The following is a 288,358-nucleotide window of genomic DNA, read 5'->3' as shown; positions in this document are numbered from 1 at the left end:
TTTTGGGACTACAACTCCCATCATCCCTAGCTAACAAGACCAGTGGTCAGGGATGATGGGAATTGTAGTCCCAAAACATATGGGAGGCAGAGTTTGCCTGTGCCTGTGATAAACAAAACACATTCCTTTTTATTTCATTAAAAAAAAATTCTTTAGCACCCACTGGGCATTGTGAGGGCAGGTACACCAATTAAAAGGGCTCACTGGAACCACCAATGATGTTATCAATAGCTACAGGGAGCCCTTTCAAAGTTTTGATTTTCTGACAGTGAACCTTCTTGGCTGCACTAGGGAGCTAGAGCTGGCAGTGGATGCCAGAGGGGCTTGCTGTCCATGCTGACCAGGTGATCAATGAGCCCCGCTTGCAAAGGAGCAATCAGGAGCTCGCTTTATGTTCCAAATTGTTCCTTTGCAGTCCCAGTTCTCCCCTTTTAGTCACATCCTTACCTATGCCACACCTGATGTCACGCTGTGTGGGTGCTGTTGTTTGGAGGAAATGGCCTTGGGGTCAAATTAAGTCCCGACCTCTGGGCTGAAGTGTGAGGTGAATCACACATGACTGGACTTCATCAAACAGAGGGGAAGGATCGTGAGGCCTGCTTGGGTAATAATGAGCAGCTACGCAGGTGGCACTGTGGTTTAAACCACAGAGCCTAGGGCTTGCCAATCGGAAGGTCAGCAGTTCGAATCCCCATGACGGGGTGAGCTCCCGTTGCTCCTGCTCCTGCCAACCTAGCAGTTCGAAAGCACGTCAAAGTGCAAGTAGATAAATAGGTACCACTCCAGCGGGAAGGTAAACGGCGTTTCCGTGCGCTGCTCTGGTTCGCCAGAAGCGGCTTAGCTGTACGCTGGCTCCCTCGGCCAATAAAGCGAGATGAGCGCCGCAACCCCAGAGTCAGCCACGACTGGACTTAATGGTCAGAGGTCCCTTTACCTTTACCTTACTGTCAGTTAACCAAATGGACATGGGATGGGAGAAGTGAGTGGGCTGAGGTGAATGGGCAAAATGAAAAGGCATCCCAGAAGTTTGCGGAGGGAGATTTCCCATCTACTTTCATGGGGCCGTTCCTGAGCCAAAATTACCCACTCCCTAATCCTTCCTGAGCATAAAAACCAGTAATAACATCAGCCTTGTATTCATTAAGGTGACATTTGTAATATATGATAAAAAATAAACCTGGAGGAAAAGGTCATAAACATGCCTCATTCAAAGGAGACGGACCAGGATAAATGCAAAGTTAAGTTTGCAAAGGTTCAAAAGGGATTAGAACTGTAGACAAGTTGGTGAATCATGCCATATGCTTCAAAAAAATAGGTAAGCCAGCACACATATTTTTTTAAAAAAATGTAAGGCAAAAATGGGCCTACAACTATATTTTAAACATTGTGAACACAGAAACCTGGCAGTTAATGTGAATTGTTAAGTTACTGGAACTAAATAAATTCAGACATTATATGACCATGTCCTGAGGAATGTAGGATATTGATATTGTATGTATACAGTGGTACCACAGTTTTTGAACATAATCCATTCCAAAAGCGCTGTGCAAGGCTGCCTGGTGCGGCGCTTCCTGTTACGGGATACAGCACCTTCTGAGCATGCACATGCCCCACACACAAAAAAAAATAATCATAAATTTTAAAACCTCCAAAACCCAGACAATCCATAAAAAAAGTCTACGCAGATTGGCATGCTGGCTCCCCAAAAGAGGACATGCCCAGATTAAAAGTCCATAATATTTCATGATTACATACCCTCCAAGTGTCCCTATTTTCCAGGGACAGTCCTGGAATTATGGAAGCCCAGCTTCCTATTTGATCCCGGAATGTCCCCATTTCTCCCACCACTGAGCTTGGAGAGGAGGAGGAGTCAGTTTTTGTCCTGTGAGGTGGCTGCAGCTGTGGCTGGGAAGCAGCATCCTGTTGCCCCCCCCCCCCTCTCTCTTTAATAATATTTTTTATTGAGTTTACATTTTACCATAATCACATTCCATTACATAATCTCATAACCAAAAAAATAATGCTCAAACTGAGCTTTGACTCCCCCCCCCCATCCCACTCTCTGGCTTTCATAAATAATCACTTACATCTTAGCATTTCTATAATCACTTATTTACCTTCTTTCTTTCTTAATAAAATTTACCTCATTAAATGTAAACCAGCTCTCAATATTAACATTACAAAACGTTTCAATTCAACCCTACAAACGTTTTCAAATGTTTACGGTTTTCTTTCATGTATTGTATAAATTTACTCCAGCCCTTTTCAAACAGCTCGTCACGCTGATTTTGGATCTTCCCCGTCAGCTTTGACAATTCTGCATATTCCATCATCTTAGTCTGCCATTCTTCCAATGTTGGAAGTTCCTGGGCACCATCCTGTTGCCTCTCTATGGTCACCACTGCCAGCTTTCCTCGCTTAGGCACCTCAAGCCCAGTAGGACAGCGGGCAAGGAGGAGGAGAGGCAGGCAGAAGCCAGGGCTGCCCTGGGTGGCAAGAAAGGGGGAGAAGAGTCTTGGTTAAAAAAAAAGAAAAAAGCTTTGTGCATCCGCATCTAATATCTTGTCCCTTTCCAAAAAAAATAAATAAATTTATTGGTGTGTGTTTTTCTTTTTGTAAATCTACCAAAGAATGAAATAAAATATGGATTAGGGCAGGGGTCAGCAAACTTTTTCAGCAGGGGGCCGGTCCACTGTACCTCAGACCTTGTGCGGGGATGGACTATACAGTGGTACCTCGGGTTAAGTACTTAATTCGTTCCGGGGGTCTGTTCTTAACCTGAAACTGTTCTTAACCTGAAGCACCACCTTAGCTAATGGGGCCTCCTGCTGCTGCTGCGCCGCCAGAGCACAATTTCTGTTCTCATCCTGAAGCAAAGTTCTTAACCTGAAGCACTATTTCTGGGTTAGCAGAGTCCGTAACCTGAAGCGTATGTAACCTGAAGGGTAACCCGAGGTACCACTGTATTTTGGAGAGGGGAAAAAAGAATGAATTCCTATGTGCCACAAGTAACCCAGAGATGCATTTTAAATAAAAGGACACATTCTACTCATGTAAAAACATGCTAATTCCCAGACCATCCGCGGGTCGGATTGAGAAGGCGATTGGGCCGGATCCGGCCCCCAGGCCTTAGTTTGCCTACCCATGGATTAGGGGGTCTTCTAAGGACAGTGGAGGGTGTGTGTGCTGTGTTCCATTGGTGTAGCGGTGGTGGAAATGCTCTGCTGGGGGGAACAAAAAAATCCATTCTTTTCATTCTGCATTTACTCTACACCCAGCCGAACCATTCCATCTTGGCAATCACAGGGCAGTTTTGGGCACAGAGAGCAGTCTTGGCCTCGCTTCACCCGTGACAATGTCCTCAATGATGATGGATGCAAGGGCGAGGAGGCGAGCGACCCTGCGAAATCATCCTTAGCTGCTACTAAGGCAATGGCGCTGACCTCTAAGGAGAAGGGGGGTCAGAGAAGCACGAAAATTCACATGTCCATAGCTATGACTCTGAGAGCCCAGCTTCCGACAGGCAGCGCCGCTTTACAGATAAGCTTGGAGCAGTTTAAAGACAGAAATAAATGAAAAGGCAAAAGTCCATCAGTGACACTAACAGATGCTCCTCTGAGGCCAAGGCCTCTGGAATTGTTTTCCTCTCTGTCTGTGCGTTGTGAGTGTGCGCCTGTGCGTCGCTCTCATTCTGTCTTCTCACCAATCAACCTGACCTCTCTTTATTCACACAAATGACAAATTTGTTCCCATGTGCTATCAGGCAGCATCAGGGACGAAAGGAAATTCAAGAGGTTGAAATGAAAATCTGAACTGAAGCAGCAATAAAAGGAGGCCGCGACCAAGAGCTGGTGAGATAGAAGGTTAAGGTTCCCTTTTTTGAAGAAGAAGAAGAAGAAGAAAACTCATTAGCAATTGTCCTTTACTGCCCTGCTCCTCTTCATTGTGAGAGTTGTTTTGGAACATAGCAGGATCCCAGCACCTTTCTCTTTTTTCCTTTTTTTTTTCTCTAGCGGCTTTGCAGCAGCAGATGTGATAATTACAAGATGAACCATCATAGGAATTTGGCATTTATCTGTTTGCCTTAATTTCATTTTTACTACCTCTTTCCTTCAAGACAGCAAGGCATAGATTGAAGCCATAAACTGCCAACTTGTGTATCTTGCAGAGCTACCGGTTTCCTGAAATGTGAGATGATTTACATTTCCAATCAAATGGACAGAAAATGAAACATTCAGCACAACTCCGACGGAAGCAGTAACAGCTCCCAAGTGGATTGGATTCCTCCTCTAATCTTTACAAATCCACTATTAAATACTAAATTACACTCTATAGAGGAGTTTTCTGCAGTCCAAAATTAGATCAGGTTAGTTGCATTAGACCTCGTATTGCAGTGAGTGTAAAAGGTTTTATTTTATTTTTTCCTCGCATCCCCTCCAAGGTATCTGTCATTGTCTCTCCGGGGTGACAATATGGGAATGCCTGTTTTTCAAGAGACAAGTTATTGATGGCACTTGCTAATAAGAAGAGAGAAGAAATCAAAGGAGAAATGCTTAGGCTCAGTTTGTACAAGAACCTACATTTGTTGTTGTTTAGTCCTTTAGTTGTGTTCGACTCTTTGTGACCCCATGGACCAGAGCATGCCAGGCACTCCTGTCTTCCACTGCCTCCCGCAGTTTGGTCAGACTCATGTTTGTAGCTTCGAGAACACTGTCCAACCATCTCGTCCTCTGCCGTCCCCTTCTCCTTGTGCCCTCTATCTTTCCCAGCATCAGGGTCTTTTCCAGGGAGTCTTCTCTTCTCATGAGGTGGCCAAAGTATTGGAGCCTCAGCTTCACGATCTGTCCTTCCAGTGAGCACTCAGAGCTGATTTCCTTAAGAATGGATACGTTTGATCTTCTTGCAGTCCATGGGACTCTCAAGAGTCTCCTCCAGCACCATAACTCAAAAGCATCAATTCTTCGGCGATCAGCCTTCTTTATGGTCCAGCTCTCACTTCCATACATCACTACTGGGAAGACCATGGCTTTAACTATACGGACCTTTGTTGGTAAGGTGATGTCTCTGCTTTTTAAGATGCTGTCTAGGTTTGCCATTGCCTTTCTCCCAAGGAGCAGGCGTCTTTTAATTTCGTGACTGCTGTCACCATTTAGGAAGCTAGAAAAGCAATGGGGTTAACGATGGAGAAAGTAGCAAATGTGGCTACTTCATTGTGATTTTAAAAAGGAGGGCCATGGCTAGGGAAGGGAGGAATTTAGTTCAGGTCCTTAATTTGCACTTCCCAAAACAATTTGTGAACCAAAACACAGCCAACCTTTGAAATTTGCAAGCCAGGCAAAGGATGGATCTCCCTGGCTATTGACCTCAGGCAAGCACTTTAACAGCAGTCTTTTCGGCTCCTGCTAAAAACCATTCCGTTCAAGGATTTATTCCTTTTGTAAACCTCTTTGATGCTTTTTCTTTTACGATGAAGTGGAATATAAATTTTATTAGATAAAAAATATATAAAAATGCACATATTGAGGGAAATTGTGCATCAGAATGCATATATTGGTGAAAATAAAATGCAAGAATGCATTATATTGCAAAAAAATGTATATACTGAGAGAGCTGCACACTAACATGCTGGTGGGTTTTCATGAGGACTTTAAAAAGATTGCAAACTGTGACAAAAGTTTGGCACGCTGAATTTTAAGACTGGGAAAATGAGGACCCATCATCGGCAGATTTGTCCAATTTTAGTCATGTCTGAAGGCTGGAAGTTATTCTTCCCTCAGTTACAATACAGTGGTTACCTTGGGTTACAGGCGCTTCAGGTTACAGACTCCGCTAACCCAGAAATAGTACCTTGGGTTAAGAACTTCGCTTCAGGATGAGAACAGAAATCTTGCAGCGGCAGCAGTGAGAGGCCCCATTAGCTAAAGTGGCACCGCAGGTTAAGAACAGTTTCAGGTTAAGAACAGACCTCCAGAACGAATTAAGTTCTTAACCCGAGGTACCACTGTATTATGTGTGTGATCTGCGAACAAGCCCAAATCAAACTGCCCAGCTATTGTTCAGAGCAGGACCCTAACCTTCAAAACTAAGTGGCAAGTAGCGTTAAGGACATATGGGGATGTTTAGCTGCGCTTGCCATTGTCTCCCAACATAAAAGAGGTTCCACGGAAGCATTTGCAATGCTTTCAGTTCAGCGGCTCTTGAGTATACAGTGGCTAACAGGCATGGAAGAATGAAGACCACCTGGGATCACAGGATAATTAAATGCAATCCTGTTTTCTCAATCCATTACTGGAGAGGAAAAAATAATAAGTGTGAGGCCCTAAACTCAAGGGGAGGGAAGAGGGGGAGTCACTCAGTCCTGCTAGTTGCTTTCATCTAATTAAGTGCTGTGTCTGGTTGCCTTCCATTTCTAAGCAGATGTGCTGCTTTTAAAACAACAAGAAAGCACCAAATTGGGGAGGGGTGCTCCAGCCGCCCAGAAGTTTATTTACTGAGACCAATGCATTGTGAACATCATCAACAAATGAATCCACCTGAAATATTTTACCACAGTTAGAGGCCAAAGACTCAAGTTGGTGTGTGTGTATGTGCACACATGTTTGTGTGTGTGGTGTGTATGTGCACGCACATGCTCACACAGCGCTGAACCTGTCATACTTATTTTCCCTCCCACTGAAACCAATGGGAGGGGAAATTCCAGAATGTCCACCTTGCCAGCATGAGTCCAGCAACACTTTTGTTCTGGCTGTTTCTCCACTTTTGATTTTCTCCCCTCTTCTCCAGCCCCACATGTCATTGCTCTGCCCATCATTTTGATTTGCCTATATATCACTTTAAATACTTCTCACCTACAGTATAGTTTTAGGAAAACATGAAATAAAATAAATCTTTGGGTAAGGCTGCAGATACAAAAACAATGTTAAAAAATGAAGGAGCTTTGCAGACACAGGAAGGGAACAAGAGATGCATCTTGATTCAGTCTGGTAGCCTTTGTCAGTACAATTCCAGACAATTATTTTTATAGATCATAATCATACCTTTTATTTACGTTTGTTCCTGGGGAATCTGTTGGTTCCCAGGCTGATTTATGCTTGAATGTGTGGACTAGGATCAGCACTGATAACACAGCAGCAGCCAAAACAAATAAAAACTGTAAGAGTGGGACTATTTGGTACCCACTCCCATGCCAGTTGTTTCCGTTGTGTCAGGAACATGGCCCCCCCAGAGCACAGGGGATGAGTTAGACTCAGAGATTGAACTTAATGAACAAGATTGAACTCTGCAGATGAGAACTGGCTGTCAGAATCGGAGAAGTCAGAATCAGAGTTCAGAGAAGACTCTATTAGCTCTCAAGGAGAGGAAGAGTTGGAAGGTAACCAGAGTGTTGCTAGGCAATCAGCAGATAAGCAGAGGTCTGAGTTTGGGTCGAGGGGGAGGGAGGAGGAGGGGAGGCCAGCCTCTCAGTCCCCAACCCAGGCGTTTGGATAAAATCAGAAGGCAACGGAAGGGCAAGAGAGAAAAGGTGGGAGTTTGGCATCCTTCCTGCTGTGGGTGGGGCGAAATTTCAGACTGACCAACAAACGTAAATGTGAGCAGGCGAGATGCCAGGCTCTGGATGTGTCCTTTTGTAAAATAAATGTACATAAAACTGCCGGAGAGTCATTACTTCCAATTGGGGCTTAATTGCCTCCAGAGATCATTACACATCGTAGGAGAATTTTTATCAGGGGTAGCCAATTTTGTACTGTGCAGATGTTGTGGGCTATCCAGCTCCCATCACCCCCATGGCTAATGATTAGTAAAGAGACTGGTTGTAGTCCAAAACATTTGGAGAACACCCCATTGGTTACCCCTGAATCCATCCTCACTTCCTGTTCAGGGTTGCCATTGGTTGATAAAGTTGTTGTATGAAACTCAGCCACATTTGGTCTCAAGACGTCCAGTAATGATGTTAGAGTGTGGGACATCGGCAGAACCTCCACCCAATAGTCTAAGCAATCTCTGTCCCTCAACACGCCATTCAGCTTTAAGGAGCAAGTGAAATATCTCTGGTTGTAAAGTCTGCTGCTGGGTACATGGGCAAATTAATCAAAAGCAGAGTTCTAATGTTTGGTTAGAAAAACAAACTTGTTAATTACTTGCAAGTCGCAAATTATCCAAGCAGCACAGCTCTGCACTTTTGAGGAATTTCCCCAAAATGAAACAAGCAGGACACGAAGCAGAGCTAAACCACTATGGGCATTAAACAGCCTCACCTATTGGTTGGGACGTGGGTGGCGCTGTGGTCCAAACCACTGAGCCTCTTGGGGTTGCTGATCAGAAGGTTTGAATCCCCATGGTGGAGTGAGCTCCTATTGCTCTGTCCCAGCTTCTGCCAACCTAGCAGGTTGAAAGCACACCAGTGCAAGTAGATAAATAGGTACTGCTGCAGAGGGAAGGCAAATGGCGTTTACTTGTGCTCTGGTTTCCGTCACGGTGTACTTTTGTGCCAGAAGCAGTTTAGTCATGCTGGCCACATGACCTGGAAAGCTATCTGTGGGCAAACGCCGGCTCCCTCGGGCTGAAAGCGAGATGAGCGCCACACCCCATAGTCGTCTTTGACTGGACTTAACCATCCATGGATCCTTTACATTATTATTATTATTATTATTATTATTATTATTATTATTATTATTATCATGTATGTGGCTCATATGGATGAAAGATTTCAACCTGTCTGAGCAGTCCAGTGACACATTGGGGAAGAAAACTGCATCCTTTCTGCAGGTGACCAATCATCTCAAGAGGGGAAAGGGCACCGGTTCCACTGGGATGAGGAGAGAAATTGCACCTTCTCTGCTCTTCACATGATTGACCTGAAGAGCAAAGGTGGCACAATATTACCTACCGCTCCCCTGGCTTGTGGGGGATGGTAGTCTACCTCTCCTGGTTTAGGGTGAAAACAAGAGCTCCATCAAGACAAGATAGCAAAAGCAGATTGCTGCAGATGCATGTGTAGAATATTCTCTCTCAGTTTCCCTTTAATTGTTCTTCTACCAAGTCGCCTAATTGGCTTTCAAAAACAGAGCAGTTTGAAGACCCATCAATGGCATCCATTTCTGAAAACACTTAATTATTTTGTCTTTTAATCTGCTGCTGCTCCTAGTTGCAAGTCTTTGGAACGGCTCAGGCTGAAAAAGGAAGACTATAAATAAACAGTGCTGTCTTTTGGAGAGTTTGTTTTCTCTTTTCTACTTTAGGTTACCCCTCGCAATGCCATTTTCGAAAGCGGCAGACTTTATTTGTGGGTTTCTTCGCTACGAGGTGAAGCATTTAAGGAAAGATTGATTGGGCTGCCCTGTTTCAGGGCCTTTCTCGAAAGCACCTGACTCTGGAGCTTTTTAGAATCCCCGAGACGTAAGTGCTTCATCATTCAAGCCACCCCTTTGGCACTCCATTTGTAAATGTACATGCTGTGCTCCTGTAATACAGTCCCTCGTGGAGTGACAGACCCATGAGGTAATGCACTATAAATTACTGGCATGCCTTGACGCACCAGCCAGGGCGTTACCATAACAGGTTGCACTGCGTCGTAAAACGATAATACTCTCTTATTTTATCATCGCCCACTTATTTGTACATTTCGCTTTATTGCTCAGCTCTGAGCCTTGGCTCCTGACTCAGCTAAGTGATGCTCCCATCAGTTATCTTCTTGGACAGCCTCCCACAAAGGCAGAATTCTTGGCATCACCCGGCTAGGCTTCTTTGACCTCCCACCCACCCACCATTATGTCCTTGCCCCTGCCCAAAGTGTGCATGCAGACCACACAGCCAGCCGGCTGAATAGCCAAGGCTATTATCTGAGCTGCAGAGAGAGCGCAGTGAAAATGAAGGAAGCGGGCCCCCTCCCACACGGACACAACCCCGCCGTTTCCGCAACTTTGCACTTAGCGACGGTTAAGTGCTGTACCAACTCAGCATGGGGGTGAACATGCTTTATTCGAAGTCAGGGAGCTACAGAAGAGGAACACTTCCCAATGTGCCTTTCATATGCCCTTGCTGGTCTTCTAATAAATTGAGATCACTGTGACTTTCCACTCTGACAGCATCCCCGGGAATCAGGTGGCAACTTTAACAACGCTGAAATCATACGGAAGAGGGTTATTGCTCCTGACATCCTCCTTTTTTGCTCTGCCTCTGCTGAGAACACCCAACCAATTCTGTGCCGTATGATTGTTTAGTGTGCAGTGTCTGTGTGGAGGACTGCATTAGTTCCCCATCATCGGACATAAGTGGTTAACGCGGAAGAAGGATGCTGTTTTATTGCGTTCTGGTCTTTCTTTTCTCTCCCTCTCTCTTCAAAACAGTGCTCTATCGATCATACACTTCATGGGACTGAAAAACAATCTCCAGCCCACAAGAGCCCATTGACAGACGAGAGGCTGAGGAGGCATGTGCCACATAATCAGCAGCTAGGCTTAACAGCACTTCTCTGCCAAATCTGGAAACTATGTGAAAAGGAGTTGCCAGTTAGCTCAGTTGGTCAGAACACGGTGCTGATAATGCCAAAGTCACAGGTTTGATCCCCTGTTTTAACTGCTATTACAAGGGTGTCTCTGGACCTTAAATTGAGGCTCATACAACAAAAAATAGTATTTAGAATATACTGGACCCCATTACGTTTGTTTTAAAAAGGGCTGTCTAAGGTATCTAACTGTTGGAGATGCAATAGGGATAATGCTTCTCTAAAACATATGTTTTTTCATTATCCTATATTGAAAGGTTTTTGGCAGAAGGTAACTGAAGCTATTGACAGAACTGTACCGAACAACCTTCCTTATACAGAGCAAAATAACCTCTTGAATTATATACCTAGCACATGGAACCTTACAAAAGGACAATGTGAGTGGATTATCCGTGCCCTTACCACAACAAAAAGACTGATACCGGTGAATTGGAAAAATAAAAACGCGGCTCCCTTCTACGACAGGATTGAAGCCTTATACAAACTTGCAACATATGAACAACTTGCATATAAACGCAGACTTGCCATGGACAAATTCAATTATATTTGGAATCCATTCTTACAAATACTGTGATAGGTTAAGGTCTGGTGAAGTACAAGAACAACCTTATAGAATATACAGTTTTGGGCTTTTCCCCCTCCCCCCCTTTATTTTCCCTTCTACACAGGTTCTGTTTCTCTTTTTCTTTCTTTCTCTCTCTTTTATTTACTTCTCATCATGTTTAGTGCACATATAATTATGTTCTTTTTGAACTTTCAATAAAGATGAGGGGGGAGGTTTGATCCCTTTAGATTATTATTATTATTATTATTATTATTATTATTATTATCCATGAGGTACCTTCCAGCAACTCTATAGTTCTGTGAATAAGATGGTGATACCCATTTCACAATTCTCTTCTCTTTTTTCTTGTTTTTTCCCCAAAGGAAAACCTACGTTTGTTTGGTAACCAGGATAGCCCCCAACCAGTGCTGTTTTCCCAAGGGGTACTCAAAGGTACACAGTACCGGTACCTCTCTCCTTTTTTGTTAAAAAGTGTAGCACTTACTGTAACAACCACATGGTGAGTACCAGCACGTCTCTTTTTTTATTGTTCAAAAGTGTGACACTGCAACAACTTCATGGTGAGTACCGGGACCTATTTTTCTAGGGGAGGGAAATCACTGCTCTCAGCATGCAAGGGTTAACAGGGTGGAGAGGGGTGGAGCATGCACTCAAGCCCCACCCTCAGTGCTCTGCCAATCAGAGGCTCTTCTGAGACTGCACAACAGTTTCCACACATTCAACTAAACACCCTTAGAAGTCTCTGCTTGATCCAGAAGCTGCCTTTAGACCTTACGTTTATCACATGAAGGTATGAGAGGAGCTCCCACCTAGGAAAACTTAAAAGTCTCTAGATCTATGGATTCTATAGTCTTAAAGGTCTATAGCAAGCATCCCCAACCTGCGGACCTCCAGATGCTTTGGCATACAACTCCCATGATCCCTAGCTAACAGGACCAGTGGTCAGGGATGATGGGAATTGTAGTCCAAAACATCTGGAGGGCCGAAGGTTGGGGATGCCTGGTCTATAGATTCAGAAAGACTTCAATGGGATGGGGAATAATTTTAGCCTGAAGGCCGCTTTCTGTCATGGGCAACTATTCGGATGCCGTGTGCCCACAGCAGGCATGGCGAGTGACAAAACCATGCACAGCAACGGGTGTGACACTGCCTCTTGTACCACATTTAAATCACACAAAAGATTTCTATGCACAGGCATGCACAGGCAACCAAGTAACATTATATTCTGGGTGATTTGGTCCTCTCACAAACCCCTTCCTCCTCAGTCCCGTTTGCACCTTGCTTGGAATCACCCACATTTTTCAGATTTTATGACATGCCCCCGATCCTCACTACACTGGGGAAATTCAAACAGTAACGGCTCACAGATGCTTGCTGTAAATTGTAGCGATTTCTGTCACTTGCTGCTGCCACTAGTAAGCCCACCAAAGTTGGTGGGTGGGTGGGTGGACACTGACATGGGAAGATCCCGCAGGTGGCATTTTGCTGGGGAAGGGGATTGATCCTGGTGACAACCCTGTATACAGTGCATCTCCAATGGCTACCCAGTTGCCCAGCATGTGTAGCATTGTGTGAACTGGCCCTTGAGCCCTTCAACAGAATTGACATTCCAGTCTAATGTGCTTGGCTCATATTTTGCAAGGTAGAGCTTTGCTGACATACCACTGGCCAACTAGTATTGTTGCGATGAAGAGAAATAGACAAATGCCCTCTTCAGTTGTTTGCCTGAACTCACGGGAATTAAAAGTGTGTGAGGCAGGGAATGGACATGCATGCAAGCCCAAATGTAGCCTGGCATGTGAAGGCGCCTCTGAGACCTTCACATGTTCAGTGAAATGCATGTGGAATCTCCATTCAGTACACAAAGAGGAGGTGCTAATCCTGCAGCCATTGGAGCCAGGCTTATAGGTACATCCTTCCCCTGTGTTGGCTTTCAGCTCTCACAAGGGCAGGCAAATGGCTGAAGTCAGCTGTAGATCTCAGCTGCAGCCACCTCTGGCCATTCTATCATAGTTTCCCGTGGGTGGGTGGGTAGGAGGGAGGGTGGTTGTTTATTTCACTTACTCCATCTTGTATTTCTCCCTGCCCTGCCTCTGAAAAGCCTTTTTCCCAAATGCTGGTGCAATGTGCCAGGTGAGAGGATTATTACCCAAGCTCTTAGCCCCTGAGATGTTGGCACAGCCCCAGTGCTAGGCCCTTGCTAGGCCTGATGCAGTAGTATACCCTCCAACATTTCTCCAATGAAAAGAGGGACATCTTATTCCATAATCATCATCACCATCATCTTTATACCCAGCCTATCCAACTGGGTTGCCTCAGCAACTCTGGGCAGCTTCCAACATACAGTGGTACCTCGGTTTTCGAACATAATCCATTCCAGAAGACCATTTGAGTTCTGAAACGTTTGAAAACCGAGGTGCAAAGGGCAGTCTGCAAATTCAATAGAGAAATTGGGGGGGGGGGAGCTCAGCGGAAGCTGTTTGACTTCCGAAGTGCGTTTGAAAATGGAAACATTGACTTCCGGGTTTTCGGCATTCGAAAACCGAAACAGTAGACTTCCAAGACGTTCAAAAACTGAGGTACCACTGTATATAAAAACATAATAAAACATTAAACATTTTTTAAAAAAAAACTTCCCTATGCAGATGTCTTCTAAAGGTTGTATAGTTATTTATGACTCGGGGTTTGCATAATTTCATACCCTCAACATTTCTCTGATGAAAATTGCCCAAGGAAAAGCAGGACATTCCAGGATCAAATCAGAAACCAGGATGGTTTCTGTAAATCTGGGACTGTCCCTGGGAAATAGGGACACTAGGAGGGTCTGTTGGTGCCCACTGGCACCCAATTTGCCTTAATGGACTAGTTTCCACCAGTCTGACGCGGCTCTAGTGGCTCACGCTTTACATACTTTAAAATCATACATTTTAGTTCAATGTGCTTATGGATTGGGTTGAAAGGAGAAATACATTTAATCTCTTCCATGTGGGCTTGCGTGTGACATTCAGGAAATTTAAAATGCTGATTATAGGGGAGAGAAAATCCTTCCTGATATTTTATTTTTTGAATCCCCTCAGTGTCACGAAGTTGTCAGGCTGTGAAGATACGTTAGAAAATGTCTCTCAGAAGATTATGTGTGTGTGTGTGTGTGTGTGTGTGTGTGTGTGTGTGTGTGATTCTGGAAAACCAGTCCAACTGCATCTCCACAAATTTCAATGAAAATGTGATATACCGCATTGTAGTGCTGTACACAGATGCCCCCACTCAATAATTAAACAGTAGCTGTCGTGCCTGATACTCTTATGAAATTAATTGACAATTTACTTGGGATTAAAGACTAATTCTATGTAAATTTTGTACAATCTGTACTTTGCAGTAGGTAGGTAATACCCTTGACTATTGCCCACAATTAAGTATGTAATCTCCCTCGGTGCAAATCAGCCAATCCATACATATGCTGAATAGTGACTTACTATGCCACTAGTTCCATTCAACTCAGCATGACAGCTCATGGAATAAGACAATAATTGACATAAACCAGGGTCCCTGAAACCAGACAGAAAGTGCTTTCTTGTTAATTTATGCAAATTCTTAAACAAAGAGATAAAAGGAATTGATTTTAACCTTAGTCACTGACTATATAATAAAACAAAAATGTTGATGTGGTGTTTTTTGTTTGTTTGTTTTTTTGAGAGTCAAAAAAAGTCACCTAGTCCTATTCAGAGATGCTCATAAAATACCAAAATAACTCTGCTGCTCTTTACGGTTCAGATCTGACAGTTAAATGAATCATTCAATAGGAACAGTGCATCAAACATTGCCTCTCTTACTGTTTGTGACTCATCCATGAAACACTCTCTTCTAGTCCAATGTGGTCATTCTTTGATATGTATTTCCTGGATAATTTTTGTTTGCCAGCTCATTTAAGTGGGGAATTTATTAATTCATGGAATATAATAATTGAATTTCTACTTAAAGGGCATTCAAGGCTTGTACAATCAATAAAAATGAAATAGCAACTAGAACACAAAAAGGACATAAGTCAGCAACAGACAACATCATCATTTAACTTACCTGGCAAAAGATTCTGCATCTGAGCTGTAAATAATGAGGTAGAGTGTACAGTCACCCTTGTGCCATGACTGAAAAAGTACTGCGATATCCACTATGAATATGTTGTTTTGGTTCCACTCTTATGTGGACAACTATATGTAGAAAGTGGTGCTGTCTTGTGGCAATTGTGTTACAAGGGTCTACTGTGCTCTACAGTGGTACCTCGGGTTACATACACTTCAGGTTACAGGCACTTCAGGTTACAGACTCCGCTAACCCAGAAATAGTACCTCAGGTTAACAACTTTGCTTCAGGATGAGAACAGAAATCGTGCTCGGGCAGCACGGCGGCAGCAGGAGGCCCCATTAGCTACAGTGGTGCTTCAGGTTAAGAACAGTTTCAGGTTAAGAACAGACCTCCAGAACGAATTAAGTACTTAACCCAAGGTACCACTGTATTTTGTTCCTCATGCTGTTCAACCTCTACATCAGTGGCCACCAATCTTCTTAAGTCTAGGGGCACATTTGGAAATTTGAGAAGGTGCCTTGGGTACCAGACACAAAATGGCTGCCAACCACAGTGGTCTAACATAAAATGGCTACTGCCTCCAAAAGGAAAACGAAAGAGATGGGGACATAAATTGGTTCAAATATAGAAAAATCTATTCTTTGTTGATGTTGTTGTTGTTGTTAACAAAATGTTCAAAAAGCTTTATTCTTTTCTGGACACTGTGAAGTCTTGGTTGTTATATTGTCTGTTGGTGGTATATTGCTATAGCTTACAGCTAGAAAATAAAAGATAACTGAATCCAGGAATAATTTTAAATTATGACAGCCAGCCATACATACACATGCACACAGTCACACATAAAAATACATCCTTAATGCTGACTGGAAATTTTATGTATATATTTTATGCATAAATTTTATGGAATAGAGAAGAACAGAAATACAAGGGAAATACACGGGAAATACATTTTTTTTAAACTCACCCAAGTATTAGTTGACCCTTACTGACCCAGACTAGTATGATGCTTGAGGCTGATGTCACCCAAAGCTTCTCAAAATTAAGGGTGTTTGAGGATCATAGAATCATAGAGTTGGAAGAGACCACAAGGGCCATCGAGTCCAACCCCCTGCCAAGCAGGAAACACCATCAGAGCACTCCTGACATATGGTTGTCAAGCCTCTGCTTAAAGACCTCCAAAGAAGGAGACTCCACCACACTCCTTGGCAGCAAATTCCACTGTCAAACAGCTCTTACTGTCAGGAAGTTCTTCCTAATGTTTAGGTGGAATCTTCTTTCTTGTAGTTTGGAACCATTGCTCCGTGTCCGCTTCTCTGGAGCAGCAGAAAACAACCTTTCTCCCTCCTCTATGTGACATCCTTTTATATATTTGAACATGGCTATCATATCACCCCTTAACCTCCTCTTCTCCAGGCTAAACATGCCCAGCTCCCTTAGCCGTTCCTCATAAGGCATCGTTTCCAGGCCTTTGACCATTTTGGTTGCCCTCCTCTGGACACGTTCCAGTTTGTCAGTGTCCTTCTTGAACTGTGGTGCCCAGAACTGGACACAGTACTCCAGGTGAGGTCTGACCAGAGCAGAATACAGTGGCACTATTACTTCCCTTGATCTAGATGCTATACTCCTATTGATGCAGCCCAGAATTGCATTGGCTTTTTTAGCTGCCGCGTCACACTGTTGGCTCATGTCAAGTTTGTGGTCGACCAAGACTCCTAGATCCTTTTCACATGTACTGCTCTCAAGCCAGGTGTCACCCATCTTGTATTTGTGCCTCTCATTTTTTTTGCCCAAGTGCAATACTTTACATTTCTCCCTGTTAAAATTCATCTTGTTTGTTTTGGCCCAGTTCTCTAATCTGTCAAGGTCGTTTTGAAGTGTGATCCTGTCCTCTGGGGTGTTAGCCACCCCTCCCAGTTTGGTGTCATCTGCAAATTTGATCAGGATGCCCTTGAGTCCATCATCCAAGTCGTTGATGATAATAATGTTTCTGCCTTTGCAGTGTGTCCCCCTTCCCAAACAACTGGGGAACAATTCCTGTTGTGTGAAAAGGAAAAGTTGATTATAACCATTATGCCTCGGAAACATGTCAGAACAACCACCACTCCCTTCCCCTGCAAAATACCGGTAATAACAACTTTGGAACAATCCCCGCTTTATGACATGCAGCAGAAACAGAAAGGGTTGCCATTTTGTTCCTTTGCCATATTTATCTGAGACCCCTCTGAAGCAAAAACACAGCTTCAATTGGAGGATTCCCATGATTCTTCCCACAAACCCACATTTCCAAAAAAGTTTTTCAAGCAGATGCCTGCTGATTGTCCCATGTGGTTGGCAGGCAGCAAAACAAGCGATGCTCAGTTTCATGCTTCTTCCCCCAGCTCAACAGATACAGAGAGTGCAGTGGGCATTCGAAACCGGTTCAGACAAGATAGAGGTACTGTCAATGGGTGGTTCATCCTCCCGCATAAGTGGTTTATAGTCTGTTTTGGGTGTTAATGCATTTCCCACAAAAGGAACAAGTTCATAGTATAAGGGGTGTTCTTGAATCCAGAACAGCCAGTAAAAGGCCTCATCAAAGTAATGGAGGGCCTCACTGACACAGAGTGCTTTTCTCAGCTTCACCTAATATACCAGAAATGACCTTATCTGGACAGGGATAAGCCTGCAAAAGTTATCCGTGCTCTGGTAACCTACCAGTGTATTACTGCAATGCATTATACATGGAGGCTGCCTTTGAAAACAGTCCGAAAATTTCAGCTGCCCTCAGATAGGGTAGTGAGGATACTAACTGGAACTGGTAGATATGAAAATGTCACAACAGTGCTTAGTCATCTGCCCTGGCTTCCAATCCATTTCCAGCTTCAGTTCAAAAACAGCTGTATATCCTGTTATCCAGTTGTGGCCCTGGGCTTCCTGCTGCATGACTCTTTGAGCATTGAAAAGGTGTAAATATCAAATGATCCCTGACTAAAATTTTCTACAGAGAAAACAGCTACCTCTTGTTACTTTCTCCCAGGAAAACAAGTGTGGGGGCTGGATTCTAACATAGAATCCATTTTTTAGGGACAGAGCAAAGTGGAAAGTCCTACCCACAGCTTTTGCATTCATCTTGCACTCTTTCTTTATAAATGTTGCCTGAATCTGACTCCAGCAAGGCTACTTCCATACATCTGTTGCTGCTACGTTTTGTGTTGGTATTTCAAAGGGAAAAAAGAACACACACTAATAAATTTTCTAAACTTTCAAAAAAAAAAAAAAAAGCTGGTGTTAACCTCCCAAGCTGTAAATGGCTTGGGGCCAAGTTACCTAGAAGGATCACCTCCTCCCGTACATACCTGCCTGAACATTGAGATTGGAGACTCCAGGTTCTCCTCATCTAAAGAGAAATGGTGGGTAGCTGCTGAGGAGAGGGCCTTCACAGTGTGGTGCCACAATTATGAAATCTTCCCTCCCCTCCCATGAGGTTTATCTGGTGCCTACATAAAGATCTTTTTGGCACCTCATGAAAACCATTTTTCTTCTCTGAGGCTATTAGCACTATATTGTAGCCCTTGGAACAGATCCTTTTTGCCAGTCTTTCAGTGTTTCAACATGATTTTATGCTGCTGCGCTGGCTTCCAATAAAGAAAATAGACTGATTTCAATGTTTTAACATTTTGATTGTAGGTTTTCTTGTTTGAACTCTGCATGAGCTGCTCAAAAGACCTTGTTGACTGGGCAGTCAATGAATGTCCTAAATAAATAAATGTCACAATGTAATATTCAGAAAAAATGTAACTAATTTGTGGGTGACAGTGGTCAAGTCCTTGTCCTTTGGGAAGAGATGTGCTCACCTTAACAGTCCGCAGCAATAAAAGTTTCTTTTGGCACAACTACTATGTTGGATTCTGGCAGAGGCCAGGAGCATCAACAGCATACAAACCTGTTCTTATAAAGGCAGGGCTCACCCAAGACATTTTGACACCTGAGGCAGACACCAAAATGGCATCCCACTCCCCACCAGGGAAGAAGTGATGAGGGAAGGTCTACATCAGGAACGGGGGGATGGGGAGAGAGATGGACATTGATATCTGCTGCCCCAGTTAATCTTGCCGCCTGAGACAGTTGCTAGGCCAGCCCTATCTAAGAGTAATGTGTTCCTGTCACTAGAGTCACCTCACCTTCCTGGGAATTTTACTAACCACCAACACTTGTCTTGTTTTTCACCATCATCTAGGTTGTACAGTTATCCGAGGCAGGGATACACATTGAATTGGTGAAAATGAAGAGAGAGAAAAGCTAGGTGTCTTCAGCATGCTGATGACAGAGTACTCCAGACTGGTGGTTGCATACAGATGTTAAAAGTATTGGAGACATACTTGCAGCATTCCCTAAGCTAGGGTTACCAGACGTTCCCATTTCCCGAGGACAGTCCCTGGATTTGCGAATAAGTCCCCGGACAAATTCCATCCCTGGAATGTCTCCGGATTTCATCTAATGTCCCCAGGAAATGCAGCAGCAGCAGTCTCAACAGCCCAGAGCAGTTGGCTCTGGCTGGCTTCAGGAGCTGCTCAGAAGTCCCCATATGATGGTGGTGCAGGGGCTCTAAGATGCAGCTTCCAGGCTGCCTCCACCTTCCCTGACCCCAGCAACAAAGCTGTGAAGGGAGGCTTCATGCTGCCTATCGGAGCAGCCTCCCAACTCCTACTTGTGTCAAAGCAGGAGGAGGCGTGGATCCCAGCTGAGGGATCCCTGCCCCCTCCTACTTGCACGCAAGTAGGAATGGGATTGGGGCTGCTCCGATGGGAAGGGAGGCATCGCGCTGCCCGAGCCTCACCTCCGCTCTCGGCCCTCCTTCTCCACCTTCCATGCCTGACCCACCATGCACTGCTTCCACCACCACCAAAGAACCAACAACTCAGGGGCTACCCAGGCTCATGGAGAAAGGAGATAGAAGCCTCAGAGGAAGGGGAAATGTGGCAGTTGAGGTCAAGGCAGCGGCCGCCCCTCTGCCACCATCATCGCTGCGGCATTAACGTCCCAAATGTGTAGTATTTATTTATTTACTTACTTACTTACTTACTTACTTACTTACTTACTTATTTATTTAAAGTGTCCCCGGATTCATTGAAAAAAATCTGGTAACCTTACCCTAAGCACATTCCTGGGGAATGAAGGATCAGTGATCTAACACAACATTTTGCTGCTTATCAGTCAGGTAGGACCAGAATCACCGCAAAACCTGTGTACTCTAGGCATCTCAGAAGGGCTTTATGGATTGCTGTGTGGCAAAAGCCTCTGAGAGATCCAGGAGTATTAGCAGGGTTAATCTTTCAGCCTCTAGATCCAGATTGTCAACCAGCACTACCAAGGCATCTTCAGTTCCAAACTCGTACAGGACTGATACAGTTCAAGAAAATTGGCTTCTTCACAACATTCCAATGATGGCCAACCGCAACATGCTCAACAAGCTTGCCTAAGATTGAATACTGGAGATTATATATATATATATATATATATATATATATATATATATATATATATCCTGGCCCCAACCCAATGTCTCCACTTTCTCCCTTCATCTACAACTCAGGAACATGTGAGTCCACTTCTAACATTTATATGTTCCCCAATGGAGCCAGCACTCAGACTTTGGGAAATCTTGAATTCTGGGTTCTCCCCACACACACACACACACACACACCTTTAAAGCAATTTCCATTCACTCCCTCTCTTGGTGTCCATTGGCTGCCATTTTGAGAAAAACTTGGTGTTGATTGACCATCAGATTCCATTACATTTTAGATTTAGATGCTCCATTGAAGGTTCAGCCCCGCCCCCCTACCCCCCGGCAGTTGCATTGTGGGGATCTCCAACTGATATGCCAGACCTAAGGCTGAGGTCAACTATTTTGGGACAGAAAGAGTGAAACTGGCACGGACATCAAAGGCATGCAAATGTCTCCTTTGTAGTTTCCCCCTTCAGCTGTTCCCAGAATTTATTGCACGCAGCTGAGAACACAGGACACTTGGTAGGTCTACATCTGTCCATCCCACAAAGTATTACTAAGGAACTAGTAATTCATTTTTCTCAGAGATATAGAACATTTTGCTGTTGATAGAACCCACTTGAATACCTCCTACTAGCCTTCTGGTAACAAGCTAAAACTAATTCTGGGGGAAGACTGTCTCCCACTGAGTGAATAACACCACTTCCTACAAGGGATTCTCCAACTGAGTATTCACCTGATCTGACTTCTTCAGAAAGTGAGATGTGCCCAAATTAATCCCGGAGATTGGTTTTCTTGCATGCACTCTCTTGCTCTCTCTCTCTACACACACACAACATGGACACATTTGCCGACTTCTACTTTTAACTATGGATCGCTATGACGACTCTCATTTTACATATCCATGAAAAGGAGGACGTGTCCTGAAAAAAGAGGGCATATGGCAACCTTACATACATATGCATTAAAGTGTACTGTCAAGAAACATGAGGCGTGAGAATCAGGCACTGTTGCATCATCACTTTGCAGCAATATGCTCTATAATGCTCTCTTATCTAGCTGTGTGTTGTCTCAAATCTTTAATGGGAGGGAGCAGCAGTTCCTTTCACTTTCTATTGAGCTCAAATACTAGCAGGTTGTGAGTGTATATATTTACCTGTCCCACCAGAACCTCTGGCAGGATGTATTGTGCTTGCTCTTGCTCTGTTCATGTTGCACATTATAATTCAGCATGTTCTAATTTAATAGGGAGGATGTCCTTAGGACCGAAACATGAATTAGTTCACCCTGAGGTGTATTCAAACCTGTTGGCCTATGGGAGGAATTGATCTGCAGGTGCATGTAAATATGAATAAATCTGTCCAATTCCTATTGCTAAACTTATTTTGAAGGAATAAGATCTACTTGTCTGCTATTGCTTCCCCGTGTTTGAAATTGCTGCATAGGGACAGTTCAATGCATCTAAGAAACTACCATGGGGAGTGATACAAAGACACTCCCCAGGATGTTTTGTTCAAAGGCATCAGGCCTTACTCTCTCATGATTCATATTTCCCTTTCGGCATATTACTTAGGATATTGCAAGATATCAAATAGTGGTTCTTGCGAAAATGAGTGTCCTTGTTCAGTGTGTTCCAAGAAGTCCCTGCTCAGACACTAAAACCCAGAGCATCCATTGCCACCAATGTTCCTCCCTTGGCCCAAAGGTCTAGTTATGTACATAGGGATGCATGGGGTGGAAGGAGACAGGTGGTAGAAAGCACTCCAGATCTCCAGTAGGACATCTAACCTTTCCCAAAGAGGGTGGGATTGAAGTGGACTACAAATTTAAACCTCTGTGGAGCTCCAAGACCCTCTTCCCCAGTGGAAATTGGTGCAAATGGCTTGTAGCCCCATCTCCATCTTGTTGTTGGAACTGTGGAATACAAATAGCATATCAAAATCAAACAGCATAACTACGACTTTTTGCATCAGCATTGCCTACATGTATCCTGAACCAAAAGCAGATACCGTATTTCTCGCTCTATAAGATGCACCAGACCACAAGACGCACCTAGTTTTTGGAGGAGGAAAACAAGAAAAAAAATATTCTGAATCTCAGAAGCCAGAACAGCAAGAGGGATCACTGTGCAGTGAAAGCAGCAATCTCTCCTGCTGTTCTGGCTTCTGTGATAGCTGAGCAGCCTGCATTCACTCCATAAGACGCACACACATTTCCCCTTACTTTTTAGAAGGGAAAAAGTGAGTCTTATAGAGCAAAAAATACGGTAATCTATACAGGGACACTTTGCTGGAAAAGAGACATAAAGCAATGATTCTTCAATCCGCAAAGCAGTTCCTCCAGGGCAAAATTCCTTTTACTTTCACAGGGCCACAGTACGATTCAATTAATCATGGACTGAAGCCTAGGGGAAGTTAATATCTTTAATTGGACGAAAATTACATGGTTGCATAAAAGACTTCTCCAGGCAGAATGGAAAGGTTGGCAATGGATTTCATAGATAGAGATAACAAGTGTGGTCACATATACAAATATTTAAGTTACTACAAAATAGTCCGTTTGTGTGTAGCATGGTGCCCTATAGATGTTTGGGACTGCAACTCCCCCTTTTGTAACCCAAAATTCTGGAGGGCACCAGACTGAGGAAGGAGGACAGAAGGCATATAGTCTACACACCTGTTAGCAGCCTCTATGTAACCCTAAGGCATTAGCTAGCAATCCGCTGGCCATGCTCCCCTTCCCACATCGCTGTGGGGCACACAGAGGGCCCTCTCCCCTAAAATTAAGTAGGGAGCCAGGACTTACCATTTGACGATGCGATCAAAGAATGTTCAACTGAAAATGACTCCCACAAGCTTGCCATTATGTATGGAACATTAAAAGGTTTTTTAAAAAATGTAAAGGACCCCTGGATGGTTAAATCCAGTCAAAGGCGACTATAGGGTTGCGGCGCTCATCTTGCTTTCAGGCTGAGGGAGCCGGCGTTTGTTGACAGACAGCCTTCTGGGTCATGTGGCCAGCATGACTAAACCGCTTCTGGCACAATGAGAACACTGTGACAGAAACCAGAGCGCATGGAAACGCTGTTTACCTTTACGCTGTTTACCCGTTGCGGTACCTATTTATCTACTTGCACTGGTGTGCTTTCAAACTGCTAGGCTGGCAGGAGCTGGGACAAAAGCAAAGGGAACTCACCCTGTCGTGGGGATTCAAACCACCGACCTTCTGATTAGCAAGCCCAAGAGGCTCAGTGGTTTAGACCACATTACTTAGGGTTCATTGGTTACTCTAGTGCTTTGATAAATTCACAAAGTACTGCAGATCCATTCAGGCCTGCACCCTATCTCTGAGCACTATTTTAGCCCAGGTCACCAGCCCCCATGGTCAATGTGGAAAGCTGTAGTATACACATCTGGCTTCATGCTTTAGATACATTTATCTCCTAGTATAAATGGTACCTGTCTTTTCAAGGGCATTGGACAGCCGCCAGAAAAATGTATCTTAGGACAGAGATTGATCTGAACTGGAGTTGCATTGGTTCTTCGATCTTTTGAATAATGTGATGGCAAATTGCTCTTAATCTTGAAACCATGTGATATGTAGGAACTGAGTTAATCCTTAGAAATAGCAGAATTAAACCAACCGCATATGTGATACCAGTAATCCCACTGGAATATGTGGTTTTAGTTACCCAAAGCACTCCAAAGAAACAGGACTCCCTCCTCTTTTGCAAACCGAACACGATTAACTCTTTGCTGTTGCATAGTGTAGACCTATTACACTGGTCAACAACAAGTTTGTTGTCTGCGTTTTTTCAGTTGATTTAGGACGAATCTGATGCGCTGAATCCAAAAATAACATTGGTTTTGCTCAATCAGGTCAAGTTTTTGAGCTATGGCCACATGTCGTTTTTTTTACGTTTTTGTTCACATGTACACTTGTGTGGAGCATTTTAGAAGAAGTTGGTGGGGGTAAAGTGCCATGTCGAATAATTGTTTTGATTGGAAATGATTATTTTAATGACAAGAAGTATTCAGGTCCAATAGTTCTGGGTGATTATGTCAAAAAGGGATCAGTTTGAAGTCATAAAACCTCGAAATCTTCCATAAATTGGTGCGGCAAAGCATAAAGTTGGGGGATCAAAACTAAGTTAATGGGGCAGCCGCCCCACAAAGTATCCTGATCTTCAATCAGCACGTCATCCTGTAGCTCATTGTGATGAAATTCCAGTGCCTATCTTCGGAGAACTTCCTGACATTAGTGACGAAGATGCCTCCAGTGTTGAAGGACATGAAGAAGAAGAAGTGGTTCTTGAAGATGATGCTCCACATCCATTTTTCCAAAAGGAGTTGAATGATCTAGTTCGCGACCTCAGCTTGTCAAAGGACTCTGCCAAACTGTTGGCATCCAGATTGAAGGAAAAAACCTCCTCTCTGACAGTGCTCGCATCAGCTTCTTCCGCAACAGGCATCAAGAGTACCTCCATTTTTTCTCGGAAGAGAAGGACTTGGTGTACTGTGCAGATATTGCGCAGGTTCTGCTCAAGCTTGGAGTGCCACAGTATGAACCCAAAGATTGGAGACTGTTCATTGACAGCAGCAAGCGATCACTGAAATGTGTTCTGCTACACAACGGCAACCAGTTTGCCTCTATACCCCTGGCTCACTCAACTACACTGAAGGAGAACTATGAAGCAGTGAAGTATGTGCTGGAGAAAATTGGTTATGATCAGCATAAGTGGTTTATTTATGTTGACCTGAAGATGGTGAACTTTTTGTTGGGACAACAGTCTGGCTTCACCAAGTACCCATGTTTTCTGTGCATGTGGGATAGTAGGGACTGTGCTCAGCATTACACGAAGAAGGACTGGCCTGTGCGGGAGGAATTGGTGCCTTGCAAAAAAAGGAACGTAATCAACGACCCTCTGGTGGACAGAGACAGAATACTCTTCCCACCGCTGCACATCAAGCTCAGCTTAATCAAGCAGTTCACCAAGGCTCTGGACAAGGATGGTGACTGCTTCACTTACTTGTGCCAGGCTTTTCCAGGATTGACCATGGAGAAGTTGAAAGCTGGCATCTTTGACGGTCCTCAGATCCGTCAGCTCATCAGAGATCCAAAGTTCGGAAACTCAATGAACGAAGTGGAACTGGAAGCGTGGAAGGCATTTGTTCTGGTAGTGAAGAACTTTCTTGGCAACAATAAGGCCAGAAACTACGCAGAACTTGTCAACAACATGCTGACTGCTTTCAGAAACCTGGGCTGCAACATGAGCGTCAAGATGCACTACCTATTTTCACATACGGACCGGTTTCCTGAGAACCTGGGTTCAATGAGTGATGAGCAGGGGGAGAGATTCCATCAGGACATGAGACCAGGTATCAGGGTCGCTGGGACGCAGTCATGATGGCTGACTACTGTTGGACTCTGAAGAGAGACCTCCCTGCCGCTGAGCATTCCTGGAGTTCCAAGAAATGGAAGTTCAAGCCCTGAAGTTTGAAAAATGGTGAAGCAACATGCAATTTACGTGTACTTACCTTTATCAATGCCCACCATTCAGTTTACAGTAAACCTGACCTGATGGAGAGAAACGGATGCCATTTCCTGATTCAGCAGTGCAAAAATACCCTAAATCAGTTGTAGAAATCTAGACAACATTCAAAAGTAAAAAATTGTTGCCCAGTATTATGGTTTTATGTTAGAATAACTGAGGTCAGGACTGGAATTTCCACCAAAACAGAAAAGCATTCAACTTTCCTTAGCAGAATATATCTTCAAAAAGGCAGAGTTAAGGTAGAACACTCAATTCTCACTGTATTTGTAATGATTGTGTCTGGTGAGAGGTGAAATTTATCAGCTGAAACCGATAGATGATAGATGATAGATAGATAGATAGATAGATAGATAGATAGATAGATAGATGATAGATAGATAGATAGATAGATGATAGATAGACAGATAGATGATAGATAGATAGATAGATAGATAGATAGATAGATAGATAGATAGATAGATGATAGATAGATAGATAGATGATAGATAGATAGATAGATGATAGATAGATAGATAGATGATAGATAGATGATAGATAGATAGATGATAGATAGATGATAGATAAGAGAGAGAGAGAGATGATAGATAGAGATAGATAGATAGATGATAGATGATAGATAGTTAGATAGATAGATAGATAGATAGATAGATGATATAGATGATAGATAGATAGATGATAGATGATAGATAGATAGATAGATAGATAGATAATAGATAGATAGATAGATAGATAGATAGATAGATAGATAGATGATAGATAAATAGATAGATGATAGATTGATAGATGATAGGTAGATGATAGATAGATAGATAGATAGATAGATGATATAGATAGATAGATCTGCGCTTTTTTGTGGTGCAATGATGACCACTGATTTTAGTCAAATGTAAAATTGAGAGAGTGACCCGACCACGGACTTTGCTTCCTAGAAAGCTTGAAAAAGTTCATTTTGTAAAACAGAATTGACTGTTACATAATTAATCAACAGTTATGTGACTATAACCAATTATCTGTATATCCTTCTTACCATGATATCATACAAGATGCTTTGGGGGGGAGCTGTTTGTTTTTTACTGTTTCTGTTTGTGTGAGAGAGCATCACATATGGAGGTAATGGCTTGTTTCTTTTTGTATTTCTATATTTACAGTGAAGTGTTAATATAATGTATTAAGTGATATTCTTCACTCCATTTGTTAAAAAAAAGACCACAATTAATGTATTGTGGCACATTTAACCCTACTTTCCTTGCTGCTTCATGTATAGAATAAAGCAAAATTGTGTACCTGACTTGATTTCATATCTTAGAGGGGCCACAAAGAACTCTCTTGCCCAAGGCTTCCAAAATCCCAGGGCTGCCATAGCTGTAGATGCTGCCGCCAACGTGGCTTATCAGCAGGAGATGAGAAAGTGTATTTTATTCCCAGTTCTCCTTTATGGCTTTTGTCATTTGAATTTCTCTTCTTTTTCTTCTTTTTAGAGGGCTCTCCTTTCCCCGTGTAATTATGTAAGGCTCTAAACACAACCTGGGCAAGAAGTCAGTTTAGGCGGGTGGAAGATGTCATGTTCTGACATGTACATTAACTTTTGTTTCTCTTGAATTCTAATAACAAAACATTGAATCTCCCCATCCCCTGAGTTTTTTCCCCACCTGTCTGAAATGATATAGCTCCAACCACACAGAGAGACATCGGGCAGTTCCCTCAGATGTGTATGTGTCACCTACTACTCCTAAGGATGGTTAAAAAATGAACAGGAGTGCTCTGTTTATTTTAATGCTTTTATTTAATGCATTTCCTGAAAGGAGCTCAAGATGGAATACATGGTTCTTTTCCTTTCCCAACAACCCTGTGGAGGAGGTTAGGTTACATGATGATAACGGAGTAGCCCAGAGAGTCCCATGGCTGAGGGAAGATTTGAACCCAGATCTCTCTGTGGTCCCAGTCCAACATTCTGACAACTACATCACACTGGATCTTCTTAGTTTGCTGTGAAATGATCTTATTTCCCATGCTCCCAGCTTCCCCAGTGACAGTGGGAACCCAACATTTATAACTCCCACCCTTGCATTTATAATAACACTGATCAGAAATAGCCCAACGAAGAAATACAAGATTATTTTTTTTGTACTGATAAATGATTTTGCTTAAACAACAAGGCTGCCAGCTGATAATGAGCTTTCCCCATCTGATATATTCCACTTGGCAATCTGTTTGCATAGCTAATGATTATTTTCATTGTCGGTTTTCCAGAACAGCTTCTGTGTACATCTTCCCAAGCTCCGCTCTGCTATTACCTTACATGCTGACTGATTGGTTCTTGCATCACCCTCTACCTATTGAGTCACACCTTCTGAAGCCATTAGCATATCATACAAGGATCAGCAGATGTACATATGACTCAGCGCTCGCAGGGAAAGATAGCAGATCAAAATCAAGCACTGTTGGCCCTTGTGGCATCTTGTTTTAAAAAGAGGAACACCCTTCTGTGTGCAACATGTAAGGAGTGATAGTATGAAGGTGCACCCAGGAAAGGGGCAGAGAGCTAGGCGGTGATCGTGGAGGGCAGTGCACCGTGAAAGTGTTAGGGCATCTACTTTGCATACAAAAAGACCCAGGCCCAGGTAGGGCTGGAAGCAACCACTTCCTGAAACACTGGAGAGCCACTATTGGTCAGTGTAGACAATACCGTACTAGATGGACCAATGAGGACGCGGGTGGCACTGTGATCTAAACCTTTGAGACTCTTGGACTTGCTGATTGGAAGGTCGGTGGTTCGAATCCCCGTGATGGAGTGAGCTCCCGTTGCTCTGTCCCAGCTCCTGCCAACCTAGCAGTTCGAAAGCATGCCAGTGCATGTAGATAAATAGGTACCACTGTGGTGGGGAGGTAAATGGTGTTTCCGTGCGCTCTGCCTTCCGTCACAGTGTTCCGTTGCGCCAGTAGCAGTTTAGTCATACTGGCCACATGACCCGGAAAGCTGTCTGTGGACAAATGCCGGCTTCCTTGGCCTGAAAGCGAGATGAGCGCTGCAATCCCACAGTCACCTTTGACTGGACCTAACCATCCAGGGGTCCTTTACCTTTAGCTTTTACCAGGTGGATCAATGCTTTGATTTGGTATGAGGCTGCTTCCTCTGTTCCTATGTTCTAATAAGCATTCCTGTTTTGTAGGCATCTTGAATTTGTCCTAGGAAGAAGAAAGGACAAAAACTAAGGTTGCATACACACCATACATTTAAATTGCACACACACCCCCCCCCGAACTGTAGTAACTGTAGGGTGCTGGGAATTGTAACTGGGGGGGATTATTGGGGGTGCAGGGGGTGCTTTAAATGTATTGTGTATATACACAGCTTAAGCCCTTTGTTTGGGTTTTTTATTTGTAATTTGATTTTTGTGTTTCTATCTCTTTTGTGCCTCAACCTCTACCAGATTTGTTAGCTTTGATATACTTTGGGAGTTTCATAAGACCTATCACATACCTATCCAAGATCTTTGTTCAGACACGCACAGGGCCAGGGCCAGACTGCATGATATGTCAGAGATTCTTGATTGGCTTTACCAACTTCAGGTGGGGGTGGGGTTTGTTCAGCTGAAATGAAACGGCTGTAAATTTGCTTACCTACCACTCTGGGCCTTGCCATTGGCCAGAGAGGCTCTTATCATGGTCCCAGTGACCAGCAGCCATTATGTGGTCACCCAGGAGGGAGCCTTCTCTGCCATGGTCCCTTTGGCTATGGAACTCCCACCGCTTGGCATCACATCTGTCCTGTCCTCCATCTTACTGACCATTCACCAATGGCTCTAGTCATGCCTTCACACAAGAGCGTTGGTTTGGGTAAGGGTATTGTGGGGATGTCATACCCTCCAACATTTTTCTGATGAAAAGAGGGACGTCTTGTTCCATAATAATCATCATCATTTTATTATTTATACCCTGCCCATCTGACTGGGTTGCCTCAGCCACTCTGGGTAGCTTCCAACATTGACAAAAATATAATAAAACATTAAACTTTTTTTAAAAAAAAAACCTAATACCCTCCAACATTTCTCTGTTGAAAATAGGGATGTCCTTAGGAAAAGCAGGACATTCTGGGATCAGATCAGAAACTGGGATGGCTTCTGTAAATCCCTGACTGTCCCTGGAAAATAGGGACACTTGGAGGGTCTGGACATGTCTTCACACAACAGTGTTGCTTTGGGTCACGGTATAGTGAGAATGTGCTGCTGGTGGTTCTGGTTTTTATGCTTCTGTTTTTATTGGTTTTCATGTTGTTGTTTTTACTTGATTGTTGTACACCACCCTGGGCTCTCATGAGAGTAAGGAGGGGCTAAAAATCGATCTATTTATTTAATCGATCAGACTTCCCCGTCTGGGCTACAGAACAACAGTGGAATTTAGCCAAAGGACTGCAATGTACATGCCTCCAATTGCTAAAGCTGGCTATTGTACTGCTTCCTTTGATGTCTTCCCTGAGAAAATGCTTCTGCATAGTATCCAATATGTAGAAAATGCTGCTGTCAGAACTTTAACTCAAAGTAAGCAACCTCAGCATGTCATGCTAATCTTAAGGGAGCTGCATTGGCTGTTTTTCAAATATCAAATTGATTTTAACATTACTCAGATGACTTATGTGGTTGGGAAACTATTGGGGGGCAAAGCATGTTTATCTCTCTTGAAGAGTTTACTTCCAATATATTATCCGTGGGACCGAAATCAGTGCAGGATAGGCCTAATGTACCTGCTGATAACTTGGGAGTTTTTGTTTCTTTTCCAGCTACGTCCATCTGGCCTTAAGTCTAGACACCACTTTTTCCCCTAGAATGCCAAGTCTAAAAACCAATTTAAAATGAAGTTTAATTTCTTAATCAATATTTTCCAGGACAGGGGATGACGACTGTACATTACAGATACTTTTCTACTTACATTGTCAACCAGAAGCCAAATGGAATCTCCTCACAATTGAATGGCATCCATGGCATTAGGTCATCCATTTATTCGGAACAGCTACTTATTTTCAGATACTCTTTTTATGTGGTAAATACCTCATTTTGATTTCCTTCAAATTGGTTAGATTCCCAGTTCCCAGCAGTCCCAGCCTACATGACCAATGGTTAGGCATCGTGGGGAGGGCAACAAACGCCTCACCAAACTCCTAGAAGAGGAATTAAAGAGGAATTAATTCACTTTGATGAACTAAGAAACCCTCCTGTTTTGTCATACGTCACTTTTTGGAGAGAACTCTTGCCTGTTCCAAACCTGAGGAAACTACAAAATCCTACCAGAGTCTGCCTGTGGTAGAACAACACTGAGGACTTACTAAAATTTCAGCTTGTTCTTTATCTTCTCAAATGCAGTAAAAGGTAAAGGGACCCCTGACCATTAGGTCCAGTCGTGACCGACTCTGGGGTTGCGGCACTCATCTTGCTTTATTGGCCAAGGGAGCCAGCATACAGCTTCCAGGTCATGTGGCCAGCATGGCTAAGCCACTTCTGGCGAACCAGAGCAGCTCACGGAAACACCGTTTACCTTCCCGCTGGAGTGGCACCTATTTATCTACTTGCACTGGCGTGCTTTCGAACTGCTAGGTGGGCAGGAGCTGGGACTGAACAACGGGAGCTCACCCCGTCACGGGGATTCGAACCGGTGACCTTCTGATCGGCAAGCCCTAGGCTCTGTGGTTTAACCCACAGCGCCACCCGCGTCCCTCTCAAATGCAGTAGCCGCTTACAGTTTCAGTGCAAGAAATATTGGTACTGAAGCCTTGAAAACTAACAGAAAAAGAATCAGTGTGTCCAGCCCTGTCTAGCCCTAGGTGAATGAGCAGAAATAATGAAAAATTAAATTTAATCTCCTGTGTACTTGGGACATTTCATTCCACTTGTAAATATTTGCTGCTATAGGATCACTGACTCATGAGAGAAGAGAGATGGAGATCACAGGTCAACTTCTTGCCCAAGGCAAGATCCGTCAATGCTCCAGCCCATGTTAACCCTACACACTACACTGTTACTTTAGGAATTTTGGCTTCATAATCCAGAAGTGTGTTAAAAGTAGAAAATGTACTGACAACACAGGACTTGGAGAGGTGGAATGGTTATGCATCTATACAGCCATATACAGAAGCTTGGATTGTTCATGTTTTCTACTTAATTGTTGCAAGGATTCCTGAATAATGCTCTAATGGGAACGCAAGCATGTTCTCTCCTCTTCCTGATGCTCACCTGTACAGAAGGTGTTTGCAATTAAAAGCTTTCTCTGCAAATAAGTCAACTGAATTTTCTGTTGGGTAAAAGTAAAAGGAATGCAGGATTCTGAGTGAATGAAATGAATGAAAGAAAGCAAAACAGAATATTTTGGTACATTTAGACCAGTTCCCCCCCCCCTTGGTGCCCTCCAGAAATTTTGGGCTCCCACTCCTGTCGTCCCTAACCATTGGCCATGCTAGCCAGGACTGATGGGACGTGGAGTTCAGAATATCTGAAGGGCAGCAGATTGAAAAAGGCTGGTTTGGGGCATTATTTGTCTTTAATGTTCCTTGTTATATATCAAGTGCAATATTTTGCAAGGAAAATGTATTTTATCCAAATTACTCATATGCAGAAGAGGGGAGATACTTTTTGCACAGAATGTTCATTTAAAATCACAGTAGGAAGGGCGATGCTGACTGTTCATACAGGATGGGAACTTGGTGCATTAAAAACCTCCAAAGCTGGGGCCCCATAGAAATCTGAACCAGAGGTCATGGCAAATTTCTTCACTCTTTTTTTGCATTACATGCTAAGTCTGGTAATGAACGTAATTAGGGGGAATTAGGAAAGTGAAAAGAAAGACCGTAATGCGATATCTGAAAACAAGGTTGAGTACAGCTCTTCAGTGTAAGCACAATTTGAAACCAGGAATCAGTCTCCTCTCCATTTTACAGAATGGCCCCCAAAAAATCATCATGCCTTCAGATATATTTGATGGATTAAAGCAAAACCCAGCCTGGAATTTCCATTATAGAGCAGCACAGTTGCCTCTGACATGACCTTTGTGAAAATGGCACATGATAGGTCATGGGGGAATAAGTAATTCCTGGATTGGCGGTGTGATAAAGAGGCTTTGACTTTTACATAGCCTGGAAGTTATTACTCCCTGATTTTTAAGTGAGTTGATAACACAGTGAATCTTTTGTTTGCTTTTTTATTTTTTGTAGATGACATATTCACTTTTCCTTCCTTAAAGCCTTTGGTGCTGGAGGAAAGGTGTATTATCTCTTGGTTCTCTGAAGATGCCATGCCCAGTTTCTCCACAGCTGTCACTCTCTTGCCTTTCTTAGAACACTTCCATATAATAGGAAGCTCAGAAATCAAGAAGACAACAACTGTAAAAAAAGAATGGGAAAAGTCTATAATTTATCTATGAGACCACTGTAAGCAGGTTAAAACATTAGCAGGATTTTAACCACACTTGTAAATTAACAGAAAATACAGATAATTTAGAAGGATAAAGATTTGGATAAGTATTGATATGCAGTTGTAAATATTATCATTGGGATCCATGGAAGCAATGGGGAGAAGTCAGGAGTAATCTTGATATTTGGATTTTGGATTGCTTTTTGTTGTATGTTTATACTTCATAAAATCAAATAATATATATATATATATAAACACTTCCAGGTAGGTTTGTGCCAGCAATATAGGAATAATGTAAACAAATGGCGGTGAAGTCTTCATTTCAAATATTCACAGAGTGAATCAGCTGATTCTGCCAAGCAGCCATAGGCTGTGTATGCAATCACTCTTCAGATATCTTCAAAATCAACAGGTAAAGTCATGGGAAAGCAAAGGGAAAATTTGAAGCTAACAAGGCAATCAGAAATCGGGTCTGTCTCATTAGCTTAGTAATGACGGACACTCCACTGCCCACAGCTAGCTGGCTTAGATCTAGTTCATCAAAGAAATGGGAAAGCGTATTTAGTTTTGTCATTAAATTTAATCATCACAAAGTATCTTGCTTGGCATACATATATCAAGCATTCCTTCGATAATGAAGATGAATGGGAGAAAGCAATGGGTGCAATCCTGCAGACAATTAGGTCACTTAAATGTCTTTGAAGACAGTGGGATTAGAGCAGCCTAACTGGGTGTAGGTATGGCCATTACCGTTAGCATATGAAAAGTACTTAGGTTTTAGAAAACAGGACATCCAGGCTCAAGTTACATCCAGAAGCATAATTTCTATTTCCCCTGGGCTCACTTCCAGACAGCTGCAGCAGTAGTAGCAGCAGCAGGAATGGCAAAGAGGTGGGGAAAGGCTTTAAGATCCCACCAGCATTTCTCTTAGCTTCACATAATAAGAACATAAGATCAGGGGTGGATTGACTATGAAACTAATGAAGTTTAAGCTTCTGGGGCCCTTAATCCCAGAGGAGCCCCAGAAGCGATTTTAGGCTACATTGCTTTAATTTTTTAGGTCTGGTAGACCCAATTTAAGCCTCACAACTCAAAAACTATAAGGCGTGGGAATTTTTTATTCACACCAGCGACTTTGACACGTGAGAGAATCTACCGAATTCTGTGTACAGATTTTGTGTACAGATCTGTAGGCACAGACCATCTCCCAGTTCAAACTAGTTTGTTAAGAAAATCCCCAAACTCGGTTCCATGGGTAACTCTGGGTCACCTCCCTGCGGTACTTTATTGTTGTACATTGTTTTTAAATTTATTGTTGTACATTGCTTTAATTGTTTGTTTTTCTTCTGTGACTGTACCCCCAAGTGTGTTTTATAAGCTGGTCTCCAACCGTAATAAATTGTCTATCTATCTACAGCAATTATAATCAAAATCTGAGGTGTGGTAGTTAATTTATTATTACTATTATTTGGTGATCCATCATGGAACCATCTCATTGAAGAAGATAGCAATGGTTACACAGACCTTGTGAAGGAGCCCCCATAACACTTCATGCTTCAGGGCCCCCAAAGTGCAGGTCCTAAGATGAGCTTGCTGGATCAGGCCAATGGCCCCCCTAGCCCAGCATCCTGTTCTTACAGTGGCCAACCAGATGTCTATGGGAAGCCTACAAACTGGACATGAGGGCAACTAGCATTTAGAAGTATACTCCCTCTGACAGTGGAGGTAGAACATACGGTAACCATCATAGCTAGAAACCATCAATTGGCCTCTCCTCCATGATTTCATCTAATCCTCTTTTAAAGCCATCCAAGTTGGTGGCCATCATGGCCTCCTGTGCGAACAAGTTCCAGCATTTAAGCATGAAGTACTTTCTTTTATCTTCTAACCTTCAGCTTCATTGATTGTCCACGAGTTCTTGTGTTTATGAGAGAGGAAGAAAATATTTCTATTCACTTTGTAGTGTTATTCACTTTGTATCGTTTACCTTGTGTATTGTATTGTTGTAATCGATGATGAATCATAGAAATAGTAGAGTTGGAAGGTTCATCTAGCGCCAACCCCCTGCAATGAAGGAATACAGCTAAAGAATCTCTGACAGCTGGCTATCCTTTGTGTGCATGTGTACTTCTATCTCCCATGATAAAATCATAGAATCGAAGAGTTGGAAAAGGACCGCAAGGGTCACCCATTAAAACAGTGGGAAAGCATGATATGTTGGGATACCGCCCAAATTTTGTCCTGTGATTTTCCTGGTTAACAGGGTTGCAAACATTTTTTTTAAGCAATTAACATGGGAATGAGCACTAGATTTCTGCAGGTGGCTTTTGTGTCATGTGAAAGATTGCATAAAATGTGAAGATTATTAAGCAACAAAATAGAATAAAGTGCTGTCTTGATGCAGCCTCAGTAGATTAACTTTATGGGTATCAGATATTGCTAAGAATGTCACAATAATGAGCTGGGTTCCTTAACTCTACTTAAAGGGCAGAGGACTCTCCATGCCTCCCTTCAAATAAAGAAATGGGCTCTAAGACTTTCCAACTTCATTTGAATCACCCAACCCAGTATCCTACCAGACCTATGCTATTGAACTGGTGCTCCCTACTTTTGTGCTTTTATTCAAGCCACGTTGAGTGGGATTTTGGTCCTGCGATGTGGCCTAAAATATGCCAAATAAAATAGATTAATAATTAATTAATTAATAATTAATAATTAATAATTAATAATTAATAATTAATAATTAATAATTAATAAATGTGGAAGGCCAAGGCACTTTATAAGAAAAGAGTATCTAAGATACAGTTGCTTTCTAGACCAGTAGCCAGTTGGGAAAGCAGTTTAGGATCACAAAGAAAATATTTGCAGAAATGGACATAATTCTAAAATCAAAATGCTAGTTCAGATTTGAAGTCAATGTTTCAAAACAAGCACGGGAGTGTTGAGTTCTCTCCCAAGTTCTGAGCGAACATTTTTCTTAACATTTTTCTGACATCATTGCATTATCAATGTTGGCACTGCAGAAGAAGGGTATTATCTCTAAAGTGATATACAAGCTACATAAATAATTGCTTCTCGATTAAAAATAACATTTTCATGGGAAACTTTGCCTAAAATGAGAGCGCCAAAGATTGGTGTGGTTTTTTTCTCACCATTTACTGGCTGTGCATACATCAAATATCACTTGGCAACAAACTGGCAGACAACCAGAGTACTTGGCAGTAGAAGGCAATACTATTACAGTAAAGCCACCTTAAGTTCTTTGTAGCTGTGCTTGGTTAAGAAAATGTTTTTTCACTAGTCACTGATCAGGGCCAAATTTACCGTAGGCTTGATGAGGCCCTAAGCTACTGAAGGTAATGGGGCCCTTTATATGTCCAGCTGTCCTTTGTCAACAACAAATTGTTGCTGTTTTTTGTGTTGAATATATTCTATTCAGGGGTCAGCAAACTTTTTCAGCAGGGGGCACCCGGCCCACTGTCACTCAAACCTTGTGGGGGGGCCAGACTATATTTTTTGGGGGGGATTGAATGAATTCCTATGCCCCACAAATAACCCAGAGATGCATTTTAAATAAAAGCACACATTCTACTCATGTAAAAACACATTGGTTCCCGGACTGTCTGCAGGCCAGATTTAGAAGGCGATTGGGCCGGATCCAGCCCCCGGGCCTTAATTTGCCTAACCATGTGCTATATGGTAATTTATGGACCTAATAGGTATCTAAGGCCATTTGCCACTGTTGCTGTATGTAAGTTTTATTTTATTTGTTTCTTATCTTATATTTTGAAAACGTACATCCAGGTTTTTTTTCTTTGGGGGGGGCCTGGAGAGTGGGGCCCTAAGCTATAGCTTGTTGAGCTTATATGTACGTAAATCTGGCACTGTCACTGATATACAACCACCTTATCCATCTGTCTATCTGTCTGTCTGTCTGTCTGTCTCTCTCCTGTGCCCCTTTTTAAAAACTGATAAATCACTCTATGACATCTTTCCAACTTTCAACTTCTGGAAATCGTTTATGAAACATTGTAAAAAATAAGCAGGACTAGGTGTCTCCTGCAATGCCATTATCCGCATCACAAAAGTGATAGTCATTGCACAGAGAATTCGGCATCCTGAGATTCAGCATCAGCTTTCTTTCCCTTTAATCATGATTCACCATTGTGAAGATGGTATCATAATACAAGTGAACAATGCCTGGTAGAATTTCATAAGATGGGATTTGGGGGATCAGGAATTGCTGGTGTCATATTGTGTGTTGCTGTTGTATGTGGTGAACCACTGGAACGCAGGTGATAGCTTCTCATTGAAAGGCCTTCAATGGAGCCAGTGTGGTGTAGTGATTAAGAGCGGTAGACTCGTAATCTGGTGAACCGGGTTCACGTCTCCGCTCCTCCACATGCAGCTGCTGGGTGACCTTGGGCCAGTCACACTTCTCTGAAGTCTCTCAGCCCCACTCACCTCACAGAGTGTTTGTTGTGGGGGAGGAAGGGAAAGGAGAATGTTAGCTGCTTTGAGACTCCTTCGGGTAGTGATAAAGCGGGATATCAAATCCAAACTCTTCTTCTTCTTCTTCAGGACCTGGGCTGACTCTGCCCACAGTACAGTAAGCCCTCAACTTACATGGGGGTTACGTTCCAAGGATCATGCTTAAAGACGAATCAAAGGCTCATCATCATGAGCAGGTAGTCCTTTTGTACTTCTTTCTGCCCAGGAAAGAAGTATAAAAGCCAAACCACTAGGCCATCTAGATTAGCATTGCATACTTTTACTGGAAGTGACTTTTTGGCTTTTCAAAAAAGAGACATTTCCTGTCCTACCTGGAGACTCTGGGGGTTGAACCTGTGACACAGGTGAAACAAATGAACAGTCTCTACGTTAATGGAATGTCCATGAAGGCTCAAGTGGCAATCGAGTCTAAAGAATAAAAAGGCATGTATGGCAAATATCTGCAATTTTGTAGCAGAAGCAGTAGCATCAATCTCTCTTCTGCCCTTAAGTCAACCATTCCTTTGTTGTACAAATGTCTTTGCTGGGTCTTACGGATAAATTCTTCAAAGCAAGCCATCCTTGAGCTGATGTGACATGGAAATTAACTGTTTTCAGATAATGATGGTTTTTGTCTTTCCCGAAAGGCTTCCCCACCCAGCCCGCAGCCGCAACCTCTTTCTCCATCCTTGTCCTCCCTCTCTTTCTAGAAATAATGGCACCATCGTTGAAGTTCTAATTGGTCATTATGAATAATAATAGTAATTACACAGCACTTTACGTCCTCAAAGCTCTGCATAAGCATTAAGAAGGACTTCCAATTACTTTCTGAACCAACGCATAGCCTTAATTCATCATGTTATGAATAACCTTAATTGATAGCCAGCAAAATGGAAGACAAGAGCACCCTGCCTCAAGGGTTTGGTATTTGCTTCCTGGTTAAAAGATCCAGAAACCATTTACAGTCCCAGCCCAATAAGCAAACACATCACTTGGAATACAATCTTTCCTATCATAATTAAAGAATCTGCTATACTGCCGGGCATTTTGTGGACCCCATGCTGATGAGAGTTAAAAGCCTCAGTTTCGTGAAGAAGAAGGGCATTATTATTTTTTAAGGGTGACATTTCTTTGAGAGTTTAAAAAAGAAAACACTATCTGAAGGGCAACTCTGGCAGGTGAATCCTAAATATCTTTGAAAGTATCCCATCTCCTCCCTCAGCCAAAAAGTACATTCATTATTCTTAGGGCCTTTTGTTCATGTTCATTGTGGAGAGAAATGCACTAAGTTATTTACTGGTAAAAATGAGATGGCGGTACAAGTAATGGAAGACAGTGTTGTTTTTCATTTTGCATGGGTGCCCCTCGACAGAGGCATGCATTTCTCACATTAATCTCCTCAAAGCCTTTATTGTCCTGGCTTCCTGTTACAAATCAACCTAGGGATGGCAGCCCCATGAAATCCCATTAGAATGCTGAAAGCAGTGTATTACAGTACCAGGCAACAGAATAAATGCAGAACAATGAGTATAATAGAGATTGTATTGGCCCCAAATAAAATAGAGACATTGTTCGAAAATGAATAAACAGAGCATTCCAGGCTCCTCTTCATTGTCACTAAATAGCCACAGATGCTCTCAGAGTTGATGAAAAGTGAGCAAATTAACCCAAAAGCAGGTGTGTGGGTTGTTGTTTTTTAATTATTCCTTTAACCGTGAAAACAGATCAGTGTAAAATTATAAATGGCTACATTTGATTTGGGCACGGTAGGCTCACTACAGAAAGCCATTGTCCTTTCAGCATGGTTGCACACGGTTCACCTTGCTTTGACAATTGCATTCTGAGTCAGGACTCTGTCACACCCATTCTCATTAATTCTTTTATTCTTTCGACTGGATTTCATTTGCAATTGTGCTGTACGTTAGTAATTGGATATTTCTGGGCTTGCTGGTCACATCTTCCCTTCCCTTTTTAGATAGGTAGATAATAAACCAACTAACAATGACACTTCAAATACCTGACAAAGCATTATGCTATGATATAATGTGTTAATTTTAAAGACACCACGCAGGATTCCTGGCTGTTTTTTATAGTTTGCTGAGACTCTGTAGCTACAGAAAGAATATGGCTACGAGGTAGGGTTGCCAGGTCATTAGGTTTGCCAAGCAACCTTCCAGGTTGCTGGACCTGGGTACACCCTATTAGCTGAGGTTTTGACCTTAATTTCCAACCAGTGACATATTTGCTCATTTGTTAGACTTTCTGTTTGTTTGTTTGTTTGTTTGTTTGTTTGTTTGTTTGTTTGAATGATATGACCTCAGGGACTGTGATTAATGCTTAATAACATCATGGGATCTGCCCCTTGACACTACCAGGGCCTGCCCCTAGGCCTAAGGTTTGGGCACTGAAATCTCAAGATCTGTTCCAAACCTGGCTACTACCAGGCTGATCTCAAATGAGCACTAACATGTTTTCTAGAAGGTATCATAGAAAGGTGATGTGGTGCAGTCAGGTATAAAAGAATACAGTATACCTGAATCCACATGGGAACCATGTTTCTGTAAGACTATTCCTTGTATCTGAGACTTGCATCTGAATGCCACAAGCATGTGGGCAAGATTGATGGCACATAGGTCTGGAATGGGCACCCAGTCAAAGGGGTCCCCTTTAGGTGTGTGCCCACAAATGTTTAGAAACCATAAGGTGCCCCCGCACTGCTGGGGGCTGTTTCTGACTGACACAGCCACATGGGTGGGACAAACTGTGTGAGGTTTTCCCCATAGAATTGGCACCTCTCACTAGGAATGAGAACAACCCTTCTAGATGAAGCCGCCTGCCATGTGGAATCACCTCGTAGATATGTCTAAAGGGCACCAAAGGTGGTCCCTTTTTCACCATGGACTAACTGGATAACCCTAGCCAAATCTCCCAGCAGCATCTCCCATCTGTTAAGCAGGCATCATGATTTCCCTAAAAGATTGTTGTGAGGACGAATGCAAGGATGATTGTAAAGCACTTAGCAAATTAGAAGTACCATGCTGATAGTCACTTTCCTCCCAGCTAAGCCTCAATCATAGGTAATGGGAATTTTAAAAATATGCATCTATCTGCAAATTAGCAAGCGTTCCTCATGATTCCCCCCTGCCCCTTCTTCTGGGAGAAGATTACAACGTCAAGCCAGAGCCTGAAAACTCACTGGAGAAGATATTTTTTGGTTCTTCTGCTTGCCAGTTGTAGAGACACATGCTGATGATTTAACTTCAAGGGGCAAGAACGATCTCTAAAAAGCTGCAGAACTGATGTCATTCCCCCAAAGGCCAAACAACCACTCCAAACAAAGTAGTTCGTAATCAGGGAACCTGGTTGCTGGAGACAAAAGGACTGAATCAGGTGAGCAGAAAGGCAGCATTCTCAGTACCAATCAAAAATCCCAAGTGCATGTGTATATATTCTGTTTTGGACTTCCTGTATATACCTCTATGCAATGTCCGTAGAGTGACACAGCTTTAGAGAGCCAACCTATTAATTTATTCACATATTTTGGTGCATACAAAATGAACACTCATGGGGCCTCAAGGGCCAGGCCTGACAAGTGAGTACAACTATCAATGACTACTAGCCATGATGGCTATCCTCTGGCTCCACAGGGAGAGGCAGTGATGCCTCTGAATACCAGTGTGCTGGGTCTGGGAGTAACCCGTAAAACGCAGTCCAGGACCGGTCCAGAATCTGAAGGTTCCGTGAGGAGTCAGACCGACAGGGCCAAGGCAGGGCACGAGGCAGGAAACCAGGCAAGGACAGGTACAGGATCTCAGGCAGGATCTGGCATACAGCAATGTTGCTCCCGCAACCTGGGGCTGGGTCCGACAACCTTTTATCTTTGTCGGGGTAGCGGCCGGTCCTGATCCCCCAGCAACTCACTTCACTGTTTCGCCCAAAGGCAAGCACTGCTCCTGCGAGTACCAAGGTCTTTCCTTCTCTCAGACCTTAGTCTCTGCAGCTCGGGAGACGTCGGTGGGTTACTAGACCCAGGGGCCGCCTCAGCCTCTCCTGACCAAACCGGTAGTGGAGCAGCTATAAGTGATGGCCCAGCTGAAGGCAATGAGGTAATCCTCGCATCTGGAGCCAGGGCAGGCTCAGGGCCCTGACTCGGCCCAACTGGTGTTTGTTGCAGGGGAACCTGTGCAGACTGGGACTCTTCAGGATCAGGCCCCAGACTTGGTTCAGGTGATGCCTGAGGCAAAGGATCCAGTGCAGACTGAGTCTCCTCTGGTTCCAAGTCCGAGTCCCAGGCCATCACAACCAGTTGCTGGAAGCCACATGAGGAAAGAGTGATCTTATGCTCAGGTCCTGCTTCTGGTTGGCCACTGTGTGAACAGGACGCTGGACTAGATTGGTCATTGGCCTGATATAGCAGGCTCTTCATATGCTCCTATGTGTGTATTCATTGTACTCTCTGAAAATACTGTTGTATGAGTGGCTCCATCTATGGAAGGCTCTTCTCTGCCCATTCAGGAACTCTGCTTTTCCAGGGCTCCTGAAAAGAACAGAAAAGCTTTTCTGCACATACAACTGGATGCATGGGAGCCTTTTCAGACAATACAATGAATGTACGCAAAAGGAACGGAACCTGCTGTTCCCAAATGCACATCTTGGATGCACTTCATAACAGCTGAAAAGGACTAGAGGGACACAACTTGTGGACAATTATGAAAGAGGAACCGACCTTCCAAGTAGCAAACAAATATAATAAAGAAGTCTACCTTCACATACGCAGAATCACATCACATGCTAAGTATTTATCTTTGTACATTACAAGTGTTAACATGGGAGGGTGTCAGATAGCTGTTTCTTCCTATTGAATGTATGGGTTTTTTAATATAAAAAGGCATTATATTTAATACAAAATTAGCCTTATCTTAAGTGGTCTTTAATGGCTTATTTGAAAGTAACTTCAGCTAAAAGCTGTGTACTAATTTGTATGCATTAAAATATTCATATTTTAAAAATGAGAAAAATTAAAATATTGTACTTTATTGTACTTTATATTTTGTAATATTGGTCAAATTGGGTCCTCAAACTATATCCCCCTCCCAAGAGGACCAACTACAGCAAAGCTGGGGTCCTGCAGCAAAATGTTGCAGTATATCTCTGGCATGTCCAGTATCCATTGTGTACTGCATTGGAGAGTTTTCAGAAGCCACACTCTTATAGCAACAGCTCCATCCAACCTGCAGTGTGTGGGCACAAAACTATATTCAGTTTGGAATTTGTATTAGAAGTTTTATTTTTAAAAAATATTTGACATTAAATAAGAAGTGAGTTAGAGAGAGCAGGAACTGTTGCGGCAGGGAAGTAGACACACGGCTGTCCAGTTCTGGCCTTGTAAAAATTATAGATTTCTCCATTGTTTTCCATAGGCAGTTATCACTGTTAGCCAACCTTGCAGCTTGGGTGAATTAGATTGGAATAATGACTTGTGGTTTCTGAAGTTCAAAGGCTTTATTTATGCAGGAACCTTTTACAAAATGAGTGGAGATGCGAGAGAGAAAATAAAAGACATTTCGTTTGGAGAAAAGAACAAAACAAAATGGCTCGGCTTTTTCAGGGTGGAGTTAACTTAAACAGAAGCTTACAAACAGGCGCTGTATAAATTGCTAAACAAACAGTGCACTTATGTGGCTTAAACAAATACATGCATCAACTAGAAGTTGAGGCGAAGGCAATGTATTTGCTTTCCTCCAACACTCACTTCTGAACAATGATCTAACCAGACAGTTAGATGGTTCACTCTGGAAACTTTTCATCTCAACATGCCTCTACCCATCTCCTCCTTTTCCTGCCACTTCATTCAATCCCCCCTCCCACCAGGTTATCAGTTTTTATCTCTCTCATTCTCTTAACATTTTGTGTCATCGAGTCCTTATGTGGCTGTTTTGAGGGTTCCACCCTTAGGCTTTTCCCCTTAAAGATTTTTTTCTACACCATCAAGTCTGCCAATATCTCCCTCTTGTGTGGGAATGCTGCCATTTTGGCTACATATGTGTAGGTATTCTACCCAGAAATTCTACAACACAAATACGTAATGATGATTAAAGGTTCGCATTGTTAGCAGTGCTGCTTAGTGCTTGAATACATACTAAATTTTCTTTTTTAAACAATGGTTTAATTTTGCATTTTGGCCTGATCTCAGACGTTGATTTAATTCTTCTCGGGGAGTGCACACTTGGCATTTGGGGGGGGGGGGAGTCTACTCTCGCCTAATCCAACTAAGTGGTTTCTTAAGGTATACTGCTTTTAAAAGATGGAAGAAAGAAGACTTTACTTTGCAGAATTTTTTTTTTAAAGCCCACATCCAGTCCAGCTTCTGGTAGCAAGGTAGGATCCTCCTCCTCCCCTCACAGATCACCCTCAGCAAACTAGACTAAATATTGTCATAAGCAGGAAGCAGGTGCACCTCAAAAAAAAAACCCAACATACTGGCAGAACTAAGCCTTCTTCTGTGTCTGGCAAAACAGGAAAGCTACAAACGTTCTAAAACAGAAAAACAGCATCTGAGCAAAATTGAGTCTGAGTAAAAACCTCTGAAACATTTTGAAAGTCCTCTAACTAACATCTTGTCCCTTTGAGGCATTAATTCCTTACTTGTAGTCATCCCATATTTGCATATATTAGGGGAAAGTGTGAATAATAATAATAATAATAATAATAATAATAATAATAATAATTATTTATACCCTGCCCATCTGGCTGGGTTTTCCCAGCCACTCTGGGCAGCTTCCAACTGAATATTAAAAACAATACAGCATGAAGACATACAAAAGAACATACAAAAGAACATACAAAAATGCATTGTAATAGGGAAAACTGCTTGCCAAAATGTGTACAGTTGTGAAAACTGCATAGAAAAGCATGCTTATTAGGAGGAAGTCACACTAAAACACTGAAGACTTTTCAAATTCTTCTTGTAGTCAACCGAGGTGAAGTCATCCTAGTTGTTCTTCAGAGCACATGTTTCATGTTGAATATCAATGCTCAAATTGGTGCACAGCATGCCATACAACAACGGTGGGCAGAAGGTAAAACTAGTTCTACTGATCTTCTAATGGTGGGTCAGGACCCACAGCCAATTCATGGCCTGATTCAAGGTGGGTCACAACAGGAGCACTACCACCACACCTGTGTATGGTTAAAAAATTAATAAAGACACAGGTCCCCAGTTGCTTGTTTGGGTTAAATGTGGCTTCCAGCTTTCAAAAAGGTCAAAAACTTCTGTACTAGTAGATCTCTGAGTAATTTGCAATAGGTTGGCATTGGTTTCTGACTCTCAGTTTAACAACAGCAACAGCAACGACACACCCTTTGAGGTGCTTCCTGGTGGGAACTTAATATTACAAATGGGTCATTCAGGCATCACTATCTGGTCAGTGTCAGCAGCATTTTTTAATTTATCGGCTTTCCCCTGAAAGGGTATTGATGTCAATAACACTGTGTGGATGGTGCAAAAAAACTTAACTGCATGAGCACCGATTCCACAATAAATGTCACATAGAAGCACTCTTGAATTAAGCTGCGGAAATGAAGAGCGCTAATTAGGAGAGGGCATTTGTCTAAAATGTCTGAAAGCTCGTTTCAGTCCTGGTGCTGAAAACAAACTCCCAGACTCAGAATGAGCTTAGAGGCAGCCTGTCATGGGCTTATCCAGGGGGGCAGGGGGGAAGCTGTCTCCCCCCTAAATCAAAGTTAATAAATAAACAAAAACAAAAACCACAAGACGCACCTAGTTTTTGGAGGAGGAAAACAAGAAAAAAAAATTCAGAATCTCAGAAGCCAGAACAGCAAGAGGGGTCGCTGCACAGTGAAAGCAGCAATCCCTCTTGCTGTTCTGGCTTCTGGGATAGCTGTGCAGCCTGCATTCGCTCCATAAGATGCACACACATTTCCCCTTACTTTTTAGAAGGGAAAAAGTGAGTCTTATAGAGCAAAAAATACGGTATATCTGAATTCTGCCCAGATCTGCCATATGGAAGTTTCCCTCATCTCTCACTTCCTCCCCTTTCTCTCATTCGCTCTGCCTTGGAACATAAAGACAGAAGCCCTTCCAATAGCCTAAATGTGCTCAGTGGATCCCAGCCAGTGACAATATTCACTTTCTTACAAGCCCAAGACTAAATGTGTCCACGTTCCAGGATGAAGAATAGCGCAGGAGGCAGCACACCTCAGCATGTTTCTTTATAAGTGTATTAAGACTCCCGGCTCCAGTACTGTTGCTTTATCAAAAACAAATCCTAAAAATCTGCTGAATGCTCTCCTCTCATCTGTGACATTATACAGGTTTCCAAACTACATGTACTTTTACTTACTGAGAACCTACTTTGCCACATTGTTAGTGCTAATGCCATTTTTACTACTAGTACTGCTGATATTTATGGAGTGGTCTTTAAATGAGCAGGGGTGCTTTGCTAAGTGAAATAAGGAAAATCCTCACAAAGGATTACAGTCCAGATCAGCTTCCTCCAACCTGGTGTTCTCTAGATTTTTTTTGATTTTTTTTTAGACTAACTCCCATCAGTTCCAGGCAGGCAGCATGGCCAAAGATCAGGAACGATTGTGGCTGCAGCCCAAACCAACTGAGGGAACCAGGTGAGGAAAGGCTGGCCAAGACTGTAGAGTAACAAAAAGTGGGGGAGGAAAGGAAATGAATGAAACGTTGCATCACAGGACCAAAAAGTTAGGATGTTGGAAATCTAATTTATTCCCCTGTCTCTCTGGCCCAACACCAGATGCCTTCCCCTAGATTAAGAGGTTTTCTGGTTAAGGAGATTCTGCTGAAGGTGGGTTTTCTTTTCTTTTCTTTTCTAGAGCATTTGAACCCTTCTTTTTAGCCAGAAAGGCTCCCAGAGCAGTTTATATACAATCAAAACCAGACAGTCTATAGCGGCCAGTTTACAATCTGAAAAAACATAACACAAAAGGAGAATGGGACAGGGAGGGAAGAGGAAAACAAAAATATAAACTCAGGCACCAATTTCTAAACAGTTGCTCCTGTAATGAGCAGTTCGGGGGGCAGGAGGTGCCTGATGGAGCTGGGCCACCAGCATATCTGATAAAATGAGCCCTGCTTCCTATCTCTCCCACCAAGGCAACCTGACAAAATGGCCGCCCCCAGATGACAACTGAGGGAGAAGAGGCCAGAGGAGGCTGTCTTAGGCTCATGTTCAAAATCTTCCAGCTATTGCAGGATCGACATAGGACTTATTCACACTTCTTCCTGTTCTCCTTGTCCTCGTTCCTCTGAGAGGGTGGGGGAACCACTCTTTAGTGGTCAGTCGGATCAAACAGCATTTCAGGTTTTCTCTGGATTGACATTTGCACCAACTTAGAGCTAAAGAGTGGGTTTTCCCTGGGAGAGGAGTGAGGCAAGGACAAAACTGTTTGGACCCATGCTTTCTAGGAATAAGACAAGTGGATGCTGTTGCCGAAGCCTCAGTTTCAGTATCTGAATTGCTCCGAAATGCGGATATTTTCATTCTTTGTTATTTTTAGAACCATCATTAATATTGCTCTCATTCCATTGACAAAATTCATTACAAATAAGCCCCAAACTCAGTATTAATCACGTTGTTCATTTTTTTAAAAAAAGGGAGGGGGAGACAGAGAGAAATAATCCTCATTTTCTCTACAAGTAGAATCGAGTGATCTGTCCTTCTTTCAGCCTACAGATTAGAATAATCTCCCAGGGTCCTACTGAGAAATAGTTTTCAAATACAGCATTAAGCATATTTATATTAAAACCTCCCTCCCGGAACCTCAGCCATCTGCAGAGATGTGCTTTAATGGGACTCCGCCTGGGGGAATTCTGTTTTCTCTCTATAGCAGTGATATCCTAAGAAAATAATTAATGTTTCAATCAGAACCCCCACAGTTCTTAAAGAGAACCACCAGGACATTGCAACTAATTGAAGGAATAGATAACCGTGTCTTCACTTCAGCAGGCTTTATTTATTTTACGGGCATTTTTCATCAACTTGAAGAGACTTTCCTTTTCAAAGCCTACATAATTTAATCTTCTCCATCAGGGATGCTAATTCCTTGCCTCAAGACAAGGGGAGTGAGGAGGCAACAACTTTCGGAAATGTTTTACCTTCTGTGTCAACAGTTCCCATTAGTTACATCAATTTCCATCTGTTTAATTTGTATACCGTGGTAACAGCTGCATCCTTTGGGGAGACAAGCTGAAGCAACACAATTTTGAAGCACCTGCCCATAGACACAACTCCTTTTCAGCTGTTAAATCACATGGCCATGCCTAGCCAGAATCTTCATCAAATAGTTAAGATGGTAAAGACCATATTCATAGGCAGTAATATTCAGAATTTTCAGTGATGGGGACAAAACAAACCTTTCCACTAAGCACCGGCGGTGGGCCTCCTGGAACTTCTCAAAACATCTTCCTAGAAGCATCTGGCTAGCTCTATCATAATTCTAGACTGTTTGGATCTTTATTGCTACTCCATCCTCAACACTTACCATCAGAAGTAGGCAGTCTATGATATGGGTTACATCAGCTAAAAAAGCCAAGAGATTGTATATGAAATGTAAAAACAGTGCAAGCTTTCATTTCAGAACTAGAGTCATGAAGACCACATGAAGACATGAAGACGTCTGGTACTCTAAATCAGGCATAGGTGAACTCGGCCCTCTAGATGTTTTGGGACTACAACTCCCATCATCCCTACCTAACAGAACCAGTGGTCAGGGGTGATGGGATTTGTAGTCCAAAACATCTGGGGGGCCGAGTTTGCCTATGCCTGCTCTAAATTGTGGAGTTGATAGGAGATACTAAATAGGGGTTGCCAACATTTTGGGGCCCATTTGCACATTTGGAAACATGAGAAGTGTCATGGGCATCAGCCATGCCACACTGCAACCAAACACACACACAGGCACACACATGCCAGTAATTAGGCTTGCAAAAGTCTGTTACCTTTTCCAAGTTTAATTGGGGGGATAACCTTCCTGGAGAGAACACCTGGGAATGTAAGAGTTAACCATCATCAGCTTCTATCTCCAGGAAGAGCACTTCCCCAGAACAATGAAGCTGGAAAGGGGATCCTTCTATTGCAACCCCAAAATCATCCCACTGGGATTAGATTTGGGGAGGGGAGCTTCTATTGGCTACATAAAACAGCTGTGGCGAAAACAGAAGAGGGTCCTCTCAGTGGTGCTAGGATATGTCTCAGTGGATGTGTGTGTATGAAAGGGAACTGGGTTAGCAACTCCTATGCTAGAAGGACAACCTTTCTTGAAGGGCCTTGACATTTCTCATCCCAAGCAAGATCATAAACAACAATCTGTTATAGCTGTTTTCCTCTTTTAAAGTTACTTCTGCAAGTGTGAGTTCTTGTTAACGCTTCAAAAGTAAGTCCTACTTTATTCAATATCCCCTATGGGGAACGACACCTGGCGGGATGCGATTGCCTTGGGATTCATTGCTCCCCCACAATGTTTGCTGGTACTGACGATATGGTGGGGCCCAGTCGTCACTGCTGCCCTGCTGAGGTCAGGTGCAGCTAGTCAGGACCCAATGCCTAGACAAACTACCACCGAGAAGGCCGGAAAGCGTGTTAATAAGGCAGTGGAAATAAAATACAGGTCGTTGGAAATTGAAGGCATTCAAAGGTTATGTTCGTTAACATTATTGGTGTCTTACAATTTTTGCTTGTTTTATCTTAGGTTTAGCAGCTGTCCGCATCTGGATGGTGGGGCACAGCATCATGCATTGGGCTGGCATCAGTGCACGGCAGTCCGGATTGGGACCGGGTCTCGGCCTTCCTTCACATGTGCAGTTGCCTTGGCTGTCCAGACGGGGAATGCGCTGGCCAGAATTCCTGCCACTGATTCGGAGTCAGGTGCTGCTGGAAGGGCCGCCCACTGCTGTTGGGTTGCAGCTGGGTGGGAACGACCTGATTTCCATGGACTGTTTTTTCACGACATGCTGCAATTTTGGGTGACCTGGAGAAGCTGCGGGTAGTGGTGCCAACAGCAAAAATATTTTGGTCAAAGCTTTTGCAACGACGTGTTTGGAAGGGTAGTTGTTGCCCAGCTGCCACTGAAAGGGCCAGGAAGCGCATCAATTCTGCTGTGTCTAAAAAGATTTTTGAGCTGGGTGGAGATGTGATTTCCCATCCTGAGGTTCTTTTTCAGGCGACATCCTTTTTTCAGAGATGATGGCGTGCACCTTTCTGCTTCAGGGAATGAGGCTTGGCTGGGTGCAGTGGTGGCCAAGCTGAGGGCTTGGTTGGGTCTGTGAGTGGTTTGGCGGTGAGCTGTGGGCTCCATGGCAGTTAGGCATTGGTTAAATTGGTGCTTGGAGGGGTAAGTGCCTACCCCTCCAAATGATGCGGAAAGGGAATTCCGTTAAAGGAATCCAGGGGCTTGCCATTCTTTTCGTCCTTGTCCCTGGCGTCGGACTTGGGCCGTGCAAGCCCCACAGGAACATGAGGGTGAGAAGTGAGGGACTGATGCCCAGCTTCATTTTCTCACCCAATACTTGTTTCCCACGCTGGCTTCCGCCGGAGTCCGGAAGGCCAGCTCTGTCCCTGAGGGCAAGGACAGATAGTCATAACCAATGCCTAAGCAACCACTCACATTTTTTGTATTTTGAATAAAGTTGTGGCCAAAATTATGCCAAAAACCTTAAACAAAAATTGATGTGTGAAGTGTGCATTTTTTGGGGGGTGGCATTGTGGGACCCAACACGCAAATAGTACCTCGGGTTAAGAACTTTGCTTCAGGATGAGAACAGAAATCGTGCAGCGGGAGGCCCCATTAGCTAAAGTGGTACCTCAGATTAAAAACGGACCTCCAGAATGAATTAAGTTCTTAACCCGAGGTACCACTGTACTTGAATTCAATTTCATCTAGATCTCTGGAAGTAAAGGATTTCTAGGCCCAATAGATGAAGGTATATTTGTGCTTGGGGAAGAGAGGAATGGAACCCATTCCTGCTGTTCTCTTTGACCATGTGTACATAGATATTGAGAAGAGAAGACTCCCTGGAAAAGACCCTGATGTTGGGAAAGATTGAGGGCCCAAGGAGAAGGGGACGGCAGAGGACGAGATGGTTGGACAGTGTTCTTGAAGCTATGAACATGAGTTTGACCAAACTGTGGGAGGCAGTGGAAGACAGGAGTGCCTGGCGTGCTCTGCTCCATGGGGTCACGAAGAGTTGGACACGACTAAACAGCTAAACAACAACAACAACATAGATATCCCTCCCCTATACCACATACTTTAATTATAGATGTTCATATTTTAATGGAGTTGTTTTATTGTGCATTGTCATTACAGACATATATTTAATTTGGGGGGGGGGGACACTGGTTTTTCATCTACCTGCCCATTCCTTTCCTACGGATTGAGCCCAAAAATTACTCTTGATATGAACAGCCAGGAAAGAAGGACTCCTTTTATGTATGTGTGGATCATGGCTTAAGTCATTTGTGGACTGCACTGCTGTGTTGTTATTGTTTCGTATCGCAAGTCTCAAACGACCTTCACCTATTTTCATTCTTTGATTATTGTGTTTTCCTGTTTCTGGCTATTTTAACACTATGAATACAAAACAATACAAAACTTTCATCCCCACCTGCATTGAACCAGAATGCTACATTCCTTGCAATGATTTTCTATAGTAACACAATGGATGAAGAACAAAAGAGTTGACGAAAGAAAGAAATTCATTGCACTCACTATTTTCTTTTTAAGATAATGATATTTTGACGTTAGAAATCACCCCAACAATGACTCTGATTCTTGAGTAGTCTCTTTGAAGGAATGTTTCGACTCTACAGATACTTCTTATCTTGAGGCTGATCATTTTAAAATGGCTGGATTTTGGATCAGAAATATTAGACTCTCAGGTAACAAAGCATTTGATACAATGCTTTACACTGATACTGTCTTCTTTAAGTTTCACTTCTCCATTATGTTTCTTTGTTTTACAGTTACCTATATTGATAGTTCTTTTGTGACAACATTCTCCTTTTTAGATTTTTCACAATAAGAAGATTCTGTGATTTAGAGTTTGGATAAAATATAAGCTATCCATACATCAAAGATTAAGCTACATTATAAAACTTTTTCCTTGTTATTGGAACTGCTTGTATAGAGGTCTTATTCTGCACTCCTTTTTCTCCTAAATTTTCATACTTCTAAGATTAAGAAAACGTTTGTCTCGTGCATAAATGTAGTTTTCAGCTTTTTAGACTTTCAACATTCTGCTTAGACTTGGGAAGTTATTTCTTTACCCAAAATATACCCATGCTAGAGACTAAACATTGTTAGTCACTGAAGCATACAGCTTCGTAAAACTCCTTTGTGCTAACCCAAATTTCAGTATGAGATTTTTGAACACATAATTTCTTACATTCCCCCTTTTAGGGCACTCAAGCACAGCACTTGAGTATGATTTTACATTTCAAATCCAATGGCACGACAGGAAGAAAATTAACTAGACAGAAGCAGAAGCAGATCTGTGTCTCTTGTTTTCCATGTCAGTCATACAAAATCTGTGTGTGTCTACTTTGAAAAAAGTGATTTGTAGCTTGAACCAACATGACCCACAAGCTCTACAAAGCATGTTTGAGGGATAGAGGGGCTGCTGGCATAGACACTGCTCTTCAAAGCAATGTAGCAAAGCACAGGAAGCTCCAAAAATGTTATCACTGGAACAAACTACAGTAACCAGTACCCAACAACCATTACATCAGTGGCACTGCAGTCCCCTAAATGGGAAGGAGGCTGGAGGGCTCCAGCTTCCTGTCAGAGGCCTAGCACCTCTTTCTCAAAGCCTGGGAAGCTTCTGCCTGGCTTAGGGAGAGGAGCGCCATGCTCACACATGTAACAATAGAATGCCGCATCACGCACATGATGTCAGCCCTGCCCCCCATTCTCAAAAGCTGGAGCCTCTGACCCTGTTTCCCTATGAAAAATATTCACCGCACGTCACTGCATTACATGCTAGCCTTATGACCATAAAACCCTTCAGATGGCAATGGAGTTATAAGTCAGGAGCCTAGAAATCGAAGCGACCATCGCCCTGAAAATGTGTGTGATGGCCTACCACATGGAACCAATAACATTTGTAAACAACTTACCTCACACTTGAGGTTGACTATGTGAAGCATCCCTGAGATAATGCTACACTTCTCCCAGTGGCCATGAAATGCGGTCACCTTCTGCAGTCATACCTCTTGTTACATTTGCTTCAGGTTAAATCTTTTCAGGTTGCATCCTGCGGCGACCTGGAAGTACTGGAAAGGGTTACTTCTGGGTTTCGCCGCTCATGCATGCGCATTTGCTCAAAATGACATCACACGCATGCACAGAAGCAGCAAATCACGAGTAACGCATGCGCAGATGCGCAGGCACAGGTTGTGTTCTGCTCATGTTGCGAACAGGGCTCTGGAATGGATCCTGTTCTCAACCAGAGGTACCACTGTATTATCAAATCTTTCTTACAGCTTCCATTTGGAGCATTGTCACAAGTGAGCATTTTTCAGCAATGTAAGAGGCACAATGTTTTCACTAGCCCAAAGGAAGTCCCCAGTTGCCACGCTTTTAAAACGTGGAGATGCACATTAAAAGAACTTCAGTAGCACATGCAAGATGGTGGTGGAGCAGCTGGTTTAAATTCTGTGCATTCGAATTTGGCACAAATAGTTGTCAGTGTGCGGACATTACATGTACTTTTATTTTAGCAAACCAAACTTTTTCTCAGGACTTACACCGACAGGTGCTATTGCTATACACTGTCAGCTTTTTTTTTAAGCAGCTATGTGGTTTGTAAGCATCCATCAGCACTTAAGATTTGGCAATTGTTCCTACTCTCTCAAGTTTCAAAGGCGTTAAAAGAAATGTTGTCATCAACACACCTTAGGAATACTACTTCCTCCTGAGCAAACAATGGAAGATTTTACAATCATTTTCATTGAGTGGTTTCTGGAAGATGTTGAAAAGCATGGGAGAGAAGCCACAATTTCCTTCTCCTTCTTCTATTTAAAATATTTCTATACTGCCCATCCTTGCACCAGATTTCGGAGATGCATACACAAGTGCAAAGAATAATTAGGCATGGGAGGATTCAGATCAGTTTACAGGAAAAGGCAAACTCACCTATAGTACTTTGAACTTTCTGAAATAATATGCAAACCATCCTTTGACACAGCCATCCTTTGAAATTTACGTTCTCTGAATTTTGCAACACAGTTCTACAGCTAAGTAACGTGTGCAAAAATATCAGAGTGTATGCACGTATTAGTAAAATGCACATATCAGTGTAAATAACATTAAAATGCATTACATTAAGGGAAATTGCTTTGTAATAATATGCATGCTGGGCAAAATTATATACAAACATATATATTATAAGAAATTCACTGATAATTTTCGTGAGGTTTAAAAAATAAATAAATCACAAACTGATGTGGAGAACCGAACATAAGTTTGCAAACATGAGAAACTGAGAGAAATCAAAACTGACAGATTCATCAGTAATAATAATAATAATAATAATAATAATAATAATAATAATAAACAATACAGTGGTAACATAGGATTATGTTGTACATCAAGTTAGGTCATCTACCTCAGTGCCCTAACAGAACTACAATTCCCAGAGTTCCCTGGGGAGAGGGATTATTAAACCACACAGGAAATTGTTAGCTCTGTGAGTCTCCTAACAACTCTCAGGGCACTTAACCAACTACAGTTCCCAGGATTCTTGGGAGGAATCCATGACTGTATAAAGTGATACAATGTTGCTTTAAATATATAATACAGACGGGGCCTGAGATAGGTCTCAAACGCTTGGTCAGTCAGGTGACTTAAGGACTTGTCTATACCCTGCATGTGTAGACAGGCTCTGGAGGATTGAGCAGACAAGACCAATAGCAGGTTCTACATCAATAACGTGCATGTGCTGTTGAGGGAAATGATCACTATAACTGGGGTATATTTGGTTATCTTTGTTTGTTTGGTTTACTGAGTTGCTTCTGCACTGAATTTTTGTACTGAATGTTGTATTGCATGCTGCTTTGTCATTATTTTAAAGAATGCAGTATATATACATATCTTAAATAAATAAATATGTATTAACTCTTCAAAAAGAGATAGGTCCAATAACTTCAATAGGTCTACTCTGAGTGACACTTAGTAGAACACCATATTTTCAATGAAAGTGCAGTTTATAAATATTTAAATAATATAATAATAAAGCAGAAGCATACTTACCTGGTGTCTAAAAGCTGTAAAGTAGACACCAGGTGCATCTTCTCAGAAAGTGTTGTAGTGGCATCCCTCAGAAAGCCCTTCTGTAAGGAAAACACTGGGGCCTAATTTGAACAGTATAATGTCTGGCATCTGGCGGGGGAGGGTTTTGTGTTAGTCTCTGGAATTGGCCCCTCCTTTCAGGTGTTCAGCTAAGTTCCATTAGACAGGCCAACTATCATTCTTGCCTCGTGATGTTGTTTTAGTTTCTCTCAGTTAGTGCATTATTGTGTTACAGTTTTCTTTATTATTATTATTATTAAAGCTTTGTTTGAGAGTTACGTGAGCCACTGACTTTGCTGAATGAAAAGAAACTCTGCTGAAGAATGGTGGAATATCCTAAACTGGGTGAGTGAGGGGATATGACAGGAGGAATGAATTTTTATTTTTATTTTAATCACCCCCATCCTCCACAACAGTTTCATAATCTACGTACAATAAGGGAAACACTTGGAGCATGGCCTCAGTTGAAGATCATAAAACAGTGGTAGGCTGATGAGGGGTTTGTGGGATGTGCTGGTGAGCTGGTGAGAGAGCTATAGGTGGGTGAGCTGCATTTTGTTGAAAGGAGACCAAAGGCAGCTGGCAGCTATGGCTATAGGACTAGGGTCAAGGAGGTCACAGAGATCCTCATGGGATGCATAGAGAAGACGTACCAGTCCCAGTGGCTCCAAATGTTTTTAGTGGGGGAAATCAAATGTCACAATGCCCAAACACTTGTGCTTCATTACTTAACCCTCATCATTCCGTTGTTGTTGTTGTTGTTGTTGTTGTCGTCGTCGTCGTCGTCGTCGTCATTTCCTGCCTGAATTAATTACCACAACTGGTATTGGCAGTATTTCCAGAGACTCATCAGAAAGATGTGGCCTTTGATGTAACCAGAAGTGAAAGCACTGCAGCCAGTAACAAATGGTCACAGTGCTGGACCAAGAGGATTGTGGCAGTTTTGATGAGAGGCTTTACATCTGTCCATTATAGGGTTGCCATAAACCCTCTTTTTCATGGGTATGTAAAATGAGAGTCGTTGTAGCGATCCATAGTTAAAAGTCGGCAAATGTGTCCTCCTTTTTGCTCTTCAGAATATGGCAACCCTAATTTACAGCTTCATTACGAAATAAGAAACCTGACCCGGTGGCACTCAATGAATCAATTTCAGAATCAAAGCAAAGGAGTGGCAAAAGAATTCTCAATAAAACTTAAATGCGTTTTCATGGCAGTCAGCCAACAAAAACTCTTTGTTTGTTTTACCTGTTCTCTTTGTTCAGGGGCTGTTTATAGGTTTCTCTTCTTTGTAGAAAAATAATTATTACGTAGGTGGAAACGCTACTCTAAAAGAGCAGACTTTTCAGCAAATGTCAAAGCAGAAGTTACCAAAGTGTGACTTACAAATTCTGTGTGAATGACAAAGTACAGGAGAGAGTAGCTAATTAAGAAGTGAGGATAACACAAATCAATTTTCTCCCATTTATTTGGTGGCCTTATAGCCCTTTGTCATATTTCCTGGCGCTGCATTGATACGATTTTGCTTTAAACAAAAAAATAATCAGCTACTTGAGTTTACCTACGCTCATTAACTATATAATATATACTCACTGGATCATGGACAGGAAGCCTGTGCCCCACCCCCGACGTTATTCCCCATCAGTCCCAGCCAGCATGGCCCAATGGTCAGGGATGAAGGAAGTTGAAATCTAGCAACTTCTATTTTTTTTTTTTATAATATTTTTTATTACGTTTCTTTCCAAATTTTATACATTACAAACAAATAAGGAGTTTACAAGAAACCATTTTTTTTTTTTTTTTAACAAAAATCCCAAATTTGGACTTCCCCACCCCTTCCGATTCTGCGTTCTTTATGTTAACAATGTCAGCAATTTGTTACCTTATGTCATACCTTATTGTAACTTTTACATGTTATGTATCTATATTCAATGTATTATGTCACAATTTTTGTACCTTTAAAATAAACGTAACATGTTCAATTTCATATTATCTCCTTTTCTCTTTTATCACTTAGTTTACTATTTACTTAATCATAATTGCTAAAGCGTATCATTTCCAAATCATGCACCATCTTAAGATTCATACAGCTTGTAATACTTTTGCAAGTAGTCTTTAAACTTTTTCCAGTCCACCTCAATTGTTTCTACATCCAAATCTCGGATTCTGCCGGTCAGTTCAGCTATCTCCATGTAGTCCATCAACTGCATCTGCCATTCCTCCAGCGTGGGTAAATCTTGTGTCTTCCAGTTCTTTGCGATGAGTATTCTTGCTGCTGTACTAGCATACATAAACAAAGTTCTGTCCTTCTTTAACACTTTCTGGTCTACCATGCCCAACAGGAAGGCCTCTGGTTTCTTGGGAAAGGTATACCTAAATACCTTTTTCAACTCATTGTAAATCATTTCCCAGAAAGCCTTAACCTTTGGGCATGTCCACCAGAGGTGAAAGAAAGTCCCCTCTGCTTCCTTACACTTCCAACATTTATTGTCAGACAGGTGATGTATCTTAGCTAACTTGACTGGGGTCATGTACCACCGGTATATCATTTTCATAATGTTTTCCTTCAAGGCCGTACTGGCCGTGAATTTCATTCCGGTGTTCCATAACCTTTCCCAGTCTTCAAACATAATGTTGTGTCCAACATCCTGTGCCCATTTAATCATAGCAGATTTAACTGTCTCATCCTGTAAATTCCACATAAGCAGCAAGTTATACATTCTAGATAACAGCTTTGTCTTTGGTTCTAACAATTCTGTCTCTAGTTTCGACTTTTCCACCTGGAAACCAACTTTTTTGTCCATTTTGAAAACCTCTTGAATTTGAGCATAATGTAGCCAATCTCGCACCTTATTTTTTAGTTTGTCCTGGCTCTGCAACTTCCAATTGTCTCCAATTTTTTCAGTCAATTCCCAATATTTCGGCCAATAGGCCTCCATATTGGGTCTTTTTCGGGCCTTGGCCTCCACTGGTGATAGCCACCTCGGAGTTTTACTCTCTAGTAAGTCTTTATATTTCATCCAGACTGCAAAAATTGCTTTTCTGACAATGTGGCTTTTAAACAATTTATGTGCTTTAACCTTGTCGTACCATAGGTATGCGTGCCATCCAAAAGCATTATTAAAACCTTCCAGATCTAGGACATCGGTGTTTTCCAACAAAAACCAATCTTTCAGCCAGCAGAAGGCTGCAGCTTCATAATACAACCTCAAGTCCGGCAGGGCAAACCCCCCTCTTTCTTTCGAATCTGTTAATATTTTAAACTTTATTCGGGGCTTTTTGCCCTGCCAGATAAATCTAGATATATCCTTCTGCCATTTTCCAAAGCAATCCACTCTGTCCACGATCTGTAAGGTTTGAAACAAAAATAACATTTTCGGCAACACATTCATTTTTATAGCTGCAATTCTTCCCAACAAGGAAAGTTTCAATCTTGACCAAATTTCTAAATCCTTTTTAACTTCCAACCAACATTTCTCATAATTATCCTTAAATAAATTCAAATTCTTGGAGGACAAATAGATCCCAAGGTATTTCACTTTTTTAACCACATTCAGTTCTGTTTCTCTCTGAAACCCCTCTGTTTCTGTAATTGTTAAATTTTTGGTCAGAACCTTAGTTTTTTGTTTATTCAACCTAAATCCCGCCACCCGACCAAATTCAGATATAAGTTCGAGAACTCTTTTTGTACTGGATTCTGGCTCCTGCAATGTCAAAACTAGGTCATCTGCAAAAGCTTTCAGTTTATATTGTTTCACTCCGACCTCTATCCCTTGTACCAACCGGTCCTCTCTGATCATATTCAATAGCACCTCCAGGACTGAAATAAATAACAGAGGGGATAGAGGGCACCCTTGTCGTGTCCCTTTTTCAATTTTAAATTCCTCCGTCACCACATTGTTCACTATTAATTTAGCTTTTTGTTCTGAATAGATTGCATGTAATCCATTCTCAAACCCCCGTCCCACTCCCATCCCTTCCAAGTTCTTCTTCATAAACATCCAAGATATGTTGTCAAATGCTTTCTCCGCATCAATAAAGATTAACACCGCCCTTGTGTTCCTGTTAGTCTGCAAAAGTTCTAAAATGTCAATGATGTTTCTAGTGTTCTCATATAAATGTCTACCAGGGAGAAAGCCAGCTTGGTCTTTATGAATTACTTCATTTAAGACTTTTTTAAGTCTATTTGCCAAAATGTCTGCAAATATTTTGTAATCCACATTTAGGAGTGAGATGGGACGGTAGTTTTTAAGCTGAGTCTTTTCAGATTCTGACTTAGGTATCAATGTGATGAAGGCTTCTTTCCACGTTTCTGGTGCCCTCTTCCCATCCATAATCTGGTTACATACCTCCAACAAAGGTTGTATCAAATAGTCCTTCAGAACCTTGTAATATTTGGAGGTAAGTCCATCCGGGCCTGGAGATTTGCCCAGTTGCATATTCTGAATGGCACCTTCAATTTCCTGTGAGGTTATTGTAGAGTTCAAGATTGATCTTTTATCTTGAGTTATTTTTGATAGTCCATTTATCTTTAAAAATTGATCTATCTCTGATTCTTTCTGGGGCCCCTGTGCATACAGTTCTTTGAAGTATCTGTGGAAGCACCTCCTAATTTCTTCTGGTTTCTGTACGATCCTTCCATCAATCTCTAGATTTGTTATCGTGTTTAGCTTTTGTCTTTTTTTCAGCTGCCAAGCTAGCAGCTTTCCACATTTATTTGCTGATTCAAAAGATCTTTGCTTCATCTGTTTTATTTTCCATTCAATCTCCTGATTAATCAATTTTGAGTATTCTGCTTGGTGGAATTTAATTTCTCTCAGCACCTCCTTGGACTTTGGTTTGGTTCTCAGTTTTTTTTCTCCTTGGTGTATTTTCTCCAATATTTTGTCCTTCTTTCCGTTCCAGAGTTTTTTCTTGATTGAATTCTGTTGTATCAGAAACCCTCTCATAAAAGCTTTGCTTGCATCCCAGATCGTTCTTTTTTCAACTGTAGTATTCAGATTTATCTCAAAATAGTCCTTTAATGTTTTTTGGGCCTTTTTCACAATCTCTTGATCTCTTAGTAGTGTGTCATTCATTCTCCATCTGAAGGAACCAGGTTGAGTTAATCTAAGTTCTATTTTCAAGGCGTTGTGGTCGGAGCATGTTTTTGGGCAGATTTCCACCTTTTTAGTCTTGGGTGCCAGCCCCCTGGAGGTCCAGATTTGGTCGATCCTTGACCAAGACAGGTGGGCCTCAGAGAAAAAAGTTCCTTCTTTACCTAGGGGGTTCTTTGTCCTCCATATGTCGATCAAATCCAGATTGTCAGTCAGTTCAAAAAAAGTTTTGGGCAGTCTGCCGTCTGATGTTAAGTTTTGGTTGTAAGACTTATCCATATGTGTAGACACCACTCCATTCATATCTCCCATCATTATGATGTTAGCATAATCCAGATAGTCCAGCAACGTCTCATGCAGCTTCTTGAAAAATTCTGATTTCCCGTCATTTGGGGCATAAATTCCTAATATCAATATTTTTTCTCCTTGGGTTTGAATTTCAATTGCCAAAATTCTTCCTTGTTCATCCTTAAATAGAAATTTGGGTATCAGGCTCTCCTTAGCGTAGATCACCACTCCTCTTTTCTTTACTTTGTCAGACGAAATAAATTCTTGGCCTAATCTTTTATTTACCAAAACCTTCCTGTGGAGCCTGGTCACATGGGTTTCTTGTAGGCAAATAATGTCCAATTGTTCTTTCTTCAATATGTGAAATAACCTCCTTCTTTTCTCCGGGGAATTTCCGCCATTTATATTCCAACTGAGTAGCCGCAGAGACATCCTGAACTATTCTGCTACACCTAGAGCGGTGTATCTTCTTTCTCCTCTGGTTCCGAAGGTGCAGGTATTGCTCCACCTGGGTTGGGTATAGGCCAATTAGCTGCTGCTTCTTTTTGGAGGTCTTCTCCGTGATCGTGCTGGAACTTTTGTAAGTCCTCTGGTGATCTTATTTTAACCTTCTTCTGTTTGTAAGTGAATGATAGCCCTTGTGGGAACTCCCACCTATAAGGAATTGTGTTGAGTCTCAGCAACTTAGCCAAATCTGAGTAGGTGGCTCTCAAGTCCAATAACTGTTTAGGAATATCTCGGTAAATTTCCACCCTTTTCTCTTGTATCACAATTGAGTTTTTGAAGTGTAGGCCTAGTATTTTGTCTCTCTCCTCCCTTGATCTCAAAGCTATTAAGCAGTCTCTGGATCTATCTTTTCTTACTAATCTTCCCAACCGAAAAGCCGATACAATTTTAAAATCAATTTCTTCTTTTAAGTCCCAGAACTTTGTAAACTCTGTTGTCAAAAGTCCTTTCAAATCTTCTTGTTCAATTTCTGGGACTGCCCTTAGTCTGAGGTTGGTCTCGCGATTTTTCAATTCCACCAACGAGAGATAGGTTTGTTGGTCCCCTATCTGTTTATGAAGAGGCTTGACTTCCGCTTTAACTTCCTCGACTTCTTTTTTAGCTGATGTTGCAATTTGAACGGCTTCCCCTGCCAGTTTACGATTCTCTTCTGTTGCTCCTTGCAATTTTTCAATTGCTTGGGTATGTTGGGAAACCTGATCTGTCAATTTCTGGATCGAGGATGTTGCTTGGTCAATTTTTGTTGATTGGTTATCAATTTTTTGATTTATTGCTGACAATTGTTCCAAAACTTGTTTCAGTACTGCCTCAGCTCCTCCTGCTGCCATATCTTCCTCTTCAGATTTTTCAGGCTTTTCGGTTTCTACTTTTTGTGTCGCAAGCACAGCTGGAACTGATAATCTACGTCCCTGAGTTAAAGTTGTTTGCACAAGCTGTGCTTGCTTTTTTGCTTTCTCTTTCTCCTTAGCTTCCTTAGCTTTGGCTGCTCTTGTCTTTCCTGTGCCACTCATCAGTCAACGTTCAAGGTCAAGTGTTGTAATCCCATAGGAAAGGCAAGTCCAGAATTAAAAACAGTCTATTGAGAGAAGGTAAACAGAGAAACTTTCCCAGGCCTCTATATTCCCAATGTCCTCTAGGGGGAGTGCCACCAAAGTTTTAGTAAGAAGAAGGTAACTTTCCGCAATTAAAGTCTCTTTGTTCCAACTTTAAAAACAATTTTAAAAGCAAATTAGTTCCAGCACGCTAAAAGAAAGGTCCTGCAGAGCCCTTTTAAACATATAACAAAGTTCCAGCAAGGTGCCTGCAATTGTATCCACTTCAGCTAGGTGAGCTCAAAATTACACTATCCAGTTACAAAAGTATCTGGAAGCTTGCAACAGTTCCGCAGTTTAAACAACTTTACCCGGCCACCCGGGAATTTGGGGTTAGAGTCTTCCCTTGCCCTTGGGGTGTCCGCTCCAGGTCAATTTTATGCTGTATTTATTCTTTAAAAGTAAAATTCAAATGTGCACGAAAGTCCCAATTTAGAGCTTCAAAGCTTCCCTGTTCACAGCGCTTTCCGCTCTTTAGACCGTCTGCTTTGATCTTGAAAGCAGTGTCGGAAGACGGACTTCCTCTTTCTCGTCTCCCGTTTTTAGCCAAATTTTCCGATTTGATTTGTAGAATCTTAGGTCCTTACTCACGGGTTTGATGTTTCAGCCCGATGTTTCTTGGAAGAAAGGTCAGCGCTCATCCGTGACAGCCGCGCGGCTTCGCCTCCGCAGAAAGAGCGATGAACCCACAGCACCGCTCCCCCTCCTTCACTCCGGAGCCCCTTACGGGGTTCCTTTTGTGATTTCGGGGTCGCTCCAGGTGCCCGCCGGGTCCCACGGCCACGGACTCACTCTGCCCGTGGTTTATCTTGATGGGTTGCCGCTGCGCCGTCGCGAGCAACCCTTTTCTGCGGTGCCCCTCTTCAGAGCTCGAAGAGGTCCGCCATCACGGTTTTGCGCCGCCTCCGGAAGTCCGAAATCTAGCAACTTCTAGAGGGTCACAAGTTCCTCTCCCTGCACTAGATTTAATAATATGCATGATGATCCATATGTGTATACAGTGGTACCTCAGGTTAAGTATTTAATTTGTTCCGGAGGTCTGTACTTAACCTGAAATTGTACTTAACCTGAAGCACCACTTTAGCTAATGGGGCCTCCTGCTGTTGCCGCGCCGCCGGAGCACAATTTCTGTTCTCATCCTGAAGTAAAGTTCTTAACCTGAAGCAATATTTCTGGGTTAATGGAGTCTGTAACCTGAAGCGTATGTAACCTGAAGCATATGTAACCCGAGGTACCACTGTGTGTGTGTGTGTGTGTGTGTGTGTGTGTGTGTGTGTGTGTGTATAGAGGTTTAAAATCAAGGTCAAGGTCAAGGTACCCCTGCCCGTACGGGCCAGTCTTGACAGACTCTGGGGTTGTGCGCCCATCTCACTTAAGAGGCCAGGGGCCAGCGCTGTCCGGAGACACTTCCGGGTCACGTGGCCAGCGTGACAAAGCTGCATCTGGCGAGCCAGCGCAGCACACGGAAACGCCGTTTACCTTCCCGCCAGTAAGCGGTCCCTATTTATCTACTTGCACCCGGGGGTGCTTTCGAACTGCTAGGTTGGCAGGCGCTGGGACCGAACAACGGGAGCGCACCCCGCCGCGGGGATTCGAACCGCCGACCTTTCGATCGGCAAGCCCTAGGTGCTGAGGCTTTTACCCACAGCGCCACCCGCGTCCCAGAGGTTTAAAATACAAACATACAAACATACAACAAAGGTAAGTATTTCAGAGTTAAATACAAAAGGAAAAGAAAAGAAGGGGGGGAGGAAAATTTTGAAGTAAAGACAAAAAAATGATTAAAAGGGGGGGAAAGACCAAAGATTTATATGACATTATATCTAGCAAAATAAAAAAATTTTTGCAAAAAACTTCCAATCTTTCTCGTTACACTTTTTCTGTTGTCATGGTATTATCACGCAGTTTTGTTTTATATCCTTTTTCATACATTCCACTAGGATCCATATTTTAAGGGTTTGCTTAATGATCCAAACTGTCATGTGTGCTTTTGTAGTTGTTGTCACAATGGTGACAAAGCTCTGCAGTTTTGCCCCCTTTCCTATTAGCCAAATTCAAGCCATAGGCTTGTAACCAGTGGCATGTAGTGAGGTTTTTTTGTAGGGGAAGTTAGGGCCAGAGTCATCAGCTTGTGAGGGCAATTGGGTGAGGGTCTGATGTCGCACACGTGAGCATCCCACCTACCACCCTAAGCTGGGCAGAAGCTTTCTGGGCTTTGAGAAGGAGGTGCCAGGCCTCTGCCAGAATGCTGGAGCCCTGCCGCCTCCTTCCCAAAGCCAGGCGGGCATTGGAAAGGTGGCGGGAGGGCTCTTGGACCCTTTAGGGAACTAGCCTACTCCTTCTAGTCCACTGACCGCACACCACTGGCCCTAACTCTTCCTGCTAATAACTCATTCCTGTATACCTAAAGGAGCGTCTCCACCCCCATCGTTCAGCCTGGACACTGAGGTCCAGCGCCCAGGGCCTTCTGGCAGTTCCTTCGCTGCGAGAAGTGAGGTTACAGGGAACCAGGCAGAGGGCCTTCTCGGTAGTGGCCCCCGCCCTGTGGAACGCCCTCCCAGCAGATGTCAAGGCAATAAACAACTAGTATACTTTTAAAAGACAACTGAAGGCGGCCCTGTTTAGGGAAGTTTTTAATGTCTGATGCTGTATTGTTTTTAATTTTCGGTTGGAAGCCGCCCAGAGTGGCTGGGGAAACCCAGCCAGATGGGTGGGGTATAAATAATAAATTATTATTATTACACTTGAGCAAGTTAAAGTAGGGATGGAGAGAAATGGGCATACAGTGGTACCTCGGGTTACATACACTTCAGGTTACATACGCTTCAGGTTACAGACTCCGCTAACCCAGAAATAGTACCTAGGGTTAAGAACTTTGCTTCAGGATGAGAACAGAACTTGTGCTCCGGCGGCAGCGGGAGGCCCCATTAGCTAAAGTGGTGCTTCAGGTTAAGAACAGTTTCAGGTTAAGTACGTACCTCCGGAACGAATTAAGTACTTAACCTGAGGTACCACTGTAGTGACAGGCATGGCTACCAGTCTTCCAGTCCCTCATCAATGTATGAGGCCCAATTGTGTGCTGGGTTTCCTGCTGCATTCCTGCTTATTGTACTGGAGAGGCAGGCAAAAAAGCAGGGAGTGGGTAAGAGCATACACAAGCTTGTTTATATGCCTAAAGAAAGCCTCACTATCATTTTACTTATTTCCATCTACATATATTAAGTCATTCACAGGTCAATTGCTGCCAGCTTCGGAACTACTGAAGTTGCTTTGATTTGTGGGAGGTTCCAATTAGTCTATCTAGGCTGTTGCTGAGTGTTAGTCTATTAACAAAGCCAATACAGAGTGAGGGCAGGAAATCACAAAGCCAAAAGGGCTACTTAGAGATGCCATTCAGGCCTATATCAAGTCCGCCACACCTTCATTAAATGTTAGAAGGCAAGAGTGGGGCAATGCCTACCGGCCCCAGTCTCAGTATTAATATGCCCCTTGGTTCCACCTCTCTGACCTGTGTGTGTTAACTAGGACTTCCACAATGGGAATCTGGAATCATGTTGAATTTGCAATGTGCATACAGCTGTATGGAGACTTCTAATGTCTACAAATCAAACTGCTTAAAATAATAGGGCAAACTTTTATTTTAAAAGCAGATAAAGGTCCTGGTTGTATTAAAAAAAAATTACTTCACAGATTGCTTCCAGATTAAATTAGTTTCGCTCAGACTCCCACCAAAATCAATGGAACAAGTTCATCACAACTCAAGCGCCATTGATTTGGGTTAGTCAGTCAAGACTGTGCAATCGGCTATTAGGAGACCTTCCGGTTAATACTGAAATAAGTCCACCTGGATATGTTTCAAGCAGCTCTCTATTCAGAAATGTGCAATCTATCATCTTCCCCATCTGCACACCTGGGAATCTTTTCCCAGCTGCTACCTTACCTGATTTTGTTTTGTGTCTTTCATAGCTGGTCTGAGACCTGATCTCAGTGTTATCTCAAGACGTTCCAAGCACGCTGCCTGAGTGACTTTTGGACCTCCCAGCTTTGTGCACCCATCTATGCATCGCATCATCTCCTTCTTTCATACAGATCACAAGAAAGGTTAGGTATTCAATATCAACATCTCACTCATCAACCATTTCCTCTAATTTCTTCTTTCTCTCTCTCAGTTTAGTTTACCAGCTTCCCCTAATTTGCAAATATGGTGAAGTATCTCTGTGCAGTTTTTCTTGGCTGAAGGTTGTCTCTCCTCTCTCCTCTCTCTCTCTCTCTCTCTCTCTCTCTCTCTCTCTCTCTCTCCCTCTCTCCACTGCTAATGGAAAGTCTTATCCCTGAGAAACTGTTGGAGAAATTCTCATTCCTCTAGAGAAAGTTGGTGAACTGCTCTTCCCAATTTCTCTGCAACCCAATAGGGTGGGAGATTTTAAGACACCGTTGCCACACAGCTCTAAAACCAACTGAGGCTTACACGTAGAAGATGCATATACAGTGGTACCTCAGGTTAAGTACTTAATTCGTTCTGGAGGTCCATTCTTAACCTGAAATTGTTCTTAACCTGAAGCACCACTTCAGGTTATGGGGCCTCCTGCTGCTGCCGCTGCGCCGCTGGAGCACGATTTCTGTTCTCACCCTGAAGCAAAGTTCTTAACCCGAGGTACTATTTCTGGGTTAGCGGAGTCTGTAACCTGAAGCGTCTGTAACCTGAAGCTTATGTAACCCGAGGTACCACTGTACTTGTGCTTTAGCAAATTTTCAAGCACTTTGCCAGCTAGTATCACCTAAAGCCAATGGAACTTCTGCTCTGAGTTTGTGTAAAAAGTGCTGCTCTAGCCAACTTTAATATTTTGGAGATGTGAGCCAAGTTATTGGAGTTATAACATCATCAGTCATATCATCTGTTGCTTCAGTTCTGTTTATTAAAGAAACTGCACAATGCCAACTGAAGGGTAGCAAAGGAAAGCGGCAAAATAGTACACCAAAAGTCATGGACAGTCTATGTGGGATGGGGAAGGAGATGCATTTTAGCATACTTTGTTTCTGGCAAAGGTTAACACTTCTCTCAGTTTTACAAAGTGCTGAGCTGCTGAATAGATCCAGCCATTGTCTCAAAGAATACTGAACTGAATATTAAATGCAAGATCTAAGACCAAGCATCAAAAGACAGAAGCGTAACCAAACATTTCAAACTAGGACACGGGAGTCTCTAGAGTTCAAGGCGACTGTTTGATTTCACAACAACATGAACCTGATCCTTTGAACATTTGCTACAGAAAAAAAATATATTAATGGGTCCCTTTGAAAGTGTGACTATAATTTGCTCCTAATTGTCTTTTTAATTGAATTACCATAGGCCAGCCAAATAGAATTGTATTTTAATACCATATCATCAAAATTGCTATTTGGAAACAGGCACTGACTGGAAGCAGTTGGCAAGATCCAGAGGTTAATCCAGTGGCCTCCGACTGTTTGTGTGGTTGAACTGACAACCAGACTGCCCTATGCTATATATGCATATATGCCTATTTATTTAGGGGGAGACGGTATGTTGTGTTCCTTTGCTCATGTCCATTTTGAGAGCTATACATTATGTGAAGACACAAGAGAGGACTTTGCCCCCTTGTTATGGAATACCCTCCCATCAGAGGTTCAGCAGGTGAAAAACTAGATGCTTACGATGGCATTTGGGTCACATTGAATCTGTCCAGTAATTGTCTAGAACCTGTCTAGTCATTGGTTACGGTTATATGTTTCGTTGTACTGTATTCACTCACTGGCCCTGATATCACTTGATATAGAAATGGAAATATTTCATTAAGTAAATTAATGCATCTTGAAAGAGCAAGAGAGCAGGCACCATTCAGCCCAAGTGAAACACTTTCAAGCACCAGTGAATTCAATGGGAGAGAATTATGTGTGTAACATTGCTATTTAAATGCATTAAAAAGTGTTACATTTTCTCTGAATTGTACCTGAGGCCTTCTTTCTTATACTTACACCACAATGCAGATTCATAAGCTCCTTGTCAAGAGATGGATCAGAGTCGTCCCCTCTCCTCCCAATTGTTGTATTCGATTCTAAAAGGATTTGGGAGGGAGGGAAGACAGACCCCTGTATCTGCCTTCTCCTCTCACTTAGCATGCAGACTGTGTTGCACATTGTTATGAAGTGTTAAGCAGAGGGTGCTATACTTTCTATGTGCAAAGAAGCAACACTGCATCGTACATCTGCCGGTTTGTAGCTACCGAGGACTTTTAATGATTGATGAGAACTTTGCCCTAGTTTCTGTTTGGAGAGGCTATCTTTGAACCAGGGGGAGAAGCACAAAGAGAAGAGACTTGCATAGTAGGCCAGTCTCCCCTAATCCCCTACCCCAAGACTCCTCAAGGAAGCAAAACAAGGAGTCGCTTGTAAACCTTCCAATGACAAGCCTGTTGTTTAATGTATTCAGTTACTTATTAGTAGACCAATATAAATCTAGCAGAACTGTGTGCAAAGTCAGCAGGGGGCCCTGAATCCTGATGTTATTTTTTTCCCTACGACTGAATAAATGATTCCTACCACAAGCTTCAGAAACTCATCCTCATTAGTATGTATGAAATGAGCGGAATAAGAACCAGGAGATTGATATTGTTCTATATTCAATTTAATTAATAAGGAGACGGTGCTGATTTCTGGGGGTGAAAGAGCCAGTGTCCATGGATTCCTCTACACCTTTCATTGTAATTAGTGATATAAATCTAACACAGCATGGAGACTTTAAAAGGTGCCCTTATCATTCACATTGTCCCAATATTCATTAGCTGGGCATTTTCAACCACCTCCTTCTTATTATGTGACACCATCACTCGGTGAAGTAGAGTTTTCATTACGAACCCCTTGCTTCTAGGAGTTTAAAACTCTCCGCAGGAACATTTTAGGACACAAGCAGACTACCAAGAAGTATTTTTTAATGGGATACATTCTTTGAAGAATCATTGCCTCGGCTTTTCTAAATTCCAGAGAAATAACAAGGAAAAGGGCAAAAGAAGAAAGAGATATAAGCCATTCCTATGAGTGGCTTTACAGTTGTTCTGTTTTATAATTCATAGATGAAGAAATCAACTGGTCTGAGCGCTGGTGGTGCTTTTCACATTACTCAGAGCCACCAGCTTAAACACACGGTGGTTCATAGCTGGGCTCATGGTGTTTATTTGCTCTTTGTTAAGCTCAAAACAGCTACATCATTGACCCTGGGCAGTTGCTCCGCATCCTTCACAAGACACAATCCAAAGTCAATGGGATGTTTTCTCTCTGTTTATCAAGGTGCACAGTTACACTCCAGCACTGCAAAACCTGCCCAGAAAAGCTCCCTATTTAGCAAGGGTGTAATGGACAGTGGGGATCAATCTGTTACGTGAGGGTAGGAGAAAGAGGAAAGAAGGAGATAGCACCGATATAGGGTGGGGTCCGCAACAAAGCACTTTGCTGGGGAGCACCCAAGCCTGGAGTGACAGTGCCTTTCAAAGTGAGCCATGACTAAGGTGGTTTTGCATCCTACTTTACAGAGGGAAGTCTTTTATTTGAAGTCAAGTCTCTTAAGGGGCTGACCAGTCTAAATTTAAAGATAAAAACCATAACAAGGGGAGATCAGAGGCCTTGAAGTTGCCAATCAACAATGAGCCCCTGAACAGCAGACCTGAACAGGCACCCAGCTCATTCCCCACTCACAGTTTCCCCCACTGTGGTTTCTACTTCATTTCTATTTAAAACACAGTACTCTTTTTTCACAACTATGTATATATGCATAGTTGTGCCCTCTTTTGTACTATTTAATAGGTTTTATCAAATTGTAACAAACAATATGAGGGGGAAAATATATAGCGAAAAGAAACAAACCGAGTAGCAGGGCAGGAAGCAGACCATTAACTTAATAAGAAATAGCTGATACATAGGAAGATAGCCAAATTTCACAAGAAGGCATGGGCAGTTTTGCATATCTGAGTTCAAGGTGTATAAAATGAAGTCCCACAAGATGGTGTAGAAATGTTCTGGGTTCTCCATATCCCTAGCAACAGACAGTTTATATGTTGTTTTTTTCAGAGATAGCCACATATTTTTATACCACAGGGAAAGCTGTAGATCTTGTAGTGTTTTCTGTGCTATAGAGATCCCAGCTGTGGCCAACATCCAGGTTTAAAGTTCCTTAGATCAAACAGTTTTCATTTGGTCATCCCAATAGCTCAACAGAGAGAATAGTAGACAGGCTTGGATAGGATGTTTCAACATACTTTGTAGGTAAAAGACCCCTGGACAGTTAAGTCCAGTCAATGGCGACTATGGGGTTGCGGCCCTCATCTTGCTTTCAGGCTGAGGGGGCTGGTGTTTGTCTACAGACAGCTTTCCGGGTCATGTGGCCACCATGACTAAACCACTTCTGCCGCAACGGAACACCATGACGGAAACCAGAGCGCACGGAAACACTGTTTACCATCCTGCCACAGTGGTACCTATTTATTTACTTCCACTGGCGTGCTTTCAAACTGCTAGGTTGTCAGAAGCCAGGACAGAGCGACGGGAGCTCACCCCGTCATGGGGATTCGAACTGCCAACCTTCCAACCAGCAAGCCCAAGAGGCTCAGTGGTTTAGACGACAGCGCCACCCATGTCCCTAACATACTATATATTTCCTGATAAAACCACAGTCTCTTTAGCCCTTTCTTGTGGAGATGTGCAAGTGGTCACCCTAGCCAGGAGACAGAGTACTGGTCATGCCACATCTTCTATGTGTTATATGAGTAACGAATTAAGCATGCAGAAAACATTCGTCCATTTTACAGGTGGGGAATGGAGCATGACATAAAAGCCTTAGAGAGGATCACTGCAGCCTTCTCTCTTTCTCTCCAACACCAAAACAGACTCATACAACCACACAAGACACACAGCTATTTTCTTCCATTCTCTGAATACTAGTTGCTGAGGCCAATCAAAAGGGAAGGGCTTCCCCTGGGCCCCACATGAAATCTTTCCATGGGTGTTTGGCTGGGCTATATCGCAAACAGAGTGCTGCACCAGAGGAGTCAAGTGACTTGTCCATGGCCACAAATTCGGTCCCAAGTCAGACGCGTGAATTCCAGAACACCAAACACTTCCTTGACTCCTACAGCACAACACAACATCTCCTTCATGGAAGGAAGCTGAGACATGAGATTAGTAGCATGTCCAGGAAGCTGAGTGTACAAGGCAGAGCTGTGATCAAAACTCTGAGCCAATCTTTTGATTCCCACCCCTTCTAAAGGAACTTTGGGGATACTTTAGGGGTTTGAGGTTTTAATAGCTTTCTGCTACAAATAATTATTTTTATTAATAATGATGATGATAATTTTATTATTTATACCCCGCCCATCTGGCTGGGTTGCCCCAGCTACTCTGGGAGGCTTCCGACACATACAAAAACATAACAAAGTGCCAAACATTAAAAACATTCTGATACTGGCCTGCCTTCAGATGTCTTCTAAAAGTTGTCTAGTTTTTTGACATCTAATGGGAGGGCATTCCACAGAGACGGTGCTATTGCTGAAAAGCCCCTCTGCTTTGTTCCCTGTAACTTCACTTTTTGCAGTGATGGAACCTCCTGAAGGCCCTCAGAGCTGGACCACAATAGGGATGGAGACGTTCCTTCATGTATACAGGGCTGGGGCCATTTAAGCCTTTAAAGGTTGCCACCAACACTGGGAGCCAGTGTAGATCCTTTAGGACCAGTGTTATATGGCCCCGGCAGCCACTCCCAGTCACCAGTCTAGCTGCCGCTGGTCAGTTTCCTCCTGTTCCACATTTCCACAAGCCGTATGCAAGAACAGAACAACATCCAAGGAAGGTCACAGAAGGAGGAGAAAGCCACTCTTTCCATATATAATTCATATGTCTAAAGGCCAATCACCAATCATATAAGTGATGCCGTTCCAAACAATGCATTTTCAGAATTAATAAAACATGTCACTCACTCTGCAGTACAGCTATGGATAAGAAGCAATCAAAAATACATTTTATCTCCAATACCACAGCGAAAGACGGTTCTATATTCAGTGAAGAGTGCATAGGGAGCATCTAAGAGCCCAATAGTTAGTTCTGTTGCTAGATCACAGCAGTAGCCAGAAGGCAGCATCAGTCACTGAACTTCAAGGTGGTATACAAAAAGATAAAATGCAAAAGACTACAGACTCAGTAAACTAAAAGCAAGGAGGAATCCATTTCTAAAATTGTTTTAGGAATGTGTGTTCAGATCTGCTTTTGCATCACCAATATGCACAGAAGCCTCTTTTGCCACACAGGAGCAAAAGAGCATAAGCCATTTGAGGCTTCAACTATCTATGAGTAAGACTCATCTGGAACTGTGGCATTCACTCATTGGATTTTGGGCAATCTCAAGTCCCTATCATTGCTGTACATAGCTTTAGCCCCACCAGCAAGGTCCTACAAATGTTATGGGCCCCTCACATGGTCAAAGTTAGCATCCATGGATAAACTAGGCTTCCCACTGCAGAGGTTATCTGCAACTGCGAATGCAGGAAGATCAGGTTTCTCAATTATGGGAGGAGCTTCCATGGAAGTGTAAGTTTTGCTTTAATCATGGCAGGAGCTGGGAGGAGTCACATGGCCCCATATGCAGCACTAAACATAACCCCCCCACATATACACACACCCTGCTCTACCAATGTTGTCTTTTAAGGGTGATAACACCAAACGAAGGCTTGAGATTAATGATGACTTCATTAATTTGATTATCATTTCATGTTTTAAAATGTGCTGCTTATCAACTCACATTCTACTGATGGTTGTGGAAGGTTAACCCAAGTCACGATTATTGCTCAGCGAAAACGTTTAGTGTAGTCTTCAGGAATGTGGTACGCTCCCTGACAGTACATGAAGGTCCTCTGTAAAGCAATCTGCCTTGGAAAAGAAATGCATAAGATACTACTGTACTTATTTAAATGTTGCTGAGAAACAGGAGTGTTGTGACTGTGAAATACTTATATTCATATTATGTGCAGCATATGTGCTTTCTCCATATGCCGTTTGAGTCTTTGGTTTTATGCTTAACACCGAAAGTGATCCGTTAACTGGAAACTTGTTGCATTCTCTCCAAACTCTTTGTCATATCTTCCAACACGTGCCCAGTTACGCCTTTATTTCGCAGCAGGTCATAAAGTGTGCTTGACATTTAATTTCTTCTGCAAAAGCATTCAGGGTGGATTGCACTTCATGGAAAAACTCCATCACTTTCCCCGTTTTTATACCATTAAGATCTACTGAGAGATCTCCACTCAAATGGATGGCAGAGCACTGGGCCTCTCTAAAACCAAATGACATTTGTAAGGAATATACAGGGGTCATTGTTGTTTTTATTTGATACTTCTGCAAAGTGTTTCAATGCTGTATTTTCTTCCTTTGTTAGTTTCCTTTGTGCCTCTGCTATCTCTGTTCCATGCGAGTTGAGTGTTGCTGTGCTTTCTTGCTATTTCCTGAGTTCTAATCTCAGCCGCCTCCCCTCAATTGAAGAGACTCTTTCTTGAATTATCTCTCTTATTCCTCTTTCCTTCTTATTCTCCCCTGCCCCAATTTCTTTCTCTTATTTCCATCAAGAAGGTGATGAAAAATAACATCACAGCGTGAGTTTCGGTGTCATGAACTAAAGGTGCTGAAGATGGAAGGAAACCTTATCCACTTTCTTTCAACTACCGTACTGAATTATTATTACTATTATCATCATCATCATCACCAACACCACCACTACTACACCCCACATTCCTATTCTCTTATATTGTTTATGAAGCCACATAAACAATATTGCAATGTGTGCACCACTTTCCCAAGCAGTGAAAAATTCAAGGGGCATATTTGAATTATCTGGGTTTGGAAGGTGGTATCACCAGAGACTTCAGATATTTTGTCATATTTTAATTTATTTACAAATACACAGATTGAACATAGGTGGAGGTAGAACTTAAACACTGCAGTAGACAGCCCAATTTACTATCCCACACCAGCCCTCCAGAGAGATCTTACAGAGTCCCAGCTTGACTTCTCTGCATCCCTCTCAAAAACTATTGCCTGTGTCCTTCATCCCCTTTCAGAGAAACATACCTGTCAGGTGCTGTTGCGGTTTCTCGAGAGTAACCAGGCAGGACTCCGACCTGTCTTTTACAGGCTTTATTTTGGTGCAAACTATTTACAGTGAAGAGCGTCATAAGTTCATGTCTGGCTCAATTGCTAGCAGAATCCGGAAGTGGTCTGTTTTTGTACCTCCTACGACATAAAAGTTTCGTCATCCCCAGGCTTTTCCACCCCTCCCTGCACCCCAAACTACTGCGCATGGTGGGTGATGGCAGGGGTGTGCTTCCCTCCTCTCCAGCTTGCTCAGGCACGGTATTAAGGCTCTTAGTAGCATCCTCTGCTCCTTGCACCTCTTCTCCACTGGAGGTAGGGCTTTCCTCCTCGCCGGAAGAGGAACTGCTTTGCAAGATTTTCGGAGGTTCCCTGTAACACAACTGCCCTTCTATCTCTCGCCTCTGAGCCGATGGCAGTTCCCTGACAATACCCACAGCCTTAGATTGCATCATCCTAAATCAGATTGGTGGCAGAAAGGCACGCTCTCATTCAGGATCTTCTAAGTAATTCCTAGCCATTCAAAAAGCTCCCACAAGCCATTTATCCAGCAGTATCTCTCAGAATAACCTAGACAGCATCTTAAAAAGCAGAGACATCACCTTGCCAACAAAGGTCCGTATAGTTAAAGCCATGGTTTTCCCAGTAGTGGTGTATGGAAGTGAGAGCTGGACCATAAAGAAGCCTGATCGCTGAAGAACTGATGCTTTTGAATTATGGTGCTGGAGGAGACTCTTGAGAGTCCCATGGACTGCAAGAAGATCAAACCTATCCATTCTTAAGGAAATCAGCCCTGAGTGCTCACTGGAAGGACAGATCCTGAAGCTGAGGCTCCAATACTTTGGCCACCTCATGAGAAGAGAAGACTCCCTGGAAAAGACCCTGATGTTGGGAAAGATGGAGGGCACAAGGAGAAGGGGATGACAGAGGACGAGATGGTTGGATAGTGTTCTCGAAGCTACCAGCATGAGTTTGACCAAACTGCGGGAGGCAGTGGAAGACAGAAGTGCCTGGCGTGCTCTATTCCGTGGGGTCACAAAGAGTTGGACACAACTAAACGACTAAACAACAACAACAAATCTCTCAGAATAGACGTGCCTGGCAACTGAAGATTGCCACTGATGAACATTTGCAGTGATTCTGGTCTCCTTAATCCTCTCCTGCCCAACCCCCCACCCCATGCTGATTTCTTTGCAAGATTTACCGTATATCCCTCCCCTTTGTCATTTCATTTCACTTTTCATTTCCACTTTTCATTTGTATACTGCCTTTCTACATTACTATACACGAGGCTGTTTACAGCAACAAAATGTATAACAAAGAACACACACCTTATAATAATCTGATCCAATGCAAAAAGACATAATAAAACATAACTTAGTATTCAATACTTGATTGGAATATAATAGAACACAATAAAATCCATTCTCAAAACATCAGCAAATAATAATTCAACAGAAATTCACTCTCAACAATTACAATAAATAATGTCTTAACTATGATCAATAAAAATAACTGCAAGTCAAAAGGCATAAAATACCACAATACATACAAAACCATGTAAAAGGGTCAAATTGAGAAACAAGGGAAACTAACAATGGAGAATTGTAGCTTCCCATATTTGAAAGCTCCTGAGATGGCCGCAATGAAATAAAAGCATAAAACAACTTATAGGGTTCAATCTAAAACTTATATTAAACAATACTACTGCTGTAGCAACAACAACAATAAGAGCAACAACAAATGTTTTGTTGGCAAATGTTTCATAACTCAAGAGACCTAGAGAAAAAGGAAGTTTCAGCTGACACCGAAAGATGGGAAAGCCAACTTTAGGTTGAGGATCATGAATTGGTCTCAGTGGCAAACAACAAATCAGGGCAGGTCTTTAAGGGCTGGTGTTATGTGGTCCTTTACAGATAACCCCATTACTTCTAGAAAGAGCAATTAAATATGCATATAAATCAACCATAATTCACAATAAAAGTACACTCAGCAATGTGTAACAATTCTAAACATTAGAAACTGCTTAGGACTCTCTCTCTTTTCAGTTTCTCAAACAGTAAGAGCAGTTTTTACTAAATCTGGCTAAGTTTGGTTCCATGGTTTTAAATAGGACCTGCTCTCATTTTGATTCTGTAATGGCATTTACAGCCATCTTATTATCATGCAGACCTCTTGCAATCCTCTCTATTCAATTATAATAATTCCACATACTCTTGGCTCCCCACAGCTGGATTTAAAATGCTGGTTGCTATTTTGAGATGCGAAATCAGTAATGGTCTCCTTGGATCATGTTAGAGATGCTATTATCATAAACACATTTCTCTGCCACCTTCTTTCCTCGGATGAAATCTTTATTGATTCCTTGATTTGAAAAAGTCCCACACAGACAGCTTTGTTGGAAGGCACAACCAAGGAACCTATACAGCTCACGGTATAGGCACACTCTTACAAAGCGTTTCCTTCCTAAAACTCTGCTCATATTTGGTCCACATTATGGTAAGCTGTGGTTTTCAGGGCCATGAGGCAAGGTGAAGTGACCACCTCACAGAGGCACAAAGTTGAAGAAAATATTGAAGAAACAATGTCAGAGGTTTTTGCCCAACGCTAGCTTCCTTGCCGTCTAGAAATGCTTTTCCAAGTTCCTTTACAAGGCTTCTTGGAAAGTGAAGTCCAAACATGAAAAAGAAAGAAATGCCCATCAACTTGGGGGGGGGCTCAAATATTTTATTGGGGGGCAAAAGGACCTGTGCCCTTAGGAGTTCGTGCCTATGCCACCTCAAATGGCCATCTCAGGCAGGCTCCATACAAACAGCAGATCCTAATGCCGATCTTTATTCCCCCTTTGTTCTTAATGTAGATCTCCACTCACTCCTTCTTCCCTGGTGGGGAGGGAGGTGCCATTTTGTAGTTCATCTTGGGTGCCAAATTGTCTTGGGCTAGCCCAGGTGATTTTGTATATAAAAAAATACCCCTAACAATTTATGCAACATACCGTATTGCCCCAAATATAAGCCGACCCAAATATAAGCTGCACCTTTAAAATTGGGGGGGGAGAGAGAGAAAATAACCGAATATAAGCCGCTCCCTTCCTCACTGCTCCTGGATGCATACTGGGGGGGAGCCAAGCTGCGTGGCCAGCAGCCTTTCCCCTTCCTTCCTTGCTCTCTCCCTTCCTGGCCTTGGGGGACGGGCATCATTTTGCCACCCTCCTGGTGCTGTTTGCCCTGCGCTCCTGGCACAACCGTAAGGTTGCGAATATAAGCCACACTTTAACTTTTCACAGTCGGAATTTTGGGGAAAAGTGAGGCTTATATTCAGGCCAATACGGTAATTTAGTTTTCTCGTTCTAAAAGGCTATAGAATTGAACATAAAAATTCTAAACGAAGAGAGTCAAAGTACAAATATAATGGAATAGCTGGGCAATAACATACCACTTACTCAAGTACGTCCCATGAGAGATGGGGAAGCCAGTTACATTGGTATTATTTTTCAAGACTCCCACTAATTTGTTACTCCAGATTCTAATTTGCTCCAATAGCCATTTTCCGATGAGATTTTAGATGGGCAGGCCGGAATGCCTCATTAGAAGTGCCTGATGATGCTTGATGGGATATTATGAACATACACAAGGGAATTTATAACCTCCATGCCAGCATTTCCAATTCCAAGACCTGGAATTCATATACTGTATTTTCCCGTGTATTAGATGAGGTTTTTTTACTCAAAAATCATGTCAAAAAAGTGGGGTTGTCCTATACATGGATAGTGGGGGGGGGGAGCTGCCTGCCCTCAGTGGCGTGGGGGGAGCAGCTGCCCACTTTGCCAACTCCCAGCAAAGGCCCTGCTGGGGTGAAGGCGTGTGTGTAATTCCCCCTTTAAAAAGCTGGACAACTTTGGGCCATCTCCCCTCTTTTTTTTTAAATTTAGTCCCCAATTTAGTCTTATACATGGGGGCGTCTTATACACGGAAAAATACGGTAACTCAGGAAGCTAAATCCAATTTAACTGTGAAAATGAGTATCTTACAAGTACACTTTCAGATCTATTGTAAAGGTGAGTTCATTCACATTGGTGAACTGTTATCGCAAGATCTGATAAGATTTGAAGAAAATTTCTAGCCTAAAATGGAAAAATGAATGTGGCTAGTCCTCCTCAAATGCAGAACTCATCTCCCTCTCTTTTTTCTACATGACTGCATAATACTGCAAAATGCCTTGGCACAAATACTTGAATACTTGATATAAAGGTAAAGGTACCCCTGCCCGTACGGGCCAGTCGTGCCAGACTCTAGGGTTGCGTGCTCATCTCGCTCTAGAGGCCGTGAGCCGGCGCCGTCCGAAGACACTTCCGGGTCACATGGCCAGCGTGACGAAGCTGCTCTGGCGAGCCAGCACCAGTGCAGCACACAGAAACACCGTTTACCTTCCCGCTATAAAGCAGTACCTATTTATCTACTTGCACTTAGGGGTGCTTTCGAACTGCTAGGTGGGCAGGAGCTGGGACCGAACAACGGGAGCTCACCCCACCGCGGGGATTCGAACCACCGACCATACAATCGGCAAGTCCTAGGCACTGAGGTTTTACCCACAGCGCCACCCATGTCCCGCGAATACTTGATATACTAGACTCCAAGTCTAGGAGTGGGGAAAAGTTTGTTGCATTTCCAGGGCAAGCATTGGAGCTCATCTATTCCATGCTAGAAGCTGCTTATTTCCAGATCTGGGGAAGATCCTGTGGTATAACTGGTTCTGATGTAAGAAAATTCCTGCTCCATGCAATTCCAGGAACACAGCCTTGTAGAGGAAGTAGTGTCTGATTTTGCTCATCCCCAGATAAGTTGCCAGTTCCCAGCAACAAATTTGTGTGAACTCAGCAACACATTTTCCAGCCAATTTACGCAAATCGCTCCACCAGGGAGTGGCAGCTGTATCTGGTTATGCTCCGGGTCAGATGTTACTTCCTTTCCGTGGCTGCAGCTCCAGGAATGAAAGGGCCAATCCATGTGGAAGAAATTCACTCTCACATCTGAAATGGCCATAAACCAACTTTGGTGGAACTCCTACAGATTATGTACTTCTTTGAATTGCACCCTGCCCTTCCTCTGAGCAGCATTTCAGCCTCACAGCAACCCTGAGAAGCAGATGAGGCTGAGAGGCAGTGACTTCCCAAAGTGACTTTTGCAGCGGACTGGGGCTTTTAACTTGGGTTTGCTACATTCCAGCCCTGCACTCTATCCAAAACACCATATTAGCTCTAAGTGGTTTGGGAATTATGCCCTGAGATACTGATAATATTTCTTTTCAGTTGGACGGAATGCAACATTAATATTATTGATGGTAACATTCTTCCCATAAGTACTGGGATTTTCAGAATTGCTTTGCATTTTCTCCCTAGTGGTCATAATCTTAATTTTCTTCAGGTGTTAATGCCTGAACAGCCAATTCCCAAAACAGGAGGTATTTAGGCGCACAGCCCTGCCCGCAATGTTCTCTGGTGCTCTTCAAAGCACACTCGAGTGAATGTGCTGAGAATCCTCCACACCGCAGGACCAGGATAGCATGTGAATATTCATAGAATGTATGTCTAACAAACCATGCTTTGAGTAAATATAGGAGAGTATACTGGCTGCAACAAAATCATAGCTGAAACCAGTTAGAATTCACAAGACAAGCAGAAGTGAAGCTTGGCATATTAAGGAGTAAATATGCTTGGGTCAGACACCAGACCATTAGTGAAAGAATGGATGAAGATCGGTTTTTAGCATCAAATATGCTTAGGTCAGGCCATTAGATAAAGAGTCACTCACAAATGTCAAGATTAATACAAAATCTAGAGATGGTGCAATGTGTTGTGTTATGGAAAATGCAGCAACAGCAGGACAAGAAGCAAGTCCCGTGACCCCGAAATTTAGGAACTCCGCCAAACAGATGCCAATGTTTTGTGCTAGTTTAATGCCATTTGTGCCGCAAACCCCCATTTTGTGCCACCCACCAAACTGAGTAATTAACACTCAAACCAGGGTTACAAGTTAATGCTCAAAAACTCAACCTTGTCCAATTGACTCTGAAGCTGTCAGGAGGTTATCATCAGGGGAAGTTGAAGGAAACAGAAAAGAGACTTCCAAATGTAAATGAGGAAATCCAACATGGATGATGATGAAATAATAATAATAATAATAATAATTTATTTATTTATACCCTGCCCATCTGGCTGGGTTTCTGGATGAAAGGCTGTTGTCTAATGGACCTAAGAGAGGGATGAAAGAGGAGGAACCAGACAAACACCACATGGAAAAGGACACTTGATGTATGTGTGAGTTTTTGTGTCAGTGTCGTTTGTGCAGGTTCTCTTGGCCCCCTCCACCTCTTCTCCCCTTTTTTCTTCCTATTGTAACCCTAATGTCTCAACAAATGAAACTGACCTATGGAAAATGTAACTTTAAAAAAGAGACATTACGCATACCTTTGTAAACCAAGAAAACTTTAATAAAATATTATTTAAAAAGAAAAAGAAAAGGACACTTGAGGCAGTCAGAGGCCACCCCATTTGCAAGCTAAGATATCATTACACATAAGAACAAATATCTTCATATATGGCCCTTATTATTTTTTGCATTGTAGATGTACATTAATAAAGCTTTAAAATGGTTTGAATTTGCGCTTATCTGTCTCAACCTGATTCAGCTGGTTGGTGGACACCTATGGATTCAGAAATGCATGCCTTCAAACAGGGTGATAAGATCCCTACGAAAAGGTGCTGGGGTCAAATTTTAAATGATTTCAACGCAAAATCCTGCAATGTGAACAGGAACCCAAAACTGTTAGTTGCCCCCAACACAGTCACACAGTCACACTTAGAAACCCCCTTCAGACCTCCTGGCTCAGTGCAGGATGGTTGAAGTTGCATGCGCAGTCCTGCTTCTCTCATTATGACTTCAGGCAATGATGCCTGAGTAGGACTTCAATGTAAGGGAGAAAAATCACTAACTTTCCCCCCTCCTGCTCAGAAATTAAAATTTAAAGTGCTAAATATCTATTAGGCGAACCTTCAGGCCAAAAGAATTTAGGCATGAGAATTCAGTTTTATTAATAAGATAGATATTTTCTGAAGTTTTTTTTAAATTAAAAAAACCCCACTCTCCTTTATAATTGTATTGGTGGGAGAGTCTCTAAGATAGGTCAAAATGTCTTTAAGAAAACATGCCGTTGGGAAATAGCTAGCTGCTGTAAATTGATGTTATCTACACTTATATCAACAGAGCTCTGTGATTTGTTCCAGATGAGGATCTGAGCCCAGATATATGTAGGATTACTTCTAACAATTTCTCATCTACATGAAACTATTTGGATAATACTTGGCTCCATTTCTCCTTTGTTTCTCGTCCCGGTGAGGCAGTGGATACCTTGAAAAAGGTGCCTGCGGTCAGTAGAGAGATAAACTGAAACTTGGTCCAGATAAGACTTCTGCCAGTTGGATGCTTGCAACCCATTCCTAGAAAACCGTGATCGTTCCTTTTTTGGGAGAAAAGTGTCCCCTGTCCTGTTTGGACTTCAAACGGGAGCGGGATTTTTTGTGGTTTTTTTTAAAGTATTTGAGCTCATCCTCATCCCCCTCAAAACTGCATGGGTAGATGGTGGGTCCAGTAGGAGGAGAGCCAAGAGTGAGAGCGAGAATTATCACGGGATAAAGGCAGAGATTGAGGTGGAGTTGGAAGGAGGAATTTGAGAGAGTTTTGTGCCGGTCGATTGCAGAAAGCGAGAGAAGGGGGTTGGAGTGTACAGGCCTGCTACACTGGTCTCAGGTTTTGCGCAGGCAGAGGGTGGCAGATGGGTTGGAGAGTGAGGTGGGTTGCATGGCCATGGTGGAGAGTAGGGGGAAAGAGAGTTTTTGAGCAGGCAGAGGTAGATAGGTCAGAGATGGAGACTCAGAATCAGAGAGCAAGAGAGAGGGGGTTTGCACAGGCCTGTCTCTCCCCCCCCCCCCATTAAATAAACCACTGTACAGTGGTACCTCGGGTTAAGAACTTAATTCGTTCTGGAGGTCCGTTCTTAACCCGAGGTACCACTTTAGCTAATGGGGCCTCCTGCTGCTACTGCGCCGCCGCCACTTGATTTCTGTTCTCATCCTGAAGCAAAGTTCTTAACCCGAGGTACTATTTCTGGGTTAGCAGAGTCTGTAACCTGAAGCATCTGTAACCTGAAGCGTCTGTAACCTGAAGCGTCTGTAACCTGAAGTGTATGTAACCCGAGGTACCACTGTAAACCCAATGTGCCATTGTAATGGATTGCTTTGAAGTTATTTCTGCACCAGGTAAAGTAATTTTTGCCCCACAGTACCAATGCCGTATTTCGGCCAATCTGTCCTTTATTTTGCCTGACCAAAGGTGGCAATCCTAGCTGGTTGGTGGCACGGCTGGGGCCTTAGAGATAGGACATGACCTCAGCCTTTCCCACTGTGCCAAAGCCCTAATCATGTCTCCAAGCTCCTATTACCATGGAGGGCAAAACATACAGACATAATACACAGGCCTGTATGCTTTCCCCTTCTTCAGTTAATAGCAGCTTTGTTGGGCGGGGGTGTGGCGTCAGGAGTGTGTCACAGACCCCTCTCTCCCCGCAACACAAGCCCAGTCCAAATCTCCACCTCAAACAAACACACCTCCTTTGAGAAGCTATAAATAATGTTGGCCGATCTAATCATAGCTCTCCCATGTAGCTCTTAGTATATGCTGGCTTCGGTATCTGTTGCTTTAGTATTTATTGCTTTTTGCATGAACTATTAATTGTTTTATTACTATTTACAGTGGTACCTCGGGTTAAGAACTTAATTCATTCTGGAGGTCCGGAACCTGAAATTGTTCTTAACCTGAGGTACCACTTTAGCTAATGGGGCCTCCCACTGCTGCCGCTGGGCGATTTCTGTTCTCATCCTGAAGCAAAGTTCTTAACCCGAGGTACTATTTCTGAGTTAGCAGAGTCTGTAACCTGAAGCGTCTGTAACCTGAAGGATCTGTAACCCGAGGTACCACTGTAATTCTACTTTGTAATCCCCCCTTGGGGACCTCGTACAGAATGACAGGGCAGAAATTAGACAGACAGATAACAAGGATCGTAGTGATGATCAGGTAACACAAGTGTCCTTAAATCACATTTTCTCTCTCTCTCTCTCTCTCTCTCACCTGTTGCTTAACTAGGACTTAGAACTTCCACAAGATGTCAGATGATGGGATCATAGCAGTATGTGATGGTCATTAAAACAATGTTTCGACCTCTAGAGACACCTATTAGCTTCAACTCTTTATGCCTGAAATGTTTCCACGTGGATCTGCTCCATTTAATTGCACTTCAAAAATTAGATGTTGATTTCTATCATGTGCTCCAGGCCTTCTTATAAGCGTATCTGACAAGCTTGCGTGCTAGTAAACACTCGTGAACATCTGTTAATTTAAATCTGGCAAACATGCTCCTTGGTAGGCAGCGATGCACTCTGCATGAAGTGTTCTCCTTTGGCCCTTCTCCCTTTCCATTACCTCTTTCAGCCAAAGTAAACAGAGCTGGCACAGCAAAGCCATGCTGGGAAGCAGTCTGCACGGGCATGAATTCTGAATGCTATCCTACCTTTTCTGTATAGCCCCTCTGAACCCTCATCCACAAACCAGCCTGCCCCATCTAAAACAAAGGGAACAAATGACAATCACGAAATGGTCTTAATATAAATATTTGTTCCCTGGTTTGAAGTTTATAATAAGTAAAGCTCATCAAATAGAAAATACAATTTTTCCTCAAGAAAGTCATTTTTGAAGGTCTGGAAAATAATTACTCTCTTACAAAGATAAGAAGCTTCCAGAGGAATTTTTTTTTTCTAAAACCAGCCCTTCTTTTAGAATGCATTAGGAGACAGCAGCTCACTATTCGATCAGCAGATAATGAATCCTGATAATTACCATTTCTAGCAGAAATAACTGGGCAAACATTTAACATCGCGAGTCAATACCAAAATCGTTGCTTGACTAAGGAGGCTGTGAGAGCTGTGACAGAATAAGAATGTCTACGGAAATATCATTCTTTTGGGAAGATTTGCTTCTAGGAAGATTGCCCCATGCTTGGATTTTTACAGGCCCTGAACCATTTCTATCTGACCTACAAACATGGCCCCACTGCTGATCTTCTACATGGCGAAATCAGATTTTTGAACATCCCAAAGCAGCCCTGTTTAGGGAAGTTTTTAATGTTTGATCTTTTATGGTGTTTTTAATATTCTGTTGGGAGCCGCCCAGAGTGGCTGGGAAAACCCAGCCAGATGGACGGGGTATAAATAAATTGTTGTTGTTTGTTGTTGTTGTTGTTGTTGTTGTTGTTGTTATCCTTTAAAGCACATGACTTCCCTCAAAGAATTCTGGGAACTATAGTCTATCCCTCACAGAGTTACAATCCTTAGTACCCTTACCAAACTACAGTATCCTGCGGCAGAGGTCGCAGGTTTTAAGCGTGCTTTAAATGTACAGTTATGGGAATGCGGGTGGCGCTGTGGGTAAACCCTCAGCGCCTAGGGCTTGCCGATCGCATGGTCGGCGGTTCGAATCCCCACGGCGGGGTGAGCTCCCGTCTTTCGGTCCCAGCTCCTGCCCACCTAGCAGTTCGAAAGCACCCCTAAGTGCAAGTAGATAAATAGGTACCGCTTTATAGCGGGAAGGTAAACGGCGTTTCCGTGTGCTGCGCTGGTGCTGGCTCGCCAGAGCAGCTTCGTCACGCTGGCCACGTGACCCGGAAGTGTCTCCGGACAGCGCTGGCCCCTGGCCTCTTAAGTGAGATGGGCGCACAACCCTAGAGTCGGACACGACTGGCCCGTACAAGCGGGGTACCTTTACCTTTAAATGTACAGTATATTTAAATGTGATCTATTTCAGGCCTTTTCTGACTTCTGGGCATTCTTGAGCACCTGGTTAGCTAAAGCAGCTGCTTGAGAGAGGAGAGGAGGGCAGGGAAGGACAACCTTGCTAAGGTCCTCAGAGGCAGTCAGATGGACAGGCACATTCCAGTGAAACTCACACAATGTATATATCTCTTCCATGACCTGTCAGAGTTACTTTCAAATTTGCTTATTGAGCTCTCAGCCTGGTTTGTGTGCAGGGAGATTAGAAAACACTGGATGTTGAAAAGTGGAAAACCCAAGAATTACCAACGGTGGAAGAATGGCAGATGAAGACGATGGATTTTTGGGAGCTAGCCGACCTAACCGGAAGAGTCCGCAACCAGAAGGAGGAGGAGTATCAGGAAGAATGGACAAAATTTAACGATTACTTAGCTAAATTTGTTAATTAAACTAATTGGAAATAGCTTGCAGGCAACAGATTGGCTTAGGAATTTATATATGTTAAGTGATGTTTAACATGTACAATTTCGAATTGAAAAGATATAAGGATGTTAATGGACTAAGTTAAGTTTATAAGAATTATGATTTGGAAAGCCGTTATAAGGATATGCATGGAAATTCAACCAAGGGGAAGCGAGGAAGTCACTTAACAATGTCAATAAAAGTAATTTTAATAAGGATATGATTTATGTTTGTTTGTTTGTGTGTTTTGTTTGTGTATAATTTTGTGAAACTTAATAAAAAAAATTGGGGGGGGGAGAAAACACTGGATGTTGAATGAGCATTTATTCTTTTTTGTTTGTTGGGAGGTTGGAGGAGGTTGTGTCAACGCACATATTATCCCACACTTTCCAAGGTGCTTTGCTTGGAAAGTGGTTGAATGCCAACCACTGAATAGTGTGAACTCATCTTTATTTGTGATCAACAGAAGCCAGTGTCCAACTAGGCAGAGACATTTGTTTGTTTGTTTGTTTACATGCCTTCCATTTATAAATCACAGCCTATGAAACACCTTACAGCAATTTAGCAATAAAAGCACATATAAAGTATTTCTACAATTGTTATAAATCTAAGGCAATGTACATTTCCTAAGTCACAACTACACTTATTACCACTGCATCCTGGCCATATTGAGCCTTAACGCTGATCATCATGCCACCCCCCCCCATTCTGATAGTTCTACCAGCCGTCAGATTTAAAAAAAATGGATCAGCAAACATACACTGTATACTTTATACAAGACAAATATACACTTCCAGGTGGTTGCTCTGTTGGCGCATGCTGTTTCTGGTGCACCAGCAGAGCAACCACCTGGAAGTGTATATTTGTCTTGTATAAAGTACACATTCTGGGAAAGTATAATAATGCTCTTGTAGCTGGAGTTCTTTATCTCATGGAGCCTCACAGCAACCCTTTAGTGTTACTATAACTATTAGAGGAGAAGAACCGACACTGTCATTATCTTGCCCAAGATCTTTCCATCATCATTAAAGTCAGCACTTGGACCTAAGGACCAAACCAGACAATGTGTTAGCTCTATATCTGTGCCCTTACGAGTACAGATCCTGCCCCGATCTGGAAGGGGACCCAAGCATAGGAGCGGGGTGCACTTAAACCTTTCGCCTCTCACTATGGTCCTGATTTAGTTTGGAGAGGGAGCATTGAAGAAGAACTTCCTGTCCAGTTGGGGTTTCTTCTAACCAAAAAACCGCAATGTTACAACTTTACAGTATATCATAGTGCAAATTATATCTGTGTGCTACCACTCATACTAATGGCCATCACTACATGACCTAGTACAGTGGTTCCCAGACTTGGGTCTCCAGCTGTTTTGGGACTATGACTCCCATCATCCCTAGCTGGCAGGACCAGTGGTCAGGGATGATGGGAACTGTAATCCAAAAACAGCTGGAGACCCAAGTTTGGGAAACACGGATCTAGTAGCTCAGACAGACTTATGGACACAGCAGGAAAGGAAACCAGAAATAAGGGGCAATCCAATATATATCTACTCAGGGGAAGGTGCACTGCATGCAATTTGACTCACTGCTGTTGCTAAGTACTTAAAAGGTTTGGGACATGGGCTCCTGCACACAAATCTGCATATTCTAATTTATAGGAATAGATGTAGATTTGGAATTTCAATGTCACTGAAGGCAAGCCAACCCAATTCCCTTCCAGGTCACCTCAGTGTCCATGACCAGCACCAGGGGTGTCAATTTGAATTAAATATTGGGGGCCCCAGGTAAGCCCTGTCATGAAGTAGTGATTCTGAGAGCAAGTATCTCTAGATGGGGACCCTCTAGGTGGGGACCCTCAGGCAGGTGGTAACAATTAGGGCCTCAAAGTGGGAGCATGTGCTGGGGCTGGCTAGTTGCAAACATCCTCCAGCCCCTATAAATATTCAAGTTAACCTGCCCAGGGCAGGAGAGAACATGCCATTTATTAGACTTGTTGTTGGACGTCCTGTAACTTATGCCAAGGAAGAAGCCAATAAAGCTCAATGCCTGTGTGTAATTGGTTAGTAGCCTAGAGGGAGGAATTGGGGCAACGACCCCCTCTATGACAAGCCCCGCCCTGCATAATCAATCGCAAGATGCAGCACATACACCCTGTTTGAATGGCAATGCCCATCAACTTTTGGGGAACGGCAGCCCCCTCAAATATTTTATGGGGTGAAAGGGACATTGGGCCCTAGGAGTTGGCTCCTCAGCTTCCCGGTCAGCAAGCACAGGATTGCAGCCTCAGAAAGACGACAAGAGAGCTGAAATGTAAGAGAAAAGATACCAAGAAAAATAAGGTCGCATATTGGTTCTCAGACGCTGAAAATGTGATGGCATTGTGATTGGTGAACAAAAAAAAGGTGAGTAAAGTTGAGTCTCAATTGTGGGTTGGAGCAGAATGGAACATTTTAATGGGAAAGTTGGAGAGGAAAAATGACTCAGTACAAGTTTGGAGAGCCAGAGATAAAAGAAAGGGATAGAAAATGGATGAGGAGCGGATTATAAAAGTGCCTTAACAATATAACCTCTCCAGGAATAATATTTTTCAGGAAATAAGGAAATAGTTCTTTCAGTTGGGGTTTCTTTTTCGGTGTGGGTTTTTTTGTGTGTGCTTTCTTCTGAAATACTCCTAAAAGCTGGTCTACATTGAAGAGGACTGTCTGTTAAAAAAAATCCTCCTGAACCTGATTTTACCAAGGCAAAGAGAGCAAAGGGTAAGTCAACCTTCCAACATTTCAAAAACATGTTTGTAAAAGGTATGCAAAGGGTAAACATTTAAATACCTGTGCACTGTTGCCCTATGTTCATTTTTGTGCCTCGGAAGAATTACCGGTAAAAGTTCATGGTAAGACAAACAACACCATATTCATCAGTTTCCTCCAGTTTCTCAACCAGCCATCACCTCTAGTTTCATTCTCTTAGAAATGGCTTTAAGAATCAGAGAAATAACTACCCAAGATAAAGAACAAACCACCAAACTCTGGGTTTCCCTTCATTCTGTGAAATTAAGCTGAGGGCTACATGAGTGTCATAAGTGGCCATTGGAGGTTCCCCAACTCTGCTCTGTTTGAATAGCAGCAATGCATGTGGCAAGTAAACGTTATGGTTGGAATATTTATTTGTTTAAGTAATGTTTACAGTACTTCACTTTCGGTAGGGGTCATTGGGGGGCAGTTTTTGGAATTCATGGAAAAGGTGTCAAGAACAGAGTATTTAAAGGAGTATTGATAGGTCTGACAGAGACACAAAGGCAAAAGGGCAAAAGGCAAGAGCTGGGAATTGTAGATAAATCGGGTCCTCCCTTAAAGAGGGCACGTATCGCGGTGAGACCTGGAAACCGACACCCTTTGTTGTGGGTGGGTACGATTGGTCAGCCACAACACCCGATTGGTAGGTCCCTCGAAGCTGGGTGCAATCTAGCCAATGGGACACAGTCCAAACGGTTCGAGGGACCTATTTATACCCATGCATGTGACCCAGAGCTTCCTCTTTCGGCGCATACATTCGGAACACGCGCCCACCTCTCCCTACTTTTAGGGCTTTGCACTTGACCTTGCTATGCTGTTGTGTGTTGACTGTTGTTGGGACAGGGGCACAGCAGGAATTTTCCCCACTTGGCTGATTGGCTGTTGCCATTTGGGTTTCACCTGCCACGTAGCAAATCGTCACAACTTGTAAGGTTGTGGATAGGCTCTGGTTCAGGTGATAGGAATGGGAGAACGCTCTTGCCATCCCTATGTGAAGGGTATTCCGTTAAAGGAATCCAGGGACTCAATGGTTTGGTCAACCCCTGAGAGCGGGTTGTGCCAATGCCTGAGTCCAGGGGGACATTTGGGTGGCAGAGATAGCCTGTTCCCGGCTTTCCACTTATCCAGGTGTTCACCCTTGGCTGACCTATGCTGGTGCCCTGGGTCAGCGCTACCTGCATGGCAGGGAGCTAGTCGAACCAGAGCCTATGCAACTAGTCACTTTCTTAATCAATAAAGTTGAGGCCTAAACCAAAACCTAAAATTTGAGTCAAGTGTGAATTTATTTAGGGGGGAGGTTTCTGGGTCTGAACACGCAAATGACAAGGAATTAGAGGACAAAACAAGGATCAGAAGGAATATCCCCAAACTAACTACTGATTCATACAAGATTTTATAGGCTGAGCACATTTTAGCTGTAGTGATGAATAGTAGAATCACAGACTCACAGAATTGTGGAGTTGAAAGGGACCCAAGGGTCATCTAGTCGAACCCCCTGCAAAGCAGAAATCTCAGCTCAAGCATCCATGACAGATGGCCACCCAACCTCTGCTTAAAAACCTCCAAGGAAGGAGAGTTCACAACTTCTCATGGGAGTCTGTTCCACTGTCAAACGGCTCTTGCTGTCAGAAAGTTTTTCCTGATGTTTAGTTGAAATCTCTTTTCTTGTAACTTGAAGCTATTGGTTTGAGTCCTACCCTCCAGAGCAGAAGAAAACAAGCTTGCTGCATCTTCCAAGTGCCAGCCCTTGAGATATTTGAATTTGAATAGTAGACCATTGCTGTTTAAGTAGCTAAAGAGGAAAAAGATATGATGAAATTAGGGCATGCTAAATTTTTGTACCGAGTCCCCTCCCCCAGAAAAGGGGAATGTGAAAAGCTTTCCAAACTAAAATTGTGCATTCCCAACCCACCCGCCACATCTAAGTGCTCTTGCTAACAAAATGCATCCGTCCTCAACAACAATTATCCTTTTTTTGTAACTTCTGTTTAAAATTTCCAATCAAAAGTAATATAAACAGTATATGCGTTCTCAGCTCCTTTGGTTGGCAAATTACATTGCGTACATATTGAGTTTAAAGTGTCTCAAGGAGAAAACATTTGCTTGATCCAAGAAGAAAGCTTTTCCTTGTAATCTAACATACTAGGAAGTGAATGAATTTGTGTGTAGTTTAGATTGGGAAATCAAAGCAACTCCAAGTTCCAGCAGCCCTTTCATTATCTAAAAGTAAAAGGCAGACAAACAGCACCATGTAATTATTTTAATGTTAATGCCATGCTTCGTGTAGCCACACAGTAAATCTCCCGAATGTACTCAATCTTTTCACTTATCTGGATCCGAAAATATAAATCATCTGAAGGCAATTGTACTTGTGAATGTATCCACTGGAAAATAGGTACCTTCCAAGCTGAAATGAATTGGTGGCTTGGAACACAGGTCAGCCAAGAATGGCAAGATGAGAAATGCTACTCAAAACACGGGGAGAGCCTTTGCCCATATTGCACATCTGAAGGCACCAGGAAAATGAGGAAAGTCACAAAACTAAAGGGCTTTTCTTTCTTTCTTTCTTTCTTTCTTTCTTTCTTTCTTTCCTAAAAAAAGGTACTCTGATTTATATCATCTCCTTCCATCCCAGTATCATTTTCAATTTTCCCCAATGAAAATTTCATATCAAAAGTGAATAGTGGCAAAAGGAATAAGGCGAAGGATTTAACGAAGTACAGTAGAATGATTGTTGAATACAAAGGACAACAGAGTGCTGAGGAGCTATTCATGGGACAGTGATACAGTGAGCCCCCTGTTTGGAAACACTTGCACATTAGTGCAAGCAAAACAGGAGGGAGATGGTCCTCTTTTGTCCCATATGAATTCAGGTTATAGTTGAGCTCCTTCCCAGGACTTTAGAGGTTATGTTTTCTATCCCAATTTAAAATCGTTGAGAAGTCTCCATGTGCTGCTCTGAATTGAGTTTCTTTCACTGTCGTTTGAATTGCTCCATCCTTGTCAGTGATGCTTTGTCAGCTAACAAATGGGTTCCAACGCAGTCCTGCTCCACAGTTTCTCCTCCCCATAATCTCTACAGTTTAACTAGCTAAGAGGCATTGGTCCCGAGCAAATGCATGTTTACTGAGAGGTAACTCCCACTTTGTTCAATGGGGCTTACTAGGACCAAGTAAGTGTGTGTAAGATTTGGGTCCAAGGATTAATCAAAAATTAAAGAAGGAATGGGAATGCGTAAGTGAATACACGGTAAAACGATGTTCCAAAAGTACCGTATTTTTCGTTCTATAAGACGCACCAGACCATAAGACACACCTAGTTTTTGGAGGAAGAAAACAAGAAAAAAAATATTCTGAATCCCAGAAGCCAGAACAGCAAGAGAGATTGCTGTACAGCGAAAGCAGCGATCCCTCTAGCTGTTCTGGCTTCTGGGATAGCTGTGCAGCCTGCATTCGCTCCATAAGACGCACACACATTTCCCCTTACTTTTTAGGAGGGAAAAAGTGAGTCTTATAGAGCAAAAAATATGGTAATTCATTGATATGTTTAGACTGAAATCCACAAGGTTAAGAGCAGAAAAAAGGGTACAAGACTTGATGGTTAACACTAAAAATTATACTGCTTAAACACGATTTAAAGGATACCGTATTAAAGTGAATGATGCCAATCATGGATGGAGGGAAGTCACAGGGAAATAAGAGGGGGAGAATGAATAATGATATTTGGATATATGTATATAGAATGTAATGTTACGGTTTTCTTTTGACTGTACCACTATAGCTATTTAAGAATGAAATGAAATAAATAAAATAAAATAAATTGGGTCTAAGGACTGTAGTACAAAACAAATGTAAGTGGCAATTCTACAAATTATCATCATCATCATCACAGATTTGTTAATCGCCTTCTAAACCACCAACTCAGGGTGATTTATGCATAAAATCATTAAAAACAGTTAGAAACACAGCAGGAACAATAAATGCATTTTAAATAAACCAAAATCCTAACAAGTAGACACTCATGGTAAATACCCATTTATCCAGCTCAGAAATCTTGTCGAAACAAAAGTGTGCTTGTATACGTCTTGAAACAATGGATAAAACAAACACCATTAGATGTACTGCTGGATAAGTGTTTAATGGTTATTGCATTTGTTTTTTTTAAAAAAAAACATTTAAAATTTTGTTACAAAAACCAAAAGTGTACTCAATTGTTTCTGAAAAATGCAGATAGTGTGCCCTCTCATATCTCCACAGGAATGCTGTTCCACAGAACAAGGGCAGCCACACTGCTAGTCCTGGTCTAAGCTACATACCCAGTGATAAGTCCATTAAACTCAGCAGAGCCGACTTCCAAGTAAATATGTATTGCGTTGTTACTAGGCAGAAAGTCACACAGAGCTTAGCAAGGCTTACTTGTGAGCAAACATGCTTAGCATTGCACTGCACAGCTGCAATCCTGTCACACTTTTTTGACCCACTGTGCAGAGTGAGAATTACTTCCAAGTAAACATGCATCAAGGTTGGCGGCTACCGTAGTAACTATTGAAAACCGGAATACCTAAAAGGTTGTCCCATTTCCCTTCCGTTGCTTCACTGTGTTCTGAAGAAGAGGCTGTTCTATCAGGAAGTCCATCTGAGGGACTTGACATCTTTCTGCAGGGCCTGCAAGACAGAGCTGTTCCGCCTGGCCTTTGGTTTGGACTCAGTCTGACCCTTACTTTTCCCTCCCCTTATGGTTTTGATCTATGGGCTACTATGAAAATGAGGCTGCATTTTAAATTGTATTTTAACCCATATTTTAAATTGGGGTTTTTTCTCCCCCCCGCCGCCCCATTATGTTTTTATTGTAATTTTATTGCTGTTAGCCACCCTGAGCCCGGCTCTGACTAGGGAGGGTGGGGTATAAATTAAAAATATTATTATTATTATTATTATTATTATTATTATTATTATTATTATTACACAATGTTGAAATGGAGACTTTAATGAGGTGGCATCAACCTTTTGTTCCTCCCCTCCCATTATATATTAGACAGGTGCCATCTCTATTGCCTTTTTGGCACTTGCTAAAGAAGTTGTTCTTTCAACAAGCCTTCTAAGACCTTTATCCCAGTTAGTATTCGGATTTGAACTGATTTTATGCATGTGCTGTTGTTGTTTTTATTTTATTTTTTAAACTGTATATGTGTGTGTATATGTGTGTGTGTGTGTGTGTGGCTGTTTTATATTCATTATTATACTGTATTGTGAATTGTCTCAGGGTGCCTCGTGGCAAGTGGTTAACAAATGAAATAAATAATATACATTTGGATAAAGTTCACACACATATATATATGGGTTGCCATACAGTGGTACCTCGGGTTAAGTACTTAATTCGTTCCGGAGGTCCGTTCTTAACCTGAAACTGTTCTTAACCTGAAGCACCACTCTAGCTAATGGGGCCTCCTGCTGCTACCACGCTGCCGGAGCACGATTTCTGTTCTCATCCTGAAGCAAAGTTCTTAACCCAAGGTACTATTTCTGGGTTAGAAATAGTTAGTCTGTAACCTGAAGCGTATGGAACCTGAAGCATACGTAATCCAAGGTACAACTGTATTTCAAAAAGTGAAAATCCAGACACAAAAGTTGTTGAGCTTATTTTTAAGGAAATTTGCCAAAATCTACACTTTCGACATAGGTCTAGATTTTCCCGGACATTGCAGCAATCTCCGCCCGGACCTTGTTTCCGACAGTCAAATCCTGGCAAAGTTCCAGACGTATGATGACCCTAATATATTATCACATAATTGCAAAGTTAGAAGGGAACACACAGGAATGGATGACCTGTGTGGTCGTTTCCAACTTTGCAATTATATGATTCTATATATATACTTGTATATTATCCAAATGTATATATGGATACAATATAATACAGCAGAATGGGGAAATATATCAAACTCCAGCATTTGGTATAATTTCCCACGACATGAAAACATAATCTGCAATGTTGCTTTTGCAGTGTTTTGTGCCACGAAATCATGTTGTGAGGTTTGTCTTTTCTTTCCTGCATTGTATTTGTGTCACCAGCACCACATCTCATGCTAACAGTAATGCTGGTGTTGTTGAAGCAAATTGTATGAGTGCGCTATAATACATGTAGATTCACCCAGGTTTGAAAAGGGCAAGTTAAACCTGTGCTTTGAATCAGCAGATAGATTTATTCGCCTCGGAAATCAGAGAAGCAGATCCAAATCAGAAAAAGAGGTGAAATATAACTCTTCATTCATTACTTTGGCAGCTAGCACAATTGCCCAGTAAAGAACCCTTAGATCCAAGTCAGTTGGTTTCCTCATAGCCTGTAATGCAATTTCATGTAATTACAGAGACCCAAAACCGAATGGTTTTAAAAGATAACTACCTGAATGTGTAGTGCAGCTGCATTTGGGAAATCCTGAGCAAGCTGCCTAACAAGAATAGGTACATAAGAGGGGAGGAGGGACTTATGTTTTGAAATGATGTGCATGTATGTGGTACCAACACAAAATGTTGCCGTATCGAGTGCTCCTTTTTAGGATTCCAGCCAGCCAGCCATTCCTTTTCCCAGGATATGCTATTCCATCCCACATTCCCCCTAATTTTCCATTGCCGCACACCCAACAGTTTATCAGCATTCTGTGCCCACTGAACATGCTAACAGTGTTTCCACTGTGACAGGATTTGGAGGGGACAGACGTTTAGGGTCTCACTGTGCAGGAAGCATAGGTGCCAACTCTCTGGGGCCCTGGGTACCTGAGCACCCATAAAATTCCCCATGAAGGGGCCGGGCACCCACAAATTTTGGTGCCAGGGCCATGCATGCCCCATGGTTGCGGGGCCTAGTTGGCACTCCTAGCAGGAAGGTACCAAATACAGCAGGGCTGACTGACGATTGAAGAAATTGAAATGATGTGTATTACTATCTAGAGAGAGGGCAATATTACTATTAAGCCCATAATCTAAAATTTCCAAATTCTATCACTGCATGCTCACTTCTCATTGGATAGGTTTTTTGGGGGGGAGGTCTCCTCACCCTCAACGTTTTGTATTTCTGCAAACCTTGGAATTTCTCAAACCTGTTGCTGTCTCCCTCTTGTGCATGGCTGGAACTGTTTCAGTGACATGATCCACCCTCAAATGAGTTTGCCAATACAGTGGTACCTCGGGTTAATTACTTAATTCGTTCCAGAGGTCCATTCTTAACCTGAAACTGTTCTTAACCTGAAGCACCACTTTAGCTAATGGGGCCTCCTGCTGCTGTTGCGCCGCCGAAGCACGATTTCTGTTCTCATCCTGAAGCAAAGTTCTTAACCCGAGGTACTATTTCTGGGTTAGCGGAGTCTGTAACCTGAAGCGTCTGTAACCTGAAGCGTATGTAACCCGAGTTACCACTGTAATTGAGTCTCTTAAAAATAGAACACAATCGCCAGCTCCTCCCTCTTTCCCTGTATAGAGCTCAGTATGTGATGGAGTCCAGTCAGTGACTGCTTAATCTAATGCTCATTTCTCAGTTCACGTTTATTACATGGCACAGCTGCCAAGGGGGCGGGCTGACGAATTGTACTTTTACAGAAGACCTTTTGGGGTGTTCTTAATGCCACGGGGAGCCATGGGGATGAGCATGTTAGCTCCACCCCTATAGCTGAGCCAGTCACTCTGCCATTTGTGAAGGGTCTGAAGCTGTACAGTGGTACCTCGGGTTAAGTACTTAATTCGTTCCGGAGTTCCGTTCTTAACGTGAAACTGTTCTTAACCTGAAGCACCACTTTAGTTAATGGGGCCTCCTGCTGCTACCGTGCCACTGGAGCCTAATTTCTGTTCTTATCCTGAAGCAAAGTTCTTAACCTGAAGCACTATTTCTGGGTTAGCGGAGTCTGTAACCTGAAGCGTATGTAACCCGAGGTACCACTGTACTTGTGGAGAGAAGAACAGTAAACTCCCCGCTTCAGCCAGTTGCCCTCCAAAAGTTTGAAGGCAGGTGGAGTTGCAACGGGAGTGTGAGAATAATGCACTCATCCCTGTGGCCGATGCCCATACGTTTACTGCACATTTAAGAAGAGGGTGATCGCCTTGAAAACCAATATAGCATCCCCACAACTCTTTTTCGTTTCGCTTTCAATGGCACGCACAAATCGAGGCTGGAGAGGCAGGGAAACAGCATGCCTCTGGGAATCTGAAAGCTCATCAAAGCAACCGCTTCATGCCGAAGCTTGCAAATGTGGGTTGACTTGCAGTCCAGGTTTACAAGCAATCATATGAAGATGTTAGCAAGAAGCCAATGGAATTTTGGGCCGGGCTAGTCTCTCCTCCCTCCCACTTGAAGCTGAGGCTCCAATACTTTGGCCACCTCAGGAGAAGAGAAGACTCCTTGGAAAAGACCCTGATGTTGGGAAAGATGGAGGGCACAGGGAGAAGGGGACGACAGAGGATGAGATGGTTGGACAGTGTTGTCGAAGCTATGAACATGAGTCTGACCATGCGGGAGGCAGTGGAAGACAGAAGTGCCTGGCGTGCTCTGGTCCATGGGGTCACGAAGAGTCGGACACGACTAAACGACTAAACAACAACAGTCTCTCCTTCCCTCCCACTTGAATAAAATAGGGGGGGCATTTGCCTCACAAAATCAATCATAAAATGTGGTGCTGACACACCATTTGAATGGTAATTCCCATAAACTTGGGGGGGGCTCAAAAAAATTTGGGGTAGTGAAAGGACCTCAGCCCCTAGGAGTTGGCTGCTATGCTAACAACAACAACAACAATTTTATTATTTATACCCCGCCTCTCTGGTTGGGTTTTCCCAGCCACTCTGGGCGGCTTATAGGGTTGTCATGAGGGTAAGGGGGGTGGAATCCTGCATGTCACCTTGAGTTCCTTGAAGTGAAGGGGGAATACATATGTAGAAAATAATTTGCTGATCCAGTCCCACTGTGGCTGCATGAATGGATGCTTATTCATAGAAGGGACAGTGAAGGTCATATGGTCCAACTTGCTTCTCACAGTGCATCTGTAATGCAGGATGCAACCAAACCCTAACAGATGGCCTTAACAGAAGATGCTTAGGGACCTTCAGATGACTTCCTGGCCAATTAAACACCCAGAATATCAAGGCTTGGCCAATAAAATCTATATACCATCAGTGCACGAACGTTTCCTTGTTTTTCTTTCTTTAATTTAAAAAGTGTTTGCAAGTGCTTGCACTCTCTCTTCAACTCCATGGATCTGGGAAACAGAGGGAAAGTTTTATTCATATTAAAAGAAGAATAAGGGAGGAGCGGGGGGGGGAGAGAACACCTCTCCTAACTTTCCAAAAAGTCAGTGTGTCTAACATTCAAATATAGCCACCGAGCAAACAAGACAGCTTAATTGTTTGCTTCTCTAAGGGAAGGAGCTAAACCCGGAATTAATTTGGCTCAGCTTGTGAAGCAATCCGTTTGCTCTGCTTAATTCTGGCAATTAAAGAAGTTTTCTCAGACACAATTAACATGTAAATCAGCCGCGGAGTGAGGGGTGCGCGGGGGGGATGCGGGGGGCAGGCTGGGGGAAACAAGGAGTATGCTAAGGCGATTGGCCGCGGGGGGGGGGCGAGACTCCTTCCTCTCGCACTGCGCCGCCTTGGCCGCTGGGGGCGCTGGTGGCCCTCTCCTAGTTATCTAAGTAGCAGCATTAGGATTAGCGGCAGCCAGTCGCTTTCCCAGGCGGGAGGGGCCTGGGAAGCAGGAGGATTAATTTATTAGCGCTGCTACTGCTCTTCCCTGGGCTGATTGGCTCCGAGACAGGGACGGATTAACCCAGCCAGTAGCTCTCGGGCTGGGATTTGGGGGAAAGGGAGGGCGGGAGAGGAAGAAAGGCGAGCGGATGGGAAGGACCGTGCCAAAGATCTCCCCCGAGGAGCATCGCAACGCGCTGCCCAGCCCGGGGGACGTCCGATTAGCATTCTCCGCGCACGCAGCTCCAGCAATTTATTTGTTTTCGCCCGGAGCCCTGGAAACTCGAGCAAAGCGGGCCGGGCGCGCAGGTTGCATGCGAGAGCATGCGCGCATCCAGACGAGGACCGAGCTCGTCTCCGCACCCGCTGCAAGGCGCCTAGGTTTAAGGAGGGTTTGGTCAGAGGCGGGGAACTGAGCCAATGCCCAGTTGCAGCCGGAGCCCTGTCACCTTAACGGGCCCGATCCTGTTGCCAAAAAAACAAGGAGTGGTGATAGCGCGCTGTTCTTGCGACGCCTTGGAGCGGGATCGCGGTGGGCGACCAAACTTTTCGCAAGTTTGATCAGCCCTTGCTCCGCTGTGACTTTTAGAAAAGGGGGAAAAGGAAAAACTTTACTGGTGAAGCGTCCCCTTCTGGCCAAAGAGACGAACTGCAAGAAGCGAATCCCCAGCTGTTACACGACTCCTCTCCCTTGGCTATAGACCCCTCGCCGTTACGCAGAAGGGAAATACTGTGCGCGCTGTAAAACTCAGAGCCATTCGGGAGGCGTGCAGGCTTCATGATCGCCGGCCCCGGCTGGCATTTCGGCTGCTGCGGTGCCGTCTCCCGGTAACGCTCCCTTGTCTTTCGTACACAGCCACACATGGGCCCGCTTTATTAATTCCTTCCCCACTTTTTCTTTTCTCTAGCGCTACAAAAAGAATCCATATTATGCAGTCCTTCTTCTTTCCACGCTCCACCCCTCCCCCGCAAACTATGTTGGTCTCCCCTTTCGCCGTCATTACGGGCAGAATCCGTGGAAGTTTGATCCGAATCATAAAAACTAAATAAACTCCAGAGCGATTAGACAAGGGCAGCTTGACTGTCAAGTCAACTTAAATGGCTTGGTATCACAAGACGCTTGCTAATTTTGCTGCTAGGTAAAGGACACTAAGTTTGGGGAAGAAAGAGAAACGACGTTTTTTGCTAACTTTGGGCATGGCTCCCATATCTATCCACCTATATATTAACACAGGCAATGTTTTTTTTTCTTTGCCAAGATAGAATTCGAGGAAGGAGGAATATGGGTACAACGTTGAGGTAGATCCCCAAGTGTTTCTTTTTAAACACACACATACGCTTTCCATATTGGAAAAACTAAAATCCTCTTATTGTGGGTAAGTCCAAAATGGTCAGATCAAAATACAGACAAGAGGTTGCTTTGGTTTGAAGTCCTGCCCCCATTATTGATTAGAGTGCAGCTGTTGTCAATGAGGACATTAGCGCGTTGGTGTGGGTGAAAGATTCTGGAAGTAGGTTGCAATCCTCTTTAAAAAAAAAAAAACTTATGCTAGGCTCGTTCCAAAAGATTATTCTTAAATTGTGAGCAGAGTTCCTTTTGCGCACGCCTTCCGCTGGCAACGCTTTGTTGCAGTGGGAAAATCATCCCCGGTATCGCCGTTTGAATAAGGAGGACTTAACACATCCCTTTAAAGTTTAAACTTTTCAATTTTAAGAAAATCGATGAACAAATCCTTTCTCGCAGCTCGTCTCTGGTAGCGTTTCTTCGCAGGCTTTCTTCCTCTTCTTCCTTTTCAAACAAATCTCTTTTTTTATTTAATTAGGCAGAAGAAACTTTCTCCATGTTCCCGGGTTTCCCATCAGAATCCCCATCAGTTACATCGAATGTATGCACAGAGCGCGGAATAAAGGGAGGGCTCCCGATTTCTCCTTTTCTGTGGGTGTGTTGGCACTTTGCCCGCACCCACCCACCCACCCTTCCCCCATGCCCTCCTCGCTCCCCCCCCCCAACCAAAAAAAACCCACACACACATTCATGGGCTGGCTGTTTGAGAAGTGGGCGAAGGTGGATGTCACGCTCGGGGCAGTCCGTTTCCGCGGAATCCAGCCCGGGATTTGACTCCACCTCCAGCCAAGCTGCTTCCCAGTGACAGAAGAGTTGGGACGGAGACTCGCAGTGGGAAGAGAGGCAGGGCGCGGGGAGATCGGGAGAGAAAGAGAGAGAGCGAGCGAGGCTGCTGCGAAGTCCTCCCCAAACACACACTTCAATGACCAGGCGAGCTGGGGCGAAGCGCGCTCTCCTGCCGGGGCACAAGCAGCTCTGCCTGCCGACGAGGAGTTCCCCCCAAGACGCCTCGCCCGCCGGGAGCACTTTTTCGGAGGGGCAGCGCGAGACCCTGAAAGGACTTCTCCTCTCCCACGACCCGTCGGAAGGGGACTTACTGGAGTGGCAGCGCGAGTGGCCTCGGGAAGAGGAGTAACCGGAGCTCTTTGATTTCCCCCTCCCCACACCCAACCCTTTCCCCCTTTCCCCCCACCCTCCGTGGAGATGGACACATCGCAGCCCCCAAAGTCGAAATATTGAATCTTTCCCCCCCACTACCCAAAACCTCCACACGCCGCCGCCCCACGCGCGCACACATACACACACACGCCCCGCTCCCCCTAGGACGCACGCCGGTAATAATGACAAAGGATTGCAAAGGCGAGAGTGGATCGAGTTTCGCGGAGCGATCCCCTTAAATGGATTACTAAATGGGACACTCCATCAGCTAGTCCTGTCCTCGTAAGCCTCCCAGATACATGCACCGACGAGGTACGTGAACTCCTTTTTCCTCTCTCTTCTCTCCCCCCCCCCATCCCCATGCACTGCGCTGCTGCTTCTCTGCGCTCCGGGATATGCACGAGGGCATTGTTCCGGGCTGCGTTTGCAAGCGCGGGGAGCTTGCAGCGCCAGGTCCTGCAGGACAGCAGAAGGATGGGGAAACGGCAGCGGCGGCGGCTGCAGAGCCAGGAGGCGGCGAGGACTGCTCGGGCACGCTCCATGCCGGAGCCACTTTCTCTCCCCTGACCCGGGTCCGTGTTAGTGTGTGTGCACGCGCGCCGTGCAGTTTCCCGGGGAGGGGAGAACGCCTGATTTCTCTTGCCCTGCTCTGAATCTTGCACGAACTGGGCGCGTTTGTTTTGTTGCAAAAGCGCGCCGCCAGCGCCCTCCCTCCGCCCCGCGCCCTCGCTTTCGCGGTTCGGGGACACTTTGCCCGGGAGCTGCCCGCTTGCTTGGCCGCCGCGGGGAGGGGCGGCTGCCGGGCTGTGAAGCCGCGCCACACACACACACACACACACACACACCCCGCCTCGGTGGCAGGCAGTGCAGCCGCGCCGCTCCGAGCCCGGCTTTTCCCCGTCGCTCCGCACGAGGCTTCCTTGGGGGGCGAGCAGGATGGGCGTGGAGTCTTTGTTTCGGAGACAATGTGACGGCGGAGGAGAAGCGGCGGCGAGCGGCGGGGGCAGGTGGGCTGGCGAAGCCGTCGGGCCAGGAGGGAAACTTGGGGCTGAGGGAGAGGCGGACCCCCTGTCCCCCCTACCCCACCCCCGAGCTCGTCTTCCCCTGCCGGGGCCAACGCCTCTCCTCCGCCTTCGGCGCAGTGACCGGTGCCCACCCTGGTCCCTTGGGGGGGGGAGAAGCGCGTGTGACGGCGCCGCCCGTCTCCGGCTTTGTTTGCGAGATTGGGGACGGGGCTTGGCGCGGGCGGAGGGCTGCTGCTGCTGCTCTCTCTTCCCCCTGTTGCACCCCGCGGTTGAGGGGAGGGGCAGCTGTCGAGTCGGTTTCTCTCTGGAGAACTGACGGGAGAAAGCGAAGTAGGAGAGGCGTTTGGTGTCTGTGGGGAGAGCGGAGCCTCTTCGGAGCCGCGCAGGGCAAGGTTCCTGTCCCTTTTTTTTTAGGGGGGAAGAGGAGCAGGAGTGGCGCGCTGGCGGGTTCCTCTCTCTCCCCTCAAGTCCCTCCTGCAGCCTCCGCGGAAGGGAGGAGTTATTAACGGGGCTCATTCCCTTTCTCTTGCCGCTTGTGTGTGTGCAGGCAACTCCTGGGGGGCCGAGGTACCTTTGCTCCCTCCCTCCCCCAAATAAAATATCTGAGGGAGCCGCCGCCTCCCCAAGTTGATGGGCATCGCCATGCAAACCTGTCTTGTGATCAATTATGCAGGGCGAGGCTAAACTGCTCCCCCCCCCAATATTTTATTTAAGTTGGCACCCGTGTGGTTTTGTGTGTGCGCACCTCCTTCACCCCCTTATGGGTGTCCCTTGACCACCGAAAGCATGGGAGATGTCTCTAGACCTAGAAGTGGAGAGGACAATGGGGTTTACACGACACCTTCGAAGAGAACTTAGGAAGGTGTAGCTGAAGGTTGCTTGCCCTTTGCTCTGGGCAAAAGAGGGGAGAGGACGCTCCCGTGTGATCCTGCACAGGTAATAATGCACATTGCCTGAAAGAGAATGCTAGAGAAGGAGAAAGGGAAGCAGTAGAGAAAGGGCCAGGCAACTTGGTCCCTTGGGAAACAGAACTCCTTGTGCTATTAAGTCCTTTAAGTATATTACAGTAATATATTAATATATTAATGTAATATATTAAGTATATTACAGTATTGGGAGACCGACCTGTTCCTGAGGCACTGGGGTGACATGTTAAAAAGTTATTGTGATACATATTGTGAAGCCATGGGCATTTGTGTGCATACCACCCTCTGCCTGGCCAGCAGCGATTAATTTGAGCCAGGGCTCACCAAGAATTAGACAATGAACCCTTTTTCAAACGTATTACTTTCTGTAATAGTGAAGGGGTGTGCCTTTGAGCATGTGCAGAGTGCCTTTCCCTCGCCACTTTAATAACCACAGCCAGCTCTCCTATTTGGGGTTAAGGGAATAGGATTTTCGGGGCAGACAGTAGTACAGTTTCTATTCAGGCCCCCAAGACCAAGTACCTCTTATTGTAGAAACTATCACTGCCCCCCAAACATCATGTTTCAGTTGTTCTCCCCTAACTTCCCTTTGACACTAGGGAATGGTGTGAACGTGGAAAGTCCTTTGGCAGAAATTTTTGTTCCCTCAAGACTGCTGACTGGATGAAGATAATGCCCAAAGACTGGAAAAGGAAGGAGTTAATGGGAGTTCTCCACTCACTGGGGAAGGAGGTGCAGTTCATGGGAAGCTGCTAGGCCCCCTCCCAGCACTGCCCAGACTATATATAAATATAATATTGGAATATAAAAAAGAGGTCAGTGGGAGATTCTCTCAGTATTACCACCAACCACCTTAAGCCAGCCCAGCAGCTGAAGGGAGAGCAGAGGCTGTTGGCTGGTGCTGGTGGTGTGTTAGCTGTTAAGGTGTGCTGGCTACATGAGCCTGGAAAGCTCTGGGCTGAGAGTAATGTGTATTAAGTGCTCTGGCTGTGAATTTGCATGAGTGAAAGTGGGAAGCCTACAAATCCCCATGTGTTGTTTTCCCTGCCTGCTGGTCTGTTGGAGAAGTGGAGCAGAACTGAGGCAGCTCAGGGGAGTTGGGGGGGGGGAGGCTGGGAACTGCTGGCTTGGCTTCCCTGGAGCATCATTCTCGGCAGAACAGCTCGCAGCAATCTAGGCAAAGCGTTCTGGATCCAGACCCGGGGAAATCCAGTTTGGGTATTGTCAGGTTCCAGGAACTATCGGTGGAACAAGTTTCAAGGTTTTCTTAGAGAAGGGGGGCGGGGACTTGTAGAGATGATGGCTGGTTCACACAGTGTTTTGTTTTGCAGAAGTTTCATGGGAAGAGAAGTGAAAATCCGCTTGGTTGTGGTGACTGAAAAGCAGAATTCAAGGCTGAATGTAGAAAAATAAAAATCACAATCTCTCTTGAGTTTTCATTCAGTTTTAGCAAAGTGAAAAGTGGAGTGCTGTGGTTTATGGATATAGTTATCTAGGACCAGTGAATTTCTGTAGCTGGCTTCATTGTGCAATGATTATTGTATCTTAGCATTTGTGTTCCTAAACCCTGTATACATATTTTTGTATATCTGCTCCCATTTTTGTGAAGGAAACTATTCTTTCCCCAGGAGTGGGTTCTTATAAATATAATTGAAAACCTGTAGATTTAAGATTGTTCAAATAGGAAGCAATCAGTTTGGTTGGTTTGTGATGGGAATATTTTGTCATCCACAACACAATGGAAGTTAAATCATCATGAATGCATCAAGCAATTTCTATTAAACCGAAGTTACCAACACACATCATAATTCAGAACCAAGGTTAATTATTAAGCTAACATTAAATAAAAGTCGCAGAATTCTGTCTCCAACTATTGTTCTTTTATATTCTACTATTTTTGTGAAAGACAATGTTGTTTTTGTATTGTGACCTTTGTTTTAAAAAGCAGACAAACCAGTTGAGACTGTTGGAATGTCACGTTTTTGGTCTTGATTCTGCCATCCTTGTTTCCTGGACTTACTGCTTTTCTAGGAATATATTTCTGTAGGGTAGAGGGAGGTGCTTTAAGAAAGCTTGCAGGATGGCTCTGTTGATACCTAGAAATATTACTTTCCAAAGCCCCACAGAGTTTGTAGTTTTTTTCTGCTTTAATTAACTGCTCCACAGAGCATATCCTATCCTATCCATGTGTACTCGGAAGAAAGATCTACTGAGTTCAGTGGGACTCCCAGGTTGCAATTCTAAAAACACTTACCATGGAAGCAAGTCCCATGGAAATCAACAAGGTTTACTTATGAGTAGATATGCATAGGATTGCATTGTGTCGCTTCACAATGTTTACTGAAAAGTGGAGAATAGGGAAGAACTAGGCTCTTTAGACCTTTATTTTTAAGTAACAACTGCATATATTGTTCAGTGCATGAGATGACTGGGACTTTTCTTTAAGTGAAAGTACACTGCCAAGATAATTCTCTATGTGATATAATTTCTCATGGTATTGGCATGATCCCATTTAGACACTGATAGTTTATAAAACTTAATCTGGATCATGCCAATACCGGGCAACTATATATAGGCCTTCTTTCTTACTTGGGAAAATCTACTGACTTTAATAAGAGCTTAACAGAAGGAGGAACTGAAAACTGGTACATGCTGTCTGCAAATGCTGAAACAGTGTATAGAGGGGAGGGGAGTGGCTGCAGGGAATACAATAGATAGGAGATAGCTGGTTTGTTCGTTTGCTTTATACAAAAAGTCAAAGATGATCTGAACCATGAGTAAAAAGAATCCAATTTTCACATATGTTCCCCATACTTTCCATTAGTTAACATCATAGTGCTTATTTTTCTGATAATTAAAGAGACCTACTTCATGTGCTAAACCAAGCTTCCTGAAAGGGAAAGTAACTGGGCACTCAAATGGATAAAGGACACTTCTACTTAACATCCCCAGCTATTTCATGGTAACAAAAGTAGATGCTAGAGCCATAGCCCTTTTCCACAGGTTGTAATTTGAGGAGTGAAGCTAGTGCAGCTGGAGTCTGGAAAAAAGGGCAGCAGGGGTTAAGGGCAAGGAACTGCTTTCATTGATAAAAAAGAGAGCAAATTAATGATCTGTGATAAATCCAAAATAGAACTGTGCTCGTTAAAAGGAAGCCGGCAGTTGTAAACTTGTTTGTGTGCTTGTTTGGTAAAGGAAAGGGAAGATTTGTCACCTCCGCAAGAGCAAGAAGAACTAAACATAAATGCATATGAAAGGCGCTCACATGGTTTAGGGCAATAAAGGCATAAAAGGATTAAATTGACCTCACCTAACAAATGCATTGCATCTTTGCCTATGTGCAGGAGTACATTGCTGTGCTATCTAGAGGAATGTCCGGTGTGTTCTGTAGAAATCTATCACTCATTAACCTGACAGGTTACAGACCAAGAGCAGTTAGACACTGGGATTTCAAGTGTGCTCCAACATTTTAAATTCTTGAGGCAGATTATATGCTGTTAGAGGCAGAACATGGCATACGAACAAAAGTGGTGCCTTTATTACCTCTTTTTCTGTATAACATAATTCAATATCTCAAAGACCAAAACAGATGGGATTATTCAACAAAGTTAATTTGGTTGAGATCAGTGAGGATATATCAAATAAGACAAGACCTGCACAATTTAGGGCTTCAGTAAAAGCATTCATATACAGTTGTACCTTGGATCTCAAACGCCTTGGCTCCCGAACAAATCGGCTCCCGAACAATTGAAACCTGGAAATGAGTGTTCTGGTTTTTTAACGTTCTTTTGGAAGCCAAACGTCCAACGGGGTTTCTGCAGCTTCCGATTGGCTGCAGGAGCTCCCAGCAGCCAATCATAAGCTGCACTTTGGTTTTTGAACGTTTTGGAAGTCGAATAGAATTCCAGAACGGATTCCGTTCTATTTCCAAGGTAGAAACAATGGGGAACCTGTTGCCTTTCAGATGTCGGAGACATAACTTGCATCATCCTTGACCGTAGGCCGGTCCAGCAACACCAGGAGGACCATAGGTTCCTCATCCCTGACATATGTTGAGTCAGAGAATGCTGATATTTAGTGGATCATATCATGGAGGAAAAACTGACAACTCGTACATTCTGAGTATTCCAACCCCAATGCAATCCTGGTAAAAGTAACCACATAGTTAATTAAAACCAACCAGGCATGAGTAAAACATGTTAAGTAACCTATTGGATATGATCTCAGCCAAAGAAGGACTTCTAATGTAAATGCCCTTCTCTGTGGAGTGGATGACTTCACAATTATTTGCAGCTCAGGACATAGTTTCCACCTCATCACCTGGCTAGGGAAATGCAACTTTTGCTGTTCATGGCACTAATGTAATTCAGAAAATTGGTAGCCTTTTCAGAACATAGAACATAACTTTTTCTGTAGCTGAAAAACACCTTAAGAAAGGGAAGAGAGGAGGGAATGACAAAGGCTCAATTTGTGGGTGTATGCATACTCATGTAATTATTTAGTCAAGTCTACACTGACAAGACTTGTCATTGTCATTGGTGAGATCGATGCTCAGCCCAGAACATTGATTATAGAAGATCTCGCCCAACTTTTAATTTGACTCTTTTCTCCAGACTTTACATCTGCATCTTCTTCCAAGTGGTTTCCAGTGTTTCCTCCATCCCAGAGAAGCAAGCCAGAAGCTAGTATTTCTTCTGTAATGTCTTAATTGGTGGTCGTGAAGTGCCTCTAGTAATTAACTAAGTACATTTCAAAGCATCACAGTTAGATGGGTAAGAGATATACAGCGATCAGGTCACCTGACAGAGAGGATGCTGCTGTCTGTGGGTTGGCAGCTGCTGTTTTCACTCCACGGTCGCAATAGGACAGTAGCAACAGGAATCCGGTTTGTAAGCCTAGAACTTGTAGCTGCCTGGATTCTGTCTTTAATATGTATTTATTCCAATGTGTTTTCAACACCTTGCTTTCAACACTTTTACCAGTATTCAGCTGGTACCATTTTCCATATCCATCCTGAAACCTCAACTTGGCAGGTTCTAAAATAGTGACCCATGTGCCTTGCCTTTTTGTGTGTGCAGTTGAACGCCACTCACAAAGCAAATGTGGTGTTATTGTGTCAATGAGCCCTTTCCCAAAGCAATTTGCAACTAAACTTGCAATCCCAGGTACAATTACGAGAGAGCAAGTTTTAATTATCTCCTGTGTAGTCGTGCTTGTGCAGAACACCCCTGCTATCTTCTCTCCCCATATGCCCCCCAACTGCTGCTGGGATTCACCCAAGCCTCTGCAGCAAATTCTGGGGGGTGGTAGGAGAATAATCCATTCTTGGAGAATAATCCATTCTTAAGGAAATCAGCCCTGAGTGCTCACTGGAAGGACAGATCCTGAAGCTGAGGCTCCAGTACTTTGGCCACCTCATGAGAAGACTCGACTCCCTGGAAAAGACCCTGATGTTGGGAAAGATGGAGGGCACAAGGAGAAGGGGATGACAGAGGACGAGATGGTTGGACAGCGTTCTCGAAGCTGCTAACAACATGAGTTTGACCAAACTGTGGGAGGCGTGCTCTGGTCCATGGGGTCACGAAGAGTCAGACACGACTAAACAACAACAGCAACAAAGGAGAAGAAGAGTAGGATAGTGCCATTGTGTGAACTTAAGTTATTCTGAGAGCACAATGACTTTGTTGGATGCAAACCCATGAGACTTCTGAGCAATTGTACTTAAGACAGCACTTGACTAGTCACTGCTCATAATCATAACCATTGGTTTGAATGTTGCACCTAAATATGTTATTAGCCTGCCTGCCCTAGTCTCAGACTAAGGTTTTGAACTGAGGAGTTGCATGGCCTGTGGCTTACATCATGACTACTGCAGACTCGCCCATTTGGTACTGACTGAGCTCAGTAGTGTGTGGCATTTGTGTATTTCTAATGGTTCCCATTGCCTGGTGAGCAATGGACTATTGCATAGGCGCCGACTCCATGGGGCTTGAGGGGGCCCGAGCCCCCTCAAAAATTCGTTTGGGGGGGCTCCGCCCCCCCAATAATCTCCGGCGCCCCTCCAGCAGAGCGCCATCGCCGCCCCTCCCCCAGCCCAAAATGCACAGGGGGGGCGGGCTGCATGCCTCCTGCCCTCCCTCCCGAGCAAAAGCTCCACCCAATTTCCTTTGGAGCTGATTAATAGGCGCAGCACGCTCTCCCCTATTCGCTCACGAGGAGGCGGCGCCACTTTATTTGCATATTCATGAGCTTATTTATTATTCATGAGCTTTCCCGGGCCCCCCCAATATTTTTTATAAGTCCGCGTCGCTGGACTATTGCATCTTTGTGGTCAAGCATGGGATCAAAAAAACGGCATTGTTAGTAGCTAAGAAAGTTCATGTGTTGTGATCTCGCCTTGGGGCACTGGAGAAGATTCTAATCACATTGTTAGTTCTCAGAGTTGGCTTTATGCAAACTTTTCACAGGCTGGCTATTTGATGTCAATTCGGTTAGCATAACTAAATTTGCTCAACTGATAGGTCAATTTATGCTTCATAAAATAAGCTAAAATAACTGGCTTTAAGAAGAGTAAGTACAGTCAATTTCAGAGGGACTAACTTGGCTTAAATCCAAGAACTTTGGCAGTTTGTGCTGAAAGATAGGTCATGCGTACTTAATTACTTGATCAGGAATTTGTCCTGAACCATGAATTAACACCTCTACTTTTATTATGGTTAAGCCAGTCTTGAGGTGAGAAAATGAGACAAATTTATGGAATCTTGAATTAGAATTTCCAGTAGTTTTGTTTTGGTTTTTAATCTATTTGCATAGAGCTCCGTGTAGTTATCCAGTGGAATCCTGCCCAACTTTCGTGAGTATTACATTTAACTCCTTAAATACAATGATACCCTCTTCTGAATACCTATAGTGTACAGTGGTACCTTGGTTTACAACCATAATCTGTTCCGGAGGTCCGGCTGTAAACCAAAACAGGTTGTAACCCAAAACGCGCTTTCGCCAATGGGGCCTCCAAAAAAATGGGTTGTAGTCCAAAAAAAGGGACACACACTTCCAGGTTTGACGTGGTTGTAATCCAAAATGGTTGCAGACCAAGGTACCACTGTACTAGACGAATCCTAGTATGTTGCTATTTTATTTATATCCCCCCTTGAAGCCAAAGTTGACACCCAAAGCAAACATTTGTTACAGTCACAGAGCTATAGTATGAACCCGATAGATTGGTGCCTGCACTGCATGGGGCACAGCCTCATGATTTGAGTACTTACCAATATTTTGAATGCCAGTGAGAATAGTAACATAGCAGTCAAGGAAAAGCATTTTCCCTTCCATTTCCATCTAGTTTTCTGCAGGGTTTTTGTTTTGTAGGAAGAAGCAAGCATTCAGGAACTCCCACGATTGAAGTAGTAACAGACCAGAGTTAGATTTTCCACCTCAATTAAACCAAGCCATTAAACAGTGGTTCTCAGGTTCCAAAACCTGCTGTGGGAAACTGAAAATTACATTGGTGGAATTAAACATTTTAAATATTTAGGCTGCCAGAGAATAGCTTATTTTAAATAAATTTATATAGAAACTGTTTACTATTCATGACAGTTAAGAAGCATAAAAGCAGCCAATGTTAAATAGAGAGGCATAGGATGTACTGGAAGAAAGTATACAGCAAACAAACAAACAAACAAACAAACAAACAAACAAACAGATCTCCCCTCACTGCATATCAGTAAATGCATGTAATAGATAACAAAAAATGAAGTTTCCAAGTAAAATATATTCATGTCTAAAATTTGATTCATACTAAGGTTTAATCAAAAGGGACGCAGGTGGCGTTGTGGGTTAAACCACAGAGCCTAGGACTTGCCGATCAGAAGGTCAGCGGTTCGAATCCCCGCAACGGGGTGAGCTCCCGTTGCTCGGTCCCTGCTCCTGCCAACCTAGCAGTTCGAAAGCACGTCAAAGTGCAAGTAGATAAATAGGTACCGCTCCGGCGGGAAGGTAAATGGCATTTCCGTGCACTGCTCTGGTTCGCCAGAAGTGGCTTAGTCATGCTGGCCACATGACCCGGAAGCTATATGCCGGCTCCCTCGGCCAATAAAGCGAGATGAGTGCCGCAACCCCAGAGTCAGTCATGACTGGACTTAATGGTCAAGGGTCCCTTTACCCTTAAGGTTTAATCAACTCTTATGTTAAGCGTATTGAGATACTGCCATATGGAATCATGGTATGTTACTTTGTTTCTGATTGTTACCAACTCCACATAAGTATTTGTTCAGTGTATAAAAAGACTGCAAGTTCCTTTTTGTCTGAATGGGCTTTTCAAAATAAAATCCCAAAGTGCATCTGTAGAAACTGAAGCATGGATGGAAAATGATAAGCCAGCTATTAACAGAACTGCCAGTTGTTGCATCTCAAGAGGGAAGACATATGGTAACTCACTAGGTTCAGTACTGACCTTTCCCTTCAAAAGTATTTTTTTTTAATAATAGCAATTACTATATACAGTGTTTTAGGGCAGATACTTGGAATTCACTCTGAATATATTGGTCCTCACAATTCTATTCTGTAGCTACCAAGCAAAACATGTCCAGAAAGGAATCAGGCATACTATGTTGAAATCTGTGGTATTTTTATTTTTGCCTACATGCTAGACTGCAGGATGAAGCTGTTGGCAAAAGTTGTTTTGGGGGGCGGGGAAATACTCCATTACGCCTATGGATTCTATATCCAGCTGCCTTCAATGGAAACCGAATACTCATGGCAGCAGGAGCAAATGGATGATTTTATGACATGGAATTCAGCCATAGTCTGGGCCCAGCGTATAAAAGCTAGACATTTTCCTGGAGTGGGATTGTGATTGCCATATTGATCATGCACTTTCCCCTCCCAGTATTTATACCATGTGCTTTTCGTCAATATTGCTTGGCCACAAAAACCTCACAAGAATCTTTCAGTAATTAAAAGGAAAGCATCCTTATGCAGCTAGTGAAAGCGAAGTCTTGTTTCTGACTCTCTAGCAAAATCTACATCTTAACTCCAGGAAACTTGACTGCATGGTGTTTCTGGACTCAAAAGTTTCTGGTAAAATAGCAGATAATCTCTTTTAAGTAGCCAACTGTGCTTCATTATAGAGGATTTCTCTATCTCTTTCTCCCTCGCACCACTTGCATGGGATACATCTTTTCAGGAAAAGAGAAAAGAGGAAGCAGATAATTTGCTGCATTTTATGAGTTTTTTAATAAAACGAAAACCATTGATACCTGTCAACATCTTCTGTTTAGTGCCAGTTTGACATGGATCTGTGCTAATTCCTTTCCCATTCTTGAGTTATGGCCTAGCTTGACACTGTCCTTGGCCTCTTCATCTATTAATCATGGAAGCTGCTTTCTTATTCGGTTGCCATAGTTTCAGTGCCTCAGATAGTGTTGGGGTGCCTTGGGAAAGGCTTGAGATATACTAGGACTTGCAAGCCTTGCAGTTATTCTGGCACTTGCATAGCTCTGAAAGAACAGAAAACAGCTCCAACATAATTTCAACATAAGAGGAAACTTCTGGATGTGTCTCTCTGGACCTTGTTATGTGCACACCCAGCTGATATTTTCTCCAGGATTTTCTTCTTCCTGGGGAAGAAAAAAACACCCGAGAACTTGCAGTTCAGAGACTAATGGCTGCTTTTATCTACTGCAAGGAAAGGAAGGGGTTTTCTGTTGATGAATGGTTGAGAAAATTAGGGCATTTGGCAATACAGGTAATTTTTTGGTTCTTAGCTGCACATGGCATGATGTTATGTTTTTGATAAAGCCATATTTTGTACTTGCCATTCTCAAGCTGATATTAACTTTTCTTTAATTGTGATTGAAAGCTGATGAACTTTTGTGTCTGAAAACTAGCTATTTCATGTGTTGAGCTTGAAATAAAGGAAGACTGAACTTTGGTTATCCAAAGAACCATAGCCATTTCACGTTGATTAGAAACATTGCCTGTTCATTCATCTGTCCACCCTTTTCAGTGTTTTTGTTCTCAAGTTTTACACTTAAATGTTTCTAAATGCAGAGTTATGTCTTCCTAGGAAAATATATACATGCGAGAACAATGACTAGCTTCTCAGAAAAAATGCTAATCAACTTGAGGGACTAAAACACAAGGCAGTCATCCTTGAACTTAGAGCAAGAAGCAGATTTTTTTGACGCAAATTTCAGTAGAAGTCAAATTACATTGGACAGTGGCAATTCCATGAGTTTCTACACATAGCCGATCCAGTCATGTAGAAAGCAGGGTGGTGAGATCCAGTTCTGGCAGCAAAAGGGATGATGTCCCTCTTCTCCTTCCATAGATAACTTGCCTCTCTGCAGAGCCTCCCTTTGAACACCTTGCTCCTCAGCAAGGTCCCAGTATCAGAAGTGAACTTGGCAGGATTAAAAGTGCTGGTGGGGTGAGGAGTTGTGTGGAGGTAAGTAGCAGGTCCAGGGAGGGTACATTGTCATGCTCCTTTTATTGTTAAAATTGGACCCCCACACAACTCTGTATGAAATAGGCATGTCTAACTTCACCTTAATTACACCATAATAATAGAATCATAGAATTGTAGAGTTGGAAGGGACCCCAAGGGTCATTGAGTGCAGCCACCTGCAATACAGGACTCTTGACCAACATGGGGCTTGAACTCACAACCCTGAGATTTAACAGTCCCTCTACCGCAGACATAGGCAAACTCCAACCCTCCAGATGTTTGGGACTACAATTCCCATCATCCCTAGCTAACAGGATCAGTGGTCAGGGATGATGGAAATTGTAGTCCCAAACATCTGGAGGGCCAGAGTTTGCCTATGCCTGCTCTACCGACTGAGCTGATAAAACATTCACAGTGCTGTCCTATGTGCGCCTTCTCTGAAGGAAGCTCCATTGAGTTCAATGAAACTTGCTTCCAAGCAAGTGTCCATAGGATTGCGGGCTAAATTTTAATATCACGAAGGGTGGTGCATGTACGGCATCCTTCTACATATGGTTTTTCAAAAATATTGTAGAGTTTTGTCGCTGGAGAAGTTGTGGTAGACCTGCTCTTCTCATTGGAGTGTTAGCATGAGCAGGTTCCGGTTTAGGGTAGTCACCCAGATGCAAAAGAGGACAGGGCACCTGTAGAGAGACAGTGTGGTTTAGTGGTTAGAGTGTCAGACTGGGCCGTGAAGCTCTCTGGCTGACCTTGAGCCAGTCATTACCTCCCATCCTAACCTACCTCACATGGTTGTTGTGCGGATTAAATGAGAAGTGGGAGAAGCATGTGCACTTACCTTGAGCTCCTTGGAGAAAAAGATGGGCTATCCATGCAATGCAATGTAATAAAAATAGTTGAATAGAAGAGGCGATTTCAACAGGTATAGCTTCAGCAGGCTACATCTGAAATTTTCACACAACGGTGTAGAAAGTGGAAGAGTCCTGTCTTCTTTTTCACCTGCCACTCAAGTTCACTGTGGCATTGTAATCAACTTCCCCCCAGAGACAAATTCATTCATTTATTTTTAAAAAGCATTTGTTGGCCACCTTTCCCAGCATTCAGAGTGCCATACCATAACAAAACAAATTCAACAAATGAGCAAGCAAACCGAAATCAGCAGTATCAATAAAGACAAGCCAACTGAAACAGAGGTCAAATGGAATACAGTGGTACCTCGGGTTACATACGCTTCAGGTTACATACCCTTCAGGTTACAGACTTTGCTAACCCAGAAATAGTGCTTCAGGTTAAGAACTTTGCTTCAGGATGAGAACAGAAATAGCGCAGCGGCAGCGGGAGGCCCCATTAGCTAAAGTGGTGCTTCAGATTAAGAACAGTTTCAGGTTAAGAATGGACCTCCAGAACGAATTAAGTACTTAACCCGAGGTATCACTGTAGATGCTTTTTTTGCACAACTCCCAAGACCAATAGAGAAGGGAGATTTGGGCTCTTGGGGCAAGGAGTCCCAAGGTGCTTGATGCTCACCAGGACCGTTCTCACATTCCACGGAGTTGGACTTTGAAGCACGGTCTGAGAGGATGATCTAAGCTAGTACAGGAGAAATATAAGGAAAGATTCCCTCTCTGAAACGTGGGACCCAGCTACGAACTTTTCCAGCAGCTTCAATAAGATTAATTTGATAAATTTTAAGAAGCATTTAATGTTCAAGAAAGTAACATTTTTAAAAAAAGCAGTTTTACATTAAGCAAACCATTTTAGTCAAAGCTATGCCAGAGGATTATGTGCCGCTTGTAAGTTTGTCAGATGTGGAACCTGTCTGAAGACATAGTGACATTTGAAATTATAAATAAGCTACTTTTCATTCAGGGATGAATATCAGAACTTCAAGCATGTCATTTCAGCAGCCTGAATAACACGCTTTTGCAGACTATCAACTATTGCCTCCTCTGAAGTAGTTTCTGATTGAGGTTTCATAACATGAAATAGATAAAAGGATAAGTGTTTATATGTTGCTAGATGCGTCAACTTTCTGGGGATCAGGAGCTCTAGTTGTAAACCTTTTGCTCTTGTGATGGCACAGGAGTTTGGAAATAAAATATATTGTTGCGCCCCAATCTCCAAGCGGTGTGAGATTCCGGGGTTCCAGGCACTTATCTGGGGTTCGGGTCTCTTTAGGATATATGGTTTATTTATGCAACCTGAGCCCATGATGGAGGGGTTCACAGCATTAACACCAAAAAGGGCCTTGTTTCTCCCATAGCCACAGCCTTGGATTCATACAGAAGTCGAATATTGCTCTCAGACGTATTGCTCTGACTCCAGCTTGCTGCTTTCCTTCTAGCTCGCATCACTGCAACTCTAAACTAAGGCTTTCACCTTCTAACCACATCTCAGTTGAGGGAGGGGTTACACCCATTTACTGTTTCAAACAGAGCTCCCTTTTCTTTGTTCTATTAATGGCCCATCACCCAGGCAATCGCCTCAACACCAGAAGCTAACCTGGCTTATATTTTAACACCTGTTAGATCCAGGGATTAGAGAAATCTTGCATACAGCCTACTTCCCCCTGCTCCAACTCATAACAACCATATATTTTTTCCTAAGGGCATCACAATGAGATTCTGGAATCATTTCTCACTAAGTAAAGAGCATGTCAGTTAATCTATATAATCTTGCGATGGCTCAGTTGCTTGACAGTGACAGTAGATGTCCTGATCACAGTACAATACTCGTATGGGTGGAAACTGATTTGTTTCAAAGGAAAAGCAATATTAGAGAAGGCTGTGGCTTAGATCCGAGGCTGAAAAGGTATCTTAAACAAATTCATTTGTGTCCCCAGAAGTTGTTCTGGGTTAGTCAAGTTAGATATGGACACAACCAAGCACTTTTAAGAAAGTTCGTATCTCTTGTATAAAAGGTAGTGCATGATGTTGGGGTTTAACATTTATGTTTAACCTGGTGTTTTCCAGTTATGATTTATCTGCAAAAGATGGCTCCGAGTAGATTAAGGACTTGATTATATTACTACCAAAAAATGGAGATCCAAGACTATTTTAATTTTTAAAAATCCAGTTAAAAAATCTTTTTAAAATGATGCTTTTAGGCACATGCATTGGGCATTCTATGGTATGGTTGCTCTAGAGTCTAGCACAAAGTAAGCACAGGCGGCAGCCATTTTGCATGGGGGTTCTGTTTCTGGCTCCCACGTTCATTGTTGGAGTGCGCATAAGCCTGCTCCATTCTGCTCTCTTCTGGCTCCCAGATGACCCGTGTATCAGTTGGATGCATGGCAAATGGTCTCTGTCTGTATTGCATAACAACCGTATGTATGATATTAGCAAATCATGTATTTTTGGTTAGTATTATTTGGTGACTTTGGCTCATACTACAACATGTAATCTAGATTTTGGGCTTTGTGTATTTGTGGCTGTGATGCCTTGGACACATAGCTGTCAACTTACAGATTTGAAAATAAGGGACCAGCAGCCTTGAAAATAAGGGATCAGCAGCCAAAATAAGGGATTTTCCAGGCACAGGTACTGTATGTTCAACTTCTGAGCCCCTCTGAGCCAAAGGCAGAAAGCCCAGCCAGCAGCCAAACGAAGCCTCAAGTGGTGGTTCCCACAGAGCAGCAACCCGGCAAGGGGGATGCAGCAAGGAAAGCCACCGTCACCTCTCCGCTGGGAAGCGCTGAGCAAAGGCGAGTCCCCAGGCAATGCGGCCGGGCACAAGGCATGCAAGCTCCACCCCCCAGTCGTTCTTAGACTCCTTATTGGGTGAGCAGCCAAGCAACAAAGTTGGAGCCTCCCTCCTCCCTGGCCAGCAGGGAGGGAGGGAGAGGAGCTGCTTCCTTTGAAACCCGGGAAATTTAAGGGACATCATCAATAAGGGACAGCAGCGGGACACGGCGGTGGGATAAGGAAGTTTCCAGCCAAATAAGGGATGGTTGACAGCTATGCTTGGACAGCATAAAGTTTCTGAACCCTTTCTAGTTCTTTAAGATGCTGTTGAACTTAGGCCTCCAGGTCTGCAAGGCAAGCAAGGTCTGTCAAGTCCCTGGCTCAACCTCACAATCTTATTTCTGGCCACAACATATTTGCATATGTAAATTTATTTAAATATTTACACACTCTTAGATTTCCACCGTCTCGCATTTAGGCTGGCCTAAGATTAAACCTTTGTGATTTTACCATTGTAAAATCAGTCATTTGGGACATATAGCATATGCTGTACGTTATACATTATGATGGGATGAGATTATGGCCAGGATCATCAAGACAAAGCCAGAAGAAAGTGTCACAGTTAAATTGTTTCATGTGCAGACGTAGTTGGAACCTGTCAAAAGAAGATTCTACTTCCAATATAGAACTATACACAGAGTTAAGGATTTTAAGTGTATTCCTTTTCAGGAATGAATTTGCCCATTTTTAATGTTTTTATTTGCCTATTTTGAGTATATATAGACACAATCTCAGGTGAGGACTGTACCATTTCACCTATGTTTAAATTGGCCCTGTACCTCTTGTAAGTGTGCACAAAATTTAATGAACTTTTCAGAGGTGTATAACACAAGTATATAATTTTTTTACAAATGTAGAGCAACCTTATCATATATATTTATTCAGAAATATACTTCCTGGAAAATGTGCCTATAATATTGCAGTTTGGGGATGTTATTATCTAACTGTCTCAGTATTTGATTCACTCCACTTTCCATTTGTTCTTCAAAACATTACTTACTTGAAATGCATTTCATATCACTTGAGGAACAGATTTCTTAATAAATGTGCAATGTATCATATTAAAACCATTTTTACATTAGGATTTTTAAAAGATGATCATCATGTATCTTAAATAAAGCTCTGGTTGTATTCAGCTCACTGGTGGTGTAGTAGAATAATTTGTACTTATTAATTATAAATGGTGAGCTTTTGCAGTTCAGACTTATTGATCTTTAACCATCTTAATGAGAAATTACCTAAATTAAATTGATTTAATATTCGCGGTAATGTGTTCTAGGAAAGTGATAATGTAACATAACTCCAGAACTGTATCCCATCGAGCAAAAATGGCCTTTCATGCAAATAAATTCTTACTGTATTTTTTCAGGCAGGGATTCGAATAAAGCGAGAAAATAAATCTAGTTCTTAGAACAGCAATAAAAAGATATAATATTTTTGGTGTATCTCTTTGGGTCTAGGTCTGAGCTAGAGAAATGGGAAATCCACAAATTAGTGTGGGTTGGATCTATTCTAGACTAAGAGAGCAATCCAAACCACCCCACTTTTTACCTGATCCAAGAGTATGTTTGGATTAGATGGATGCGCCCCTCTTTCCAGCTCAGCCACTTTCCCACCAGCCATGACTGAGCTCCCTCTTCCATGCGTACCAAATGTGTGGGCAGGAACCATTGGAAAGCCCCAAAAATGATGTGTTCTGAGGATGGGGAGCAAGTAGGGCTGAGATGGCCCAACTCCTTTCACGCAATGACACCAGGCACAATTTGGGGCCTGTTGCTATACCATTGGAGGCAATTGTCGTGCCCACTTTCTGCAGCAGATGACGTGAGCACAGTAGGGCTATGGATGTGGCAGTGGCTTTGCCGCTCTGCCAAACCACGCTAGCAGGAGGGGGTAGTTTGGGTTGTTGTTGAAGTGAGAATAGCAAAAACACAGCTAAGAAGCTTAGATCATATATATGACTAACAGCCTTCTTTGGAAATTAAACCCACGTCCAGACTTTAAACATTAAAAAATTTTACTTGCAGAAACATAATATTTATAGTCACACACTTCTCCAAACGTGGTAGTACAGTCTCTTCTTCTAGCTTCCAAACAACTGTATTTTCTTTTTTTTCCAGAGCTCAGCACTCAGCCATCTCTATCTCAGTTAGGCCATGCCTTTCAGCTCCTGTAACAGATTTCCACTTTTGCCTTCTGCATCTCTGTTCTTTCTTTCAGAGTGCACAAGAAGCACTCTAGCCCTCTATTCAACTTAGCAGTGTTCACTGTGGATTCTAAAACACAGTCATCCTGCACCACATAAAATGGAGTCTCTCCTTAACTAGATACCTCACACGAGACCAATGTTAGCCAATCACATGAGAACCACTAGAGAACTCTCTAGAATTCAGTTACCAACCAATTGAATTTAAATACATAGTAATGCATACAAGCATTTACTAGTTCAGTGAATAAAATTACCATACTTAACGGTTGTGGCTTTCCTTAGTTAATCATAAGTCTAATCAGTTTCAGTGGGAGCTAAGTTCAGCTAACTTAGCCTGGATTCACCCCTGTGTTCCCAAACTATTTGCCAAGGTAAGAGGGGGTGTGTGTGGGATATTTATAGGCAATAATTGGTGGGCGAGAGAAGGAATTCTTTATATTTTTGGCACCTGCTGATTTGCACCCTTAAACTGTCTCCGTGGGCTAATTTTGAGCCCAGATGGGGGGAAATATTAAAAATGGACAGGAGAACTTGTAAGGGTGAAATAGCATGCTGGGGAAAAGGCTATGCATCTCTTCCTGACTTCAAAGTCTCCTCTGCAGATATCTCTCTCCTGTCACTATATTTGTGTTACCAGGTAAGTTCATGATTTGACGCTCCATGTTTGTCTCAGAATATGCAGTTCTGTCCAAGGCTAGCATTAAAATTCCATCAGGTTTTTTCTTCCCCAAAGCAAGGACTGTTGCACAAGTCCTTATAAAGCTGTTCTGGCAGTGGGAAAAGCTGTTGCAAAAGCTCTTGCAGTCATTTTATTATCTGCAAGGTGTTTCCTTTTTGTTTTGATGAAGGGGAAGTTGAGCGTGTTTGGCTGCGTAACTTTTACATCCTTAGAGGAAACATGTGATACAAGGTGTTGCCTTCTTCACCTTTCACCTTGCTCTCAACATAAAGCCCAGACATATTGCCAGAACTTTTCCTTTCCCATGATCACGTTGTTCTTTGGTAAAAAGGGGAGTTCCAAAATCCATCATTAAACAACCTGAAGGTTTTCTGCAGATTGAATGGGATAAACTCACAGAGAACTTGGATAGCTGTCTTAGGTCTGGCAACTTTGTGAAGGGAACAGGAAGTTCAAATCCTTTCAGCTTCCTGTTTCTCCCATGTAAAACTTTACTCCCACGTGAAACTTTCCACTTCTCAGATAGAACTTTAACATCTCCCCTGCCTGGGAAACACAAAATACTTTCAATGTCACAGCAATCCGAACAAGTTTGGAAAAGGCAGGAAGCCACATAATCACATCTAAGACTTAGGCCGTACACAAACATAGTTTTATTTTAGAATCGAGAGAGACTGAGTACTTGCTTTTTCTACCTAATCCACACACAATCTAGACCTACTGCATATTTTTTTGCCCCTGAAAAATACATACTGAGAAATTGCATTACCACACAGTATGTCCATTTGAAAACAGATGGGAGTTGTCTCAGCAGTTGCGGGAGATATATTCACACCTGCTCACTGATGTTGTGGGTGGGCATATTCCAAGATCACAATCTCCATTTCCCCCTTCATTACATGTGCAGGGCAGAAAAGGCACAGATAACCAAATCAGGGGAAGAGTTTTCAAACACACATCAAGTAACCACACAGGTGAACAGCAGGATCTAGAACCTATCTAGACTGAAAGCAAAACTTTCCATTTTTTGCCCTACAAATGAATTAGTGTGTGCACAGCCTTTGTTGTTGCACTTGTTCTTCTGATCTTGCACCTATGTTTTTGACAGACAAAAAGTCAGAGTTTGTTCATCACTTTTATCTTCTTGCCAGGAAAAGCTTCATTTCTGCTTTCCTATGTGCCCAGCAGCTGTTTAGGGAAGTTTTTAATGTTTGATGTTTTACTATGCATTACATTTGAATGTGTTGGAAGCAGCCCAGAGTGGCTGGGGCAACCCAGTCAGATGGGCAACATATAAATTTATTATTATTATTATTACTACTACTACTACTATTACTATTTATTCAGTGAAAGAAGAGAGTCATGTTGAAGTTGCAAATCCATAATAAGTTTAGTCTAGAAAAGCAGATGGATTTGTTTAGTTTAAAACTTCAACCATATAGCTCAGACAAGTTTTGTGCAAAAAATGTATTTAGCCCTTTAATAATAAGACTGCATTCTCAGACTCGGAGAGTATTACTTCATCTTTAGCAAGCGCTTTAAATTTGTTACTGCCATATATTTTTGCAATAGATATTTTTATCCATTCTCGTATGAGTGAAGTGCGGAAGGTGACATCACTTGCGAAAATATAAATAGCACCTCGCCCAAGTGTTGTTTGTGCTAGAGAAATTGCAATACTTCAAGCTGGCTCCTTATTGTGTGTGACATGGCACTGAAAATTAATGCGGGTTTTATACTGAGACAGTGATGGACAGTGTGGCATTTATAAGGAGCCTTGATATCAGCTACACAGATAAAATGCATGCTGCAATGTAATTGCTATGGCAGCTATTTGCTGGAGCTCCTCCTGCCCTATCAGCCTGCCCAGACACTACAGTCAGCAGCATAGAGTGGGGGTGCCATTGTGCCACCAGCAAACATAGTTCATGTGGTGACATGGGGCAGGGCCTTTTTTGTTGTGGCACCTTAGTGTGGAACTTCACTAGCCACCCAGACGTGTGGATAATGAAATCTTCATTGGCCAAGTAGAAACCTATCTGTACATCTGGCCCTTTTAAATGTGTTGTGGGAGGGGGATTATTGGTTTGTTGTTGTTCTTATTTTTACTATGTATTTTGCGGGTTTTATATTGTATTTTTGTGTGTGTGTGTGTGTGTGTGAACTGCCCTGAGATCTGCGGATGAAGGGCGGTACGCAAATTGAAGAAATTAAAATAATAGTGAAAAAGTAAATTTGTGGGAAATTACCAGAGATGGATCTCAGCCTTTCCTTATTTTACACTTCTCTGTTTTACTATAGTTGTGTTTTAATTGTTGTCTGTTCTGTGAGATGCATTTATATTATGTTGGAAACTGTTCTGTGATAGGTTGCATGATGAAGGGAAGCGAATAAAATTTCTAAAAAGATAAATATTACTAAGGAGCCTGTGACACGCAGAAGGGCGAGATGCTGTGAGTTGCTGTGCTGGTTTAGCAGGACTTGAGACTGGTCACAAGGGTCGTGGTCTTGCTGGAAGTTGTAGCTCTGTGAAGGCTAAACTGTAGTTACCAGAATTTGGGGTGTGTGGTTTAAATGTATAGAAGTTGTGCCCCTGTGTAATTTCAAGTGCTAGCAAAAGTGACTCATTTTAGTATGTGTGAGCTTGAGTAGATACTTCTGTAAAGGTAAAGGGACCCCTGACCATTAGGTCCAGTCGTGGCCGACTCTCATCTCACTTTATTGGCCGAGGGAGCCAGCATACAGCTTCCAGGTCATGTGGCCAGCATGACTAAGCCGCTTCTGGCGAACCAGAGCAGCGCACGGAAATGCCGTTTTACTTTCCCGCTGGAGCGGTACCTATTGATCTACTTGCACTTTGATGTGCTTTCGAACTGCTACATTGGCAGGAGCAGGGACCGAGCAACAGGAGCTCACCCCGTCACGGGGATTCGCACCGCCAACCTTCTGATCGGCAAGTTCTAGGCTCTGTGGTTTAACACACAGCACCACTGTAGCTTTAATAATTACATGGGGAGAGGGATGAGTTCTCTGCTCTTATTAGTATCCCCCCCCCCAAGTTGGTTGAGGCAATCACAATCTACAATACAAATTAAACAATTCAATACAATATTGTATTGTACAATACAATAAGATACAAAGATTTCTGCTTTACATTGCAATCCTGTACGTACTTAGCTAGGAGTAAGCCCCATTTAATTCAATGGGTCTTGCTTCTGAGTAAACATGTATAGAATGGCATGCTTGAGATTTAAATATATATTTTTATAGTGGGCTTCTGGAATTTTGTTCAGGGAGCATTGTCCCATAAAAGGACATGCAAATAATCATCTTAATGTATCTGCTTAAATGCCTCAGATTCTATGGCATCATGTCCAGTTTTTGCATAAAACTTCCTTTATATCCTACTTTTTCCCCGTTTTCCCTTTCTTTCTCTAGTCTGCCCTCTCGTGATAATCAGTCTCATTGCAACTACAGCCAGCTGTTTAGTGAAGCAGCTGAAATAAGGAAACTGTTAAAAAGTGGGGCTTTTGCAATATGCAGTTGTGATGTTTATAATATTGAAAACACTTTACAGTTTTTTGAGCAAAATGTGAGGCTATGCATGTGTTCACATGCAAAAAATAGAAGCTTTTATTGCCTATTATAACTTTCACATGATTCTCTCACAATAAAACTACTGTAAATACTGCACAGAATATTTTAAAATACTATTTCTTCTGTAATTCTAACGAAAGACAGAAGATTAAATTCAGTCAAAATCAAAATAGTTTTCCATTAAAGAATGATAGCAAGAGAAAGCTTGCACAGCCTTCAAATAACAATGCTTTTGGTGGACTTAAGGGTGAAAGTATCTTCTCTAGCATCCTGAACAGTTTATGGGGGCAGAGGGAACCCAGTTTTCCCTCTTACTCAAATGTGCTGTAGCTTTCAAGGCCGGAAGAAATAAAAAATTCGCTTGTAACCAGCATTCAAATTTTGCCAGGCACATTTTGCACCTGGCTATCAACAACTTGCAACCAAGTGAAGATACCCAGGTGCTAGGATAGCACCTGACGTCTCCACCACCTGCAGGTGCATGCCTGGGGATCCTTGGATCCTGACTGTTTTTACACACTAGCAACACTTCCTGTAGAATTCTATCCATTATATTTAATCTGCGCAATCAGAATGAATTTCAGGAACCAATACGACTTTTGAGCCATCTGGCCCCCAAATGGCAACTAGGTATTCCATTTTTGCAACTGTAACTGGTTTAAGGAGCTATTTGGTGCCTAGCTTATACAGTGGTACCTCAGGTTACAGATGCTTCAGGTTACATACGCTTTAGGTTACAGACTCTGCTAACCCAGGAATAGTGCTTCAGGTTAAGAACTTTGCATCAGGATGAGAACAGAAATCGTGCTCCGGCGGTGTGGCAGCAGCAGGAGGCCCCATTAGCTAAAGTGATGCTTCAGGTTAAGAACAGTTTCAGGTTAAGAACGGACCTCTGGAACAAATTAAGTACTTAACCCGAGGTACCACTGTATACCCAAGTTTCTAACACTACATGTAACTGTTATCAGGTGAAGATTGAGCACCATGCATGTGTGAAATTGCTGACTTCCTTGTAGTCTCCAGTGCAATCACAGGATGGTTATTTATTTCATTTATTTATTTCATAAAATTTATACGCCGCTTGATTGTAACACCCACCCACTCCAAAAAGGGGGGGGGCAGCAAAGCAGTTTCTGTCAGTTGGCGTCTGCTAGCCAATCAACGACCACATTAATTTACATTAAAATTTCTTGACCTTCATCCAGTTTACTGCTGCATTAAGGCAGTGGTCCAAGGCTTGCACAGCCCCTCCTGATTCAGATGCTGAGGAGATATAGAGCTGCATGTCATCAGCGTACAGAAGGAACTGTGCTCCAAAACACCTAATGATTGCTTTCAGTGGTTTAATGTTAAATAGCATTGGGAGCAGAATACTGCCCTGTGCAACCCCATAGCACAGATGCTGGGAGGACAAAGAGCATTCCACCCACATGTTCTTAGGTCTCAGCTGCACAGCTAGGACCAGAACGTTTGTAGTATAGTGCCTCCAATACCACACAGTCAGTTCAGGAAGATATCGTGGTCAATGGTTTCAAAAGCCACTGAGAAATCAGGTAAGAGTAGCAGGATCGTGTTCTCCTCAACCTTCTTTCAGCAAAGGCCATCCATCGTGTTGTCCAAGGCTGATTCAGTTCCAAAACCACCCAGTGGATTAAAGAGATAATCTGTGTCATCCAGGAACACTTGTTCCTGGAATTGTTTTTGATTGTATGCTATATGGAACTGTTTTTCTCATTTTATGGTTGTAGTTGCTAATTTGTTTTCTAATAGCATATTTTATTGTTTCAACCCACTCTGGGACCTTATGGTAAAGGTCAGATAAGAAATGTAATAAAGAAATAAACAATGCTGGTGGATAATTGAAACCGTCATTTGACAACTGCTAATTAGGAAAAGCTACTCTTGTGCAGGTCAGTGGAAAGAGCTGTATTTGGAACTCAACAAGAGAGAGACAAGTTAAAATCTCTGTTTGGCTCAGTGACTGTGGACTGATCTTCCTTTCAACCTAGCCAGCCTCATAGGGTTAGCTATGAAAACAAACAAGAGGAAAATTATAAAACATTTTGTGAAAATTACCTATGGAAAATAATAATCTTGAAGCATTTTCTGGTTATACTTACTGGGGTGTTTTTTGTGAGAGACTCTACTGATATTGGAAGATTATTTGCAGATGTTTCTTTAAACTGTTGTGTGCTTGGGGCAGCTTTGCATTAAAGGATGGTATCACAGTTATGCCAACCCCACGAGCGCTTTTCTTGTGCCCCAGAGCAAATACATATATTTGGATCTGTTTCTGAAAATCGGGATAGTTTCTTCACTGTCCTTCTACCTGCCTGGAAACCAGACTTTCCAGTCAAGCAGTTCATTTGTTTACATCTGAAAGATGTGTTAATTAATAATCTCGGCACATAAGAAAGCTTAAGAACAGTAATTATACAGTCTGCAACATGTCCCAGTGCCAACAAAAGCCTTTCTAACCCTCTACTCTGTAGCCCTAGGCAACCCTAGTGTGTCCTGTTGAACCACTTGGTAACGTCACTAGCCTAGGAAGTGAGAGGCATCAGATGAAGATGTAAGTTGACAACAGATTGGGTACAAAAAATACAGGAAGTCCAAATATCACCAATATCAGCCACTATCTCCCTTATCATATGCCAAGCCTGTCTTTGAGACCTTGCATTTGCTCAGAGCTGCTGTAACAAATAGGGAAGAATCATAGATCAGTGAAAGAACATACACGGAAGGTCTCAAATTCAAGTGATGGCCTCTTGAATGAAAAGAATCAGCAGGTGATGGGAAAGATGTGGGATTGGAGAGCTGCCACCAATCAAAATAGATTGAGCTATATGAGCAAATAGCCTTGGCACCTTCCTATGTTCCAGAATGGCTATATAGATTATATATTTTATTTGAATAAAATTAAAAGCCTGGGGCCTTCAGATCTTCAAAGGCACCTTGGCACCAAGCAGTGTTCATCTTCTTTGGCCATCACTCGTAGCTGAATAAGATTGTCTTCCATGAACACGGTCTTAACTGAGTCTGTAAGTGATTGTGAAGGCCAATTCTGGATCCACACATCCTTCCACAGTGGGGACATAGGTTTCCGGGTGAGAGTTGATCATGGTGAGGGTTTGCCAAACGTGCCTTCCTCTTGGTACGTTTCCCCCTTTCGCCCTGAGTTCGAGTGTCTTCAAAGTCCATGACACCTTTGGTAAATGCTGTTTCCAATTGGAGCCCTTGCAGGCCAGTGTTTCCGATGTGTCAGTGATAATAATACATTTTTAAAGATTTGTCTTGAGAGTCTTTAAACCTCTTTTGTTGACCACCAGCATTATGCTTTCCATTTTTAAGTTTGGAATATAGTTGCTTTGGAAGACGATAATCAGGCATCTGAACATGACCAGTCCAACGAAGTTGATGTTGAAGAATCATTGCTTCGACACTGGTGATCTTTGCTTCTTCCAGTACACTGGCATTAGTTTAGCTGTCTTCCCAAGTGATGTACTAAAAATTTCAGAGACACCGTTGATGGAATCTTTCAAGGATATGGCATTTATAAGTGGTCCATGTTTCACAAGCATACAGTAAGGTTGGTAGTACAATAGCTTTGTAAACAAGCATTTTGGTTTCCCTGTGAATGTCCCAGTCCTCAAACACTCTGCAGTTCAATTGGGAGAAGGCTACACTCGCAGAGCTTAGGCGATGCTGGATTTCGGCATCAGTGGAAATACAACTGCCCAGGTTGGAAAAGTGATCAACACTTTCCAACGTTACACCATTCAGTTGGATTTGTGGTGCTGCAGAGGGGTTTTCTGCTTGTTGGTGCAGTACTTTGGTTTCTTCCCAGGGACAACAATGAAGATCTTCAAAGGCACCTTGACACCAAGCAGTGTAGAAGCGATAGTGTGTTCAGGAGCTGAACTGAGAGCCAGTATGTTGTGTATTGGCTTCTGTATCAGACCAGGATTCAAATTTTCGCTTAGCCATGGACTACGAGTGGGGAGATCCATGTTCAAATCTCCATTTAGCCATGAAGCTCACTGGGTGACTGTGGACCATCTCTCTGTCTAACCAGTAACTAAAGGAGTAGAGTCTTAAACCATTGATAGGACACACTTTCCAAAGGATGTTTAGAATTCTATGGTGCAGTCTAGATGTTAATCACTGGCCTGCATGTCTATGGTTCTAGTGAGAGGCAGGAGGTGACACAGAATGGTTGCATTTAGAGTTTCCTTCACCCTTCTCCATTTCAGTGGCTGCAGCTTGGAGGAGACAGGTCCAGGAATTAGTACAATTGACGCATCTTGTCACACATAAGCTTTTAACAGTTGTTCTTGGGAAGATGCTGGTGGGATACTTGGGTTGAAGATGTCAGTTGGCAGATGACTTGCATGTCCATGTCATCTAGTTTGAATTTAGGATTTGAACTTAAAGTTCAAAGAAATCCTAACCATCTTCTTTTTAGGTGTCTTTGCCCTCTTATTAATCACCTAATGGATTTTTATGCTGAGAGTTACTGGAGGCTGGTGGAAAGATGTATTTCCACAGAAGAGTTATATTTTTAATAATAGAAATTCGGTACTGTACTAAAGAGTCAAACTGGATTGAATCCAAGTCTTTAACTGGTCTGTAGGAAGCAGATGTACATTTCATAATAATTTCTTTCCAGGAATAGTAAAAGCAAGAAATAGATTTTGATTTATTTATTTTTTTACTCTCTTGTTCACTGCAGTGAATATATTGCTGTTGCCCGTCTAGACAAGTTAGCATTTTTATGCTGACTTGGTTGTTTCTGTTCTCAGATGTACAGAGAACTATAAATCTGGCATTTTTCTTGATATTTTTTTTTTTAGCCTACTGTTGTAACAACATTGTAACCACAGTTTCCAAAGCAAAACTACAATTGAATTATGACCATAAATATTTAGCTTCTTGTACTGAACAAAGAAGTATAAATCCAGCATTTTGGGGATAGATTGTTATTTTTTGCAAAGTAACTGTTGCCTTTACTGTAGCAACACTGTGACCACGGTTTCCACTGCAAAACTACAATGGAATTATGACCTTACATATTTAGGCTCTGTACTGACTTCTCCAGAAAAAAAAGATTAAACTCTGCTTTGATATTAAGAACAAAATGTTGATGTTACTCTTATGACTGTAATTTGTTGATAACAAGTTGCAGATTCCCCACCCACCTTTTTCTAAAAATGAGGGGCAGTTTTTCAGCATCCTGAACTAATACAAACTGGGCTTTAAAATGCTGAATGTCTTGGACTGTGTCCCAAGATGGAACTTGCTTCTCCTTGGATAGGCTTCAGTTAACTGCCTCTTGCATCAAACAAACTCTCTTTTCATTTCCTGGGGTTCTTTGTAAATGTTTTTTAGGATCGGTCAGCTATGTCTGTCGAGAGCAAGTGCTAAAACCTGGCTTGGCTTATGATGTGTGTACCGTGTGCCAGATTCTGATCTGATTGCAGGCTGTTTGTGCCTGCAAATCACAAAGCCATATATAATCTATATGCATGCGCAAGAGTCCATACATATTTTATAAAGGGGGTGTGGGGTGTTTGTGACCCATGCCTGAATTGGTGTATTCATGCAGCAGTGCTCTCTGGAACGTGACAGCATTCAGAATGTAAGGACCTGTCTTTCCCCAGTCTGGGCCAGTCTCCCCATCTCTCCCCCTATCCTGTGGAAAGCTGCCCCGATTAAAAGAGCCAGAACATTCTCAATTGCTAGCATTGTATGCTATTAAACCCATTGTTTTGTCCTTCCACTAGGAAGCCAAATCTAGTTTTATAGGACAATGTGTGGCTGAATTTTCACTTCATTAGAACAGGAGATTTCCCTGCTGCCCTGTTTATTGCTGCTGCTGTGCAATTTGCATCTTTTAAGACTTTGATCCTAATATTTAGCAGAGGCTAGAGACATCGTGTTTATGTGCTAGTGCGTTGTCGTAACAAAAAAGTGCGGTCCTACAACCAACCCCGCATGTTTCAAGTTTTACTGAAATAAGTGGAAATGGACTGTGTTTAAACAGAAGCTGGAATGCAACTGATGCTAGGGACACCTTTCTTTCCCATTCTGATTGTGACTTTTTGATCTTGTGTGGAGTACCAGGGTGGTCTAGGTGGAAGGCTGCTGACGAGTATTTGTTGCATGTGTGTGGCATCAGGGAGGGGACTGACTACTAATTTGTTAGCACCACAATTGGCTTCATTGTAAGCCCCATTATAAATGCAGCAGCTCATTAAGACCTCTGCTGAGATCCAGCCCAAACAATATTTTTTGGGATGAAATCGTACGCGGTCAGCAGCTTGCTGTAATTTTTTAACTACACCACAAACCTTGTAAAGATGTCTGTGTGATAAATAGGGGTTATTAGGCACCTGTGCCCAACTCACCTGCACTTTGCCCACTAATCCATCTCCCTGGGATTTCTTATAATGTTCTCACCCTCTCAGAGATGCAAATGTCACCCGTTAAAACAAAAACAAAAAGAAATTGCACTGCCTGAGAAATGATTCCTCCTTCGTCATGAAGATGCAGTGATATTTTCCCTCAAACTAGCTGGACCCAAATTTCATGATGAAATTTTAATCCTGTTACACCTACCTTAACATCTGCCATTTTGGGACTTGAAAGGCAGTGCCTGGTTTAAAACAATTTTCTCTCTGTTTCCTTAAATAGTTACACACAGACGTGGTTGATGGAAGTCCTAGGCTTATAGCCAAAATGTTGTACAGTATAAGATGAGAAGAGATGTTATGTTTTGTTTGGAAAATATATATTAAAAACACTAATTAAAATATATTTTTAAAAAATAGTTACACACACACTGGTCAGTATTTAATTTTGCTGGTGCTCTACTTAATGGACTGGGGGTAATGCCACCATGCCAGCCGACAAATCGAGCTATCACCACCTCTTCCTTTTGTGCTGCCTACAACAAAGAGAACAAGGGCTTCTTGGCCATATGAGTCACTGTCTCCCTGGACTATTGCAAGGATGAAGCCAAATACACAAACGGCTAGCTGAGAATGCGCCTACCTTTCCTTTCTTCCATCTCCTTTCCTTTCATCGTCCCCCAGACAAGGGCAGAGAGCTATTGCAGGAGGCAGCGTAGAGCCACATGGAGAGGCTTGGCAACTGGAATCTGTGTGCAGGTCAGGCAGCGAGCCAGGCATGGCCTGGGGAACGTCAGTTTGCGGCGTTCACCGACAGGTAGCTACTAGTATGGTGCAAGTACAGATCTTGCTCTTTCCACAGGCGATAACAGAAATGGCACACTTTCCAGTGGAAGTGAAAGGGTCAGTTTGAACATTGCAGCAACTATATGTGTTTGCAGCAACTAAGTGACCTGTCTAGGGTGCAAACCTGGGCAGAGTGTATGGAGGTCCTGAGCTGCCCAGACAACAAGACCCTCCTCTCGGCCGCACTGATGTGGTCCAGAGGAAAGGAAAGCAATACATTTGGCACCAGCTTGGCTACAGGACTTGCTGGAAGGAGGCATACAAGATGCCCTCCAAACCACCTTAGTGACTCCACTCTGGATTTGTGTAGGGTTTACTCTTTAGCTTTTTCTTCTCCCGAAGATGTCCCACAAGGCAACAGGGATATGGATTGTTCCTCAGGGTTTACCCCCGAAGCCTTTCTCACACATGTGTATATCCTCAAGGCAGGGAACATTTAGGAACAGAGTTTAGCTTCTAGGTGGGTTACCTTCCGAAGTTGACGAGACCCATCTGCCCATAGCGTAGCCCCCTATGGAGGTCACCAAAAGCAATTCATGGTGTAGGCATGCAGTGTAAAGGATGTTGCTTTACAACATTGTTGGTCCATGTGCAGACCATATGAATGCAGTGTTCCATATGCTGCATACCAGTGTTCCATGTGGTGTCTGCGCTAGTATACATCCTGCACATGTATTGGTCAGACAATGAGCTAGGAGTCTTTTAAATATTATGTACACAGTGTGAAACAACAATACAGTACTGGTAAGTGACTTAAAGTGGTTTTCATGCCTTTCAGGAACTGCCACACTTATTTAGATCCTAAGACTTCATGGAGTTAAAACAGAAAACCATGGTTTGGCAATACAAGCACAAGAAATCCCAGGCTTGCTGCTTCTTCATTTGTCTCCTTCGTCTGTGCATGAGGGGAAGATACTTATTTGCTGCTTTATCAGAACCTGGGAATTTGTCTGCAGTAAATCTTAGTTTGCTGCTGAATAGGAACCTGGGAAAATGTAGCTTGTCCACAAACTGTCACCAAAAGCATTTCATGGTGTAAATAATAATAATACCGAATCATAGCTTGTCTGCAAACAGGGATCTCACACTAGGTTTTGATCCCGGTTCTGTGTAAATGATGGTTTGTTCAAATCATAGTTCTCCAAGTTTGGATAAAACAGAAGCTGTTCTTTGCTGCAAACTGCTATCAGAAGCTTCCATCTCCTACCCTTGTGAGTGAAGTCATGAGAAAGGAGACACAAGTATGAGGCTTGTGTCTGATTGTGCTTCTAATGGGAAACCATGGTCTGCCACAATGTATGAATGCACTCTTAAGTCTCATTGATTGCAATGGAACTTTAGACTATGCATTCATATAATCACAGCTTTACCAGTGTAATCTTGCTATTTCAAAGTGAATGTGAAGATTTCCATTGAAAACAGTGGTAGTTGGAGTGTATTCTTGTTTTCATTAGATAGGTCCACTCATGATGTCCTGTTCTAATTCTATAGCAAAACAGATGCATTTTTTAAAAATGAAAAATAAACATCTGGCAAACTGATTGAATGGAAAAACACAGTAATGCTACCTTAGGTTCTTTTTAAGTTGGCAGATCTGACAGGGAGAAGATTGAGAGACCTCAGGAGCCACATTGGTAACAAAATCCTGCCAGTCTTGCTTTCCTCTGTGCAGCAAAATATTATTAGCAAAGGCAATTTTTGACCTGGTGCTTATTTTAGATCCCAGTACTGGAACAATAAAGCTCTAATAGTATCAAGTAACATTTCAAATGAAAATTATTTCTGTGACCTTTCTGCAATCCGTCTGAAGATTGCTGACATTGTAAAAATTTATAGCCAACCTTCCTATCTCATTGTAGTTCATTGCTGTTTCACTTGCTGTGTGATGGTGGTGACAACAATATATGGAATTGGCATTAGGAATCTACCGCTAGAAGCGGATATGAAAATACATCCAGAAAAGGTGTTAAAACGAAAGATGGATGTGTGTTATCCTGTAGCATCTGATTACTTTCCAGCATCTCATTAACATTCAGCGTGTGTCAAAACTGATACAGACCTTGTAAAGCAAAATGGAAATGTGGGTAGATAATCTCTCTTTGTATGGATTAGATAGAAGTATGTGGCTTAATTATATGTAAGCAATTTATATGCAGCATGTCATGCAGGAAAGAGATGGACTTGTAAAAACCTAGTGGAGTTATATCATTTGCATGAAATCCCACCTCTAGAATGCGGTTGTGTATCCTTCTGAGGTCTCCCACTGCTTTGTATCTTCGCAGCAGCCTATTTGATCAGAGAAGCAACTTACCACAGGTTTATACCTTTTTTAAGTAGGCCAAGGCTGAACCTTATACATGTGTACTCATTGGGCTTCAAGGGGTATACTCTCTGTTAAGTGTGTATAGGGTTGCAAGTAGTTGTTTAAAATGTTGTAAGCTTTCTGACTGCCTATTCATTACTGGCCACATGGATATTCGCTGTTCAAAGCGATACCAAAAAAAGAAGAAGAAACCAAACAACCCAGTAGCAGTCTTCAAAGTAAAATTGAATAGAATATTGAAAGAGACCATCAAATCCAATCAAAGCAGTGGCTTTTAATGGCGAACCTCTGAATGGGCGTGCCATCTGTACTTTCAGATACTACTGTGAAACAGATTTAGAAAATGAAATGTGCAGAACTGAGGCCACGAATTGAAATGTCATGATTTGAAATATAGGTGAAGGCATAGCTACATACCTTTACAGAAAACAAAACGCCTTGGAATGCAATGAATATTTATTGATACTTGAAACCATTTCCCCTTTGGAATGTTTGAGTAGGCCTTTTCAGAATATTTCCATGCATACAGCAACGAGGATGATAGCCACCTTCAAATATCTAAAGGGCTGTCACATGCAGGTTAGAGTAAGCTTGTTTTCTCCTGCTCCGGAGGCTAGGATCCGAACCAATGAATTCAAGTTACAAGAAAGGAGATTACGACTAAGTGTGTTTGACAGTGGAACAAACGAGGTGGTGGAATCTCCTTCCTTGAAGGTTTCTAAGCAGAGACTGGATGGCCATCTGCCAAGTATGATTTAGTTGAGATTCCTGCATTGCAGGGGGTTGGACTAGATGACCCCCCGGGGTTCCTTCCAACTCTACAATTGTATGATTCACATTCAGGGATTCCTCTTTCATTCTCTTCTTTCTATGTATAGCACCTCCATTCTGGAAACTGTCTCCCAGAAGATACATTTGTACAAGTACTAATTAGTTATTAAGTCCTTCCACTGAACCTACCTAGTGTTGATGATCTTATTCAGATTCTCATTTTTTAACCTAATAGTAACAACATAATATACTATGATGATTAATGTATTCCTTTGTTCTCCCTCTGGTTCCTTTATCTGTTTATTATACTGAAAACCCTTTGGATCAGGAAGAATCACAGCTATTGCATTCATATATGCCGTTCCAACACCTCAGTACAAAAGACAACAATATCCCTGTTCTAAAGAGATGATCATTAGTTGCAATACCAGTAGAACCTCAGATCATATCACAGCTTCACTTGACTCCACTTAAATCCGTGCTCATGTGTCAGCAGTATTCAAATGCTACTTAACTGTGTCAGTAGAGCAACTTCGGTTAGGGTGTCAGGTAAAAAAATAAAACCAGGAAAGTGTTGAAATTATGTCAAAACTAAGTTGCATGCCTGTAGGTTCGTGCATTTTCTGGCCATGACTCCCTTTTGCAAAGGTCCTCTGAAACTTATCTAGAAAAAATATTTATTTAGTTCACCTGCCAATAAGCATCTCTTGAGCAATAAATGTTTGCCAGGAGATTACACCTTTGTTTCATCACTCATTGATTGTCAGATACCAGACTCTTGCAGAGATCTGAGGCTCTAGTGAGCCAAACCCTTTGTGAAACTTAAGTGTTTTAACACAGGCATAGTTTGATAACATAGACCATATCTTCCACCCCCCTTCAAAGTATTGTTTGTGAGTCAGCTGCTGGAAGTGCAGTAGAGAAAATGTTCTGTTTGCCTTTTAGAAAGCCATTTCATTAAACAGGTGCAAACCCAACATACCAAGCAAAAATAAAATAAGTGGAATATATAGCTTTCATTTCACTTTCTATTGGGAATTACATTATGATGGGTTGGATCTGGCGTAATAGTACAATACATCATATACTCAAAAGTCAGTGTGGTTTACTTCAGTGAAATATTGAATCAGTGCAGCTAGCTTCTGAATAAACTTCTATAGGATTTAATTCAGGGGGTCCAAGTGGACAGTGCTGAGCTCTATCAGGATTCCTAATCATGGAACCCGCCTCATGCTGTCATGTTCAGTGGTCCATGAATGGCTTGCTTTGATATACTAATGGAAGGACTTGTGTCCATGCACCATCACTCTCCCCAGCTGAAACCTAAATAGAGGTATTTCTGCATTTAGTTAAAATTGAAATCACATTCATTTCATTGGCACTACAGCCATCTTACTCTGGATCTAACCCAGTCACTACTGCTTCAGTTACCACCATAACTAGCTCTACGTTTCTATATAGTATGCTACACATTGTACATAAAATATTGGCGGATTTTATTTCTAGAGGGCTCGTGCATATTTACTAGGGGATAATATACATGCTTACTAAATCCATTGGGGTTTAATCTCAAGCCCCATCCCCAATACAGGGACAGGGAACCTATGGCTCTCTAGATGTTTTTGGACATTCTGAGTATTGGCCATGTTGGTTGGACCTGATAGGAGTTGGTTATTAACAGTTTGGAGGGCTACAAGTTAGCCATTCCTTCTGTAATCCCTAAAAATGCTTTTTCATTGAAGACTTACTTCTGAGGACACACACACAGGATTGTTCTCTTAAGTGTGTTCAAAGGCTGCCCACTTGGTAAGTTAAGAGGTCACCCACAGAGGGTGACAGTAAGGTTGGCAACTTGCTTTCTATAACAGCTCAACAATGGGCAGGACTTAAGCTGTTGGCATGGAAGCTGCAGTATTTACAAAGGTTTTGCCTGCTGAAGGGATGGCATTATGCAGGTGGTAGTGGCGCAGGAACAAAAAATTTTTTGGCAATTGCATGCAAGGTCAGGGTTGATGTAGCAAGAAAGGGTGTAATGGCTAGTCGGAATTTTCAGATAAGCTATGACTGTGTAGCTCATGAGAAGCGCTTCAGAAGAAGCGGGGTTTGTGTTGTGGTTTGAAGGAAAGGATGCTGGCTGCAGTCCTGTGTACACTTTGAATATGGTGAAAACTATTTCCACATAATCGTAAAAAGGATCAGATAGCATGGTGGCATAATGTTTTATTTTAGATTGGAACCCACTCTGCGACCTTAGGGTAAAGGGCAGGTAATTTCTTCTCTTTTCTCTTTTCTTTTCTTTTCTTTTTTTCTATTAAATAGAAAGATGAGGCTCTTCCAAAAATGTGGAGGAACATATAGTATAAAATGTAAAACTGGGATTTTAAACAAAGCTTAGTAAACCGCCATATGGATCTCTTTGTGTACCTGTGTTACCGAACTTATTTTTTGAGTCAGGTGGGATTGGATACTTGGTAGACCCCACACAATTGTCTCTCATGAGCCAGGGTGCAAAATGCAGCTACTTCACAAGCAGGTAACATAGGAAAGTGTGGGATCATGCCGTCAGTGCCTATACCCAATCCTGGCTCTGTCATCATGAGATATATCAGCAGCTTTACGTGACCCGACTGGTGACTGCATGAGACCCACAAGTTTATTGGACTGTAAATTTACTTGGGACTGTGCTTCACTGAACTTAGTGACACTTATTTTTGAGTAAATACCTATTTGAGTGGGCTGTACTTGATACGTGTGTTTTTCCCGTATGCATGGTGCTCCTCTGCTACTCACATGATACACAAAGAATATGTATCTGCTGATACTTGGTATGCCAACTAAAAAGAAGCTTTCGTGTAACATGCTGTCACATCTACTTTTAAGCATGTTAAGCCAAAATCACAGTCGCCAGAGTTAACTCAGTTCACTATATGTATGAAGACATTGCAGTTGCAGCCATATTAAATTTATACGCATAACTGCCTCTAGTTACTATTGTAGTTCATCCTACTGCTTTACAGGCTACAAAATGCAGTTTTCATACATGACAAAAATAGGAGACCCTAGTTTGGTAAGGTAATACTTTTTATTGGACCAGTCTGACTTGGTAAAATAATACAAGATTTGGTGTTACTGTGTGTATCCTATTCCACCGCAGTGAGAAACATAGAGATCTAATGCAAGTGATCCCTTGGAGAATAGTCAACAGATTATATTATGTGAACGATATTGTGCCCGGTAGTATTGCACTTTATTTCACAAGCACCAAATGGAATGTTTGACCTTGTACAGTTAGTAAAGCTTTTTTTTTTTAAAGTAATATTTATTAAAATTTTGAAAAATTACAAAAGTAATAAAACAAAAAATACAAAATACTGAAAAATTAAAACAATTAAAAACAAATCATTTTTTCCATATCTTATCTTTCATTTGCTTGTTTCCTTGACCTCCTCACACCTCCCTTTTTTGTATTCCAGTTCAGTTAGTTAATTCAGCAAATCCTTTCCATCTTTGTTTTTATCTTAATCATTTATCTTAATATATTGTAACTTTACATTCTCACCTATTAACAACCCATTTTTACATGCTCCTTTATAACATTACTGCTAAAACCACATAAATTCATTCCGACATCATTCTAACATTCATTAATTTTTCAATATTTCTGTAAGTAGTCTTTAAATTTCTTCCAATCTTCTTCCACCGACTCTTCTCCCTGGTCTCGGATTCTGCCAGTCATTTCCGCCAGTTCCATATAGTCCATCACCTTCATCTGCCATTCTTCCAGGGTGGGTAGATCTTGTGTCTTCCACAGTTAGTAAAGCTTTCACTGCCATAGTCAATGAAAGCAGTTGGAGTCACCCTCCAGGTTTTCAGAATCCAAGTCTGATGGAGCATCTTTTGTTATTACTACTATTTTAATGAAGTAATAATAAATATAAAAATGTGCACCCCACCACCAAGACCATTCCATTGTAATTATCCAATCTCCCAAAATTTCAACACCTCTTTCCATTTTAACAGTACAAATGCCTTCCATATCTCCTCAAAATCGTTTCTCCTGCATATTCCCTGTCTTACCTTAATAGCACATGTTAATTTATCATTAATAGCTATATCCCACACCTCTTTATACCATTCTTCCATTTCATATACACCTTGTCCCTTCTACTTCCTAGCTATCATAACTTGTGCAGCTGTCAATAAATTTGCGATCAAGTCCTTCTTAGCCTGCAAACCCTATGGAGCATCTTTTATGGCACTCGGCTTATTAGAACACATTTTTAAAAATGAAATTGAGGTAGGATTCAAGACGTTATTGGGCACCAGCATGTATGAGATCATAACCAGGGATAAAGAAGCCTTGGGAACAGTGGTGGACCAGACTGAAGCTTAGTACAGGGAGAAAAAAGATGCCATCAATGGTAGCAGGCAGATGGTTTGATTGATTTGGCAGTTGATTTTTCTCCTGCTCTCGATGAGGTTCCATTTCTCCTGAAATCACCAGAGTATTGCTTGGGGGTTGTTAGGAAGGCTTAGAGGATGCATAAATTAGTGAACTACACAATAACTTGATCATTTCTCTTAAAGAAGAACAAAACAGACACAGGAGATTCCTGACTCTATCCTGATAAAAACAACAGGGAATTTTGGGAGTTCAACTTTGTTGCAACGTTTAGGAAAATTAATTTTCAATATGCATTTATTTATTTCATCAACAGGTTTTTTTGTGTGCGTGTGTGTGACTGCTGTATTGGCAACAGTACACAGTTCTACGATGTTTTGTTGTTCAAGATTATGTCTGCTTGTGTTTTTTGGGATGATGTATTTTAATTTGTTTTATTGATTGCCATTTTTATTATGCAATAAACCACCCTGAAGGCATACAGCAGGGTAAAAATCCTAAAACAAATAAGCTGGTAACAGTTTCCATATATTTGGAAGTGTACTATGTATTGGGTGGGTTGGGGGGGAGAGAAGAGCAAAAAAATATTATCATTTGTAGTAGTACTCACCTATGGCTGCTCCAGAGTAGAAACCTAGTGGTGATTTATATTGGCGGTGAAACCTTCCAGAGCTACACGTGGTTCTTGCACTGTTTCCCATGTGGACAGAAATAATCCTCAAAAATTCACTTAAAATATGCTTTTCTTGTTCCAACACACAAGCCAGTGAACTGATTTATGGGAATATTTAGAAGGAAAGCCCCCAAAGGCATGATGATAGTTGAATGGAATTTTTGCAGCATCTCAAAAGAATGATCACTGCTTCAAGAAAAAGGATGCGAGAAGATGAGGGTGACTCAGTAGCTATACCATACTTCAGCAGCAGGGTATGGGGGAGAGAGTAACAGTTTTAAAATTATCTGACACCTGCTCTTGTCTGAAAAGGCAGCAGAAGATGGAGCAAAGATGTAAGGATACAAAAATGTTTCCATGTTTAGTTTACATAGTAAGCAAGTTCAAAAAAAGCTGAAACTTCACAGTCAGAAGTTTATGAAGAAGGCACAGCAGGATGGTAACAGAATCTAGTCCAAGTAGCTCATCTGTGACATTTCATATTTGCTTTATGTGCTGCTGTATATTTAGTGTCCCCACCCCACCCCCCGCTGCATGGAGTTGGAGACACATTTAGCAAATATTCACGTTAAACCAGTTATTAAGGACAGTTGCCCTGAGCCGACTTCCGCTCAAAATATCAGCAGTAACTTGAGAGGGGCAAGAACGCCAAGCAAATTAACACTAATATGCACAGACTGTCTTAAACTCCCAAATTACCTAAATAACTTAGCTAGTAGCACCCAGGGGAGCTCTCATTCAACCAAGCTAAGGCAGAGTGAATAGTCCTTCCAGCCATCTTTCTGCTTTAACCAATTCTGGATGCTTGCGTGACAAAGCAAGCAAATGCAGAACGCTCTGAAACCAAACATTTAACGTACCAGACATGGCTTGGATTTGAAGGTTTGTTCTGCAAGCCAGTTCCCCCTGTCCGTTGTAGTCCCTGCATCTGGTCTCATCTTGTTCAGAGGGTCCCCAAACCTCAGATTTGAGGCTGTGAACTTACCATACATTTAAAGTTTGCACACACCCCTCAAATTCTGGAAATGGTAGTGTAAATCTCACTGAGCTATGATTCCCAGCACACTCTGACAAATGACATTTCCCAGCATTTGGCGGATGGGTGTGTGTGCACGCATTAAGTGTTTGGTGCGGATACAACCCTAGATTGGCTTCAGATTGAAACCTGGTGAGAGGCAGGGAGAACACAACCTTCTTAATTCTCCTGAACGTCTTAGTGGCTTTTGATACCATAAATCATGGTATCTTACTGGACCAATTCTGTGGGACAGGAGCTGGGGGAATATTTTTTAAAAAAATGTGATCCCAGCTACTTGCTCTATGGCAGGGGTGGCCAAACTTTTTACAAAGAGGACCAGATTTGATGAAGTGAACATGCGTGAGGGCCGACCAAAGTTTTTTAGGATTGAAGTTTATGACCTTTTTATGTGATTGAACCCCTAATTTTGGGGGGGGATTAATCAGCACAAAATTGCACAAAATTGCTCACCTTTTCTTGGGAAAAGTAAAAGTCACAGAATACTTTTGAACTACCTTTTGGATCATGCATGAGATGGCAGGTGGACAGGTCCTGGAGCTGCACGCAGGGCGCATACGCGAGTTGCCCAACAAAGAGCCGGGCGCATGTGCGAGCAGACAAGAGGGCGGCTCCAAGAGCCAACTGGCGGGTGGGTGAGCAAGCTGCAGTGCTTGTGGGGCCAGATTAAAGCGACCAGTAGGCCCGATTTGGCCCACGGGCCGGACTTTGGACATGCCTGCTCTATGGCAATTATGATGTGGTGTTCTCAGGCTCCTGTTCTGTTGAATAGGGTTGCCATGTTTCAAACAGTGATATGAAGCTGCTGTGAGAAGTCATCCGTATGCTGACTCCTCCCAGCTCTATCTCCCTGTGCAAGCGTTGGGCCGATGCCTGGATGCTGTAATGGGATGAATGAGGGTCTGTAAACCAAAAGTGAATCTTGATAAAGATGGAGGCTCTGGGGGTTGTTGGTTCCCAGGTTAAGGATTTAGGTAGGCATCCTGCCCTAGATGTGGTTGTGTACTGCCTTTAGGACCAAGTACACAGTCCTGGGGTTCTCCTAGATTCAGACTGGTCGCTAAAGACTCCGCTGCAATGGGATGGAGTGGTTCTGGTCGCTAACCTGCTGTTACTTGTCCTGGACAGAGTTGGCCACAATAGTCCATGTTGGTAACCATGCTGGCTAGACTACTGAAGGGTGCTCTGTGTGGAACTTCCCTTAAGATGTTGTGGGAGCTGGAGCAGAATCCAGCAGCTATATTATGTTGCCTGCAGCTTCTACAACATCTTGAGGGAAGTTCCATGTTGGGGACATAATATAGGAACCATATAACATGGTCCTAAAGAAACTGCACTGGCTGTCGGTACATTTTCATTCCAGTGCCAATGTGTTAATGATGACATTTAAATCTCTGAATGATTTTGGACCTCAATCCTTGAAAATATGCCCTTGCTCAGGTGTTAAGATTTGCTCTCCTTTGTTGCCCCTTCTGTGGGAGGCATGCGTTATGTGGAAGCACAGGAGAGGGCTAGGGCTTTCTCTGCTATTGTGCTCCAGGTATGGAATGCCCTCCCTTTGGAGGCCTGCTTGATGCCAGTGACGTTCTCTTTCCAGTACCAAGTTAAGACACAGTCATTTACTTGGTACAGGTCATTGCTGCTTCATCTCTGATCTGCCTGTGTTTGTTTTGCTGCTGATTGTCTTGGTTTTATGCTGGTTATGATCATTGTTACATGCAGAATTGTGGTTTTGTCAAGTGATCCTTAGGTGGGCATGTCACACTCAGGTGTCATCAAGTCAGTGGTTTTATGGGAAACATGGAACTTTCTCCCTGGGATCATTTGGAATTTTGCAGGATGCTTTTAAAACTGTTCGTTGTGTTTGGTATTATGCTGCTTTTTACCAACTCTATTTTTATTCTTTAATTTGTTTTTAAATGTTCCAATTTTTTGCTGGGTTTTTATAAGGACACATCTGGGACAGACATGGAAGAAAGATGGTTTAAAAATAGAATGCTTAAAAATAAATGAAATATGAAGAAAAATGGAATATGTAGTCCAAACTTACACCAGTCTTCTTTTATCAACTATATTTTCACAAGAAAACCCATTGGTGTTTAACTCGTTAGTTGGCATGCTTCGGATATTTACTGCTATCCCCAATTGGCTAGGAACACGACCGAGTTAAAATTCAAACTTGACATGCCTTAGAAAACATTGCCAGCACAATAGGGAGCAGAATGTATAGATGATATGACTGGAGCCATAGTCCTATGAAGATAAACAGAGATTGTAGACTCTGCTGACTGCATGCGATAGGAGGAAATACCCTAGATTAAGCAGCTGTTTGGATTAACTTTTCCTTATCACAAGGTACGACAGCAGGTACTCTGGAAAAGGATCTTGACTTTGTTTATCAGCAAGTGCTTTCGTGCCATGTCGAAAACACGTTCAGAATGAAAGGAACAAGGGGAACAAAACAGCTTTCAGGTGTCTGCGTGTCATTTTGTTGGCTGATAGTAAAATAAAATAAAAAAAGTTTAAATAGAGTGCTTTAAATCAACAAGTGGGAGGAAAGGTGAACAGGAAAGCCAGGTACAAGAGGCTAGTTACTTACCTGCTATCTAAGCCAACTTATCATGGAGAGTGGCTTTTGCAAGGGAGATTGTTCTCTTTGATGGAACACATCTAGCTTTTGTCAGTATTTTTCTACACTATTGTCTTCTGAAAAAGCAGCCAATTAAATAAGCATTTACCAGCAATGATTTAGGAAGTTGGTGTACATGTTTCCTCTCCTAAGCTATCAGTGGTGTGACAGGGGAAAGGGGGAGATTCTCAACGGCAGCCTCTTAATAAGAATGCATTTATATAGTGATTTCAAGTGTTCAAAGCGCTCCATGTGCATTAGCTAGTCACTGTCTTTACAGGAAAGGAAAACTAGTGGGTTGGATTAAGACAAGGAAGTTTTTGAATCATAGAATTGTAGAGTTGGAAGGGATCCTGAGGATCATCTAGTCCACCCGCCTGCGGGGCATAAATATGCAGCTGTACCACACAGGGATTGAACCAGCAACCTTGGCGTTATCAGTACCACACTCTAACCAATGTTGAGGTTTTACTGTGCTTTTAATATTTTGTTGGGAGCTGCCCAAAGGGGCTGGGGCAACCCAGTCAGATGGGTGGCATATAAATATTATTATTATTATTATTATTATTATTATTATTATTACTATTACTATTATTATTATCAGAATTTGGGTGTCCCAAAAGGCCTCTGCTGGCTTCTTAGTGGGGCCTCTGGAACAGTGTAGGGTGGGTCAAAGGGGCCTGCAGCAAGATGGGTAAATGTTAACAATTTGGCAGGCCTTCCTCACCCAAGTAGAATTGCTTTTCTGCTTGCACAAGGCATCTTTGGATCCAAGCTAATGTTATCACCCCTATTGCAGATGGGGAAACTGAGACTCAGAGTGACCACCTTGTGAGTTTAGGGCACAGGTGATTTGAACTGAGGAATTCCTGATTCGTATCTCAGTCTCTTAGCCACTTTGCTACATCCCAGCTCTTATGCTCTTTAAGATTCTTGTATGCTGTCTGTCTTTAGCAGTTTGAGGATGATATCGACAGTGAAATGTGTCCAGAGGAGGGCAACAAAGATGGGGAGGCCTGTGGAGACTAAATGCTGTTAGGAAAGTGGAAATAAGGAATATTTGAACTGAAGAAGATACAATTTAAGAGGCAGTACGATTTGAAGTGTTGTTCCATAGATGGTGCAGCAACTATGTTCTCTTTTGCACCAGTGAGTAGGACTAAAAGCAGTGGGTTAAAATCATCATCATAATTCTATTATTTGTACTTCACCCATCTGACTGGGTTGTAAAACTACAAGAAAGGGGAGTTACTCTCAACTTCCGGTTTGGCAGTGGAACAGGGGGCCTAGAAGGCAATGAGAGCTTCTTTCTTAGAGTTTAAAACAGAGGTTGGGTGACCACCAGAGATGTTCTGATACTGGATTGCATTGGCAAGAGTTGTACTAGATGACCTGTGTGGTCCCTTCCAACTCTGATTCTTTCTAGTCCAAATTTCAAATGCCAATTGATTGTGTCCTGCTAAGCTCTGTTCTCGGCCCATTCTTTGTGGATGGCCTGTACCAGTGATACTGTGAACTTTCTCTGGGTCGAGATTGTTGCTCTCTCCCTGGCATCGAAGACCGCACTGGAAACTGATTGCAAGAGGCCTGCCATAGAACACAGCTAAGCGAAGATCAAACCTCTCCATTCTTAAGGAAATCAGCCCTGAGTGCTCACTGGAAGGACAGATCCTGAAGCTGAGGCTCCAATACTTTGGCCACCTCATGAGAAGAGAAGACTCCCTGGAAAAGACCCTGATGTTGGGAAAGATGGAGGGCACTAGGAGAAGGGGACAACAGAGGACGAGATGGTTGGACAGTGTTCTTGAAGCTACGAACATGAGTTTGACCAAACTGAGGGAAGCAGTGGAAGACAGGAGTGCCTGGCGTGCTCTGGTCCATGGGGTCACGAAGAGTCGGACACAGATCACAGATTTCTACCTACCTAACTTGTTTGGTCTCCCTGTGTTTGGATCTTTACTTAAAAGAAGCCGCTAAGAACTCTTCCAAATTGAATCAAAGCAGAAGTTCTGGGGATAGGGTGAGGCTGACCCCATGCCATGCCATTGTTCTAAGGTTGCAGATTTATCTGAGAGTACGCCTCATTGAACATAATGGAACCTACTCCAAAGTAAACATGTAAGGGAATACACTGTAAAGCTGCTATTGACTTCTTGGGGAAGGAGCAGAGACAGGTGTTGTTGTTCTTTACTTAGTCTAATTGCAATTAGCAGGCTGGCATAGGGAAAAGAGATACCTTCCTCTCCTAGTATGATGCTCTGATCCAATTTGGAGCTCTCCCCTAGTATCTTTTTCTAAAGAAAAATCAAAACAGCAGGACATCTGGCCACAGACATTCCACCTGGCCTATAGCTGAGATAAGGCATGTGTGGTGATTCATAGTATGCATACAGATGCCTTGGGAGTGAGAATATTGCAAGCCAGTTAGAGGAAAATTCGAGATTATTTGGTGGCTAAAATACTAAGACTTTGTAGATTAGATTTCCTTTCTAGCAGCGACCACCTGTGTAAACTAGGGTGGATCGCCTTGGCTTCAGTCCAGCAGAGGCTTATGCAGTTGTTAGCAGAGTACTTTATTTTACTCCCCTCTATTCTTCTATTACAGCAGTAAAGTCAAATACGTTTTTGTTAATACGTAAACATCAGGTTGTTAAGTCCATTGTTCAAGTTGTAAAAAAGAGATATGCACTACTTAGAAGCTGGCGGGTGAATGCGTGATTGCAAAAGTAATTAGGTGTCCTTAATGAACAATAGCCATATAAGAAGAACGCAGAGGTGCATATATAAAGTAGCGCACAAGTTTTTACATTTATGTGATGGTGCAGTGTATATAATTGCAGGTGGGTGGTCTGGAAGCGTCTTATGTTGATCACTCTTTATGGGGGAAAGACGAGAGATCAATGGGAGTGCCTTAGAAGCTACTCTGTGCTTTCTGAAGGATACAAGTATTGATCAGATTCCATTCTTGCAGCAGTATCGGGTAGAGCAGTTCTTTTATAAAAGTAATTTGCCCTGCATAAGTGGAAAACAAAACTGCAACTATTTCTCTCACGATCCACATGCAGCATGCTACATGATTGGGATTAAATGCAAGGCTGGTATCAACATCCATGTGTTCAGAACCTTAACAGTTAGAGCAAATATTAACCATAGTTCTCTACAAGGGTGGATGCTTTTTATATAGTAAATATAGTCTTAGATATGAACATGCCCAGGTTCTGACACCAAATTAACATTTTAGTTCACTCTTATCTACTTCCCTCCACGTCCCAGTCATATTCTCCCCAGAGTCATTTCTTTTTCCCATGGTTAGCTATCTTCCTCATATGGCCTTCCTTACCCATATTGAATGCCATTAGAATTAATGTTCTTCATAGAATTGTAGAAAATCCTGCCCACAGATGTCCCTGAGTGGGCTCGAACCACCAACCTTCTGTTTAACAGCTAGATGCACTGACCCATTGTGCCACCACCAATCTCCTTCCTTCCTTCCTATTCCTGGGCTCCCCATTGGCCTTCTAAGCTGGCAGGCCTACCAACCCCTTCTTTGCACTCCAAATCTTAGAGAAAGAGGGAGATCAAACAGTATTAATAGAGGAGCGAAGAAATTCCTCGACTTGTATTTCTAACATGATCTTGCTGAATTTATGGAAGCTATTGTCTGAAAATGCTGTTGTCTGCTGTTCTCAAGGAATTAGGGACTCTGGTCATTGGAAGTGACTATAATGGAAGACTGTTCTTACACAAAATGACAGGACTTCTCACAGCATTTCCAAATACCACCAAACATGGAAGCCCCATCTCCTCCCCAAAAGAAAAATCGTGATTGCACCTTTGGTCACCAACACTGCACATAATCTTATTTATTTACTTATTTCATTGAATTTATGCTCTGTTTGATTGTAAAAAAACCAAAAAACACCTCAAAGCAATTTACAAAATCAAGAAAAATCCACAACCCCACTTTAAAAAAAATTAAATACTGTACTAAAACAGATTAAAATTACCTCAACTTTCTGAGCATCTGGCTAAGTCTTGTCTAATCTTGCACTATCAGTTAATAGATCTATCTATTGTTAATTTTAATTTGCTTTTCCACCCCATTTTTCGATTATCTAAATCCTGCCTGATACATAGCAGTTTTAGCTTGCTTGATCTCTTAAGAAGGCGAAGAAAAATCCATGGCACCTCTGACTGAGATGGTACTATGAAATATTGTTTTTATCTGCTCTGTCTCTCTCTGTTTTGCTCATCCTATTCCTGCCAACATAGTAGCAATAAATCATGTCATATAATCGGACAGTTGAAACTTTCTGACCCGAGAGGAATTATTACTCTGACATGACTAAAGTGTTTGGCAAAACTCCCGTTGCCGTGAATGGAGCCATCTTTTCTCCTCCAAACAAGGCTTTTTTAAAAAAGAGATTTATTCAAAACTATTGCTTTATCAAGAGGTTCGTCTTCTGGATAGCATGAGTTGCTACACAACTTTCAGTCTTTTATTTTATCTGACCATTGACGTAAGAAAGAACACAGCTGGAAGTGGCATATTGATTTTCGTTGAAACCAAAGATAGCATCAGAATGAAATGCTAGATGTAATTTCATGATTGAAAATAATCCTATAAAAATGAGGAGAGAGGACTATGCAGCAACGTGAGGGGAGAAATGTGGGGAAGTAATCTTCTTTCCCCTTCTTTTGCTGAACAAATTTCATGGGAGTTTCGTTAAACATGGCTAAAGGAAGGAAAGCCTTTCAGTATGTTAACAAGGTATGCACCTACAGAACAGCTCTGAAGGAGAAAAGAGGTTTTACTCCATAAAGGTGTTCCAGTTACAGCAGACACTTAGTCAAACCTGTCATCACTTCCATTGCCTTTGAAAGGGAACAATTTATAGCCCATTTGCTAAAAGATGGAGATGTATGCCTCTCTTTTGTTTTGTCTATGCAACTTTTCTTGAAATGCTGTCTACCTGAAACTTATCTCCTTTCACTGTCTTAATATACGAGAGCTCACTTTTACTAGCTTGCTCTAACATGCCTGTCATTAATTACAAGCAGAGAGAAGAAGCATGTAAACAGAAATGAGCCGAAGTTATAATATTTGTGGTTTCCATAAACCTTTAATCTTGGAAGGTTAAAAGATTAAAAACACAGGACTAAGCTGAATACTTCTTCAGGGTGGGTTGTTTTTTTTCCAGGGGGGAGAGAATATGTCCCCATTTTGACTGTGCAGCTCTGAGCGAAACTATTTAAACTGTATGGGTGATAACCAATTAGAGTTCTTGGGGCTTTAGCACTAGGCATCCACACACAGAATATGAAGAGTCGGGGTTTTTGCTGATTCTCCCTCTTGTAGCACCCTCCAAATCTGTTCTGTCCCCCAACCCTCCAGAACACTTTTTTTTTTAAAAAAAAGGAAAGTTGGGGCTGCCTGGGAAGGGAGAATTGTTAAAAATGGTCTTCCCTCTTCCATGATCAGATGCCTCCCATTGCATCTAAAGACCCTCCAACAACACCAGTTGGTTATTACTGGTGGCACAGGTGGCGCTGTGGTTTAAACCACTGAGCCTCTTGGGCTTGCCGATCGGAAGGACGACGGTTCAATTCCCCGCGACGGAGTGAGCTCCCGCTGCTCTGTCCCAGCTCCTGCCAACCTAGCAGTTCGAAAGCACACCAGTGCAAGTAGATAAGTAGGTACTGCTGCGGCAGGAAGGTAAACTGCATTTCTGTGCACTCTGGTTTCCATCACGGTGTCCTGTTGCGCCAGAAGCAGTTTAGTCATGCTGGCCACATGACCCGGAAAGCTGTCTGTGGACAAACGCCGGCTCCCTCAGCCTGAAAGCAAGATGAGCACCGCAACCCCAAAGTCACCTTTGACTGGACTTAACTGTACAGGGGTCCTTTACCTTTACCCTTACCTTTCATCATTGTTTGTAGGATTTTGTTTTTGTTCCTCATTCGAGAAAAGAAGACAGTTGAGGCGAGAAGCAGGAATGTTAAGATAGGGGAAATGAATGTGGATTATTTTTAGGAGAAATAAAAATGATGCAAGCAGAAACTAATTAGGTGTTGCTGCAGTTCTGCTCTTCCTTCTTAGTAGGAATGTCAGATTAACGTTTTGAAAACAGTGGCATGACAGGGTTGGGGTGTTAGTTTGGCAGTGTCTTCCTGGGGATGAAGGACTCCACTTGGATTCTGTGAAGCATTAATGATCTTGAATAAGTGTTAGTTCTTAACATAGGGGAATTTTAAAAATAAGGTGCACATAACAATCTATATTAAAGTAAGTGGAGTAACTACAGAAAGACACTGGGTGGGGAATTCAGGGCCAAACCACGGATGTCATTCAACTATGGGATTACTTAGAGTAGACCCATTGAAATTAATGAACATTACTAAGTTACGTCTTTAATTTCAGTGGGTCTACTTTGAGGAAAATTGAGTTGAATACCTCCTATGTGTTTTATTGGGACTCTGTGAGGAAAACTTTTACACTTTCTAAAGATTTGACTCGCGGTGGTGTAAAATTCTGACCCTGAATGTTTTCAGCTCCTCTTTGCCTATTTTCACCAGTTATGAAATGGTTCGTGAGGAAAACTAGACCGGTGATTTATTCTGTTTGCTCCTTCTCATCTGTCCGTACAGATTCACATATTGTGGAGAAAGGGTAGAGCGATGGGTGCCAGTGGTGAGATGAGGAAGGTAACCAAAATGCCTGAGGATTTAGGCTAGACTGTATCTGAAGGGTTTTTTATGGGTTAATGTTTTGGAAGCAGAACCCAAATTATATATTTTTCCACATCAGTGTACAAAATGAAAACAGGATAAGCATTTGTAGAACAGAAGTTTGCTTTCATTGTTTCTGAAGTTGGCTAAACATTCCTTGGGCATTTACTTTGAACCTCAACGTTTGGAGTAACTCATCTTAATAGACATTTTAATAGACTGCACCAGCATTTCTCAACTGTTTTCCCAACCGTGGGCCCCTTCCGACCCTGTTTCCTTCCTGTGCCCTCCCCATCCTACCAGTAGAAAGGTAGCTATTTAAATGCTTTGTTTGTAAATAGAACATGTTTTATTTATAATTTTTATATTTTGTACAAAAAACAATTACATAAAAAATTAAACTTTTAAGTATTTCTCGATCAATGTGACCTTTGTGCTTGATGATCAGAAACCAAGCTTTTTTACATCCAGTTCTTTTGATTTGAGAGGGACACAGGTGGCGCTGTGGGTTAAACCACAGAGCCTAGGACTTGCCGATCAGAAGGTCGACAGTTTGAATCCCCGTGACGGGGTGAGCTCCTGTTGCTCGGTCCCTGCTCCTGCCAACCTAGCAGTTCGAAAGCACCTCAAAGTGCAAGTAGATAAATAGGTACCGCTCCGGCGGGAAGGTAAACGGCGTTTCCGTGCGCTGCTCTGGTTCGCCAGAAGCGGCTTAGTCATGCTGGCCACATGACCCGGAAGCTGTACGCTGGCTCCCTCGGCCAATAAAGCGAGATAAGTGCTGCAACCCCAGAGTCGGTCATGACTGGACCTAATGGTCAGGGGTCCCTTTACCTTTACCTTTTTTTGCTTTGAGGCAAAAAGATCACCTCTGCCCATTATGTTAAGACAGTTCCACGTTAGGCTGAATAACCATTGCATGCACAACACATGTCCTTTTTCAGTAATACTTGCACAAAGAAACAGCATCCCGCACACTAACACTGCTGCAGCCACACACCTTGCCTGTGACAAACGACATGCGGACAGCTTGGCCACAGAGTGCCATGTGGTGCTCCATCCACTGAGAATCACGGGAACTTTTCTGTTAACTCTAATTCTCTGTTTTCTATTTTCTTCACTTTTCTGTTTTCTTTTCTCAGTCACTTCTCTGTTTTCCCCACTTCTCACTTCCCTCTGTGACCCCCTAGTCTCATGCTGTCTCCTGTTCCCCCCCCCCTTTATGTGATTTTCACCTGTGGTTCCCTTGGAATATCCTGGTTGGGGAACACTGGGACTACATTGTCATGATTTAGAGAAAAAATATTTGTGCCTGCCCGATATATATGGCTTAAATTTATTTCCTCAGAATAATATGTGCAAACACAATGGAGTGCAAATACATTTTTCTAGTTGTAGAACTGGTATGTCATACTGAGCAAGGTATTAATTCCTCCATTAAGGCTAGTCAGTAAGGCTAGGATGTAGTTCAAGGGTTTGTGAGGTTTGCTGTTTTGAATCAACATTCTTAAGGGTATTCATATGGACCAAGCCCCTTCTTTAGTTGACCAAATTGGAAAGTTCCTTCTTATAGCTAGTTATCTAATCTAAGATTCATTAGAGGATAGATAAGGTAGTGTACTTACAAGTCACTGTCAGAGTGAAATGTTTAATCTCTCATAGCTATAGTAAACATTCTGATATTGACTCCACTTTAGTATTGGAAATTGTGTTTGCAAAGGGATTCTGCCCTGGATTTAAAGACAAAATGGGTAAATAGTAGCCTTCGGCCTGCAAGAGACTGAACAGACTCAAATGAAAAATTAGGATACTGCTTTATTATTATTATTATTATTATTATTATTATTTCTTACATTGCACTTTTCTTAAGTGACTTATAAAAAGGCTGCAATGGTGGCATCTTTTTAAGTGGGTGGGATGTGTTGAACCTGCCTTTTATAGGTGTATATGTGGTTTTAGGATACAGATTGATAGATACTGCTTTTAATCTTTGTATTATTTGTAAGTCATTTTGAATTTTTGAAATAAAAAAAGCAACTAGTAAGTGCAATAAACAACAACAACATGCTACATTTTCATATGTTTAAACATTGAGGGAACCTTACAGTGGCCAGGAAAATAAAAATGGGAAGTTGATAGCTGACCTGGAAGACAGGGTCTGCTTTGCCGCTATCTCTTTCTAGAAGACAGAGAACTGGCACAAGTTGAGCAAACTCCAGTGGCATCTTTCTCCTAGACCAGGCATGGCCAAACTTGGCCCTCCAGCTGTTTTCAGACTACAACTCCCATCATCCCTAGCTAACAGGACCAGTGGTCAGGGATGATGGGAACTGTAGTCCCAAAACAGATGAAGGGCCAAGTTTGGCCATGCCTGTCTAGACCTTACATACATGGTTCAGAAGCAGAGACAGCAATGTAAAGTGGGATCATTAAAACCCAAAGAAGAATCATAGAATTGTAGAGTTGGAAGGTACCCTGAGGATCATCTAGTCCAGGCCCTTGCAATGAAGGAATTCCAAGTAAACCACCCATGGCAGATGGGCATCCAACCTCTGCTTAAAAACCACCTTCCAAGGGAGTCCATTCCAACGCCAAACAGCTCTTACCATCAGAAAGTTCTTTCTGATGTCTAGTCTGAATCTCCTTTCTTCTAATTTGAATCCATTGGTTCAGGTCCTACCATCCAGGGCAGCAGAAAACAATCTTGCTCCATCTTCCATGTCACAGCCCTTTGTTGTTGTTTAGTCGTGTCCGACTCTTCGTGCATGCCAGGCACTCCTGTCTTCCACTGCCTCCCGCAGTTTGGTCAGACTCATGTTTGTAGCTTCGAGAACACTGTCCAACCATTTCGTCCTCTGTCGTCCCCTTCTTCTTGTGCCCTCCATCATTCCCAACATCAGGGTCTTTTCCAGGGTGTCTTCTCTTCTCATGAGGTGGCTAAAGTATTGGAGCCTCAGCTTCAGGATCTGTCCTTCCAGTGAGCACTCAGGGCTGATTTCCTTAAGAATGGAGAGGTTTGATCTTCTTGCAGTCCATGGGACTCTCAAGAGTCTCCTCCAGCACCATAATTCAAAAGCATCAATTCTTCGGCAATCAGCCTTCTTGATGGTCCAGCTCTCACTTCCATACATCACTACTGGGAAAACCATGGCTTTAACTATACGGACCTTTGTTGGTAAGGTGATGTCTCTGCTTTTTAAGATGCTGTCTAGGTTTGCCATTGCCTTTCTCCCAAGGAGCAGGCGTTTTTTAATTTCGTGACTGCTGTCACTATCTGCAATTTAGATATTTGAATATCTGTCACAGCCCTTTAGATATTTGAATGTGGCTATCATATCTTCTCTCTGTCTCTTCTTATCCAGGCTAAACATACCCAACTCCCTCAGCCATTCCTCTTAAAGCTTTATTTCCAGACCCTTGATCACCCTTTTCTGCACACATTCCATCTTGTCAATATCCTTCTAAAATTGTGGCATCAAGAACTGGACACATGTGTGGTCTGACCAAGGCAGAATAGAATGTTATTATTACTTCCCTTGATCTGAACACTCTACTTCGGTTGATGTAGAATTAGCCTTTTTTACTGCTGCATCTCACACTGTTTAGCTTGTGGTCTACTAAGACTCTCTAGATCCTTTTCACATGTACTTCTGGCAAGCCATGTGTCCCCCGTCTTATATTTGTGCAGCTGATTATTTGTGTTTAAGTGTAGAACCTTACATTTGTCCCTATTGATATTGATTCTGTTAGTTTGGGCCCAGTTCTCAAATCGGTTAAGGACATCCTGAATCCTAATTCTGTCTTCTGCGCATTGCATTACTGGCAGCGTTTTAGTTCTGGCAGATATCGGCAAAGTCTCCCATTAGCTTAGAAAAACAACAGAAGGATTGTGGACATGAGCAAATAATGGAAGCGAAGAGGTACAAAATAATAGTTGTCTTCCTCTGATGCATCATCATCAGTGTACTATGCAGGGGGTCTATAGTAGGTAGTTAAATATATAGGTAAATATCTGCTATTTCCATATCGGAGCCAGTCATATAGTTATGTGGCACAAACGTAGCATCACTACCAGCGTGACACTCAAAGCTGAGGCTGACTCATATGCTTGCTTCCGAGGTGGCAATGCCCACATAAACTGATTTAGTAATTAATTCTCATGTGTGGGAGCCATTTATATGAAACGGAATATAGATGTTTGAAATATTTTGCTGCTATTACTTAAGTACTACGGCTAATTATTATTGTTGTTGTTCCAATTAATAATTATGCTGCTGCTAAGCAGCCCCCATGTGGAAAACAGAAAAGCTAATGTGACAGGGTGTGCTGGTTCATGCAAATGGTTCCCTGGTGAAAATAAGGTTGTAAAATAATCATGCCTCAGCTTTTACCGTTTTGGAAATAAATTACCCATTAGCCCATCCTGTTTATTGAGATCAGTTGGTATCCAAAGCAGGGTGAGTGTGCACTGGAGGTAACCAGTTGCAAAATGATTGCCATCTGTAAGAATGGGGGCATCGCTTTCCTTGGCTAGTCAAGGCCTTCCTTGGGGAATGTGGGGTGCAGGTGATTCTTTTTTCAGCTGCTACACCAAAAAAACCAACACAACCCTGATGTTTGATATGGCTGCTTCAGTAAGGCACCAAAATGTTTGAAAGTACAGTGGTACCTCAGGTTAAGAACTTAATTCATTCTGGAGGTCCGTTCTTAACCTGAAACTGTTCTTAATCTGTTTTTTTTTTTTTAATTCAAAATTATAACAAGACATATTATCCAAAAACATATCATCCTTATTCCCCCCCCCAATTTTTCCTCCCTCCCCCCCTCCCACACAAAACCCCACCCCCACCCCTCGACTTCCCTCAGTTCCAGTCTTTGGTTTCTCTAAAAGTGCTGAAACTGTTAATAATCTGAAGCACCACTTTAGCTAATGGGGCCTCCCGCTGCTGCTGCGCTATTTCTGTTCTCATCCTGAAGCAAAGTTCTTAACCTGAGGTACTATTTCTGGGTTAGCGGAGTCTGTAACCTAAAGCTTCTGTAACCTGAAGCGTCTGTAACCCGAGGTACCACTGTACATTTTTGATTGCCGTACAGGCTGTTGAACAGATCCAGGCACATGTGGACAGTGCTGGTTTTCTGTGTTCCTGAAATGTTGGTTCTGGCATCATGCCTGCACCGTAGCTTTGGCAGAAGATCCCTGCCTGAAGAGTCATGGTGTAAATTATACCTTGCTTATCCTGCTGGTCCTTTCGGCTGCCTTTGATAGTGCTGATTGCGAAGTGTTGGCTTTGTAACTGTATGATTTGACAGACATTCCCAGGAGCACTCTCAAGTGGTTTTACTTGTTCTCAGCTGCAGGAGTAAGAATTATAGGAAACTGCACATCATTTCCTAAAGAGGTACTCTGTGCAATTCTGATGGCTTCCATTGAATCCTCTCCTGTGCAGTGCAATCCTATTCATGTTTACTCAGAAGTCCAACTATTCTTCTACCCAGTGCTATTTTTCTAGAAAAAGACCTGCCAGAATTCACCTTGAACGCCCCCCTTGTTCTATTATAATGGCAATGGTGCCCACCTGAGAGGTGCTGGAACTGAGTTCCAGCTGAAAAAAAGAGCCCTGCTTCTTCTACCTAGTACACAGGATTGCAGCTTTAGGACTCAGCAGTGGCTAGCCTTTTTTAGTGTCAGAATTTAGCCCACGCACATTGGAAATGAATAGCCTCTCTACAGAGTAAATAACTACTTCCATGTTAGAAATTAGGAGAAAGTTCTTCCTGTCTACAAGGAACAACTTCTCAGTGGCTTAGACCAATGAAATCTCCTGGTTTTAGAAAGTAAGCAGTGAAGCCAATTCCCATATCTAAGCTCAGTCCGGAGAAGTCTGAAGTAATAATGGTCAGTAGACTCTGAAACTTTTGACTGGCAATGACCCATCAAACTTCAATGAACAATAGCGACAGAGCTTTTATCACTTTCACCTGGAGAGAAATTTGGACCTGGTCTGTGACCCTAATTCATGCCTTCATAATCAGGAGGCTGGGCTAGGTTTGATTTGTTCTTGTTAATTGCAGTGAGTCTTGAATTAAGTGGCTCACTTCCTAATTACAGCAGTGTTTCACAGATGGAAATTACTTGTACAGTAGATGCTTTCTGGACACTTCAAGGAATGTGAGTTTTTTCCTCTCTGGCTGTAAAGTACATTTCAGCCTTTGACATTTACCAGGAACACACTCTTGATGGTTCCATCTGTGTTCCTCAGTTGAATAAAGAGTATAAATAGAAGACTTTTGGCTGTGTCACAGCTATAGAACTTCATTTCCCATGAAGGTCCACCATGGCCCAACCTGAGGATGTTTTGGAAACAGTGCAAGAAGTTTAAACAGGTAACGGAGTTAGATTGACACTTTCCCTGTATCACTGGTTTGGGGCTGTAAGAATCTTAACGCACAATCAGGAACCTGCACATTTTGCTAGGCCATAGTTTTCGTCACTTTTCAAATTGCCACAATAAGCAATGGCCAGGCCACGATCCCACCCCCCACTCTGTCTAGCTTTTCTGTCAGGGCAAAAATTATTCCAACCTCCCGCTAATTTTGTGCTGTACAGTTGTAATATGACTTTTCCAGTGCCCCACCATGATTATTATATATTATTTGAGGGAGAGTGTTGGAGGGGAAAAAGTTTCGCATTTACCTCCGGGGTTGCGCGAAGGCAAGAAGAGGAAGAGGAAGAGGAGGAGGAGGAGGAGGAAGAAGAAGAAGAAGAAGAAGAAGAAGAAGAAGAAGAAGAAGAAGAAGAAGAAGAAGAAGAAGAAGAAAGCCTTTGCTTTTTACCTCTTCTGGAAAATACTTCCCCTTTCCTTCAGCATGTTTGGCACAGAGAGGTATTGTTACATACTGTCAATCTCTATTTGCTGAAATACCTCCATTACAATTGACATAAAAGCTGCTCCTGGCGTTGAGCCAAGGATGTAGCATGGCTCCAAACCCACATTTGGCTTCCAGAATGTCGCATATTCCTTTCTTGTCATGTATGCTAATGGGCTGCTCTTCTTCTTCCCTCTAATAATAGCCCATGGGATTTGAACTTGGAGTCAGCAAAGAACAGGCTTTGTGAGGCACAAAAGAACACCAGGTTTTTCTCACACCATGCCCGTATGTATGTATATAGAAAGCTCTCCAGCCATTCAGAAGCTGCCTGCATTGTGCAGTTACTGTTTCACTGCCGGGAGCATCTTGCTGTTGACAATGTAATACCTTGAAGGAAACAGAAACACACCGAGCTTTTTAAGAGGAGATGTCTTTGGGACCTTGCCAGAGGTGGTCTCTGTGTGCGTGTGTTTCTTCTATCTCTCTTTTCTTTTCTTTTTTAAAAAAACACATTTTAAATAACCAGCAAATGTTTTAGTTCGCCTGTCAACATTTGTTCCTGGCATTGTTTAAAATAAATGTCCTCACAACGTATTTGGCAGTCAGGGGTATGTGTGAAATAAACGGGGGGGGGGGGATGTGTTTCAAGGCGACCTTATTGTAACTTGGAGTGAGTGCACATTCATCGTCTCGCATTTTTCAATAAATGGAGCTGACTTGCATGAAAGGTGGAATCTTAGGACAATGTTCCCTTTTCCTTCACTAGTCAAATCACACATGCCCCTCTTTCTGCTGACAGTCAATAGGTTCTGATTTAGAAACTGCAGCACAGGAAACACAGAGGTCCTGGGGAAGAACTCTGTTTCCCCAGGGATTAACAAGGGATCCAGCTATTAAATTATAAATAAGATTTTTTTGGGGGGGGGGATGTTGCAGGATTTGATCCACAAGTTAAAAAAGGTAAATGGACCCCTGACCATTAGGTCCAGTCGCGGACGACTCTGGGGTTGCGGCGCTTATCCCGCTTTATTGGCCAAGGGAGCCGGCGTACAGCTTCCGGGTCATGTGGCCAGCATGACTAAGCCACTTCTGGCGAACCAAAGCAGCGCACAGAAACGCCGTTTACCTTCCCGCCAGAGCGGTACCTATTTATCTACTTGCACTTTGAGGTGCTTTCAAACTGCTAGGTTGGCAGGAGCAGGGACCGAGCAACGGGAGCTCACCCCGTCATTGCGGGGATTCGAACCGCCGACCTTTTGATCGGCAAGTTCTAGGCTCTGTGGTTTAACCCATAGCGCCACCCGCGTCCCTTGATCCACAAGTTACTCAGTAGTAAATTTTGTTCTTGTCGGTAAAATTGCATTTTCTGTGGCAGGCTGAGCTTTTCATGCACATATAGCCACATTTTGAATAGCAGCATCATGTGTAGGGAAGTTTTTAACGTTCAATGTTTTATTATCTGTTGGAAGCTGCCCAGAGTGGCTGGGACAATCCAGTCAGATGGGTGGAGCACAGATAATAAAATTATTATTACTACACTGAACTTGATGTTTTTGTTGCAAGACTGAAGGAGTGGTTTTTAAATGTTCTGTGACCTTACCATATAATGAGCACAGAGTTGTTGTGTAAGATACTTCATGTGGGATACCCTCTCAGAAGCATCTTTGCTAAAATTGTGTTGTGGTGAATTCTTCAGAATAAGTTTTTATGAAGCAGGCTGAATTTTTAGCACTGTACACTTCAGTTTCTACTGGAATGCAACCCATAACATGCAAATACAGCATGTTAATACTTGTAAAGGTAAAAGCCACCCCAGTGATGCAAAATGGTGTTCTATTGAAACTTGGTTAAAAATTAATTGATGTCGGGAGGCAAACAATAATGTGAGAAATAATAAAATCCTGTGGGCAATAAGTAATCACTTTCAAAAGCTATGTATCAATTTCACTTTTTTTCCTGTCAGAAAACCCCCAAAGCATTTCGCATGTCGTGCTGATTACAACTCTTATCCAAAAAGCAAGGATAAGTTTTAAAATTCCTGTAATAAAAGTCGGGCTAGATTTGAAACAAGGCACAATATGTTTCATTTCTGAAATATAAATTATTATTTCTAAGGGCGGAAAACTGTTTACAAAGGGACTTAAAACTTTGCAGTGCAGTCGGCCCTGGGTTATTTATTTTAAAAAAATCAAAATCAAAACCTTAACAGATTTTGTTAATTTTTTGGAAGAGAGTTGTGTTTGCAGGCTGCCAAAGTTTTTCAGTCCAGTGCACTTTGGAACAGCTGAGATATGATGTTAAAACTTCCTGAAAACCATTGGTTTATGATGGAAGCATGGAGAACATTAATCTCTGCAGCTGTGTAAAAAATGAAAGTACATTGAGGTTTGATTATTCTTTTCTTTAAAGTTCTACAGCACATGGAACGTGTGTGCTTTTATACTTTTGTGTGTTTTGCTTCTGTTGCCATTGTAACGTTCAGGAGCAAAACATCTCCCTAATGCATACACTTTCTATTTAAGAACATTTTCAAATAAATGATCCACAGCATCCTCTTCAGACTGTTGCATTGATTGAAAAGGACTGTTCCTCTAGAGTTGCTGTGTCACAGGCAGTGCTGTAGAAAGATAGAATTGATCATTTTGGTATGCATTGTGAGGAACAGTGTCTTTCAAAAATGAGGCCACGATTTGTGGCTACAAAATGCAGGTGCTTGCTCTGAAATTTCATCTGAAGCAGGTTGGCAGGGAGTAAACTCCACAGACTCAGTTTGTGTGGTAGGACTTTGGAGCCTTAAATCTTGACTGCAATCTTATCATTAACCTTTCCCAAGTCAAAATGGATGTGCACTGTGCATATAGTGAAACTGAAAGTGAGTTGTTTAAAAGTGTTTAAAAAGAAAGAAGCCACTACTGAGAACCTCTGTTCTATGCAATATTCTTCTTCTGAAATAAACAGCTCTTCCTTTAAATAAGGGGCATCTGCAACCCACATCTGATTCACAGCCCAGTCCTCAGTTGAAGCAAATGGAGTTGGAAAGCTCTGATACTCGGGATGGAACAGACCGCTTCTACAACTCTTCTTCAAATTTAACTCTCAGTAAAGTCAATAGGGATTACATATGGCCAACAGCTGCCATACTGAGTTATTTTAGGTGGTATAATCTTCCTTAGAGCTGGGTCTCTATTGCTTTCTCCCAATACGTATACAATGTCAAGCACACAGCTGACACACCATAAATAATAAAGACACCAAAATTATAACCAATAGTAACTTGTACGTCACAGTAGGGCTAGATATCTTTTAGTGTAATCCTTTAGTGCAGTATTTCCCCAGCTTGGGTCCCCAGCTGTTTTTGGACTACAACTCCCATCATTCTTAGCTAGCAAGATCAGTGGTTAGGGATGTGGAAATTGTAGTTCAAAAGCAGCTGAAGACTCAAGTTTGGGAGACCCAGCTTTAATGCATGTGCCGTTATGTTTTCTGAAATAATTTTCAAATAAAAGTCTCAGCCATCTATGTAAGGAACACTTACTTTAGTGTAAGCTACTATGTGATGAAGCTGTCCAGGCATCAGCATTAGGCAGTGACTGAACCATCAATTTTTAGGGTAGATATGATCACAGGATCATAGAGAAGGCTCTCACAATGCATTGGTGTTATCATCTGAAAAACTGAGGACACAAAGGCGAGTCTCCACCAACCCTCGGCTGCAAACTAGCCACAGGTTCCCTTTTACAAAACGTAACGTCAATTTTGTTAACAGTTGCTGTATCAACTTGGTTGCTTGCCTATCTTTTGATTATGGCTAGAGGATTAGAAGGTATGGAGCCAATAAAGTGAAAGCATGCTAGTGCAAGTACATAAATAGGTACCACTGCGGTGGGAACGTAAACAGCATTTCCGTGCGTTCTGGTTTCCGTCATGGTGTCCTGTTGTGCCAAAAGCAGTATAGTCATGCTCGCCACATGACCCAGAAAGCTGTCTGTGGACAAACACCAACTCCATTGGCCTAGAAGCAAGATGAGCACCGCAACCCCAAAGTCACCTTTGACTTGGACATTCAGGGTTCTTTACCTTTACCTTTAGTTTAACCAGTTAGGAGTTGGACATAATGCTAATCTTAACTTCATTTATATCAGCCATCCCTGACCATTATCCATGCTGACTGGGGCTGGTGGCAGTTGTAGTCAGACAATGAGGGCACCTCATTGGTTATTATTTTACCTATAACAGGAGTGACCAATGGATTTCTTTAACACACACTGTTTCACAAGCTCCCATGGGATTTTCAAGCAGCCAAAATTAGAATTGCATAGCATGTTGATTCACTAACCACGTGGCAAACAGGTGGTCAAGATGAATGAGAAAGGACCGTTACCCCATAATCCAGGATGATCATATGGACACATACCCCTGTTCACCAATCAAATGTCATTTTGTCATATGCATAACAGGTGGTTAAGAAACATCCAGGGCACAAAATCATAGTAAGCTATTCGGGCCAATTTTGGAAATGCAATTCTTCTACAAAGCATATTACTTGGAGATATATACCAATGGTGTTTGACTAAGACATGCTTCAGTATATGCATAAAATCACGAACCCTCATCCTTCTCAATTGCTGAAGATTTTAAAGAAAAATGACTGACATGGCCATAGCATACTTTAACGCTTTCTCTGGTGTTCCAAGACAATGTGTGTTTTTTAGCAAAAGGATTAGAAAAGTTTGCTAAAGTAAATGTTCTGGTGTCAAGGGGCTTTTCAGAGACAGCAGCAAAGTTTTGTATATATACTCACATAACAATATGATCCTAGGAGATTTACTGCTGGAACACACACACACACACACACACACACACACACACACACACACACACCATACCAGAAAAGATTTTACTCTTACTGTAACAAAGAACAAGTTTTCCCACTTTCCTCTACTGGCAAAAAGCAAAATAATGAAAACATCAATTACGTTAATTATGTACCCATACCGCTGTGTGCTAGCTCCTGGTGTCTCCTGAATATGTAGCAACATTTTTGATTATTTTCTTTTCTGACAACTTTTTTCCCTGTTTACCTGGCAGAAGACTATGCTGGAAACTGAATTTCACAACTGTGCCAGCATGTACCAGTTTCTAATAATCTTTTGAAGGCGAGATACTGTTTCTCTGCCTGACTGTTCGCGTCCAAATAATCACATCTGATTTTCTAACCTTAAAGAAACAAATATTTTGGCACTGATATTTCACAAATACTTGGGGCATGCAGACCGTGAAGCAGATCCCACAGATACTGCTTGCTAACCTATTTTGTTCACCTCTGCTAGTATGGAACTCCTCATTTACCTACTGTAAAAATGATTGCCCCAACTTTTGTCCATCAAATGTTGTTGTCTGGAAGCGGAATAGTTGTGGGGGAGGAGGGAAATTCATTACAACAATTTATATCTCCCCTCTCATTGGTTGGGCTTAGGAAAATCCGCTTCTCATTTAGATTCTAATTTTTGATTCTTCACTTCTAAAAACATTAACTTAGAAGTTCCATTCATTTTAATGCCAGTTACATCCAAGCAAAGTCACATTAAGCTCCCCAAATACGTAACCAGTAGATCTGACTGGTGGGCAGACCGCAGCGTTCATCTCAAACTTTTGAGTCAGGGGACACTTCTAGGTCAAATCCCGGCGAAAGGTGCACTGCAACAGCAAATTACAAATACACGTTTTTAAATTAAGAAGTGGGTCCCCAAATGCATGTTTCGGCTGAAGGTGGAGCCCAGATTTGCAAAGTTTGAAGACTACTGCAAACTGTATGCACCATCAAATGGGAATAGACTATTCTCCTTCCAGTATGTGTCAGTTGTTCATTTGTTCAAATGTACATCTGTTCTGTGCAATCTTTGGTATTTTTTAATACACTACACTAATCACATTTAAATTTTCTCTCTGAAATATGTGTATTGCTTGTTCTCCTAAAATATGCATTTATTGTACATATGTAGCTTGCTGTCCAAAAGGAAACTGCATTCTCATCTGCATGTTAAGTCTGTGACGTGCAAATTAGGTCAGTAAGCTTGGAAGTACAGACCATGTGAAATTCTCTGGCATCCAGACTATCAAGGCAGCTTATCTGAATAAAGTACCTGAGCCAATTATCTGTAGTCCTTGCATGTTGCTGAAGTAACTGCCAAGAAGATCCTAGGCATCAACCGTTCGGGTGAAGTGATGCATCCGCTGGCATATTTAGGGTACCCAATTAAAGGGGCCTTGGTGGGAGTCTCTGTCCAGAAGCCAAATGCAGTGGCAGACATATCATAGAACTTTCTGTGGTGGCCTGAGGATGGCCACCTCAATGATCGATGTCTTGGAGAGGCCATAATCTTTGGCACAACCTTTAAAAAGTTTCAGCCCTCCAACAGGAGACTGGAAGAGATATACTCAGTGCCTGAGCCAAAGTCCACCTACTCCTGGAATCAATAATGTTGTGGCCATTAACCCAGATTGCTGTCTGCTTGAGTTGGTTCATTACACCTTAACTATAGTGCCTGTAAAGGAAGGGTGGGGCTCTGTGACTGGGCCACAAAATTCTTACTCATTCTTACTTTCAGATGTTAATCATAAATGTAAAATAACTTGCTTGAACAGACTTCATAAAGGTCTTTTTGGCACCAGGTTAAGATGGTCCTATTTGCTCAGGCATCTGAGATAAAAATTTTAGTCAGAATTTATTCTATTACTTATTTTTAAGTTTTTCAGCTTGACTTCTTATCACTCTTGTTTTAAATATTGGCTTTTGTGTTTCTTAAATATCATAATGATGCTGTATGAATTCTTTTCACATTTTTGTACATAGTCGAAATCTTCTGAAGAAGGGCAGTTAAGAAATATTTTACACAAATAAATAAAAGTTCATCTTAATTTCTAAAGGGTGCATGGAAATAGCGTTCTTTGATTATTATTATTATTTTTTGCTGCATACATGGTCACTAGGTCTGGTTTTTGACATTTTCATTGATTTACTTACCCAGTTATGGTTCTGATGACAACTGTTCAGAATAATGAGCCGATAGCATTCTTCTTGGTATTTATGTAGACCTTGTCAGCAGACCTAATTTGTACAGTACTTTATGACTAGTTAATTACCTTTACCTAGGGACCCCTGACCGTTAGGTCCAGTTGTGGACAACTCTGGGGTTGCAGCGCTCATCTCGCTTTACTGGCCGAGGGAGCCAGCATACAGCTTCTGGGTCATGTGGCCAGCATGACTAAGCCGCTTCTGGCGAACCAGAGTAGCGCACGGAAACGCTGTTTACCTTCCTGCCGGAGCAGTACCTATTTATCTACTTGCATTTTTGATGTGCTTTCAAACTGCTAGGTTGGCAGGAGCAGGGACCGAACAACGGGAGCTCACCCCGTCACGGGGATTCGAACTGCTGACCTTCTGATTGGCAAGCCCTAGGCTCTGTGGTTTAACCCACAGCGCCCCCCGCGTTAGCAATCTGCAAAATATGGTAATGACTTGGCATTTTTCAGATAAATGAATCATGGTGACTATCTTACTATGAAACCTGTTTCATGATGGAATACAGACACACAAACCTTACTAGTAACGAGTGCCAGTTCAATGGGTTGAACTCCGGATTGAGGTATATTCATATTTTATTTTCAAATGATGCTATTCATTCTTGGTAGTAGAATTGTGTTACAGACTTTATGGAAGCAGCAGGCACAAAGAAATGTCTTCATTGTAAGCCTAACCAAAATGAATATGAGTTTTGCTAAGCCATCTTATAGCTAAGATCAAGTGCAGTTTATAGTGCAGTAACGGACCCAAAATCTTTGAGACAGTCTAGCTCAAATTCCAACTAAATTTCCACAGCTCTAGATGGATAGGAAGCTATATTAGGGATTGAAATCTCAACACACTTCTGAAAGCACTTTTAGTTTAAAAATCAATGATTCAAAGGAGCAGATGGCTTTGGAAATAGAACTGTGTGCCTTTTCTAAGTTCATGATTATATGACGCTGCCTCATTAGATGGTGACGCTGTTCTCATCAAATTGTACTCATGTCTTTAAAAACATTCACAAACGTGAAAATTATGTAAGGGGGTGTTTTATTTAAAACAAAGTATTTTGAAAGATAGTTCTTTAGTTTCATTTATCTTTTCTAGTTATACATCCAGCAAAAAGTAAAAAAACAACAACCAAGCACTGGTGCACTTGAGATCCTTTATTTAAAGGCTAGAAACATGGAAGACACTTTTTTTTTTAAATAGCCACATGCAAATGGAATGAACAGATGTTGCTTCATTGCACTCCTAACAGTAATGTCTTTTAGTGGTGAACTATAATGTCTGGCGTGATGAGAAGGTCACTCTTTACAGTTCTTTAGCAGTGCCCAGCCAAATTGAAGAGAACAGTTGGACAGAGAGGCTACAATCCTATTCAGTGTATAGGAGCAAATGGCAAGGATTCTTTTTCAAACTGCAAACTGTAAGCACAGCTCCCCTATCAAGATCAAGGCAAATGGGAATCTTTTAAGGGCCACATTCAGCCTGTGGACCAGAGCTTCCCCATCTCTGCTATGGGAATAAGCTTTTGGGCGGGCTGTAGTGAGACTTACTTCTGAGTAAACAGGCATAGGATTGTGCCGTGAATAAATGAATGCTGCTAAATTGGGATCGTGTCACTAGTTATGTGTGACAGCCATATATGGAGTGCATAAAACACATATCATCAGTGCAAGGATTTTCACTTGCACAACAGAACTCCCTTTGCACTCACTCAGTCTGTTCTGGGTTTTCACCCAATCCTCCGTAATAGATTTTGGAAAAGCAGTAATCCTTGCAATGATGAAGCAAGTTAGTTGGATACCACCGCCTGGGTTGTATACAACTATGTTCTATTTGGGGTAGACCCACTGAAATTAATGAGCCTGAGTTAGTCATGTCCATTAATTTCAATGGATCTACTCTGAATATGATTAACATTAGCGACAACCTCCTGTTTTTGCTCCCTAAAAGCATGTCATGGGGCACAAGAGAGAGCTGCTGGGCTGAGCTGGGCCTTGTGGCTAACAAACTGAACACAACTCCAACAAAAGCAATTGTTGTTTCTATTGTCTGCTTACTTGAATTTACCCTGAGAAACTATACTGGGGAAGGCTGTGTTAAAACTCATCCTTCAATATTTGTTGTTAAGCTCATAATAGAAACCTACAAAATAATAAGAGATTGGAACGAGGTCTGCCTTTGTCTTGTAAAAAAGTACAGCAGGCATCTTTCACAATAGTCCACTTTCTCAATATGATTTTCTATACTTCCCCAAACACGCATTGCAATCAAGAAAGGGCTGTGACTTGGGGAAAGTGAAGTGGCAGATGTTACAAATGAGTTTTTTGTCACTGCATTCATTTCCAGTCAGGCAGAAAACTGTGGCACCACACCTTCTCCCTGTGAGATGAGGGCTGCATATTCAGCTCCTGCCGTGAAGAGCTGTGTTCAGAGAAAGGGAATGAAGAAAGGGAGGCGTGGAGATTGAAAAAATGAGGAAAGAGGAGGGAGGCAGCTACATTCAGTGCTTTGTGGAGAATGAGGCCTGAACTCAACTGCCCTAGTTTGCACCATTTGTTCCCCTTGGGCCCCTGGGAAATATGCACACCAGACAAGTAAGGATACCTTTTCTGCCACTGACGGTTGCCCAGGTAGGAACATAGGAAACTTCCTTGAACAGAGTCAGACCACTGAGCCTTCCCTAAAGTGATTCCCCCCAGCAAACAGAAGCAAACGGGAGACTCTTCACACTGTGAAAAGAATGGGAACCCTGGTTTGGTGGAACTACAAATGATAGCACACCAAAAAGGGACATTCTGCACAGCATAGCGGGGCTGTGTATGTTATGTGACCTTGTATCATATAGAGGAGGCATGTCTGTTTTAAGGGATTTCCAGGTTAAAGATGAAGAACCGTAAGTTTGCCCCTCAACCGTTGGCAACTGGGCAGCATAGGTAAAGGTAAAGGTACCCCTGCCCGTACGGGCCAGTCTTGCCAGACTCTAGGGTTGTGCGCTCATCTCACTCTATAGGCCGGGAGCCAGCGCTGTCCGCAGACACTTCCGGGTCACGTGACCAGCGTGACAAGCTGCATCTGGCGAGCCAGCGCAGCACACGGAACGCCGTTTACCTTCCCGCTGGTAAGCGGTCCCTATTTATCTACTTGCACCCGGGGGTACTTTCGAACTGCTAGGTTGGCAGGCGCTGGGACCGAACGACGGGAGCGCACCCCGCCGCGGGGATTCGAACCGCCGACCATGCGATCGGCAAGTCCTAGGCGCTGAGGATTTACCCACAGTGCCACCCGCGTCCCATGGGCAGCATAAGTGGGCCTAAAGGTCAGCTGCTCACAGTCTTCTTCACCTTGTGTAGGCGTAATGTATTTCTATTTAATTTATAGTAATTATTTCAAAATGTGCATCTATACATATAAATCAGCATGTGCTATTTTCATACAAATTGGTGTTCTGCCCTCCTTTTTGTGTCATCTTAATTTGGGACCCAGGCTTGCAGAAGAGGCAAAACAGAAAATAAGTGTGATACAAGTGGATGAACTGTATTCAACCCACAACCTGTAAGCTGCTTTCCACTTCCCAGTCCTCTTCAGAAGACATTGACTTGAGGGAGGAGAAAGCGTTGTTATCGTTATAGACATGCTGCCAAAATGATTTACCTTATGGATGCGTACTAGGCATATTAGATATAACCATAGGAAACCTGCAGCTGACGACGGGGCTGTGGTTCCGAGGTGATGGAGAAGTTATTTCATAAATCCTTTCCCTTCCATTCTAAATTGCCAAATGTTGACCTTCAGTGTGACTTTTATGATAGCACAATCTGAATATGTATCGTCTGGAGCAAATCTCATGAGGCTTCTTAAAAATTCATATGAATATTTCATGCAGACATGCTTGAACAAAATGAATTTTCTATGTAGAACAGGGGAGGAGAGATGGCAGCTCTTGTTTCTCATTCTGTGCTGTACAGGGGATTACAGAGTAGAATATTATTGTGGGCTAGCAAGATTTCCCCCTCCACCCATGTGTTTATTTCTGATCTTATACTCGTGGCAAAGACCTCTGCCATGAGCTGTGGAATGCCTTATTAAACCTACCCAGTTCAATCAGCTAATCAAATAGGTTTCTAATTTGGCTGCCACCTAGGTGCATGGCGTGAGATGTTAAGCTCACCAAAAGCAAATCTATCTGCCTACTGTCTGCAGAGTGTTGAAGCAAACAAATGGGTAGGGGAGCTAACACTTTATAGAAGTTCCAAATTGCCTAGCTATCATATGATAATTGGATTCACCACGTGAAAAAAAGAAAGATTGCGGATGGCTTCCAGCTAGGTGACTGTTGCATTTTATGTGACATCAGCGCACAACACTTGTTAAAAGGGTGCTGTGTATTTATGTTGGCAGGCACCCGGGATATGGATGTAATTCCTGAGATTTTCATTCTGGCAGGAGACTGTCACACCCACAGTATGAAACATCCTTGCTGACAACTTTCTGGTGTCAACTCAAAGCTCTCTTCCTTCAGGCTAGGGACCCACACAATCCCAGTGTGGGAAACAACATTAGGAACTTTCCAGGCAAGGTCCATCAAACATGGGCAGCTGAGCAGACACAGCACCTCAGCTCTGCTTCCCTTTGGTACTTTGCATACTGATTGCAGCATCTGGGCTTGATGAGGCAACTGACCTTCACCTGTTCCAAGCCTACTGCAGTTGAGGATCACAGATCTCCTCCCAGAGCTAGCGAGCCCCACCTGGCCAACTAGGGAGCTGGGCGGTGGGCCCTTGCCTGATGATCCCTACACCTCAGAACCTGCCAGAGTCAGGGCAGGGGCCCCTCTGGCTCTGGCTCCTGCTGCTCTGGGTTCCTGTGCAATGACCCCGCATCCCCTCATCATCCTGTGAGTACTTCCTTCTCCATCTCCAGCTTGCCCTGGTGTGTCCCTGTCCCGGCTAGACCCCTTGCTGGGATCCTCTTCCTCCTCCCTGTTGTCCTGCCAGTTCATGACACCCAGCCAGGTGGGTGGCATATAAATAAGTAGTAGTAGTAGTAGTAGTAGTAGTAGTAGTAGTAGTAGTAGTAGTTGTTGTTGTTGTTGTTGTTGTTGTTGTTGTTGTTGTTGTTGTTAAATGCTCGGGTGAGAAGTTGTGTTTTTTCCTGGCTGGTGGTGGTGCTCCTGCTGTTGGACTTCCATTTCCAGCCAAAGGTCACAAATGATGGGTGTTGTAAGAAATTTGATTATAATCGGAATATTGATTTTTTGAATAATGATGTTGGAAAACTGCTACATTTAGTTACAAGGAAATTCAGATGGAAGAGATTAGAGGAAGTCAAGCAATATGTTTATGAGGTTGGAAGTTTAATTAATTAATTTTTATTGTCTATGTGTCTGTCGTTATATCTTTTGTTATTATTCGTTATATTTGTTTTATTTCTTTTTTCTTTTTCTTTTCTTTTTGTTTCATTGGTTTTATAGTATGCGTTGTATTTGTATGAAACATAATAAATATTATTGGGGGGGGACGAATGGTAGGTGTTGTAGCTCAACACTATCTAGAAGGGCACAGGTTCCCTATCCCTGCTTCAGGACTTTAGGATATCGTGGACAACTGCAAGTCAGGTATTATTATTAATAACAATAGTAGTTTTATTGTTATACTCTGCCCATCTGGCTGGGTTGCCCTAGCCACTCTGGGCAGCTTCCAACACATATAAAAACATAATGTGACATCAAACCTTTTAAACCTCATGTCTTCTAAAAGTTGTACAATTATTTATCTCCTTGACATCTGATAGGATGATGTTCTATAGCAAGGGTGCCACTGCTGAGTAGGCCCTCTGTCTGCTGCTGTCTGCTGTACTATTTGGAATGCTATTGTTGTGTTAAGCTTCTGGAGTTTTAATTACATTTTATTGTATGCTGTTTTTATATGAGTATTCTGTCCACCTTCTTGGGACCCTTATAGATGAAGCGTGGTTTAGAAATGTAATAAATAATATTAATAAGTAGCTTGGCAGATTTTTCCCCCCTGCAAATAAATACCACATACAAAAGACTGGCTCCTTAATATGACACTGCTCTAAAGCAGTGTTAACTCTGTTTTAAATTTTAATAGAGAATCCCAGTTGCAAAGTGCTGGGCTTCCTGAAATTTCAGAGCAGCAACAATCAAATCTCCCTGTCTCCCACAAGCTTCAGCTGAAGTGAATATTAAGGGGCAGCTGTGGCTCTTGAGAGCAGGCATGGTCCTCAGTGTCAGAAGCCAAATGAAGGCCATGTACTAAACATGGGACTTGGAGGAAATGAAAGCCTGGTTCAGATATACTGGGAAATCTGCCATGTGAACAGCTATGGCAAGCCTTAGACATGCACTGCCCCCACCTTTTTCACAACAGAGGAGGAATGAAAATCCAACCATGGTTCCTTGGAGTGGTCTCTGTGGAGTGCAGTGGTCTCTGATTATGGGTTTATTCACTAGCTAGTTTCAACAAGCTACAGTTTCTAATGTGTGGATATCATGTGAAGCTCAGTTTGGTGAACAATAAAGGCTGGAGGGGAGGCTGTGCAGACTTGTTCAGACCAGGAAACTATGATTTGGGGTTTATATCTGAGTCAAAGGAGTCTCAGTTCGAGATAAGTCTAGGAGCAAACCTATAGACACAAAAAGGGGTGGGTGGGTTAGATATGAATCCCAAATGGGTATAGCCAAACAGCTGGAATTCTCACCATGGGGAATTTTTCCCATTCCTGTTGCCAACAAGTGTTGAGGGGAAAGATAACACAAGGATGAGCCAGCATTTCATGCTTCAAATTTACACAGTGGACACAGCCAAACAGCTGGAAATCTGGTGTTGGAAAACCATGGGAAAGCAAAGTTACAAAGCTGGACCGCTGAGGAGGGAAGCAGAGCTGGAATCATGAAATCAGCTTGGTGGTAATTTTTATATGCACCCTCTTGGGCAGGTACACACATGTAGCAAACAGTCAGGTTTCAGTAGAATATTTCTGTAGAATAAGTTTGCTGATACCTTTTCTTATTATTTTGGAACCATAGCAGAGTCAAGGATCTGCACACTTCCCTTTTCTATCCTCCAGATTATATTATTTTTTTGTTGGAAAAGTGTTTGTAGCCTCTTTGTTCTGGAAGCACCGTGGGTGTCTCTTATTTTTATATCAACAATTTACGCCTACCCCTCATTCTTTCAAATATGTCTTTTTTTCTCTAATCAAGGAGGATTAGCTAGCTGTCAACAGAGTACTTAGATTAGTCAACAAAGTGACTACACCAAAATAACATGTTGAAAACTAATTGCTAAGCTGAGTTTCAGCAATGATTTCCACCCTACACCTAGTGTAGGTGTAATCTCTTATAGTAGGTGTAATCAAGGCAGGCGTAATCAGCTAACAAGTATAATTTCAGCATTCAGTCAATAGACCAATTAATTAATTTGGAAACATATTCTACGGAAAAACAAACAGCACGAAACAAAATTAGGCCCAGAGCCTCATTGCAGTCCAAGGGAGTTGCTCCTAAAAATGTCTTTGCATGGCAACTAATTCTTACTTAGCTTGTAATACTTAGAAATGCTAGCATCATGAAACTCAGCTATTGTTATGAATCTCCCTGCCCCCTTTGGAAACTACCCATGTGGAGCTGTGATGTGCAGAGAACAAAATAGAAGGAGATAAATTCCATGCTTTAAAGGCTTGTAAATTTCATAGAATCATAGAATCATAGAATCATAGAGTTGGAAGAGACCACAAGGGCCATCGAGTCCAACCCCCTGCCAAGCAGGAAACACCATCAGAGCACTCCTGACATATGGTTGTCAAGCCTCTGCTTAAAGACCTCCAAAGAAGGAGACTCCACCACACTCCTTGGCAGCAAATTCCACTGTCGAACAGCTCTTACTGTCAGGAAGTTCTTCCTAATGTTTAGGTGGAATCTTCTTTCTTGTAGTTTGGATCCATTGCTCCGTGTCCGCTTCTCTGGAGCAGCAGAAAACAACCTTTCTCCCTCCTCTATGTGACATCCTTTTATATATTTGAACATGGCTATCATATCACCCCTTAACCTCCTCTTCTCCAGGCTAAACATGCCCAGCTCCCTTAGCCGTTCCTCATAAGGCATCGTTTCCAGGCCTTTGACCATTTTGGTTGCCCTCCTCTGGACACGTTCCAGTTTGTCAATGTCCTTCTTGAACTGTGGTGCCCAGAACTGGACACAGTACTCCAGGTGAGGTCTGACCAGAGCAGAATACAGTGGCACTATTACTTCCCTTGATCTAGATGCTATACTCCTATTGATGCAGCCCAGAATTGCATTGGCTTTTTTAGCTGCCGCGTCACACTGTTGGCTCATGTCAAGTTTGTGGTCAACCAAGACTCCTAGATCCTTTTCACATGTAGTGCTCTCAAGCCAGGTGTCACCCATCTTGTATTTGTGCCTCTCATTTTTTTTGCCCAAGTGCAATACTTTACATTTCTCCCTGTTAAAATTCATCTTGTTTGTTTTGGCCCAGTTCTCTAATCTGTCAAGGTCGTTTTGAAGTGTGATCCTGTCCTCTGGGGTGTTAGCCACCCCTCCCAGTTTGGTGTCATCTGCAAATTTGATCAGGATGCCCTTGAGTCCATCATCCAAGTCGTTGATAAAGATGTTGAATAAGACCGGGCCCAAGACAGAACCCTGTGGCACCCCACTAGTCACTCTTCTCCAGGATGAAGAGGAACCATTGATGAGCACCCTTTGGGTTCGGTCAGTCAGCCAGTTACAAATCCACTGAGTGGTAGCATAGTCAAGACCGCATTTTACCAGCTTCTTTACAAGAATATCATGGGGCACCTTGTCAAATGCCTTGCTGAAATCAAGGTAGGCTACATCCACTGCGTTCCCTTCATCTACCAGGCTTGTAATTCTGTCAAAAAACGAGATCAGGTTAGTCTGACATGACTTATTTTTCAGAAATCCATGCTGACTATTGGTGATCACAGCATTCCTTTCTAGGTGCTCACAAACTGTTTGCTTAATGATCTGCTCCAGAATCTTCCCTGGTATTGATGTCAGACTGACTGGGCGGTAATTATTTGGGTCCTCTCTTTTCCCCTTTTTGAAAATAGGGACAACATTTGCCCTCCTCCAGTCTGCCGGGACTTCGCCTGTTCTCCAGGAATTCTCAAAGATGACTGCCAGTGGTTCTGAAATCACATCTGCCAGTTCTTTTAATACTCTTGGATGCAGTTCATCTGGCCCTGGAGACTTGAATACATCTAGACTAGCCAAGTATTCTTGTATTATCTCCTTAGTTATTCTGGGCTGTGTTTCCTCTGCTGAATCATTTGCTCCAAATTCTTCAGGTCGGGCATTGTTTTCTTTATCGGAGAAGACTGAGGCAAAGAAGGCATTGAGGAGTTCAGCCCTTTCTGTGTCCCCTGTTTGCATTTCACCATCTTCTCCTCTGAGTGACCCCACTGTTTCTTTGTTCTTCCTTTTGCTACGAACATACCCATAAAAGCCTTTTTTGTTGCTTTTAACCTCTCTAGCAAGCCTGAGTTCATTCTGTGCTTTAGCTTTTCTGACTTTGTGTCTACACGTGCTGGCTATTTGTTTGAATTCCTCTTTGGTGGTTTCCCCCCTTTTCCATTTTTTGTACACATCCTTTTTTAATCTTAACTCAGTTAAAAGTTCTTTAGATAGCCACCCTGGCTTCTTTAGGCACCTTCCATGTTTCCGTCTCATTGGTATTGCCTGAAGTTGTGCTTTTACTATCTCCCTCTTAACAAACTCCCAGCCATCATGAACTCCCTTTCCTTTTAGTATTACTGTCCATGGGATCTCACCAAGCACTTCCCTAAGTTTTATGAAGTCGGCTTTCTTAAAGTCGAGAAATTGAGTCCTAGTATGCTTGGCTGCTCCTTTCCGCTGTATAGTAAACTTCAGAAGAGCATGATCACTCGCGCCTAATGATCCTTCCACTTCTACCCCACTAACCAGGTCATCAACATTGGTTAGGACCAGATCTAAAACGGCTGTTCCTCTTGTTGCTTCTCCCACTTTCTGGACAATGAAGTTGTCTGCAAGGCCAGTGAGGAATCTGTTTGACCTTATGCTCTTGGCTGAGTTTGACATCCAACAAATATCCGGGTAATTGAAGTCCCCCATTACTACTATCTCCCTTCCTTTTGCATGCTTGGCCATCTGTTCCAGGAAGGCATCATCTATGTCCTCCGTTTGGCTTGGGGATCTATAGTAAACTCCCACAGTGAGGTCACTGTTATTCTTCTCTCCCTTAATTTTGACCCAAATGCTCTCACTTTGGCTTTGAGGTTCTAAATCTTGGATCTCTTCACAGGTATACACATCCCTGACATATAACGCCACTCCTCCTCCTTTCTTGTCTGGTCTGTTTCTCTGAAATAGATTGTATCCCTCCATTATTACATTCCAATCGTGGGACTTATCCCACCAGGTTTCAGTGATTCCTATTATGTCATATTTAGTTTGCTGTACCAAGAGCTCAAGCTCATCTTGTTTATTTCCCATGCTTTGCGCATTAGTGTACAGACATTGAAGTCCATTAATCATTCCCCCGTGTCTCTTATTTAAGGATTTTTTCCTCCCACCACTAGGTCTGCGTGCTGTTTGCTCCATTCGGTCTATGACATTTGGATGATCATCTTCATCAATTGATAGACTCCTACCTTCAGGAGCACTGTCTCCCTCCCCCACATTAGTCAGTTTAAAGCCCTCCTGATGAGGTTTCTGAGATTTTTTGCAAAAACATTCCTCCCAACCGTTGTGAGGTGCAGCCCATCGCTTGCCAGAAGTCCATCTTCAAGAAACTGCATTCCGTGATCTAAGAATCCAAACCGTTCCTGTTTACACCATTTGCGAAGCCAGTTGTTCACTTCCACTATTTTTCCCTCTCTCCCTGGGCCACGTCGTTCAACTGGGAGGACAGATGAGATGACAATTTGTGCATTTAATTGCTTCAATTTCCTGCCCAGAGCCTCGTAATCTCTTTTGATCTTCTGGAGGCTATTGCTTGCAGTGTCATTGGTTCCCACATGAACCAAGAGGAAGGGGTATTTGTCAGTGGGTTTTATGATTCCTTGCAGTCGTTCAGTTACATCTTGGATCTTAGCCCCGGGGAGACAGCACACTTCCCGAGACATCTTGTCAGGCCCACAGATCACTGCTTCTGTTCCCCTCAGTAGGGAATCCCCTATCACTAATTTGGGGGCCATGTGTAGAGAATTGGCATATGGAAACCAGTTTCAACAGCTTGCTCTGGCCTTTAAATTCCAGTGTGTTGTTCTTATTAGTTCCACTTCTGTGAAGGACCTGCATGTAGACTCCATTCCAGTAGACCAGGAAGAACCCTGATACAGTATATCAGTCTCTGAACCAAGTACCCTTTAACAACAGATTTATTCCAATGTTACATTCAGAGTTCAGAGTAGAGTATACTAGAACAGGCAAACAATGGGTGCGCTGAAACACCCATCTAACGATCACACATTACTGAAGACTTCCCTTACTATATCCACACCTTCTTAAGTCCTCCTGTGTTTAAGGCACAGTTGAGCAACTTATTTGTTGAAAAGCACCATTTCCTCATCGTTTGATCCCATATGACCACCTTAGATACTGCAAAGCAGCCTTGCTACTTAATCCTGCCTCCCGGTCCATCTTTAATCTTGACTCACTTATCAGATCTGACTACTAGTGGTTCCTTATTTCCAGCTCCTGGCTCTCCTCAGGCACCTGCCCACGGCTGCCCGGCTCTGACGGCTACGACAGTTGCTTGAGCTGCATGCGTGCTGCAATCTGTTTGTTGCTTTGCTTTGCTTTGCCAAAAAAAAGGTTGACCTCGAATTGTTACATTTAAATAAGGTAGCATAAGCAACTTTCCCTTTCCTTCTTTAGAAGGTGCATGTCCTCTGTTCCAGTCTCTAAGGAGTCCTCACAGGGTGTGTCTACTGTGCGAGCTTATAATAGCGTTAGAGTTCCCAGAAAAAAAGCAAAATTTAAATAGCTGAGTTTGTCCTTCTGTATGTTACCTAGGAACATTCTGCCAACTCACTGGGGTGACATTCACGGATGTTCTTTGTGAGACTCCTTGCCTGTTGTTGAAAGGGCAAGGGAATATTTCCTGCAGGGGAAAATAATGTCATTGACTTGTTCTTCCAATTATTCCATGTATTTGAAGCTTTTCCTTACTAAAAAGGTAAGCTCATCCATCAGTGCCAATTCGTGTATTCAGATGCTGCTCACTGCCGCAGACTTAGGCTCTTAACCAGACCTTTCCAAAGTGGAGATTGCCGTTAATAATGCACCTAGACATATCTTTATTCCTAGCTTCCCTTAAGGCACATTCGCTCCCGCTATCGTTTAGGGTCAAATTGCATGGGGCAATAAGCAGTTGAATAATTCCAGGTCTCTCTGTCTGTGAGGTTGCATCCTAGATCACCACGTGTGTAAAAGGTTTGCAGCCATTCATGTGTGGCGACTGGGAGAGGGAGCAACTCTCCCCTTTTGCCAGCACTGCCACTTGCCAGGATAGTGGAGAACAACACAAATTTGTTTTCTGTCACACCAAGAGGGTAGGACGGGCCCGTGCCATTGGGATCGAATTACAATAAATTTGATGTAGACTAAGCACTAGGGAGGGATATGGGTAGTGCTGTGGGTTAAACCACAGAGTCTAAGTCTTGCCGATCAGAAGGTCAGCAGCTCGAATCCCCGTGACGGGGTGAGCTCCCGTTGCTCGGTCCCAGCTCCTGCCAACCTAGCAGTTCGAAAGCACGTCAAGTGCAAGTAGATAAATAGGTACCGCTCCAGAGGGAAGGTAAACAGTGTTTCCGTACGCTGCTCTGGTTCGCCAGAAGTGGCTTAGTCATGCTGGGGACATGACCCGGAAGCTGTATGCTGGCTCCCTTGGCCAATAAAGCGAGATGAGTGCCGCAACCCCAGAGTCGGTCACGACTTGACCAGGGGTCCCTTTACCTTTACCTTTACCTTTAAGCACTAGGAATAACTTTCTTGACTGCAAGAGCTGTGTGACAGTGGAGCAGACTGCCTTAGAAAGTAGCAGGCTGTCCTTCATTAGATGTTTTTAAGCAGAGGCTGGATGGTCATGTGTCAGAGATGCTGCAGTACAGTGGTACCTTGGTTTTCGGGCGTCTCGGAAGTTGAACGTTTTGGTTGTTGAACACCAAAAACCCAGAAGTAAATGCTTCCATTTTCTAACACGCCTCGGAAGTTGAACAGCTTCCGCTGCGTGTTTTTCAATTTTCTCCATTGAAATTCTCCCTTTGCGCCGTGGTTTTTGAACGTTTTGGAAGCCGAACGGTCTTCCGGAACAGATTATGTTCGAAAACCGAGGCACCACTGTAGTGATTTCCTGCATTTGAGGAGGGTTGGACCACATGACCTCTGAGATCCTTTTACGTTCTCACTTTTGTCATTTACTCTCAACTTACACACATGTACAGCTTGCCTTACGGCTTCCTTTCATTCAAGTGAAAATGCCACTTTTTCATTATTTTCTGTTATTGCTAGTCCTCGGAGTAGGTACTACTCACTAAACAAATTTCACAACTTTAGAAGAGAATATTTTTTGTTAAAAACAATTCTTCAAGAACAGTTTGCTTATCTGCAGTTTTGGCCGACCAGGAGTTACATAAATTACCCTGATAAATTGTCTTGTTTTCCAGAGGAATGTCATATATATCTATTTTCATGTAGGTGTCCTGACAAACATTTTATGAAATCTGGCTAGCTTGCCTTTGCACCTAGCTCTGCTGAGCAACTTTCAATAGCATGTGAGCCTGAAGTTTACTTTTGTCATTGGCAAGATTGCCTCTACTTGAGTAGATTTTGGGTCTGCCCTCTCAAAATGTTGCCATCATTCCTATGGGAAAAAATGCAAGGCCAGGGTGTGTATTGGGCAAGTGATTGGCTTAATCAAGCTGTGATTTACATTTCAAAATTGGATTGTTAGCATAGCTTTGATCAGCTTTTTTCTTCTTTTTTCTTTGGACTGTGGTGGTAATGCATGGAAAGTTTCAATCACTTGTAAGCTAACACTGATTATTTTTGAAATGCGTGCTACAGAAAGTTATTTCTTTCAAGCTAAATCAAGCAAGCTGATGAGCCAGTTTTCTGAATAAACTGCACTAACATAAGCCAACATTAGGTATCCGTAATTGCAACAAGATGGGCTGTGTGCTGTAATTACTCAACAATTGACTTAAATGTGAAGATTTGCATTTCTCTGTTTGTTCATTACATTATATTCATTTTTAATGGAATTCCAAAAACAAAACAAAATCAAGAGCTATCGCATTTCTGGAATTTAACTTTGAGAAATTGAATATAGCTTTAAAAATGGCCAAAACATGTAAAATGTTTTTTGGCTATGTTCCCAAAGTGTGCATGTGCCAGACCCATGTGCAAACTCTTTGTTTTTCACAAATGGTGTTTCCAGAAAAGTTTCCCCATAGAACCTCCAAATTGTTTATGGTACAGAAATTCAGTAATTTCTTAATTTGCTGGAGAGGTGCCATTATTATAAAATGAGAGGTACTGAGACAAGCAAGTATGGACCTAGCAGCTTCCAGCCTGCAAGCAATTTTTCCTAACCCCAAATATATCGAGGACTGGTTGTGCTACACAATTGATAAAAGAAACTCGGAACATGCTCAGAGGCACTAGCTTGATGGCTGAATCCTGCCACCTAAAAGAGGTCCTAAAATAAAACTCAGGCTCTGGAGATAATAGCTAGATATGCAGAACTACTAACATGAAGGCTTGTGCTGACCAGCTGGGAGGACATTGGCCTGAAGTGTTTAATACACTAAAGAGATTATAATGAGAACAGAGCCTGAAAGATATAACATGTTTCTGTGTCCCTGCTTTGCTCTTATTTAAAACAAATGAGATATGATAGCCATAGTTATGTTTTATGTATATCTTTGAAGCAGGCACACAGGCAACATTTTTTTTTTCATGTTCTAAAGGATAACATAGAAGGTCATTTGACTAGCACAGATATTTTCCAGGCAAATTTAGCACTGGGAAGACTTAATGTTGTTGTAGTGTGCCTGTTTTATGTAAAGAAGCCTGAGATGAAACAGCCAAGCATGTATTTAAGATGGTGTTATTTCCCTTGTCAAAAGGCTGTGATTGCTGCCGCCATTGTTCCTTCATTCCATTCAGAATCTTGACAGAGGTTTATTGAAGCCCGCAAATAATCAATAGGCCTATTTTTATCTCTTAAACCAGCGAGTCTCCCCACCTCCAAGATAATGAAGACATCATTGCAAGGGCTAAATATGCTGTTCTAAAGTTGTGTCTTATTGTGTTATGCGCTTTTCATGTTAAGCAAGGGGAATTATTTTCAATGTGGCTCTGGTACTAATATTAGATATTTTAGTAACCTCTCCAAGGGTATTGGAAATTACAACTGTTTTCTGGCACTCCTTTAAGCACAGAGAGCTTGTTACCTGGTGCTTTGGGGTGAAGGAGACATTTGCAATTAGTGGCCATGATGAGCACTGTACCCACCACCAATGGACTTCACATTTGTTTGCGGGATTTGTTTGCAAATAGTAGTTAAAATACAATGGCAATTACATCTGGTGAAATCTCCTTTCCCAGCGATAATGGTCCCTGTTAGATTATATTCTTGATTCGTGTCGCTTGCAATTCAGCCGTGCTTCTTCAAGCAAATGTAACAAGCTAATACGCTTCCTCTAACATTTATACCCCTTGATTATAAAAGGCTGGTAGATTACCCCTCCCAGCAGCACCTCCAATTAAGGGCCAGTCAATAAAAATGAGCCCTGTTTTTCGAATGCTTTCCATGGGGCAGTTCTACAGATGTGGAATTTCGATCCTCTTCTTACTTTCATTATGTTCCAGACACAAAATATGCAAGGCGCAAAATATACAAAATGTTTACTTTGGAAGGAACATCGTTACTGGGCAGCCGCCTGAGGCTAACATGTCTGACACCTTTTAGTGCTTTATGTATAATGATGCAAGGTGTAAATGCATCAGAGCATCCTTTTGTCTTGAGAGGTCATTGTGGTATCTTAGTAACCTGATGCCTGCCTCTGGATCTTACCAACACTGAAAGTGATACCCAGCCTTTCCATACACTGCACTGAAAGTGTGTGTGTGTAGGATGAGCTCGTGTATCAATGCCAGTACTCACATAGTTCTCCACCCCACCCCTCAAGGCAGCCAGGATACTACGGTGGTTCCTCAAGTTACAGACGCTTCAGGTTACAGACGCTTCAGGTTACAGACTCTGCTAACTCAGAAATAGTACCTCGGGTTAAGAACTTTGCTTCAGGATGAGAACAGAAATCGCGCGGCGGTGGCACAGCGGCAGATGAAGGCCCCATTAGCTAAAGTGGTATCTCAGGTTAAGAACAGTTTCAGGTTAAGAACAGACCTCTGGAACGAATTAAGTTCTTAAGCCAAGGCACCACTGTACAAAGAAAATACAGTAATCATAGAATCTTACAAGTTGGAGGAACCCATCAGTCATCTAGTCCAACCGCCTCCAATGCAGGAATCTCAGCTCAAGCATCCATGACAAATGGCCATCCAACCTCTGCTTAAAAACCTCCGAGGAAGGAGAGTCCACAACCTCCCAAGGGAGACAGGTGGTGAGTTACTGTAAGTTCAGGGCAACTACCTTAAAATATATCAGTGCATGTTTTCATGGTGAAAAAGAAAGTACAATTATTTGTGTGACAGCAGATGGAGAAACCTACCAAGTGGAGGTGAAGTGGCAGGCATGCAATGCTGGCAGAAAGCCCAGGAGTACAAAAAATTAGCAATGGTGCTTAAATTGCTAGACTGTAAGAATGGCATTCATAAAGCCAGAGTCTGAGGGCAGAACAAATGTGTATATGCATATTAATTTCTCTTCTGGCTCATGCCTTTGTAAATTTTGTCCCACTTAGAAACACAGTTTATTGTTGGCCTTGGGGCACATGACTGCTGAACCTCTTTCCAAGCCTTCCCTTCCATATATATATATATATATATATATATATATATATATATATATATATTCCTATTCCTGCTTTGGGTGTCTTTTTACCCTGGAATTCAACAACTGCACTGGCCTCTTGTTCAGGTTTAAAGTGAACAAGCTTCTAACAGTAGTTTATCATTATGTCGGAATCCAGACAAACTATAGTTAGACATAACTGTAGTTTAAAGAAGCTATTCAACATCAAACAGTGGTTTGCAATCCTGGCTTCTTTCATTAAACCATAGTTAGGGTCAACAACAGGTTTACGTATAACAATAAACCACGGTCAGTGCTTTTTTCAATAAAAATAGGTGCTAGAACTCACCATGAAGTTGTTACAGTAAGTCGCTGGGCGACTTGGGGCACATGCCAGTTTGACAACAGCCACGTTCACCCCCTGCAGAGGTGCTAAAAACTACGGCAAGCTGTCTCCCTATGTGGTTTGGGGGTTGTTCCTGGGTTTGGTGCAGGTCATATAAACGTTCTCTTCAATTCAGGCAGATGGTTAGGGCAGCTCCGAAGGGCCCTCACACTAACACGTATATGTGCAATGGTAGAGTCCTTGCTGGAAAGCTTAAAATCCACCACTGCTACACAGGAGATGGATTGAAGTAAAGGAAATACAAATTGGCCCTGCCTCCGCCCCCTAGCTAGGAGCTAGGCGGAGTCATAGATCTAAAAATTAACGTTGACTCGCACACACTGGCCAGCTTACATTTTGACTTGAAATGTTTGTTTTGGGGTTCTCAGAAGTATGTAAAGACAAGAAGCGGGTTGAGGGATTGCCGGCTCGCGATGGTGCCTACCTGAGAGGTGCCAGAAATGCTCTCCGACACACTCTGGTTGCATAAAAGTATTGTTGTTGTTTAGTCGTTTAGTCGCGTCCGACTCTTCGTGACCCCATGGACCAGAGCACGCCAGGCACTCCTGTCTTCTACTGCCTCCCGCAGTTTGGTCAGACTCATGCTGGTAGCTTCGAGAACACTGTCCAACCATCTCGTCCTCTGTCGTCCCCTTCTCCTTGGGCCCTCCATCTTTCCCAAGGGTCTTTTCCAGGGAGTCTTCTCTTCTCATGAGGTGGCCAAAGTATTGGAGTCTCAGCTTCAGGATCTGTCCTTCCAGTGAGCACTCAGGGCTGATTTCCTTAAGAATGGATAGGTTTGATCTTCTTGCAGTCCATGGGACTCTCAAGAGTCTCCTCCAGCACCATAATTCAAAAGCATAAAAGTATGGACCATGGTTATTTGAAAATGGAAATTCAAGCTTCCAATCTTGTGGCTATACTAGAGCGGAAGGGACGCAACAAGCATGATGCACATGCACGTAACACTAAATTATTGTTTAGTATTCTATCCAAACCAGGTCACTATGTCATATGTTGGAATTATGCGGAGAAGTCTGAAAGATCTAAATTAATTCACCCCGTTGACTTTTCCTGGCACTTGAAATATTTGACTCATTGAGTTAATTCTAGTCTCTGCTTCCGCAGCGCCTAGTTGATCTCCAGCAGCAGATTTCATGCGGTTCCTCGGCATAAGGAGGTTGAAACATCTAAGAAATCTGGATTCAAAGCTGTATCGTGATGACAATAGAAAGAAACAAGTCTTGGAACTTTATGAGTGGCAGAATAAAGTGTGTGCTGCAGATGATGTGAGTTAGAAATCAAAAGCTTTCAAGTTGCATCTTCCCCTTAAGGTAGAAACTTCAGTCACTGTTTGAAAAGTGAAGCACAGACATTAAAACAAATGCGGTCCACAAATCTGCGACAATGGCAGCGCTTAGAAATAACGGGCATATGGCCACTGTATTTTATTCAGCACAACTGGTTCTGTATATTGTAGAAAGAAGGCTCAGAACAGCAGGATAAAGAAATTCAAACATTTGCTTGTTTCCAGTCTTTCATTGCCTGATAATTTGCAAAGAGCGAGGTTTTTTCCCCGTCTTGTAGTTAATGTTAACTTCTGCCTGGGAGAGGAGATATGTCATTTGGACGCATTATGATTATAACTTTTTAGTTAAAATCTGATTCATTTAACACCTTAATAACTGCAATTTATTATTGTGAAGCAGACTCTTTGGGTCTGTGAATTCATTATGGCAATGCAACCGTTCAAACAGATTACTTCCAGTAATCTGTTCTGTTTATCTTCGGCAAGAGAGGAGATACAGTTAAGGATTTTACATCCATTGTAACCATTTGCAAATGGTTTGCAAAATTGCTAGGAGAAGGGGTCAGAGTTCAATAATAAGACATGTGTGTCTGTTCTCTTATGCTCTTTCTCTTTCTCCAAAGATCACTTTGGGTCAGTTGTGCTTTATCTAGGATAGTGTAGACGTTCTCACACCACTCTGGGATCATACAAACTGTCTCTCCCTGCAGGTCAGTAGTTCTGCATCATTACTGCAAAGCTCAGTGAGTGGTGGAGTACATACCTTGCATTACATCCCAGGATCAGTTCCTACTATTTACAGAATCTCAGATGGTCTGAGATGTTAGGCAACCACAGGCAATCTCAGTGGAGAGCACTGGCCTGCATGGATCTTTAATCTAACTTGGTATAGGACAACTTTATATGTTCATAAACATTGCATGATGGCAGTGGCCACAGGGTGCATAGAATCCTAGAGTTGTAAGGGACCGCAACTAGTCCAACCCCCTGCAATGCAGGAATCTCAACACGCAGCCTCCCATTCAATTGGAAACCGTACCGGACCCTGCTCAGCTTAGCTTTGCAAATGGCATGCCAGATTCCAGAGAACTGCTTTCAAAACTTGCTGTCTATTAGAGCAGACAGTATTGAGCCAGAGGGGACACTGCCTTGACTTTGTGTAAGGCAACTCTTTATAGCTTCACTGCTTTTATGCATCCTCAGTTCCAGGTAAAAAATGTGACACAACTGGCCTAGAACATTGAATTGAAAGTGTCCTGGCATGGGACATTTATCTATTCTGAGCACTGACCGGGGTGTGGAGGAATACCACCAACACTGCAGGTGCCACAGCAGATCAAGTAGACACAAATATGGGGTCTTCTGAGGCAACACGTAATGAAATGGTTATATCTGCTTTTATCTGTTTGCTGCGGGAACACTTAGGCAGCAGTTCTCAACCTGTGGGTCCCCAGATGTTGTTGGACTACAACTCCCATCATCCCTGAGCTCTGGCCTTGCTAGCTAGGGGTGATGGGAGTTGTAGTTCAACAACATCTGGGGACCCACATGTTGAGAAAGGCTGACTTAGAGTGATCCCCTTGCTGTTCAAACGCTGTTGTGTGGACACCACATTCAAGTTGACCGTTAACAGCCATTCCTTCGGAACTTGCTTTCATTGCCACGGTGCTTGATTTGGGCCATCAATAAAAATATCAGAAGATGCTGCAGTCACTGGGGTTGTTGTCTGGGACCTGGTCCCAGCCCATCTCAACTCAGCTCACAAAACTACATTTCAGTTGGATAGCACTGGGCCCTATAATTGTGCATCTGACTGGAAACACCAGTCAAGAGATCACATCCAAATAAATTATTGTTGACTCTGACCAGTAATGAGATAAAGCTACTAAGAACTGCTTGGTTGGCAGACTAGAGCATCTGATAAATCTGGAACTATGTGGAATTACGAGAGTGCTCTAGTGGCCAGGTCCCTGTAGATCCAGCCGTTCATGTTTTTTCTTAGCCTACCATTCCAACCTTCTTTGTCCCTTTTAATAGGTACATCCAGAGTCCAGTTGCAGTATACATATGCGAACAAACAGGACCTGCTCCACACAAAATGAGGGGGTTTGGTTGATCTAGGTTAAGAATCTTTTACCATAATTTTTAATTGGATTCAGCATTGTTTACTTGTTTCACCGTTGCCATGCATTGCTCACTAAAGATGCCAGCTGTTCCTGAGAGACATACTATGCTAGGATATATTTTGCTTTATTTAGAAAATGTGTCAGATAAGAATGGAAATGACTTAAGGGACAAATTAAAGATTCTGCTTCCCAGCAAAAAATAACAATGCACATTTCCCACAAAAAATTAAGTCTAAAGATGACTAGGGATTTACTGGTACTGTGACACATTTATAGTATGAACTTTCAACTTCCCAAATTTGCATTGTTGACACAGGAACTAAATCCAATATAAAGTGGTACCTGCTTTGGGTTGGGTTACATGCATGACTGATGCACAAAAACAGATTGCCAACCTCATGCATCCTGCTGAGGAACAAAGATAGCATGTGTTTTGTCAGCAAGCAAAATTTAGCAAGGAAATTGTATTTCATAGAAATCAACACTCTTGATAATGTCAATAGGAGGACACTGAAAAACATGAAGAATAGTTGAAGGCAGTGTTTGCATTGGCCTATGTGACACTATCTTAGTATCTGAAACATGGCACTGTCAGGTAGAAGATAGAACTCAGGGAGCTAAGAACACTGGACTATTGATTCTGACTGCAACCTTTATTGTAAATGGGATGCAAGAATCTTCTTGGCTTCAGCTGTATTGTATAGAAATATAGGAGCAATGCTAACAGGAAAATGGGCTCTTTGCCCTTCTACCAGCTGATATTGTAAAGGGTACACACCTGAGAAAGAGTATTTTTGCACAGGATCTGAAACTTCAGATCATCCATTTCTTAGGATATTGATGGGAGAAATATGTGCTGCAATATTTTTTTGCTTTGAGTTACATTTTGACATCGGTTGTCAAAAGCTGTAGGCCATGAATCTCTGTCAGCCTTTACATTTCCTGCTTGAAACTATATTTGTTCAAAGAAACCATTAAGCATACCACATATCTTGCATATTTGATTCCTGGAACAAGGAATAAAATAAGAAGAGGATCAGCACGAACCGTACTATCTACTAACCCTCCTAAAATAACTAAGACTATATAACAGAACCTCTCTTCTCCTTTGTGTATGGCTACGTATGCAGACGAGGATTAATCAAGGTTCTGTGTGATTTAAGAGGTATAAATATTAGAGGAACTGTTATAGGTCTTTGAGCTCAATTAGACAAGATGATGGGAAATCCATGATTGGATTTCCCATGTGTATGTTAAATTATAAGAAACTAAGAGGGCACCCTGAATCACCTTGGAGCCACAATGCTGCGGAAGGAAGCGTTAACCCTTCCCTCTTCATCACTTCTTGAGTCACAATCCTCCCAGGTGTGAATTACCTATATGAACCCATGTGTTTTCCCCTCATGGGCAAATAGTTTTTGCTGGTGGGATCATATTTATAGGGGAAATGGCATGAGGAGAAATAGCTAAATCTCCTATCCAAGTACTGTAGTCCTCACATGATTCGCACCCACTATCATGTGCTGCTTTGAATTTTTTTAAAAAATGAAAGTTCAGACCATAAATTCCCTTTAGCCCCATCTGATTTTTAACTAGGGTATTCACTTGAAGTTGAATATTCAGCCCAAGATACTTGAGACAAGAAAACCATCCAATATGAGTCACGGCTGAGGTGATTTGCTTTCTTGAAGTTTCTATGCACCGTATTTGGGATGCTGTAACTACTATTTGCAACTGATTCAGTAAACTAGCTTCCAAGCATCATGGGTTCCTTCTGTGCCCTTGGACATTCACTGCAACATCTCCTTCACCCCTAAACTGGAGCTGCTAATGTGTTTCTGTTTTGTTGAGATAGGTATGGTTTTTAGAAGTCAGATATCGGGGACTGGCAGGGCTGTAACAAGAGTGGGGTGGAGGCAGGGGGGCAGAGGTTGACTCAGGAGAGGGGGCCAGTGATTTATTGGGTTTTGTGCCACCCAAGGGGCAGCAGCCCGCGGTGGAGGAAGGGGAAGGGTTGGAGCATATTAACCTCACTTTAGATTCAGGTAGGTAGCCGTGTTGGTCTGATGCAGTCGAAATAAAAAAAAAATAAAAAATTGTCCAGTAGCACCTTAGAGACCAACTAAGTTGCTTCTGGGTATAAGCTTTTGTGTGTATCTGAAGAAGTATGTGTGCACACTGGACAAATTTTTAATTTATTTTAGCCTCACTTTAACTTTCTTCTACAAACTCGAATCTATCATTAGGCCATCGTTTATCATGATGTCCTAATTCAGCCATTGTTTAAAAGGAACACTTGATTTAAAGGAGGCGTTTGATTTTCATATTCAACAAAAGTACTACCTCACTAACTGTATCCAATATTTACTCTAAAGCTGTAATGCTTCCTGTCAGGAACAGGGGGTGTAGGACTGGGGGCGGCGGGGGGGGGGGGGAGAATCCATTGGCTGCATTCAGTGGGAAGTGTTTGGACAGATCTAGGGAATCGGTTCCCAAGTGTGCTTACCTAGAAAGCCCTTACATTTTGTGGTGGTTCTCATGCTTCTGGAGCCTTGTGTACAACATTCCATGGCCCATGATGGGAGTGTTCTGGCAGAGATAAGTATGCAGCTGTCCGTGCACCTGTCTAAGTGTTCCCTTTTGCAAAGAGGAGCACTGAATCACCATTTGATCCAGATGGATGTGTTGGCCCACGGTCCATCTTCAACAGCTGGATAAGATTTTTTTACAGTCTCCCCGCCGAAAACCATTTCTCCCTGGTGGACAAATATATTTATGGAAGAAAAGCCTCCTATTTATTTTTAAGAGAAGTGTTATAAAATTATGATTGGGTTAGTGCAATCCGTAGAAACTATTATCTTGCAAAACACCAGAGGCTATCCAATGAAAGTGATTTACAATAGGCAACCAAAAGAAAGGGCGTATTCTTCGTTTAATGCACAGTTAACGTGCACAGTTTGTTGCTATACAATGTGGTGGTGGTGGTCAATAGCTTAGAAAGCTCTTTTTAAAAAAGATGATTAGACCATCATGTGGACAGTAACTCTTGTCAGTAACTTTTGATCGTAGTGGGTGAAATGGAATAGCCATATTCAGGACAGTATGCTTTGATCCAGATTCTAAATACCAGTTATAGCACCAGTCCTGCTTTGCTTTGCTGTTGCTGTCATTAAGATGTTCACAGCTAGAGTGAGTTCTAGACTAGATGCAGCCAACACAGTCTTCTTGCTTAAATTCTCTCCACGTCACAAGGAACACTCAGTATAAACATGCACAATGTTTTGTTTATAACAATTCTAGACTGTCAAGAAAACAGACAATTTCTTTATAAACTCTAATAATTTTTAAGTACATGAAAGGAAGAGCATAGAAACTACCAGAAAGCTGTTTAGCCCAGTTCTTAAACCTACTAAAGACTGCAATCCTAAACCCTCTTAAAACACAATCCTCTACATACCTTGGATTGAACATATTGGAACTTCGTTGTGAGTTAATACGTAGGGTTGTGTTGCACAATCCTGTGCTCACTTAAGCCCCACAAAAGTCAATGGGACTTACTTTTTTGAGTAGACATGTATAGGATTGTAGTATAAACATTCTCTCAAGTGCCTAAAACTGCTTGCAGGTTGTTTTTCTTTTTCAAAAAAAATCCAAATTATTTTTTTTCTCAATTCCTAAAGAAAAATATGCAAAAGTTGTTTGTTTGTTTGTTTGTTTTTAACAGAGTAGCTGCCTTGTACTAACTGATAGATTCACATTTTCCAAAGGATTGATAACAACCTTGAATAATACTTTTGATCTTTACCAGAGTTTACTTCTGTTGGCTGGGCGTTACCATCTGGCTAGTTATGCTTCAACAGGTGTGCATGCATTTCATGCATTTCATTAGGAACCAGCTTTATTACGCTTGTAAGTCCCAACCATTTACAGTGCAAACATCTGCAGAGAGTGAGATCCCATGCAAAGACCCATTCCCTACATGTGCTCATGGTGTATGCATGGGGACCAGGAGAGAGGCTGATTGGCACATGTGATGTTGGAAGTGTGTACAGTCATACCTCGTGTTGCGTTAGGTTCATGTTGCGTCTTTTCGGCTTGCGAATGCGGCAAACCTGGAAGTGTATACCTCCGGGTTTCACCGCATGTGCAGAAGTGTTCTGCGTGCTTTGCACATGCGCAGAAGCACTCTATTGGTCTCCGCGCTTGCACAGAAGCGCCGCTCTAGTTGTGGACTTTTCGGGGTGCAAACGGCACCCTGGAACGGATCGTGTCCGCAACTAGAGGTACCACTGTAGTTGCTTACACACTGTGAATTCGTGAGTAAAATGTTTGAATAGGTCTGACGAGTAACTTCAAATCTAGATCAAAAGCATTAAAATTTACTCTATTTACAGAATGCAGTATGTTTCAACTATGTATGCAAAAACCCAAGGATTCACCCAAATGCCCTTCTTCTCCCCTCTTTCCCCCCCCCCTGAAAATCACCTGTACTTTACATCGAAATATCACTTCCAGGATTCAAGCCAAAGGGTGGTATTCAATTGTGTTTTACTCTGAGTAGACACATTAGAATTGGTGGATAAGTCTTACGTTTGGTCCATTTGTTTCAGTTGATCCTACTTTAAAATAAAGTCGGTAGGAAGCTGCTGCAATCTGATGAGGAGGGTAATATAGCAGAAATGGATTTCTTTTGTACAGAACTCCATTAGCAAGTCACTTTGCACTTTCCTGAGACTATCACCAAGATGGTTCTGGAACAGTGGAATGGGCCTAGGTCACCTGCTGCTTTCAGAGAATACTGTGATAATAGTAGAATAGTGCTTTATAGAGAATAGTAGAGAGTTAGAAGGGAATCTAAAGGGAATCTGTGACCCTTTAGATGTTACTGGACTAGAACTCCCATCATTGTTTACCGTTGGCCATGGTCTTAACACCTGGAGGGCCACAGGTTCTTCTACCTTTGAGCTTTTTTCATCTAAACACCTGCTCTCTCTAGTCACTTTACAGGAATGCCACCCAAGCCCGGGTGTATCTGAAATTACACTAAGCTGAAGGCAGCTGGCAAACTGTGAAGAGTTTGATCTGTTTTCCTTTTCTCACACTTACATAAAGAAGGACTCCTGCTGGAGCTCCTTCACACTTTACAGTTTTAAATGCGCACTTAAAACATCCTAGGTGCACAGCTAAAAACATTAATGGAAGAAGCATGTTTGCAGACACAAATGTTGTACTCCTCAGGGAGCTTTGATTGGCTGTGGCTCCCGGAAAAGTGTCTGTTGTGGTTGTTGTTGTTTAGTCGTTTAGTCGTGTCTGACTCTTCATGATCCCATGGACCAGAGCACGCCAGGCACTCCAGTCTTCCACTGCCTCCCGCACCTTGGTCAAACTCATGCTGGTAGCTTCGAGAACACTGTCCAACCATCTCGTCCTCTGTCGTCCCCTTCTCCTTGTGCCCTCCATCTTTCCCAACATCAGGGTCTTCTCCAGGGAGTCTTCTCTTCTCATGAGGTGGCCAAAGTATTGGAGTCTCAGCTTCAGGATCTGTCCTTCCAGTGAGCACTCAGGACTGATTTCCTTAAGAATGGATAGGTTTGATCTTCTTGAAGTCCATGGGACTCTCAAGAGTCTCCTCCAGCACCATAATTCAAAAGCATCAATTCTTCGGCAACCAGCCTTTTTTATGGTCCAGCTCTCACTTCCATACATCACTACTGGGAAAACCATGGCTTTTACTATACAGACCTTTGTTGGCAAGGTGATGTCTCTGCTTTTTAAGATGCTGTCTAGGTTTGTCATTGCTTTTCTCCCAAGAAGCAGGCGTCTTTTAATTTCGTGGCTGCTGTCACCACCTGCAGTGATCATGGAGCCCAAGAAAGTAAAATCTCTCACTGCCTCCATTTCTTCCCCTTCTATTTGCCAGGAGGTGATGGGCCCAGTGGCCATGATCTTTGTTTTTTTGATGTTGAGCTTCAAACCATATTTTGTGTCTGTAGTTGGTGGCAAATCTGGGTTTGCCGCGGTATAATATGCAAATACACCTGAAACTACATAATGTGTGAAATAGCTCTTAGTTAAATGATACTAAGAGAAAGGGCAAACTAAGCAAATTATGTAATGCAAGTAATTACTTTAGTTAGAAGCTGCCTTTTCAACATGTTTGCACAAAACTGCAGAAAGTTGAGCAGGAAGAACGGAGCAGGATATATCGCACACACCTGGTTTTTCTTTATAAATCCCTAAAGTGGAGAGGCCAAGATTTATCAGCTCTGTTTCAAAGCTTCTCCTCATAGAACGCGCACAGTTAGGTAGTTGATGGTGTGGTGACAGGGAGCAGCATAAAGCATCTATTTTTCTCCTATGGAGACTTGCCATGAGCCATGCTCAGTTTGAATGATCAGCCTAGTCCTATGGGTGAAAAAGCTCAACAGCTTGATGCATTTCTGTATTTCCTTCTGTATTTCTAGAATAGCTGCAGGTTTGTCCAAAGTGCTTAGGGGTTATGGGGAAATGGTTGGTACTTAATTGAATTAATTGAAATGGACTCACGGAGGTTGAAGAAAAAGGTTGACACCGAATATGAAACTTAAATCTAAAAATTTCATCTTCAAAGGGCCCTGTGTGAGGGGCAGGGTAGAGAGGGTGGGAGGCTGGGGAAAACTTCCGGTGAGAGCTGGCAGAATTCACTCTTCTGTGTGTGGAATAAGGGTTAAGATTTAATTTGGATGGAGGGCGCCGTAATTTCCTTTCCTTCTTTCTCTTCTTCTTTCCTTCTTTCATTCCTTTCCTTCTTTTTGCTTTTTTCTATTTTTCTCTTCTAGATTAGTGTGATTTTTATCATGTTTTATGTTGAAAACGTTTAATAAAACTTGGTGTTTTTCTCAAAAATGCCATCTTCGGCTCCTCTTAAGTTTTAATGAACCATTATTATTTAAATGCATTTCAGCTCTTCCTTTTTATTTTGTACCTGTTTAATACGGTGCAGTTACATTTTAACTTTGATGAAACACTAGAGGACCCTACTGCGCATTTACAGACACTTCAAAGTCTAATTTTAACATGTGTGGCTAAGTTACATAAGCACATAAGGGGAGCCTTTTGGATCAGGCCAATGGCTCATCTAGTCCAGCATCCTGTGCTCACAAGAGGTCAACCAGAAGCCTGCAAGCAGGACCCAAGTGCAACAACGCTCTGCCCACCAGCGGTTCCCAATAACTGGTATTCAGAGGCTAGGACGCGGGTGGTGCTCTGGTCTAAACCACTGAGACTCTTGGACTTGCCAATCGGAAGGTCGGCAGTTCGAATCCCCGTGACGGGATGAGCTCCTGTTGCTCTGTCCCAGCTCCTGCCAACCTAGCAGCTTGAAAGCATACCAATACAAATAAATAAATAGGTACCACTGCGGTGGGAAGGTAAAGGTGTTTCTGTGCACTCTGGCACTCATCACAGTGTCCCGTTGCACCAGAAGCGGTTAAGTCATTCTGGCCACATGACCCAGAAAACTGTCTGTGAACAAACGCCGGCTCCCTTGGCCTGAAAGCAAGATGAGCGCCGCAACCGCATAGTTGCCTTTGACTGGACTTAACCGTCCAGGGGTCTTTTACCTTTTATTCAGAGGCAGACTGCTTCTAACGGTGAAGGGATATAGCTCTCTCTTGATAGCTGCTGCCTCTGCGGATATTTATAATCCTCTTTTAAAACCATCCAAGTCGGTGGCCGTCACTGCCTCGTGTGGGAGCAAGTGCCATGCTTTTATCTATGGGCTGCATGAATAACTTCCTTTTATCTGTCCTAAATCTCCCAGCATTCAGCTTCATTGGAGGTCTAGTGTTATTATCCGGGTTGAGCTAGATGATCTCACAATTCTAGATTGTATTAGAGAATCTAATAGATTGCTACACCCACCATGCATGCGTGCATGAAGTATATAGAGTCCACCACAGTGGTCTGCATGCAAGGTACCTATCTCTCCCTATCCAAATCAGCAACAGACGCTACATATCCCCAAGTACAGTGGTACCTCGGGTTAAGTACTTAATTCGTTCCAGAGGTCCGTTCTTAACCTGAAACTGTTCTTAACCTGAAGCACCACTTTAGCTAATGGGGCTCCTGCTGCCGCCGCAGCACGATTTCTGTTCTCATCCTGAAGCAAAGTTCTTAACCCGAGGTACTATTTCTGGGTTAGCGGAGTCTGTAACCTGAAGCGTCTGTAACCCGAGGTACCACTGTATTGTGTGGCCTGTTCTCATTTTGTATGCTGCTTAAGGTAGATATTTGGCAGAAAGTGGGGTTAGAAGTTTTATAAACAAGTGTGTTTCTCGTGTAGAATATGACAACCCAGCAGTTTTTCTTCTGTATTTTCCTGTGTGTATGTGTGTGTGTGTGTGTGTGTGTGTGTGTGTGTGTGGTTTTCAGATTAAAGTTTTACAATCACATAGCCAACATGCAACATAAAAACAGATTCCAAAGAATCTCCTGGACTGCCATCTTCCCCTTGGTGAGGTCTTATTGTTAAATCATTTACTCCTGCATTTATTAATTTATTTATTTGATAATCCAAATCTTTTACATCTCCATCATGTCCAAAATTCACCACTAAGTGTTATTCCAATCCTACAAAAAAATTAGCTGTTTACAATGATTTTTAAGATAAATTACAAATTTTCCCCATTCCTTATTACAATTTTGGTCTTCCTGATTTCTTATTCTCCCGGTCATTTTTGCCATTTCGGCATAATCCATCAACTCAATCTGCCATTCTTCTCTGGTAGAGACTCTATCTTCTTTCCATCTCTGGGCCAATAACATCTGTGCAGCCGTGGTCGCATACATAAATAGTCTTTTCTGCTCCCTTGGGATTTCGGCGCCTAGGATTCTTAAAATAAAGTCTTTGGGGGTTTTTTTTAAAGAAAAATTATTTTAAACATTTTTTCAACTCGTATATCATTTTTCTTCTTTATGTTCATAGCTGGTGCTACTAGCTGGTGTGGGTGTCATTGATTCTAGTGTAGCTTACACCAAAGTTTATTGGATTGTAGTTAAATAAGGTTTATTCAGAGTAGATCCATTGAAAGTAATAGACCTAAGTTAGTCGTGTCTATTTATTTCAAAGTGTCTACTCTGAGCAGGACTAGCATTGGACACAGCCCATTGGCTCAGAGATTGATGCTCAATTTCAGAGATAACAAAAAATCAGACTTTTAAAAAGCTGTATGTTCAAATAAAAATAAGCACGTAGCAAGCACAGTAATTTATCTTGCCTTTCTGAGGTTCCCAGTGGCATACTATGGAACAGCTGTCCCACCTCCTTGATTGTAATAGAATGTAGTGTTTTGTTTTAACAGTATATATCTGGATCTCAAAATTAATTACTTCAGTGTTTCCAACTGGATAAATGATTAAGAACCAATTGTGAAATTACACTCTGAAACGAAACACTCAGGCTTGTTAATGCTTTTCTTGGCATGAGGAAAGGACATATAGGTCTCTAATATTAAATGGTGTTTCAAAAGGGCGAGTTAGCACTTTGTTTGCCAAATGGACTTTCAAAAGCCGTCTTTGGTTACAAAGCTTGACTGTCTTTGCGTAAATCATAGAGCGGCTACAGTAAAATAGCTTTGTTCGAAAAGATAATCTCTGGCAGGCAGCATCAAAGGTTTGAAATTCTGGAAAGGGTGAAAAGAAATCCCTGCTTTTACACTGATTTATCCTGTAGGTCAGCAGCACCTATGTGAAATTTGCCTGGGAATTATGGGATATTTGCTGTGTTGGGGGGGGACCTCCACCCTTTCACTGAATCAAAAGTTTTCTGCTTTTTAAAATTATTTTTATTTAACAATGAAAAAGAAGAAGAAGGACATGCCTAGGATCCAGCAGGTGGGAGGCAAGAGTGAAGTTACTGCTTTTAGGGAGTTTTACTGCAATTTGGAGCATTGGTTTTTATAGTATCTAAATTTATGAGTTCATATTTTTATGGTATAGTCTCATGACACATTCACTGTGCTCCATCATACCCTGTTCCCCGAGTTGCTGTTCTTGATTTACAACTCGTGTGACTATGAATCATTCTCCTGGAAGGTCCCTTAATCCCTTGATAAACCTAAATAATGTGTAGTGTTTTTAATTTATGAGCTGAGCCATCTTATACCTACCTAGAATAAGGAGCATTTGCCTAAAACTTTGGTCAGCGATCAGTGGATTTAGATGTGTCTCATCTAAGTGCTATATAACACTGCACACTCACAAGATTGTATATGTGACCTGCACACGGAAGGGACAAAGCGTAGTCTCTTTCTAAAATGCATTTATTACATAGTACATTTATTTCCAACCTTCCTTCCATGTTGGACCACAGGGTGTCATACATAATAGTTCCCTGTCCGTTTCCTGCCCAGACCCAGACCCAGTTTAAACTTTAGCAGGATTCCTGCAGTATGTGCCTTCAGGAGATAATCTAAGCTCCTGCCGTCTAGTTTTCGTTGTAGACCGCTTTTTTTGTTTGTATGGGGAAACATTTATTTTTGTTTGTTTGTTTGACCCATTTTATACACTGCTTAACACCGTAGTCTCTAAGCTGTGTATTCAGTGAGGTTTCAAAACAGATACAGAAGATGAAATAAGTTTTAATTCACCATAAAATTGTGTGAACCCTACTCCTGCCAACCTAGCAGTTTGAAAGCACGTCAAAGTGCAAGTAGATAAATAGGTACCGCTTCGGCGGGAAGGTAAACGGCGTTTCCGTGCGCTGCTCTGGTTCGCCAGAAGCGGCTTAGTCGTGCTGGCCACATGACCCGGAAGCTGTACGCCGGCTCCCTCAGCCAGTAAAGCGAGATGAGCAGCGCAACCCCAGAGTCGGTCACTACTGGACCTAATGGTCAGGGGTCCTTTACCTTTACTATTTACAGAAGATGAAATAAGTTTTTTAAATTCACCATAAAATTGTGTGAACTCTACTTAGCAGAGTGAAATGGCACAGCGGTTTAAGTCAAATGTTGCCCCGCCTCTCAAGAGCCAGGGTTGTGTAGTGGTTAAAGTGTTGGAGGAGCATGGTTCAAATTTCACTCGGCCATGAAGCTCACTGGGTTTCCTTTGGACCAGCCACTCACTCTCGGTCAATCCTACCTCACAGGATTGCTGTAAGGGTAAAATGGGGACGACGAGGAAAGGTGGGGCATCAGTGTCATATTCATGTATTCATGATTTACGTACTTAAGTCATCAAAACCAATATAATTAAAACCCAGTTCTTAGGGAGAACTAGGTATCAGAGGACAAAAGGTGTTGTTTTTTGAGCAGAGTAAAAACCAGCAGCGAGGAGAGGAAGCGAAAGTACTCACGGATAGCTTGCAGCATCTTCAAGTCTTTTTTTATTTTTTAAGATGTTGGTGCCACTATATGTTAGAGCCCAATGAGGCCTCCTGTCAGGGTGGTTTTCTTCTTCTGAAATGAACATATTTATTATTTTATAGTGGGTGCCTTGAAGGGCAGGAGAGCCCCCTTTCTTCCTTGTAGGCTGTCCAAGGCCTATTTTTGTTTGTAGTGGCTAAATGCGAGTTGATGGAAAGCTCTTATGCCCTCGTTTGTCTTTCACAGGGTGAATTGAAGATATAGTCTCCCAGCTGAACTACTATGAGGTCAGAAGCCTTGCTGCTATATTTCACACTGCTACACTTTGCTGGGGCTGATTTCCCAGAAGATCCTGAACCAATCAGTATTTCGCATGGCAACTGTGAGTATGAAAGGCAGGGAAACTGCGCTTAGATTTTTTGTCCCCCAAGTTTCAAGTCATGGCTTATTGGTCAGCGAGATTTAATTTTGTGAGTACTACGCTCTTGTTTCCTGCTGCGTCTCCGTAGACCTATCTTTCCTTTATCCCAGACCCTCCAAGTGTCCCTATTTTCCAGCAACATTCCCAGATTTACAGAAGCCATCCAGGCTTTTTTTACTTGCTCCCAAAATGTCCCGCTCTTCCTTAGGACATCCCTGTTTTCATCAGAGTAATGTTGGCGGGTATGGAGTTATCCGACCCCCGAACCATCTGAAGGCAGCCCTGTATAGGGAAGCTTTTTAATGTTTAGTGTTTTATTTTGTGTTTATATATGTTGGAAGCCGCTCAGAGTGGCTGGGGCAACCCAGTCAAATGGTGGGGTATAAATACTAACATTATTATTATCACAGTCGTACCTTGGATCGCAAATGCCTTGGCTTCCAAACAAATCAGCTCCCGAACGATCGAAACCCGGAAGTGAGTGTTCTAGTTTTCGAACAATTTTCGGAAGCCAAACATCTGGCGCAGCTTCCTATTGACTGCAGGAGCTTCCTGCAGCCAATCAGAAGCTGTGCATTGGTTTCCAAACATTTTAGAAGTCGTACAGACTTCCAGAACGGATTCCGTTCAACTTCCAAGGTACGACTGTTGTTGTTATTATTATTTTCATTGGAGAAAATGTTGGAGGGTATGCTATTCCGTATGCTAACCCTATCATTTTGCTACAAACCAGTAGTCTTTGAATGCAAGAGAGCAAGTTCCCGTACCTGCTTTTGGTCGTATCTCAACCCACTGTGCTCTTCAACCTGGTACCTCTCTCCCTCAACAAAAAAATGCCACTTTTCATGAAACAGCTCAACCGACAATCTGTGAAGTACTATTTCTATGAAGGTCCTTTCAGTGGTGCTCAAACCAGAATTAGCCACGTCTTAGTATGAGCAATTAGATGTACCACAGACAAATCCTTAACAAGATAACCAAATTCTGGGGGAAACACACCATTTAGCACAGAAATGATGATGCATATGCTAAATTGCTGTGTGCTCGTGCATGTGTACTCCATTTTTGCAGTTGTAATGTAAAACAGAATTTCAAAAGAAATAGTTTCCATTCTAGACCAGCTCTTAGTGGCAGCCTGCCTGGAAGCAGATTAGCATAATATTCTCTTGCCCATCAGGATTTAGATGTGTAAATGAGGAAACCTTTCACAGTATCTGGCTGTACAATGCCAGTCAAAAGTGGTTCTAGTAAAAAAATCCCTTTTAGTTTCTACAGTGTACTGAAGTGCTTTGAGCCACATCACCAAATCTATAACTTGTAGTATTTGAGCAATATTAGCTCCATCCAAATGGGATGACGAATGGGGAGCCCAAAGTCTTCATTGCTTTGATAAACCTAAACTAATGGAAGAAAAGGTACAAGGAGAATCCAGGGAACATGGAAGCCTATATTTGTTTCTTCATGGCTACATACTTACAAACTGTACACTCAACCAGTTCTGAAGAAACAGCTGCAGTCTAAAGCCAAGGAGGTCCAAAATTAGGCTATTTTTTTGCCAAAATGCAAGAACTGCATAATTTGCACATGAAGTTTCCACTCTAGAGTTATACTTGTTGATCATCAGTTTCACATCTCTGTACTACAATATTATATATTTATGTACAGTGGTGCCGCGCAAGACGAATGCCTCGCAAGACGAAAAACTCGCTAGACGAAAGGGTTTTCCGTTTTTTGAGTCGTTCCGCAAGACAAATTTCCCTATGGGCTTGCTTCGCAAGACGAAACGTCTTGCGAGTTCTTGCGAGTTTGTTTCCTTTTTCTTAAAGCCGCTAAGCCGTTAATAGCCGCTAAGCCGCTAATAGCCGTGCTTCGCAAGACGAAAAAACCGCAAGACGAAGAGACTTGCGGAACGGATTAATTTCATCTTGCGAGGCACCACTGTAGTTGTTTTTAAATCTCCTGTTGGGTTACCTGGAACAATCAAACCCACCAATCAGACTTAGCCTTTGCTGGGTGTGTCTCAAACTGCCAGATAATATAAATTTCTCTCAGTGCTACCCTTGTAACTGAACAATGGATTCAGCATTCAAGACAATTAGGATGTAGTGAGTTTCTACCTTCACTGTTTGTCAAAATTATAGGTAAGTGGATTAGAGGTATAATCTAGCTATGGCAATAGGCCAAAATGCTGACACCTTCGTCCTAGAGTCCATTAAAATCACTATGGCTTATTTCCTGGAAGATATATTTAGATTTACAATATAATTTCATTTTCATGGTGTAATTGACAGTGTCCGCTTCCCAAATTAGAATCGGAAATAACAATTCTTTTGTCATATTGTCTGGTCATCCTGAAATATTTCATAGCAGAGGATTGGGCATACATACATCCATACATCCACTCAGTTATAACATGTCAGGCAGACAATCCACATGGAGATAGACTCCACAAAAGAAAAGAAAAAAAGATCTTGCAAACTAGGTTCCATGTGAAGTGCCTGCACTGCATATTTTTTTTGCAACAGAGAACACAGGGAACTCTTCAGTCATGTAAAGAGGTCACCAGCCCAGTAAGGGACCTTATAACACAATTTGAGAATCCCTGATTTTGATGGTGTTAGAGTGCACCCAGTGGTCCACACAATTTTGCCAATTAATTTTTATTCGTTTTTTTGAATTTATAACCCATCAACGCCAAATTAAAACTAATTTGATACTTTTTTCAAAAACTGGCTTTCCGCTCTCTCTCTCAGATATTTCCATTTCTTCTCCTTTTGCATGCTGCTTATTTGACAGATTTGACATCGTTGTTTTTTAGCAAATTCCTCATTCCTCAGCTGTCCCTTTACCAACTCCTGCATATAGCCAAAACAAAATTATATCAAATAACAAGGTTATATATTAATTTAAAGGTTATAGTTCTTTAAATCTTTCATTCTTCTTTCTAACTTGCATGCAACTACATTTTCTATCCCCAGTAGTTTCTATTCTCTGCCTGCTTGCACAGTCATCATTAGTGGTCCACACATTTTGACTGCCTTAGTAACCATCTAGAATGTGTGATCACTAACGATTCTACACTGCATTGTGGGATGGAAGGGATTTTGCTTGACATCATGTTGAGCTACATGGGCATTTGGAAGCAGAGGAGGTTTATCTGCTTCCAAAGCAAAGTGCAACTTAAGGGAAGAGACCCTGCCTTTCTAACAAGTTCTGGGACACAGGGGAAGGGGGTCCCAGTTGAGGTCCCAAACAACATTAAATCAAGTCAAATCTCTAGCCAATTTCTCTCTGTCTTGGAAAAGGAACTCACCAGAGCAAAAGCTCCTGTGACCAGTGGCAACCTAGAGGATGTATTTGTGAAGCTTTCTGTACTGTACTGCAGAATTTATATTTCAAGGGCAAGAAACTAAACTGACTAAACAAAGAGCTACCAGATTGCTAGAGGGTTTGCTCAATCCCCTGAACCGCATCACTCACACCGGCCTCATTCATCTCTGCATTTGCTATTATGGATTAGTGGCAGTCATCACAGCAGCGCAGTGTGGCTTGTGCATCTCCCTCACCCCCAGAAGATTGTATTTTTTCTATAGTATAATCACCGAAAGATGTGTGAAATTAGCAGCTGATTAGAGTATTATGGTTTTCAAGTCGGCTCCTTCCCATAAAAGTCTCGCTAGTCCATTCTGAAGCCGCCATCTCTGATGCTTCAGAATAAAATTAGGTAAAATAAGAGAATGCAATCTACTTTCCATAAACAACCTCATAAGACTGTCTGCGAAGAAAATAAAAAGCAGATGCTTTTGTAGATGCAAAGCTCAATTAATGGCTCCCCTCTGTTCCTAAAAATAAGCACAATTAGAATGTTACCCTCATCATGTGGGCAGCCCCTAGATCTGCCAGTTTGGTATCTTTCAGTACTTTGTTATAATCACTAGACAGCGTGGCTACTGCTGTAATTGCTGGCCTTCTATAAAACATTGTTATGCTGTTGGATTGTCTTTGGCAGGCAGAATCCAGCTATTTAAAACTGCAAAGAGTGAATATAAACCCAGGTGTAAATGTTGGATTGCCTATTAACTTCTAGCAATTAAATGCTCTTCTTGGGGGAGGGGGAGGATAACAATTTTTAAAATTGTGAAGAGTATAACATCCCTTTTGTGACAACGAAGAACCGATCTTGTTGAGCAGGACTATTTGTTGTGTGGATGATTAACCCTATATGCCAAGAGAAAGAAATTGGGGCAGGAATTCTGGATCCTGCATTTGAGGATAGACCATCTGAACAACTGTTTACATGCTTTCACTGAGTGTCTCTCGACTTTTCTTCTTTCAACTCCTCTCTGTTTCTTACAGATACAAAACAGTATCCGGTGTTTGTGGGTCACAAGCCAGGACATAACGCCCCACAGAGGCACAAACTGGACGTCCAGTTGCTCATGATAATGGACAGAACCCTCTACATTGCTGCTAGGTCAGTCCTTGTTCTTTTCTCTTCCGAACTCCTCTCAACAACGCAGAACTCTTCTTTTTGGTTTATTTCATAGCTCAAAGTGAGAGTGACACGAGAAGGGAACATGAGGCCTTCCACAATTGTGTGAATTGTCCATTGCAAATGAATCACCCCATGCATCAGTTTCAAACCTTGTTTTTTGCAAGCTTACCTCCAACTCGGGAATCGTCATAGCTGTTTCTCCCTGCTGACGTTTCACCCCAGACTGTAATACAGTCATGGGGAAAAGAAATCTGTGGTTTTACATATCAGGACGTAATAACAATCATCTGTTCCTTATCAGGACTTAAAATTAGGTAAATACAACCTCAGATGAACCATAACAAATGACATATTGCACTGTGTCAAATGATTACTATTCTGTCCTGATATGTAAAGCCACAGAATTCAAAGAGGGTGCACTTTCTTTTCCCCATGACTGTATGTACCACAGCCTCATGCGTAGATACAGGAAGAATTTCCCATTGGCACCAGATATTCATGTGGGCAAACCCTAGAGGTTTGCAACATTCATATCATTGGGAGTCACCATGTGAGAAGCTCTTCTGTATGGTGCAGTGGGGAAATGATAGATCTCCACAGGGAAGTGTCTACCTCAGGGGCCATGTAAGTTAGAGACTTCCTCCATCATACCCTATCGGTAGATAAAAGACTAAAGAAGGGCCACAGATCTAGCTATCTATGAATGTCAGCTATTGGAGACCACAAATGGGAAAGGGCTATTGTGTTCGTGTCTTGCTTGTGGGCTCCTGATAGGGACCTGGTTGGCCTGTGTGGGAACAGCATGGTCTTTGGTCTGAACCAGCAGGGATCTCCATACATTCTGAAAGATAAGCCATTCATATTGATGGAGCCCACGCACTAGGCCCAGCCTTGAGCAATAGACCCAATATTATTGGTGCATGGTCTAATGGGTAGGGGGGAAGCAAAAGAAAAGGGTATATCTATATTTAAATTGAACTTTGTAGCACTTAGAAACATGGAAGTCATCAATAGATCAACCATAGTCTTCATAGGGAAAGAAGGTTCCTTCAACAACAACGAAAAAGGCAGTTATGTGGGAGGCAACAAATGACTTGGCTGGCCTCCATCCCTCCTCAATGTTTCCCTTTGGCTTTTTAAAAAAATGCAGCCTCAAGGGCTTGGTACCCCAGTTGGAATTTATTTGTATTCCAAGAGTCGTGTTATATGTCCAGTTAGGGCTTAATGCTGCAAAGTCCTGCTGGCTGATGCCTTCAGCATTTTTTACCAGAGCAATTCATAATATACAGTAGCTGCTCCGCACTTGGGAATATTGGAATCATTATGTTTTTAAAAGAGTTTTTGATTTAAAGTACACAACTAATTGCCTGTTTTGGAGAATAAACAAGAATAATCCATGTTGCATGAGTACATATTTGAAGCAGAATTAAAATTTAATGTCATTGGGATACTAAGCATGTTTTATAGTAAAGCAAAGAGACCAGGAGAGAGAACGGAGGGGGAAAGATGTGTTTACACTTCTTTTCTTTCAAAGGATTTGGCAAGTTTAATGTTAATTATTATTATGGGACCTAGCTGCTGAGCCAGCTTCCTTCTTTGTGGTCTTTTTGGAAGCAGTAGTGAGCAAAGTTTTAAAGCTCTTAGTAGAAAAGTCACAATTAAGGGCAAGGTCTTATTTAGCAGCACGAAGTCCAACGGGGGCTTGTGGTGCAGGTTGGGCGTCTTGCTTTAGTAGGAGCCAATTTTTGGAAGTATCAGCTTATTAGCACTCTTGCTCTGTGTACCAGCTGAGTTGTGTGAGTTGGCCCGAAGTGTTCTCTCAAATTCTTGAGTGCCTGCATAAGGTCTAGTTTACGTGACCATCTGGACAAGTGGCAAGCACTTCAAATAGCTGTGTTCATTGGCTTTCTGCCCAAGGGGAGCTGCTTGGGCATAGGCTTCTCAGCATATGTCTAGCATTTCATGGCTAATCCGCACTGGGGTTGCATGGAAACACCCTATGCATATTTCCCTCCTGTGACCAGTTTACCATGGACAAGGGAGGCAAATGATTTCAGTAGGGTTTATAGCAGCCAATACATACCCCAAAGTCATGTGAACTGGCATTGGTGGATAGCAATGAAGATTGCTACCTCTTTGAGAATGCTAAACATTTGCCCGTTGGGATATGTTAATGCATACTTGATTATACAAAAATTTAAAAGGGCTTTCTAATTAGAAACTGGTTGGGCCAACTTACAATTAGTCAGGTGGCAACTTCAGATGCAATTAGCAAATTAGTTACTCCAGAGCAGTCCTGTTAGAAACTATAGGCGTAGCCCACAACTTCAGTAAGTGAACAGTGAAATGATTCAAGGATGTTGTCATGGTCAAGGCCTGCAAATTTGTGTGTGTGTTTATTTGCGCATTCTTATCCCATTTTCCTCCAAGGAGCTCGGGCTGGCATACACAGCTGTTCCCCCTCTCCATTTTATCTTCACGGCATGCTGTTACGCCATAGTTTATCAGGAGAAGTCTTGAAAATGGATAATGGTGATAATGGCAAGGAGGCTGTGGGTCTACTCAGGGAGGGAACCCCACAGAGACTATGATGTCCACAGGCCTTCCAAAATCTGGAGCCTTCATTGCATTACAATGTTATCTTTCTCTGCTCCAAAGATATGCAAAAACTGTTTTATTCCAAATGTCACTTAAAAGTTTCTTGCTGAGCTAGGAATCTGTGTGACAAGTAAAAATTCAGAGCCTACATCACTTTTATATTTAGTTGAAAACCTGGAAAGTGAATAATTTACTCATAATGCAGAGTCACTACCAGGAAATAGTACAAGGAAATTGTTCCTTGGCTTTTGAGCTGTGGGGCTCCACAAGGCCCCATAAGCGTCTCCTATGCTATATATCTATATTGGGAACTGTCATCTGGGCATTTGGTACACAATAAGTTGATACCCAGCTCTATCTTCCCATTCCATTGACATCAGGAGAGGTCATGAAGATGCTGCATAGGTGTCTGGGGCCAGTGATGAACTGGATGGGGACCAATTAACTGAGTCTGAACCCCAATAAAATGGAAGCGCTGCAAATGGGTGGTTCCTGTGCCAAGGAATTAGGTATAGAACCTGTTCTGAGAGGGATTGTACTCCTCCTGAAGGAAGAGGTCATAGTGTGGTAATACTCTGGGATTCCAGGCTTCTCACTGGCTTCTGTGGCTAGCAGTACTTTTGCGCAATTTAGGCTGGTTTGCCAGCTAAGGCCATATCTAGACTGGGATAGCCTGGCCTCAGTAGTTCTATGATCTAGTGATCTCCCATTTTGACTTCTGTAACGTGTTCTACATGGAGCTGTCCTTGGAGATAGTCCAGAGACGGCAGCTAGTACAGCTGCTAAGTTGGTAAGTAGGGCAGCCTGATAGGACCACGTGTTACTGGTCCCAAAAGCACTGGTGGTTGCCAGGTGTTAGCACTGCCATAAAAAGCCCTAAATGGCTTGGAACCCAAGATCCTAAAAGAGATGTCTTCCCCAGCACCAACTATCTCAGACCCTATGATCTGGCGCTAAGGTCAGGGCTTAGGTCAGGGGCTTCCCAGTTGGTGTTGACCCATGACCACCTTTAAGTGGTCTTTGTGGAATGCCCTCTCTAGTGAGGTGTCTATTGCCATCATTATTTGCTTTGAGGAGGAAGTTGAAAACATTTATGTTTGTTGTGGTACTTGATGGCTGAAGAATACTGTTTCTGGCAACTCTGAGCTCACTAGGAGCCACAGGTGAGAGCTGAGTGCAGGGTGGGGACCAAAGGTCTGACAAACAACCCCAAAGGAGCACGATGTGTACCACTCCCTAAAATAATAATTAGTGTGAATGAAAATTTGTACCTACAGCTCTGCATCTCCTTTGGCAGTTGTGGTATAACCCCAAGCACAGTGGCAAATATGAATCCAGTCAGAGGTGTTTATCAAGCAGCTTTGTGAATGCATTAATTGAGTTTCTTCTTGGCATAGATCCCTGAGCTACAATATCAGATGTTCCTCTCCACAGTGTTGTTTTCCCCCCAGTTGTCTAAATATAGCGATGTTAAGTATACATTTGTACCCAATTACCTAAAAACAATAAAAACAAATGACTAACATTTGTTGTGGCATCTCAGAAGTACTCCGTGTTTACTTGGGAGCTAATTCTTGGATTTCAGATAAAAGCATTAGTGGTTGGTTGGTTGGTTGGTTGGTTGGTTGGTTGGTGTTGTTGTTTAAATCACAAGTATGCCATGTTCATTGTTGCCAAAAGAAGAAGGGCTTGCTGGGATAGGAACACAGGAACCTGCCATACACCAAGTCAAACCATTAGATCACCCAAGTTTGCGTTGTCCACACAGACTGTCAGTCATTCTTCAGGATTTCAGATGGAGTCTCTTCCAGACCTATCTGAAGATACTGGGGATTGAGCTTTGAGCCTCTTCTGTATGTGACACAGATGCTCATTGTCATTGAACCTCAGCCCTTCCCCATACAAATGGAGGTTTTACTTGGGCGATTATGAACTCCATTTGATTATAGGAAGGACCCTGAACAAAGTAGGGGCCGAGGCACAATCCACACCACTGTAATCAGTGGGAATTAATAAATCAGTGGGGAGTGTATTGCATCCCAGATCTTTACATGCATCACTTAACAGCCACTTAGAGCTGTTTCCAGGTTTGTGTGGGCTCCCAACATGCACCACGCCACTGGGCCCAGGCTCCCCACCCATTGCAATAGGCAGCTGGTGGCCCCAGCTCCTCTCCCCTGCCCTCCATCCTCAAAGTCAGCTTTGGACAGGCAGGCAGGTAAAAAAACTTGGGTCTTCATGGAAAGCAGATAACTCTCCTACTAAATGATGATAACACTTAAAAACATGTCAAGCGGTAGCTGAGGCTCCAGTTTCCTCCAAATCCATGCCTTGCTGTTTCATGCAAAACAAAGGTTTTATACCTTCACAGCAAAGCTACCTCCCCATACGTGGAAGGGACATTGTGCTGCTGTTGCAGGACTGGGACTAGCACCATTAAAGAGCTAAGAATAAAATCTGGAGAGGCTCTTACACCCACTACTAGCTCATAGAAATTTCAGTTAGTGTGTCTTTCTCTGAGCTGGTAACAAGTACTAATAGTTCCCACATGGGCTCTTTTAAAGAGCCAGTGATTCCTTGGAGCACTTGACGTCATCAAATTGTCAGCTGCAAAAGGCTTTGGATGGTTAGCCTTATATACAGCTATTAAGAGCTGAACTCTCGAGGGCTAAGCAGCAGTCTCTATATATTCTGTATGCTTTGTATCTCTTAATTCACCAAGCAAGGATGTTTGATTGGCATGGTGATGTGAGGCAGCCGTTGAAGAGAGCCGGATGAGGAGGGACAAGCGAAGTCTGAATCATTTGACAACATTTCTTTTCATACCTGTACAAAAGGAGTGGTTTCTTTACTGCTCCCTCTCCTCCTATGACTTGGGGTGGGTGTGTTAAATCAAAGGGTTGTATCCATCTTTGCAAGTGTAGAGGTCCGCTCAGACAGTGTGGCTTCCCCTTCCTCTCATCTACCTCCTCAAACAGGACTGGCCTAACCATGAGGCAATGTGAGGCAACTGCCTCAGGTGGCAAGATCTGTCTTCCAAGGAACACATCAGGTGCTTCTGCTGCCACGGTGCTCCTCAGCAGCCCTCCCCCAATGCTATCTTCATAGCAGCCCCCTTGAGAATAGGAGACACTGCTGGTCTTCTCCCACCCTTATGGAGGAAATGATGGAGGCTGCCCTCTGGGGTCTCCTCAGGCTTTGCGTCCACCTGGTGTGATTCAGGTCACACCCACCCACCCCACGATGGCCTTTGATTTCCAGTTCAACTGTCTGGGAAGGTTGATTTGATCACTACCCCCACCACCCCCTTCCTGCCATTCCTGGTTTAACTCTTCATTCGCTCCTTCTTCTCTGACCAGTGGGAGGCACCATTTTGTGGTTCGCCTCAGATGCCAAAATGTCTTGGGCCAGCCCTGCCCCTGAATCTCCAAAGCCTCTAGGAAGATTGGTTCAGGGAAGAGGGGGGTGAAGTTACATTGCATCAACAGAAGTCTTGTTTCACAAGCGGAATAACAGCGTTGGATGCAACCCAAATATTTGGATCCTGCCCTCTTTCTACTTGCACACCACGCAAGGCTAAAAGTCGCCCCAGCCACCCTGGACGGCTTCCAACACACGTTAAAAACATAATAAAGCATCAAGCACAAAAATACAGTATGCTTGAAAAACACATTATAATAAAAAGAGAGGTAGAGAAGCGGGGGATAAAAACAAAGGTGTTAGATTAAATACATGATCGCATATGGCACTTGACCCTCTCCCGTTACACTTTTGGGTCATCCCTCACAGATATTTGAAGATTTTTTTATTTTTTTTGCACACACCTGAATGAACCCTTTGCAATTATGCCACACATAAAGGCTGCAGTTGGTGGCCGAGGGTCAGTTGGCACCAGTGATATTTAACTTTCTTCCCCTTACCCAGTTGTGCCATGGTAACCATCTGCAGTGCTGCTGCCTGGAGGTGGGGGGAAACGGAAGTGCTAGGATTGTCTATTTGTGTAAAGAATAACTTAATTAGCAAGAGCTATACAAATCCTCCAAGTAGGAGTTTGGGGAAGGGGGGAGGCGCTAGGCGGCAGCAGGGAAAATAGAACAGCAAAGTCACTTATTGTTAGCGGTTTAGCAAAGCCTAACTAGTACTTGACAGTTCTTTCAATATTTGCCATTGTGTGAGCAGCTGTGGTTTAAATAACACATATGGAAATGGTTTCGAGTTATCTGGAAATCTGCTTTTGTACATTCAGATTGCTCCAGGAGTTGGCCTCTGCTTTTTCCAAGGGTTGATTGGCAAACCAGTCACTAAGTCATTAGAAGGAGCCAGAGTTAGAATAGAGCTTAGCAACCCAAGCCTGTTTTGAAATCTTTCTGCTTTCATTTTTGCTGGCAATTAACATATACAGAGCTGTGCTAAAAGAGGGCAAGTGGAACATTTCTGAAACCTTGCCAGTGCATAATAATCGCTTGTTCATTTACAATTCAGATTTATTTATTTTTAATTTATTTTCGGTCTGCTTTCGCATAGCAGCACAATTGTGAAAAATCTATTGGGCGAGGAGGGAAAAGCCACGCTGCTGTGTCACCCATGAAGCTGAAATCAAACAAATAGGCAATTTTGCTCTGGTATTGACCTCCGATTGCAGCTCCCCCAATGAAGTCAAGCAAATAACAAGCCGGCGGATTAAAGCTACCTTATAAATAAATGGCATGTTCTACTGAAGATGGAATGTCTGAAAAGAAACACATACACAAACTCTCCTTCCACGGTTTGGCATCTTGCAAAGCAAACTGCCTCTGGTGCAGTGGCAGGCAGCAAAATCATGAAAGCCTGGTTCTGTTAACAATACTGCCCCTATTCTCCCACGTGGGAAGAATGTTGCTTATTATTCTTTGCAGCAACGAGGGTTCTGTGTCTGCTTTAGTTAGAGGGTAACCTTGTTTCCCTCTCAGTCTGTTAAAACTAAGCAAATCTTGACAGCAGAGATTTCAAAAATGGAAGTTCTGTGTGCGTATACTACTCTCAGCAGGTTTCCACGGGTCCTTTAAAAGCAGAAGATCATTTAATTTCAACAGCAATACTTCCTGTAGCGGAGAAGGGGGTTGGGAAATAGAGAGAAGGTTATGTTAAAGGGGTAGAAGGAGAAATGAAATTATGGCTATTTTTTTTAAAAAAAAATGTCTCCAACTGCCCTATTCTTTGCTCCCAATTCAGAGCAGATGCTTCAAGGTTTGATTAGACTGAGTGTTTTGCTTTCCTATCTCCAAGTTGAAAATGCCCTTGTAGTCGGTTGAGCACAGAAGGGGAATGTGTAGAAATATCTCACTTGCACTTCTTGGCCCTATTCTGTGTTTCCAAGGAGAAACTGGCAGATTTTTTTTTTTAAAGAACCTAGTTCTCAGCAAAACAAGAATGAACACAAGCAACTTAGGTAAAGCAATGTTGTCCTCTCTCTGCCAGAGGGTAAATGCTGAAACTCAATTTGGTCATCAAGTGCAGCGAAATTAACAGGGCTTTGGGGAACTGTGTGGTTATTGTCAAACCGTTTCCCTTCATACTTTCTGTCAAAACATCTTGGCTGTGGTTGGGGAAATAGCCTTAAAACAATGAAGAAAGCCTAGCCGCCTTAAAATCTTAAATGGTTAACTGTGGTACTCCATATGGTATCCTGAGAACCTGACAAAAGATGTTCAATCAGCAAAACAAGGAGATATAAAAGAACACACCTGAACAAAACTTATTTGGGGATATGGGACATGGTTGGCTTTTTTTTCAGCCAGAACTCGGTTTTGGCTCCTCTCAGGTAGCCACCATTGTCATTCTAAGAGAACAAGGGAGGCGTTTATGGTGAGTTCCAACACCTCTTATTCTAGATAAATAGCACTGGACATGGTATTCTGTCCAAAGCCCTTCATAGTAAAGGTAAAGGGACCCCTGACTGTTAGGTCCAGTCATGGCTGACTCTGGAGTTGCGGCGCTCATCTCGCTTTATTGGCCAAGGGAGCCGGCGTACAGCTTCCGGGTCATGTGGCCAGCATGACTAAGCCGCTTCTGGCGAACCAGAATAGCGCACGGAAATGCCGTTTACCTTCCCGCCGGAGCGGTACCTATTTATCTACTTGCACTTTGACGTGCTTTCAAACTGCTAGGATGGCAGGAGCAGGGACCGAGCAACGGGAGCTCACCCCGTCGCGGGGATTCGAGCTGCTGACCTTCTGATCGGCAAGCCCTAGGCTCTGTGGTTTAACCCGCAGCGCCACCCGTGTCCCTTCAAGCCCTTCATACACAAGGGTTATTTTTCACAAAATTGTAGATCCTCATGGGCTGTGTATCTATTAGAATAATCATAGCCATCACTTGCGAATCTGAGGCCCACAAGTTTACAGGCTCCTGTTATGCTCTGCATAGGGATATGGGGATCTCAGGTCTTTGTTGAGTTTGTTTTTCACTAGAACCCCCCAAGGTCCACCAGCTGGAGAAGCGTGCAAAAATGGGCTTACGAGGCTAGCCAGGAGGAACAGACCTATACTTAGAATTACAGAATAAGATTCATCTGAACACCCTGTTTCCAGTATTAGAAGTAAACTCCCAGTCATTTCACATGATAGTCAGCTCCTTGTTTTCATATAAATGTCCCTTTTTTCAGCAGCTTCCTTGTTGTGATTGTGGGAGTCAGAAGCCCTCGCCATTCCAATTTGCAAAATATATAAGTGAAACAGCTGTTCATGTTGAGTTGATGACCTTTAAGTTTCCTTTCCTTTCCTTCATAAAACATATAAATCGGAAGGTGTATCTCCTAGCTTTCTTTGGAGTTGTCCCCAGGGTCCTGTCCCCCCCACCCCCAAATACGGGCAATGATTTATCTGATTGCAAAGGACTCTTTTTGTGACAATGTCTGAGTTTATTTTGGCATTCATTCTTTCCCCTTTGTTTACAGGGACCATATTTATACTGTTGATATGGATGCATCACATACAGAAGAAATTTATTTTAGCAAAGTAAGTAGCATTCTGTTGTTCTCCCACCAAGGACACAGGAAGAAACTGGGGGATAAATTAGAAAAGGAAACTTAGCTCCGCTTCTTTCCAACATTGCTCTTAAAATTGCACTGATCAAGGTGGATGGTGCATATTAATCACATAGAGGAAAGCTGGAAGATCTGCCATGTCCCCAGTGAACTTCTGATAAGTGGCTTAGCTGAGATGATAAGTAATCTGCATTGTAATGTCCATCAAATGTCTTACTTGGATCCTGAAGCTTTGTTGAACAGCTAATACCATAGTAATTGGCTATAAGACCCTTTTAATAAGCAAACTCTGCTTACCTATTTAATGAATTTATACTCTCCAACATTTATCCAATGAAAATAGGGACGTCCTATTTGATGATTACTTTATTATTTTATACTCTGCCCATCTGACTGGGTTGTCCCAGTCACTCTGGGAGGCTTCCAACATATATAAAAACATAATAAAATATTAAACTTTTTTTTAAAAAAAAAACCAATCTTCCCTATACTGCCTTCAGAGGTCTTCTAAAGGTTGTATAGTTACTTATCTCCTTGGCTTGGTGGGTCGTATAATTCCATAACCTCCAGCATTTCTCTGATGAAAATAGGGAAGTCCTACCATACCTTTCAACATTTCCCCAATAAAAATAGGGATGTTCTGAGGAAGGTTATAACATTCTGGGATCAAATCAGAAACCAGGATCACATCTGTAAATCCGGGACTGCCCCTGTAAAACAGGCACTTGGAGGATCTGCAATCAAGCAGATTTTTTGTAAAGTTTATTTATTTATTATTATTACTTCATTTTATAATGTATATAATCAAGCAGATATATGCTAAGCAAAACATAGGTTGTTGTTTTTTTCTAATTGGGTTATAAGGACATCTAAGGAAGGACATCCTTCCTTAAGAAGGAAATGGAAGTGTTTTTCCTGTTCCTCGTTAAGTAGGCCATAAGTGACGTGTGATAAGAAAGAGCTGTACGTAGGTATCAGAGTTGGGAGAAAAAGGCTTGTCTCACTTCTTTGTGTGCATCTGGCACCCTGGGAATGATGACTAACATCATGTTCAAGAGTGGAGCTAAAATTACAGGCTAAACTAACAGACCTGAGAAGCAGTTGGGAAAATGGTGATGCAACATCAGTGAAAAAAACACGTTTTACTTGATAAAGATACTTCACAACTGAGTAACAGAGCTATATGTTAGGTGGAAATATTGTCCGCAATATTTGCATAACTGTTGGTATTTTAAGACATGCATTATGTGATTTAAGGTACCCAGACAGTATATCTTTCAGTGGCTCCAGTTATCAACATTTCCCTCCTCTTTGAGTGCAAGTAATTTAAAACGGGTCTGCTTATTAGCCAAAATCTAGTTTATAGAGCAACAAATAAGCGAGTTTGACATTTGTTTTCAGCCAGAGGAGAGTTCAAAGAGAATGGTTTTTGCAAGTAAAAGCTTCTGAAGACAGGAACATAGGAAGCTATCTTATACCAATGCACACCATTGATCAATCCAGCTGAGTATTGTTTGTACTCACTATTTAGCAGCTATTTAGAGTTTTAAAACAGAAGTCTGTCCCAGCCCTACGTGGCAATGTGGGATCTTCCACCCGCAAAGCATGGACTCTTCCACTGAGAGAGAGAACCCTTCCAGTTTGTGTGCCAGTTTTGAGTAAGACAGGTTGCTTGAATCAGATCTCATTGTTTCTCTGTCGTGGGTTCAGGTAGCATGCCAGAGTCCATCTTTGGTTTAAAACGTGGTAGAGTCATAGCTTAGGCATTTGTAGAAGATGGACTGAGATAAGTGATGGCTGCCCCTCCTGTTTATTGCTGCTGGTTTGATTTTAATTGACATTTTAATCAAAGTTGTAAGTTCATCTGCTGTTTTATATAGCAATATCTTTTATGTAACCCACCCAATGATCATTGATGAAAGTCTGGATATGTTTATTTTAGGACTGCCATATGTTTAGAATTTCCTGGGATTTGCCCTTTGGAAATGGCGTTCGGGCAGAATTATCTAAAATCGGTTAAAATGTCCGGATTTTCACTTTTTAAAACATGGCAACCCTAATTTATGTAAGCATTGCAAATGTTACTGTGACTAAAAAGTTCAAAATTAGAAGACAAGGCAACCGTCAAATGTGTAACTAATTTTATTTTATTGCAGATAAAACAGATTTTTTTATAGATGTACACACATTTATTGCAAATAAAACACAGATTTTCACACATACACATACAAATACTTATATATGTAAATAGTCTATATTAATAAGGAAAACAAGAATATGTAACCATTTGTTAATGTTTTCCTCTCACCAAATTTGCTTGTTTTCAGTGAGGTGTTTTCAGTTTGCAGGTACCATTCAAAGCTTTGCAAGTGTTCTGCATCTGTGGTGTTCCATTGTTATGGTAAATTAACCATAGTCAAAGTGCAGAAAGCTTTCAATAAGCTTAGATTGAGAAGTAGTTTTCCTTAGGGAACTCTTACTTTTGAAATCAAACACAACAACCTCTGGGCTCTTAATTGATTTCTTCCTTGATCCTTGCAGAAATTGACGTGGAAATCCAGGCAGCTCGATGTAGACACATGCAGAATGAAGGGAAAACATAAGGTAGGTAATTTTCATTTCTCTGGCAGCTGCCAGTTTTGTTTAGTTTCTTGACTGTTATCTCAGACCACTCTCTGTGATGTGGATCATGCCATTCAGCTAGTAATTGCTTCCACACACACACACAGCCCGCCCATCAGCTTATTGAAGACTTTAATTTGCAAAAATAGTTTGCTTCTAATGTGATTAAACATTATGACAGACACAGCAACATCGTAAAATGCTTAGGAGCACCGGGATTGGGATTCAGCAAGGTGTACTGACATCATTCAATGCTATATTGAGGAGCTAAGCACAACTATCCACTTTCCATTGGTTGCTGGCATAATAGTGTGTCTAATATATGTGGCCTTTTTCTGGGTATAGGAAGGCAGAAATGATCTTAGACAAATGTTATAGTAATGCAAGATATGATTAACTGTGGATAAACCTAAATGAAATATAGTCGGCTCCATTTTTTCCATTACACCCTGAGCTCTCTTTACTAAGCTGGTACTTACTAGCAGTGTCATTTACCATAGTGTAGGAAAGTGAAGTACTGAGGTCCTATTCTTGATTCAAAGACTAGCATTAAGATTCACTCCATCTAATGAACATCAGCAAAGAGGAGCAATATGATGGCCTCAGGTCCTAACAGCCAATTTGTTTGGTTAAGCCAGTTTGTACTGGTCAAACAGATATTTTTATTTAACTGTTGTAACCATTTTGCAAGGAAACCTGAAAGTGTTAAGAAGAATATTTGCAATGTGTTTGCTGAAATAATATTTGTTCTCTTCTTATTTTTTGCAGGATGAATGTCATAATTTTATTAAGGTTCTACTAAAAAGAGATGATGATACATTATTTATTTGTGGGACAAATGCCTTCAGTCCCTCCTGCAGAAATTATAAGGTATGCATTGCATTTTTAAAGAATGCATTAATGACTGGAAAGATTTTACCATAAATTATTATAATGGCTTGAAATCTATTGGTATCAGCAGAACTACATTTGACTAAAATGCATTCAGCATTTTTTGTGTGTGTGTGGCAAGGCATCCCTCCTAGTCTTTGGTCTTCCCCAATACCAAGAATAAAAGACATGACAACCAATATTTGGGTGAAATCAGGCCACAACTTTATTGACAATGGACGTAAGAAGTTTGGCATAGGCACTGGGTAGATCTCACCCTGGCCGGCTGGCCGGCCAGCCTGCTAGAAGAACTTGAGTTTTGGGGTCAACCAAAAATGAAGGAATCCTTGACCTACATCAAGGGGTAATGTCCCCACCACTACTAGATTGTACCTGTGCTGTGGCCCTGCGCCCTCACCTGGGCGACTGGACAGAAGCATCTCCCCTGGATCCCTTTAACAGGATACCCCACTTCAGAGGAGCCAGGCAGAGGCTGTAACCTCTTCTCCAATCAAGGCTACGCCTGTCCGATTCCTGAACCGCCAAAGTTGTGACAATTGCTATGAGGATGGCGAAAAGCAGAGCACAGGAGCCAATTTGCCAACTGGGGAAATTCCAGCCTGGCCCCAAATACGGCGATTGACTATGGCATAGCAAGATTGGAGAGAACAACACGCAACAGCAGTACAGTGGTACCTCGGGTTAAGAACTTAATTTGTTCCAGAGGTCCGTTCTTAACCTGAAACTGTTCTTAACCTGAGGTACCACTTTAGCTAATGGGGCCTCCTGCTGCCGCCGGAGCACGATTTCTGTTCTCATCCTGAAGCAAAGTTCTTAACCCGATATACTATTTCTGGGTTAGCAGTCTGTAACCTGAAGCATCTGTAACCGGAGGTACCGCTGTGGGAGGGTGGAAGAAGATCCAACAAATGGTGGCTGTAGAGCAAGTCATGTGCCTATGTAATATAAGCCCGCCTCCTGGTGGCCCATGCCCACTCGCGATTCGCTGATTAGACAGGCGGGCGGGACCAAATACCCAAGCAGCCCAGAGGCTTCCTATGCTGCCTGGGAAACAGCCACTGGTGCTTCCCATATTGGATCCCGGCACATGGAGAAATGCCAGCCTGCAATGGCGCCCACCAGGGAGGGTGAGATGCAGGCTTGGTAAAGCAACAGAAGACTGCCTTGTGAGATGATTGCGTTTATCTGCTCTAGTTTGACCTCCCTCATCCTGAAGTTGGGTTTCCACTTGCTATTGTGCTTTTAGACATACACAGATCCATTGCTCACACAGCTGCTTCCCTGAGATTGAATGGGAAAGCCTTCGCTCACGTGGAGCTCCATGTGTGTATCGGAACCCTACAGAGTTTTGGATTGCAGAATGTAGGTTTAATCCCTGTCTGAAATTAAGGTGCGCCTGAAGCAATTTAGGTATCTTTCGCAATCCTCTTGAATCAGTATTTATTGCTGCGTAAGCCCGATAATACTTTGTACTCACTTGGAAGACTATCTTACCGCTTGGTACAGTCAAGTTATTCCCTCGGTGGTTGTTAATTAAAATGTTCAACTCTGACAGACCTGAAAGGAGATGCCTGAAGCTAAGGATTTGTAGCCATCTCAAGCATATGGAAGTAGGAGCCTGGCTGTGGTGTTATACCCAGCCCCGCCGTTGTGAATATAGGCAGCAAAGAGGTTGGTACAGCAGGAAACTGGCTCACTTGAAGAGTGAAGTGGTCAGCACTGATCAGCTGCTGCTGTTCAGCTACTCAGATCTTCTCAGAAGAAAGCAAGTTTTGGCACCAAAGTTCATTTCCCTTCTTACCTGAGCACAGCAGTGACTCTTGGTGCGCAGAAATTCAATTCGTATCTTTTGCAATTACTCATCATTTTGGTCCTAGGTGTTCAGTCCTGGAAGGAACACTCTTTGCAGTCATTGCAAATGTTTTTTTGCCGCTTTAGATCTGGCTGTTAGAAACTGAGGCACAGTGAAAAGCACATTGTGCTTATAATTTCTCTTTATTTGCAAGGCCCCTCTCCAGCTCCTCTCCTGAGAGCAGAGAAGGTTTTCTCATATATACTAATAGCCAACTCGGCTGGTGAGCGCCAGCATGATTATAGGACTACTGAGAAAGAAGAATGAAGGCACATTCTGCAAAAACCCAAGATCTGCAGATATAGAAAAAGTTTGTAGAGAAAAAAACTGAAGGCAACGAAAAACCCTAGAACAACTCAGTGAGGACTGGGCTTCTCAGATATCACAGAATGTTGAATGACCAGAGGATAGGACAAAAAACTGGAGGGGTGAGGAGGATAGAACAGATTATTTTGAAAGAAAGAATGGCTGGCTGGCGCTTTGAGCAGGAGCTCTTGACACTCTTGCTGCTATAGCTAGGTTGTTATAAATGGAAGAGAAGAACAACTATAGTAGCAACCAGAGCTCTAGGATTTATAGTAGGATCTTGGATGTCATCTGCTTGCTTCAGACATGTTAACTTAGCAACGGTGAAAGCTTTCACCAGCTTTGTGTGCTGACAAATCTAAGCTGTGCCTCATAAAATCCTCAATTACTGCTATAGTTCAAATCCGCATGCATGGGGTTTATGGAGGAGCGAATGAAAATACTACATTGTGGGGGGGGGCGGGTATCTAGCGAGCAAAAGTGAGGCTACAGCCCAGTTAAATAACTTCAGTCAATTAAAAACATTTTAAATCAGTTAATCTGTTCATTAAAATTGTATATTCACAATACTTTGGAAATGATTTTAAAAGTGCAACATTGACGCACTCGATACTGCATCCATCTCCCCACTAGAGGAACTCTAGATGTGATCTGTCTTAAATAATTTAATCATAGAATTGTAGAGGTGGAAGGGATCCCTGGGGTCATCTAGTCCAACCCACTGCAATGCAGGAATCCTAACTAAAGCATCCATGACAGATGGCCATCCAGCCTTGCTAAAAAACTTCCAGAGAAGTAGAGTTCACCCCCTTCCAAGGGAGTCCATCCCACTGTCCCAACAGCTCTGACTCTCAGAAAGTTATTCCTGATGTTTAGTTGGAATCTCCGTTCTTGTACTTTGAAGCCATTGGTTTGGGTCCTAGCCTCCAGAGCAGGAGAAAACAAGCTTGCTCTATCTTCCATGTGGTCGTTGAAGATGGCTATCATATGTCCTCTCAGTTTCCTATTTACCAACTCCCTCAACCCTTCCTCATCAGGCTTGGTTGCCAAACCCTTTGTCATTATGGTTGCCTTCCTCTACACACATTCCAGCTTGTCATTATCCTCCTTAAACTGTGGTGCCCAGCACTGGACACAATATCCCAGGTGTGGTATGACCAAGGCAGTATAGTGTGGTGCTATGAGTTTCTTTGATAAGGACCCACTTCTTCTGTTGATGCAGCCTAGAATAGCATTAGCTTTTTCACCACTGTGTCACACTGTTTACTCATGTTAAGCTTATGAGCTATTAAGACCCCTAGATCCTTTTCACACATACTACTGGCAAGACAGGTGTCCCCCATCTTATATTTGTGCAGCTGCTTATTCTTGCCAAAACGCAGAACCTTACATTTGTCCCTGATGTAAGGTTGGTTTTGGCCCAGTTCTTCAATCCGTTAAAAGAGAAATGGTTATACCCTTATCAAGCAGGAAGATAGAACTCTTAAGTAGGTATGATTCTTTGCATTCTAAGAGACTGTGATTCTTATGGGCATATGGAGTTCAAATTACCTAGTCCTTGTCTTCTGCAATATGCATACCTTGTAAGAGATGGTTGAAAATGGTCTTGTTGGGAAGATGGTTTTTTCGTCTGGATAAATGGCATACAGCAGTTCATACTGACTACTCTGCCACAACATACATCTCACTGTGCGTCATCTTTGCTGACTCCATATTTACCATACCCAACATATAGCTAATATTCTTTGGTTTCAAGTACCACATCAAGTTGATGTTAATTCAGTCCTTGGGTTCTCTCAGTGTGAATCAAAGGGAGGTGTAGAGAATTCAGAGGAGACACTCCAGCTTCTCCCTTGCATCCTCTTATAAATGTATCTTGGGGTAGGAATTATAATTCCAATTTCCAAAACCAATACACATCTTGCCATATTGCTGATTGTCTGTAGTTTATCATTGTGGCAACTCTACATTCCCCCAAGACCCTGATTGCTCTGACACTCTCAAGCACTTCATGGTTCCATAGATGTTCATTCCCTTCCTTCCAGCAAACCAAAGAACAGAGTAGAAGGCTAGAAGTTTAATTCTCTGTCTTACATGTAGAAAGGCAGTTATTTTTCTTGAATTTGGGGAGTCATGCAACGATATAGTTTGGGAAACTGTGCTTTATTCCTCACTGTAATAAATGTGATAGACAAACCTCAAGGAGTCCTCCAGCTGGGAAGCCATATTTCTTGCGCAAATACAGATATAGATATTGTGGAATCATGTGGGGAATATAAATGGCCTTCTTTTATTGTTTCTACAGATGTTTCATTCCCAATGATATATGGGCCCAGTTTGGTTTCCACACCTGTTGCAGTGCTGTCAGAAAGCCTGCACTCAATAACATCTCAGGGGCCTTCAGAAGGTCATTGGAGCACCTGGGCTCAGCAGTGTTAGAGCACTTGACGTGCGCTGGCCTGATGCTACTGTCGTCCCTTGGGCATTGGAAGCGAAAGTGCAGATGGGCCCAGAACATTGTACTCCAAGCAGAACTCCTTTCCTTTTTACAATTATTTTAAACGCTTTTCCATCCTAGGATAAACACAGGCGATTCCCTTCAGAAGGTCTAGAGAGGAGGAGATACGAGACAGGAAACAAATGATGACAAATCACCCATTGCTTTGAAATAGGCCTCTCAATACACGGGACTGGAAATTGATTGGATGCGACTGGTGGTGCTTAGATGGCTGATTATCCACACTAGCGTTTCAAACTCTGTATCTTATGCTTGAAGTAAATTGAATTTGCTAGGTAGATCCAAGAACCCACATAAAACAAAAGTCACTGCTGAGTAATCCTGAGATACATGAATCTTAGGCCCATAGGCTCTGTACTTTTCCCTGTAGCTTCTGCTATAAACCTGCTGAACTTCTGCTTTGTGTTGAGCTGGTTATTTGTATAATTACGGCTACCCTATGGAGAATTAGTTTCCCAAGGGTTACACTTAAGGCTGAGATTTGCAAGTACTTCGCAGATTAATTCTTGACAGGCAGAAAGAGGATTTATGCATGACACCGACTCCAACCAAAATATCAAATGCCTTTCCGAAAGGGAAATTGCAAAAAAAGAAAAGAAAAGCATGATTCTGGTTATAAATAGTATGAGGAAAAGAGGCTCTTTTGCAGTAAAAAAATAAATAAATGGCAAGCCGTGCTCCACATGATTGCAAACTGTGAAAAAGTAGGTTAATACCATAATTTAGCTGTGTTCTTAAAACACAGTAAAAATGTCTGCAGATAAAGGAAGAAAAGGAACTCGGAAAGGAACTCCACGAGTGTTCATTTAGTCTGGTTTATTTGCTTCTAAAGGGATTCTGCTATTTTGTTTTTCAGATGGATACTTTGGAGTTTCTGGGAGATGAGTTCAGTGGAATGGCCAGGTGTCCTTATGATGCAAAGCATGCCAACGTTGCGTTGTTTGCAGGTAATAAAGCAACAGAAAAAAATAACGCATTATATTACAGTGTTGTGCTTACTTTAGTACAGTTATGATGTACATCCACAAGGTGTAGTTACAGGTAGGTAGCCATGTTGGTCTGCCATAGTTGAAACAAAATAAAAAAATTCCAGTAGCACCTTAGAGACCAACTAAGTTATTGGTATGAGCTTTCGTGTGCATGCACACTTCTTCAGATACCAAGGTGGTGAGTTTATGAACAATAACCTATAGTAGAGGTCAGGAGGAAATAATTAGCTTCCGACGCATCACGTAGCTTGGGACTAATGAATGGATGGTGACCTATTCAGACCTCTCTGTTTTGCAAGGCATTATCTGCACTTGTATATATAAAAGGAAATTCTTTTTTATGTAAATAAATTTTTATTGATTTTATGATTTCAGCTTCAACATTTTGCATCAACAAGAAAAGATAAGAAATTGATACAAGTAAAAAAAGAATTTTTAAAAAGTAAAAGTAATCATATAACATTCACTTTTTTTGGTGGTTCTTTTTAACCTCCTGACTTCCCTCCGTTTACTTTCCTGGTTCATTTGTTGTTGTTGTTGTTTAGTCGTTTAGTCGTGTCCGACTCTACGTGACCCCATGGACCAGAGCACGCCAGGCACCTCTGTCCTCCACTACCTCCCGCAGTTTGGTCAGACTCATGTTTGTGGCTTCGAGAACACTATCCAACCATCTCATCCTCTGTCGCCCCCTTCTCCTTGTGCCCTCCATCTTTCCCAGCATCAGTGTCTTCTCCAGGGAGTCTTCTCTTCTCATGAGGTGGCCAAAGTACTGGAGCCTCAGCTTCACGATCTGTCCTTCCAGTGAGCACTCAGGGCTGATTTCATTAAGAATGGATGCGTTTGATCTTCTTGCAGTCCATGGGACTCTCAAGAGTCTTCTCCAGCACCATAATTCAAAAGCATCAATTCTTCGGCGATCAGCCTTCTTTATGGTCCAGCTCTCACTTCCATACATCACTACTGGGAAAACCATGGCTTTAACTATACGGACCTTTGTTGGCAAGGTGACGTCTCTACTTCTCAAGATGCTGTCTAGGCCTGTCATTGCCCTTCTCCCAAGAAGCAGGCGTCTTTTAATTTCGTGGCTGCTGTCACCATCTGCAGTGATCATGGAGTCCAAGAAAGTAAAATCTCTCACTGCCTCCATTTCTTCCCCTTCTATTTGCCAGGAGGTGATGGGACCAGTGGCCATGATCTTCGTTTTTTTGATGTTGAGCCTCAGACCATATTTTGCGCTCTCCTCTTTCACCCTCATTAAAAGGTTCTTTAATTCCTCCTCACTTTCTGCCATCAAGGTTGTGTCATCTGCATATCTGAGGTTGTTGATATTTCTTCCGGCAATCTTAATTCCAGTTTGGGATTCATCCAGCCCAGCCTTTCGCATGATGTATTCTGCGTATAAATTAAATAAGCAGGGAGACAAAATACAGCCTTGTCGTACGCCTTTCCCAATTTTGAACCAATCAGTTGTTCCATATCCAGTTCTAACTGTAGCTTCTTGTCCCACATAGAGATTTCTCAGGAGACAGATGAGGTGATCAGGCACTCCCATTTCTTTAAGAACTTGCCATATTTTGCTGTGGTCGACACAGTCAAAGGCTTTTGCATAGTCGATGAAGCAGAAGTAGATGTCTTTCTGGAACTCTCTAGCTTTCTCCATAATCCAGCGCATGTTTGCAATTTGGTCTCTGGTTCCTCTGCCTCTTCTAAATCCAGCTTGCACTTCTGGGAGTTCTCGATCCACATACTGTTTGAGCCTTCCTTGTAGAATTTTAAGCATAACCTTGCTAGCGTGTGAAATGAGTGCAATTGTGCGGTAGTTGGAGCATTCTTTGGCACTGCCCTTCTTTGGGATTGGGATGTAGACTGATCTTCTCCAATCTTCTGGCCACTGCTGAGTTTTCCAAATTTGCTGGCATATTGAGTGTAGCACCTTAACAGCATCATCTTTTAAAATTTTAAATAGTTCAGCTGGAATACCATCACTTCCGCTGGCCTTGTTATTTGCAATGCTTTCTAAGGCCCATTTGACTTCACTTTCCAGGATGTCTGGCTCAAGGTCAGCAACCACACTACCTGGGGTGTACGAGACATCCATATCTTTCTGGTATAATTCTTCTGTGTATTCTTGCCACCTCTTCTTGATGTCTTCTGCTTCTGTTAGGTCCTTACCACTTTTGTCCTTTATTATGGTAATCTTTGTACGAAATGTTCCTTTCATATCTCCAATTTTCTTGAACAGATCTCTGGTTCTTCCTATTCTGTTGTTTTCCTCTATTTGTTTGCATTGCTCGTTTAAGAAGGCCTTCTTGTCTCTCCTTGCTATTCTTTGGAAATCTGCATTCAATTTCCTGTATCTTTCACTATCTCCCTCGCATTTTGCTTGCCTTCTCTCCTCCGCTATTTGTAAGGCCTCGTTGGACAGCCACTTTGCTTTCTTGCATTTCCTTTTCATTGGGATGGTTTTCGTTGCTGCCTCCTGTACAATGTTACGAGCCTCCATCCATAGTTCTTCAGGCACTCTGTCCACCAAATCTAAATCCTTAAACCTGTTCGTCACTTCCACTGTGTATTCATAAGGGATTTGACTTAGATTGTATCTTACCGGCCCAGTGGTTTTTCCTACTTTCTTCAGTTTAAGCTTGAATTTTGCTATAAGAAGCTGATGATCTGAGCCACAGTCAGCTCCAGGTCTTGTTTTTGCTGACTGTATAGAGCTTCTCCATCTTTGGCTGCAGAGAATATAATCAATCTGATTTCGATACTGCCCATCTGGTGATGTCCATGTGTAGAGTCGTCTCTTGTGTTGTTGGAAAAGCGTGTTTGTGATGACCAGCTTGTTCTCTTGACAGAACTCTATTAGCCTTTGCCCTGCTTCGTTTTGATCTCCAAGGCCAAACTTGCCAGTTGTTCCTTTTATCTCTTGATTCCCTACTTTAGCATTCCAATCCCCTATAATGAGAAGAACATCCTTCTTTGGTGTCACTTCTATAAGGTCTTGTAAGTCTTCATAGAATTGGTCTATTTCAGTTTCTTCAGCACCAGTGGTTGGTGCATAAACTTGGATTACTGTGATGTTAAAAGGTCTGCCTTGGATTCGTATCGAGATCATTCTATCATTTTTGAGATTGCATCCCAGTACAGCTTTCGCCACTCTTTTGTTGACTATGAGGGCCACTCCATTTCTTTTACGGGTTTCTTGCCCACAGTAGTAGATGTGATGGTCATCCGAACTGAATTCGCCCATTCCCGTCCATTTTAGTTCACTGATGCCCAGGATGTCAATATTTATTCTTGCCATCTCATTTTTGACCACCTCCAACTTACCCAGGTTCATGGTTCTTACATTCCAGGTTCCTATGCAATATTTTTCTTTACAGCATTGGACTTTCCTTTCCTTTCCTGGTTCATAAATATATACATTTTCTGCATAATTATACTTAAGCCTCATTTTCTTATCCTCATATTGTAACTACATGCCATCAAACTTTAGTATTTCAATTCAGGTTTCCTTTCATAGATTTTATCTCATTTTAAACTACTTGCAAGTATTTAATCAAAGCCTGCCAACGTTTCTACTTGTTTACAATATTTTTGTACATATACAATAAACGTTTGCCATTCTTTTAAAAATTTCTCATTATCATAGTCTCTGAGCTTTTCTGTAAGTTTAGCCATTTCAGCAGAGTCCATCAGTTTCAGTTGCCATTCTTCTGTTGTTGGTATCCTGTCTTCCTTCCATCTTGGGGCTAGTAGAATCCGGGTTGCTGATGTTGCATACATGAACAATTTCTTATTTTCTTTTGGTATTTGAAAAATAGGAAATAGTGTTCTGATAGAACACGATGTCAGGGTGAGGCAGAACATCTTTTCACATCCTGCCTTCTGAAAGCCCATGATAAAACAAAAGATTTCACATGAACTGTAGTAATAACCATTCATTATGTATGGTTCCACACTTTGTGGGCTAAAATAGAAAGGAGAAAAAAAGGACAAACCTGGTGTGATTCAGCTTCCTGATGTTTTGTTACCAGCTGTGGCAGGGGAGGGGACTCAACCAGAGTCTGTGGGTTTAATCATGATTTATTATGCATGCAATGAAATGCAATTAACTCTTCTTTTTGCAGTAGTTTAAAAATTGAGTGCTTATTAGAGGGGTTAATTTGGGCCATTGATTATAGAATGGCATTTTGGAAATTTGTGCCTTATAGATTTTAGATTAAATTGTCTCATTACCGAAATTGTGTTAGCATGAACCCCAATGATTCCATTTCAAATTTAGCTGTAGAATACGCAGTAGTATTGTGGAAACCACCTAGGAAAACCTTTGGGATGTTCTTTTCCCCAGCAGGTGCCTAGCTCCAGAAGAAGCAGGGTGTCGAACTACTATGTCCCCCACTCCCTATTAAAAATGTACTAGATTGCATAATAGACTAAAGGTAAAGGTAAAGGTCCAGTTGTGGACGACTCTGGGGTTGCAGCGCTTATCTCGCTCTATAGGCCGAGGGAGCCGGCGTTTGTCCGCAGACAGCTTCCAGGTCATGTGGCCAGCATAACTAAGCCACTTCTGGCGAACCACAGCAGCCACGGAAATGCTGTTTACTTTCCCGCCGGAGCGGTACCTATTTATCTACTTGCACTTTGACGTGCTTTCGAACTGCTAGGTTGGCAGGAGCAGGGACCGAACAACGAAAGCTAACTCCGTCGCGGGGATTTGAACCGCTGACCTTCTGATCGGCAAGCCCTACGCTCAGTGGTTTACACCACAGCGCCACCCGCATCCCTGCATAATAGACTAACCTGCATTAATTCACAAAACACAAAATCCTGAGTATTTGAAATCATCCAACTTTTACTCCAATCTGGATTCTTGATTACTTACCTGCATACAACATTGTTGCTGGTAGACAGTAATTTTTTTAGTGGCATTGTTGTAGAACATATCTTGATACTTCTTCCTGCAGAGGCTGTGTCCAAAACAGTACGATTGCCACATGTTCATTCAGTCCTGTTCAATGTAATCATATGCACATTTACTTTGGAGCAAGTTCCACTGCATCCAATGGCCCTTACACGCTAGGATTTCAGCCTTCATTTCATTTCTAAACTATTTTTTAACCAGAGCAAATCTGTAAATGTTTCTGCACCCTCTTTTCAGAACTGCGGCAGTGCATGATTTATTTCTCCTGATAAAGTCTGAATATGTTTCAAACCTATTAGTTTGAAAGGATGCCAGTGCAAGTAGATAAATAGGTACCAGAGTGGCGGAAAGGTAAACGGCATTTCCGTGCACTCTGGTTTCCGTCATGGTGTTCCGTTTTGCCAGAAGCAGTTTAGTCATACTGGCCACATGACCCAGAAAGCTGTCTGTGGACAAATGCCAATTCCCTCGGCCTGAAAACGAGATGAGCGCCACAACACCATAGTCACCTTTGACTGGATTTAACCGTCCAGGAGTCCTTTACCTTTTTTATGTTTGATTGCATATCTGTTTGAACACACACCCAACACATACACACTCATGTCAGGGGATATATATCAAAGTCAAAGTGTATTCTTCTGAAAATTATTTCAAAATGCCATATTGGTTGCACAAAAGGTCCAGTCAGATACCACATTCTTTTATGCAGTGACTCAGTCGGTAGAGCATGAGATCCTTAATCTCAGGGTTGTGGGTTTGAGCTCCACGTTGGGCAAAATATTCCTGCATTGCAGGGGGTTGAACTAGATGACCCTTGTGGTCCTTTTTGGATTGTTTTCGATGACCTGTTTCAATATTCCTGAGCAAAGATAAATGAACTCTTCTTTCACTCTGTTGTTTTCTGTCTCTGCCTCTCTCTCTCTCTCTCTCTCTCTCTCTCTCTCTCTCTCTCTCCTTCTTCTTTCATTTCCGCCTCTGAAGAGGGAAAACTGTATTCCGCCACTGTGACAGACTTCCTTGCAATAGATGCGGTCATTTACCGGAGCCTTGGAGACAGCCCAACTCTGCGGACAGTCAAACATGATTCAAAATGGTTAAAAGGTACGTAAACAGAAGCAGGGAGAGGAAGGGCAGCACTTTTGATTACAGTCTTAGATTCCTGACAGACCTTGCTGTGTTGTTTTGCTTTATATTTTACTGTGCTGTTTTGCAGTCCAGTCCTTTAGTGATTGTTACAAATAAAAGATGTTCAAAGCACATGTCGGTTGTACTTCATTTCAGCAAGGGCTTCTGTCAGGTAGAGGGCACTAAATTGCCTTCTTTACCGGTACATTTATTTCACTCTCCCCACCCCCCCACCCCGAGTTGCTAGATATTGATAGAGCCACCAAGAATAGTTTGCATCCAATTTACTTTTTTAAAGCCTGGCTATTTCACCATGCTGTGGACAAGATAGAGATTCGGAGCAGGTAAGGAGCGTTTTGAAGCCGTGGTGGCGCCATCAGCCCTTCCCTCCAATTGGGCTAAGTAACTATCAACGCTTTATGAGGTGTAAAGAATTTGTTCTGTGGTCTTAAGATCCATCAATAAAAATAAAATAACAGAACTTCCATTTCATTGTCATGAAGTGCTGAATGGGTGCTGCCGAATTAGGCAATTTGTATGTTCTAAATAGCCTCATTGTTAAGAATGTTGCCATTCATTCTTTTCCAATGGCCTTATGAATGGGTGACACATTCTGAGATAGTGAAAAGGGGGCTTTTGCTTGTAGACAGAAATGCAATAGGAGGGGGAAGGAGGGAGAGAGAGCAGTGTGGAAATGATTCTGTTATATCCAATCTTTCTTTGAAAATTATTGTATTTTTTATAATTAGCAAGCATTTTACTACTTCTCTATGTGACTATAGGCAATGCTGTTAATTCTCTGTGGAAGAAATACTGCTGCTTCCCCAAATTTTGTATTCAGAGTAAATTAACGCAAATGGCAAATGGAAGACTTGTATCCCCAGTTTATTGCTATGCATGATTTTTCCTGCCTTCAAGGTTCTTTTCCTCAAGGCAGAGGACAAGGCAGTGGAACAATGGGACCTTGGGATAGGAGAAAATGAGCTGTGAAAATGCTTGGGGACCAACATAGGGCCCTGAACCCCCAGGTATCAGCCAAGGGCACTATTGTTTCAGAACCTTCAGTAGTTCTCCATGTATATAAGAACTGGAGAGGAAGGTATCTTATAAATATATGAGTTTGGTTATCAAATTCCCAGCAATTTTCCGGTTTCCTTTCTTACGGTCACTTCAAAGAAAATGTTATCCATGATTGGTTTGGTCTGGCTTTGTGGTTTTATTAAATTGCTCCAAGGCTTTGGACCCCACATCTTCCTCTTCTTTAACATGTCCAACTGGTCAGTCACAATCTACTGGTCGATCGTGGAGTGTTCCTGGTCGATTGCAGGATCCTTAGCGATTGGCAGCCAAGAAAGAAGCTCAACTACTCTGGGCAATAACAGTGGGTAGATCACTGCCAGTTTTATTATACTGGGAGTAGATCACAGTCTCCAGAGAGTTGGATGTGCCTGCTATAGGGGAATAGTCTTCTTGCTTAAACAGGAGTTAAAAACCAAATTGATGTGTTTTGCTCATAGTTCCTTGTTTATTTGTACGTTTTGTCTGTCTTTCAGAGCCTTACTTTGTCCATGCAGTGGATTATGGCAACTATATCTACTTCTTCTTTCGAGAAATAGCTGTGGAGTATCACAGCATGGGGAAGGTAAGGGGCAAAAATATATTGTAGGCCAGCCTGAGTTAGGAATGACCTTGAAATGAGAGCTATAAATCATAATGGCAAGGTCATTGTTTTGAGAGATGCTGCTGCTGCTGCTGCTGCTGCTGCCAAAGGTTGGTTGGAATACAGCATTGCACTCTGCCTTGGATATAAAACACTCTGGCTTCTGATGGCAACAAGAGGCACAGGGCTTTTCTTCTTCTCCTCCCCATTAAGCAGGAAAGCATATGGCAAATTGATTTAATTCAGAGCTCCAAATAATCATTACAAGCCTGACTTTAAAGCAAGGAAGCAGCTGCATTTGGAAGATCTTCACGAGAACAGCAGAAGTAAATGGGAAGGAAATTTCAGCCTTGCTATATCATAAAAGCACAATGGAAGCCTTATTGACAAGATAGATATATTTTATATAGATAAAAAAGCACAATAAATGTATTGAAAAGCTCGCAAGGTTAAAAAGAAGACAGACATAAATAAAGGCCTGATGACGCTTGCCTACTTTAAAGAAATGCTTGGGATAGAGGAGGCTAGTGGTTTAGGCTGCGTGGATCGCAGATGTAGAATGTGCTTTTGTTTGTCGAAAGAGAAAGCTGAGTGGTCTGCATAGAAATGAGTTTTATACAAGCTGAGAACAGTTCTCCTGAAGGATTTATGGCTGTGTATGAAATGTCACCGGCTTATCTTTCATAGTACAGAGTTCCAAAGCCGAATTTTCTTCTGTTTGCTATTTGTCACAGATTATGGAAAACATGGGATCAAACCAAGCGCCAAGTGTTGTCATTTCTGTCTGTATATATATATATATATATATATATATATATATATATATATATAATAGGGAGGTGGGTAGAAACAGAACTTCAGCAAAGTCTTTTTGATGAATAAATAGTTCAGTTTCTTTCTTCCCCCTCCCCACACCTTCCCCAACTCTAGGTAGTTTTCCCCAGAGTAGCTCGTGTGTGCAAGAATGATATGGGTGGATCCCAACGAGTGCTAGAAAAACAATGGACTTCCTTTCTGAAGGCACGGCTGAACTGCTCTGTTCCTGGCGATTCACACTTCTATTTCAACATACTGCAGGCAGTTACAGATGTTATCCATATCAACGGTCGCAATATTGTCTTGGCCACCTTCTCCACCCCCTACAACAGGTAATTTAGCTAGTATCATTCTTGCTTGCAAGTTTTTGAATTGAATTGCTCCTGAATCCCACAAGCTTTTCGAGTCTTCTGCCAGAACTATGGAAGCTAGGAAGGGTGGTTGTGAATGCAAAGTAGAGGAAGTTGTAAAAAGTCCTCTATTCTATAGTTTCCCAGTGTATTTGCCTATTTAATTATTTAAGCTGTTTATATACCACTTAACTATCAAAATTTCATCACTGGGAAAAGTCTGAAGCCTGGTTCAGACACAATGGCAAAGTATTTTCCTGCTAGATGAACAAGTTCTATGTGTTTTGATCCTCCTGCTACCACCCTTCCCCTCTTTTACATGTTACAGGAGGAAACCGATAGCATCTGTTTTTCATTTTTAACTAACTGCAGTTTCCAGTAATGTCTAAACTCTGGGAATTGTGATTTATTAAAGTATGAATGATGACAGCAAGCTAGATTCAGAGATTCTGGATTGATCCTGGTTGTTCAACTGACAGGAGTTTAACCAAGCCATAGTTTGTTGAGCTCTGATGTTGTGGGGAATGTGGTTTGCTGAAAACCCAAATCAAGGGCATTCAGCGTCCTCCTCCTGGACCGGGAAAGATGACCAGTGGGGAGCATGTGAGCCTGAAAATTGTGGAGACTCATTCACATAATGGAAACCATTTTTAAAAAAAAATTACATGTGAACCAGGTTTGAGAATTCTATCTCATCTTTTTGCATTTTTATGACGGCTTCATAAAATTGGCATAATTTTCTCAGTTGTTTTTGGGGAATCCAAAGGATATCATTCCCATTATTTGAGAGCCAGTGTGGTGTAGTGGTTAAAAGCGGTGGACTCTTAATCTGGGGAACCGGGTTTGAGTCTCCGCTCCTCCACATGCAGCTGCTGGGTGACCTTGGGCCAGTCACACTTCTCTGAAGTCTCTCAGCCCCACTCACCTCACAGAGTGTTTGTTGTGGGTCAGGAAGGGAAAGGAGAATGTTAGCCGCTTTGAGACTCCTTCGGGTAGTGATAAAGCAGGATATCAAATCCAAACTCTTCTTCTCTTCTTCTTACACTCCCATGTTTTCCCATTGTCTTGTCAATTCTCCAAGTGCTCATTTTTAACATGGGGTGGAATCGCAGTACAATTTTTGGAGGTGTAGACCAGCTTAGCCCTTCTGCAGACTAGATGAACCTCGGGGTCCCTTCCAACTCTATGATACTATGAGTGTTCAGCGACACACACAGTGATCTGACTGGTCCTTTCGCCACTCTTTTCTACTTGCATCTTGCATTACATGACCGGGCCTTTGCCATTACCTTTTCTGCAACATGAGCCCCTCATCAATTTTAAAAGCTATAGGGCAACATTGCACATACAGACTTCCCCTTTCTCTCCCTCCGCCAAAGCCAATGTGCCCCCCCAATGTATTCAGTAGGGTCCCTCAAACATCCTGAGTAGATAAGGGGGAAGAGAGAGGCATCCAGCTGGAGGTTAAATCTGGCCTGTACATCCACTGTGTACATTCCACAGACAGACAGACGGATGCTGGTGGATTTTACCAATACAGTGGAACCTCTACTCATGACCACAATCTGTTCTGGAGGCCCATCCTTATGGCGAAACAGTTGCTGGGAGAGGCGCCGTTGTGCGCAGACGCGGGTGGCGATTGCCCGCTCCTGCGCAGGCGCGAACAGCGGCAAACCCGCCGGTTACTTCCGGGTTTGCCATGGTCGCAACTTGGAACGTCCGTGAGTAGAGGCGGTTGTAAGTAGAGGTTCTACTGTATCTCTTTTTTCAAGGAAGCTTAATAGCGTGCACACTCACACATTTCTTTAGAAAAGCATTGCACTGCAATCACTCATAAGCCACTTTCAGGGTGGGAAATGTTGCACTTGGGTACATGCAGTTGAGTGATCCTCTTTAAAAGAAGCCATGAGAAAGAGCAATGAGCATCAGTGCGAGTGTCATCAGAGGCAGATTGAGGGGAGCGGGGCGGGTTTGGTCGCACTGGACGCAGAGCTTTGGGGGCATAGTAGGGGATACCACAACTGTTAGAATGGAGTGCAAGAAGCAGGGAGGGCACACAGGACACTACTGAAATGTGATACCCCAAGCTGCACCACTGAATGTCATATACCAGGGGTCAGCAAACGTTTTCAGCAGGGGGCCGGTGCACTGTCCCTCAGACCTTGTGGGGGGCCGGTCTATATTTTTTTGGGGGGGGTAATGAACAAATCCCTATGTAAGACACAGTTGTTCTCCCTGGCCTTTGGCTTGGAATCAGCTTGATCCCCTCCCCCTCTTTCCTTTCTCCTTTCTCCTTCTGTGATGGAACTCCTATTTGGGGACTCCCCTGGCTTTCTTCTGGCCCACGTAGGACCAGTCTGGATAATTGGCCTTGGTGAAGACTTGACGTTTTCATCCCCCAAAAAGTTTTTGATTTGAGTTTCTACTGAAATGAGGCTGCATTTTTATTTTTTATTTTAATCTTGTTTTTAAGTTGTATTTCAATAAATTGTTTTATATCTGGTGTTAGCCACCCTGAGCCCGGTCTTGACTGGGGAGGGCGGGGTATAAAAAAAAATTATTATTATTATTATATGCCCCACAAATAACCCAGAGATGCATTTGAAATAAAAGCACACATTCTACTCATGTAAAAACACACAGATTCCCGGACCAGCCGTGGGCCGGATTTAGAATGCCGACTTGGCCTGGCCAGGCATTATGGGGTGCTCATGGGCAAATTATTATTAGTAGTAGTATTAGTATTAGTATTAGTATTCTCTGCCTTTCCCCCTGGCGGAACTCAAAGCAGCTTACATATAAAAATGAAAACCGCTAAGAACATAGGGGGGGATAATTAAAAAGCAATTAAAACTATATAAAACTGAATGGCTTAGGCCATTGACATGATCAGCCCTGAATGCCCTCTCCCACTTTGTGGCGCCTGCTTGGCTCTCTGGTATAATCCAGAGCTTAGGGCAAGGAATCAAGCTAGGAGACGGCTGGAAGGCGGGGAGAGGAAAGATCTGGCTGAATGCAAGTCTACCTAGTGGCAGTAAAGGCAGCCAAGAAGACATACTTTGCTGCCTCTATTGCATCCTCACTATGCTGTCCGCCAGGGCTTTTCCTGGGTAGTGTGGGGCCTCTTACAGTCTGGTCCAAAGGATGTGGTAGAACTGACAGTAGCTCTCTAGGACTTGTTTGCAAAGCCTTTTGAAGACAAAATTGCTTGCATCCCACAGCAGATGACTCGCAAAGGGCTTTCCGACAACTAGTCCTGTTGTGTTGGATGAGTTTCAGTTAGTAAGGCTCATTCAGCACAGTGGGAAACAACAGCTAAAGGGTTCTAGTGAGCAAGCACCCATTGTTCACTGAGCCACTTTGGCATGACGCTTCCACTACTGGTAGCATCTCTTGATCAGCAGGATCAATAGAGGTGGCAAGAGTGGAAGCATATGTGACACCCGTATCCCCTTTCCCTGATGCCTGACTGTGGAAAGGCGCCCTCCTCAATCTGTGCTTGTGCACATTGTACGAGCTGCATCGGGAGTCCACACATTTCACACCAGGAGGCATGTTCCAGTCTTGCCCTTGGTGAGATTAAGCGGAGGATTCCTAACTCACTTGCTTCTGCTGTGACTGGGTGAAACAGTCCTCAGAAACGCATTGGGGAATGCCTTCTACTCAAGCCCTGTTTTGAAATGAATAGGGCTCATGAAACAGAACGGAACAGCACTGCTGAGTAACTCCAAAGCATTTCGACAGGACAGATTCCTAACAGATTGTACTCCCTGTGATTCAGAGGGAAATAAAGAGTGCCTGCGTGCCAAGTAGGAATAATTCTCTCTCATGATAGATTTGAGTTTCCTTTCTGTGAATGGATGCCTCTTCCTTTTCCCTTGTAAGGCACCCAGCTCAGCAGATGGCCTGAGCATGGCGAAGTCCTTTCCTTTCTGCTGCAATACGAGTCATAAATAAAAGTAACAGGGCCCATTATTCCGACACCCATAGTTTTTTAGGTCAGCTAATAAAAGACTTTTACAGCATTCACCTCATCTGTTAAGAATTTGTAAGTGCTGGTATATTACCACACACTTTCAGTAATTTATGGGAACATGCTAAGATCTCCAGTTGCTAAGGTCTCCAGGAAACTTTGGCAAATATGCTAATTAAAGTAAAATTGCTCCTGTGACAACTGGGGCCTGTTTCCTTTCCCATGCTTTCTATTAGAAGGGGCATTTGATGGAAGAGGGAGAGACTGAGTTCATGCATTCAAGCTCTGCGTTGGCTACCTGGAGTCAAAGGGTAAGCTCAGCACTGTCAAAGGCAGGCCTCCTGCTGCTCAAAAAACGAGAAGGGGCAAGGCAGCGAGGCATAATAGCTACTATTGACAACCAAATTAGAACAGCTGCTTTGGGAATGATTCAGCCATGAACTGAAAATACAGCCAACACGAGAAGTAAACACGTTTTATTTGCAAGAAAATCAGTGTTGAGAATAACATGTGTGTAGCCAAAGGGGGATGGGGGTGGGGGGGGAGGAAGCATTTAAAAAAACCAAAAACCCTCAATAGGTTGAAGTCTAACTTTCTCCTAACTGTGTCCTTGGCAACATTAAAAGGCTCACAGTGTAAAATTTCATTAGCTCTGTTATTCCTTCAGGGCACCCCACCAGCCAGTTTTCCTTTCCCTTCAGCTATTATTGGGGCACTAACAGCCTGCCACTGTTTTTGAGTGGGGTTCTAGAACATAACCAGAAAATTTAGGTTGTCCCGTTATAGTTGATTGGGAGGGAAGTCTTGTTCCACAAACCTCACTTTCGAAGGAAAGAGTAAACAGGTGGGTCTTAAGTAGCTGACAAAAGATGTAAAGTGTTAGTGCCAGGCACACCTCTTTAGAAAGAGAGTTTCACAGTTTTAGGGCCAACACAGAGAAGACCCTGTCATAAGCCACTGCCCCCCCCCCCGAGTCCCTGAGGGAGTAGCACTATCAACGAGGCTTCATCCACTGATCATAATACCCGGACTAGCACATACAGTAGGAAGTGCACCTTCAGATATCTGGGGCCCAAAGGACTTTATACATTAAAGAAGGCAGCACAAATTGGGCTCGGAAATGGATAGTGCTAATGTTTCAGGACGGGGCTCACAAGAGTCCCTACGGCCATTCTGAATCCCATTCTAGCTGCCACATTCTGCACCATTTGCTGCATCTAGGCCATTTTGAAGAGCAGCCCCACACAGAACACATTGCAGCAGTCCAGTGTGGAGGTTCCCAGAGCATGGAGTACCATGGCCAAGTTGTCTCGATCCAGGAGGTTTTGTGGTTTGCACACTAGATGTAGCTGGAAGTAGGTACTCCTAGCCACCAAGGCCACATTGTCATTGAATCCAGGAGAGACTGCACACCTGCTGCTTCAAGGAGAGTCCAACCCTGTCCAGAGGAGGCCATACTATGTTCTCTGGCTGCAACATTTGCTTAGGTTGCCTCAGTTAAAGCAGCTTCATTTAACTGGCAATCAGGAACAGACCACATCAATTTTGGTCCTTTAGCAGTACGGACACTTTTCCTGAAGTTGGACCAAGCTGCCTAATTATTAACAGCCGTTCTATAAACACAAGCCGGAAGCAGGTTCTGCGTGAACCTGCTTCTTAGTAATACGTGAAGCAGTCTTAGGCCGCTGTCATGCTGCATTGTGGATGTGGACCACATTGTAGTGAGTGACACTGTTTTTGCTCTCTGATCATAGAATTGCAGAGTTGGAAGGGACCCTGAGAATCATCTAGTCCAACTCACTACAATGCAGGAATATGCAGCTGTCCCATACAGGGATCAAACCTGCAACCTTGGCATTATCAGCACCACGCTCTCACCAACTGAGCTATCTGGCTATGCATATACCTGGCACGACGCAGGCACAGTTATAAGCACTGCAGTTTTGCCAGTGTGGGTCTGTCACTAACTCACTGAGAGAAAGCCACTGTTCCGCTAATAAGTTTTATGTCTGAGTTTAGGCAGCACCCTATGATAGGGTAGGGTTGTAATTAAGTCTTTCTAATATAGCTCCACAAATGATGGAAAGCACCATCATGACTATTTCTCAGCCGATGAGTTTACACGGCAACCCAAAACTTGACTGAATGTATATAAGCAACCCTGAGATAAGAAAAGGCCACCTTCATCTTTCACTAATTTTCATTCCGTGTATTTCCACTTTTGGATAATCAAACCATCTACTTAGCATTCCGTTTTAGCTTTCTCATGTAGCAGCATCTTTTATATCTCTTCACATCCAAAAGCCAAATTCCAATGGTTGGATGTAGGATAATAACTCACCACCTTAAATTGGGATTATGACTCAGCCAGATGGTGCTTTGCTATCTGATCAGAAATCATATCGCTTAAGTCAGACACAAATGTACTACGGTAGATCATGTGTAAACAACAAAGGCAGACCAATGAATAAATCATACCTGAAAGTCATTGACTAAGGGAAACATCCGAGCCCTTCCAAAAGTGTTTGTGTAAGACTGTAATTATATTTAGTGATTGCTACTATTAGGTTACATGTAAATAGTCTGGAAATTCAAATTTAAACTTTAGTGGGTGTAAGGCAAAGCTGCATTTCCTTCTGCAAACTCTTTATAGTTGACCGAGTTAAGCAAATCCCTGCTCATAGGAACTCAGCCAGAAACATACAGGAAAATCGAATGATTTTTCAGAACCGCAACGGATGGGTAGGTATTTTTGCTGAACTTTTGGGTTGAGCGATGTGCATCAGTATGCAAAATGTATCCACTCTGGGCATCTGAATGGTTTCTAGGACGCAGCTAAAGATTTTGCAGGGCCTGGAAGATTTGACATCAAAAACATGTTACAAATGTACACAGTTTGCATCCAGAAAATGTGCTGTGGTTTTGATAACCCAGTAATTTCTTGGTACCAGAAGTTGTCAGAACTGTGTCATTTAATCTTTTAGGGAATTCAAAATTAATGTGATATGCTATTTTATTAAAAATCTTTTTTGGAGGCAAGCCGTACTGACAGGAGCAGGCTGCCCAGTGGAGCATCTCAAATGTCTGTATGGGGGTAATTTTTTATTGTCAGTACCCAGAGGTTCAGAACGGAATGGCCTTTGACAGGAAGGCTTCTATGCAGCATGTTTCTGAGATGGAAAAAAAAGAATGCATAACTTCAGAATGAGTAACTATTTCTGGAAATGTCACATTGCAGCATCCCTGGCTCTGCTGTCTGCGCTTACGATATTCTTGACATTGCCAATGTATTTACTGGGAGATTCAAAGAACAGAAGTCTCCAGATTCAATATGGACACCAGTTCCTGATGAACGAGTGCCCAAGCCCAGGTACTTTTCTTTGCTAAGTATGCTGCAGTTCTGGGGCTGGGAGTTTGATCATTGGTTTCATATGCATGAATTGAGTGAGGTACAGAGGCAAATGCAGAGAAGATGGAAGCGTAACTCCATAATAAACCAAACGGGTTTATATTCCCCCACTCTCTGTAATGAGTTTCGTCATGCAGGAATGGAAAAAAATATTTTAGGAGGCGGTCAACTACTCTGCGCCATTCTTTCCTAGAGAGCAAAGGAGAGTTAAACAGATTCCTCCGGAAAAAAAGGTCTGGTTAAGAACGTGACTCTGGACCAAGTCCCGTGTTGTGTTGTGCCACAAAAAAGATGGTTGCAAATGCTCCCACGTGACCTGGCGTTCTCTGTCATTCTCATTTAGCTATGAAGAGAGCAGGCAGTGATAGGTTAACTCACCCACTGATAAGACATGAGGGCTACCAACTGAGCTGTCAAAGGGTCACGCCTCTGGCCAGAAGATGGCTGATTATCCTTCATGCCATCGTCTCCCCCAATGAACTCTCTGTGCCAGTGAGCTGGAGGGTAGTGTAGGAGGCACATGGTTCATTGGGTCTGGGGGGGGCGGTCCCATCTCTGATTCTGCGGATCTTGATGCTGTGGGGTTCCTCAGGTTCACGGTGCCCCTCATCACCATCATTGGGCTCAGAGTCAAATACCTGATCCATCTCCTCAGTCACTGGATTGTTCCTTCTCTCTGGAAGGGACACATGGGCCCTCCTTATATCACAAAGTGTGGTAAATCCATTCCTGCCTGCTTTTTTCTGACTAAACAAAACTGAACCCCTGCAGTAAATGAAATTTCCCATTTATATAGCAAAGTAAGGGAAACAGGATGTGAAAGTAAAGGAAGATGTTGGTTTAAAAGAATTTATTTTTTAATCCCTCATCTCCTGAGCTCCTGAGAAAGTTCTTTTTCTACACCCCCTTTTTATTTCTAATGGTATTCACATTTCATTTCAGTTTTGTCCCTCCCTAACCACCCCTGTACTAAACTTTGCACATTGCTCATGCATATACACTTCCTCCACCCAAAATTACAGGCATGGTTTATGTGTACACACACACAGAGAGAGAGAGGTGGCTGTCAAATAATGCTCCATTGGCACAATTGCAGCAAGGCAGTCATACAAGTTTGTAATTGGCTCATAGCAATGGCTAATGGAACCATCTTTGCAGTTGCTCTGTCTGTGTGTGTCTATCATTGTGCTGTGTGGACTTGCAGTGTCTCCTTTAGGAGTTCAAAGTCTGGACAAGCACAGCTACATTAGACAAGAAGGAATTGTGCAGAAGGGGTAGGGCATACTCAGCAAAAGGAAGTAGATCTTTCTGTTGCCAATATATGACTGTTCTGGCCCAGTTTCCATGAGAGTACTGGGGAGATTCCAGGAATAAACTGAGCACATTTGTATTCCAGTTATCGAAGACAGATAACACTGTGTCTTATTAAAGGACTCTGCAGACTCATGCTGAAAAGGCTTGGGTTTTCATATTTGTCAAAAATAAAATGTTCTTGGGAGCCATAGCAAAGAGGATGTTTACTCTAATGCTGGCTGGATTCACCCTTCAAGCTGTGTTTTTAAGCAGCTTTTTTCACAGTTTCAGAAAAATGTAACATTTCCCTTGCAAATTAAATAAAGTGCTCTTAATTCCAAGAAAGAGAGTGTTGGAAAAGAAAATCTGGAGCATGCCTAAGGAGTGAGCAGAATCTTGCCAAGCTGTGTATGTGTTTATTGGGCTCCATGTGGATGGATGAACTGTGAACTTGCATTTTACAAACTTCATAATCTGCTTAGGAAATTTATGTGCACTAATGGCCATAAATCAGGTTTTCCCACAACGCAGAACTGAGTGCTGAATTCTACTTTCGCACTGTGGAATGACTAGGCCCAGAGGAAATCTAAGAGTGCTTCAGTTGGTGCCATTATGCATTGCTCAGTTTCTACAAACCCTCTGGCACACTCTCACTTAATAACAGGTGCTTAGGAAAACAGTTTATGTAGAATATTTGCACAAAAGCGATAAATAATCACATTCCCTCCCACCCTGTTTTTGATTTAGGCCAGGTTCTTGTGCTGGCTCAACATCACTTGAAAAGTACATGTCTTCCAATGAATTTCCAGATGACACTCTGAACTTCATCAAAACACATTCTCTCATGGATGAAGCTGTTCCATCCATTGTCAACAAGCCATGGTTTCTGCGGACGATGGTCAGGTAAATAAATATATTCCATTCAGTTTCCTTTCATGTCTGCCTGTCCAAATTTGGTAATGAACTGATGTTGATTTTTTGAATGTCCCATACATTAAAGCCATGCATCTATGTAGGAGGTGCTTTGGAAACTAGTTAAAAACCGGAAATAGAGGACAATAAATAATTGGACAGTGTTGACAGTGGAAAGAGCTTACAGGTGCATCCCCAAATATTTGTACTAAGAGCAATGCTTATTTTAAATCTTCTTTTAAAAATAATCATCATCTGGAGACAGAGAGAGGTAGAAATGGGGAAATGACTATGCTTGTAGATAATCAGATTATTTAGGATGCTGACATCCCAGCCAGACTCAGAAAGGCTCCAGTAAGGCTAGCCATATTTGGAAACCGAATGCTAGACTGGATGGACCTTTGGTGTAATCCAATAAGGCAATTGTTGCATTCTAATGGGTTAGGACAGAGACAAGAATGTTCCTGCAGAACTACTTCTTTATCTCCTTACATTTATGTCTAACCTTTCTTCTATAAAATCATAAAACTGTAGAGTTGGAAGGAATCCTGAGGATCATTTAATCCAACCCCCTGCAATTCTGGTATATATAAAACCATCCCATATATAACCAGAGCGTGGTGTTATCAGCACCACGCTCTGAGCAACTGAGCCATCATTAAACCCAAGGGTAGCATACATCCATCTCCCAGAAGATCTCCAATCCAGGTTCTGGCCAGACATGCTCAGTTTCAACAAGGTCATAAGTTCATGTCCCTCCAGCCAATATCTTGGGACCGTCTGGGTATCATAGAACTTTAATGAATGGAAAGTTGTTACTAATTCCATCCAGGCTACCCTCAGTCTATGTCAGAGAGGAAGCACCAACTTACACATTTACTTTTAAGAGTCAGCATTTTAAATACTTCAGTAGAAACTTTTGATTTAGCTGCAAGGTACATTCACCGGATATGAAAGCTGTCTGCTAGGATGTTTTCAGGATAAGCTGATGTCTGTCAGGATATGTTATGGAAAGCGTTAATGTTTACACAAGTGTTTAAAGAGAACTATTCATATCCAAATAATCCCATGGCTCAATTTAAGAAGAAACAGTGAGGGGTTATTTTTCTCCAGAAGGATACACAAGTCAGCTACCTTCAGAAACAGATTTATGGGGACTGGAATATGCATCAGAAGATTTGTGAGCTTTGTGTCACAGGCATATTTGTACAATAATTTTATTCACAGACATGTTGACGGCCATGTATGATGGTGTTTGTATGTTGTAAATATTTAGTTGTACATCTTTCAGGAATAAACGGATAGTTTTGTAGATGGATGTAGGACCACATACAAAAATAGGATACAGAATTCAGTAACTATGCAAAAAGCTCTCAATGAATTGTTTTATATTATGATAGCTTATGGCTTTAGGTAACAGATTTGAACTAAACTAAATGGAGAACCAGACAGTGAAATGCTGTGATCTCTATACTCCCAATGTATGGCTCTCCCTGTGTGCTTGCCTCAAAGTTGCTGAATAATTCTAGCTTTCAAAGTGGCCTTGTTGTTTTAGCCATATTGGCCCACCCTAGGCATGATCATGTCCTGTGTGGAAATAATTTGGATCTGTCTATTTTAAGTGGGAAATTGTGTTTACATATGAATAGATAAGCTCTGCTTATAAAAATACTAAATACTGACCTGTAAAGTGAAAGGGGAAAAAAAGATAAAGCAAATGACAGCCTATTGGGATAATTAAAACTGCCATGTTGTTCCAGATACCGCCTGACCAAAATTGCTGTGGATAATGCTGCCGGGCCAAATCGGAATCACACTGTGGTTTTCCTTGGATCAGAGAAGGGAATCATTTTGAAGTTCTTGGTCAGGACAGGAAACAGTGGTTTTTTAAATGACAGTCTTTTCCTGGAGGAGATGAGCATTTACAATTCTGAAAAGTACGTATCGTCGGTTCTCTTTCCTATATGTGTTAGTCTCACACTTAGTGCAGCCCAATGGGGGTGGGGAGCCAAGGAAACAGGGTTTTTTATTTATTAGTATTGAATGTGGAATATATGTTATTGTTTTCAGGAATTTTAATTTCCCCATTTAAAAAATGGCTGTGGTCAACACATCACAGCAAATAATTATACCTCCACACACACACAGACACACACACACATACATACACACACAAACGAAATAGTAAACACATTATTTTGGGTTTTGCAACTATAGGCCTCTTCAGGCATTCAGGCAGCATGTTATATTAATGTGTAAGGGAGTTACGGGGGTGACTGCAGTTGCCTTGTCACCACTGTTCCCATTGCCATTCTGATCACCTTCCAACCTTTTGATGCAGGGATTCTCCTGTACTCATAGTAACTCTATGAATACTCAAATACACTTAAATGTGTCTCTGGAAGTTGGCAAAAGGGATGTGGGTGGCGCTGCGGGTTAAACCACAGAGCCTAGGACTTGCCGATCAGAAGGTCGGGGGTTTGAATCCCCGCAATGGGGTGAGCTCCCGTTGCTCGGTCCCTGCTCCTGCCAACCTAGCAGTTCGAAAGCACGTCAAAATGCAAGTAGATAAATAGGTACTGCTCTGGCGGGAAGGTAAACGGCGTTTCTGTGCGGCTTAGTCATGCTGGCCACATGACCCGGAAGCTGTACGCCGGCTCCCTCAGCCTGTAAAGCGAGGTGAGCGCCACAACCACAGAGTCGGTCACAACTGGACCTAATAGTCAGGGGTCCTTTACCTTTAAGTTGGCAAACAACACCCCCTCCACACAAACATGCACACGTAATAGATGAAATATGGGAAGATAGCGAGGAGTGGGGTTGGATTGTTTTCCCTATGCACTCCACAGCCTTATCGTCCCTGGATGTGCTTCCCAGGAGGGAAAAGCAAAACTTCCCTGTCACTCTATGCTGAGTTACCCTACCTCCCAGTCTCTTAAGCAGGCTCTGCTTAAGATAGGATATTAGTTTAAATGATAATATGATTTAGGGAGCAAACCAAACTCCTGGCAGGCAGCAGCAAGGTTTAATGGAGAGGCTGAGGGACTACTAAATCCAGAGCACAGCTGGATTAGGAGGGAAGGCAGGCCATGGAAATCCTGGTGGTTTTTCCGTCACACCAGTTCCACACTGGCACAGGAGAGAGGCCCAGGTTGGGCATGTTGCTGGTAGCCAGACCGGCTTGTGGTCCAGTGGAAACTTAACCAGCCCAGCTCTCTTCCGGCCTTCTAGATAGCCTGTTTCAGGAGCATCTGCTGGCTACTACCAGCAGGGATACTGCTAGTGCTGGCTTCTGCTTGTGGTTATACAGGTGAAGTTGGGAGGTACATGGCAACAGAGCCAGACACCTCTCCCTCTGTACCATCCAACCCCCTCCAGGACAGCAGATGGGGAACCTAAATTGCTTATGTGCCTGTTGTTGTTTTTTTGTAAGCTGGAAATTTCTACTTTCATGAGTTAATCCTGTCTGAGAAATGTTTCTGTTGTAAACAAATTGTCTTTCTGATTTCATTGAGCTGATCAAACGGCCTTTCTCTCCCCCTCCAAATCAGGTGCAGCTATGATGGGGTGGAAGACAAGAGAATTATAGGGATGCAGCTGGATACGCAAAGCAGTGCCCTCTATGTAGCATTCTCTAACTGTTTAATCAGGGTTCCCCTCGGGAGGTGTGAGCGCCACGGCAAGTGCAAAAAGTAGGTACTTCTTCACGTGTGTCCTCTCAACTGCTAACTCCGTTCTCAAACACACAAAAGTATTGATTCGTTGATACTGACATTGAGCTACTGATCGCAAAGAACTCCGTATCTGTCTCCTCTATTAAGGGCCTGCATAGCATCTAGGGACCCCTATTGTGGCTGGATGAAGGAAAGTGGGGCATGCATGCAGCTGTTACCCGGAACAACGTAAGTTATAATTTGCATTGAGAGGTACTTTAACCTGCAGTAACAGTATTGCTCAAATAGGCTTTTGAATAGAGTTCTGATGAAAACCAACAGGCAGCCAATAAACATTTGTTTTCTTTCTATTCTCTATGCTTCCATGGTACTATTGTAGGCAGATTTATTTCTGACTAGGATTGGAGCTACATGGACATGCAACACGGAGAGACCACCAGAAAACATTTTTGTGTTCTTTTCACCTCTTTGTCGCGTAACATTTAGGATAACTTGCCTCATGCTGAGATGCCATGTTGTTGTGGTTTCATGGCAGAGCAGTGTTGCACAATTCAGAAAATCTGAGAATTATATACCGCCCTAAACCCACCCCGAGACCTGTGGGTATAGGGTGGTATAGAAAGTCAATTAATAGTAGAATTAATTAATTGATTGATTGATTGATTGATTGATTAAATGATACGGGCTTCCTTACAGCACAATACCTTATAAAATTACCAAGCACATACCTCCTCACATTATAAGTTAAGAAGTAAAAAAAAATGCCTCAGCTGCAGATTCCTTATCACATTTTTATGAAGCTAGTGATATACTAACTCAGAACAGGGGTGCCTAACCCACCTTTTTTGTAATAGATTCATATATCCAAGGAGGACTTCCATGGGCAGATAGCAAACCTTTCCGCATAAGCTTAACACTGTGTTTGCCACTCTGAATGACCATTTCTTGCTTTGTGTTTTTAGATTCATACACTATGAAATGAGCCCCAGACATTCTCTAGGTTGTTGGGGGTTTTTTGGGGGGGAAGGGGAACAGTGCATCTTTCATGCCAATATACCGTATTTTTTGCTCTATAAGACTCACTTTTTCTCTCCTAAAAAAGTAAGGGTAAATGTGTGTGCGTCTTATGGAGCGAATGCAGGCTGCGCAGCTATCCCAGAAGCCAGAACAGCAAGAGGGATCGCTGCTTTCACTGAGCAGCGATCCCTCTTGCTGTTCTGGCTTCTAAGATTCAGACTATTTTTGTTCTTGTTTTCCTCCTCCAAAAACTAGGTGCATCTTGTGGTCTGGTGCGTCTTATAGAGCGAAAAATATGGTATATTCCTTAAGTTTCAGTTAAATACCATGGCATGATCACATCAGAAGTCTAGGCACAGAAACTATCTGTCCTGACGTGTCCATATTGCAGTACAGTACTGGTTCTATATTGGTTGTCATGTAAAGATAAGGGTGAGTGGGAATACTTGGGGGTCTCATTAGGAATCCTCTTCTGCTTGCATTCGGCAAGTATTAGAAGAATAAGCGGGTTTTGTCTGTTTCTTCCTTTCACTTCTAGGCTCAGTGTGTTGAGGCCTGTGAGTGCAGTAATTCTCACCAGCCTGTTTCTTTCTTTTGTTTAGACTTGCATTTGAGCAGGACATTGAGCATGGCAATACCGATGGCCTGGGAGACTGCCAAAGTAAGCACAACTGTTTCTGCTCTTTCATTTTATCCTACATTAGAGAATCTCTATAGATGCTTGGATGCTGCCTGCTCAGTATCAGCAAAGTTAAAGATAGAAAATCATGACAATAGCGAAAACAGTGTTTTAACAACAGGCCTATTAAAAAAAGGCAAGAGAAGCATTCAAGGAAATTTGCTGTACAACAACATCACCTATTTAAATCGCAATTGTGTTGGAATTAAAACCTAGCTCCGAAGAAAATGTAATTACAAATTCCACCTAAGTTGTGTAAGAGGAGTGTTTTTGAATGCTGAGTTGGTGCCTAGGGTAACAATGAAATCAGCCGCGGGGCACGTTTTTTGAATATTTCCTCCTACACAAGACATTTGTGTCCCTTCTGGCAATTTTTTGGTGTTACAAGAGCAAAAGCATTCACAGATTGGCAACATTCACCACAGACGCAGAGGTGGGATATTTTAGCAGGTGATGCTCTAGAGAGAATAAGAACCTAGCAACAACGATCAGCTGCTGCTTCCATACTTTCTTTTTTTAAAAAAATAACCATTCAATCCTAGCAATAGTAACATAAACACAAAGCCAATTAGATTTGGCTACAAGCCCGGCACCACCATAAGGCATACTTGGATAGCTGCCAGGGCCCAAGTGCCGTGGGAGGGATCACTCCTGACACCTACTCTGGGCCACATTACCAAAACAAAAAACAAAAAAGCACAGTTTGTTTGTTTGTTTGTTTGTTTGGGCTTTGGTGCCAAGTGGCTTTGAACCACCATCTTGGATTTACTCCCAATTCCCCAAAAGTTAAGTAATATTGAAACATGGGTGGAAATACAGGCACTGCCTATCAAACCATATTGACAACCCTCTTTTCCTCCCCAATGATCGAAAGTGACACACAAACATTTGGACATTTCTTGGGCAAATTCAAGACCTGGGAGCAGGTGTTAGGGGGTGGGGCGGGGGCAGCGTTGTAGTGTACCTCAGGAACTTTTTACAGAGTGATACCGTCAACTGCTGGAGCCCCCTGGCCCTCCATCTGTCAGGTGAATGACATTTGTTTGCGACAAAATAACATAGAGGAAATCAGAAAATGAGGGTCACAATCAAGCAGAGTCTGGGTACTTATTTCCTTTGATGGGGCTACCTACTTCTGTTTGCATTCTTAATTAGAATCTAAGGTTGCAATTCAGCTGGCTGAAGATCTTTTGTTACAGCTCAATGTGTTTTACAAGTTGAGCCTTTGCAGTTCGAAATAAGCACCGCTGCAGTTCAGTTGAGCTTACTCCTAGGAAGCTATGCATGCAATTGCAGTCATTGGGTGTTATGCTATGTACTCTTCAGAGTGTGGGTGCATGCAGACACATGCATATATTAATTGTGGATCGGCTGCCTGCATTTTTTGAATCCCCTTGGGGCTGTGGCTATGGGAGCTGTCACTTCAAAATATAAGAGTTTACTGAGGAGGGGGCTTTTAGATGGCACTTTGCCACAGACCTCCTCAACTGTGGGGCTGGCCCTGTTTGGCTATAGACCAGCATCACTATTACTAGGACTAACAATATTTATAGGGTTGCCATATTCCCAGAAGTTGAAAATCCAGACAAAAGTTGTTTGGGGGCTTTTTTACAAAAATCTCCCTACTTGCCATACATCCTGGTTTTCACAGACATTTTGCCAGTTCAGCAAAAGCAGGAAGGAGAGTGAGGAAAGAAACTTTGGGGATTCATTTCAGGCCTTCTACAAGACACTTTTTTCGTGTTAATGATGTTTGCATCCAAACATTTTGGCTCATCCCAATTTGGAAGCAATAAGCATATTCTCAGAGTCTGATTCCAGCTATAGATTTTTAATGCAAATAAACATTTGCTTAAAGCGGCTTTAAACAAATGCATGTTTGCTTTACAAAAATGGAGCCAGATTTTGACTTGGACTACCTGACTACTCAGGAAAAAGACACAGCCTGCAGTGTAGGCAATCCAAACTTTGGATTCAGCTATGTTTAAGTGAACAGAAATAGATATAGATCTGCCAGTCAGTAGTTGAAAAGGGACGAGCAAGGAGCATCTTAACTTGATTGTTAACTATTGATTGTTAGTGGTCTGTATTCGTGAAGCTGTCATGATCTATGTGAGGTGCTTGATCAAACTTGCTACGGTCTATCACCTGATAGTGTCCAAAACTTTGAATCAATTTATACATAAAGATTTAGAATGTGAACAGAGGTGAGAGCATGTATGTTTGAATACCTGTTTTTCGTTGTGCATGTCCTAAAGTGATTTGTTCTTGAGCAGATTTGATAAGGCCTTCTTTAAATGTAATCGAACCAACTGCACACTTTGAAAAGCACCAAATCAGTGCAAATGCAATTCATAAACCCTATGCTCACCACATAAACCCTACAAAGTTAGCTACACATAGCTGCATGTAGCGCCCCAAAGGGAGAGAAGGAATGTGTGCCCTTCAGATGTTGCTCACAGCATCCCTGTCCAATGGGCCATATTGGCTGGGAACAAAAGGGATTGGAGTCCAGCAATTTGTGGAGGCTACCATATCGACCAGTCCTACCATAGTATATTCAGCAGAGTGAAATTTGGACAATTGAAGAAGGGGTGTGTGTGTGTGTGTGTGTGTGTGTGTGTGTGTGTAGATCCCTTAATACTTTCCCTCCTTGACTCTTTCCTTCTCCAAATTATCTTCTGCAGGCATTGAAATGCATGTTTTCCCTTGCATATAACAAATAATTTGTCTATGATAGTCAGTGTTGTTGGACTCTTTAACTCCCATCAGCCCAGCCAGCATGACCAATGGGCGGGGATGATGGGAGTTGTAGTTCTGCAATATCTGGAGGGCAGCACGGTTGAAAGCTCTTGAGATAGCTCTTTGTTCTGATACCTTTAGCCAGCCTTGAGAGTTTCTTGTTCACAAAGAGCTACAGAAGGAACAGCAGCACTCTCGTTGAGTAAGAGGCAAATCAAGATAATGTAAAGCTATCAGAACAGAATGTACCCCCTGAGATGAAAAACACACACATGGCCAATTATTTAATGTTCAAAACTCATGAACTACATCCAAGATGTAACCTTCTTCTCCAACTCTTAAAATCAGCCTATCTGTGCTAACCTCAGGAGGAGCATTTAGAAGCTCATATGCCAGAAGTCTTTTAAGTTACTGCCTCAGTGCCTTGGTTTTACACAAAACAGCCGTATCCTAATTCCTTCAGCAGTGCTTAAGGGTAATTCAAGGTGCATCCTCAACTCACCTTAAATATCCTTATCCTCATAACTTTAATTGCTTTTAATTGGCTAAAAGAGAAAGAGGGAGAAATATGTATAATTTAACAGAGAAAGGAAAAGAATGTGGCGTGCATTTTAAATACTTCTAGCTCATCCTAAATATGCCTACTTGGAAGTAAATTCCAGGAAATTTACTCAAAGAGGGTAATGATGGTGGTGGTTATTTATAATTTTACCCTGCCCTTCCTCCAAGAGGAGCCCAGACACTGAATTCTTGGATCCTGAACATAGTTATCTCAAGGTAAATTTCACCCCAAAAAAAGGACTTCAGGGGGTGCAAAGTTGCAGTCATAAAAACAGTGAAGCTTGCACCTTTATGAGTAAATGTACTGAAGTGAATGTGCCTTGAATTTACAAGCCGTTAGGGCTGAGACCTACATTCTTGAATTGCTAAGAACAAAACATCATACTTCATAGTTAGCTTAACTTGGGAGTTATGTTCCAGTGCTCACACCTAAAATCAAAATCGTGTACAGTCATACCTTGATTCTCGAACAGATTGCATTCCAGGAGTCCATTCGACTCCTGGAACCATTCAAAAACCAAGGTGCAGCTTCCGATTGGCTGCAGGAGTGTCCGCATCAGATGTTCGGCTTCTGAAAATTGTTCAAAAACTGGAACACTCACTTCCAGGTTTCAGTCGTTTGGGAGCTGATTTGTTCGGGAGCCAAGGCATTTGCGATCCAAGGTACGACTGTATGGTCTAAACCCATTGGGCTCAGCGGCAGGTGGGGACGGTGAATTTTGGTATTATGGCATCCTGCGCAAGGCCAAAATTTGCCCATCCCTCCCAAGTCCTTGCACTGCCTTTCCAAAGGCAAGTAAGGAAGTGCCCAGCTTTGGATGAGACACAAGGGCTCTGGCAGGGTCCTAGAGCCCTCCCCCTCCTACCCAGAGCTGGGACAGTGCTAACTAGGGCTCTAAGACCCTGTCAGAACCCTCACACCTCTTTCCCAAATCCCTGCGCCTCACTTAACCCAGCTTTTTAAGGTCACTTACCCAGCTTTGAGGTGATGCCCCCATGGCTCTGTGCAACATGCATGTGTACCACTCGCACATAACTAAATCCATCCCTGCGGGTGGGATTGCAAAGGCATTTCCCCTGGAAGCTAGCTCCATTTTTAGTTGTTTATTTGTATACCTCTCTTCATCCGAAGATCACAGGGCTGCTCACAACATAAAAATACATGATGAGAACACGAAATACATAATAAAATGAAAACGAAAACGAACAAATAACCTTCCTTCCCATAGAATGTTAAATCAACCACATTCACAGTCGTACCTTGGTTCTCGAACGCCTTGCAACTTGAACATTTTGGCTCCCAAAGGCTGTAAACCTGGAAGTGAGTGTTCCGGTTTGCAAAAGTTTCTTGGAAGCCAAACGTCTGACGTGGCTTCCGCAACTTCCGATTGAGTGCAGGAAGCTCCTGCAGCCAATCGGAAGCCACGCCTTGGTTTTCGAACGTTCTCGGAAGTCAAACGGACCTCCGGAATGGATTCCGTTCAGGAACCAAGGTATGACTGTATATTGAGTACTATGTGGATTAAAACCTAGTACAGTTAGATGAGTGCCAAACAGCCCTCATGTTTGTATGTAACTCTTCTCGTCAGTGTCAGTTGATGAAATAAATATATACAGGTCCATATAAACTACTGATTAGGTCACATCGTACATAACAGAGTCGTGCAGTCCTACTGCATTTGCCCCCTTGTTTATAACTTGCAATCCAGTTTGCTTTCCACGCATGAGCTTTTCTCTCTTCCACATCAACCTGTTCAAAGGCAAGGAATCAGTAGCCTTTCTGCCAGCTTGAGAAAGTTTTAGTCATACCCCCTGGACAGGCAGGCTTTCATGAATAGGAATGATCCCAGGCTACAACTGAATGCGTAATAGGGCCATCTCTGTGTATGAATTTGATCGCACCCATCTCTCCTCTAACGTGAAGCTTATCCCATAGTTTACAATGAGAACATGATAATTTCCTGGTAATTCGCAATTGGGAATTGGGGACCATGGCATCTTTCATTGCATTCCTCACTCTCATTTGGCACATAAATCTGAACAGAGATTGCACTCCAGATTTATTCTTTATGAATTCCACCAAAACTGAATGTAAGACTACTAAAGAGCATTTGAAATTCAGCCATATAGATATACACCAACTAATTATTTTTAAGATGAATTTCTTACCACAGCATGACAGGTTCTGGTTTTGTCACTCTGGCTCAAAGGAGCTAGGACATGATAGTTAATTGGCAAAGTTTATTATAAAGGCACCAGTCTTGCACCCTGAGTGAGATCAACCCATTTGCATACAGCTAGCTATATGCTCAAGCCTGGGTCCAATTTGTTTTGAAAGTCTAGGTGGCCCACCAAGATGCAGCACTCAAATCTATCTTTATTTTTGTTGCCAATCCTGTCGTTCCCTTTATTCTGATTATGATTCACTCATATGGTTTGGCACATTACTTGTTCCCTTTTTTCTTAAACTAAGCTTTGGAGTTCATGCACAATTTCTTTTGTCCCTCTGCTTTTCCCCAGAGAAAACTGCTCTTTAGTGCCCAGTCAGAGCAAACAGCAATTCAGGACTGACGTTTCCTCCAGTTGAGCACTAAAGAATGGAATTTCCTTGGGAAAGGAACAGGGCAAAGGGAAAATTGCTTGGACCCATGCTTTCTATTCATGGGACAAGCGGAAATGTGCCCTTGGATATACAAAGAGAACTGCATGGCTGCAGGAATTATCGTTACTAGTCAAGGTCTCTTGATTATAAATAAACTCTGCAAACCAATCTCTAATTGGTTACCCATACGCATTTGGTTGGGGTTTTTAATTTTCTGTTTTAAAAAAGTTACCCCACTCTTGGGGTTGAAATCTCTCAGAAAAACCAGCAATTTTATAATCAAAACTACAGTGTACAATAGCTGTGCAGTACCAAAGAGAGTGTTTAAATGTTGATCCAAGAAGATTATGCCACGGCTTGAATGCAGACCTTCCTTTGCACTCTCCAAAGGCACTTTCACTTGACCATAGGGAGGGTTGTTCCTGGTTTCCCCATGAGCGCCCCAAATCCCTTCCCAAAAGGTGGTTGAGATGTCATTCTTCTCACCTACCTCCCCGCGCACAAGTAGAACTCATATCTCCTTTTGGGATCCCAGAACCCCATGTTTCTCTTTGCAAGAATAAAAATCAAGTTTTTACGCAAGGCAAGATTCAACTATCAATATGATAAAACCATATGAGAGAATCAGCACAAACAGAGAGTGACACTATACACATGAATAGCAGTAAGGATGTATGTGAGGTTTTGTGGATAGACAACTTAGAACGATATTAGAAATAATTTTTTCCCCTTTCCCCTCCCTCTCCTTTCTCTTTTTTTTTCCAGATTCGTTCGTAGCACTGAATGGTAAGGAAGTTCCCCTTGCACATTGTTTTAATACCTGTCTGTGCAGATCAATTTTGGAGGAATCATATATTGTACAATCTTGTCAAATATTCCCATGTTTTTATTGTTTTAATATTTTGCCCTTATTTACTTTTTTTCATAGACATTTCAACTACTTCATCAGATCATGAAATGTCTTACACTACAGTGTATGGTCAGTTTTGGAGTTTTGTTTTTTTTAAAAAAAATATTTTAATCTTCCTCAAATCCTTGTGGTAGTAGTTCGTAGTTTCCATTCCAAAGTAGATATAGTCCTTTTCATTTTGGGGCCTAGTTCACTAAACTGATACAAGATTCATTTATCTTACTCTTGCACAGTTATTTCAGTCTTTCCTCGTCCACAGCGACCCTTGAAGTAAGCTTAATGCGAACTAAAGCCAAATGTCTTGTAAATTCACATGCTTAAACTACAGAACTTTGGGAAAGGAAATTATAGGAGAAAGGAACAACTCCTAGGCAAAAGGGTATAGAAACCTGAAGTATATTTTTGTGCATCAAGTGACCAAGCTTCGTAGTCAAGTTTATGCCATCTAGTATGAAGGACATAATGGTTATGTACTCAATACAAATTGAGATATGTAACATTTGGTCCAAAAGGTTGTAGGGTGGTATTCAGTTTAAGCCCTGCTCAGAGGAGACCTGTTTAAATTAATGGACCTACGTTAATCATGATCATTAACTCCAGTGAGTCTATTCTGAGTAAGACTAGTTTTGAATACCACCCATATTATACAAAATCAAAATGCGCAGACAGTTAAAGTATGGCTAAATTGGAGAAGGGCACATCAGGCCTCCATCCCAAAATGAAGCACTGGCGACAAATGTTGTATCTCCTGCTCAAGGAAGTAAGGCTGAAGAGTGGGAAGTCCTGACTTAAATACTCAGCTACCAGATGGTGGTGGTGGTGGTGGTGGTGGTGGTGGTGGTGGTGATGATGATGATGATGATGATGATAATAATAATAAATAATAATAATAATAATAATAATAATAAGAAGAAGAAGAAGAAGAAGAAGAAGCTGCTGCCCATCTGGCTGGGTTGCCCCAGCCACTCTATCTAGGCGACTCCCAACAAAAAACAATAAAAACACAATAAAACATCAGACGCTAAGAACTTCCCTCAACAGGGCTGCCTTCAGATGTATTTTAAAAACCACACAGCTGTTTATCTGTTGGACATATTCCACAGGGAAGGAACAACTACCGAAAAGGCCCTCTGCCTGGTACTGTGGTTGGCCGAGAGAGTCAAATTTGCCCTCAACTTATGGACAACAGTTGTCATTTTTCAGCCATGAAAAGCATGAGAACTAGATGCCGTATTGGCAAACATATGATCCCAAGCCCATGTTTGCCAATGGAGCCAAAATATATCAGTGGGCAACACTATCAGTAGAGGATCAATGGGCAGAAATATTGGGTGCTTAATCTTCTCAGTCACCGGTTCTCTCTCTCACACACACACACCCCATATTCTGACTGTAGAAGTGCACCTGGCTGGGGCAGGGAGATAACAAACTGGGGAAAATCCACAGAGAAGAATTGGAATAGCAAATGAGGAATTGAGTAAGTGCACATCCATTTACGTTACGAAAGAAACATGATGTTTCTTTCTTAGATTCCACTTCTGCCCTTACTGTGTAGCAGGTGAAGCAGAACTTGACTTTTAAAATTCATGTGTACCTAACAGAATCAAAGATCTTTAACGGATAAATGATTGTGAGAGTCAGCCCTTTTATTAGTAAAGCAAACCGATGTTATTTTTTCCTAAACTTGTTTTCCATCTGGGGTTATAATATTTGCAAACAACATTTGTGTCCTCGTATAATAATGAAAACACAGGAAGACCCATGGGGAGATAGCTGACCTTTGTTTTGCATGGGGAGGCAGTATTTCATTTTAATACGGAACTTCCACTCGGTAAATGAGGAGAGAAAATGTTTTTCATGTTATACATCCAAACGCATAGCATCAACTGAAGCATTATCGGAACCGATGTTGGGTTTTGGAAAGGAGAAAGGCACATGATCTCCCCCTATCATAGCGTTGACAAGTATCAAAATTATAATTTAAGCACTACCCCATAGCTTTTAAAGTCTTTGCCTTCCATGAACCAAAGCAATAAGCATTGACACTTACGGCCTGGCAAATTTTCCTAGCTGATACTAAAACATGTTTTGATAGAGGCTGCTTTCTGCTGAAATATATTTCCTTGGGCAGAAATCCCTCACATTTAAATGAAATTCCATTAGAAGGACCGAAGTTTAAGCAGTACTTGGAGGAAACAGGCAACGTAATATTCTGTTGCGGATAATAGGCAAGCTTCCAGATTGTCAAAAAGGTGCTCTTCAGTTCCAGGGAAATCATTATTGTGACCAGACTGTAATATTTTATAACTGAGAGGATGCAACATTTCCTCCCATGCGGCATATTGGTTGCTATTGTGATTGCTGTGTGCAGTGTGGCAGAGTGAGTGTCAAGGCACCCACAGATTTTATTTTATTTTAATTGACAACGTAATTAACAGCAAAGGGGGCACAGGTGGCGCTGTGGGTTAAACCACTGCACCGCTTGGGCTTGCCGATCGAAAGGTCGGCAGTTCGAATCCCCATGATGGGATGAGCTCCCATTGTTCGGTCCCTGCTCCTGCCCACCTAGCAGTTTGAAAGCATGCAGTGCAGGTAGTTAAATAGGTACAGCTCTGGCAGAAAGGTAAACAGTGTTTCCGTGCGCTGCTCTGGTTCTCCAGAAGCGACTTAGTCATGCTGGCCAAATGACCCGGAAAAACTGTCTGCGGAAGTGGACAAACGCCGGCTCCCTTGGCCTCTAAAGCGAGATGAGTGCCACAACCCTAGAGTCGTCCGTGACTGGACTTAATTGTCAGGGGTCCCTTTACCTTTAATTAACAGCAAACAATAAAACACCCCATCCCATGGGCCTGCACCCCACAGCGGTATGTGATGATACGTAATGCTGCTAGAAATCACCCCACCCAAATAAAGCTCTGGTGGAATAGATGTTCCACTGGCAATGTCTTGCCAGTCAACCAGGGGGAAATGGAGCATGGATAGGCCGCATCCAGAGCTCCTTTGCTTCCCCAGCACTCCCACGAAGTGCTGCATCCGCCATGGGGCCGACGTAGTTAATTTCTTCCCATTGTAGTCAAGAGTAAGAAAACCTAGGAGCATTCTGCTCTGCCTACGGCAAAATGGCAAAGCGGTAGATGTGCTTGTTTCATCAGTGGATCTGCACACTGCCACTTCCGAAAATGCACAGTAGGATATCTCTGTGGGTGACAGAGGAAGATGCCTAATATGCTCCCAATTGCCAAGGAAATGAATGGTTTTCTTCACTTCCTTGCTGCTTCTTATTTTTTCTTGCCAGTTCAGTCTCTGGGTTGTTGTTTTTTCCCCTCTCTTATCTGCCGTGACAGATAAACTCCTGCAATAATTTACATAACAGGTGATAAAATTGAAAAGACTTAAGCATCTGACCTTTTCATGCACAATTGTTTCCCATATCCAAAATAATCATACCAACCATGTCAAGCACCTGTTCTGCCAAAAAGTCAAATACACATGGCACAGGGAAAGGGGAGAACAAAACAGGCTTTCTTCCTGTAAAATTTTACTCTCATATGCATCAGTCTTAGTGAATGAGGCCCGAATTTTGCTGCTGCCACATCCTGTCTCCCTTTGTGGTGTTGCTTTAACTTTCCCCATTCATTGTCTTACTAGGTTGTTCTCTAGTCACATAACTGAAGAGTGTGTAGAGCATTTTAATATCTGCCGTCTCTTAGAACAAACGCTAGTATGCATTGATAACCCGTCTTAACATTTTCAAGATCCTTTCTGTGAAGTCTTCTGGTTGCATCCAATTTCTTCTTTGTATACTGTTATTACAGTGACAAAAGTTTTACAAATCGTGAATGTGGTATCTTGGCATGATGCATATTTTTTAAATCAGGCTCAATTTTAAAACCTGAAAGAATTACAGTTTTAAAATTGAAGCTGAAAAAACTGGTTTGAAAAATAATGCTATCATGGTGGTGATTCAAGCACACTGTTAGGAAACTTTCAAAATATAGTAAAAAACTAATTTTGCAGAATATTTTTTTCCTTTTGAGAAATTAAACAGAAGGCATATTCTATATTTGATTGTATATATCTGGTTTTCTTGTAGTCTAGGGTTTTTTTTGTGTGTGTTTTTTTAAAAGAATACTAAGGATTCCACGCTATCGTGACCATAACCTCAAATATTCCCATTGCCTTCAATTTACAGTTTTGCAGTGAGTCATTCTGCTATCTAAAAGAATGGCAACACATTCTAAAGGATAGGGAAGCACAGCTTAGTAAAGATATATACTTTTCATATACGGGACCAAATAAGAATTCACATAACTGTCCTAGGAAATACAGTTGTCTGAGATCCTTGGGAAACCAAACTCTCTGCCTTGTTGGCAGTTATCTCAATGGATCATTGAACTGGCTTAGCAAAAGGCAGTTCTTCATATGCTGTATCAGAATGCAGATAGGCAATGAATGTGGCACAACTTTGGGCTAGGCTAGAGCTCCAAGGGGTAAGTATTGGCAAAAGAGGTTGTTTGCTGGCCCAGCTAGCAAGTCCAAAGTGTAACCAGCTAGAAATTTCAAGACCTGGTGGGAAAGAATAGTATGCTCTGGTTTTTTGGCATTTGTTCACTCATCTCTCAAACCGAGATGAAAGAGAATTTATCTTGATTACATGTAGCAAATCATTTCTCAATGTGCAGTAGACTAACATATTAGTAACGGAGTGAATAGGCTGGTTTTTGACATTTCAGTGAAACACTTTCTTGCCCTACTACCATCTGGTACTCATTAATTATTATTTTTTACACAGTTACAGCTTTCCATTATCAATGAGTTCTCCACATAGTTGAAGCATATGGTTTGGGAACACTTACTGCAGAGAATGTGTCCCCTGGGCAAATATTTTCCCTAGATTACCGTATTAAGAAAAGGTTTTCCTTAACCATACGTACAGCTTAACCATAAAATGGCCCCTCTGAACACATCTAAACTGCAAAGTATCTGTACTGGGATGTGGGTGTAAAATGCGTATTAAATCAAAGCATGAAATGCAACTGCTATTTGGCAATGGTTCCTTCTACTCCTAATACCTTTAGATACAACTAATTGCTTTATTGTGCTGAGAACTGCATTCCTGGTCAAGTTGAACAAGTTTTTGTGATGTACAAAAGTAAACAGAAGGTTGGGCTGCCCAGGGGAGGAGATATATCAGTAGTGCTCTAATTGCAGGGAATGAGCAACTCGAGATATAAATTTCCATGGCTATTCACTGCCTCAGTGTTTGGGGGGGGGGCGGTTACTGCTTATGGATGACCATGTTGCTAGGGAGTATTTTATTTTATTTTTTGCAGCAGTCCCAATTACAGAAGCCAAATACGTTTCCACCGATTTTATCTACATTCAAAGCAAGCAGTGTATGAAAAATGCTGATATCAAGATCTCCAGAGATTTTCCTTCTCTGTAGACACGTTTAGGCACCCTGCTATATTCCCAAATGCCAAGAAAACAAATGGGTGGGGGTTTCCCTCCTCCTCCACCCCGCTCCAATTAAAGGAATTATTATTTTCAAAGAATATAAATTTTAAGGAATTCTTTTGGAAATCCTTAAGGCAACTCCTAAGTTTTCATTATTAATGGGCACTGGTGGAACTGCACTCCCTGTCATGATAGATAAAGAATAATGCAGTGCCCATGTCAGTGCAATTCTCCAGCCTGGGGTACATTCCTATAAATTAATCATGTTAATGATTAGCTGTTGCAACTGATAGCTCCAGCCACAGTAAAACACTGTGAATCTGACCTGCTTTCCTGCAAACTAGTTACAAGTACGAGAGCATAATATATAAGGGGTGGCATGAGTTCCTAAGCCACCTTGCAGTCTTCATGTGGCTGAGAAGAACAACTCCCGCCTCTCTCATTCTGCTGCATTGAGTAGTCCCTACTCAAGGCAAACGCATCCTCCGAGTCCCCTCTTTCCCCTGCTGACTCTCCCTGCTCCTTGTCTTCTCCCCACACAGTATATAGCCTTCCCCACCAGATTTTTTGAGCCTGTGATGCTCCTGGCTATGCTACCACTTCCTGATCATCCCTTAGCATAGGTGTGAGGAACTGGATCTGGTCAGTGGGCTTGATCCTTATACACACACACACACCTGTGGACCAAGTTTGCGTGTCAACAGCAATGATGAACGTGGCTTGGCTGAAACAAAATTTCCCCATGGGCTGGAAATTCCCTATGCCTGCCTCAGAGGCAGGTTCTGTTGGCCCAAGTGACTTGTGGATGGGAATTCTGCCTGTCCTGTCCTATGATCCCCAAACAAGCACTTTCTCGCCAGACTATGTGCTCTTCTGGAATTCCATGTAGCTTTGATGGCTAGGATAATCTTTTTTCCAATTACATGATCTTTTGAGTTCCCTGTTCCCGCCTCCTAGAAAATTAGGAACCTGCTGTTTTGTACATGCCAGTGTAAGGTCCCAGATTGGCTGCTGCTATGTACTCTAAATGAAAGGGTGCTTTTGAAAGCCTGCAGGAAGATTTAATGGGTACAAATGCATCTGTTTACTTTCTAGTATGAGTGGCCAAGAGATGAGACTTAATCCCAAAATTCCAGAAGGAGTATTATGTAGTTATTGCTTGGTGACAACCAGGCCCATAGCAAATCACTGGAATCTGCTATATCCCATCACAGATTTTCCGAGATCTTTTGGAGCAATCTTCCTCCACATTTCATTCGTTTTTGAAGTGAGAGTGTTTGGCAACGGAGAGCACAAAAATACCTCCCAGTCTCTTTCTGAGTTCTTGGAGAGCTGCTGTTAGAGTGAAGCACACTGGGCTAAGTGAGCAAAATACTATGGCCTGATATAAGGAAACCTCCTTTGCAGCACTAGAATTCATATCTTAGAAAGGCTTATGATAACACTTCATTTTTGCTTTCAGTAAGAGACTGGTAAAATCATTTTTTAATGGTTTTTGTTGCTGAATGGGTTATCTCTGCCCAAATGGAGGAAGACAGTAAGAGACAGATTATCTTCATCTTTTTCTGCTTTTGCATTTGATTATTTTTCTCATCTCTCTCTCTTTTTTCATATTATCCAACCACCATGGCTGGTGTTTGGCTTTTCATAAATAAAGTTCCGTTGTGGAAACATGTAGGAGACACAGACAAATCACAAAGATCTCTTAACCTGGCAGCAAATTTCAGCTAATCCTCCTTGCTCAATGATTAGCTTTTGCCATCCTGGTGCCCTCCACATATTTTGGACTACGTTTCCCATCAGCGCCAGCTGGAGGAAACCAGGTTGGCAAAGGCTGCTGTAGATAATCCTGCCACTCTTCTCAGGTGTTGGATCACACCTTGCTGAAAATACATGTGCAACTCTTTGGCTTGTCAGTGGTTTTCAACCAGTGTGCCAGGGCACCTTGGGGTGCTTTGAATGATGGTCAGGGGTGCTGCAGGCAACGCCGGCCTCTGTCCCTCTTTCCTTCCCTCCCTCCCCTGATGCCCTCTCGCGTCTCTGCATCCCAAAGGCTTGCACAGCTATTCGTTGCAGCAGCCCTGGCTACAAACTCCCCAGGCAAATGGTGCCTCTGGGGTTGGCCAGGGGGTGCTGGTTGCCAGGAGCAGAGGTGACTCAGAGACCAGGGGTTGCTGTGGCAGCTGCCCGGAGGACTCCCAAGGAGGAGGGGAGATGCGAGGTGGCTGAGGGAACAGTCCACAGGGGAGGGTGTTTGAAAAAGGGTGAGAGGCTGCCAGCTCTGCAGGCAAGGGGTGACATAACTGGGCTCCTGAGCCCCACAGGGGTGCCGCAGAAAGAATGTAGTTGGTTAAGGGATCTGTGGACTCAGAAAGGTGTATGTTCTTTCATTGATCCTGAAGGTTCAAATAATGCACATCCTTCAAGGAAATGCCTTTGGAAATGTTGCTTGATGTCAGGCTTCTTCTTCTCCCTTTCCCTAACTATATTTATGATGCAAACAGGACACTCCAGTTCCCTTGTTCCCAGCACTACCACTTCAGACTCTCCAGCCCAACAGGGCTATGACGCTAGGGGCCGCATGCTTGATTGGAAGGATCCGGTTGGCTCGTCTGAAAACACAAACCCCTATGTGGCCGTCTCATCCCATAATCACCAGGACAAGAAGGGTAAGGCCTTGGAAATCATTCTTCCTGTGGTGGCGAGGGAGGGGAGCGGCTGCAGTGTAACTGCTTCCAGCTGGAGCGCAGCAACTTGCAATAAAAACTCTGGCCCTGTAATTAAAAGCTTATCACACACACACAAAGGCAGAAAGCAAAATAATAAAATTTTAAAATTGGGTTTCGGCTGCCCAGTGACTCAAGAAAACCATATAGAACAAATGTGAGCGTATAAACTTTGGGTGTGCTGGAGAACAAGACTGGGGAGTTTTAAGCTAGATGAGATGATGGTGATAGGAGATGACCTATGTGCTTTACATTATTCACCATTCCGCACTTCCAACAGAGTGTATGGAAGTACTTTTGATGTTTAATTCATTTAAGCTGCATGTTCAAGCCACTTAGTAGTGTTACGGAAAATCCCTTGAAATAAAGGACACATTCCACCTGGAAGTTCCCCTGTACAAGCCCAGTTGACATTAATAACAGCCTGCAGTGCTCCCATTCATGTTGAGAAAGCTTCCTGGTGGATTGTGCTTGAAGAAACAGGGCATATTGAGCCACAAATAGCTGTGGCAAGAACGGTTGGTGCCATTGTAATTGTCCCTGCCGCTTTCTTTTCTCTTATCATTAAAAAGGTACCCCTATTGTCAACATTTTGCTGTTTGGTAGCTCAAATATTAGTTGTTGTTTTTCTAAGTGCAACTTTACAACGGGACAAGTGCCAGGTTTCTAAGTTCTTCACTGGAAGTCCCACCCGCCATTGTGTACTCTCTCAGGCAGCTAATCATAAGGCTGCAGTATTTATTTCATTTCCTAATTAAACTTTAGAGTGAGGGCGTGTGTCCACAATTCCAATTTATAGCCCCCCATAATTGAAACGGCACATCTTTGAAACAGGGGCGAATGGGCACTTCCTATGATATCCATCTTTTGCCAGTTGCTGCAGCCTTGGATTGGCTATTTTCGCATGCAGTGTGATCGCAATCACAGATGCTCAAATCTTGAAAGTCGTCCGGTCCAGCTTTTCTAATGCTTCGCAACAGGGAGCTTCAGCTTCATCTGTTCTGTCTGTACTTTTGCTACACTCAGTACCTTTCATTTCAGTGAGAGTTCCCTACACTACTCTGGTTGAAGTGGCTTGAGCTCCCAGCTTAAATGAATTAAGCAACTAGGTTCTTTAATCTTCTCAGCTGGGGGGAAATGCTTTCTTTAAGGTAGACTTTAGGACAGAATCCACTACAACGCTGATGTCATGCAGCTTCCCTTAATTTCAATAGGAATCCCACGGGCAAAGAATAGGGTTGCACAGCTGTAGTGCTCAGATGACAGCTTTTCGGCGAGGAAAGAGCACTTTGGGTCAATTTTCCTCTAGTATAAATTAAGGCAATAAGTTTTTCTGCAGTTTGGGGTGCAGTTCTGTCCCACTTACCTGGAAGCCTAAGTTCCATTGCCCCAAATGAGGCTTGCTTCTGAGTAGACACATCTGGTAGCAGGCATTGACATCTGTGTAGACATTGCACAGTATGCCCATTGATTATCAACGAACAGTGATGTCTACTCAGACATAAGCACCATGGAGATCAATGGGGCTTACTCCTAGGTAAGTGTGTAAGGTTGTTGCTAATTTTAAGCACAGAGGAAAAAGTTAATTGGTTAATGAAAGGCTCCATTGTTCATTCTTGAAGCCCTTTTAGTTAAGGTCGGATACTCTAATGGGCACTTTGGTTTATCCAAGTGTAAGTTGTTAGGTAGGGATGCGGGTTGCGCTATGGGTTAAACCACAAAGCCTAGGACTTGCCGATCAGAAGGTCGGCAGTTTGAATCCCTGTGACGGGGTGAGCTCCCGTTGCTCGGTCCCTGCTCCTGCCAACCTAGCAATTTGAAAGCACCTCAAAGTGCAAGTAGATAAATAGGTACGTCAAAGTTCAAGTAGATAAATAGGTACGTCAAAGTGCAAGTAGATAAATAGGTACGTCAAAGTGCAAGTAGATAAATAGGTAAACGGCATTTCCATGCGCTGCTCTGGTTCACCAGAAGCGGCTTAGTCATGCTGGCCACATGACCCCAAAGCTGTACACCGGCTCCCTTGGCCAATAAAGCGAGATGAGCGCCGCAACCCCAGAGTCAGCCACGACTGGACCCTTTACCTTTTACCTAAGTTGTTAGGTAGTTCCTTCAGTATCTCAAGAACAGCATATAGCTGTTGTATTTATTTGTTTGAAAGAGGTATACACCACTCTTCAGCAAATCTTCCAGGGAGGCATACAAAACAGAATTTTAAAAAACACACAGTAAAAGGACTAAAATAATAAAATTGTCTTTGCCTGATGCTGAATGTTAATGTCAGGCAAGCTTCCCTGAGGTCTCACTATGCAATGGGATGTCACCAGGCACATTATCTCAAATGTTGGAGGCACCTGAAAGGAGTGTCTTTGAAGATTACCTCAATATACAGGCATGTTTGTAATGAAAGAGATGTTCCTCTGTTCCCAAGCTATATGGAGTTTTATACAAGCACTTTGAATTGTGCTCATAAATAGACTAGAAGCGAGTGAAAAGCTTTTCAGAACTGGTGAGGTATGTTCCACCAACTACTCTCTGTCAAGCTCCTGGTGGCTCCCCCCCCCCTTTTTTTGGAACTTCAGTTTCTGAAAGTATTCAAAGACAGCCCTACATACAACACATTAGTTAATCCCAGTTGTTCCTAGAGAATTGAAAACATGAGTGGAGCAGATTTTAGTCGTATGGATATTTATTTATTTATGGGCATTCGGTTAACAGGTGGGATGATAATAATCTATACATATTTTTCAAGCAGCTGATAAATCTCTAGTTTTAAAAAAGACCTTTCAGAGTTGGTAGAGTGCACTTGTTCTTTGTGGTTTTTGAGACTGCACAGCAGTTGACTGAATGGGCAAGCAGACCTACTTAAGTCATATTGCAATCTCCTTCCAAATTTCAAGACAGCCCCCAGCGTAAAGCTGATGGGCTGTGATTGTTTTCACTTGAATTCTCCTAATGATGAGGTTACCAGAGAGACTTTATTAGCACTTGAACGTGCGTATTTAAATATGGATTCTTAGGGGCCTAATTAGGAATATGATCAAAGCTGGAAGCAGTCTATACACGTTAAAGAGGGTGAAAAAACAATGGTGGCAGAGGTGACTGCATGGTTGTTTACCATTATCACATATCTGTGTGCTGTCTCTCCTTCCTTTGCCCCCTTCAAGCCAAGCTGGCACATAAAAAAAAACCTACTGATATTCCAATTATTATTATATGAGGGCAAAGGAAAGAGTTGTTATGCAATTATTATTTTTTTTTGAAAGAGAGCATTAAGCTTAATCTTTCCTATGTTCACTTTGGTTGTGGATTTATTTTCCTTCACAAAAGTTTTCTTCCTGCCTTATATTTTTATTTTACAACATGCTTTCTCAGTTTGTTTGGGGTTGGTGTTTTTTTTTTTTTGGGTGGTTCTGTTGTACCTGTGGAAGGTGCTTTTGCTCTCTCTCTCTCTTTCCCTCCTACCCAAAAACCGGACTTGCCTTTTTAATTGTACTAATTCTTAAGCCACTTGCTGCTTTGTTTTCAATGCCACTGACACCTCGATGATGTCACATCCATAAGTTCCACTTTTAATTCAGCGCAAACATCTTGAGGGAATCATCTTGAGAAGAGATGCAAGAAATGGGGAGGGGGGGATAATTAAATGGGTTGACTCATGGGAATGTGACATTTGTGTGCACCGCAGCTTTGGTAGCTAAATATACTCCGGAACTGCTGTTTGGAGAAACCTCACAATTCCTGCCAAGATCAAAATGTGGATTGCAGTGCCTAGCAAAGAGGCTGTGTGCATTGCCTTCCTTCAGGCCTTATGCATTTTGGCCATTGGAAAATATATTCCATTTGGGATGGGAATTCGACAACAACCAACAGTTCTTCTCCACCTTTGCTTGGCAAAAATTTGCAGCCTTTTCTTTTTGCTCCCTCTTTTTTGCATCCCTGCACAAATATCTTTCCGGAGTATGTTTCTGTTTTCTTTCCTTTCTTGCTGTGTTTGCAGTGTTAATTTAATTCTGTGTGTTTCTCACCTTTTTACAAAAACCAGTATTTCTCACATTGCAATCTAACCTTCCCTTCTGCTGCCATTGTACATAGTCTCTCCCCTGCCCTCTTCCCATGGTAGAACATCCTTTCTGTGGAATGTTCCAAGGCTGTACCCTCTTTACTATAAAGTAGTATTACAGTGCTGTGTTTAGAGATCTCCTACTAACCAAAAGAATATAAACAAAGAAAGTAGAGTAATTTTCTCTAGCAATAACAGGGCCTTGCCCCCACCCTTCTTTTCTGCCTCTTTTCTTCCTTAGAAATTCCCAATAAATTTCAAGTCTCAGATTCATTTTGTCAAAACAACTGTTCTGTTTTAACTCTGTCATTAGCTGTCTAGAACCTCTCAAGCTATCCCTTTTTAAGTTAAAGTGTTGAAAACTAAACACAGATGTGGCTTTCACTTCATTGTTTTTGCTAAAGTTGTTGCATTGTTCATGTCACTCAAAAGTGGGGGCAGAATGGTTTGTTCCATTTAACTCGTGAGTTGCTTTTTTTTAGCGGTATGTGCGTCACTTTTCTTTGCTCACAGTAATCAGTTAAGGAAAACCTCTCTCTGGTAAAGTGATCCTGAGCAGCCTTGTTTCTCTTGAAAATGCAGCGTTAATCAGTCCTCAACTCACAATTCCTTAGAAAACGAGAGAATAACAGTGCTTCAGAATAAATGATGCACTCCGAGTCTGTTCCCACGTTCAGCTCTGCCAACTCATTTCCACAAACTGCTATTTATGCGAGTTGTTTACCCTCTTGAGCAGTATGATGTTGGAGTCCCAGACTCACGCGATCCCATGATTCCAACTCCCATCAAGCGAAAAATGTTCACAGGAGTAAGTTCACGGCTGAGCAGTGATTTGTGAAAAGGAGCACGCGGCCAAATGGGGGAGATGATTCTCTGTTTATGGCCACAATTACACTGTGAGCTGCCTTGAGGGCCCCGGAGAGCTGAGAAGTCAGTTATAAATATACAAACAACCATAAATATTACAGAGCCTGCATCAAATTTAGAAAGCTACTGATTGAAAAAGATTAGTCAGAGACGTACAGTTTGTTTTAATAATATTGACAAAAGTAACATCAAAGGCAACTAGAAACCACATTTATTTCAGCATGCACTGCTCATTACAAAAACCTGGCTTATTTGCATCTCAAAAAAATAGAGGGGGTGTTGCCACTCACCATCTAACTGGGTTTCAGTGAAGCTATATTGCTGAAAAATAATTCAGATGTTATATTCCTCACACAGAGGCCTTAAAAGTGCTCCTTTGTCGTGGCACACCAAATAGGAGGCCAAATCTTTGTGCTCAATGTGTTAAGTACCGTATTTTTCACTCTGTAAGAGGCACCTAGTTTTTGGAAGACGAAAACAAGAAAAAAAATATTCTGAATGCCAGAAGCTGTGCAGCAATCCCGCTTGCTGTCCTGGCTAATGGGATAGCCGCGCGCAGCCTCTTTCACCCCCTGCCCGGGAGAGGCTGCACACGACTAAGGTTCCCCCAAGAGCCGCGCTCCCTTTAAAGAGCGCGCAGAGTGTGTGTGCGGCTCTTGGGGGCTTTTCCCCGAGGAGGGAGAAGAGCAGCCCTTATCCCTCCTTGGGGAAAAGCCCCAAAGAGCCGCACACACACCCTTTAAAGGGAGCGCTGAGTAGAGCCTCCCGCCTGCATTCGCCCCATAAGACGCACACACATTTCCCCTTACTTTTTAGGAGGGGAAAAGTGCATCTTATAGAGCAAAAAATACAGTAGATTGCCCTGAGCTTGTGGATCTTTCCCCTGCTGCCCATCGGTAGTGCAGGACACTGTGGTAGAATCCCACACACACCAGCGTTTTCTGTGACTTCTACCCTGGCGTTGGTGTAGTGTCGAATCAGCCCTAAGTTCCATGGTGCCATCAGTAAGTAAACGTAAAGGAAATAGGCAGTATCACTTACATTGTTTCTACTGTTCAAACCATAATTTAATCAGTGTTGATGGACTGCTAGATAGCACTCAGCAGACACCCAACAAGCCCATTTATTTAGTATTACTAAATAGATTCAAGGACATTGAAAGAAAAGGCTGTATATTACCTGTCGTCGTTGTTTTTTGAAAGTTGTTGTATTCTTCTGCTGGCAAAGAATCCTTCACTAGCTTTCCACCAAAATGGACTTGGAAGTGTCCTCCTCAGCTGAATACCCTACGGCCCTCTGAGGCTCTGGGTGTAAATGATGAATGGGCAAATGATGCTGAAAAGCTGTGTCAGTTCAAGTAGCAGCTGCATAATCAGTTCCATCTTTTGGGGCCAGGAAGGAGCTCTGTGCCTAAGACACATATGGCCGGAGCCACTCTCATTTTAGTAAACCATTCTGACAACCGACATCAAAAGCAAACCCTTGAAAACGCGACATTAAAGAAAAAGGCAGATTCTCTCCTTTGCTGAGCTGGTTTTACGGCAGTGTATTTCTCACGCTTGGGGTGATGGGGTTTCCAAATAGCACAACATGGCAGAATTAGCCCTGTCTGTCTCCATTTCCGCTGTTTTCCTCACATCTGGCAGAGGCCTGCGACAAAAAGTAAGAAATTTTGTAATTGTAATCCGAGTAGTATTTCATACATGCAGGAATTTTATTTATTTTTTTGCTTTCCGTGAGGAACCTCATTTTTTAATACATTACAAAAGTTCTGTATCCTCATTTAGATCCCAATAAAAATACTTCCCACATTTGAAGTCTGACCTGTATAAAGCCCTATAGATTATGCCCCCTTAAAATACTCTTTGATGAATAACAATCAAATTATTGAAAACATCCTTGTTTATAAAATACATATTATTCATGCGTGTCATAAAAGGAATTTTTCAAAATTACACTGGAGATTTAAAGATAGTTTTATAATGAAAAGTTTCTATGAGTTGATAGGAAAGGGATTAAAGTAAAATAATGAGAAACCGATGAAAAATGAGATTGAAGCAGTGTCCTTCCAGAGTGTGCACAGAATAGCTGCATGAGAAGTTTTGTTAAGAGATAAAGAGGAACAGCACTAAGTATCAGAGCAAACTGAAGAGTGACAGTTATCAAAAGCCAAAAAGGACTATCGTGTTGTCACACTATGAGTCAAAGCTCATTCCTTCATAGGAACTGATCCAGATTCAAAGTGTGCAGAGCAGTAAACATGGGTCATAATGTTGAGAGTGTGTATGGTAGCAGAACATACAATGTTGTTTTAGCAGTTTTAACCACCACCCAATCACCATCTTGCCCCATGGTTAGTAGATTTTTCACAACACAAAACTGATTCCCAGAAGCAGATTTATTCCATTAATCCAGGGTTGGCTTCATGATATGTAAATGCATGCCAGGACAGGGCTGTAACTTTTTTTATATATAAAACAAAGAAATATAACTTTGTGATCTATCAAAGCAATATCCGCACCTAGGTGCACAGATTCATCTAGCTAAACCAGGCATGAATCTCAAATTTGCAGGTCAGTTTCGTACATCTTTTTTTCCTTTTTCACTCTGGCAACTTGTCAAAGGCGTACCACAGAGCATCTAGAAAACAGCTCAAATACTTGCCTCAGTGACTGACACTTCAGATGTTTGATTCAAGTCCCAGCAGCTGGGCAGTATTTTCATAAAAAATGGACCTGCTTAATGCCCTTTGAGCTTTGAGCAAAATGGCAAGGAAATATGAAGCAGGCAAACAAGCACTGGAGCGATTGAGCCGTCTTTGGTGACTGAGCAAGGTTGTCTGCTATTTGAAATAAAAGGAGCAGGGCCTTTACTAAGCAGCCATTTATCCTCTTCCTCCAGCCAGTCTCTCCCAAATTACTCTGGAGATAGGCTAAACTTGAAGATATTCTGAAGTGTGTGCTTTGCCTCTAAATGTGCTTGCTTCCTATATGAGGTCCCCACCCCAAAAAAATTCTTATCAGCTTGTACCTGCTTATTTATTTTTATTAATATATTTCTGTTCCACCTTTTACTAAAGTGGTCAGAGGCTGGTCTACAAAAAAAGAAGGTAATATAAAACAGAACACATTGTAAGCAAAAACATTTTTTTTAAAAAACAACACCCACATAAATTACCGTATTTTTTGCTCTATAAGACTCACTTTTTCCCTCCTAAAAAGTAAGGGGAAATGTGTGTGCATCTTATGGAGTGAATGCAGGCTGCGCAGCTATCCCAGAAGCCAGAACAGCAAGAGGGATTGCTGCTTTCACTGCACAGCGATCCCTGTTGCTGTTCTGGCTTCTGAGATTCAGAATATTTTTTTTCTTGTTTTCCTCCTCCAAAAACTAGATGCGTCTTGTGGTCTGGTGCGTCTTATAGAGCAAAAAATACGGTACATCATAATATACTTTGCAGCATCATAAAAATGACTTAACCCATTAGCCTGTAAAAGCCTGTTCAGAAAGGTGAGACTTAGGGTCAGACCAACTGCTTTGTAGACTGGGTTCTAGGAGATGTAGTTAACCATTTCCTTCCCAAAGCTGCCATCAGCTTGGAAGGGGGAAGAAAAGTATCTATACTGGTCTCTCCCAACCAACTATCCATTGAGGTGTTAGCATATTCAGACGGGCAATTTACATTTAGGAAAGGACATTGGAGGAAGCAGTTAAAGTCTTTCTCCCGAAGCAACATGTCCTCTGTAGGTCATAAAAGCATCTCATGTGGCTTCTGACGGGCAAAACAAATTGTTGATGTCATGTACCAAGTCTAGTTTGACTCTTAGTCAGTGTGGCACCAAATGCGAACCATGACATTCAGTGATTTGGTTCTATGTGTTTAAATTCCATTTATTTCAAGGACAGAAAGTTCCATAAGCACTTAATTCAAAGAGAGCTTCACCTTGAGTGACTTGTATCCATACTGAATTAATATTCATCCCATGGAGCCCAGCAACAAGTAATTGTTTAGCCATCCCAGCTTATGCTACTGGCAACACCATGGCACATGTACAAATCTGGGGAGAGGAAATAATTTGCTTGTTCATATTTAAAACCCTTTAAAGGCTGTAACAACGTGAAAAGAATCACTGAGCATATTTATGCTGTTAAATTACTGCTGGTTTACACTTAAATGGAAATATTCTTATGGATATTTGAATAATTCATCTTTCTTATTAGCTTTTTATGGAACGTGTTTAGCCTCAATGATTGCATTACTTAATCAGTGCTTGTAATAATTTTATGACAACCTAAATTCTGGTGGCCCCCTAATTAAGACCCATCATTTTCTGTAAATTCTAAGCATAGTGTCAGAATTTAGCATTGTTGTAGGACACCTGAAGTCTCAAGACTTCACCTGATTAAGGTTCTCTAAAGGGCAAAATTGGATTTCTTCACCAGTTCTTAGATCGTTCCATACAGCCAAAATAAGCCAGTGAAATCTGTTTGCAAGTTATCAGTTTTTATTCTGTGTTTTTAGCAATGATGGGCAAGCGTGGAATTGCTTAACTGAGCAGGCAATTGCTTCGGAAATAAGAGTAACAGGCTCCACCCCGTCTTGCCCTGTATGCTTTAGCCTGTGTTGTTTCTCACAAAATTAAAACACGGATGGCACGTTTGCCCACTTGAGGACTACACTAGAATATATTTACAGCCTGATCCTAGCAAACAAACATTAAGACTGCAACTGCACTGTATCACATTATTAACCCGTTAATATGAGTGAATACAGACGACTGTGCAAGTAACCACTTAGTAAGCTGGGCACCTGCATCGCCCTGCCTAGTGGTAAGGAGAATTTTATCACAGATTTCTGATTCAGGTGCAGAAATAAAAGGTTTTCCTCACCCCTTAGCAGGAAAAAAGCATCAGCAAGATAAAGCAGGGGACCAGTTTACCAAATGGCTATTTGCATGTTGTGGTAAGTCATCACTTGCCAAATAGCTGTGTAGTCACTTGATGTCTGTGATTCATGCTAAAGGTTTTCCTACCATCGTGGAGCAATCAATGACATCGTAATGATATTGCACTGGCACCATTCCCGTTAGATTTAGGATTAGGAAAGAGACTCAGAAAACACCAATAGGGCCCCATCATCTTGCAAAATGTAAGCCTATTTTTCATTCCAAAATGCATAGCAAGTTATTAAAGAATGGGGAGATTATTATTTTTTTATCCTCCCTACGTCAAGGCCGAGGCTGACCCCAATGCAACCGAAACGTGCTGTGGATTCTAATCCTTGCGCTCTCGTTCTTGGCATTCTCACTCATCAGGGCCAACAAACATTGTGTTGTGGACAGGTTCCCCCAGGGGGCAGGATCTTGTCCCCTGACCTAATACTGCATCTTTGAAACACAGGATGTGGTCAGGGACAAGCAGGTGCCTCTGCTCCTTACCTCCAACTTGGACCTGGTGTAGCTGGAAGCATACAGACTGTCTTTACCTCTTCATCTGTGAGCGCCAACTCACTTCCACAGGGAAGTGCCCCTCAGTGCCTGCCACCTTTCTGCAGATTGGCGCCAAATAGGAGCAGTGGAGATGCACCAATTTAATCTTCCTCTGGCAGGCATTTTGCAGCTCCCAGCTTCCTGACAGGTACAAAAACAAGGTGGATTTGTAGCTGGTTGACTGACCAAACCCAAAGAGTGCTCACTAATGGTCCCTCGCCATCCTGGGGAAAAAGTGACAAGTGGTGTGCCACAGGCCCTGTTGTTGTTCAACATCTTTATAAGCAACTTGGATGAAGAAACTGGGGGGATGCTCATCAAATTTGTAGATGACACCAAACTAGGAGGAGTAGCTAATGCTGCAGAAGATGGAACCTGGATTCAAGATGACCAAAATAGATTGGAGACTGGGCCAAAACTAACAAAATGAATTTCAGTAGGGACAAGTGTAAGGTTTTGTACTGAGGCAGGAATAACCAGCAGCATAAATATAAGGTGGGGACACCTGGCTTGACAATAGTACATGTGAAAAGGATCAAAGGGTATTAGTAGACCACAAGCTTAGCATGAGTCAACAGTGCGATGCAGCAGTGAAAAAAGCTAATGCTATTATGGGCTGCATTAACAGAAGTATAGTGTCCCAATCAAGGAAAGTTATAGTACCACTCTACTTTGCCTTGGTCAGACCACATGTGGAGTACTGTGTCCTGTTCTGGGTGCCGCCCTGACAAGCTGCAAAGTGTGCAGAGGAGGACAGCTAAGATGCTGGTCTGAAAACCAAGCCTTATGAGGAATGATTGAGGGAATTGGATATGTTTAGCCTGGTAAAGAGGAGACCGAGAGAAGATATGGGTAGCCAACTTCAAATATCTAAAGAGCTTGCAGATGGAGGAAGCTTGTTTTCTCCTGCTCCAGAGGCTAGGAGAAAGGCAATTCCAACTAAACATCAGGAAATACTTTCTGACAGTTAAGAATTGTTCAACAGTGGAACAGACTCCCATGAGAGGTAGTGGCCTCTCCTTCCTTGGAGGTTTTTAAGCAGAGGTTGACTGGCCATCTGTAATGTCTGATCTATTTGAGATTCCTGCATCACAGGGGCTTGGACTAGATAACCCTCAGGGTCCCTTGCAACTCTACATCAGGGATGAGAAACCTGTGGCCTTCCAAATGCTGTTGAGCTACAGCTCCCATAATCCCTGACCTCTGGCCATGCTGAACGGAGCAGAAGGCAGTTGGAGTCCAATGAGTAGCACAGGTTCTCCACTCCTCTACAGCTTGAAGCCAAATATATTCGTTTGGCACTCAGCAAGTATAGAACTAAAGCAGATTATAGGCTTGCATCCATGTTTGGGCTGGGGTGGGCAGTGGGGAGCATTCTTTCCCCCTGTAGCTGCAGTGTTGAGAGAAAGCCTTGGCTCATCTCACTCACCAGAGCATGGCTGACCATGGCAAGGGAGCTGAGCAAGATTGCTAAACCCTGCCACTCTTTAATGTTTCAGCCTCAGGCAATACATATATTTAAGGCCTGCAAACAGCACTCTTCTCATGGTGAATGCACATAGGGGGAAAGCAGGATCATGGCAGTAGGCCTCAGTAGCAACCTAGACACCTTCATACAGCATTTCGTATGCTCCCTAGGATCATGCAAGCGGTATGTGGATAGGGACCTTTACATATGGCAAAAGGGTCAGAGGGTCAATAGAACATAGGCTCTGCTTCCAGCCTATGCATATTCAATTCAATATATGAAGACAAACTCTGCATGCTTGCACTTAGGGCAGATCCGTAAAGGTAAAGGGACCCCTGACCATTAGGTCCAGTCGTGACCGACTCTGGGGTTGTGGCGCTCATCTCCCTTTATTGGCCGAGGGAGCCGGCGTACAGCTTCCGGGTCTTGTGGCCAGCGTGACTAAGCCGCATCTGGCGAACTACAGCAGCACACGGAAACACCGTTTACCTTCCCGCCAGAGCAGTACCTATTTATCTACTTGCACTTTGACGTGCTTTCGAACTGCTAGGTTGGCAGGAGCAGGGACCGATTAGCGGGAGCTCACCCCGTTGCGGGGATTCAAACTGCTGACCTTCTGATTGGCAAGTCCTAGGCTCTGTGGTTTAACCCACAGCACCACCCGTGTCCCATACGTTAAATGCACATCCAACACACATGCATGCAACTTCCCCCAAAGAATCCTGGGACCTGCAGTTTGTTTTGGGTACTATACATTGCATTTCTGTGAGCAGGAAACTGCAGCTTCCAGGATTTTGTGGGGTAGACTAAGGTTAAGGAGGTGAGGACCACCAACGCAATTCTTCTATGCCTGTTGATCCTGCCTCCTGTCCATAGGTTGCAGTCAAGGCTTACCACCACAGTATCACCCCCTCCTAAATGTTCAGTGTACACATATTCATACTGTGAACAGTGTCAAATGCTACTCTTTAGCTAAAGTACTCAAACGTCTACTACACATATTAATTTCCTACTTAGACTTGTGTAGTCCAGGATACTTTAGTGCCAGGTTATAGAATGGGCTCCCAATATTTTATTGCCCATTTTTGTTCACTTTCTCTTTGGACCCATTCGAATGGGGGGGGGAGATGCCTAAGATAAAACAGCTTATACATATCCATGTCATTAGCTAATCCAGTAGCACAATACCAACAAAAGCCTTGGCAAATTTTGTTCCTCTAGCCCCTTTCCAACTCATATATACCATCCAATCAGGCTTTGTTCCAGTGATGGCCATGGTTCAAAGTATTTGCCAAACACAAACATCTCATTAAGCAAGCCAACAGCAGTGTTATTGACGGACACTAGATGCAGGAAAGGCATTTGAGCAATCTGCTAGCAAAACGCTGGAAATTTAATTTCTGGCTTCGTCTTCTAGCTGCTACTCTATTGTTGTTCTAGGCCTATAGTCTCTGTCAGCATGGCACAAAGCAATTGTATCTTTCGCCACTAACCTTTTAAAGGTCTCCCGAGATTTAAGGGATCACAACACAGATTAAACGTACACGGAACAGCACACTCCTACCAAGACAACATCCAGGGTTTTTCTCCATAAAACATTCATGCCCTTTCAGAGCCATAGTGCAAAATTTGCAGAGGCATTTCCAAGGGCGTTTTCCTATGTTTGCTTCAATATGGGCATCAGAAGAGATGCCTTAGGCACAGTCTCAGCAAGACTCAAGATGGATTTTTCAAGTTAGTAGTCCTCTTTGAGTTGTATACTCCTGGGTACAGCTTTTAGCCTGCTTAATTTTTTTAAAAAACCTCCCGTGCTTTATCTTAAAACTAAATACTTTATGTGGATGCTTTGAAACAATGGCCCCATCTTTTTTCCAACTTGGCATTGCATTAGTCCGTGATTAACTAGTGAAAATGACTTCATAGGATTTCCAGAATTAAAGAAGCCTGGTTGACTTCCTTGCCCCAAGGCAACTTACCCTGTTGGTGGGGGGTGGGTCAACAAGCAGGGCCCCAGGTATCCCGCCTTTCATGTCAGCACAATAGCGGTGGTTTAAGGGACTTGTTGCATCAAGACCCTAATGCGCCGTATGTATAAGACAGACAATATGTAAATGCAGAGTTTGTTGCCAATTAAGAAGGCTCAAAATATATGCTGGGTGAGACTGAGAGTTCATAGTTTCACAAAATGCTGTTTCTTTGTTGCTATTTAAAAACTGATTAGCCATATTCCCATTCTTAATTTTGGAGTGAATATGAGTGGGAATCAACCCACACACACAAGAGAGGTACATATGAGTCTCGTCGTGTGAATCTAAGCATGCAGAAGTCCTGCTGTGTTCGCTGGGACTTACCTTTAGATCTGCATGCATCTGGTTGAAGTCCAAGGGTGTCAGTAGAAGCTTAGGGTGCATACTTCAGCAATAGTGTGGGGGGCTGCACCTGTTATTGAAAATTTAAATTCCTCAGGTTAACCTTACCATAGCTAATCATATACTTCATTATTTATTATTATTACCACATTGTACTTCCAACACATATAAAAATATATATATATATTTTAAAAAATAGTTACATATTTACTCAGAAGCAAGTTCCACTGAGTTCAAAAGGGGCTTACTCCCAGGTAAATGGGTTCAGGATTTGCATCCCGTTTGACAACGAACTGAAGCAAAATAGGAGCAAATTAGTTAACCCACGGGGCTCTTTGATCCCATCAATCAGTTGTATGTGTACAAGGCTTATATCTCAGGATAAATGCTTAGGCCAAGAAGATGTGCAACGTAAGAGCAGGTAACACTGCTGATTCTGTAACGCACGTTCATTGTACTTCCAGATTAAATTTTTGGGGGGTTCACTGAAGTTATTCAAGGTCATGGAGTTGTTTTAAGAGAAGGGAAGCATAATGCCCTTACATTCCTGCCCCATCCACTACCCCCCACCCAGCAAAATCTGTTCCCTGGATTTACTTCAGGCTTCAGATTCTATCTCGGAGATAAATTAATCCAACAAGAGAGCATGTCTTTTATTATAATATTGCCTCAGAGAAGCAAGTTAACCTCTCGGCAACCCTGTTTGCTATCTGTCTCCAAATACACAATAAATACTCTCAGTGGCACGTTCTGCGTATTTGATTTTCCACCACTAGACTGCATCAATCTCTCATCATTAACTCCTATAAATCACACTTTTTGAAACGGAGGGGACTGATTCCAAGAGCCAAGGTCTGCCTTTCAGCGGGTTTTTTGACAGCTTATTAGCACTTTTCCAAGATTCTCAGAGGGTGTTCTGCATGGGGCAAATGCCTATTAATTAGCTACCTGAGATATTTAATCCAAGGGTTGGGTAATTAGTTCCACCTGTTCGCATTTTGCTTGGCTTAGTGTGATGTAGGAGGGACAATAAATATATTTTAAATATGTTTATTAATTGCACTCTCCCTGCCTTTACACAACCATGAGGGCCATCTGGATTCCGAGTCCACAGTGTCATCTCGTAAGCAGGGGACAGAGGTAGCCATGAACTGACACTGTCATGTTAAACCAGGGTGATTTGTATCATTCTCTGAACTTTGGTTTCCTGTTCATGACAAAACACCGGACATTTGGTTCACACCTTCCTTCCATCCAATTTCATGCTGGGGCATGCACTACGGGGAACTGTACACACTAAAAACACATCCAAAGCACATTCTTCTCCTTAAAGAATTCTGGGCCCTGTAGTTCACTCACCAAGTTACAATTCCCAGCTATCCTTCACAAACTACAGGGCCCAGAATTATTGTGAGGGGAAGAATGTGTTTTGAGTTTGCTTTTTAAAGGTGCAGTGTGTGTACAGCCACTTACCCATTCACAGCAGTTCCCTATTCAATTTTTAAAAGGCTATTGGGATTAAATAAGTGTCAAGCACTCTAAGTTAAACCAAAAGAGAGAAACAGACAGACAGGAGAGGAGCAAAGCAGAACTAAAAAATTTCCAGGAACCCAGAATTCACAATAGCATTCCTTACATTTGCAACAGGGCCTTGGTGGCAACATCCCATTTGTTTTGTGCCATCAGAGAAATAATGTTCCTTGAAATGGGACCCATGAAGATGAGATATAGGCTGCAATTAGTCAGGAACCCTGCAGTAAGCTATATTCTCATAAGCATATAGAAATCTAATGTATCCCAGCTGCTTTGAGCTTTTCCCAAAGTAAACAGCTGGATGTGTTTTAGCTCATCCCAGGCATAGCAGAAAGGTCCTAAAATGTATATAAAGATCTAAAAGAACCTACAGCATGGGATTAAGAGTCGAAAAGGCATTTGCATTTTAAGCAACAAAGCATCCTCCGGTGTAATTCTGTAAAAGAACAAGCTAGATGGTTTATGTATCCCCGAATATGTTTCGAAGCGTGCACAATTTCTTTTCACTTAAGCATTTCTTGGTTTTAACTTCCATTGCACATAACAAGACTCAAATCTGTTTTAAATTCACACATTTAGGAAGTCCCAGCCTAGCAGGGGATGGCAGGGAGACTTGGAAGTGATATTCAAGTTTCCTGACATGAAATAATCTTAGGAACACATGGTGCTGAAGGCAACACTGAACGCTACATTCACTGAGTTTCAGAAATGATATATCACTTAAAGCTCCACTATAGGGATGAATGGCGCCAGACAATAACATTTGGGGTGATACCCAACATTAGCCATACTCGATGAGTAGGCCTGATGGAATGAAGTCCATTGACAATCAGTGGGGCTACTCATAAGTATGACTGGATATCACCCATAATTACAAAGGTGTTCCCTACAAAAATGGAGTAACTATGCTGAAACAGCAAAGCTAATCATTAATAATAATAATAATAATAATTTTATTTATTTCCCACCCTCCCCAGCCAGAACCAGGCTCAGGGTGGCAAACATCAAAATATATAATACATTAAGACATAAAATTCAGCAAATTCAGCAATCGACTGAAATACAGCTTAAAATCGGATTAAAATCAAAATAAGATCAGATGGCTACCTGCAAATAAAATAAGAGAACTTAATGATGACTGTTTTATGGAAGAATGGAAGCTTTCTTTAGACTATTTAAAGAAATATAATATGATGAATTTGCAAACAGGATTTGAACTATGAGCAACAGAAATAGACAGTATCATATTAGGGTTATGGTATAAAATAAAGAAGATAGGGTATAGCAAATAGATAGAATGAAAAAACACCATGGAAAATGGGATGGGCAGCTCATAAAAGAAAAAATAATTATGTATTGGAATTATATGTGAAATTTGTGGAAATTTAATAAAATTAATATATATATATATATATATATATATATAGGAGTAGTGGAAATTAAATGTTGCCCATGTGCAAAAGAGGCTTAAATTTTGCAAATTCTGGAAACGGTGGAAGTGGATGTGGGCGACTTCCCACCCAACCACAGCGGGCACAATTTCAATATGAGAATCTCAAAATAGCCGCCACGCTTGCTGCGTTTACAACTCATGGCTTGCCTTCTTACCGCAGCACATTTAGTCATTGAAACTTTATATCCCAATTAGCAGTTTCCTCTTCATCCCTTCCAATGATCACATCATATTTCATTTACCGAGCCTTGCTCCCATTTCCATCTATGCCAACATTTGTGTGTGTGTGTGTCCGGGGGGGAGAGAGAGACGGCATTATTGCATTGCCATCTGGTCCACATTATATTAGAAAACAAGAAGACGATGACAGATTCCCGCTGAGGAAACCACACTGCGCTCTCAGTTTCCCATTCACTGTGGCCACTGGGTTGCTGCAGCTCCGAAGACTATTAAAAAGTTCGCTTTTTAAGTAAATGGTGTGGGTTTTTAACAACAGGCGCCTTTTGGCAAGACGTTCTGCTGGCAGGTTTTGCGCTTTGTGCTAAAGGTGATCAAAAACATCCTGCCAGGATGGAACATAGAGGAACAACATCCAGTGGCCATCGAGGTCCTGAAATTCAAATTCAGCTGTGTCCCTAATTTCCATAGAATAGCCTTCCTAAATGTGGTGCCCTCCAAATGTTTTGGTGCACAATTGCTATCTGGGGGAAACCAGGTTGGTAAAGCCTCCCTTAGATGAACCCTATTTCTGCCTCTGAAGAATCATCCTTCTTGCTTTGCCATTTTTGAAGACACAGATGACCTGCAACCCAAATGTTGCAGTGTTCTCACCTCCTAAGCAAAAGTGGGTCATCCCTGGGCAGGTCATCCCACAAATCTACACCATTTTACAGAAAGCTATAAGTCAGTCAGGAGAAGGGACGCGGGTGGTGCTTTGGGTTAAACCACAGAGCCTAGGACTTGCTGATCAGAAGGTCGGTGGTTGAAACCCCGTGATGGGGTGAGCTCCCGTTGCTTGGTCCCTGCTCCTGCCAACCTAGCAGTTCAAAAGCACATCCAAGTGCAAGTAGATAAATAGGTACCGCTCCAGTGGGAAGGTAAACGGCGTTTCCGTGCACTGCTCTGGTTCGCCAGAAGCGGCTTAGTCATGCTGGCCACATGACCCGGAAGCTGTATGCCGGCTCCCTCGGCCAATAAAGCGAGATGAGCACCGCAACCCCAGAGTCGGCCACGACTGGACCTAATGGTCAGGGGTCCCTTTACCTTTACCTTTATAAGTCAGGAGTGGAGAGAAGGAATGGGAGAATTTTTGGTAGATCTCTGGGTGATTTGCAGTAGATTGGCAACAGTTTCTAACTCCTGTTTAACAAGAGCAACGACAAAACGACCTAAGTTAGATCACTGCTTGAAGGCTCCAAAATGACCTCAATCAGGTTACTGAAGAGAAGAAAGCTTGGAGCAATCAGGAGTGAACTTTGGTGTTCAGTTCTTGTTCTGAAAACAGATCACTGGATTCAGGATGTGTTCACAGGTACACTGTTCTTTCAGGCTGTGACTCTGCTTGCAATGCACGCTAAGCCAAGCCTTGGCTTATAGTAAGAGCATCCAAGCTACAGGAGAAGAGCTCTCAGACTCGCTGGTTGCTCCCTGTGTACTTCCTGCTGTTGTACCATGCTGAGCTAAATCAAGGTTTGGGTTAGCATGTCATCCAGCCTTGTTAAGCTTTCTCCTCTCTAACTACGAGCTGAAACAGAGAACAAACCTCGGTTACAGCTTTAGGTTACTAAAGAGAGAGCTTAACCATGAATCCAAGTTGGGACGACACACTAAGCCAAACTTGAGCATGTCGCTGCAGCAAAAAGGACCAGGGAGGAGGTCTCAGGCTGTATTTTGCTCTGGGCTACAGGTGGTAGCGGGTGGCGCTGTGGGTTAAACCACAGAGCCTAGGGCTTGCCGATCAGAAGGTCAGCGGTTCGAATCCCCGCGACGGGGTGAGCTCCCGTTCCTCGGTCCCTGCTCCTGCCAACCTAGCAGTTCGAAAGCACATCAAAGTGCAAGTAGATAAATAGGTACTGCTCCGGCAGGAAGGTAAACGCCATTTCTGTGTGCTGCTCTGGTTTGCCAGAAGCAGCTTAGTCATGCTGGCCACATGACCCGGAAGCTGTACGCCGACTCCCTTGGCCAATAAAGCAAGATGAGCGCTGCAACTCCAGAGTCAGTAACGACTGGACCTAATGGTCAGGGGTCCCTTTAACTTTTTACAGGTGGTAGATCTTAGGGTTCTATTATAAAGCAGAGAAGATCTGACAAGCCTGAAGTCTGCCCACTGTAGGCTGTAAGAGGCTCAAGTAACACTTAGCATTCTGTGGCTACACAGCATGCTCAATTCTCATTGGGATGCTTTATATAGAGCTTTTAGCTCTATACATCTCGCATTCTTGTTTTTTTAAGGTATGTTGTACTTCAGCAAACCTCAAGGTTTTCCCTAGAGTGCTAAGCCATACATGCATCATTCTGTTTGCATGCTGCCTTTCCATAGTTCAAACCATGCTCAGGGCAGCTTACAACATGAAATGAATTACATAATTACAAGCATAACGAAAGTAGTCATAAGCAATAAATAAAACATCAAGAAATACACAGCCAAATGGAACAATTTCCACACAGATCATAAGAATATCTAAAATAAAGGTGCGAAAAATTACCGTATTTTTTGCTCTATAAGACTCACTTTTTCCCTCCTAAAAAGTAAGGGGAAATGTGTGTGCATCTTATGGAGCGAATGCAGGCTGCACAGCTATCCCAGAAGCCAGAACAGCAAGAGGGATTGCTGCTTTCACTGCACATCGATCCCTCTTGTTGTTCTGGCTTCTGAGATTCAGAATATTTTTTTTCTTGTTTTCCTCCTCCAAAAACTAGTTGCGTCTTGTGGTCTGGTGTGTCTTATAGAGCAAAAAATACGATAATAGCAATAACAGGAATCACAGCCCTCTAATAAGAAACCCTAAACAACACCCTAGCTCAAGAGTTTGTTTAACAGCCTCAGCTTCTGTAGCTGGAGTCAGTCAGGGCCCTGTCAGACCTGGTGGGAAAAGGCCTGCAAGGCAAGGAGAAGGTCTTCCAGGACTCACAGCCAAGATGTTGGCCTCATTTTGGCTCCATTTCTTTCAGCACCCCTCACCTTAGTTTGCTGTTAAGAAGGAGTGGCATTGGAAATGCCTCTCCTAAACTTCTGAAAGTGAGCACACATGTGGCCCAAAGCAGTGGTGGAAGGGGAGGTGTGTCTTCATATAGAAAACATCAGTGGGTGGTTTTTTGAGTTGCTGCTATCCCATTACAGGTATGGCCAGATCCACTGTGAGATTTAACAACCCAATAAACATTCTTAACTTGTAAAAGAAGGGAAGTGTTATAATCGGTTTACAGCTGCACACACACCCTTGCTTCAATGTGCCTACATCACATAGGCTGTGGAGGAGGAAATTGATACAGCATATGGCAGGAATATGTAAAGTCTTCAGCATTATGTCATGGCCAGAAGGGGAGACATCCCTGATGTGAGATGGTTATAAGACTACAAGAACGTCCCTATCTTCATCTGTGAAATGTTAAAGGGAGGCAGTAATGCCACAAAGACAGGCCTGTTTGTTTCCAATGCACCAACGAATGAACCGTAGCAAAGATTTTGACTTTGGGGTCCAGACTTGCTTTCCCCATGTAACCTACTCCAGAATCTATTTTTAGAGAGCACAGACACTAAGGCTTCCTTTGGTGTTTTGCCATCTTGAGCTGTGATTACAGACAAGACAAACTCAGGCTTGTAACATGTTGAGACTATTTTGGTCTCCCAGACTGCATGTGATAAAAAAAGGGGGGGGAGGAAGACAGCCTTTTTGTAAAGAACCACAATCATTGGAGCCTCTTTTCTACAGATGCATGCTAATGACTTCACTGTGGGAACAGTCGCATGCTTTGCAGTGCATTTGATGGCATTTTCTGAGCAAAAATAGCCAGAGAAATTATACTAAGTTTAGCCACGGACAGAGCTGTCTAGTTGGGTGTTGTCCTTTATTGTTCGGCACCAGTTTATTCCCATGGGATTGATAACACTCACTACTTTAGAACCAACCTGTGCAGGCTTTTAGGGTTGTTGATCGGCTACACATACCGCAGAAATCAACTCTGGAATTGTGCACAATTTGCAACAGAGCACAGTAAGTCCATAGGCAGAGGACTTTCATCCCCTCCCCGCAGGTGAGGGGGAAGGGGGCAGATCTGGGGGGCTTTGTCGTGGGGGCAGGGGTGCCATTGAGCAGCAGAATGTCTTGGGCCAGCCCTGGCACCGGGTCGCCACTTCATAGACTGCTTCAAAGGCTCCAAACACCTAGCTTGGGAACTTCAGAAACCAACTTCAGAAAACAGCCTTGTCAGGTGTACGTGGGGGGTGTGTATAGCTTGAACATAATGGCCTGGTGTACAAATGGGGAAGGCCAGGAGGCCAAGATCAACCTGCAAGAAGTTCTCCACCCCTGGCATATACATTAAAGAGGAGAAAGAGGGATATAATTTTTCTGTAACCTTTTTTACATGCAGAGAAAGCCCCATGAAACTAGCTCTCCCCCAGGTCTATTATGCAGTGGGAAATGGCCATGAGACAACTGAGAGCATTAACATTTGCTTTCCAAGGGAGAAATTCTCCTTGCTGCTCATTCCTTATATGAAATTATTAATTGCTCGTCACAATGCAATCATTTCCATGCAAAACTAATTTCACAACTGGATTTTATAATTTCAGAAAGCATTTGAGTTCCTGCTTTGAATGCAAATATACCGTAAATACATACACACTATTATTTAAAAAAGGACAGCAAATCTATCACAGCTGAGCAATAATTCTAGAGGGCTGCTTATCAATGCTTTCCATGAGGCTCAATTTCTGCTGCCGTATTCTTTGGAGATAGTTTGCATGCAAACGACGTTAAAATACGATTGCAATTTATTCTACAAATGATCTGTATCTTCCATAAAGCCTTGTCATGCAGTAAAACCAGTCCCATTTGATCTCTGCTGCAATAATGGTACTTTTACATTTAACTATAATAATTTGGTATTGGGTTCAGATGGTCTCCAAAATTTGATAGGGATTCACGACTTTTAAAAGCAAGATTTCAGTATTCGGCTGTGATCTAACTTTTAGACCATAGATGAATACAAGGGGAAGGGAAACAGGTCTGGTTCCTCATTACATAAACCTGGTTCGTCTATACATCTTCAGAAAGCTCTGAAACAGTGTGACAGAGACCAAATGTGAGTCTCACCATCGCAGAGATAGCCTCCCGTGTCAACTGAGTGCTCCATGTGAACACATCATCACTTAGCCCAGTTTGCACCCTATTTTTCAGCAGGAGAGAAATTGCAAGTACCACATCTCTATACATGTGCACTCAAAGGACCCAGACTGCAGGCTAGCTAAGGTTGAGAAAGAGGAACTTGTCTACTCCTTGGTCCTGCAATTTTGGCAGCATCCCCAGTTAAATGTATAAAGCAGGGAATAATGTTTTTGCATTGGAGGAGACCATACAGGAATAGTCCTTCACCTGTGTAGCATGACCTTGGTCCAGAAAGAGTTTCAAGGTTTTCCCCCCTACATTTTCCTTTGTTTCCCCCTTCATTTCCCACCTGCAAGCATTGTTGTGTATGTGTGAGCAGTCTAAAGGCTTTGGTGCACAGCAGGCTATACAACTGAAAAAAAATATTTATGCATTTTCTCCCTTAATATTCTGTATGGTAGTTGGTGGGTACATTCAAATCATTTTTTTATTTATTTTTTGTACGCTTAAAAGGATTAACTGTGCTAAAAAGGCCAGCTGCTGCAGGGAGATTTCCTAGGAGCTGCAATATACCATAAAATGGCAAGGTTTCTGCAGAAGCAGGAAGGAAGATCTCTGGAAATAAAGATTGGCATGACCCTCTGCAAAGAGAGATACACATTGAGGATGTTTCATTTGCTTTTCAAATTTTGACTGAAAAACACCACTTGGAATGGGGATGAGGGCTGAGTTTTCTCGGTCTTCCTTAAGAGACCAGACTAAAACTTACGTGAGTGCTCAACTAGATGTGATGCAGACAACCAACCCATAATAGGGGTTACCCCCTCAAGAGCCAAAGAACAATATAACTCATTCGGGGCTTCTGCTCCAAACCCCATGTGCCATATGGCAAACCACTTTTGACCTATCTCAAAAATAGCCTCAGTTGGTCTTTGGGTTGTGACCAGTTACTGCAGGAGCACTCAATATTGGGACCATCCCGAGTCACTCATCGCCACATCTTTAAGAGTTGTTTTTAAAATGCAGGAGTTGTGTCTACAGCAGGGTTTCTCAAACTTGGGTCTCCAGCTGTTTTTGGACTACATTTCCCATCATCCCTGACCACTGGCCGTGCTATCTAGGTATGATGGGAGTTGTAGTCCAACAACAGCTGGAGATCCCCCAAGTTATGGAAACCCTGATCTAGAGAATGTCTTTAAATGGATTAACTCTGACCGTAACCATTTCCCCCCCTGTGCTTCTCTGCTTACCTCTTTATGATATTTGTTGCAGGAGTGATTCGGGAGAGTTATCTCAAAGGGCACGACCAACTGGTGCCGGTCACCCTCCTGGCCATTGCAGTCATTCTTGCCTTTGTCATGGGGGCTGTCTTCTCGGGGATCATAGTGTACTGCATCTGCGACCATCGGCGCAGAGACGTGACCATCGTGCAGAGGAAGGAGAAGGAGCTGACCCAATCTCGCAGGGGCTCCATGAGCAGCGTCACCAAGCTCAGTGGCCTCTTTGGGGACACTCAGTCCAAAGAGCCAAAGCCGGAAGCCATCCTCACCCCGCTGATGCACAACGGCAAGCTTGCTACGCCGGGCAGCACCGCAAAGATGCTCATCAAAGCCGACCAGCATCACTTGGACTTGGCCGCTCTGCCAACTCCAGAGTCGACCCCGACGCTGCAGCAGAAGAGGAAGCCCAGCCGCGGCAGCAGAGACTGGGAGAGGAACCAGAACCTCATCAACGCCTGCACAAAAGACATCCCCCCTATGGCGTCCCCCGTGATCCCCACGGACCTCCCTCTCAGGGCTTCTCCCAGCCACATCCCCAGCGTCGTTGTCCTGCCCATTTCTCAGCAAGGCTACCAGCACGAGTACGTCGACCAGCCCAAAATGAGCGACATGGCGCAGATGGCTATGGAGGACCAAAACGCCACCCTTGAGTACAAAACCATCAAGGAGCATCTCAGCGGCAAAAGCCCCAACCACGGGGTGAACCTGGTGGAGAACCTGGATAGCATGCCCCCCAAAGTACCCCAGAGGGAAGCCTCCCTGGGGCCTCCCGGGGCCTCCCTCGCCCAGGGCGGCCTGGGCAAGCGACTGGAAATGCATTCTTCCGCTTATAACGTGGACTACAAGAGAAACTACGCCACGAACTCGCTTACGAGAAATCACCAGGCCTCCACTCTCAAAAGGAATAACACTAATTCTTCAAATTCTTCCCACCTCTCGAGAAATCAGAGCTTTGGCAGGGGGGACAACCCCCCTCCTGCCCCACAAAGGGTGGACTCTATACAGGTCCACGCCGCTCAGGGTCAGACCGTGACTGTATCTAGGCAGCCCAGCCTCACGACATACAACTCGCTGACAAGATCAGGGTTGAAACGCACACCGTCGTTAAAACCAGACGTACCCCCCAAGCCCTCCTTCTCCCCTCTTTCCACGTCCATGAAGCCTAACGATGCATGTACATAATCACCGTGGGGTGGGGGGGAACAGCAGGTGACCAGAGTACGCCATTACAAAGGCAGTGTTTAGCAACGGCAATGCTCTTTTTCAACTGACCAGGAAGCTGCCTGAGCCTGAGAATGCATTGCTCTCTGGGGAAAGTGGAATATTTTTTATTTTTTAAGGGAGGGGGGGTAAACAAATCGGGTCATGCAATACATGGTTTGCAACTGTAGGACCCCCCCACGATGCAACAGCTCTTTTACTCAAAAGACTAACCACAAAACATTGAGCCAAAAGCACACACGCGAATGATGACTGTGATAACTTCACTCGGAAACTGCACATTGCGCAATTCCGGATCTGGGAACTTGAGTGCTTTGAAAGCAAAGATGGAAACGGGGAAAACGACAACCCCAAACAAAAGGAAAACGGAAAGGAAGGAAGGAATTCATTGATTAAGCTAACTCTTAACTGAACTGTGGCAGACATTTACTCTGTGCAGGTACTGTGAAATGCTCATCAGTGTTACAGCCATTTGGTTATAGCCGATTGCCATGTTGGGCAACCACTCTGTCCTAGGTTTCCACCCCTCTTCTCTTTTAATGAATAACATGTGACTGTTAACGCAAGTAACTCCTATTATTTATTGTTCATCCTTTTGTCTTTTTTTATTATTCCTAAGGAAATTACTTCTGCATATCATCATATGAGCAGCTCTCTCCAGAAGGAAAAAAAAGCAAAATACGTTGAAAATTATGCCTATTTAACGTGAAACCCATTAACTGGAGTAATTAAAACTCTTTTTATTTTTCCAATAAATTCACTGAGTTAAATAAGTTGAAGGTGGAATTTTGAACTTTTGTGTTTGGACTCTCTGATCTCTTTCTGGAAAACAAAAACAAAAAAGGGGAGTATTTATTTAAATGTCAGATAAGCTTGCCTTCCAGCCTCCGTGCCGGGCAGTCCACCCCGTTCCACAACAAGGTTCCTATCTTCCTACAGTAACTTCCTGCCACAGCGTTGAAAGCTGCCCTCCTTGGCCCCCACTGCTGTGAACATGGTTTTGTCAATAGCTCATCATTTCTGTGAAGGCACCAGCTTTGTTTCCTGCCATCCCATTTCACCCTCGCATGTGAAATGGCAAACAAAAACCCACAAACGCCGTGGACTCATCCATATTATGCTGGCTTTTGCCGTGTGTAGCTCACGGTCTTAACCGCACAAGGGCAGGGAGGGGAGAGCGTTGTTTGTTGGTGGAGAACACATCTGTGAATACCCTACTTTCTTCCACATGTAAATTTGTGCCTTACACCCTTCAGTTGTGTATCTTTGTGAGCTGTCGTGTGTGCCCCCTTCCCCTTTAGAATAAATCAGATATTTATTTATCTCCATCCTCAATTACTCCTCCGGAGAACATGCACGTTTCAAGGAAGAATATTGAGGTTACTGTAACAGCGACACTCCAGCTCATCAGAAGGCGAGGCAGTAACAATGCACATCGCTTCAGTGTGACTTTTCTAGTTTTGGTTCTCAGACCACCCCTTAGGCTATGCTGGCAGTATCATCTCCATACTGCGGGCAGCGTTTTCCTCCTACCCGAATCTTTTCATATCCCTTCTGCATAGTGATGTAGTCTTACTCACAAACCAGCAAAGAAGTCGTTAGAGGACTGTCATCAAAAGTCTGATGTGTCAACTGAAGGCAAGCACTAGGTGCTGTCTGGCAAAGCAAAAAACAAACAAACAGGCACCCTCGCACAGCGTTTATGTACAGCACATAAAATGAAATGGAAATTAATATAGAGCAGGCTGGCTCCTGCTGGTTCCCAATAACAGCTACAGTAACGCAAACCCAAAAGGATGCTGCATAACCCCTTTTTTAATTTAAAAAAAGTGGAGGGGCTCCTACTTTGATTTAATTTGCTCCCATTTGTGGGGTTTGAAACATGGGTGCACAGAGTGTGAGTGTGTGTGTATGTATGGTCTCACAATTTCTGGGTGGTTCATGCACAAGCATGTATTTTGTTTTTAATAACTCTGTCAACATACTGTAGCAAAAAGTGGTGTGTGTGAGTGTGTGTTTTATATTGCCTGGATCGAATGTTTGAGAGGGAGGAGATAGTTATTTTGGTTTGCGTTTTTTCTTTTGCTGGGGGGGGGGTTGTTTTTTAAACAAGAGAAGGGTTTTTATACTTCACTTGGATTTATTTTGCTGGGTTTGGGAAGGAGGGGGCGTTTTGCTTTTTAATGATAAAGAAAGGAAAACTTATCAAGTTGGTTAACACACAGGAGGTCGTTTAGAGAGCCTGGATGATCAAAACCAAAGTGTGTATACCAATGGTGCTTGCATACTCCCTGCTTTCAACTCTGCCTCTCTGACTAAACTGGTTCGTCCACCATTCGTGAACTATGCTTACTGAAGTCAAAGCTGTGTTTCTTGTTGGGGTTTTTCGGTTTGGCTTTGTTTCTTCATTTCTTCCTAAGCTGCAGGTGGCAGGGGACTCATCAGCAAAGAAAAGGAGCAATGCAGTCTTTTCCTCCCCAAGCTCAACCCTCTGGAGTTGCGAAGGGCACAGTGGCCCCCTCCCTGCCTCTTAACAAAGCATTCTGTCATGATGTAGAAATGAATAATCACTGCAGCTTTGTACAGAGATCTCTGCCTTTGTAATATACACCCTGACAAAGACTGGGTTAACCTTGAGGTGCCCATTTTGTACTTGAGTGTGGTGTTTTTTTCCTGTTCAGATCCTTCCCTTGCTCCCCCCACCTGACACCTCTCCCCACCCCCATTTTGCGTGAAGAGGTTCTTAGACCTAAGTGTGCCTTTGCTTTCCACTCTTGCTATACACTGGTTAGACGCAACCAATTCGGACTCTCATTTGTTGTAAAGTTGTAAAATATTGTGATGTCACCAAACTTCCCTTCATCTCCACATTCCCTTAACATCCGATTCACGATTAAATGTATGTTGTTTAAAAAAAAGGAAAGCAAAAAAAAATAATTAAGATTTTAAAAATAGAAAAAGGAAAAAATGGCAAGGTAAGGGTGGGGGGGGAAGTCTCTTGATGACATAAAGTAATAAAACCAGACTGTTCTACCTTCTATTTTGTCTCCTGGTTCTTCTTTCTTGATTAGTGCTAAATAATACAAAAATAGGAGAACAAACTGTTGTTGTTGTTGTTTAAGTGGGTACCAACAGAAGATAATTGGTGACTCTCTGGGTTGCAGAAGAGCAGCTTGCAGCATAATACTTGGGTTTGCTACACTAGACAAAATGTGGCTAGAACTAGATGCCAAGGTCGCACCACACACCTGCAGCTCCACAAGTCACAACCTCACACTAGTGTTAGGCAGCTGTACAAAATGCGAAGACTGCACTGATTAGATAGGCAGCATGGCAAGACCACGGTGGGCCAGCCAGGGGTGGAGGAAGGGGTGTGTGGTGGGGGTGGGCCACCCTGGATGTCACCACTGGGGGGGCGACAAAAAGCTGGGTGACACTCACTGTGGGGCCTGCAGCGCGCCCGAGCCACACGTCTCTCCTGGGAGAGACACAGTGGCTTGGGCACGTGCAGGCTCTGCGCTGCCCAAACGATCTGCCCGCTGCCTCCCCCTCAGCTGTAGGACGGCTGAGTCACAGGAGGCAGGCAGACTCTGGGGGCCCCGTGGTGCGCACTACCCCTGGGCGTGCCACCCTAGCTTCCTCCACCACTGGGGCCAGCAGTGGCATTAAGCAAAACCCTGCCTCTGTTGACATGAAATGGGATCACCATTTCCACCCTTCAGACCCAATGCACAGGAAACGCACTGAGACACACAGACTGGGCAACCACAGAACCGTGGGATTGTAGAGTTGGGAGGGACCCCGAGGGTCATCTAGTCCACAAACCCCCTTGCAATGCAGGAATCTCAGCTAAAGCATCCTTGACAAGCGGCAACTGATAGAATTCGGAAGCACGCAGCTGCCACCCCTGGCCAATCGGGGACCACATGTTCATGGGTTGCACTAAAAAATGGGCAGAGAAGAGGCAATAGGTGAGAAGCACCTAAACAAAGCATGCAGGCTGCCAAATTACTTGTACCGATGCAAATGCTCTAGTGCAGTGTGGTCACCGTCTGCAAACATCCATAGGGCCAGTTGCCATTGTGGTGCATCCATGTTCTGGGGGGCTCTTCCAAACCCACAGATGCACCAACTGGCCTTGAAAGACGCAACTGGGAAAGTTTTGCAGGCTAGTAACTTTTGCAGACTTATTCGCAAGACTGATAAAAAAATAAATAAAAGCCATTGTGGTGGTGGTGAATGGAGGTTGTTTTGCAAAATAAGGGACTCAACATTTTCCATAGGAACAGTAACAATGCATCAAAACTTACCCAATTAGACCAATCCTTACATTCTTATGCCAAAAAAGTTCCCAAACCCTGCTACTAATCAGATACGGGGACATGCTATCCATGAATAAACAAAATTGCTAACTTCTTATCCGTTCCAGAAATGTGAACCACTTTTTAAATACCACATGAAGAACAGTGCTCTTATGATTTCATTTTGCTGGCCTGATCCAAAGACCCAGAGAAGTACTCATGTACACACACACACACACACACACACACAGCGGGGGGGGGGGGAGTGTATGGAAGAATCCAGATTTCTAGATAAATCTGTAGAAGGAATGTGAAACCTGTGGCCCTCCAGATCTATTGGACTATAATCCCCATCCTTTCTGACCATGGGTCATGCTGGTTGGGTCTGATGGGAGATGCAGAGTCGAACAACATGTAATGGACCACAGGTTCCCTATCCTGGTAACTGCATCAACATTCTCTCCTGTTAAAAAGAACATGACCATTTTCTGGACTTGCTGTCGCTTTCCATTTTCAATGGCAGTTCTGCACAGAGCACAACTGTTCAAAACTCTCCCACCCCGCAAAGCTGCATATGCAGGTTCCTTTACTGAAATTGCCTTCTGCTTGAGCTCAATTGACCAAAGGTTACATTTGGGGGAGGGGAGACCAAAAGCGGCATTCAGTTCTGAAAGACCTACTTGGTTCACGGTTTTATTCTTTGCCCACCATCTTGCTCTATGTGTACTGAGCTCATTTGTCATCATCATTGATGAGGTACTTCTATGCTGGCTCAGTCTTTGATCAGATTGCTGACATGTGAAGTAGCCTGTAAAGACTTTTGCCAATACAACTCATAGATGACCTGGAATACACTTAGCCGACATGCACTTGCCAGACTAGGCTACAGTTCCAAGTGCACCAGACACTCCCAAAGCTGCAGTTGGGAATGGTAAGTGTACTTAATTATTTTGCTTGGCACCCTCTTTCCTCAGTGCCTCA

General features: G+C 42.7%; 1 protein-coding gene across 9 annotated transcripts; it reads left to right on the top strand.

Annotated features, from left to right (window-relative positions):
• The first annotated feature begins 100,423 nt into the window (after positions 1-100,423).
• On the top strand, positions 100,424-283,849 carry SEMA6A (semaphorin 6A). 9 transcript variants are annotated; one of them, XM_053408696.1, is made up of 20 exons: positions 100,425-101,199; positions 195,710-195,845; positions 200,241-200,358; positions 209,912-209,972; positions 212,543-212,605; positions 213,392-213,493; positions 219,047-219,137; positions 225,082-225,201; positions 226,779-226,867; positions 227,816-228,033; positions 235,263-235,394; positions 237,474-237,629; positions 239,399-239,575; positions 241,190-241,330; positions 241,460-241,540; positions 242,932-242,990; positions 249,679-249,699; positions 249,842-249,892; positions 257,785-257,949; positions 281,848-283,849. In XM_053408696.1, the coding sequence occupies exons 2-20, from the start codon at positions 195,746-195,748 to the stop codon at positions 283,035-283,037; spliced, it is 3,135 nt and encodes a 1,044-aa protein (XP_053264671.1). In that variant the 5' UTR covers positions 100,425-101,199; positions 195,710-195,745; the 3' UTR covers positions 283,038-283,849. The 9 variants fall into 9 exon arrangements, with proteins under 9 accessions (XP_053264676.1, XP_053264671.1, XP_053264677.1 ...); XM_053408698.1 differs by lacking the exon at positions 100,425-101,199 and adding an exon at positions 101,441-101,459; XM_053408697.1 differs by lacking the exon at positions 100,425-101,199 and adding an exon at positions 102,636-102,848.
• The last annotated feature ends 4,509 nt before the right edge of the window (positions 283,850-288,358 follow it).

The sequence above is a fragment of the Podarcis raffonei genome, chromosome 11, assembly GCF_027172205.1.
Source record: "Podarcis raffonei isolate rPodRaf1 chromosome 11, rPodRaf1.pri, whole genome shotgun sequence".
Lineage (NCBI taxonomy): Eukaryota > Metazoa > Chordata > Lepidosauria > Squamata > Lacertidae > Podarcis > Podarcis raffonei.
The sequence above is the reverse complement of the archived record's forward strand: the minus strand, read 5'-3'. Positions and strand labels throughout refer to the sequence as shown.

What these genes read in the sequence shown, in the direction of transcription:
- SEMA6A (XM_053408696.1), top strand. Translation starts at nt 195,746, where the DNA reads ATGAGGTCAGAAGCCTTGCTGCTATATTTCACACTGCTACACTTTGCT. An exon ending in CAGTATTTCGCATGGCAACT is followed by an intron (nt 195,846 to 200,240) that starts GTGAGTATGAAA and finishes TGTTTCTTACAG; the next exon opens with ATACAAAACAGTATCCGGTG. An exon ending in CAACGTTGCGTTGTTTGCAG is followed by an intron (nt 219,138 to 225,081) that starts GTAATAAAGCAA and finishes CCGCCTCTGAAG; the next exon opens with AGGGAAAACTGTATTCCGCC.